Raw genomic sequence first — 288,358 nt, 5'->3', positions numbered from 1 at the left:
AGGGGGCTGCAGCATTACACAGCAGCCCACCTATGGACGTCCAAGGCAAGCAGACTCCAAGTTCACACAGTTGGCAAGTGAAAGGTCCCAGAAAGCTTCCATCTCAAAGCAACATCCGAAGCTGCAACTGTGAAAGAGTGAACTGTACATCGCGTAAGAGAACAACATGGCCGCCATGTACCTTCTGTAAGTTTTCAGCTTCATTTTATGGAGAACTTCATCTCTGGAACTGCAGCCCTTTTTATAACAACATCTATATGAAAAAGGAGTTTGCTTGGTTGTTAAATTACATGATTCTCAACCTTTCTATCAAGTATCTGCAGGTTAATACAGGACAACACTTCAGAAAGATATTAAGGCAGAATTTTAGAATGAGTCACAGCTAATATAACAAAAACTTCAATATTGCCAGGAGTAAGGCTTAGGGAGCATAAGGACCAGCTGGGCCCCAGTTATGCCGCTGTTTCTTGCATCTGTCTACGGCTCACAGTGAACTCAGCCCATTCATTCCCATAGTGCACTCTACCATTTACAAACAATAATAAAATAAATGATAATAAAAGCCATTTGTTTTTCTATCATATTTGTAGAAATGGAGGCCACTTTTCTCCTGAGGGGCAGCTAGTCTACACAGAGCTATCCATAGGTGGCCACAGACAGCTTTGCTGGTAGACAGGCAGAGCCATTTCCAGGGAGCTGGGACCCAGTCACCTCTTCTCCCTGAAGCCTGCAGAACTCCCTACCAGTGGGGCCCTTCTGGGGACCACAAACTTACAGAGCCTCTGGGAGAGTCATGCCTCTCTCCCCGGTGCACGCTCTACTCTGTGACTGCCAGTCTAAACTCTGTGGGCTCCTATCCAATCCTAGGCATGAATACAGTCAGAGAGGAAAGTCATGAGAACTGAGGCAGGATTAGAGTTTCAAAAGCCAAACCATCATCTGCAGCTGCCTTAGGTCAAGGCACACCTTTAGAGATGAGTGTTCCCTAACCAAAACACCCATATCAGAGACGTGGTTTAACCACGCACTGACAAATATACTTCTTCTCCTATTGGTTTGTTTGTTTGTTTGTTTGTGAGGCAGAGCGTGTTGAGACAGGGCTTCTTTGTGTAGCCCTGGCTGTCCTGGAACTAGCTCTGTGGACCACTATGGCCCCAAACTCAAAGAGATCCCACTGCCTCTGGCCCTGCTGGGATTAAAGGCACACACCACCATCACCTGGAACAAATATACTTCTGATACAAATAAATAAAAGGTCAAAACAGCCAGGTGTGGTGGTGCAAACCTTTAATCCCAGCACTCTGGGAGGCAGAGGCAGGCGGAACTCTGTGAGTTCGAGGCCAGCCTGGTGTACAAAGTGAGTCTAGGACAGCCAAGACCACACAGAGAAACCCTGTCTCGGAAAGCAAAACAAACAAAGTCACCACAATCCCCACTCCACCCTTTGGTGCTCAGCCTTGAACCTAGGGCCTCGGACATGCTAAGAGCATTATAAAATTTCTCTGGGTACAAACAGGGCCAAGTGAAGAGATCCAGACTCCAATTTTAATTAGATGCAAATGCAAGGCAGAAGAGCAGCTCAGACCTGCAGAGGAGAAAAATATAAGGAGTCAGGAAGGGGAGGTCGCAGGAAAGGTGAAGTGAAGGAGAGAGGGTGCCCTAGCTTGCTTTCTGATGGTGTGATAAACACCATGCCCAAAGGGAGGAAGGGGGGAAAGGGTTAATTTGGCTTACACTTTTAGTCACAGTCCATCACAGAAGGAAGCCAGGGTAGGAGAAGACACCCTGCCATGGAGGAACACTTTTTACTTCCAGGCTTCCTTGGGCTTGCTCAGCTTCCTCTCTTACACAGCCCAGCCTGCCTGCTTAGGGATGGCCCGGCCCACAGGAGGCTACACCCTCCTGCATTGATTAACAATTAAGAAACTGCCTGATAGACATGGCCACAGGCCAATCGGATCTGGGCAGTTCTTCAAACTGAGGCTCCGCCTTCTTCTCAGGTTTATTCAACTTGATAGCTGAAGCTATTTGGGGGAGGGTGGTTGCAGAGACTAGGAGGATGGAGGGAGGAGGGAAGAAGAGATGCCAGTGACAGGGCTCCCGGCACCCTCTGAATCCCTGGCTACAGCCTGTGTCTAGGTTTGAACACCTGACTCTCTCCTAAATCACATTTTCCTACCTACTCCAATTGCCTCCCTTAAAAAAAAGAAAAAAAAAAAAAAAAATCGGGATGAGAGGGAGTGAGCAAGGGAGTTGATGTGGTTTCAACTTCTTCAAGCCAAAAAGCTGGACTGACTAACCTAGTTTAATTTACTTGGAAGTAAGCTAGGGCTGGTGGCACAGGCCTATAAATCCCAACTGTTCCAGAAGCTTTGGAAGAAAAACTGTAAGTTCAAGACCTGCTGGGACTATAGCCTGAGTAACTTCCAAAGACCACGTTTCAAAATGAGTTGTTTGTTTGATTGATTTTTAAAGAGGTCTGGGACCGAGATGTTGACAGTGCATACCTCTAACCACAGCACTCAAAATGCAGAGGCTGGCTGACCCCGGTGAGTCTGAGGCCAGCCTGACCTACACAGAGAATTCCAGGCTCACCCTGCTACACAGAGACACCCTATCTCAATCAATCAATTAATGAAATCAATCCATGAAAATTCAAAGAGGGTGGGCCATCTACTTCGTGGTAGAGTGTGTGCCTAGCGTGCAGAGGCTCCAGATTCAAGCTCCACTTCCCACAAAGCCCTAGAAATAGACGTTTTCAAATTCATCCGTGATTCTTAGAGCCTCGCACACCATTTTAAAACTTGAAGACCACATTAGAAGCAAAATTAAGAAAAAGAGAATGTGGGTTTCTAAAGTCTCCTCTTTCAATACACATCACATTTACAATTTATCATCTCTTTGGGCAGTCAACAACAAAGGAAATTAAGAACAAACTGAAAAGCAATGAACTCACATTTCAGCTTGGATTATGTTCTTAATTCACAGTTAGTTGAGTGTTTTACTAACTGAACAGATGACTAAATAAAATCTGTTAATCAATGCAGTTAGTGTATCAAAAAATTAAACAATGCACATTAGAATAAATCTGTGTATCTGTTCATCATGAACATAATGCTCTACAGTATAGGTCTGACTTGTGTAGAACAGAGCAGATGGGAAACCAAGCAGGAAATATCCCTTACTTTAACAGACTTCATGAAGAGAGAGACTTAAGGCCCCGAGCTGCCTCCTCTGATCTAACTAAGTGGACAAAGGTCTCAAGACAAAATGGAGAGTTCCATATTGGCTGTGTAGTTCGGTGGTCGGAGCACAAACTTAGCATAAATGAGAACCTGTTGTGATTTCCCCAACTTGGCCAAAGGAAAAAGAAAGCTAGGAGGTTCTGCCCTCCTTCCGTGGACTTTTGAGTTGCTAAACCATAATAAATATGCAAATGTTTGTGTCCATGGAGGTATAAAAAGCAAATACAAATCCAGACACATCTCTCTACAGCTCTGCTCCACTGTTTGTAACTGACTGGTACCATATATGAAGCTGGGATTAAAAAAATATATTTATTTTCCCTTTCTTCCCTCAGTGTTCTAGAAACCTGGAGACAGGAAATAAGGGAGGGGGGGGGGAGAAGAAGAAGAAGAAGAAGGAGGAGGAGGAGGAGGAGAAGAAGAAGAGGAACAAGAAGAGGAGGAGGAGAGGGAGCTAGCGCAGATGAGAGAATAAAACTCACCTACTGTCATTAATGCTTCTGCATTGAGGGAGCTCATGAAGGCCACCAGGAGTGCCTGGCCACCATCCATTGTTGGTCTACCTACACTCAGGAAACAGGCGCTATAGTGTGTCATGTGTCTGAGCAGAAACAGGAGGGAAATCCTGCTACTTTGTCTCTGTATGTTCCTCCACCATCAGATCAGTGGACCATACATTTAAGTTTTCCTCAGAAAGGACGAACGCCAGCTAGAAAACAGTGTTTGCATTCTCAGCTGCTCTCTATGAAGTAAGTGCTGCCTTCGTCACAACACAAGACCCTCACCAAAGACTGCTCAGCATCCTCACAGAAATTTACCTTCACTGTGCATCACCACAAACAATGCAGAGCTGACTTTCCACTGATATTTCTCATATTTTTGACCTATTATCTGACTAAACATGTAGTTTTTTTGAAGTAAAAAGCATAGAACATTTTTAATTAAAATGAAGTTTTATCCCATACAAAACAAGGCAAATTGATCTAATGTTTAACATTTCTATATTCTCTGCAGCAAAAAAAGTACTCTTATGAGGCAAGGTAATTTCTTGATATACGTAATAAGTCTTTGCATTATTATACATAGTGTGAGCATTCATGTAATAAACATGTAGTTTTTAAAACCAGAACATCAGGATATGATTTGATTGTCACTGTGCTGGTACTGAATAGTGGCTGGATTGTAGGTGAAGAAAGCCACTCTTTCTGGAGCTCATTGGTTTTCTTTTCTTTCTTTCTTTTTTTTTTTTTTTTTTTTTTTTTGTTTTTGTTTTTTTTTTTTTTTGTTTATTTGTTTGTTTGTTTTTTCGAGACAGGGTTTCTGTTTAGCCTTGGCTGTCCTGGCCTCGCTGTGTAGACCAGGCTGACCTCACATAGTGATCCAACTTCCTCTGCCTCCCAAGTGCTGGGATTAAAGGCCTGCGCTACCACGCCTGGCTGGTTTCCTTACACAAGGAGAATTTAACATTTGTCACCCACATCATGACCCAGCAAGTAGGCTCTCATCATATGTGTGCCCTCAATCTTGTACTTCTCAACTCTCAAAGCTGTTAGAAATAAATTCTGTAGCTGAGTGCAGTGTCACCCGCACAGACTTACTACAACAGCAGCATTCTCCTAAAAAGCACAAACTCCTGATAGCCCAAGTATCTGAATGACAGTTGGCTGCCTGGCATATATTTATCACATATCCCTCCACAGAGCAAATGATTAATGTGTTTATAAATTGTAAAGGCCACGTAGCTTGTTTAGAACAAGTTGAAGCCTTTTGCAAATGTGTTAGCTGTCTGAAGGATATTCCACCAGAACTAAAGCATGCCTCGCTGTACTTCACTCCCCGGCTTCAAAAGGCAAATAAGTTCTTTACAGCCAGAAACGCATATATTCTTCCAGGAGATCAACAGACAAGTGATAGACTCTATATAAACACCTTCTGTATCTTTGTGTAACACACAATTTCACAGTGTATGTTAATACATTAATTCCCAGCTAAAGCACCTCTCAATTTTCTTATTTAAAGATCATTTTCAGTGGATTCTTCATCCAATAAACGATATAAAAGATTTCAAAGAAGATAAAAACTCTAAAACTTGAATATTTACTCCAACTCACACATACACCAGTCTCCTTTTCCAGAAATTATGAGGAATAAAGATTTTTTTTTTTTTTGATAGACCTTTGAAAAAAAGCATTTGCTTGAAAAGTTGTCATTCACTCAACAAATATTTTCGGTAGGTATTGTAGGTAACATGGTATAATAGTGGTGTGTGTTGGTGTTGTTGTTGTTGTTGGTGTTGGTGTTGTTGTTGTTGTTGTTGTTGTTGGTGGTGGTGGTGGTGGTGGTGGTTTATGACAGAACTTTTCCTGAGGAGATACAACACACATATCTACTCCAGGTAGGCTGCCTATGGCATAACAAAGTACGGAAGCCACTAAAGTCCAACTTGGTGAGCCAATGGGTTTTATTTACACAAATACTACAAAGGGGCTATTTACAGGAGGAGAAATGACTCACTGACAGCGGCATCACCAAAGCCCACACCAGCATGGGTGACAGCCCACAAAATCTGGGACCCTGGAGCACACTGCACAGCCCACAGGCTGCTCTACAGGTTGGTGAGTCGTTTCCAAATGGCTCTGGTCTAATCCTCTTCCAGTAGCTGGCTTGGCTTCAGCGAGTCTTCTGTGTGGCTTGTCCTGTCTGAGGGAGACTCTCAGTTTCATTGCTTACTCTAGGAGGAAGGGGTTCATTTCAATCTCAGAGGAAATGTTTTTGACTGCTTGCATACTCCGTGTGTGTGTGTGTGTGTGTGTGTGTGTGTGTGTGTGTGTGTGTGTGTTGGTTAAAAGTCTCACCCACCGATAACCATCACCATAGAGATTAGGTTTCAACATATTAACTTGTCTGTGTTATAAATATTTACCCAAATTCCTCCCCAGCACAGAGACAACAATGAATTTACTGTGGTGTCAGGATCCAACCAGAATTGAAGAACCTAAGGCAAGAGCCAACATGCTTTTAAAATAAAATTATTGTTATTACTGTATCCCATTTTGGAGCTTGCTGGAGGGCTGGAGAGAAGGTTTGGGCAGTGAAATAGCAGCACAGAGGCCTGAGTTCAAGCCCAAGCACTCTCGTGGTGGTGTGTGAGTTTGTAATGCCGGATCTGCAGAGATGGAGACAGGTGGCCTCCTGGATTTGCTGGACAGTCAGCCTAGGTGGATAGGTATGCTCAGCTCCCTTGGGGGGGGGGGGGGAATAAATAAACAAATTGGCTTGAGAGAGCTCAGCAGATCAGAGCACTCCTTGCTCTTGCAGAGGTTCCCAGCACTCCCATGGAGATTCACAACTGTCTGTAATTCCATCTCCAGGGATCCAGGCATCTCTTCTGACCTCCATGGACACTGCACTCATATGGTACACAAATACACATACAGGCTAACTGCCATAGCACAAACAAAATCTTAAAAAAAAAAAAGAACAAGAAGAAGGAGGAGGAGGGGGTGAAAGTGTGGTGGTGCTGGTAGTGGTGGTGGTGGTGACAGTGGTGATGGTGATAGTGGGTGGTGGTGGTGGTGGTGACAGTGGTGATGGTGATAGTGGGTGGTGGTGGTGGTGGTGGTGGTGACAGTGGTGATGGTGATAGTGGGTGGTGGTGGTGATGGTGGTGGTGACAGTGGTGATGGTGATAGTGGGTGGTGGTGGTGGTGGTGACAGTGGTGATGGTGATAGTGGGTGGTGGTGGTGGTGGTGGTGGTGACAGTGGTGATGGTGATAGTGGGTGGTGGTGGTGGTGGTGGTGGAACTGTGAATGAAATACCCCCTCCTTCCTCCCCAAAGCTGCTTTTGGGTCATGGCACTTCATCACAGCAAAAGTAACTCCAACTAAGACAACTGTAACCCCAGTGATGGGAGAGGTAGGACAGGAGGGCTACTAGCCAGCAGCCTTCATCCACAGTAAGACCCTGTGTAAAGAAAGGTAACTTTTAGTCTTCTGATGTAATTGTCATCTCCAAGGCTTTCTGCCTCTGTCTGCTAACCTAGGCCTAGGCCTGGAAGCTTTTAGCCTTCGTTCAATCTATTTATTTATTTATTTTTAAGATATATTTATTATTACCTATACCGTGCTCCTGCAAGCCAGAAGAGGGCGCCATTTCACATTACAGATGGTTATGAGCCACCATGTGGTTGCTGGGAATTGAACTCAGGACCTTTGGAAGAGCTCCGAGCCATCTCTCCAGCCCCTTCGTTCAATCTACTCTAGACCTAGAAATGTTTTCAGCCTCTGAGACTTACTACTGAATAAGCTCACCCTTTCTAGTTCTTTCCAAGCTCTGGCTGGCTGGTTCAACTCAGCTATTCTGGCTCAAACTGCTCTCCAAGGTGATTCAAACTCACTTCTCTCGAGCCTCTGGCTGAACTGCTCTGCTTGGCCTCATACTAACTTCAGCAGTATGTTCTAATCTTCTGGTTCTTTTCCATTCTCTGGCTCCATCTGTCTTTACCTGTCTGTGTCTAGCCTGTTCTTTCTTCACCCTGTCTATAAATTCTCCCGGTAAAACCTCCTGAATTCCATGAACTGAACTGCCACAAACTCAACTCTACTGCACTGCCTCTCAACTCACTGACTCAACCAAACTGCCTGCACAGCACTGACTAGAACTCAGAGATCTCGTAAAGGTGTGTACCACCATGCCTGGATCTAAGCTTTTCTTTACCTGAAACTTGCTCTATACCAGGCTGGCCTTGAACTCAGAGATCTGCTTGCCTCTGTCTCCTGGGTTTAAAGGCCTGTCTCTATTCCAGTCAGATCACACAGACTTAGAAGGTCTTTGGATGTGATCTCTTGCCAGAGAAGCCATCTTCTGAATTAAAATGTCTCTACAACCTTGTATACACAAGGTAATTAGGCAGAGTAGTGCTTTAGCAGGACGCTCTCGTGAGAACACACCTTGAGTACATGCAAATGCGCACACAGACCACACACAACCACATCTTCAGTGTTTGGGGTGTTTACTATGAAGATTCCCTGAACACATATTATAGAGGACCATTCCTAGTGTGCTTGTGTTATTTCTGTTCCCTTCCACAATGTGTAGCGTCTCCTATAGAACCATCACTAAACAATATACACAGTCTAAGAGGCCTCCTGAGGAATGAGAGGGCTACAGAATCTAGGCCACATGCTCCTCACTCCGCATGGATTCTCAACCCTATTATAGTCCTGAAAACAATGGTGGATCTCTGCTAGTGCCAGCCCCGTGCAGATCATTTCCTGTGTTTGCACTGGGGTTTTCTCACACAGGAAGCTGACCTTCCTGATAAGTCTTGGCAGCTTAGGAAGCTCCAGCATCTGGCTGAGGGCATGTTGCTCTGAGCTGCGCTGGCTCCTCACTTTTCCTGGCTTGGAGCAGATCGAGAGGAGGAGGCAGGCTCCAACACAATGCAACCCTTTCTAAGGGCAGGGATACCACACACAGAGATCTACCACCAATGCTTTGGAAGCGCTGGAACACTCACAAAGAACTCAGGGTAAATAAAATGGTAAGGAGCGAGCGCTCAGCGGAACCATAAATACAGACGTGCTAGCAAAGTTAAAACTTCAAGGTGAAAAACACAGAAGCCAGGAAAGCAGAGGGAAAACAGAATCACAGCTCTGTGGAGTAACTTATTCAGGTGTAAATGGCTCCAAATGTCATTAAGCCATCTGTATTAAAGCACTGCTGAAAAACGGATGTTCTAAACAACCCTGTTCACTACCTCCGGGAGTCAAGGAAGCACGTGCAACTGTCTAATAAAAATTGTTAAGGAAAGTGATTCTAGCCAGGCGTGGTGACGCACACCTTTAATCCCAGCACTTAGGGAGGCAAAGGAGGCAGATTGCTGTGAGTTCGAGGCCAGTCTGGTCTATAAAGCCAGCCTGGTCTACAAAGTAAATCCAGGGCAGCCAAGCCTACACAAAGAAAGCCTGTCTCAAACTGCCCTCTTCCCCCAAAAAAAGAAAGTGGTTGCACAAACATCTCTATAGCAAAACTACTTAACATTATGAAATTCTAGCAAGACTTAGTAAATAAGGTATTTTATGATATTGCTAAGTGCCATATGTACTGTTCAGGTTTTTCAATAACAGATCATGTAGCTACAGATGTTGGGAGTCAAAGCCAGGGCATCATTCATGCTGAGCCAAACACCTCAGCACAATACTTTGACTCTTACCAAGGACTGTTGCTCATGAGTCACACCTCACCTCACCACATGATATCTTTTGCAGATATTTGTATCTCTGTCCAGGCAACCCAGGCCATACTGGTCACTCAAATACTACTGACAACCGTATGCTTCCAGTGGCTTTGTCTTTTGTTGAGACAGAATTTCTACACAGGCTGGTCACTACTAGAGTGCTGGGATTACAGGTGTGGCCACCAGGTCCAGTTGCCATAAGCAGTGTTAGAAACCAATGGGGGGCCTGGTGCATGCCCAGTCCAGCCTTCTGTCAGCCAAGCTCTACCTCGGCCCTTCTGCAGTCTTCAGCAGTTGCTCTGTACCGGATTTTGCAGGCAGTTTCTAGTAGTAGTTTTTGAACAGATATTCAAAATACAGTTGGTATTTTACCTTATGGAATGAGTAAGAACTAAAGCCGGGTGTGGTGGTGAATGCCTGTAACCCCAGCACGTAGGGAAATGAGAGGCAGGTGGGTCAGAGTGAGACCAGGACAGCCAAGGCTACACAGAGAAACCATGTCTTGGAAAAAACAAACAAAACAAAACAAAACAAAACTAAACTAAACTAAAGACATTCCAGACTAAGCTTTTAAAATTCAAGAGATTTTTATACACATAAAATATTAATTATTTTGAGACTAGTGTTTCTGGTTCATTTGAAAATTAATCAGGAAATATGAGGGACTTATTGGGAAAGTATATAGTATCTGAAATCATGCATTATTCTCCTGGGCAAGGCAAAATAAAATCTACATTGGGCAATGAATCCTAGCCTTGTCAAGACTAGCAAGGAAGATATTTTCTAGGCAGGCTGTTGCTGTGGTCCAGCTTTGCCCAATTAGCTATTTATCAGAATGTACTGAATGTCTCCAGGAAACTTAACTGAACCCATTTTCATCCACTTCAACTTCACTGGAGATTAAAGAATACCTTACTGATCAATACTGTTTTAGAAGTTCAGATCCTAAAGGGTTCCTAGAGAAGAAGATGAGCAAGATTGCAGGATCAAATAGTGAGTGATGTGCCAGAGAAAAATCACACTTCTATAGAGCAAACCAAAACACCAAAACTTAAAATACCATTTACAATCACAGCAAAGAAAACAAATAAATCTAACAACATAAACAGGATTTATATCTTGAAAATTAAACAACAACAAAAATACCTGTGCAAGAAGTCATAGGGATGTAAGTAAGGAACAGCCATATTGCAGTAAGCAAAGACTTACAGAGGACATTAGTCCATTATCCCCAAACTCATCCATAGATTCAACTCAATTTCTAACAAAAGTCCAGCAAAGGCCGGACGTGCTAGTGCACACCTTTAATTCCAGAACTCGGGAAGCAGAGGCAGGTGGATTTCTGTGAGTCGGAGGCCAGCCTTGTCTACAAAGTGAATCTAGAAGGGCTACACAGAGAAACCCTATCTCAGAGAACAAAACAATGAAAAGATTTCTGTAAGCAAAGCTCATTCTAAAATGTATATGGAGATATACAGGACGAAAAATAACCAAAACAATATAGCTAGAGGAGTCACTCCACCCGACAGGAGCCTTACTCCATAGCAAGCCTCCCGAAGACGGTGAGATAGCAGTCACTGGAAAGTAACCCAGAGCAGACCCACACAACACTAGGCAAAGGTCGGAAGGCAACTCAATGATGCAAAGACAGGAGCATAAACCTCACACCATCTGCAAAAAACTGACCCAAGACATTGCTGGTGTGAAGATACAGAGCACAGCTACTGTGTTACTGACTATGGAAACTCTTACAAAATGTAAGCCAGCCCTTACCACAAGACCCAACAATCACTCGCGGGTATTTGCTTGAGAGAAATGCGCCTTAAATCCACAGAGAATGTATATGTGAGTGTTCAGAGCAGCTCTTCCTAAGATCAAACAGGAAGCGATCCAGATGTCCTGCAGTGCAGTGGTTACCAGACTGTGGCATGCCCACAGCATAGCAATAAGCAAATGCACCTCGGAAGTCTTCAGAGAAACCATGCTGCGTGAGGGAAGTTACATAGCACATGGCCAGGCACACCTGGAACCCCAAGAATCAGGAGGCTGTGGTGGAAGCAAGACAAGTTCAGGGCCAACCTGGGGAGCTTCGAGAGATCCTGTTTCAAAATACAGAGTTAAAAGGAGCTGAGGAGCCAGGCGGTGGTGGCGCACGCCTTTAATCCTAGCACTCAGGGAGGCAGAGGCTGGTGTATCTCTGTGAGCTCAGGCTAGCCTGGTCTACAAAGTGAGTTCCAGGACTGCACAGAGAAACCCTGTCTCAAAAAACGAAACACACACACACACACACACACACACGTGCGCGTTGAGGCCTAATCTGATGGTAGAGCAAGCATTTGCACAAATTTCATAAGAATTCACAAAGACGACAGATGTGACTCAGGCTTATAATCCAAGCATTCAGGAGGCAAGACAGGAAGATTATCATGACGAGCTCCACAACAGCCAAAACTACAGAGAAAGACCTTGTCTCAAAAACCACAACCACCACCACCACCAAGAATAACAAAAAGAACCCAGCAGCGGCGAGGCCTGAACTAAATGTTTGCACAGGGTTCACCTGAGACATCTGAAGATGCTGAAGGCACATCGCTCCACTTCTGTGGAGTAAGCCCTAAGAGTCACTGATCTGGCTGCACAGACTCACCCCAGATTTGGTTTCTACTGACCCCACTGCAAGAAGATAGATGACCACCCAGAGGCATAAATGATGTTGCAGCTGGGTCGGGACTGTCTTTCACCGTCCTGTGCCCTAGGTCCTTAGGTTGTCTCTCCTGGGAGATGTGGAACCCTGGGGAGGCGGGCCTAATGGAGCAGCATGCTCTGGTCACCAAGAACTTCCTCTCAAAAAGCATAGGGTTCAGGCTGGAGAGATGGCTCAGAGGTTAAGAGCACTGTCTGATCTTCCAGAGGTCCTGAGTTCAATTCCCAGCAACCATATGGTGCCTCATAACAATCTATAATGAGATCTGGTGCCAGATACACATGCAGGCAGAACATTGTATACATAATAAATAAATAAATCTTAAAAAAAAAAAGCATAGGGTTCCAGTCCCCTCCCTTCTGTTCCCTTTTAGTCCTTGGGTGTCAGTGTCCTTCCATGAAGGGGCCACTTCGCCACAGGCTCAAAAGTAATGACTGGAGCCCCCTGGTATTTGTTATTATTATGGTGGTATACAGCTAATACAGCTAAAGTGAGAAGACTTGATCAAGCCACTTTCCCCTCAGCCTCCTTGTTCCCAGCAACACAAAACAGCCCATGAACCAGCTAGAAATAAGCCACAAAAATCTAATTGCTATCTGAGCCAGACTGCTTTTCCTCCAGCTAGGTTTGCATCTATTACCGTTACAACCTGTGGCTTGAAGTGGCAGAAAGAAGCCTTGATTCGCTTACTCAGCCTCAGACATACAAACTTTGCAGCTGGACCCCGTAAGAGAGCTGCAGAGCCATGCTCTAGCCCACTCAACCCTCAGGCCACCAACATGAGCTGCAGTGAGCTCCTACAGAAAAGCATGGTTTAGACTCTGACAAGGCCCCAAAGAGGGTAACTTTTAAGATCTGAGGCTGAACATTAAAGGCTTCAGAATAGCCTCTTTTCTATTTTTGGAAAGAATTTTACATTTTCATAATCTGAGTAATCAGTTGCTAAGCTATATTTCTGTTAGAATACAGTTTTGCTGTTGCTCCCAATAAAATATGATTTTACTGCACTGTGTCCAGCCCCGGGATTCAATTTGTTTTATTACATTTCATGTCTGTTTTGCTAAGTATTTTACTGTGCTCATAGGCAATGGTGTCTCCTTTAGGATTTTATGCAAATTTAGTGTTGCTAACTTGTGCATTTATTTATATTTGCTGTTCCTCCAGTTCTGAATGGAAATGCATTCCTGATCAGTTTATATATTGGCTTGCACTACAATTCCAATAAGTGTGTCATATGCATGGTGTGGGACTAAAGTCATCAGAAGTGTAAGAGTCTGCTGTCTCCAACTTTCCTTAACTCTGTGTTTACTTATACGCATCTCATTTTAACTCCTTATAGCTGCTTTGGACACAAGCATTTAATGCCTCTCACAAGTAACATCCCCATGTAGCACTGAAATATACATTATATGATGTACAAACAGCACAGTGGGCCACTACTGAAGACACATGCCTCCTCCATACCCCACATCACTCCATCCTGCCTCGGCGCTCTTCCCATCTGTTCCTTCTTGCCCTGCGGACTCTACAGTATGTACCTGCTTTCTGTTGTTTTGCTGTGTGCCTCACCTAAAGCGTCAATTCATCTCATTCTATAGTTTACAACCTTCTCAGCCTTTAACATGGTTCTAAGCATCATTTACCTGCACAGCCTTCCTTGTGTCCCCTCTACAGTTAGCTTTCTCTTACCTGTTCCCAGGATAATTTCTGAGCTCATTACCACAGAATTCAAAAGGCTAGACTACAAATATCTGCATCCATTTTTGCCCCAACACCTTAGGCAGGGACCATGGGGAAGTGGTTGACAGGAGCAGGTCACCAACTGAGCTAGTGTGACTCCTCCTGCACAGAGCTATTTTGTTTTTGCAAAGCTCAGTCTATTCTTATGGTCTAGAGAAAAGTCATAGGCCAACAACGAAGGCTAGAACACCCCCTCCAACTTCACCCTGAAAACCGACCTCTTCCCTTTTGAGAGAAAGGACTAGGGACAGCTGTGCTCATTCACGACCTTGTGTGTCAGTAGCCCCATGGCAGTGGGACTTAATTTTCCAGAATGACTCAAAAGGACAATCTGATAGAGACAGCAACATTAAAAAAGGAAACCAGCGCCCATCACCGGCAGTATCCCCTGACAAAAAAATAGTCTAGATTCTCCAGTGTAGCGTTTAAATGTTCTGTTAAGTCCATCAAGGGTGCTCACATACAAGCAAGTTAAAAACAGAAGCAATCTCTTTAAATAATGTTCTTGCCATAGCCAGACAGGGTACACATGTCTTTCATCCCAGCACCTGAGAGACTGAAACAGAGTATGAGGTATTCAAGTCATTATTCACCTTACAGCAAATTTAGGGCCAGCATGGCTTCATGAAACCCCGTCTAACCCCAAAGTTGCTTGCTACATAAAATGGACCTGAGTGTCCTAATTTCTTATGTTATATAAATATCTGCACAGTTTCCATCAACACCAACTTCATGCTTGTTACTCTTAGGATGTTGGTCTTGGTAAAGAGGTCTACTTTCCTCCTGAAAACATCCAACTTTTTATGTGTTGTGGGCCAAGAAAATACGTAATACACGCTAGGGCTGTTTCTAACACTGGCGGTTCTAACGGGCTAAGAACTACGTTGTGGTTTGAATATGAAATGTTGTCTGTATTTGAATACGTGGCCCATAGATGGAGAGGTGGTGTTTGGGAAAGTTAGGGAATTCCTAGGAGGTGCAGCCTTGATGAAGGAGGGCAGCACAGGGTCGGGCAGACTATGAGGCCGACTGGGCCTGACTTGCTGTTCTCTCACTACTTCCTGATTAATTCCTGCTGGGTGGCATGCCTTCTCCTCCTCCTTCTTCAAGAACTGTAAACCAAAACAAGCCCTTTCTCCCTTACGTTGTTTGTCCTGTCATTGTACCACAGCAACAGAAGAGAAACTGATGTGAACTTCTGTAAGCTGAGAAATACTCACTTCTAGAATGGGACCACAGTATGCAGTGAGGTGCTTCTGCATAACTTGGCAACAAAAGCATCCTTATTTGAGTTGGGCATGGTGGCACACGCCTTTAATCTCCACACTCAGGAGGCAGAGGCAGGCAGATCTCTGTGAATTCAAGGCCAGTCTGGGCTACAGAGCAAGTCCAGGAAAACCAAGGCTACACAGAGAGACCCTGTCTAAAAAAAAAAAAAAAAAAAGAAAAGAAAAGAAAAAGAAAAAGAAAAGCATCCTTAATGGCATTAGGTAAATGCATGCACTGGATTCTGACATCTGTTTTGGTTGCTCAAGCACTAATGTTACCTTGTTTTCTTGGCTATAAGATGTGACATGGAATAGGGCTTGGCAAATTATTGATCTCCCTGTGACACCATTCTGGTAGCCCAGGATAAATCCAGCAAGACTCTGTGGAAGACGAGCAAAATCCCATATTATTATTATATTATTAGCTCCTTTATTCTTACCAGGGCCTTAAAGTGTTCTACAAACACAGCTTCTATAATGAGAAAAAGTTACATAAAACCCAAGATTATTTTAGTAGTGCTGTAGTCTTAAATAAGGAGGGAATTATGAGGGCAGGAGGGAGGGGGGCAATGAGGAAAATGCCAGAATCAAAAGTGAACGCTGAGGAAGACAAGCACTGTAGAAAAAACTAGGACTTGGTAACAGATGAAACAAAGGAGGGAGCCGGAGGAAAACCAGTGTGTGGGCCACGCTGCTCTTTCCACTGCTACTCTCCACACACTTGTGAGGACACCCTTCTGCTGGAGGTTTTGTGCACTGTGTGTTCAAATGCTGATTTCTATACCCAGAGATCTGAGTTGTTCACATTGACATTGGCGCGGTCATTATTAGGAAGCATCTCCTGTCTCAACGTTGTGTGAAATATGTTCTCCATCACTTGTGATTGATTTAATAAAGAGCTGAACAGACAACTGGGCAGTTAAGAATAACGCAGGACTTTCAGGGCCCAGAGTGGGGGGGGGTCTTAAGTAGGGAACAGAAGAGTCACCATGAAGACACGGATGGAGAAGGAGCATCCAAGGCGAGACTAAGATGGCAGGTATCGAGATCAGACCTGGGGAGGGTCTGTGGTGGGGTGGGGGGATGACAGAGCGCCTGAAGAGAGAAGAGAACCCGTGGGTGAGGGGAAGGGGGCATCTCTGTGACAAGGTGGAGACCTACGATAGGGTAGGCTACTGGGGGGATATGGGAGTGACCCTAGCTGAGACTGCTAGCAGCAGGGGTCATGGAGACTGAAGAAGACACCTTCTAACTAGACAGGACTCCTAGTGAAGTAGGGGGAACACCAATCCAAATTTTACCCTGTCTGCAAGACGTGCAGGGGAAAAGATAGAGCAGATATTGAGGGAATGCCCAACCAAAGAGTAGCCCAACCTGAGACCAGCCCCATGGGAAAGAACCAACCCCTGACACTATTAACAATACTCTGCTAAGCTTGCAGTGAACAGCCTAGCATAGCTATCCTCTGAGAGGCTCCACCCAGAAGCGGATCAAAACAGATGCTGAGACTCACAGGAAACATAGGAAGTCTTGTGGAAAAGTAGGGGTAAGGATAAAGGGCCCGGAGGGGACAGGAGCTCCACAAGAAGACCAACAGAGCCAACTAACCAAGGCCCAGAGGGGCTTGCAGAGACTGAAGCACCAACCAAGGACCATGCATGGACTGGACTTAGGTCCTCTAGACAGATGTAGCCAATGGGCAGCCAATGTGGGTCCCATTGTAAGGCAAACAGTGGCTATCTCTGAAATGGACTCTGATATGCTTGCGTTTTGATCACGTTCCCTTGGTGGGGTGACCTCACCAGGCCACCATGGAAGAGGATACGCTTAGTCCTGATGTGACTTGATGTGCTGGGGTAAGTTGGTAGGGGGGCTCCCCTTTTCTCAGGAGTAGGGGAGGGGGAAGAGGGAGGGAGGGTGGGGCCAGGAGGGGAGAGGAGGGAGGGGGTGAGGATCAAGATGTAAAGTGTATAAATAAGTCAATTTGTGGGAAGGACTGTAAGCTTGGTCACAGGTGTAAACAGTCTTGGTGGGCTTTACCCTTGGACACACCATGGACACCTTGAGATAGACTGGGTGAAGCCATCCTGGGCCTGGAATTCAGGAAACGGAAATATCAACCCTCAATGGGAGAAGGAGACCACCCTTTGCACGTGACACAGACAGGCGAAGAAGAGAGAACAACAACAGGTTCATACTGGGCTTAAGCCCACGTGGATCAACAAACAGGTCAAACCAATACACAGGCCAAAGACACCTAGGGACCCGTCCCGTGGAACAGATACCAAAAGGTTCAATCTTTTTTCCCTTTTGTGTAAACTAGTTGGGTTGTATAATAAAGTTTAATTGTTAAAAAAACAAAGCCTAATTTTTTAGATAGCAGGTAACAGGCCATGTGGCTGGGAAGTAGGCCAGGCCAGCATAATTGGGTTAGAATAGCTCAGTATCTGCCCAGCTATAGTGCTTGGAGCTTTTAATAAAGATAATAGGTCTCCATGTGGTTACTCAGGAGCTGAATTGGACACAGAACACCCTTGCTTTTATACCTCTCTATGAAACATCTGGTGGGCATGGACTAGTGTGAACAGCATGAAGAGAGAGAACAGAACGGCGATGGCCTGGGAGCACCATGACACGTGTACACAGGTGACTAAGGAAAAAGAAGAGTTATCCTGAGAGATTTCCACAGGAAAATCTGTAAGGCATGGCAGATGAGACCAAGAAAGGGGACACAGATTATAGAGGATCCATTTAAATGGCCATTTGTTGTCACCTTAAATAACTCACCTCAACACTGTAGTCATGTGCCTCGTGGCTGCAGGATTTGAAAACGGGATACTGCATTGAGGAGGGATGCTAACATGCAGAGCACGGGAAACACAAAAGCAACTGGTGTTTCCTTCAGAAATGCACAGGTCAAGCAAGCACAAATGTTCATTTCCCCTGGAGCAGTTCACTTGAAAGAGAAACTTCTCTCCCTGAGTTTGTCTCTGCTTCTGCTCTCTAGGACCATCATGTCAACATTACCAACTTCTTTTAAAACACTAAAAAAAAAACTCAGCACAGCAAAGTCCAGGAAACCCTGAGCTGAGCTGCCATCTGGCTGGAGTCTACTTTACAAGAGAATACCATTAGGGGTATCAGAAACTAACTTTCAAACAAGCCCTCTACAACAGCAGTGGTAAAGTGGAATTTACTAGTGGAGGGGAGAGTGAAAGGCCATCTCACAGTGGGGACAGGAGGGAGAGACAGAGGCAGAGAGGCAGACAGACAGAGGGAGGAAATGGGAAGAGGGAGGAAAGAAGGGAGGGAGGGAGGGAGGAAAGGAGGGAGGGAGGGAGGGAGGGAGGGAGGGAGGGAGGGAGGGAGGGAGATCGATCTGGGGTGGCCAAGGGCTTTTATGAACCACATCTGTATGAGCCTGGTGCACTGGTGATGGGCAGTGAGGTAAGCTGCTGCTAGGACCCTGAGGGCAGGCCAGTGGGAACACTTGATTGCTAACAGACAGGGTCTCTGACTGAACACAGTAAATCAGTGCATTTCATGTAAGTCTCCTTGAAGTACTCTTATCAATGTTTCAGAGGATTCACAGACATTTTTTGAAGTTTTCATTAATTTTATCAACACCTATTTAGTTTTCAATGCTACTGTTAAAAGCATTTTAAAGGACATTGTTACAGCCAGGTGTGGTGGCACATGCCTTTAATTCCAGCACTCAGGAGACAGAGGTAGGTGGATCTCTGAGTTTCAGGCCTCCTAGTCTACAAAGAGAGTCCAGAACAGCGAGGGCTGTTACACAGAGAAATCCTGTCTCAGAAAAAAATAAATAAATAGATAAAATAAAAGACTTTGTTTATTAAATTCACAAATTCACAAGCATATCTTTTCCAGATAATTTGTTAATTTTTGTGAATATCATACAACATATTTTTATCATGTTTGCCTTCAACTCCTCCCCTCATTCCACCCAATTTCATGTTTGTTTGTTTGTTTGTTTGTTTCCTTCCTTGATACAGATTAGGTCCAGTTTGTGCTGTGCAATTAATTAATCTTAGGAGGGGGGCACAGAGCGCTGAAATGTGGCTGACACTGCACGGAAGACATTGTCCTTTAGGGTCTGTGGTTTATTTAGTCACTGGTTCTTGGTCTCACTAACAGTGCCAGGGTTAGGTTCCATCTTGCGGTGCAGGCCTTAACTCCAATCAGAGAGTGGCTGGTTACCCCATAATGTTCATGCTTAGCACCCTTCCAACACTGGAAGCCAGGCAATAGGTTTGAAGCTTCCAGGCTGGTACCTGCTTGATTTCTCCATATACCTCATTCACGTAAATGGTGTCTTCACCAACAGTCACTTACTATCAAATTCTGGAAGCTAAGCAAGAACAGTGGAATACCCTGCAATGTTGGGGGGGCGGGGTGCAGCACTGAGCTATTGAAACCCAGTAGCCAATAATTCAATCCCCTGTTACAGTGTAACTTTACTTAGACCCTTTTTATATGTGTACATATTTTAAGAAGCTTCTACAGTAGTAGGTTTCCATTTATTATTATTATATACATAATAATGTTCTGCCTGCATGTACACCTTCACTCCAGAAGAGGGAGCCAGATCACATTATAGATGGTTGTGAGCTACCATGCAGTTGCTGGGAATTGAACTCAGAACCTTTGGAAGAGCAGCCAATGCTCTTAACCTCTGAGCCATCTCTCCAGCTCCCATCAATTGAGATTTTAAAACTCTCATTTTAGCAGCTTTTGCTACCTAGTATTTTCTGTGCATGTACCATAAGCAAAGTTTTCTTATTCAATCCTTTTGTTTGTTTTGTTTTGTTTGTTTTGTTTTGTTTTTTATTTTTCCAGACAGGGTTTCTCTGTGTAGCCCTGGCCATCCTGGGACTCTCTTTGTAGACCAGGTTGGCCTTGAACTCACAGTTATCCAATCCACCTCCCTCCTTCTCCCGAGTGCTGGGACTAAAGGCGTGCGCCATCAAGCCCACACCTGGCCCTTCGCCAATCTTGATGCTTTTTCTTTTCTTGTTTTCTTTTTTTTTTTTTTTTAATCACATTTGCTCAAATCCCCAGGACAATGTTAACTGAATGGGTCAGGTAAGACATCTCTAAGCTATTCCTGATACTCACTGAAAGGTGTTTTGTCGTACATACTATGGTAGATACAAGTTTCTAATACATAATATATCAGCTTAGAGAATTTCCATCATTTCTCGTTTTTTAAAATCATGAATGAATGATTATTTTCCCTTTCAATCTGCTAATATTGTAAATTACCTTGACTGACTTTGAAATATTTAACCAACCGTACGTTCCTAAAAAGGAAAAAGACACCAGTCATAAAATAGCATAATGTCTTACATGACTGGATTTTATTCACTACTGTCTTTAGTGGTTTTATCTGTGTGTGTAAAAGTCTAAAATATTCCTTATTGGTAATAACACTGTATAATTTTAGTGGAAGACTTATTATATTTTCAGGAAGGAAATCATCTTACTGTTTTTTGATAAAGATTTTTTTTAAGATTGGTATTATTTCTTCCATATATTCTTATGTGTGGTCAAATAGAGATAGACTCTGAAAAATGCATTTTACATTGGTTTTATAACTATACAAACATCCTAGAGTATGTGTGCACGAACAAAGACAGCCAGACACCATAATCTTACAGATCTAGGTCCATCGTTAGATATGTGGTCTGTATAACCTGAGACATCCTGATGTGGTATGTGGCTCTATTTAATAGATTTCACTGGTGAAACCATCAGGCTAATGTGATTTCAATTATAAACTCCATTTCTCTGAGTTATGGTTAATTACTTAAATACCTTGCTACTTCACATGGTATATAGTCTGTTATTTTATGTTTCTCAAAGAACTGGCCCACTGTACCCAGACTTTCAAATTTTAATCTTATCAGTGGATTGATCCATTGATCAGATCAGTGCTCTCATGATCCAACCATTTCCCTCTCAGCTGGCAACTAACTGTGTGATACATGGCCTTCCGGGGCATTTCCCACCCAAGCAAAAGCAGGTCAGTTTGCGAATAGTCAGTGTAGAGTTATTTTTTAAAACATTCAGTTTCTTTTTTTATGACAAAACATTCTATGACCATTAATCAGGTTAATTTTGTTAATAGTGCTTTTCAGATAGTCTCTATTTTCTTAAGTTTTTGGCTGCTGAGTCTATCAATAATTAAAATAATAATTAAATTATTCAACAATAACTTCATTTGCCTATTTCTCTTTTTTGGCTTTTGTTTTGTACATATTTAAACTCTGAGAGGTGGACAAATATTTATGATGTTTAAGTTTTCTTAGTAAAATTATTTGCTTTTTACATTTTGTGTGTGTGCCCAGGTGGAGGTCAGGGGTCAACTTGAGGGAGGCGTTCTCTCCTCCCACCATGCAGGTGACAGGAATGAAACGCTGGTCACACCAGGCACCACTACCCACTGAACCAGCCCTCTGGATGCCCTGGAAATCACTGTGTAGACCTGTCCGGTCTTGAACTCACAGAGCTCTGCCTGCCTGCCTCCAGGAGTGTACTCCTACCACAGCTGACTAAACTGACCCTCTTAGCATTGATTTCTCCCTTCCCTTTAAATTAAACCTCTGCTCACCGGCTTAAGGTTCTTGGGAAAGGAAGTGGTCTTTATGAGGAAGCTATTGGTAATTTTTATTTTTTTTATTTATTTATTTGTTTATTTATGGCAATTTTTCTTTTAAACAATGGATCATGTTACTGATATAAATCCCGGTGCTGAGCCACAGGCCTCTTGCAGGCACTAGCTACCACCCTGGGGTTTGTTTGTTTGTTTGTTTGTTTTTCTCTTTTATAGAAATAGCTTTGTTTCCTATGGTAGCATAAAAAGACAAATCAATGTTGAAAGCAAATTGATAAGACTCCAAACACTGCAGAGGGGAAACTGTCACAAGCCGATCAAGGGCTTTCCCTGTGTTGTCTCCACCTAAAATTCTCCTGGCAGCAGAAAGATGGGTGTCAGGGTTACAGATGCTGGCCTACTGCGTGGAGGCCTCACTCCTGTGCCATCCTGGCCCACTATGACCTAGACTCTATTTCCTACATCATACCAACAGCAGCAAGTATATACGTATGTTGTTGGTTGTATTTTTTCAGCACATTAATCTGAAATGAATCTTGTATGATGCTCTTGGCTATATACGAAACCTAAGAAATGAATCATCAGCTACCCCAGCTCTGTACAACAGAAACATTTTTACCACAGAGAATGACTTTGACTGTATCTCTTTTGGCTACAGGACTGAAAAATCAACTTGAAGAAGAAGTGACTAATAGGTTAAAAGTGGTGACAAGGAGCCACTGGGATGGCCCCGTGGCTAACAGCACTTGCAACTAATCATAACAACCTAAGTTTGATTCTCAGAACCCAAATTCACTTGCAAGCCTTGGTATTTGACTCCCCATTACCACCACCACCCCAAACAAAGTAATAATAAATAAATGTTTTTAAAGACTGCCATCTTTTAAAAACAGAGATGCCCAGGCTCTTTTTACACATACACACACATACAAAGGATTACTTACCAAAAGCTTTAACTGTGGGGACATTGGCTCACTTGCCCCTAACAGCCCTCTTCTAGTGGGTCACACCAACTCTGGCACACGCACATACATACCTGTTTTTGTAAAAATCCCAACGAACTGTGGATAAAGAGTTTAAAAATGAATTTTTTTTACTTCCATGCTGCTTGGGATTTCTTTTCTTTCTTTTTTTTTCTTTTTAAAAGCAAAACCTAATTCGAAGCTTCTGTGTGCCTTAAAGTGTAAATGAGAGCTTCCTTGGGGTGTCAAGGCCTTTGCAGGTGGCTAAGTAAAGAGGGTTTTATCACCAATGTGTTTGGTCAGTACACACATGCCTTGTTGACCATGTCCAAATGCTGAAATGGGACAAATACAACCAAATGCACTAGCTGTGTGTATCTGATCCTGTCCAGTCTTCCCCAAATCTTGCTTCTTGTACTACAGGATTTTTTTAAAATTTATCTGAGCCTTTTAACCAGCGCAATAACAACACGCATGTCTATATTTAACTTCTGAGGTGACTCTAACCCAAGGATCTTCTGAAAACCCTGAACAAAGTTAGAATTCTCTACCCTTGCTCCCAATTGATTGCCCTTTGGGGAAAGTCCGATTCTTCACTGTCTCCACGGCAAACATTTGTACTGCTAGGTCTACACGGACCACATCTGTGTATTATCCCAAATCCTTCAGGATGGGGAGTGAAGAGGAGTGATGGGAGAAGATCTTCCACACACAATCCTGAAAAGGGAAGAACAGTGTCCACCCGACCCCCAGCAAGAAACTCATGTCCCCCACGGCCACAGACTACCCACAAGCCATGCGTCATGGTCCATCTCAGCCATCCCAGCACTCTGGTGACTGAGGCAGAGCAACTAAGGGTTTGAGGCCAGCCTGAAGCTATACACTAAGTCTTTGTATCAAAAAGCAATGTAGGACATAGCTTGGATATAAGTCAACTCTATAGTTACTGCTCAACACCAAAACTTTAGCTGGAATTTACAAGGAGGAGTCGAGAAGGAAAATGAGGACCCATTTGTATCTCCCTGATTCCTCTCCCTTTGCTCCTGGGAGCCCAGTTCACTAACACCAGCCCCCCTGAGCCACAGCGAACAAACGCAAGGCTTGGGCTCGCTTACTGAATGTTTTATCTTGCTTTTCTGCCTTCTTTTCCCTCACAGTCCCTAAAGCTTTCTAACATATTAACCCTCTTCCTGGATCCACCTTTTCTTCCTGAACAACCACAATAAACAAAGATTTAGGGGCGCTGAAAACAAAAAGAAATCCCTAGTGTGGCAGCTCCAAGTACGCACCACACCGAGTGGTGACTCTAGAGGGGTGACAAATTTCAGCATAGACTGTAATGACAGCTGCAATTGTGAATGTAATTCAGAGGCCAGGCTTGTATCCTTACAAGACCTAGAGGCTGAGGAGACAGCTCGGGTATAGAGGTTTTGCTGTCTGAGTTTATGAGCCTGAGTTTTATCCCTAGCACCCACATAAACAGTGAGTCAAGGGGATCCTGGGAAGACAAGAAGTTGGTAGGGATTCACTGTCCAGGGAGCCTGACCTAGACAGCAGGTCGCAGGTTCCAGTGAGAGACAGGGCTGGAGAAATGACTCAGCAGGTCAGTGCTTACTCCTAGGCCAGGCATGGGGGCGCAGGCCTTTAATCCCAGCACACAGGAGGCAGATCTCTGTGAGTTCAAGGCCAGCCTGTGAGTTCCAGGACGGGTTGAGCTACACAGTGAGACCCTTGACTCAAAACAACAATGACAACAACGAAGTGCTACTGCTATTGTACCCATATTAGGCGCCTGTAGCTCCAGCTCCGGAGGAAACACCATTCCCTTCACAGTCACCAGCACAAAAGTGAACGTGTGCACACACATACATACACACACAATTAAAGATGGGATTCCCTAATGAACTAACAGGGACTACAAGCACGCATCACCATGCCCGCTTCACACCTGGGTCCTGCGGATGGAACTCAGGTCACCATGCATGCGTGGCAAGCACTCTACCAATAGAGTTATCTCTCCATCTTGACAATTTTTTACTGCAAGCAGCATATAAAACGAGACTATTTTTCTTTCAAATAGAGACATTTCACATTTGTTTTTTGTTTGTTCATTTGGTTGGTTTGGTTTGGTTTTGGTTTTGGTTTTTTGTTTTTTCAGACAGGGTTTCTCTATGTTACCTTGGCTGTCCTGGGCTTGCTTTGTAGACCACGCTGGCCTTGAACTCACAGAGATCCACCTGCCTCTGCCTCCCAAGTGCTGGAACTAAAGGTGTGTAGGTTTTTGAAACAGGGTTTCTCTGTGTAGCCTTGGCTGTGTAGACCAGGCTGGCCTGGACTTGCTTTGTAGACCAGGCTGGCCTCAAACTCAGAGATCTGCCTGCCTCTGCCTCCCTGAGTGCTGGGATTACAGGTGTGTGCCACTGTGCCTGGCTCACTTTTTTTTTTTTTTTTTAAGTTCTAAGATCATCATTCATATTTCTTAATAGTTTTCTAATATTTTGTTAGATTCACTTTGAATTGGAAGAACATGAATCTACTAATTGAAAACCCTGTCTAAAACATGCAGTTGAAGAATGCGTTCTTAATTAAACTTTGGATCTCAACCCAGATTAATAGAAAACATGCAACTCAGTGTTTAGTGAACGACTCGCAGCTGACTTGTGAGCACACGCTACATGAAGCTTGACAACTCATGAAAGCGGCAATTCACATTGTTTTAATTTGTAAGTTGATCCAAAAAAGTCTCCTCTCTCCTTAAATCTCCATTGTTGCTTAGGTACCGATTCCAATTATTTTTTAAATCTGTTGGTCCCAACTGTTTCCTGAAATGTTTGACAAATATCTGTGTCATTTGATATGAAATTACCTCATGTGGACTTCTTTCCATAGAAGCTGCCATTTCTCTCTGAGGCTTGTTTTCCACATCCACAAAACAACAACAACAAAAAAATGTTACCAATCTCTACATTTATCAAGAGGGTCAAATGAGGCTAGCCATGAGGAGCGTCTGTAAGCTATAAGAGTGAACCCGGCCGGGCAGTGGTGACACACGCCTTTAATCCCAGCATTCGGGAGGCAGAGGCAGGTGGATCGATGTGAGTTCGAGGCCAGCCTGGTCTACAAAGGGAGTCCAGGACAGCCAAGGCTACACAGAGAATCCCTGTTTCAGGAAAAAAAAAAAAAAAAAAAGCGTGTGTACCTGTGGCACTCAGCGTTTGGTGCTGACAGAATGGTGCCAACCCCATATCTTAGTGACCTAAAGAGTCCTTTCCTTTAGGCTGCCTTGGTACTTCAAACATTTTTCTTTGGGAACATAAACACAAACAGATCCCTTCCTGGGGGTAAATGCCGTATGGTATTTTTCTCTCTCTCTATTTTTAATTCTATTACAACCATACTTCTCAAACCTCCCTGTCTCACCTCCCAGCCCCAGCTTCCAGCCCAGCTGGCCAAGAAAGCTAACGTTCTTTACAGTTCACATGAGCAGGGGCTTACAGCTAGAAAAGTAAAGATGCAGCAGATGACATAAGTCCGTTAGAAACTCATTACTGCATCAGCTACGGTCAGGCCCACAAGAACACCTGCTTTCCTCTTTGCACCTCTAAAATCCATTTGACAGTGTCTATTTGAGTATGGAATCTTATGTATGTTAGCCGAGCCTGGTCCCCAACTCCCAGCTCAACTGATCCTCCTCCCCGAGCCTTCCTGAGGAGATAGGTCTGCAAGGGCGTGTGCCGCCACACCTAAGAACAATTTACTTTCTTCTTTTTCTCTTGAGTAACCTTGGCTGTCCTGGGGTCACTTTGTAGACCTGGCTGGTCTCGAACTCACGGAGATCCACCTACCTCTGCCTCCCAAGTGCTGGGATTACAGGAGTGTGCCACTGCACCCAGCTTTTTGTTCTTTTGTAATTAGGGTTAGAGAAAGAGTCCATTAGTTAGAATCCCTCACTGCTCCTGCAAGGACTTGAGTTTAGTTTGCAACAAGCATGTCAGGGTGCTTACAACTGCTTATCATTACAGTTTCAGGGGATCTGGCCTTTGTGGGTATCTATTCATGTAGCGGGTACACACACACACACACACACACACACACACAAAATTGCCAGGTGTGGTGGTACGTGTCTTTAATCCCAGCACTTGGAAGGGAGGTAGGCAGATCTTTGTGAGTTCAGGGCCAATGTGGTCTACGTAATGAGCTCCAGGACAGCCAGACTTATTTAGTGAGACCCTGTCTCAAAAACAAAAACGAACAAACAAAGTCTCTAAAATAAGTTTAAGCCAGGCGGTGGTGGTGCATACCTTTAATCTCAGCACTTGGGAGGCAGAGGCAGATAGATCTCCACGAGTTCAAGGCCAGCCTGGACTACAGAGCTAGTTCCAGGACAGCCAGAGCTGTTACACAGAGAAACCCTATCTCAAAAAACCAAGGGAAAAAAAAAGTTTAGTGTATATATGAATGTATACAGGGTGAATGCTGGGGGAGGGATGGGCATGTGCCATAGCAAACAGGTGGAAGTCAGAGGACAAGTTTTTGGAAGTCATTCATACTCCCTTCTATTTTGTTATGAGGTAGGGTCACTGCACAGTGTGTACTGCAGGCTAAGTGTTCCATAAGCTTCCAAGTGATTTCTCTGTGTCTACCTCCTACCTTGCCATAGAGATCTGGGATTACATGTGTGCAACAACAGTCAGCCTTTCTTTCTTTCTTGCTTGCTTTCTTTCTTTCTTTTTTAATGTGGGTTCTGAACTCAGATCATCAGACTTATACATACATTTTACCTGCTGAGCCATCTCCCTGGCCCAGATTTTTGTTTCTTTATCTCAAACCAAAACCACTATTTCCCAAAACCTATCCAAAGAAAAAGAGCTCTGGAAATAAAGAAGCAGGCAGTCTAAAAATATTTGCAAAATATACAATGTAGCATACACTCAGTTATTCCTTTATAGTCATTTCCATGTCAGCATTCTATTACTTTTTCAATTTGTTAGTATTATTATTATTATTATTATTATTATTATTATTATTATTATTATTATTATTATTATTATTGAAATGCTTTGTAACAGGGGAAAAAAAATCTATTATCTGTTTTTAACTAGATTTTCTAGAACTGACTCGCTTAGAGTCCTTTCTCCCCTGCTAGGCAGCTCCCACACAGGGAAAAAAGCAGATATGACAAGTAAACATTGGGCTAATGGTCTCTGTCTTCCCCGTGAACCAAGTTCAAGACACCAACCCAGAAACCTAGAAAGGTCAAGTCCACACCCCAGAGACTCTCTGCCATGAAAACTAGACAATTAGAAAAAGTCTGTTCCCGCAGCAGGCCACAACACCACCCAGTAGTGCAGAGGGTCCCCTCCCTGCGGGACTACGGGCTCCTGCAGTACGAGAGCCCTACACCCAGATGGACAGCTGTACAGAAGACAGTCTGGCAGCAATCCGGGCTGGGAGGAAAACTGAAGCTCATTACTGCCCCAGCAGCTCAGATGAGTGAGTCATTAAAACACCTAGTGAGCACCACACACAGAGGAGCACGACTTGGGATCCTAAAACTGACAAACTGATCCTTTCCAAAACCATAAAGGAATGCACGTCCACTTACACCCACACTCTAGGGAGGTCCCTGAGCCAGAGAGCAACTTTTAATGATGGGCTACAGTTGCCTCAGATGTTGAACCCTAACAACTGACACACAGAGTAGTAAAGTCGATGGGAGCACTTAGCAAAGCCAGAACTTGAAGCCAGAGCCTGCTCTGCATCATGTCCTGATTTACAGAGAACTGGCGGGGGCAGGGCGGGGGCAGGGGGGGCACTGCAGGGGCACCTGCTGGGACTCAAGCCTACTCCTGTGGCATCTTATTAAGAAGACTATGTGAAAGTCCCAGAGATGAACCATTCTCTTGACTGCAAGATTTAGCAAATAAAATTTTAGGATATACAGAAGAGAAGAGAGGAGAAGAGAAGAGAAGAGAACAGAACAGAAAAGAACAGAACACAAGACGGAGGAAGAGAAGGAAGGAGGAAGGGAGGGAGGGAGAAGGGGAGGAGAGGGGAGGAAGATTAAATTTAAAATGTCCTCTCACTTGATATTCCCTCATTTTGATTGGCCATTCAGTGTGCCCTAAAATGAAGATAATTCTGTCCTTGCGCATAGGGGAAGCAAGGCTGTCCCTGAGAATCTCCTGGTAAAGCGCATGGAACCACGCCCTCACAGGGTAAGCATGGGGGCACCTTCTTCACGGCCATGGACCTATGGTATACCACAACCCACAATGACTCCAACCCAAATGTGTGTTCTGTGAAGTCCTAGACTCTCCAAAACTCTACAGCAGAGGCTGCAGACGTGGCTCGGTCAGTAAAGAGCTTGCCACACAGCTGTCCAGATCCCCACTACTTGCAAAGAAAGCCAGGCACGGCAGTGCAGGCCTGTCGCCTCAGTGCTGAGCAGGCAGAGGCAGGTGGATCGCTAGGGCTCACTGGCCAGCCAGTCTAGCCCCATCAATGAGCTCCACGTTTAGTAAGACACCTTGTTTCAAGGAGAAAATGCTGAGACTGCAGCAATGGCTAGGCAGTTAGCCCTGGCTACTCGTGCAGAGAACCTACATGGCATCTCACAATGGTCTGCCATTCTAGTCCCTTGTATGTGGTATACAGACATATATGAAGCACCCGCCCCCAATATAGAATAAATACAAAACCCACAATACATAAATATGTTTTTAAAGTTAATTAACTTACTGGTGAGTGATACACCTAACCTGATCATTGGCCTCCACAAACAGATGTACATATGTACATGAATACACACACACACACACACACACACAAAATCCAGTCTTTCTCACAAATTCTGACACAGTATTTTCCAGAACAGTACCTTCAGTGAAGTGGAAGAATTTAATCACTCTCATTCTACTACCCCATATTTCAGAGTTATAGTCTGTCCCTTCTCATCCACTAAAGAGAAACAATTGTGGTTACTTGCCAAATTCAGTCCAGGAATTCCTCTGACCAGACCATATAATTTTCTTTACATAAACTGGTTGCCATTGTTTTAAGGTATATATCAAGATCGCATGCCAAGCTGGGACTCAGTAAGTTGGCTTGGAAGAACTAATCATGATCTTCTTATAAACAAAGAGAACAGAGGACTTCACACCTCCCTACAGATCATCTGGGTGGAGTGTTGCACGGCAGGCTCCCCATAAGCCCATGCTGTGCATTGCTACTTCCGAGTGCACGCCAAGTAAAGAATGAGACCAACCATGAACAGCACCTGCACAGCAATCGTCATCATTTAGAAACAGAGGTTTGCCTAAGCCACGGGCTTGGTTGTGAGAGTTTTCGAGTATCGGGAAATTCTTCAGAAAGCCAGACAGAAGCCATGCATTCACCTGAAGATGAGACTGTGGGAGGCAGCTGGCGAACTCCTGGCTGAGGACAAGACCTGAAGTTCTAATGTTGCAAGTGCAGCAGGGTGGGAAGGGCAGGCATTCCTTCTCCCTCAGATCCTCTGGAGCCCGGTGTACATGCTCATCTGACTGACTGCTGAGTGAATCCAGTCCGAGGTTCAAGCATGCGCAAGGGCTCTGGCTCCTCCTCATTAAGAGGTGAGGGGTTTTTGTAAGTGTGTGTCGTACGGGCCATTCTATGCAACCACAGTCAAGTGTTAAAAAAAGAGGAGAGACCCCAGTACGTGGCTCGTAGCTACTTTTGCTAGGCAAGTTTACCACACAAGGGGTCATGACTGTTGGCTCTCAGTGACTTTCGATACGTCAGCGTTCTCTTAGGTACATGTGTCCTTGAAAATCTCAGTGAAGTGGACAGGGGCAGGTGCAGGCAGGTTTTACGCACAGAGAGAAAGAGCTCCACCTTTCATACCACCGGCAACCCAGGCAGCCCCTGCCTGCAGTACAACTGCGAGAACGAACTTTTCAAAGTTAGATGCTGACAAGCACCACTGACAGAATACTTTGGAAAACTGGTGTTTCTAGCTACAACTCCAAGAGAGCGATCATTCCTGGGCACAAGGAACAATCCTAGAAGGAGGGTAGTGACTAGAGGTGGGCAGAGGGAGGCAGCGTATCAGACGCTAGAGTTGGGCCGTTATCTCTTCTTGCAAGCCTGTATCCTCCACAGACAAGGTATTCGATTACTAGATAATCCCCAGGTCCCCTCCACCTCCAGCAGGCAACAGGACTGTGAATGATGACTTTGTGAAGTATCTTTAGCACACACTTTTTGCGTGAGCCAACACAATTTGCAAAACATGAACTTGGTTAGCAAACTAGAAGGTAGTGTGGGGCACAGGGCCCCTGCCAAAGGCTCCGTGAGTCATCTGATGGTCAAGAGATAAGCCGCAGGATTATTAACCATCCCTGGAGAGCTAGCATACAGTCACGTACTATGTCCAGTTAACACTATGGGCGCTGAGAATGGCGATGCCAACATACATTACCTTATTTAAAAGCATTCTGTTCCCAGTTTTTCAAAACAGGAAATCTTGGTCGACTTCCAGCAATCTTTCATGTCCAGGTTCCTCTTAGGTTTATTATGTCAGTGAATTATCAATCTCTCTAGACTGCTGGGTTCTGCTTGGTTAAACTACTACAAAGCACTGAAAAGCACTGTCCTGGGCCTTGTTATCCAAGCTCCCAGCTGTTCTGTCCTTGCCAAATATAGAGATATTATTAAATCTTCCATTTGATACTGCCCTTCTACTGTTTGTTAGTAAAATGCTAATTGAAGTATTATTCACTGTGTCACTTAGTATTTTTACAGCCTCTCTTGGGGATGGTCAGGGTTACATGGGTATGCAAAGGCAATCTAACAATGGGGAAACTGAAAGCCCTGTAATACAAAGTTTCTCTTCTCGGTTCAATTAAGACTCAGGAACAGTCATAGGGGAGGGGAATAAGGGGAAAAGGGGAGGGAGGGAAGAATGGGAGGACACAAGGGATGGGATAACCATTGAGATATAACAAGAATAAATTAATAATAAAAAAAAGACTAAATTATAGTAACCAATTAGTACAATACAAATACTTAGTAGCACCAATTTCTCTGCTTTCTCAACTATCTGGCAAAAAACGGGCATGGAGTTCCCAGATGCACTTCAGGAGGTTTCAGAAGGGAACAGTTAAGAGAGTGGAAAGCTTAGGAACCTGGACTCCCCTGGGCTGGAACCATGTCCACACGCCTTTTCTAGCAGTGTACTCAGCAACCTGGGAGCCCTCCCTATGCTGAGCTGCATTTATACCCTGATTTCAGCTTTGAACAGTGGCACTACGTCTCCCCTCCTTCAGCAACTCCTTGTAATCCCCTTTTGTGCTTAGTTTCCATTAAAAAATGTCCTAGTATATGTATGAGAAGTCAAGGCAGAGGGCCAGTCCAGCCTGAGCCAGTCTGGAATATATGGACAGCAAGGCTAACTATTCCCCCTAAGTTAACTTTTAGAGGGGAAATATCCTATTTTTCCCACATTATGCCTGGGTGGGCATATGATTAAAAGCAGATGCATTATGGGAAAGAATATACACACTAAAGAAAGACTTACATACTTCAAGCCTGTCAATCAAAACAGAAAATCATTCACACTGTCCCTCTTAGCAACCAGCTCTTCCCCTGCCCCACACACCTCACAGTGGCCATCCCCAAACAATAACTGCTACTCTTGGCCACTCTAGCGGAAATGGCCCACTGTTCACCTGTAGTGGATCTGTACACATACTAGGGTGCTGAGAATGTTCAGTGGGTCACAGCTCTTGGGCAGAAGCCTGAAGACCTGAGTTTGATATTCAGGATGCAGGTTCTAAAAATACATTAAAAAGTGGATGGAACATGCTTACTACAAGACAAGAGGCAGAGACAAGAGAACCTTCTAGAAGCTAAGAGGCCAGCTAGCCCCAGAGTACACAGAATGACACAGACAAGAAAGTGGAGAGAACCAATTTCCCAGAGTTGTCCTCCAACCGCCACACGTGTGAGCAGCAGCATGCACTTCCCTCACCCCGCCACACACACACACACACACACACACACACACACACACACTAATAATTTGTAGATAAATTAAATAAGACTTCTTGCTACTTTACTATTTATGTACATGCTCCCAATTATTTGGATATGATGCTAAGATCCTAGAAACACCAGATCCAGGCAAACCATAGGGAGCAAGGTATGATTACAAGCCCGGGTTATGGGTGCAAACCCAAGCCTCTGGTTGCAATCATCTATCTTGAAGAAGGAGCACACCTAAGTTGTTATCCTCAGCTGGAGATTGGGGGACCCACTAATTCTCAAGTCTTACATCCTCAGACGGTCCTCCTTCAGATGAAATATGTAGGAGAATTCCCATCTCAAAAAGGATGCAGTGGACACTTAATGTTCTTTTTGGAATCTAATTGTCATGGCTTTATTGATTTAACCTGTTTCCTCCACAACTTTCTTACTCCTCCTCCTCCACCCTCTCTTGCCCTTATATTATTCTGGATCCCATGGCCCCTCCTGGTAGCCATAGTCCAGGCAGCACCAGCAAGAACCAGTCCTGCTCCTTTCCACTGCCCAGCCTCCTGCTGCTGAAAACTCACCCTGTTTCATCCAGCTCTGCCTTCCCCACAGCAGCCACTCAGCAGGGAGACTGGCTAGGGCTCCACCAAATGGCAGGACATCTTAGTTGTTTGTCCCTTTACATAAAGCTAACGTAACACCCGACATATAGCCTGGTGAAGTTTACAACAAATCTGCACTTTGAGATGGCACAGGCCATGAGAATCCCCCGCAGTATGTGAGCTAGGATTACTTTTATGGTTATCATACTTGGTAGGAGGCAAGAACATGAAGCTGGGGAAACCACACCCCCCAGGCAAGCTTCTTGCTCTAAACACGCAGAACCACAAACCCCAGGTGGGCTCTCTATACAGTCTGGTAACACCACTTCATCTCCCTAGCACACTGGCTTTCCTGCTTTCCCATATACCTCCCGCTCTTCAACTCACCCTCACCTCACCCTCACCTACCCCTGCTCTTCTGCTGCATAGGAGAACGGAGGCTGTTAGGCATGCACTATGTCACCTGAGCATCATATGTGTAAAACCATGTATTGCAGCTGGACTCCCCCACTCTCTACCTTTCCCAATTCACTGGCAGAGGAGTTCAAAGGGCCCCCCTCGTCCACCTGGGTTCTAGGCTCTTCAGCTTTCCGGTGATGCTCCCTATGCAGTCACCCCGCCCCTTCTGTCTGTTCCTTTCCTACTTCCCAGGGATGCTGCCCAACGATCCTCACAGCTCCAGGTACTTGGGCCTTCGTATAATCTCTGCCTTTCAGACTAGAACCTGGAAACTTGTTTCTAACAGAGAAAGCATGGCAAAGACAGTGCAGTTCACTTCTGCCCATGGAAGATATATCCTTACGTGACTGGTGGCCCCAAGATTTTTCTTGCTTGTTTGATAAAACAAGGGGCCATTGCTGAGAAGGCACACATGAAAAGCAACTGGTAGGAACTGGGGACCTGGAGCACTCCACCAGTGCAGTCAACAGGAAGCTAGGGCCCTCAATCTTTCAGATTCAGGGAAATGCATTCTGCCCATCCATTTTGAACCTAGACGTAAATTCTTTCTTGGCCAAACTGAAGATGAGAAATGAACTCATCTAACCCGTGGCTTTGGGAGATTTAACAACAGACAAAGTTCAGTCTAAAACTGGACTCATAACTCATAGAAGACTTGGCTGTAACTGGGGGGTGCGGGAGGAGGGTCAGTGTATGGTAATTTGTTATAATGCAATAGAAAATTGACAGGTGTGACCTCTTTCAGAAAAGACATCATACTGTCATTGTTATTCCAAAGCTCACTTCATCTCATCAGAAAAAAAAACAAAACAGATTCTTCTTCTTGCTCCTTGAAAAAAACTTGTCAAAAAGAGTTCTGTGAACAGACCCTCAACCTCCTCAGGCTCAGTCTACTTGAATAACAGCACAAAATTCCGGCAAGAATGATAGGGGTGGGGGTGGGGGTGGGGGGCTGGAAAGACGGCTCAGTGGTTGAAAGTGGTTGCTCTTTCAGAAGTCCTGGCTTCACTCCCCAGCGGCTACATGATGGCTCACAACCATCTGTAACTCCAGTTCCAGGGGATGACACCTTCTTGTGGTCTCCATGGCACTGCACACATGTGGTGCACATATATACATGCAGGCAAAGCACTCATGTGACGGCTAGATGACATCTGACATCAACATGCTGGGGATTTTTCCGATTTCCCCCTTTCCAGGCCAGATCTCCTCCTCAGATCCACATCCCAAGCCCAGCAGCCTGCCTGCAACATCCACTTAAAAGTTTCCCATCACCTCACTCTTAATTTGTTCAAACAAAGCACTCAGCCCTGCTGTTCCTCAATCTCAGCAAATGCCACATTCAACCATACTCTGCGCCAGGAGCTCATTCTGAATTTTTCTCCTTCCTTCACTTCCTTCATCCAGGCCATCAAACGTTCTGGCAGGTTGAGCTTCAACAACTGGCCCTGAGTTGGTCCACTCTGCCCTAACCCCTCCCTTGCTGGCTGCTCCTGCCAAACAGCCCTCACATCTCTCAGGACGGTATTGGATGCTCTCCGGGCTCCCATTGCTGGTCTCTGTTCTTCCCCTACAGTATAAGCTTTGAAAAATACCAACCACCTGGCAGGCTCTCCTGATGAAAACCTTCCAAAGACTTCACACTCTCTTTAAGGGCTGCCATTTCCTTTACTGGCCCAGGCTTGCCTCTGAGACATCTTTCTACCAAGTCCCAGGCGCAGCCATGTGCTGCTTCTCACCTGAACAGTTAGGGTGCTACTCCCCAGGCTTGACTCTTGGAAAGATCCTGTGCAAAGTGTTTCTGCTTCAAGGTCAAATGCCCCTCCCAAGAAAGGGTGCAGTGCTCCTCCCATTCACCCACCCACACGCACCCTCAGAAGCCTTCTCTTTTTTTTTTTTTTTTCTAGAATCTAAAATAGCATCATTTCCCTTCACTGTTACCCCAGGCCTGCCAGGCAATTACCTGTCTTTTCCTTTTCCCATCCCCCACAGTCCCTTGCTTCTATTTCCTGAGTCTCAGTGTGATCAACTCCTGCACTAAGTGCATTTGATTTACATCTGTAAGGAAGATGCAGTGGGCAAAAGAACCAGGCTGAGTCAAATGACTTGGCTGCCATCTCCACCACTAGCTGGCCTCACGATATCTCATTGCAATACACCAGAGCAACTGTCCCACCCACCAGCTCCATGACAACTTAGGTGACAGCTCCTAGGTCAGACGAACAGGACTAAGCAGGAAAGAGGAAACAGAATTCTCGGAGGTGTTTTCCTTCAGGTTATAATAGGACCAGCTGAGATATTCCAGAGGGTGGGGACACTTTCCAGTCAAGCATGACAACCTGAGATTGAACTCTGGAAAGCAAAAAGGTGGGTGGGAAAGAACTCCATACAAAATTGTCCTCTTGGTTTCTCTAAGTTGCATGCGCGCGCGCACAGACACACACACACACAATTTAATTATCTTTTTAAAAAAAAGGTCATAAATCTCCACTCACTGATAATCTGCTAGACTCTTCCCATCCTAAGAAAGAATAGCCTCACCTTTGTCAACTGCTAAGAGGGGAAAAGAAGGAAAAGCTGAGAACCAGGCTGCTGATTCCTGTCCTTTGCTTTAGTCAACACTGGTATGATCACTGGCTCCTCCCAGAAAGGTGAGCAGCAACAGCACAGGCCACAGTTCCCATGTCCTGCTTACACACTGGTTAGCTGCGACGCTGCAGTGCACCATGTGCAAGCATTACAAAGTCAGACCCTACTGTGTTCTAGACTAGATCCTGGCACAATGTAGGTGTGCAATAAGTACTTGTCAAACAAATGAATATATAGAAATGGAAATTTATTTGTTCGTGTTCCATGGGAAAAAAAAAATCTCTTCAGATACAGAGTCAGTCTATCGCTAAAGTGTTGAAAAAAGACGACAAATTATACACCACAGCATATTCAACATGTAACTTCTAAGAAGCTGTGAGCAATGCGCTATAAAAGTTGTGAGCAAAGCAATGTGTTAGAAACCTGAAAGAATTTGAATTTATTTGGAGATGTGAAAAATCTTTTTTGCTAATGCTAACAATCACAACCTAGATATTCAAGTTTCAAGAACAGATTTCTTTCCTCCACTGGGCCTGCTTGTGGATCACAGGGCAGAACTTACTATTAATTTTTCTATCTCAATTTATACAATCACTGTTCAAACCCCAGACACATTTTTAGTGAGTCTGAACAAAACTGCTCAGGAGTCACTCTGTCTTATTCATTGTCACTGATGCTATGAAACTTAATTCAAATCCAGCTAGATCCTGTTGCCAGACAAAGCCAGCTTTTCAGCAGGCAGCAGTAATGAGTGTGGGCACAGTCTGGATTCCAACAAGCAGATGTCAAAAACAATCACCCAAATGACCATTTGCTTAAATCTTCTCACAATGGGAGCCAGGCATGCTTCAGGGTGGTCTAGCAAAGAAACGTGTTCCCATATCTACTGTGCGGCTACTGCTGTTTTAACTTTTCTTTGTAAATGTAATTTCAAGCTTCCAGACACTTTTGAGAATGGGTAGGGAGAGATTTAAAAAACAACAATCTCTAGCAAGTTCGCCTGTTTATATGTATTTTCTTCTGAAAGCTCCAAGAACTCTTGGCTGTATCTTAAGAACCACTGGACAGAAAGCACTCTTCGTTGCTTGCCACTTGCTGCCCTCAAAACTTCTTAGCAACATACACGGTGCATGAACCTCAACGCAGTTCGCTTTGTCCAATAGCGTGCTTGGAAGCTCAGCCAGTCAATTGTGTAATAACAAACCCTTTATCTCCTGAAGATACAAAACGGAAAGATCGCTCATTGCTTTAGCACGGATGAGGACTTGGTGAGAATTCTTGGCCGAAACTCACATTCATTTTAAATGCCACCCCCACCCCCCACTCCCCACACACCTTTCTCGTTTTTTCCTCTTTCCTCATTTGTATCTTAAGGCGGGGCGGGGGGGGGGTGCTTAAACAAAGTGCTTGGGATGTCCAGTTTAAGGAGGGCGAGGAAAAGCGCGGGGAGAAGAGGGGGGAGGGAGGAACCAGCAAAAAGCATGCAAAAACCAACGTTTGGTTACTGCTGCACAGGCTCACGGTTCCCTCACAAAGTGCCCGTGGTGGAAATCGATCAAACAACTGTTCTCAGGTGAAGGGACGTGTTGCAGGTTGCTTGCTAGTTTCCAGAAGCTCGAACAAGGGAGCACTCCTGCTTCCCCAGGGCAGAATAAAATGTCAATGCCTTGCGGATCCGGAGCAATCCGCTCCTACCTCACCGGGCTCCCAAGTTCCCCACCCTGCCCGGAGAAACGTTCTTCCCCCCCCCCCACCCCCCAGGCACGCGAGACCACGAACCCACTCGGCCTCGGAGCAGCCACAGGCTGCCCGGGCGCCGCCGAGCCGCCGTTCCGCGCGCTGCCCACGGCCGCCCGACACACCCCTCCCGGCCCGCGCCGCTCCGCTCGGCCTCCCGGGCGCCCGGCCGCCCCGCCGAGCCCCGCTGCGCTTCCCCCCTCCCTCACAACCGTGCCCTCGACACCCCGCACGCACCTTCACCGCGCCCCGGGCCGGGCCCTTGGGAAGCGCACGGCCGGGTCCGAGAGGCACGAAGCGCTCCTCGGCGTCCTCGTCGTCCTCATCGCCGTCCACCACCTCGACGACCACCTCTTCGTCCTCTTCGTCGTCCTCCTCCTCCTCCTCCGCTCCCCCTCGGGGCTTCTCCGCCACCCGTCCGCGCGTCCTGCGCCTCCGGCCCGCGCCCTCGTCGTCCTCGTCCTCTTCACCCAGAAGCAGAAGGACCGGGGACGAGGCGGCGGCGGCAGCGGCAGCGGCGCGCGGGGGGCCGGTCCCGCGCGGCGGCAGCGGCGGCCTCCAGCTTCCCGGTGCGGCGGCCGGGTTGGGGCCAGGGGGCGGGGGAGCCCCAGCGCGGCGGCCTCGGGGGCGGGAGCGGGCGCAGCGCCCCCGCGGCGGCTGCCCAAGCTAGGGCGCTTGGCCAGGCGCCTCGCTTGCATGCCTGCGCCGGGCTTGAGGGCCGGGGCGCCGGGCTGCTCACAGCAGCGGCTGGGCCCGGGGACGCGCGGCTCTACCGGGCTGCGGGGGGCCGCCTCCGGGGCTGGCTTGGGCCGCTGGCTGGCAGACGCGCGGGCGCCGCCTTCGCTGGCCCGGCCCGCGGGGACGCCGGCGGCTACGGCGGGGCGGCGCGCCGGCCGCGGGGCGGGGGTGGGTGTGAGCGAGCGCGCTGCTGCTGCCTCTGCGTGCGCCGCCGCCCGGGAGTCGCGGGCCGCGCTGCGCTCCATGCGGCCGGCTGCCGGGCCGGCGCGCGCCTCTCCGGGCCCTGCGCCCGCGCGCTCGGGGCCTACCGCGGTGTCCTGGGAGCGAGCTGTTTGTGTCGCGTCTTCACCGCCACCGCCGCCGCCGCCCCCCCTTCTCCCCGAGTCCTCGCAGCCTTCCAGGTCCCGCCCCCCCCCCCCCCCGTTCAGACAAAACCCGGACTGGATTTATTTCCCAGACCCACGCTGTCTGAAAAATCTGCTGGCTTCCTAGCAGTTGGCCGGGACACTGAGGCCACCGTTGCCCCTGGGGCCCACGTCTCCCTCTGGTGGGAAGAACGTAGGCTTAGCCCGCGAGAAGTGATTGCTCCGGAGATTTGGCTGAGAGTAGTTCTGGGATCGCGACCACTCTCGGGTTTAAGTGGAGTCCTGCCAGGTGTGCCAATCCGAGTTTTGGGGTCAGTTCCCAACCTGGGTCCTCAGTCACTGAAATTCCTGCAACATTTCCATGACCCTCCCTACCAGGTCCCTTTGAGCACCAGGTTGTAGGCCTTGCCTTGTGTTCTCTGCTCTGTGAGGACCTTACCTGGTGACATCGGTCAAATTCCAAAAGCCTTCTGCTCTCTTGGTTTGGTCGACTGGCATTGTCCGAGTCTTGAAGGAGCAACAAACCAAGTGGTCAAGGTCGTTATTTCACATTTTTTTTGAATGAGCTAAGATCTAGCACAAGGCCACTTTGCCATCTTATGAATGCACTTTCTGAGGACGTCCCGGGGTGGTTTGGCCCTAGACTGTAGTAAAACCAGGCATTTTGCATCAGAATCATGCCCCTAAATTCTACCATTTTGCCTAGGGCTGGGAGGACCCTATTCATCAGCTGTTAAGTAAAGGTGTTCACAGGGTCCGACCATTGTTGTTGGAGATTAAACATCACGTGTCTTGCTAGACTCGTGATGGGGGCTCATTAAATGCTTGCATAGGGTGCCTTCCAGCCGCTGAATAAGGATTCTAAAATGAGCTTCGACCTCCCCGAAACTGATTACCTCCAGAAAATGCCCATTTTAAGTAATCATGCCCAAAATAGTGTGGTTTAAAAATCTCTTCTTTCTCACATCCTTTGAGGCACCGGCCCACAAGTCCCGTCGTCCATTGTCCTTTCTGAAATGCCTTCCCAACCAGCCCTTCCGTTCACTTCCCAAAGCTCTGATAATGTGTCACCGGTGAAAGTGGAAGTTCCTGTTAGGAAAACGGAGGTGTGCAGCCACACACTTTCTCTCTTGCCCCACTTCGGACACCATCGCAGGATTCATCTCTTGCAAACCGCATTCTGAACACAGGGCTTCTAGGAAATTTTTCATCTGTAAACATACTGTTCAGGAATTTAGAAAGAGCAAAAAAGTTGGGGTATTGTAATTTATGGGTGTGTCTTGGATTGAGCCTTGGAGTAGCTAGACCCTCCCAGAAGGGAGTGAATTGTTTCACAGAGTGCAGCAAAGAATAGCCAAAGGCGCAGAAGGTGCTCCCAAGGATTTGGGAGATGATTTGGAAAGAGGCAGCTAAGTGTTGGTGGGCAGTGGCCTGATGATTTGTTGTAGAATGTTACAACTAACACAACTGTCACGGCCTTCAGAATAGCTGTGATTCGTGCATGACATCAGTCTTGTTGCCTGTCCTTAGGAAGGGCAGCCCCCTCTCCTGAGATTCAGGCTGTTGCCTCAGTGCCTCCAGCCCTTTGTATGGAACTTTGCCCTACTTGCACTTGGCTCTATTGCTTCGGAGATGCTAGATTACAGAGCCTGGAGAGTTAACTCGCTTTGACTACGTCATCGTTCATGCTGGGATAAGACTTTCTGGTGGTGCAACTGCTTTGGGGCCGCCCATGCTTCTGGAAGTACCCCCTCTCTCATGTTTGTAACTAAGCCAGGAAAGTCACTGGTTCCCCAAGGCAGGCTTTGGTGGGATTCTGCTTCATCATTGGAGCTTTATGTCATGTGACAAAACTTTTCCTGGGGAGACAAAACACACTCATCACCTCACCCCAGAGAGGGAACCCAGAGCAGACTAAGGTATGGATGCCACCAAAGTCCAACTTGGTGAGCCCATGAGTTTTATTGGGGTCACTTACAGTAGCAGGAATGACTCAAAGACAAGAGCACCATGAGTTCCCAACCCTGAGAGCTGTGGACAGTTAATGGTTTCCAAGGGAGGGAGAGCCAGTTTTCTTTAACAGTATGGCTCCTGGGGGGTCAACTATACCCTAGTGGGCACCCCACACCCAGAAAGATAGGAAAGTAAGTTGGACTTGATGGGTTATTAAATTTAGAAAGAAAAAAGTTGAGGATTAGGAGGAGTTGGGGATGAATGGTATCCAAATACCTGGCATGAAATCTCAAGAACTCTAAATTATTTTGTAGGCTAATGAGTTAACATATACAATCCACTTAAAAGTGTAATATATGCAATCAGTTTAGAAGAAAATCACATCCTGCCTTTTTGTGGGTTCCATGGGTTCTTGGGGTAGAACTTGGAGGCTCAGGCTTGCTCTGCGAGCACCTTTGCCTAATGACCCATCTCCCTCATCCGCACCTACTTCTCCCCTCAGGGTTACAGGGATCCAACTCAGATCCTTCTGCTTGCAACACAGCCCCAGGCCTGGCTCTTAGCACGGGTATGCGCAGGGAGCTACTGAGCCCTTTTTTGCAGAGAACAATCCAGAAAAACAAGTAAACATGGCTTAAGAGATATAGTCAGTGCTAGGGAAAAAGGCAAAAGAGGGAGGAGAGTGCTGGTGGTTTAACAGAAAGATCTCAGAAAGGTCTCAGCCTGTGGTGTGTGTCTGGAATCCCAGGGTGTAAAGGCTAAACTAGACCAGAGGATCACAAGCACTAGGCCAGCCTGCTGGGCTACAGAGGGGGATCCTGTCAACACATTACAGCACGAACAAAGCAAAACTAAACAAGAAGTGCACATATGTCTATATTAAAACAGACTTAAGACAGGCATGTGGCACAACATGAGACTCAGCACGTGCTGTGGTTGAGGGCGCCTTCCCATAATAAGTGTTCCCTTCTGTGTCTACTCTGCTTGCACAGTGTGCTGGTGCTCCTGCACAGGGACACAGCGGGCTTTGCAGTGAGTGTCCTCACCCATTGCTCTGTAATCACCAGCAACTTGCCATCTCCTGTCTGGTTTCTTGTAATCCACAGTGATTCTTAAACATTTGGGTCCCAAAGATGCTCAAAGATGTGTTGAAAAGACGATCGAGGAAAACAAGGCTCAATTTAACATTTTGTTCAGTGTTTTTAAGATTCATAAAAATAGAGCCTCACCCACCACTGACAGCACTAAGATTCTTTGTCTTCCTTAAGTCATTAGATCTGTTGATCATGGTATCTTCTTCTAAAAACTATTTTTAAACGAAAAGTACCATTTTGCCCTTTACAAAGGTTATGAAAATGAGATTAGGTTCATCTTCCATACTTCTGGGAAACGCACCAGTGAGCTCAGGTGAGGCCTGTCAGTATGAAGAACGGATGAACACTAAGATGGTGGTTCATCTCTTACAATCTTTCCTGAAGCCTGGCTGACTCACACTCAATTTCCCCGATGAGCACTTAACTCAAACCCTTTAACAACGCCACAGTTTCCCTATAGTTCTAAATAATGCCTCCCAAAGACTTGACTTTTGGAGGAGTGTGTGTGTGTGTGTGTGTGTGTGTGTGTGTATTATTCTCCCTCTCTCCATCCATCCACATTTGCAGTGTGTGTGTGTGTGTGTGTATTATTCTCCCTCTCTCCATCCATCCACATTTGCAGTGTGTGTGTGTGTGTGTGTGTGTGTGTGTGTGTGTGTTACTTCATCATTCGGATGACAATGCAAAGGATGCCTGACTGGGATTCTAGAAGCCTCACTTGGATTCTGCATGTGACAGTAATTAAGGCCCTCTTCTCTGAGGAGTTCACAACTTAGGGTGACAGAGATGTGCTCCCCACTTTCCTAGTAGATGGTATCAAGCTGAAGCTTGTGTTCAGATGGAGCACTTGCCCACTATTAGCCCTCACAGTATGTGCCCACGAATGCGCATTGATACATTTGCCTGAGATTGTGTGTCCTCCAACACAAATCCAGCCACTTACCTGTTTCTAGAAACATGACTTTCCATTTCATGGCCCTCTCTGTTTGGTTGAGAACACAGAATTTAAGACATTATGATTTGCTTGCTGTAATCTTCTTTCACTAGTTGTTCAGTGGTGAGATGCCTGGTGGATTTGCACAGAGTGAGTGGCACATTGTATCATTTGGATTAGTTTCCTTTTCTGCTTGGTCCATGATGGGCACATCATCACTTCTAGTAACATTGCATAGTCTTGAGCTTCTCCTTAAGTCCTCCTCCGCCTATCTGTTTTCATACAGGGTTTCTCTGTTCCAGTGATTGGAATCCTACTCAAGGCAAATACAAGCCAGAGAGTGGAAGATAGACCATTTCAGGGGTTTAGCTGCTGTGTAGCCACCTGCATTTCTGACTGTTCACTTTGCTTTCAGTTGCTGTGATAAACACCATGACCACAAGCAGCTTGGAAAGGAATAGGTTTATTTCACCATCAGTTTTAGTCTATCATGAAGGAGAGTTAGGTCAGGAACTCAAGGCAGGAAGTTGGAGGCAAGACCTGAAGCAGGGGCCATAGAGAAACACTGCTTACTGGCTTGCTTCTCATGGCTTGCTCACCCCGCTTTCTTACACAACCTAGGACCACTTACCCAAGAATGGCACAACCTGCAGTGGCCTGGGTCCTCCCACATCAAACATTTATCAAGAAAACGCCCTACAGGTTTTCCGACAGGCCATCTGATGAAGACATTTCAATCACTTCTCCCTGATAACTCTTTTTTTTTTTTTTTTTTTTTTTTTTTTTGGTATCAAATCAACAAAATAACCAAGATACGGTCTTACATGTATCATGTGTTTCATGGTCTGCTCCTCTGGAACAGGGTCCACGTGCCACTGGGGCCACACCCTGGCCCTTGCGATGTGTCAGACATTTGTAGTACTTAAAGAAGTCCCTTGCAGGGCTCCAACTGGGTCCATCTTTGTCACGGACCCACACTTGTGGCCACATGTAGAATGCAGCGGTAGGTGACCTTCATCGAACCAAAGGAAAGAGGAACTTCCTGATTACTGGGCAAAAGAAAATCAGGTAAAGCTACTCTCTATTATGAACATTACAACTCTATCTAAAATATGAAATCTACAATTAGGACAAAAGTCACTGGTGATGTCCCTTCCCAAAGCCAGCAGTACAGCTGTTCTGCTAGATTGGTGTTTATTTCTATTTGCTGGGGGTTTTTTTTTTTTTGTTTGTTTGTTTGTTTTGTTTTTCTGAGACAGGGTTTCTCTGTGTAGCCTTGCCTGTCCTGAACTTGCTTTGTAGACTAGACTGGCCTCAAAATCAGAGATCGCCTGCCTCTGCATTTCTGGGTGTGGGGAAATTATCCATATAATTTTTTTCACATGACTTTATAAAGTAGGTTTCCTCTCACAGAGGACCATGTAACTTGTAGATGAATTCTAGAGATAGCATGACAAAGAGAGGCATGAAAATATTGTCAGAAACAGTGCATGTATGTTTTCAAAACTCTGAGAAATAACCAATTAAAATTTGATAGCAAGTCAAAGCAAGACTGATGAGCTTTAAAAAAAAAAAAAAAAAAAAAAACCCAAAAAACTTTAAGCCTTAAGCCTTATCACAGATGGCATCATTAGAGTGCCCTAACGGGCTGGAAAGATGAGTCAGTGGTTAAGAGCACTGTCTGCTTTCCAGAGGGCCCAGATTCAATTTCCAGCACCCATTTGGCAGCTCACAACCATTTGTAACTCCAGTTCCAGGGCATTGGGCACTCTCATACAGACATACATGCAGGCAAAACACCAATGCACATAAAATGAAGTGTTTTTTTTTTTTTTTTTGAAAGAAGAAAGGCCTGGAGAGATACTCTGCAGTTAAGAACACTGCCTGCTCTTCGAGAGGACCTAGGTTCTATTTCCAGCACCCACATGGCAGCTCACAAATTGTAACTCCAGTCCCTCCACAAACACTGTATACATGCAGGCTAAACATCCGTACATGCTACAGGGCACAATGTCAGGCTGTGTGTGATCTCACCCTGTCCTGCAGTTTAAGCACAGCCTGGTGTGTGTGTGTGTGCATGTGTGTGTGCCTGTGCATGCTACCCCACACACTCCCCTCTCTTTGAAGGCACCTTTACCTCCAGTCTACTGTGGTTGAGCGTTCCATCAAATCGCATTTTGTTTCAGTTGATTTGGATCACTGAAGAATTTCCCTTTGTGTTCAGCTTTTATTTCCGAATCTGCAAATTTCTCTGATCTTCTGCCTACATGCCCAGCGAAGTGAAGGTTTTTCTTCTCGCTGCATGACCAGTCTACACTTAAATCCCAGTGGCCACACATGTTACCACATGCTTTCTTAGCTTTGCTCTCTGTCTTTAAACGTTTTCATAGTCTCCTCACAATCCTTAGGTTTACCTATAGGCCTTCCTTTCCATTGTGTCTTCAACTTCTTGCAGCGCCCACCCCCCCTCCCATGTTTGTAGAAGTGAATTCACAAACTTACTCTTTGTCCTTTTGTGTTAACTATTTCCTTTCATTTTTTTCTTTCTTTCTGGCAATAACATTTGTGTTTCACTCATGCTGCTCTAATATTATAATTTCCTTATACAAGGATGTGCTTTTCCAGCCTGATGGGTGACTCTTGTCAGCTTGATAGATTTAGAGTCACCATGGAAACATCTGTGGGTGTGTCTGTGAGAACTTTTCCGGAAGGGTTACCCGAGGCGGGGGTCCTCCTTGAATGTGAGCGGCAGCACCTTCCTATGGACTGGAGTCTCCAACTGTATAAGAAGATTGTGACTTGAGCAGCAGACTTCATCCACCTCTGCTCCTGACTGGATACCATGTGACCAGCTGCCTATGCTCCACCATGGTAGACTACACCCTCAAAATGGGAGCCAGTCTCAGCTCACAACACTCTCTCCAGGAGCCAAAGGACAGCCAACAGGAACCAACGATACTAGGCACTAGGCACAAGAAGCCCTCTCTGAGCCATTGGTAGAAGTTGTACAGGAGACTCCCACAATATACCGGGTATGGCTATTGTCCTCGGCTGCCCCACCCCCACCCCTTAGAGGTGGAAGGTAGGTGACTTTTGCTGAAGACACCAGGCACTTCAGCAGACACAGGGCTCAGAGGCCTCTGACCTGGAACTGACCTGAAAGTAAGGGTTAGCTTTCTTGGCACAAGAAGATGCTATACGCCAGGTGTGGAGGAGCACACCTTAGATCCCTGCACTATGGAGGCAGAGGCAGGCAGATTTCTGTGACTTTGAGGCCAGCCTGGTCTACAGAGTGAGTCCAAGGCATTCAGGACTATGAGAGAAACCCTGCCTTGAAAAAACAAACAAACAAACAAAAGAAGGTGCTATTCAAGCTTCCAAAGGAGGAAGATAGACTAATCAGGTTAAGATCCGCATGTAAGAACTAATGACATAACACTTAATGAGACTTTGAAGGAGAGCAAGGAGGGGCACATGGGAGGGCTTCAAGGGGGGAAAGGAAGGGAGAAATGATGGAATTACATTTTCAAAATAAAATGAAAAAAAGTATAAATAATAATTCAACAAGAAAGAAAATAGGATCCCCAAAACAAAGTCTTCCTCCTTAAGTTGTGTTTGTTGGGCTGGAGAGATGGCTCAGAGGTTCAAGCACTGGCTGCTGTTCCAAATGTCCTAAGTTCAATTCCCAGCTCCCACATGGTGGCTTACAACCACCTATAATGTGATCTGATGCCCTCTTCTGGCCTACAGGTGTATGTGCAGACAGAACGCTGTATACATAATAATAAATAAATAAACCTTAAAAAAAAAAGTTGTGACCAAGCCTGGTAGCACACGCCTTTAAGCCCAGCACAGGGGAGACAGAGGCCAGCCTGGTCTGCAAAGCAAGTTCAGGACAGCCTGCACTACACAGGGAAACACCTGGAAAAACAAAAACAAAACAAAAAGAAGTTGTGTTAAGTATTTTGTCACAGTGATGAGAAAATAACTCGCCTGGGCGTGGTGGCGCATGCCTTTAATCCCAGCACTCAGGAGGCAGAGGCAGGCGGATTGCTGTGAGTTCAAGGCCAGCCTGGTCTACAAAGTGAGCCCAGGATGGCCAAGGCTACACAGAGAAACCCTGTCTCGAAAAACCAAAAAAAAAAAAAAAAAAAAAAAAAAAAAAGAAGGAAAAGAAAAGAAAAGAACTCACAGATCCTAGAAAGTAATTACTTGAGAGAGGCAGGGTCTTACCACGTGGTCCCGGCTGGCCTTGCAGCCACCAGCCTTCAGCCTCTGCCTCCTGATTGCTGTGGTCACAAGTGTGCCCCAGGACACTCTTCAATTGTATATTTCAGACTTATCCTCATGTACTTAACTGTTGGTTACATGCTTGCCTCCATCATAATATATCATAACATAAGTATTTCTATACTTGTCTATATGTATAAAAATAAGCATAGGGCTGGAGAGATGGCTCAGGGTTAAGAGCAGTGACTGCTCTTCCAGAGGACCCAGACATGATTTCCACAACCCACATGAATTGTCTGTAACTCCGGTTCAAAGGGATCCAATGTCCTCTTCTAGCGTGCACAAGGTACAGAGACATACATACAGGCAAAAGATCCCTGCACATAAAATAAAAATAAACCTCAAAAAAGAGCCCAATAATCATCATGATGATACCTCTCATAAGCAATGCTTCCCACATAGCTCCTTTGATACATTTATAACCATTAGCCGAGATGGCTCACCTGCTAGCTCATTTGCAGTGACGGCATTAGCCTGGATCAAGGCTATCTGCTATTACCGTGGCCAGCCATCAGCCACATGGTGTTACAGGGCACTTGAGATGTGGCCGGTATGAATAATCAACTGAATTTACATTTTATTTGATTTTCATTAAGACAGAGGAGCTACATGGGGCTGGGCTTCTGTGTAGGCAGAGACTTACCAAGGGACTTTTCTTCTACTTTCCAGATTCATTTGTAGATGAATCTGACTGGGCTAATTAAGAAGAAAGACCCCTGTGATATTTTCCTGCACCTCCAAATCTGAACAACCATGACTCTTTTTTCTCACCTACCTAAGTTTTAAGAGCCATTGGGTTTTTGAGGTAGGTGTGTGTGTGTGTGTGTGTGTGTTGTTTTTGGTTGGTTGGGGTTTTTTGTTTTTTGTTTGGGGGTTGTTTGTTTATTAGCTTGGTTTATGTTTGACCTACATTTAGCAAATTTTTTTTGTCTTTCTTTCTTTCTTTGTTTTTCAAGACAGGGTTTCTGTCCTGGACTTGCTTTATAGACCAGACTGGCCTCAAACTCACAGCGATCTGCTTGCCTCTGCCTCCCCAGTGCATGCCATCATGCCCAGCACATTTAGCAATTTTTTTTTTTTTTTTTGGTTTTTCGAGACAGGGTTTCTCTTGTAGTCCTGGCTGTCCTGGACTCCCTTTGTAGACCAGGCTGGCCTTGAACTCACAGCGATCCACCTGCCTCTGCCTCCGGAGTGCTGGGATTAAAGGCGTGTGCCACCACGCGCGGCTCACATTTAGCAATTTTTATCCATCACCTTCAGGAACCCAGCTAGGCTAGTTTATGGTCAAGAGTGACCAGGCTGTCCGAGCTCCCCCCCTACCCCCACCCTGGTCTAGCCTTTCTGCCCTGAATAGCACTTTTGTCTATAGCATTTCAGTTCTTCTGTTTGCTGTTTTACTCTCAAGCTATGCTTCGGTGGGGGTGGCGGTGGAGGTGATATCCTAAATTAATTCTAGTAGCCTGTTATGAGAGCCTCAGAAGCCAAGAAACAGACCGAGACTTCAGCACATGCAGATATGGATGCTCCCGGTGTTCTTAAATGCGGTTTACAAGTTTGTTTTTGTTGTTGTCCCTGGGGAGATGAAGAAGGAGAAAAGCAGGAGAGGGAATTTTGTAAAGGGTGTGAGAATTCCTCATTGCTTGCGTACTACGGTATGGAATTTTCCTTAAGTCAGGTTTGATGGGTATCTCTGTAGCTACGACATGTGAAGGCGGAAGACACAAGGCGAGTAGAGCAGCCTTGGGCATCTTCACACCTCATTGTGGGTGAGTCTTTTCTGCCTGGAAGAGGCATGATGAAGATGCTCGCCTCCCAGCTTCTGCATCTGCACCCCACTATTTTCACAGCTGTAGCTGCTTTGCTCCTTGCCACATGGCAGGCATGGGGATTCAGGACCCACTGCTCCTGGGATGCTTTGGGTTTTGTTGAAGGAATTCTAGAATCTGAACGGTAAGGTCCATGCTTCTTCCTGGGTGTCAGCTGGGTCCTTCAGGCAGCACTATGGAAGTTAAAGCAGGGAGAAACGGCCACATTTCTGTGAGTTAAGATTGCATATCTAAGCAAGAAACCTGTTCATCAACACCAGACAAAATGAACCAAGAACAATCGTCTGGCTTTAACTGAACAGTCATTAAAGTGGGAGCAGCAGGCTTGGTGAGGGACACGGCAAAAGTTAGTTCCAGGTGCTTTTGAATATGCACTTTGAGGCCTGTAGTAGTTACCAGAGTTTAAAAGAGAAATCTGGGCGCAGCTGAGTGGCAGAGCCCTCCCCCTGCCATGCAGGACCCTGGAATCAATGCCCTGGAGAGAGAGAAGTGGCAGAGGCCAGTGTGACCCTGACTCGGCGCCTTAGGACTCTGCTTCTTGTTGCAGGTTAAGGAGGCAAGGAGGCTCCTTCTCCCTGGCTCCTCCTTTGGGTTGCTACAAGGATGGGAGGATGCAGATAACAGGGAAGGTTTCCTCCTCTTTGAACTGCAGGGTACCCTCCCACATCCTTATCTCCTCCCACACCTCAGCCCCACCTAGACCCAGCCATTGGCCACAGCAGCCCCACCTCTCCTTTCATCCTTCCTAGGAGACAAGCCACTTCCTGTCCTGGCTCATTTCTGAGCTGCTCTTCCATTAGCTATGAGGTTCGATCCCTTATCTCTTTAAACATGTTCTTGTTCTCCTGCTTGGATATTGTGTGCCGTGGAAACCATGAGCAGGCAGTGAGGGTTGGGATCATTAGGCCTGTGAGGGCTGAGAGATGGTTCACCAGGCAAAGGCAACATGAATTCAATCCCTGATATCAGTGTGTTGGCAGGAGAGAACCAACTCCCGGAAGTTGTCCTCTGACCGCCACCCAAATGCAGTGGCATGTGGGCATATGTACACATACGAAATAAAATGTAAACACAGTGTACAGGAAATTATCATTCAGAGCTGAAGATTGCCAGTGAATTTGGTGAGATGATGACTATGGTAGCCGACCAAGCGCAACGAGCCAGGTGACAGTGGGTCACTGAAATGACAGAATTGAGGAAGCAGTGAACACACCTTTCAGGCTTTTGTTTTAATTTTCCAGAAGTGTGGTGATTAAAGGAAGGAAGAAAGGAGCAGGACAAAGAGGAAGGCATTGTAAAGATGGAAAGACGTGGGTATCATCAAAAGATGGGAGGGTAGGAATTAATAAGTGAGCAAAGGGCCTCAGAGAGGAGAGGGGGCCTATCGTGATCCAGAGCCCAGACAGAACATGCCATGTGCAGAGGGCCAGGCAAGGAATGACGACACTTAAAGCCACCGCATCCCTCCCTTTGCCACTGCCATCAAGGCAGTGTACGTCAGGGATCAGGATTTCCCCAGGACCCTCCTGCTGGGAGAAGGAAAGCGCTGGGAGCCTGGTGCCAGCCCAAGGGGGAGTTCATCTCCAAGGGAGTCCACGCACGTACAGACATGAGTCAGAGGCTGGAGGGCACCCACGGAGGTTTCCAGGGTCTTGTGTCCCAGAACAAAGAATTGGTCCAGGCACATATGGACAGTAGTAGGAATGGAGACAGTTTGATGGAGAAAAGGCAGACACTGTGAGCAATGACAGCAGGCTAGAGAGTGGCACAGGCGGAGAGCCTCGAACCTCAGACAGAGCGTCAGGACCCTTTCAAGTCATTCACATAGCACTCACCTTCTGACGCTTCTTCATTCCCAGCATTCCCAGCATAGTTCTGACAACTTCTTAGTCCACCCTAACTGTGGACAGATTGGTTAATAATGGGTGAGGCCATGAGTTCACTGAGACTGCTTAGTTGTGTATACTTCTTGCCCTCTATTTAAACCCAAATTTCACTTTAGGATCAAAAGACTGACTGCATGTAAATGTAAAAACATGCTTAAAAATACTGCCCAAAATACAGGCTTAAATGTGTATGTTCGTCAGCAAAGGTTGAGTGTCCGCTGTGTGTCCTGAGGCCTTTAGAGGACTCTGATGTGTACTGCACACCTTCCCTGCAAAGTTTACTGTAAACATACCACATGTATACTTTGCACTGGCTATGTACCTTTGACACACAAAGCCAGCTAATGTTGTCTGAAGCATACTCAGACTCTCACAGTCTAACAGCAGACACAGGTGGATAGACACATTGCGCAAGACTCCAACTGACGTGACCACGATCTGCAAGGTGGAGGTCGTGGAGAAAAAGGAGCCAGATAGCAACTATTACAGTTCAGATATAAAATGTCTACCCAAAGGCTCGAGTGGAGGGAACAGAGAGAGGAGCAGCAGGGTGAGACCAGGCTTGAGCGCATGTGGATCTGGAAGAGGATCAGCGAACAGGCGGGACCTGCGCACAGGCTAGAGACACCTAGGGACTCATCCCATGGAACGGACACCGGAAGGTTCATTCTTTTTTCCCTTTTGTGTAAGCTAGTTGGGTTGTATAATAAAGTTTAATTGTTAAAAAACATAGCCAACAGGTTTTTGTTTGTTTGGTTTGTTTATTTGTTTTTCCAGACAGGGTTTCTCTGTCCTGGCTGTCCTGGACTCACTCTGTAGGCCAGGCTGGTCTTGAACTCACAGAGATCCACCTGCCTCTGACTCACTGAGTGCTGGGATTACAGGCGTACACCACCACTCATATATTTGAATGTCTCCTTCCATGCTGGTGGACTGCTGAGGAAGGATTTGGAGGTGTGAACTTGTTGGGCAAGGTGTGTCACTAGAGGTAAGCTTTGGGCCGAGTCTCCACCCGCTGCCTGTGGGTGAGGATGTAAGCTCTCAGCCACTGCTCCAGGGCCAAGCCTGCCTGTTCACATTCTTCCTTCCATGGTGATCATAGGCTAACCCTCCAAAACTGTACCAAGCCGTCAATTGGATGTTTCCCTTTACACGTTGCCTTGGCCATGGTGCCTCTTCACAGCGACAGAACAGTAACTAAGACACTTGGTGTGGTGATGGTGACTGAACTTACCTGCTGTCATGGAAAAGTTGCCAGCCATGGCAGGAGTGATGACATCACAGGGAATTTCCAGTGCTGCAAGAGGAAATCAGGCTCAGATCAGTGCTTCTCAAGACGCTGTCCCATCGTCACTCTCTCCTCTCAATCCAGAGGGCAGGGTTGGGTGCTACTGGAAAGAAGGCTCTGTACATAACCCTTTAAAACAGCATGCGATGTTGGAGACACAGCTCAGTGGTTAAGAAAATACCCCGCCCTTCCAGAGGATCTAGGTTCAGATACCCACATCGAGCAATTAATTAACAGTCTGTAACTCCAGCTCCAGGGGACCTGACACCCTCTTCTGACACCCTCCAGTGGCACCATTTCTTGTGTGTGGAGATAGCTACTCTCTGACACACACACACACACATAATTCAGAAAATAAAAACCATTGCAAAATCCAAAATGGTAAGGAATTTAGGTACAGATGTCACAGGAATAAGTGGATTTCTGGTGGTTGAGATAAAATATCCAGAGGCAAAACACACAGATCCAACAAGTGCTACAGGCCAGAGTGATGTCCTGGAGGGAGAAGACTGGAGAAGGGATTCTAATGATGAAGAGACCTCATCTAAGAGGCCCATGTGCAGAGACGAGTACAACAGACTCCAACAGCCGGACCGAGGGGGAAAAAAGAGGCAAACGTAAACGATTCCATAAATGATTGTTCATAAATATTTGTCTACAGTTTCTTTCATGAATAGTCCATTACATAGTTAAATGTTCAGTCATGTTCTACCCTTCAGTTCAGTCTGCTGGTGGGCTCACGAGAAAGCCACTTCATGCCCGCATAGCTGACGGGCACCTCTAACTTAATATGATAAAGGAAGCAGTGTGTGATTTCCTCTTACCCGGTTTTAGTGATGTTTAACACACAACAGCACAGCTCAGTAGATGAGGATGAACACTTAAAGGTCACTCCTACCTCCTCTTTTTCTCCCACACCCTGGATTTACTTTCAAAATACTTGTTATTTGTTTTATTTTGAAATAGCATTTCTTGCATCCCAGGCCGGCCTGGAACTCATTGTGTAGCAAAATGGCCTTCAAGTTCTGATCCTCCTGCCTATGCTTCCTGAGTGCTAGGGTTACTGTGTGGGCCACCCTGCCCGGATGATGTGCTGCTGGGAATGGAACCCGGGCCTATGCTTTCGTGGCAAGCACTCTACCAAGTGAACTATGTCCCCAGCCTGATCAAAAGTCATCTAAATCTAATTAAGCACCCACTTCCTCTCCATTGACACCAGGATGCCACGCTAGCCTCCTCACTGGGCTCCTTGCTCTAGCCTTTGCCTTCCCCCAGCAAACTTCTACACAGCAGTTTACACTGTACGACACAGCTGGAATAAAATGAGCCTTCCAGTCCAGGGGCCTCCAGTAGTTTTCCATCACACTCATGGGAAATAGAAACATTTTCCTAGCCTTGAAGGCCAAGGAATTGCTCTCCATCCAATTTCTGGCTGCCCACCTCTCCCTCCTGTATGGACACACCACAGTCTCCCGGGATCACACTTACCTGTGTCCACGTCCAATGGATCTGTCACCCACTTTCCAGTCCCCACCTACCTGAACACCTGACCTCTGGATCTCATGTGTCTTTCTAGCTCCTGACTTTCACCTGAGCGTTTGAGGAAATATGGCATCCTATAAGAGGCCTTTCCTCACCACCTTTCTGAAACTGCACTCCAAACCTGATGCTCCTACCATGCCACCTCATCCTGCCCCGCTCCCCCAAGCTAGAGCCCATGTGGTAGCTCTGGCTGTTGAGATACAGTCTGTGCCCTTTGTCCCTCTGCTCTTAGACTAGTGCCTTGCATCTACTGGTGCTCAAGAATTTCTTTCTTGAGTTTAACTAGTACTTGATGACGCATCTCTGTTTCAACAAAAATGATTCATTTTCCCAGCACATCAGCTGTCTTGTTTCTGCATCTTTTGGTTGGGAGATGCAATGGTCCTCAGACTGCACCATGCATCAGAACCACTTGGGGAGTTTGTGGAAACACAAGTTAATGGTACAAATGTGAAGTTTTTGATTCTGAGATGTGGGGTGGATTGAAAAAACTGCACCCTAACAAGTTTCGGGATGCTGCTGGCATTCCTGTGGCAGAACCCCACTTTTCGAATTCAAGAACCTCTGAGTCAAGTGTGCCTTCTATTCTGTGTGTGCCTTTCTTTCCGCCATCACCCACCATTATCTGTTGACCAGTGGCATCAGAGGAAATCAGTCACCTGAGCTTCAGGTCTGCTCCTCACCCCGGAGAGAAAGTGATCCTGCTTTACAAAGCCACCCAGGGCCAAGGCATCTTCTGCGTTGCAGCTGTCAGCAGTCTGCAATGTGTCTGAGCCCCATGTTCTGCCAGGCTTGCAGCCTGCGCTTCCTGCAGCTTAGAGAGTCTGTCCAGGGCATCCTCACTGGAAAGCTGTGGTTCACCGCAGAAAATTCAGCAGGGCCACTGGGAGCCTGGCTATTAACTGCAGTTGAACTTCTGCCCTGGGCTATTTAAAGGGAGAGGAAATAAGATCCAGGGCTCCAGCAACAGAAAGGAGGCTTCTTATTTACTACATGGGATCCTGGCTGGGTGAAGGGAGGACAGTTCTGAAAGGGTCCTCGTTTTCAAGGCACATACATGTGTGTGCACCTCTGAGTGTGTGTGTTAAATGTCATTAGTGAATTCAGCTTACTTTGGGACTTCCATCTTTTCTACACCAACTTTTTTTTTTATATGCATTGGTGTGAGGGTGTCAGATCTTCGAGTTACAGACAGTTGTGAGCTGCCATGTGGGTGCTGGGAATTGAACCTGGGTCCTTTGGAAGAGCAGGCAGTGCTCTTAACCACTGAGCCATCTCTCCAGCCCCCACCTACCTTTTTTTGAGACAGGGTTTCTCTGTGTAGCCTTGGTCGACCTGGAACTCACTGTATAGAGCAGGCCGGTCTCCACAGAGATCTGCTTGCTTCTGCCTCTGAGTGTTGGGAATAAAGGTGTGTATCACCACTGCCCAGCTACACCAAGTTTTTATGTACATTTAAAATGGAATGGCAATCCTAGGCACAGTTTTTCTTTTATTCTTCCCCAAATAAAACTTATTAATGCTATCTCCAAGAATGCAATTATCTTAGGGGTTTGACCTATTCTACAGTTACTGCTCATTTGAATTTATTTATGGTGGACTAAGCAAATTCTTAGCAAGTTTTTAACCCAAGAGAAAAATGATTTACAGGAAATGGGCTGTAAGTCAGTAAAACCTATGGTCTCAAAGGTATGCCAGGCCAAAAAAAAAAAAAAGCCTTGGGCTGCCGCTGTCTTGTGTTTTGATCGTGGCGATGCTCACACAGATCAGCCTACGCAGGAGAACCACCCGGAGTTATTGCCCCTCCCACCCTGCAGGTTAAGCTGAAGAAGCCTTAATAAAGTGACCTGTATGAATGCCGAAGTCCTCTTTACAATACTGTCCGGAGTTGTGCCAGATGGTACGGTAGAAGTGAGAGAATATCAAGCATCTCTCTTCCATCTTATGAGTGTCTACAGTGAACTTAGAAGTTTGAAGAGGAAGTGCTGAGGAAAGGCCAGGTCCTGTTGCTGTCACATGTAGAGTCCTGCATGGCTGCGGGAGGACATCAGATGTTTAGGGGATCTACCGTTCTCTGAAGGCAACAGAAGAGAAGACAGGGAAGTGCTAAAGGAAAGCCATTCTCTGCCTGGCCTAACGTGGTGCTATGAGAAGAGCATCTTCTTTTTACCAAGTCGTAAATTCTTGAAGGATCAGTCACCAGATGCTCAACATAATAAGAACAGGTGTTGGCATTTATTAAGTGCTACCACGTGCCAGCATCTTTGCACGCGTTGTCGAGGCTCTTGGATATTGCCTGCTGAGTTTCTTGATAGTCCTTTGGGCAGGTGCTGTTACGACATTCATTTTCTGTGATGAGAGCAAGGCACAGAGAGATTTAAGAAGCCACCAGTAAAGCCAGGAGTGGTGGCACATGCCTTTAATCCCAGCACTCGGGAGACAGAGGCAGGTGGATCTCTGGGAATTCCAGGCCAGCTTGGTCTACAAAGCAAGTCCAGGACAGCCAGGGCTATACAGAGAAACCCTGTCTCTAAAGAGGGAGAGAGAGGGGGTGGAGAGTGGGGTGGGGAGGAGGGGGAGGGAAGCCACCAGTAAGTGGCAGAGACTGCATTCAATATGTTCAGCAACAAAACTGGTACCAAGACAGGTACAAGTGCAAGTCAGACTGCCCTGGAGACTCTCTGTGTGTGTTTGTGAAAGATCTAACTGTCTCTGCCTCCTGAGTGCTGGGATTACTGGCCTGCGCCACCACACCCAGCTACTGATGTCATTGTGTTGTGAACTAAATAGATGAGCTGTCTCCCCTGCCCGAGCTTCTCCTCACACCGTCCTATTATTTCTAGAAGATTCTCTATCACATCTGTTTACTGTGTGCTTACTAAATGTCAGGCAACTCGCATGGGTTTCTACACTAAATCTTCACAGTGAGCCTGGGTGTCTGTGGGCACTTTGGAGAGATGACTGACTTTATCACACACTGCATGTACACAAGCAGTGAAGATGCTCAGGTGGGCAGACTACGCAACTGCCCTGCAAGAGCTGAGCTCTTCTGTTTACTGCTCCAACCCCAGCAACCTCAAAGTCACTGAGTTTGATGCTCCTGCTGTCTGCCTGTCCTGCATCTGGTGTGTACAAGCTCCATCTCCATCACTTTACAGAGTGCATCCTGAGGTGTGTCCTTGCAATGTTGATAAGGATAATAGCTCTGTGTTTTAAAAGGCCCCCCACTATTGACATTTGGTTCTGATGATCTGCAGAAAGCAATCCACACCTCGGACACAGATGCCAGCAAAGCATCCTGCCAGCCCGTTTCTTTCACAGGTGTGTGGCTTCTGAGCACCTGGCAGAGAACTGTGGAGTTCAGAGGTCATCTCTGGTCCCTTGGAGATAAGGGGAAACAGTATCTGTAATCAAATCTGGTGACAGGAACTCAGGAGGCACTTTGCCAGGGCAACTTCTGGCAGGCTGATGGCTGGGGTGGCGTTGAGGATTCCTTCTGCTTTCTCTTTTCTGCTGGAGCCCTTGCCTGCTGCTCCCAGCCGCTCCGTGTCCGGGTTTTGGGGGTACCTCGTGCCTGTCCTTCTCCAGCAGCCCTGGGTAAACAAGACTTGGAGCAGTCAGCCAGCCTGGCCTCCAAGCCCAGAGCTGCCAAATACTGGGCAAGGCGAGCTAGAATTTGGCGCCACAGCAGGGAGTGCGGCTTTTGTTCACAGCAAAAACAAGGCTTGACTGGCTCTGCTCCTGCTCTGCCAGCCCAGGCAGGCAGAAAGGAGCCTCGGGAAGTGTCTGTCCGTCAGTGCTTGTCTTTAAGCGCCCCAGCCCTGTCCCAGCCACAGCATAGCAAAGCTGCCGCCAAGGATGTATATCCCAGCCACCCCTGACACCGGCAGGAAAGAGCGCGGAGTGCAGTGCAGCAGACGCTCGGGACTCCATTAGGGCAGGTGGAAAGCACGTTGCTGCTGGCAACTGTGGCGTTTTCAACACTTGTCACCTCTGTGGGAGAAATTGTTCCCCTGCCTGACTCAAAGGCCGCCTTCCACCTGGACGTAGTTAAAACATGGGTTTCTTTAGTCCAGGAAGGAAATTTTGGCATTACATAACATGACCAGTTCACAGCCTACTTATGAGCACATAGAGAGAGATTCTACTGCTGTAAGCTTAATTTTTTAATGGGGAAACGAACATTTATTTACGTAGTGTGTATGTGTGAAACTACTTACTAGAGCAGTTCTCTGCTTTCACATCCCTCTAGGTAGCAAGTGCCTTCACCTGCTGACCCACCTCACAGGCTCTGGTTTAATTTGTCCAGTGCCAGGATGCTTAAACACACTACATCCAGTCACAACCCACCTGGAGAAAAGTAATAGATGATTCCAAAGCTGGATAGGTTCACTGGGAGTGTTAACACTTCAGAAAGGACTTCTGAAAGCTCGAAGTGCCAGCAGTGGGGATGTTTTAAGTCCTAAAGCTAACATTTCATCTTAAATTTACTTGCTTTATGTGTGCTGATATTTTGTCTTGGTGTGGGGTGTGTGTGTGTGTGTGTGGTGTGTGTGTGTGTGTGTGTGTGTGTGTGTGTGTGTGTGTGTGTGTATGTGCCACAAGTGTACCCAGTGCCAGAAAGTGGTGTCAGATCTCCTGGAATTTGAGTTACAGATGGTTGTGAGCCACATGTGGGTGCTCAGAACCAAATTCAGATCCCCTGGGTAGGGCAGCCAGTGCTTTTAAACACCGAGTCAGCTCTCAAACCCTATTTTAATTTTAATTGTATGTGAGTCTGAAACTGTGTTTATGTGTGAACGTGCACTGAGCGCCTGAGGAGGCCAAAGGCATTGGACATGAGAGCTAAAGTTACAGGTGGTTTTGAACTAGCCAAGGTGGGTGCTGGGAACTGAAAACCAGCACTCTGCAAGCGTTGTAAGTGCTCTAGCAAGAGACTTAGCCTATGCAGGAAACCTAAGGAGCTTATAAATGTGGCAATGCCCGTTGTCTGTAAGAAACATGTTTGCTGGCCATGTGTTGTGGAACTCTAATCTCAAGGCATGACATAGGCATTTCCCCTTAAACTCCCAGCAGCTGCAATTATCTGCAGGAGATTGACACAAGATTAGCCTGTGGATGTTCTGTCATAGAGACAGCAGAGGCTTATGGGGCCATGCTCTTCCCAAAGATAAGCAAATAGTTAATGATAGCTGGAAGGAGGGTTCAGGAGCCCCTGCTTCTCCCCAAGAGAGAGAAGGTGGTAGTGGTGGTGGTGGTGGTAGTGATGGTAGTGGAGGTAGTGGTGATGGTGGTGGTGGTGGTGGTGGTGATGGTGGTGGTGATGGTGGTGGTGGTGGTGATGGTGGTGGTGATGATGGTGGTCGTGGTGGTGGTGGTAGTGATGGTGGTGGAGGTAGTGGTGATGGTGGTGGTGGTGGTGGTGGTGGTGGTGGTGGTGGTGGTGGTGGTGGTGGTGGTGATGGTGGTGGTGATGATGGTGGTCGTGGTGGTGGTGGTAGTGATGGTGGTGGAGGTAGTGGTGATGGTGGTGGTGGTGGTGGTGATGGTGGTGGTGATGGTGGTGGTGGTGGTGATGGTGGTGGTGATGATGGTGGTCGTGGTGGTGGTGGTAGTGATGGTGGTGGAGGTAATGGTGATGGTAGTGGTGGTGATAGTCATGGTGGTGGTGGTGATGGTGGTAATGGTATATTGTAATGTTTGCCTGGGAGGGGTGGTGGTGATGGTGGTGGTAGTGGTGGTGGTGGTGGTGGTGGTGATAGTCATGGTGGTGGTGGTGATGGTGGTGGTGGTGGTGATGATGGTGGTCGTGGTGGTGGTGGTAGTGATGGTGGTGGAGGTAATGGTGATGGTAGTGGTGGTGATAGTCATGGTGGTGGTGGTGATGGTGGTAATGGTATATTGTAATGTTTGCCTGGGAGGGGTGGTGGTGATGGTGGTGGTAGTGGTGGTGGTGGTGGTGGTGGTGATAGTCATGGTGGTGGTTGTGATGGTGGTGGTTGTGGTGGTGGTGGTGGTGGTGGTGTGGTGGTGATAGTCGTGGTGGTGGTGGTGGTGGTGGTGGTGGTGGTGGTGGTGGTGGTGGTGGTGGTGGTGATAGTCATGGTGGTGGTGGTGATGGTGGTGGTGGTGATAGTCATGGTGGTGGTGATAGTCATGGTGGTGGTTGTGATGGTGGTGGTTGTGGTGGTGGTGGTGGTGGTGGTGATGGTGGTGGTGGTGATAGTGGCGGTGGTGATAGTCATGGTGATGGTGGTGATGGTATATTATAATGTTTGCTTGGGAAGCTTAAAGGCTCTTTCGTAGCTGCCCATGAGAGCCCACACTCCTGTAAGTAACCCCCTACAAATACTCTACAACAGGAGCCCAGAGCCTGTCAGACTTGGGGGACCAGTTCAACTAGCAAGCATGACAAGTTTGGCATGCAGAACTATGCTCCTACTCCCCTCCTGGCTCCGGACTGGCACTATGGACCTTTAGGGGATGGGAAGGGAGGTGCATGGTGGCTTGATGGCAATGCCTCTCCCCATGCCACTGAGCCCAACATTGGATTGCAAGAATTAACATAGTAAAAATGGCCATCTTACCAAAAGCAATTTAGAGATTCAATGAAATCCTTATCAAAATACCTACAAAATATTTTGAAGACATTGAAAGATCAATTTTCAACTTCATATGGAGAAACAAGAAATCCAGAATAGCAAAAACAATCCTATACAATAAAAGATCCTCCAGAGGAATCGCCATACTTGGTCTCAAACTGTACTATAGAGCAAACAGTAATTAAAACTGCATGGTACTGGCACAGAAATAGGTTGGTTGATCAAGGGAACCAAACTGAAGACTCAGAAATGAATCCACACACATATGGTCACTTGATTTTTAACAAAGAAACCAAATCTATTCAATGGAAAAAGGATAGCATCTTCAACAAGTGCTGCTTGTCTAACTGGATGTCCACATGTAGAAAAATGCAATTGGACCCATATTTGTCACCATGCACAAAACTCAAGTCTAAATGGATCAAAGACCTCAACATAAAACCAGAGACACTAAGTCACTTAGAAGAAAAAGTGAGGAAGAGCCTGGAACACATTGGCACAGGAGACAACTTCCTGAACAGAACACCAACAGCCCAGGCCTTAAGGTCAACAATTAACAAATGGGACCTCATGAGGCTGAGAAGTTTCTGTAAGGCAGGAGACACGGTTAACAGAGCAAAGTGACAGCCTACAGACTGGGAAAAGATCTTCATCTGACAAAGGTCTAATATCCAAAATATATAAAGAACTCAAGAAATTAAACACCACCAAACCAAATAACCCAATTGAGAAATGAGGCTCAGAATTAAACAGAGAATTCTCAACAAAGGAATATTGAATGGCTGAGAAACACTTAAAGAAATGCTCAATGTCTTTAGTCATCAGAGAAATGCAAATCAAAATGACTCTGAGATTCCATCTTACACCCATCAGAATGGCTAATCAAAAACTCAATTGACACCACATGCTGCCAAGGATGTGGAGAGAGAGGAACATTCCTTTGTTGCTGGTGGGAATGCAAACTAGTACAGCCACTTTGGAAATCTATCTGGTGCTATCTCAGAAAACTGGGAATAGGGCTTCCTCAAGACCCAGCTATTCCACTCCTTGGAATATACCCAGAAGATGCTCCATCACACAACAAGGACATATGCTCAACCATGTTCATAGCAGCCTTATTCACAATAGCCAGAACATGGAAACAGCCTAAGTGTCCCTCAGTAGAAGAATGGATAAAGAAACTGTGGTACATATACACTATGGAATACTACTCAGCTATTAAAAACAAGGAAACCCAGAAATTTGTGGACAAATGGATTGAACTAGAAATAATTATAATGTGTGAGTCAACCCAGAAGCAGAAAGACTCACATGGTATATACTCACTTATAACTGGACACTAGCCCAAGGGGCATGTCCCATGAAAGTCTTCACCTACCAGGAAAGTGGGATAGATGTGAGGACATCCTATTGGGACTCTAAGTGAGAGAAGCATGAGAAAATGGGGAAATAGAAGCATCCAGAGGGTCCTAGAAATCTACAAGAAGAACATAATGACAGGCAGATCTGGGCCCAGGGATTCTGCTCAAACTATGGCACCAACCAAGGACAATAGGTGCAGTAAACATTGAACCTCTACCCAGATCTAGCTAAGGGACAGGACATTCTCCACAGTTGAATGGAGAGGGGGGGCTGACTTTCACATGAACTCTGGTGCCCCATATTTGACCATATTCCCTTGATGGGGAGGCCCGGTGGCACTCAGAGGAAGGCTAGCAGGCTACCAAGAAGAGATTTGATACCCTATGATCATATACAGGGGGAGGAGGTCCCCCTCAGTCACAGTCATATGGGAGGGGAATAGGGTGAAAGTGAGAGGGAGGGAGAAATGGGAGGATAGAAGGGATGGGATAACAATTGGGATGTAATATGAATGAATTAATAAAAAAAGAAAACTCTTATTTACTATAATTCTGTTTTGATAAAAATCTGTCTAGACTTAAAAGAGTTAAAAGTAATTGTAAGAATAGCTAATTTTACTACTACTGAATGGATTCTTCTCCCTATAGTCACTGTAATGTAGTTTGGGCACTTAACACTAAACTTGAAATTTACAATAAATTAATTTAATCACTATTGAAAAAAAAGAGTAGCAAGTACTCTTAACTGTTGGGCCATCTCTTTAGTCCCCCAACATTGGTTTTTGTTGATTTGGTTGGTTGGTTAGTTTTTCAATACAGGGTTTCTCTGTGTAGCCCTGGCTGTCCTAGACTTGCTTTGTAGACCAGGCTGGCCTCAAACTCACGAAGATCTGCCTGCCTCTGCCCCCTGAGTGCTGGGATTAAAACGTGTGCCACTGCGCCTGAATTTGGTTTGTTTGTTTGTTTGTTTAAGAAGGCAGTTGATACAAGGGATGAATTTTTCCCTGCCCTATCAGACTCTGTTAACACTTTTTCTTTAGTGTCCTTAACTGCTGACTACTGCAACCAGCTGGCACTTGCTTGGAATTAAGGGTAGTATCCTTCAGAGATCTTGTTCACTCTATGTGAAAGGTTTCGCCCACAGACACTGGATGCTAAACTCTGAGTGCTTTATGTGTGTAGAAAAGGATCTGAAAGATGTGAAAATACATCTAAAGGAATGAAGATGGACAATCATTTCACAAGAGGTGCAGGAAGCAGACAGCTGCAGAACTCTTGGGAATGCTACACTTTAGTAAAATGCAGATGCCACCCAAAAAGTGGAATTAAGAGTCCCACAACAAGCTGGGCATGGTGGTGCATGTCTTTAATCCCAGCACTCGGGAGGCAGAGGCAGGCGGATCGCTGTGAGTTCGAGGCCAGCCTGGTCTACAAAGCGAGTCCAGGACAGCCAAGGCTACATAGAGAAATCCTATCTCGAAAAACCAAAAAAAAAAAAAAAAGAGTCCCACAGCAGTCTGTGCCTGTAAATGTTAAAACGATAGCTAATGGTTTTGTTTTTCTTTTTGTTTTGTTTGGTTTGAGACAGGGTTTCTCTGTGTAACAGCCCTGGCCATCCTAGACCAGGCTGGCCTTGAACTCAGAGATCCACCTGCCTCTGCCTCCCTAGTACTGAGATTAAAGGTGTGTGCCACCACGCCCAGCTTTGTTAAAGCTTTTAGTAAAAGTACCCTAGGTGGAAAACGATGCTCACGGATGCACCTGAAACACAAAGAGCAGTGATGTCCCAGCTGCTGCTGCTGATGTACAAACAGGTTCAACCAGCTGTACGTTTGGAAACAATAAATCTCTATGAAATAATAAAAAAGAAACCAGAATCCTATTAAATGAGCCGATGGGAATCATTTTCGTTCAAGCCACCATACCCCGTGTGCCACACTACAAACATGACAGGCAATCTGCATGCTGGTGCAACAGTACTTCTTGAGGAGACCCATGGCCCATCCCTCAGAAGGAGATTCATATATGGAAGTCGGGCCAACTGCCTCTGGCTGAGGCGGTGATTGATCCTAGTGGGGAAGCTAGTACTGCTGTTCTGATGTAATGTAGCTATCAAATGGCTTTCTAACCATTTATGGATTTGCCCACAGATGATTGCTGCTGCCATCCTTGATCAGGGAGGCCACTTTGCAGTGGGACTTTAGAGACCTATAACTGGTAAAGGTGCTGAGACCAAGTGATTGTTGAATAATCGATATGGTGAGGGAAGCGGGGAGTGTCTATAGAGTGGATATGGATTTCCTTTTGGGGGTGGCAGAACAACCACCCTGTGCGTTAACGGAAGGGGTGACCACATGATGAAGAGGGATGATGACTGCCTTGGATTGGTCACGTTAGATGACTTTATCTTCTGTGACTTTCACCTCAAGATATATATATATATATATATATATATATATATATCTCAAGCCATCTCACAGGTCAACCTTGAAAACATCCTGCTTTGTGAAAACCAGACAAAAAAACTCCAGACACAAACAACCACACATTACATAATAAACTTTGCATGAATAAAACAAGATAAAACATTAAGTTAGAAAATAGATTAGTGGTGTCAGGGGCCAAGGCAAGGCAATTAATGGAGACTAATACATTTATATATTTATGTATTTATGTATTGTGTATATGTGCCTCCCAGCCCACTCGCAGAGGTAAGGACAAATTACATAAGTCTGTTTTCCTCCTCCTACCATGTGAAAGCCCAAAGATGGAATTGACGGGTCCGGCAGCAATCGCTGTTGCTTACTGAGCCATCTTGCTGGCAACTGGAAGCAGGTTTTCCTGTGTTCTGTGACTGATAGTGGTGGCAAGTGTACGGCACAGTGAATGTGTTAAAACCCACACGTTGAAATGGCAAACTTTTTATTCTATAACTTATTGATTTTTTAAAAAAAAAATGAAGATAATTCCAGAACTCGAGAGGCAGAGGCAGGTGGATCTCTATGAGTTCGAGGTCAGCCGGTCTACAAAGTGAGTCCAGGATAGCAGAGAAACCCTGTCTTGAAAAACCAAAAAAGAAGAAGATGAGGAAGAGGAAGAGGAAGAGGAGGAGGAGGAGGAAGAAGAAGAAGGAAGAAGAAGAAGAAGAAGAAGAAGAAGAAGAAGAAGGAAGAAGAAGAAGAAGAAGAAGAAGAAGAAGAAGAAGAAGAAGAAGAAGAAGAAGAAGAAGAAGAAGAAGAAACCAGGTGGTGGTGGTACACAATTTTAAACCTTGCACCTAGGGAGGCAGAGGCAGGCAGTTCTCTGTGAGTTCAAGCCCAGCCTGTTCTACAGAGCAAATTCCAGGGCAACCAAGACTACACAGAGAAACCCTGCCTCAAAAAATCACGAACAAATAAAAATAAGAGGAGGAGGAGCTAAAGAAAAGATATGGAGGAAAAAATGTATGGAAACAATGTGTGCAGTAGGTACTTAACAATTGCAGGAAAGTTATGTTGTCAGTTCTAGAGTTGCTGTTATCAGCTTTTCTGTTACATATAATTTGCTGTAATTTCTTTAATTCTAAAATATGCTTACCTTTTAACCTATTTTATACTTTTTCTCCTAAGAGGGCTCTTGAACTTGATGAGGTTTCTGGTCCCACAAAACCAGGATGCCCCCAGAAGCTTTGCAAGATTGAGAAATTCTGTCACCAAACAGGGTGTGCCCTATGCCAAGGGCGCCCTGCTGTCAGTATGTCCAGGTGCCCCTCAGTCCTCAAGCCTCTCCCGACGACGCCCTGCTGTTTCTTCTCATGTCTTACATTGCTCTAACCCTCCCTTAGCTTCCTATGGCTGATCTAGTCCTTGGCCATCACCAGATGGCTTCAGAGTTGTTTTTCAAGTTTTTTACTTATTAGTGGTTTGCTTCTTTAGACATGGTTTTCTGTAACCCAGGCAAGTCCTGATCTTGCCAGGTAGTAGAGGATGACCTTGAACTTCTGAACCTCCTACCTCAGCTAGGATTACAGGTAAATGCCACCGCAGACAGCCCTGGCTACTCCAGAGTTTACAGTGTACTCATCTCCAGTGCCCTCCAACTACCAAGTTGATGATGCTGAAACTTCTCTCCCTCCTTTCCTGTCTGCTGAGTAGCCCTCCAGCATCCATGCCAACATCTCTGTTTATCCCATGGTTCACCTTTCCCTCATAGAAAGGACATCAGCAAACTGTGATAGGACTCCACCCCCATTCCTCCAACACTTAAGGCGTGGCTATCTTTGTGTGGTTCTTTCTCCTCACCTTGAACTCTTCATCTGTTGGACCTTGATGGTAAGGTCGAAGTCTGGCATTACCAGAAAGACCTAGAGCTCAGTGAAACAATAATGGACTCCCTTCCACAGTTAGGTTCCCTTCTCTTCCCCTGATCTGAGGAAACCCCAGATCCACTAGGGAGAGTCACATAGTCCTCAGGGAAATTACAGGCCCCAACCTTTTCCTGATAAGAAACCCACTCAGGGTGCACCTTGGGATTCCTGGAAACACCACCCCATGATAGTAAGATGTCTTGGTGTCTTGGCTTTCAACCAATGACCTTTAACCATACCTGGAGTTTTCCCCCCACCCATAGGATAATTATTGCACTCCCTCTCTTATGATAGGACTGTGTAATTGCCTCTAAAGGAAGGAACGCTGGCACCTTAGCCCCAGCAAATCAAACCCATTCACCCTCAAAACTCCTCCCACTGCCCAATGTTTATAATATCCTTGATTTACAAAATAAGCACTTGCTCTCTCACTCCATTTCTCCACCATGACCACCTAGTTTGCTGTTGGATGCCGTGGATGCCAGGCAGCCATAGCTGCCTCAGGTTACCACTAAAGAGGACATGAGCCACAAAGCAACTGCCAGACCTGTGTTCTAGCTGGGATATGACAAAGCTCAGGGGTCCATCTGCATCCTCTGCAGCTTAACCAAAGGGTTGTAACACTGCAGTATGTGTCATCACCAACTCCTAACTCCCCAGTTTCCACTGCTGCCTGGTACTGCAATCTCATAAAAAAGAGCTAACTGGAAGCTGGGAGGCAGGGGCAGGCAGCTCTCTGAGAGTTCAAGGCCAGCCTGGTCTACAAAGCAAGTCTAGGATAGTCAAGGCTACACAGAGAAAGCCCGTTTTAAAAAAACAAAACAAAACAAAAAAAAGAACTAACCTGTGTGGAAAAGTCTTTTCCACACCCACGGTAAGATTGGGAGCCTTGGGCAAGGACTTCACCTTGAGCGCTCTAGCTGCTCCTGAGAAAAACAACCTGGGATGCTAAGGTTCCATCTGCCCCTACCCAGAAACTAATAGCGCCTGGACTATCCTACCAGCACATGGACATAATTGACCTGTCTGGTCTTTGGAAAGGCTTTCCACCTCCCTCTGCAATGTAGATGCCTTCTGCTGGCATTGTTGAAGATCTGTGAGCCTTGCTTGGCTTCTGAAACTTAAAATCCCACCCCTAGTGACACACAACAAGACCAACATCTACCGCAACAAGGCCACGCCTCCCAGTAGTGCCACTTCTTCTGGCCAAGCATTCAAGCACATGAATTGATAGGGCCATTCCTATGAAACCACGCACACTTCCTCTCTCTTTCTCTCTCTCATCTTGGCCCAAAGTCACTTGTGCAGTGTTTTGAGCACCTAAGCCTCACCCCTGCCTGCCAGAAAGATGAAACAAAACCCTGCTTGGGGCAGAATATGCTCATGAATCTGGAAAGGATCTCTAGGGAGATCTAATGTCAAGAGATGAGTCTAAGCAGGTGCTTGGGCTGGGAGGGGCAGAAGACAGAAGACACCTGAGCAGACTGGCAATTCACAGTGCTTGGGAAGGTATCGCTGTGTGACTAAAGAGTGCTTAGGGCTAGGTGGACACTGCTGAGGTGGTTCTGTGTGACTGGGACACTCGGCCAGGGCTCCAAGGCTAGACCGAGTGCTTGTGTGTTTTCCCTCCTCTCCTCTTTCTTACCTACACAACAGTTCAATCCTCTCCTCTTTCTTACCTACACAACAGTTCAATCCAGAGGCCCAGAACCTGGGTGCTCCACAAACCCCACTGATCTCTGAGGGTCCCCTGCTGAACGAGCAGAGGGTCCGGTGTTGGGAAGTGGGGGCTTCCCATGTAGTTTCAGTCTCTCACTATCAGAGTTCTTGGAGGTGTAGACAGGGTGGCCAGATTTCCCATATGATTTTTGTTAATATTGAATTGGTCTTCTTACATGGCAGCCAATCACACTTAAAAAAAAACAAAAAACTTTGAATTGATTCTTTGTGAATTTCACATCATGCACCCCAACCCTATTTATCTCCCTGTCCCTCCCTATCTGCTCTCCACCCTTGCAACCTCTCCCTCAAAAGACAAAAAAAAAAAAAAAAAAAAAAAAAAAAAAAAAAAAGCAAAAGCAAACAAACAATCTCTTCATAGAAACTGCAGTGTATCATGGTGTGTCAGTCATATAGTATACCCTTTTGTCCACACATCTTTATTTGCAAATGTTTATTGCAATGAGTCATTGGTCTGGTTCAAACCTCTCCCACTTCCCCCCTCCCCTGCCAGCTTCTGCTACGCTATCAGTACTGGATGCTCACCCAGACTCCTCCTCTCAGATGTCCTGTTACTGCCCTGTGTCATGGAGATCCTGTAGCTTTGGATTGTAGTGGATGTAAACATGTTTTTGTTTTGATCCCAAGTGTGGGATGAGAAACATTTGCGTGAGAGTGTGCAGCGTTTGTCTGCTGGAAACAGACTTGTGAAAGAGCATGTGCTATTTGCCCACCAGAAGAGGAACTGCTTCTTGCAGGGGTATGATCTTTGCCAACTGATAAACATTCTAGTATGGACTCGTCGCTTCCTATCAGTTGGCTGTTCTTTGCTCTGCTTTGAGATGCTCCTAGAGAGAACCACTCCAGAGACCACTTTGAGATACTGGGTTCCGGCTGCTGCAGTTGCAGTCACCTTTGCTGAATTGATGGTTTGCTGTTCAACGGGTCTGCTGAAATCCTGATGACAAAAAGTGAATTGCTCCAAGGAACTGACTCTAGAAAAGGTCTACTTCTGTTCCCATTAACCTCTTATCTCTCCTATTTAGAGTGTGTGTGGGTTAGAAGGGAGATATAAGCATTAAAGAACCCCAAATAAAGTAGGTTTGAAAAACTTAAAGCCTACATTAGATCTGTAGAAACAGCCCCTTCACAGCACTTCAGCAGTTCATAGATGAGGTAAAAGTTAGGGTAAGCCAACTCTAGTTCTGGATCTGGATCTGGGCTGAGTTGTTCAGCTAGTGGCAGCTTTGCCCAGGCAAGGGGTGGGGTCAGCACTCCTGCTTGCAGGAGCCAGGAAGAGGCAGAGATGGCTCTCCTCATGCTGTTGGGGCCAGACCCACACTTTTGTTTTCGTTTTTTGAGACAAGGTTTCTTTGTGTAGCCTTGACTGTCCTAGACTTGCTTTGTAGTTCAGGCTGGCCTTGAACTCACAGAGAGTCACCTGACTTTGCCTCCTGAGTGCTGGGATTAAAGGCATACGTCACCACGCCCGGCTCCACACTTTTTTTTTAATGGCCTCATGAAAGTCATCTGTCACTTTAAGATAGAACAGCTAGTGTTTATCCAGGAAGTAGCTCACTTCTATGTCCCCAGGTACTCTGATAGATACTGCAGAAACAAAACCAAGTCTCAACATTAGAATGGTCACAGAATTTCCAGAAACCATCTTCCACCATATGGAGAATGCTGAGGGAAATTTGTCCTCAGTTCAACTTAGCTTATTTCATTAACCATTGTATAAATGCCTTGCTAGCATATACAAAGATAAATGTCTGCACTTTATCCCCAAGGTGTTCAGAGTCCAGAAAGGGAAACAGACATGTCAACAAATATTAACAGAGTAAAAATAAGTCACCAATATGTGAAAGTCTGGCTGGTCGGCCGTGACTTATAAGGCACAAGAGGTACAGAATTAGGAACTGGGAGATGGCTCACCTGATAACTCAGGTTGGACCTGAGTTTGGGTCCCCATCACCCATGTAAAAGCTGGGTGCAACAGCATGTGATCTGTAGTCACAGTAGTTGGGAGGCCAGGATAGGAATGTCCCTGAAGCACACTGGCCAAGATGGTCCACTGAATCGGTGAGTACCAGGGTTAGTGAGGGACCTTATCTCACAATATAAGATGGAGAAGCAACCGAAGATGACATCCAATACTGACATCTGTCCTCCATATGCACAGAGCATCCATGTGTAAAAAATGTACACACACACACACACACACACACACACACACACACCCACGGCATCTGGAATTGATGCTAGCTTTCTGTCTCAGGTAGGAAACTGTGTAGATGATAACATCAACTCCCAAACTGGAAGGAGGAAGAGGACAGAGGAGAGAGGGAGGCAGTTAGGCCACAGGGTTAGACATGTAGGTGGCAGGTTTTCAGAAGAAAATTGTACATATGTCTTGAATAGAAAGAAGCAGAACTGAAATGTAAACAGGAAATCTAGGCTCTAGGTGTCTGAACCAAGGGAGAGGCTCAAATCCAGAGACTACAGAAGAAGCTGAGACACAACACAGTCCCTCCGGTTCCTTTGGGCAAAGTGATTTCTGGAACATCTTCACCAGACAGCGACCTGCTTGAAACAGAGAGGAAACTTGCATGGAGACTATGGGTGAAAGGCCCAGCTGTTACTAAGAGATGGACGAAGTTTATTATATGTATGTGAGAGAGCGTATCCAGAGGCAGAGACATCTGGGAGAGTTCGGAGTGGTCATGACCCTGATCCGTGTGAGAAGACGGGACAGAGGGCGGAGGGGAGCTAGATACAGAAGCCAGAAGGCCCAAAAGAGGAGGGGTAACCAAAATGGCTGGATTATACATTGAAGGGCAGCCAGCAGGAAAGGCACCCCAGCTGCTGGGCTGGAGAAGTGTGGGGTAGGGGGCGGTGTGTGCCAGCCAGGAAGGGACCTGTAACAGGTAGGGACTGAGAGATACTGGGAGGACCTAGAGGCCAGGTCGGCTTTGATGTGTTATGTAGGCACCTCAGCCTTTTGCCCCAAGGTTTGAGATATAACGAGATAAGGATTAAGAAATGAGGAAATGGAGGCTGGAGAGTTGGCTCAGCGTTAAGAGCACCGAATGCTCTTTCAGAGGTCCTGAGTTCAATTCCCAGCAACCACATGGTGGGTCACAACCATCTATAATGTGATCTGATGTGCACTGTATACATAATAAATAAAAAAAAAATCTTAAAAAAAAAAAAAGAAATGAGAAAATTAGCTGGGCGTGGTGGCACAGGTCTTCAATCCTAGGACTCGGGAGGGAGGCAAAGGCAGGCAGATTGCTGTGAGTTTGAGGGCAGCCTGGTCTACCAAGTGAGTCCAGGACAGCCAGGGCTACACAGAGGAAGCCCTGTGTGGAAAAACTGAAAGAAAAAAGAGAGAATTGCTAGAAGCTTTTATAAAGATAATGTCTTCTGTACTGTTGGAATGGGAGAGGACAGGACAGTTCTATCAGAAGGTCAGTTCTGAAGCCACGTAGGGAGAAGAGTGTTAGCTAAAAGCAGCACTGGGTTTGAGAGCTGATTTAGATGTTGAATGTGGGTCCATTTAAAGACTGGTGTGAGGTCCCCACAGAGACAGAAGTGCATGGGTTCCAGAGCAGGGCTGGAGACATTGATTTCAGGAGAAGGAGGGACAGGGCTCCATCTCAAGCTGTGAGAATGGCAAGGGATGAAAAGGAGAATTTCATGCATACAATTTAGGGATTTTAAGCCTATTGGCCTGTATTACTGAAATATAAAGGCCATTTTGCAGGTTGAAGACTCAAGAAAGGAGAAAACTAGGGGAGAGGAGACACTGGCTCCTATCTACAAGGAACTAAGGGCACTGAAACAATAGGTGAACTCTAGAGGCTAGCCTAGGAACTAGTCACCAGCATCTCAGGGAAACAAAAAACCCTCCTAAGGGTCCAGCTCCTGGGCCCAGGCCCACTACACCTTAGACCAAATGACATCATTTCTAGAAGTTCAAGGCTTTCCCACCATGAACTAAGTATTCTAGTTAGATACATCAAATACAACGCAAGAGGTCTGGTAAAATCGTATCTGTGAAAAATCCCATAAGGCACAGAACTGGTTCCCTGAGTACCATGGGAAGAGGGCTTAGGCTGGCGCAGTTTTAACGCAGAGTGGTGTCCCCTGGAAGCGGCTGACACACTGCTGGGCTTGGAAGGAATGGTAAGTTTCAGACCCGGGACAAATGACTGAAATGCCTATTTAACATCTCAAAGCAGCACTGGACTCCAGGTTCTCCCAGCATCCCTCAGTCCCTTCCTGTTACAGGGTATGGCAGGCAAACTACACCCACTGGCCTGAGCTCTGCAGGAGCCCCCAGGAGTGGGGCTGCCCTTCCCCCAGAGGCCCTTCTTCCCACAAACCAGACATGTTAGTTACCTCTTCTCTCTCTGCCCCTTCTCTGGGCCTCCTAGCTGCTGTGCTTGGCTCTTCCTCTCCCTCCCTCCTCCCTGCCCCTCTCCCTCCCCCTCTCCCTCCTCCTTCCCCACATGATTTAGGGTCATGACTCTCCCTGCCTCTGGCTATGCTCTCTCTCATATTTATAATAAACTTTCTCCTCAACCAGACCTAGAAGAAGTAGTAATGTTCCTTTCCTCCCTCCCTTCCTTCCTTCCTTTCTCTCTCTCTCTCTCTCTCTCTCTCTCTCTCTCTCTCTCTCTCTCTCTCGCTCTCTCTCTCTCTCTCTCTCTCTCTCTCGCTCTCTCTCTCTCTCTCTCTCTCTCTCTCTCTCTCGCTCCTCTCTCTCTCTCGCTCTCTCTCTCTCCTCTCTCTCTCTCTCTCTCTCTCGCTCTCTCCTCTCCTCTCTCTCTCTCTCTCTCTCTCTCTCTCTCTGTGTATGTGTGGGGGAATATGGCAAAGGAACAGGGGAGGCTGGTCACACAGTGGGTCCACAGCCAGAAGAAGTAGGTGAATGGCACCATTTAGCTGGTTTTATCCATAACAACAACAACAAAACAAAACAAAACAAAAAAACCCAACCCTTTTTATTCCAATCAGAACCTCAACCCATGGGATGGTGTTATCTACAGTCATTGTGGATCTTTCCTTTCTTTTTTTTTTTTTAAAACACTTTCACAGACAGGGTGTGTCTCCTAGGTAATTCCAAATCCAGCCAAGTTGACTGAGCCTATTAACTGGCGTGCTTTCACGTAAATTAATCTGGACATTAAAGTCTCACAAGTCATGTATTGTGTCTTAGGTTCTATCAAGGAGAAAAAGGTAGGGGGGCTATGATCCCTTCCCTAGCAGCCTTGCTGGCTATCTCTAGCTTGATTAAAGGGAACGATACTCATTTGTAAATGTATTTGGCAAACTTACCCTGCTATTGTTTCCATTATTTTGCAAATTACAGACATTGAGATGAAGGCTCTATAATTTCCTAGTGCTCCCTTTATTCCCGCCTGGGAAACTGGTGTTGCCCTGGCGCGCTTCCACTTCGCTGTTATTTCATTTGAATGCAGCAAATTCTTTATTATGATTAACAAAGACTTCTGCTCCCTTCCTCTTTGAATATCAGTCTGCTTGTGGAGATGAGTTGATTGGGTGCCTGCTGTCTACTTGAATCCCTCAAAGACTTTCAAGACAACAGACACCCAAGGATTCCTAAATGACATGTTTTTTTTTTTTTTTTTTGGTTTTTGCATGTTCTCCATTTTGAATCTGGGATATGTTTAGTAATTTTGCCATTGTCTGGAACTTTCTCTTTTCTTTCAGATGTCTGCTTCTAAGTGTCTCCTTTACCCACTACTTAAATGCCTGAAAAATATGCAAATGCTTGGGTTTGGGTGATTGTTGGGGCTCAGAAAAAAGTGACAGCCCTTAGGAGTCTTCAGCAGCAAGACTTCCAACGGAGGTCTCTAGTCCCCTGCCTCTAACCCTCTTCCTTCACAAGCCACAGCAGCTAGAAAACCTCTCCTGCAATATAATGGTAACAACCAGAACCCTTTCTCTGAATACCAGACAAAACTCCAAAACATGACCCATTCCTGCCTCGCTGCCTAACAGCTGACCCTTGAAAGATGACCTGATCTGCCACAGTGGCACCGTTGCAGAAAGGACCCCTCCCTGTGGAAGGGCAGGTATGGTCCCCAGTATTTAGGAAGAATCTGAATGAGGTTCTGCTGGCTCCCCTAGCTCAGGTTGGCTCACAGCCTTTCATTCCGTCACACTTCTACGTGAGTGTCCTGAGGTTTTAGGTCTTCAGTCTGAAGGCTCTTGAATCACACAAAACTATGATCAAATAGCTTTCTTCTTCCTCCCTCCTTCCCTCCCTCCTTCCCTCCCTCCATCCCTCACTCCCTCCTCTCCCCTCTCTCTGTCTCTCTCTTGGTTTTTTCAAGACAGAGTTTCTCTGTGAAGTCCTGTCTGTCCTGACACTCACTCTATAGACCAGGCTGGCCTCGAACTCACACAGATCTACCCACCTCTGCCTCCTGAGTCCTGGGGTTAGAGGTGTGTGCCACCACTGCCTGGCTCAAACAGCTTTGGCATGCTTTCCTCTCATTAATTGCTGTTACAGGACTATTGACCCTTTAAAATAAGCATGACTTTCTCCTACATGCTCTTGGCAGTTTTTAAACTTTCCTTCCTTTAAGTGATGTTCTTTTCCTCATCCATGTATCTGTCGAGATGTTTTTTACAATGTTTTCATAAACAGCCTTGATCCTAGCCACTTTGGGCTGGAGATACATAGATGGTTTTCCTCAAGTGGTAGCCACCCATTAATTTCTGAACCTGTATCACCTTTGCCCAAGCCAGGCTCTCCTTTCTTAAATTTCAGCTAGGTGTTTCCCAGTGTCTATCTCCTTCTAAAAGTCGGCGCATACAGGCACTATCTCATTAAGGACACTCTTCTGGATGGAATGTGCTGGAACTAACACAGGGGCACAGCTCCGACCTGAAAGCCTACCTTCCAGACTAAATATCCACACATAAAACACTGAATCCCCTTTTTTCTCCTCCCTACTCAGAGATGCCAGCATCTTCAGGCACTTCTTCCTTTAACTCCAGCTGTCCCCTGTACCAAGGTGAGGGCAGCTCGGACCCTTTTCCCAACCAGGTGGGTGGGTGGCACTGGTGTACAGTGCAGGCCATCAACAATTGTGTCTCATACTTACTGAACACTTTATGTGTGTTTTGTATTTCTCCCCCTGTGCAGCACTGACTCCACCTCACTCAATCTCAGCCATCTGAGAATGTGTGCCCTCAAGAGGAACATATTGTATGCATATTTAGTTATGAATATGTATTAGATTGGTTCCTATGACAGGAAGTGGTTAGCCCCACAATGTCAATCTGCAACACTGGAGAGGCTGAGAACTCAGAAGCTGCCAATCCTTGAAGCTAGCTGCCTTCGGCTGCCCAAATCCTGGGCAGCCAGCAGTCACTGTCGTTGAACACACACTGGAGGCTTTCATGGTTTGAATGTGAACCAGCCTCATAGACTCATGTGTATGAATGCTTGGCCCATAGAAAGTGGCACTATTATGTGTGGCCTTGTCGGAGGAAGTGTGTCATTGTGGAGGCGGGCTTTGAGGTCTTTTATGATCAAGTTATGCCCAGTATGGCACACAGTCTCCTCTTGCTGCCTGGGGATTAAGACGTGGAACTCTTGGCTCCTCCAGCACCAGGTCTGCCTGTATACTGCCATGCTTCATGCCACAGTGATAGTGAACTAAACCTCTCAAAGTGTAAGCCAGTCTCAATTAAATGTTTGTTTTTTTTGTTTTTTGTTTTTTTTTTAATACCACTTGCCATGGTCATGGTGTCTCTTCAAAGCAATAAAACCCTAACTACAACAGAGGTCTAAGAGCACTGGAGTCCAGTGTCAGTGGAGCAGCATAGATAAGCACCCCACATTGCCTTTTCCAGGGGCCTCTTTCTGTCTGTGCTGCCCAATGGGAGTGGTACAGTGTGGCCGACTGTTAAATTTCAAACCTGGATAAATGGCTGCGGTTCCAATTTAACATATTCAAAGTGCATCTGGCCTCTAGATTCCCTCAGGATCCGTTAGTCCCTACCTGTTACAAGGCATGGCTGGCACACTGGACCCTCTACCCAGCCTCTCTAGCCCAGGGGCTGAGCTGCCCTTCCCCCAGAGGCTTTTTCATATATAACCCAGTCATTTTGTACCTTTGGCCTCCCTCCTGCTGAACCTCCTTCCCCTCTCCCCTGCTTCTCCCCCTCCACCACCACCCCCCCAGGCCAGCTCAGCCTGGTCATGCCCACTCTGGACTCTCCTAGATGTGTCTGCCTCTGACTATGCTCCCCTACATATCTATAGTGAGCTTAGGAGCGGAGCAGTTGTGTCCTTTCCTTTCCTTTCCTTTTCCTTTTTCTTTTTTTCTTTTTCATTTACTACCCATATTGAGGCTAGGCCTTGTCTGATCAGCTACTCCACTAGAAATGCCTCACAGCCACACCCAGAGCAGTGCTTCCTAGGTGTCTCCAAGCCCTGGCAAGATGGCAGTCAAGCAAACTGCCTGCCACATGAGATAGAGGCCCACAGCTGGCTCCTCTGTGGAAGGTGCAGGGTTTGATCTAGGAGTCTATCCATAGGGCCAGGACTCCACTGTGTCCGGGCGCCCCCTGGGCTTTTTGGGGTGAATGCTGTCTGATACTGATCTTGTCTACACTGAGCACTCACCCTGAGAGCTCAGTTCGGTTGGATCTGCCATCTCTTTAACTTGTACAATAATCTTTGGAATCAGTGCTTCTTCTTCTTCTTCTTCTTCTTCTTCTTCTTCTTCTTCTTCTTCTTCTTCTTCTTCTTCTTCTTCTTCTTCTTCTTCTTCTTCTGGTTTTTTGAGACAGGGTTTCTCTGTGAAGCCTTGCCTGTCCTGGGACTCTCTTTGTAGACCAGGCTGGCCTGGAACTCTCTTTGTAGACCAGGCTGGCCTGGAACTCACAGAGATCCACCTGCCTCAATGTTTGTTTTTTAATAGTCAACATGGAATCTCAAAGACACTTGCTCAAGATAATTCAGCTAGAAGGAAGAACAAGCCTTGCCTTGTCTAGGGAACGCCTTTTTAGATCCCTCTGAACAGTCTACTTTGGAGAACACTGAATTTTTCTTTATCAGAGACTGAGGGTGCTAATGGGATCCCACTGATGACAAAAGTGTAGAAGCCAGAGGCTCATGTCTCTTCCAGTGCAAAGCCTTGGCTCCCGAGGGTCAGGTCACCTGGGCTCAAGGCTCCTCTTGTTGGGAACTGTCAGTGTCCTCTACAGCATGTAAGAGATGACTTGTACATCCAAGAGGAGCAGTAGCTGGTGTCAGCTTCATCCGCTTGCTGAATGAGCCTGGGTGTCCCGTTTCAGCATTTTTGGGGAAAGATTTATTTACTTGTTTTATATGTATGAGAGCTCTATCTGCATATACACCTGCATGCCAGAAGATGGCATCAGATCACATCACAGATGATTGTGAGCTGCCCTGCGGCTACCAGGAATTGAACTCAGGACCTCTGGAAGAGCAGACAGTGCCCTTAACCCCTGAGGCATCTCTCCAGCCTTGCCCCCTCACCAGTGGCAAGAAATCAAGCCTTGTGACAGGCCAACAGGAAAGATGTTTTGTAGGAGAGAGGGAGGAATAGGGAGAGGAATCCAGTGTCACTGTTCAGCTTCCTGGATGGTACAGCTCACCAGGATGCCATCTCCCACTAGCCCACCCACGTGAAGGGCTGCTCTACCACCCTGCATGGTTCAAGAGGCTCCTGGTGTGCTTTGATATATGGCCTAAGACACATATCTTCCTGGAAGTTCTGACTCATGGCTTAAGCTCCACTACGGCTTCACTGGGGGAGCTTTACTTCAGAACACAGCTTGACTCTGTGCATGCTTTCTCTCTGGGCAAACAAGAACCCCATGCTGCTCCTAGGCAGTGGGGGCACCCAAGTGGTTTCGTTTCTTTTCTTTGTATGTATGTATGTATAGTGTGTGTGTGTGTGTGTGTGTGTGTGTGTGTGTGTGTGTCACTAAGCAGGCTAGGCTGGCTGACCAGAGAGCCCGTGGGATTCAGCTGTCTCTTCCTCTCCAGTTCTGAGATTAAAAACTTACACCAACATTCCTCTCTTTCTCCCTTTCCTCTCCCTCTATCTCTCTCCCTCCCTCCTTCCTCCCCCCCCCCCCCCCCCCCCCGTTCTTACAATTGACATCTTGTCTTAATTTTTACAAGGCAAGCATTTTACCTGCTAAGCTCCTTGCATGGATAGGGCTGTGCTTGTGCAGTTCCAGTTCACACACATGCATGCAGGGATGATTTGCAGTCACAGCTCATACACATGCATGCAGGGATGCTTGTGTGGTCACAGCTCGCACACATGCATGCAGGGTTGATTGTGTGGTCACAGTTCACACATATACATGCAGGAATGATTGTGTGGTCACAGCTCTCACTCATGCATGTAGGGATGACTATGCTGGCTATGAGCATCTCCAATCTGGCCGAGGTAGCATTTAGAAATAGCTAAAATCTCATTTGAATTTATCAACTGGAAAGGATTCATTTTTTTCTCTTCATTGTGGACATGAAACCTGGACACTGAGGCACTCAGAGACTTTCCCAAAGTCACACACTGCAGAGAAAAGGGGCTGGCATTTATTTTGCCCAGAGCTGTGGCTGCAGAAAGATTTTCACAAGGAGGCAGATCATTGAGGGGCCAGGAGGACACATGTGACTGTGTCCACTGTGACTCAGGCCTGTCTAAAAGCAGGGTGCAGAAGGCAGGAGTGTTCCCCATTTTTGCAGTTCATAAGTTGGAAATGAATGAGCAGCCCTCTTTCACACAGGACACAATAATTGAGGCTGTAGTGATCCCTGCAATTTTGTTAGCAAAGAAAACAGGAAGCGAGCCCATTTTCCCTGGCTTCTGTCTGAGAAGGGCTGGCATCTGCAGACTTTTTGTCCATCTCATATTTACTCTCCTGGTCATATGAGCAGAGAGACGGGGATGAGTCAGTTAACTGACTGCTAAATTAAGAAAATGCAGCCCATGTGCTTCCTTCAGTAGATTCCCCAGTGCCTCTGAGAGCCTCTCCCCTCAGCAGACACGCCATACCCTCACCAGCAACTGCACTCCAGAACCCTGCTAAGCTGGCTACCTGTGATAAGCAACTCTAAGATTGGTTTGTGGTGTTTCTTCCAGAGCCGTAGGATTCTGAAGCTATTCCTCTCTGCCCACTAACCCAAACTTCTCCACTGGGGCTCCACTCACGTCCACCCCTCCCTGCTCCCCAAGTTGACTGAAATGGGGCATGTCACATTGGGCAGTGCCATTTCTGTCAAGCCACATGGTAAATGTTCTTGCTCACTAGCAATCTCAGAACAGATTCCTGGGAGGAATCTGTTGCGATCCTCAAGGTGACAATTGCTTTATAGATAAAAGAATAAGGGGCCTATCAAGGCTGACGCAGGTTCATGAACTCTGGCTTCCAGTTCAGACCTCTGCTAGAGAAAGCTTTTTCCTGAGCAGATCTGAAGGCCAGTGCCACACAGGAAGCCTGGGTTTGGAAGCATGGGATGAGTGAAGGTTAAATCAAACAAAGAAACATCACCACAAAACGGACAAGAGATGGCTTATCCTGGGGCCAGAGAGAAGGCTGGATAGGGGAAGTACTTGCCTTGTAAATCTGAGGGCCTGAGCTCAATCATGTTAAAACCCATGCTTTGTTGCGGTTGCTGTTTGCTTGTTTGAAAGTTCAGCATCCTGTTGTGTGCTTGTGTCCCAGCAACAGGGGAGGCAAAAACAGGTGGGCTCAAATTGGCAAGTTCCAACCCAGTGAGAAATCTTGCCTTATAAAACAAGGTAGGCCAGGCATGGGAGTGCATGGTTTTCATCCCAGCACTCGGGAGGCAGAGGCAGGAGGATCGCTGTGAGTTCGAGGCCAGCCTGGTCTACAAAGTGAGAACAGGACAGCCAAGGCTACACAGGGAGAACCTGTCTCGAAAAACAAAAAACAAAACAAAACAAAAAAGGTAGAAGACATCTAAGGAAGGGCTGTTAAAGTTGCTTTCTGATTTCCACTTATAGCCATACTGCAAACAACACATGCACACACATACATACACACACACACACACACACACAAGCGCGCGCACACGCGCGAGGGAAGAGGGGGAGAGAGAGAATTTCCCACTTCATAGTTTTCCTGCTTCCTTCTTGCTTTTGCTGAACTGACAAAGTCAAAATGCTTTCTTTCCTCAGAGCATTTCAGGCATTCGAGCAATATTTTTGCAAAGGGAAAGAGCCTTATTTGTTCTTCCCACATGGGTCTCTTGGACTTTGATTCCCTGAACATCTCTTGAGTTTGGAAAGTCTCCAGGTGGTGGGGAACAGGCAGTCTCTGGGAAGGAGAAGCATTCTTCTTGAGACTTGGCAGAGCTTGTTGTGCAGGGCCCCAGGCAGCTCTACTCAAAGTTCAAGGAACTTGACAGACAGAGGCTGTTTGTGGAAGACTTGAACCTGCTGGGTCGGCCCTCTCATGCTGAGCTCTTCTGTCTTGGGGTGGGAGTGTCTTTTTTCTGATGAAGCTCAAGAATGGCTTTTACCCTGAACCAGAGCAAAGCAGGTCTTGGACCTTTATGGTCTTGCAGTCTACTCAGCGTCAACGTGCCTGGAAGGATAAGTCTCTCTCTCTCTCTCTCTCTCTCTCTCTCTCTCTCTCTCTCTCTCTCTCTCTCCTTCTCTGTTTTAGACACAAAGACAGAAGGCTGGACAGATTTCCAGCAAACAGACTGTGACTGTCTAGACTAGTAAAACATAGTCAATTAGTTATTTTTTTTTTTACCCTGTGATGATTAGAGATTTATTTTGTATTTAATTGTCTCCAAATCCAAGAAAGTAAGAAAGTGAGGAAACTGTGCATATATGCCCAGCCCACCTATTAATATATTATATTAATATACAAATTACTATATACATATTATGATTATACTAGCAACAGTAAGGTTAAAAGTCTGAGGGTCAGCACGTATATGTTGTTTAAATGAAAAAGGTTATTGTGAACCTTGAAGGTTCTTACATTTTTTTTTTCTTAAAAAAATAAGCGGTATGTTCTGTTGTTGGGTACAGATAAATATTGGCAAGAAGCGCATTGAATCCACACATCACTCTTTGTATAGATGTAAGATTACATGGTTTCCTAGAGCAAAGAATAACTTTTCCTTAGGTAGAAAAGGTTACAATTATGGACCTAATTACTTGACTGGTTAATATTGCTCAGAATTGCTTTTCTCTCCATAAAGTGAACCCCTATTCATAGGAGAGTAGAGGATTGCAACAGAAATCTAGGCACAAAAATAATTGCTGTTTTGGGGGCTGGTAAGATGGCTCATTGAGTAAATTGTTCCCTGTCAAGCCTGACAACATGAGCTCTCCCATGGAACCGCACGGTGGGGGGAGAGAACCAATTCTGGTAAGTTGTCCTCTGACCTCCACATGCGTGAACATAATAAATGATTAGAAACATCTCCCTTTCCGTGAAATGTTACTTGGATCACCAATAAAGAACCCCATTGCCAGAGGTAAAAAGAAAATTTCCCCCTCCTTTTAAAAATTAGATTTATTTACTTATTTCCTGTGGAGAAATTGCAACAGTGTGCGAATCTGTCAGGTGGGTCCTAAGAATTCAACTGGAGTCCTTATCTGCTGAGACACTTTTCTGGCTTCTCTTCTTCCTCCTCCTTTTTCAGATAAATCTGGGCAGCATTGGGCGTCCCCAGTGTATACGCTGCCCATGTGACCCAACACAAGGTACTGTGGCTCATGAAAGCACTGTGGACCAAAGCTGTTCTTTTTATCCTTTGAGATACACTGACTTGGTCGGGCTCACTAGTTTGGTCAATATTTCACATTTCTTTCACAAACCTGTGGATCCTGGAAGCCATGCTAACTGAGCCTCAGGTGCAGCCCCTACCAGCCTTGCACAAAGTGGAGAAAGCACTGTGAATGACTTGCTTGCTTCAAGGCAGCCTTCATCTCCCATCTTATAGAAGTGACCTTCCTGTGCCTGGCCTTTTCTAGGAATCCCCCACTGCTTTCTGACTGTCTTGGCTCCGCCCTACTTTTTAGGTCTCTAAAGGTATTTTTGTTGTTGTTGTTGTTGTTACTTCACGACCAGGGGGGTCCCACCTGCTTGTGTGTCCTTTTTCTTTCTCTTTGGCCATATAGAATGTGGAAGCAACATTTTTCTTTTTCTTTTTTAAAGATTTATTTATTTATTATTACGTATACAGTGTTCTGCTTGCGTGTACACCTGCAGGCCAGAGGAGGGTATCAGATCACATTACAGATGGTTGTGAGCCACCATGTGGTTGCTGGGAATTGAACTCAGGACCTCCGGAAGAGCAAACAGTGCTCTTAACCTCTGAGCCATCTCTCCAGCCCCAAGAAGCAACATTTTTCTAAGCAAGAACATCGTTCTCTACTGCTCAGGCCACAGAATCCTGCTGGCTTCAAAAATTACAGTTGTTTTTTCTGTTTAATTTTCACCATGACCCTACTGCCTGTAACTTTAGTATAAGACCCAAAGTGCTGAGCATCAAAACCTGGCTCCTTCATCCCCAGGATACACTTGAAAGTCCCTCCTTCCTTTCTTCCCTCTCTTTCTGTCCTTCCTACCTTCCCTCCCTTTCTTCTTTACTTCTTCAACTGTTGCCTTCCCTCTGTGCCTGCACCTCCAGCCTGACCCTCTACTGTTTCCCCTTAGGAGGCTTCCTTTCTTCTTAAGAATGATAGTTCTATGCCCAACAGCTCAGGGGCCTTAGTGTTTTCAGTCAGGCCCACACCAGCTGACTCATGCCAAATGCTTCTATGAGAACTCCCCCACCCCCCCTTCCAGGCTTCTCTGTACCATGTTCAGGGTTGAATAGTTCAGTGTCAGGGTTAATTGTGGAGGCTCAATCCTGAGCCAACAATAATCATGAGAGAGAGGGAGAGAGAGAGAGAGAGAGAGAGAGAGAGAGAGAGAGAGAGGAGGGAGAGGGAGGGGAGAGAGGGAGGAGAGAGAGGAGAGGAGGAGAGAGAGAGAGAGAGAGAGAGAGAGAGAGAACAAAACAAAACAAAAAACTGACAGACTTTGGATTCTTCCAGTTCTAGAAAAGTAGGGCAAACTGGCCTTGTCAAACAGCTAGCTGGCCAGACTACTTCACTCGACATCTAGAGTCCACACAGAGCAGTTGGCAGAGCCTGAGAAAATGAACACATTTGCAAATTCAGAGAGAGGTTGTTGCTAGATTTTAAGACACTTTCACAAGCCTACAACATTATCTTCAAAGCAATATATTTTTAAAAAATTTTAAATTTTGTGCATATGTGCGTGTCTGTGTAGGTATGTGCATGTTAGTGCAAGTACCTATGGAGGCCAGAAGAGGGCAACACACCCTTTGAGCTGGAGTTACATGCGGTTGGTTGTGAGTTGCTTGGTGTGGGTGGTGGGAATCAAACTCAGGTTTTCTGCTCTAGTAGTTCATATTCTTATCAACGAAGGCATCTCCCGCCCTTCCAACCTTACGTTTGTTGGCCCACTTCCCACTCTCTGACAGTTACTCCGAGGACATTATTTAAGCCTCCTCGCTCCCTCTGTTTGCTTGAGGTCTATGTTTCAGAGTGTAATCAGATGTTCATTCTGAGTGCAATCAGGGGAGACTTGCAAGTGATGCTTTCAGACTTCAGCAAGTTAGACTTAAGGAATTATGCAGGTGAGAAAACGGAGCAGATATTCTCAATATGCATTTGCCTGGCAAAAGCACACTGAGGTGGCTCTGGTGTAGGGTGGGAGGGTATGAGGGAAGGCAGATGCTTCTCTAAGCAGTTTCATCCTAGAAGGTCTTGATGTGGGAGGACCTAGAAGGTCACTTCAAATGGCCGCACAACAATTTAGCTGAGAATACACTTACCATCTTAGAGTTATTATTCACCAAGTTATAGCTATTATACTTGAAAGTTCCAAATAGGATTCAGTTGGGCTAAAATCCAAGTGTCAGCAGGGCTGCACCCCTTCCTGTGGACTCTAGGGTACACTTCAAATGCCTTTCCATTTTCCAGAGCTCTCTTTGCTGCATCGTTTGGCTTCTGGTATCATCCTGGACCTTCAGAGCTGTCTGTATAAAGTCTTCTGAGTGTTTTGCCTTCTTCTTCCTTTGTCTAATTTTTTTTTTAATGGTTTTTTGAGACAGGGTTTCTCTGTGTAGCCTTGACTGTCCCGGACTCACTTTGTAGACCCAGCTGGCCTCGAACTCACAGCGATCCGCCTGCCTCTGCCTCCTGAGTGCTGGGATTAAAGGCATGTGCCACCACACCTGGCTTCCTTTGTCTAATTTTTAGAAACTCTTGTGATTAGCCCGGACAGTACAGGGTCAGGTCAGCTGATCTGCAGCCTTAACTTTATCTCCTTTGACAAGAACTAGCTTTTACAGTTTCTGGGGATTAGGAGATGGATGTTTTCAGAGATCAGCTTTTCCATTTGCCACCGTTGGGGAGCTAGTGAGGGTGTGAGTAGAGGGGCACAACTATGTTTTCAGTGAGGACAGCAGCGACTACAGTTGTGGGTAGAAAGCAGAAGTATCTTATGGGAGCTTAAGTCAAAAGATGAGGGAAAAGGTCATTCTGGGACTTCTGTGGAGACACTGCTGGTAGCTTCCCTCAAAGGTCATGGGGAAATTAAGTTTCAGCCCCACCTCCTAGCTCTGAGGAAGGGAAGGCTTTGTCCATCCTGGTTTGTTATGGATAACTTAGGAACAAGGCCAAGTCTTTCCCCAGGAAGATATGCTTTTAGCTTCTGAAGTGAGGAGGCTGCTGGCCACCATCATCTCTGAAGCTTCCTTAAGACTCACTTCCTTACTCTACGAGAAGAAGGGTGGACACTTTCCATCTTGCTTGTGGGTACTTCAACACTGAATGAAAAGACCTCTGCAAATATACCAGAACAGATGCTCACATTGTACCTGCAGCCTGGAAGCAGAGAGAGAGAGAGAGAGATGAATGTTGGTTCTTAGCTCTCTTTTTTCCTTTTAATTCAGTCCTAGACCTTGGCCCATGCAGTGGTGCAGTTCATATTTAAAGTGTTCTCTCCACCTCAGTTAACCCAGTTGATAAGCTTTCCCATAGACCGTGTAGAGATCTGTCTCCTAGGTAAGTGTAGATCCTGTCCGGTTGACAAGATCAACCATCACACAGTGGTAGACGTGACCTTCATTCACGTTGTATGAAGGTGTGTCTCCCTATAGTTGGTTGTTTTTTTTTTCAGAGTATAAATTTTATTTTATTTTTTTTTTAATATATCTTTTTTTTTTATTATTAATTTATCTATAGTTGGTTGTTAACTGCTGAACCCACAGTGAGCTAACAGAGTCCAGTATTGTCATCCTCCCCAGTTATCTCTGAAAGATAAAGGGCCTATGACCGGGCACAGGAGACAGTAGGTGGGACTTTTGTTCCCAGTCTGGGGGTCCCAGGGAGAGGGGGAGGGGAAGTCTCTGTGCTATGACATGAGGAGTGAGTGACTGGCCACGAGGAGTTGCTGTGAGGACAAAGATGGAACAGGAGTGGCTGGGACAGGACTAGATGGCAAGTAGCATGGGCAACATGGCTGGGAAGTAGGCCAGACTAGTTTCAATAGTGCCCAGTTATGGTGCTTGAAGCCTATTAATACACATAACAGGTCTCCTTGCTTATTATTTGGAAGCAGGAGTGGACATAGGAAAGGCCTTTAATTCCAGCACCCAGTCCTTAAGAGTAGAAGCTGGAGGCTGGGGACGTATTTGGGACAGCAAGTAAGGTTACAGCAGAGGCTACATTTTCTACGTTTAGTGGGGCAGAGCTGTGGGAATGGCCAAGGGCCAAGGCAGGGTGAGGCTGAGGGTAGCACTGGAAGTGGGATTTGAGTAGTCCCTAGTGGCACACTGTTAGCATCCCTTCCAGCTGTCCAAGGACTCATTGACTCTCCATCAAAGCCCAGCATGAGGATGCCTTCATGACAGACCGAGCAGTGACTTAAAAAGTACTTACTTCTCTTCTTTTTCCCTTCTTTCCCAGGCTTTTCCTTTCCAAAAGGGCACGGAAGTACCAATTATAGAAAAGAAGAAGCCAGGTGGATATGGGGAGAGCAGAGGGACAGGGTAGAGCAGCCACTTCTGTCATTGTGGACTCCCAACCCTGAGAGGACGGCTGTGCAGGGAGAGGCCAGGAACAATGGGGGGAGAGAATTTGAGATGGATCCGTTTGAGTTTTGTTAGAGTCACAGAAGAGGCAGGTATCATTGAGGCTGGGACCTGGGCAGTTAGAGTACTTGTCACCAGAGTCAAAATGGCAGCGTGTAGGTAGAAACAGTGGGGATGTGGGTGTGACCACCCGCTCACCTAAGAGTTTCCGAGTGCTTATTAGATGACCACTCCCTCTGCAGGCCTGGTCTTCCTGAGTGCGGCCTCTGTCTTCTTGCTGATCTTCCTGAGTTGAGAAGTCCTACTGATGAGGCTCAGAAAGGTGTTGCGGTTAATTTAGAAGCATGGCCTAATACATTATAATTATTACAGTGGTATTTTCTAACCCACTAGCCATCAATGGAAACACAGACCCTGTTGTTTTAAAATAGGCTTGGTTCACCTGGGGCCAGGGCAGATATCAATTCCCTAGACTACCTCCCATAATTGGGGCAGGTATCCCATACCCTGATCCAATCCCATGCCATCTGCTTCTAATAATTTCTGCTGAGCTGCCTCCCATCCATACTCCCAAATACTTACTGAAGTTCATCATTTGGGCCAAATCCTCCATCCACAACAGCCATGTGTTTCTTCTCCACCTCACCTATGGCTGCGGGCTTCCTTCTTCTCTCTCTCCTGTCTCCTCTCTTGGATCCTCTTCTGGTCTCTCTCTCTTTTCTGGTCCCTGACTGCTTCCTCTCCCACGAACCTCTCTGTCCCACAAGCCCGGGAACCTTAGCCATGCCTATCCTATTTGCCCTGTCCAGGTATGTTGGCTTTTTATTGGTCAAACAGGAATGAGTTTTTAGGCAAACTTTCAAACATTTTGGTTAGCAGCCAGACCAAGCCCCACCCGAGAGGTCCATTTTTACCAAGGTCAGCATGTGCCCTTTCTCGCCACCTGTATCGTTCTACAAATGCACACACCATCAAGTAGATGCAGTAGTTGTAGGTTGAGGGTTGTTGTATGCTGTTACGTTGTTGTATGCTGTTACGTTGTTGTATGCTGTTGCAGTGTTTTCCTAATGTATCTGAATGGATCAAGGACACAGAAGGGAGAGGCTCTCATCCCTTCAGATGCTGACTGACAGCCTCACAAGAATGAGGAGTGCCGGCTGTCCTGTTCCCGCCCAAAGTCCCTGGGAGGATGCACTCAATGTCTTACTTCTTTCAGGCTGCATTAGTCTTAGCACTTCCTACAGCTGAATGAGAGCCCCTGTACTACAGCCAAAACCCAGTGTGGATTCGACAACTAAAGACGTCTTTTCCAGCGAACAAAGAAATTTAATTAGAGCCAGGCAGGGAAGTGCTTCCAATGTGACATCTGGCTTTGTACCCTCTTTCTGGCCCTGCAGGCGTCACCGGGGAGCTGGCAATGTGGCAGGCAGTTGATGGGATCCTAACCAAGGCTAGAAGGTGACAGAATAGCCTCTGAGGGTTCTGTGGCTGCACCTATAGAGAGGAGGTCAATATGGTCTGTGTATTTGCACGTGCATGTGTGTGTACATGTGTGTCATAGTTAGCTTCAGCTGTGAACCTGACGCAAACCTATATATACCTGGCAAAGGGGAAATCTCCATTAGAGTTCCCTGTTGCTGTATCTGTGAGGCACTGTCTTTTTCTTTAAGCATTTTAGATGGAGCTAGACAGATGGCTCGGAGGCTAAGGAGACAAGCTTTCACACCTGTGACGGGTTAGTTGGTTAGTTAGCCTCCAGACATGCCTGGGAGGAATCATGCTAATTAGAAGGAAAGCCTGCACCAAAGAAGAGTGTAGTTCCTAGCCTGTCAAAACGGGGCATGCTACCCAAGCTGTTCTTCCAAAGGTCCGGAGTTCAATTTCCAGCAACCACATGGTGGCTCATAATGGTTCATCATGACATCTGGTGCCCTCTTCTGGCCTGCTGGCTCACATGCAGGCAGAACACTGTATAAGTAATACATAAATAAATCTTTAAGAAAAAATATTAGGGCTGGAGAGATGGCTCAGAGGTTAAGAGCACTGACTGCTCTTCCAGAGGTCCTGAGTTCAATTCCCAGCAACTACATGGTGGCTCACAACCATCCATAATGTGATCTGATGCCCTCTTATGGCCTGCAGGTATACATGCAGGCAGAGTACTGTCTACATAATAATAAATGAATAAGTCTTTAAAAAATTAGACTTATGCCGGGCGGTGGTGGCACAAGCCTTTAATCCCAGCACTTGGGAGGCAGAGGCAGGTGGATCGCTGTGAGTTTGAGGTCAGCCTGTTCTACAAAGTGAGTTCAGGATGGCCAAGGCTACTCAGAGAAACCCTGTCTTGAAGAACCAATAAATAAATAAATAATAAATAAATAAAATAAAATTTAGATTTCTTTATGTTTTTTTTTTTCTTTCCTTTTCTTTCGTTCTTTTTTTTTTTTTTTTTCTTCGAGACAGGGTTTCTCTGTGTAGCCTTGGCCATCCTGGACTCACTTTGTAGATCAGGCTGGCCTCGAACTCACAGCGATCCGCCTGCCTCTGCCTCCTGAGTGCTGGGATTAAAGGCGTGTGCCACCACGCTCGGCTCGATATCTTTATGTTTTTGAAAGTTTTGCTTGTATGTATGTGTGTATGTATGTATGTGCCTGGTACTTGTAAAGGTCAGAAGAAGGTGTCAGATTACCTAGAACTAGAGTTACAAGTTATGTACAGTTGTGAGTGCTGGGACTTGAACCCACGGCCTGTGCTAGACTGTGGAGTCGCCTCTCCACCCTGGGAGGCATTTTTAAATTGTTAATTGCTTTAAGAAAGTCCAGCCCCCCACCCCCACCCCTCTACAAAGAAGGTCCAGCCCAATGTGGGTGGCATTACTCTTTGCTAGGTGAGCCTATGAGCTCTGTAACAGAGGCAGCCTACCACGAACCTACCTGGGGAGAAACCAGTAGGTGGAGTTTCTCCATGTCTCTACTTGTCTCCATGTCTCTGTGAAGCCTGCTGAGTGGGGGCCACCTGGCAAACTCTATCTTAGCTTCTTTTTTTGTCTGGTTGTGAGAAAACACTGATAGGAACAACTGAGGGAAAGAAAGGCATATTTTGGAACACAGTTCAAGGTACATTGCATCATGGTGAGGAAGGCACCAGGTGTAGCTTAAGGCAGCTGGTAGCGTCATCCCTGTACTCAAGAGACAGAACAGGACTGCTAGCTAGCATGCCCCATTCTGACGGTCCAGGGCCCACACTCACTTTTAGTGCAGGCTTTCCTTCTCAGTTAACACAATCCCTGGGATTCCTCCCAGGCATGTCTGGAGGCTAGCTAACCCCTCATGGGTGTAAAGCTTGTCTCCTGGGTAATTCTAGATCCTGCTGAGCTGACTAACATAGTGTCATCTTGACAACATCGAGCTCTAGGATGGGTTGGCTACCATGGACATCTAACCTCATTGTCACGCCAGGACATGCCCACTGGCATTTCTGGAAGGTTAATGTGTAAGCCAGCATCCCTGTATCTTTCAGTGGCAGGCTGTCTGTTTTTGGTCCCCAGCACACTCTGAAATTCTAGCAATTGGAAGGCTACAGGCAGCTTTTGCTCAGCTGTCAGTGTCTGGTGGGGACTTGAGGAAGCCCAGTGCCGAGGAACAGCAGCAGCAGTCCACAAAGATGCTGGTGTGCTGGCTTACCCCTCTGAGCCAAACAACCACCATCTTGGGGAGTCTGGTCTGGTTGTGTCTGCTTGCAAAGGCTCACCAGTGCTGGGTTGTTGACTGCTTACATCTCCTCATAGAAGGCTGGGGAGGGCCAGGGGACCCTCACCACAGCTCCAGCTGTTCCCTACCACCTGTCCTGAGGAGGGTTAGGGGAAGGGGGTCTACCTATGTAGCTATGAGAAAATCATCTCTGTTGGGTAAAGAGTTTCACGTGGCCTGGTGTGTTATGTGTGTGGAGCACCCACACTCCTGTAAGTGACCTCTCACCTCTGCTTTTTAAGTACGCTCTGTAATTTGTTAGCTCCCTACAGTGAACTTTGGTGGGACCCCACCTTGGTTAGTGGTTGGAACCTCAGAAGGAGGGGCCGACAGTGCTTATGAATCTGCTATGCTCATCCTCCCACTCTCTCCCCGTCCCATCCCCGAGGAAATTTAGCAACTGATGCTCAGGCCCTTTTGGTGAATGATGCCCAGTTTTTGTTTTTAAGCAAAGAAAGACTAGTTTCTGTGCTGTCTGTTAAATGATTTACTTATGTGGCTACTGTGTTGGCATTTTGGGAGAAGCAAAGAGAAACTTGAAAGTTATTTCTTGTTTGTCTTCGTGGAGTCAAAGAGGCCGCCCCCCTCCCCCACTACCACCCAGGGCAGATGGATTTTGTATTGGAGGAGCCTGCCAGTCAGTTTGAGGATGCCCAGCCGCTAGCAAGACTGGAAGTGCCAGTTCAAACAAAGGAGTGAGGAGAGCAGTGTTGAGTGAGGATGCTGGGACGGGTCTGCAGCTCAACGGAGATGCTCAGGACTCAGTTCCATGGCTAGTCTCAGGGGCAAAACTTAGCGATCTTGGGTTTTTGGGTGAATGATTTTGAGGGTAAATTAAAAGCAGAGGTGTGGGACTGGAGACATAGCTGAATTGGCAGGGTGCCTGCTTAGCCTGCATGAAGACCTCAGTGTGATCCCCAGCCCCGCATCTAAACATGGTAGCACACACCTATAGTTTTATTACTTAGGCACAGGCAGGAGAGTCAGGAGTTGAAGGTGACCAGTGGGCTTGAGGGAAGCCTAGGACACATGAGACTCTGTCTCATGGTGAGGCATAGATCTGAAAACCTGAGAAGGGAGGTGGAAGAAAGGAAGAAATAACAGGTGGGCTGTGAACACTCTGGGGCAAGCCTGGTTACCACAGAGCCTCAGGGAGGGGCTAGCTAGCTCTGCAGGAGACAAGCAGGCATAGGTTGTAAAGTCTGGAGGAGGAAGCTGAGGCTCCTGGTTTTTGTACACACTGACCAGTGTTGGTAAACACTAGTATGTGGATGGGAAGCAGAAGGCTTTGTCAATTTCAAGCCTGACCTATATATGGGGAAAGGCTGCACCAATTTCCCATAAGCCTTACACATTTGTTGGTTGTGTGCATGTCAACCACATACCTCACTCAGGACGTCATTCTGGGCTTCCCTCCCTACAGTGTTGGTTTTGTAAACAAGAAGCAGAAAAGCTCTAGTTGGTAAGAGAGAAAAGAGATGAGTGGCTTAGCCAAGCCAGGGTGGACAGTCTCCTTGGAAGGTGGCTGGCACTCCCCAGGCTGCCAAGAATAGCTTTGGACGGTAAATATACTCACTGTGCAAAGTGCTGGTTTCACTTCAACGTCCACAGTTGTGTATGGCCTTTGCTGTAGGATGGTCCTGAATGTTAGTGGTGGGGTGTCACCAGGCAAGGTGTCCACTGACACCAAAGGAAGGGGCATTGCTTTGGCTCTAGGTAGCAAAACGGAGCCTGGACCCAGGTACACGTGCTGTTATTTCAAGACTCAGTGGGAAGCTTCTGTTGTCAAAGGCTATGAATATCTAATATTTCCCCAGAAAACAGTCAATCTGTTCATTCTATCCTTTTGTATATGAGGAGAGAGAAAGCAAGTGGAAGACACTCAAGACAGTTCAAGGTCACTGGCCTAGTTATTTTTTTATACATTTATTTTATTACACATGTATAAAATAAACTACATACAGCAGGGAGAACCGTGTGACAATCATGACAATAATAGTTCTATACATGTTACATTCATACTGAAACAAGACAAACATGGGGAAGGGAAAGCGCGCGCGCGCGCACACACACACACACACCACACACACACACACACACACACACACACAAACACACACACACACAAGCACTATTGGTCATTGACAATACAAGTCTCAGACCAAACCTCTTGCTTTTCAAATCTTCCCTGTAATTAATTAGTGAAGGGAGAGTGTACAGGATGGAGTTTTAAAATGGGGAAATCAGTTTTTAAACCCACTTGGTTTTTTTTTTTTTTTTTTTTTTTTTTTGTTGTTGTTGTTGTCGTCGTTTTTCTTTCTACGAGACAAGATTTCTCTGTGTAGCCCTGGCTAACCTGGACTCCAGTTGTAGAGCAGGCTGGCCTCGAACTCATGAAGACCTGCCTGTGTCTGCCTCCTGAGTGCTGGGATCAGAGGTGTGCACCACCACGCCAGCTTCTTTACAGCTGTTCACCAGTTCTCTGCTGGTCTTGTTCACACAGCTACAGGTTCCTTCATCTAGCAGCGGTGTGCTCAGACTCTTATGGGAGTTACTGGGGATGCAGGTAAGGTGAGATAAACTAACTTAGGGCATGGGGAACCCCACCAGCTAGTCCACACACGGAAAGAGCCTCTGATTTGCTTCAGGTCTGGCTAATCATAGTTCAGTGGAAATGATAGTTTTCCAATTTGTTCTAACTGATCAATTCATATGATTTCCTTCACTGAGAATTTAAAACTCTGTGATTGAATCATTTGGAAATCAAAGGGAAGCCCATAGTTGTTAGATTGTTAGCTGTGAAAAGCTGAAATCCTTGGCTACCCTACCCTCTTTCAACCTTCCTCCTGTCCAGCACTGCATTGTTATCATCACCGTCTACCCAGAAAGCCACCTTACTATGTCATCTCAGCCTTCAATTCTCCGCTTTCATTTTTTGAGATAGGGTTCATCCAGGCTGGTTTCAACTCTGATCCGAGTGCTGGAATTACAGGCATGTGCCCTGTGCTTGGCTCTTGATATGTTTAAAATACATATTTTTCGGGGGGGGGATTGAAACCAGGTTCTTCTGCATGACAGGCAAATACTCTACCAAAAGCTACAACCCCCCCACCACCCAGTAATCTTCTTTTGGGGTAAGTACTTGCCTACTTACTATAGGTAAGTACTGGGGATTGAACCTAGGGACTCTTATATACTGGGCAAGCACCTTAGTTCTTTGCATTGTAGCCAGACATGGTGGTTCATGCTTTTAATCCCAGCACTTGGGAGGCAGAGGCAGGCAGATCTCAGTGAGTTTGAGGCCAGCCTGGTCTAAAAAGTGAGTCCAGGACAGCTAGGGCTGCTACACAGAGAAACCCTGCCTTGAAACAAACAAACAAACAACAAAAATCCAACAACCAACCCCAAACCAAACCAAACCAACCAACCAACCAACCAACCAACCAACCAACCAACCAACCAACCAACCAATCTTAGTTGTGTCACTCATCAGATCTCTTTTGTTCTAACACCAATTTATATCTAGAATTTATGTAATTTTTTCTTTTCTATTCCTACCACTAGATCAAGCCAACTCCATCATCTTTATTAGTTTTCCTACCTCTAGTGTTAGCTTTTCAGTATACGTGCCAAGTACCTCAACTCCTTGGCTCCCTTCGCAAATGTCCACATTATATACTGGGCTTGAAGTTGAGGGAAGACTCTGTCTGATAAAGTATCCCTTGGTGTCAGCACAGTCCATTGAGCCTGGGAGGCTGTCAGCACATGTGTTCCACTCTTCTATTAATCCATTATATGTCTCAACCATATAACGAGCTCCTACTATGTGCATAGCAGAGAGGAGAGCATATTTCACTGTTCTCACTTCTGCCAATGTACATATTTACTTGATTGATAACTTTCTTGATACAGGGCCTTGTCAGGTAGCACAAGTTGATTTTGAATCTGCAGTTCTCCCATATCGGCAGGATTACAGGTACTAGCCACAACATGTAGTGCAATGCACATATTTGTGCCTTTACGAAAATTTCTTATAAGTATAAGGACACAGAGTTATCTCCAACTTCCTTTGTAACCTGAGGGGTTTGTGTGTGTGTGTGTGTGTGTGTGTGTGTGTGTGTGTGTGTGTGTTACTTAAGGAACTTTTCGTTCTAAGCCCAGATTCAGCTCAGCTCTTCCACTCAGCCATTTTGCTAGAGAACTCAGGCTAGAAATACATTTATGAGTTCAAATCCTAAAAGCTGGGTGACTTAGCTGGCTTTGATATGCTTCAGGTTGCTCATCTGCATAATGAAAATAGCAAGAAGCTCTGATTCCTAGACAGCTGGAAAGATTGAACGCGCTGGAACAATGAAACAAATATAGAGTGAAACCTCAGCAGTTAGTGGGTTTACAAGACTGCAGTTATTTTACATTCTCAGTTAGTTAGTTATTAAGACAAGGCCTCATTCTCTCAGCCAATGTGAGCTAGAATTCAGTCTGTAATCTAGATGGGCCCCAGATTTGTGGAAACCTTCTGCTGCCTTGGTTTCCTGCTGAGATTACAGGTACGAGCCACCATGCCTTGCTTGTTTGATCTCTGGGACTAGTTCCCCCATCCCCGCCCCTGCTCTGTCTTTCTCTGTCTCTGTCTTTCTCTCTGTCTCTCTCTCTCTGTTTCTCTCTCTCTCTCTCTCTCTCTCTCTGAATGCATGTGTAAGTGTGCATACACAAATGTGCATGTGAGGCCAGAAGATAAACAATGTTAAGGCTGTGAGAGACAATGGGAACGTCTGAACTGGACCAAGTGTATTTTACACTATGATATGGTTACAAGCCTGTCATTCAGTGTCCAGTGGGTGGCCTGGGTTCCTTGGTGGGCAGGTTGATCCAGGTGCTTCTTGCTTCCAGATGAGAACAGGCAGACCTCAAGATCAAAGGTCCCATTTCTCTCAGGAGTTAAGAGTGCTTTAGGACAAGGCCTGTGTGCTAGGTCAGGGTGTGGAAAGAGTTTTCCATGGAATGGTGCAGTTTAGCTCTTTTAGTGAAATTGCCAGTATCAGACAGCAGTGGAAACTTGGTGTTCCAAAGGCCTGTGATGATACCCAAGTTTTAGAGCTCTCTGACTAAGCTGCTGTGCTAAGCATGACAAGGGACATGGGCAAATGCCCAGGAAAGTAGGTTTAGTGAGATGCAGACCCAGTGGGTGTTTCACCAGCAGTCAGCACTGATCTCACCTCTATGGAGCAGGCTTCGGTGACTTACAGGGCAGCTCCACATGCTGGTGAGTGGCAGAAACTCACTGAGGTCAGCAGTCCTGGGTGGTCCAGAAGCTCAGCATTCAGCACAATCATTCAGGAGCCCTTCCTTCCCCAGAATAAATGACGAATCCCAGATGGTCATGGTGGAGTGAGAGAGCAAGCCAGCCTTTATTTTCATGAATCCAGAGATTTATAAACCTTGGGCAGTGGTGAGGGGTTTGAGGGTGAATGTGTCTGATTCATGGACTAGGGGTGCCAGGATACTTGATTTACATGCAGTGGGTACAGCACCTCATTTACATGCAGTAGCACGGGGTCCTGTAACAAGAAGGAGAACACAGTACTTAATTATCCTATGGGTGGGGGAAGAAGTTCCAGGTATGGTTAAAGGTCATTTGCTGAAGGTTAGGAGCTCCTTAGTGTAGGGTAGAGTATTGCCAGGAATTCCAAGGCACTTACTGAACAGGTTCTATCAAGAAAGGGTCAGGCCTGTAATCTTCCCTGCTGGCTATGTGACACTCCTTAGAGATTCTAGGGTTCAGAAAGGGAACACTGTTGAGAAAAGGAGTGCTGTTGCTGTATACCGAGCTCAGAAACTATCTGGAATCACCAGACTTTGACCTCTCTAGTGGTACTCCACATAAGCCTATGGAGTAGAATGTGCTGCTTTGAATGAGACAGATCCCTTATAGGTTCATTTGTCTAAATAGTTGGTTTGCAGTTGTCTCAGTTAGGGTTTTATTACTGTGAAGAGATACCATGACCACAGCAACTCTTATAAAGGACACCAAGTAATCGGGGCTGGCTTACAGTTCAGAGGCTTGGTCCATTATCATCATGGCAGGAAACATGGTGACATGTAGGCAGGAATAACATTGGAAAAGAAGCTGAGAGTTTTACATCTTGAACCACAGGAAGCAGAAGAGAATTGGCTTGCGCTTCTGAAACCTCAGCGCCTACCCCCTGTTCACACATGCACCTCACCCAACAAAGCTGTACCCATGCCAAGGCCACAGCTACTAATAGTGCCACTCCCAGTGGGCCTGTGGGACCATTTTTTAAAAAGATTTATTTATTTATTTATTTATTTAATGTACAATGCTCTGCCTGCATGTACACCTGCACACCAGAAGAGAGCATCAGATCACATTCTAGATGGTTGTGAGCCACCATGTGGTTGCTGGGAATTGAACTCAGGACCTCTGGAAGCATAGTCAGTGCTCTTAACCTCTGAGCCATCTCTCCAGCCGTGGGGGCCATTTTTAATCAAACTACCACGGCAATTGTTGGAACTGTTTGGGAAAGATTAGGAAGTGTATGGCCTTATTGGAGGAGGTATGTCAGAGAGGGCAGGCTTTGAAGCTTGGGCTATTGTGAGTTAGCTATTTCTGCCCCTGCTTGTGGATTAAGAAGTAAGTTCTTAGCTTGTGTGGTTACCGTGCCATTGCTCCACCAGTAAATGCTCTATTGCTGTGACAAGACACCATAATCACAGCAACTCGTATGAAAGAAAGCACTTAATAGGGGCTGGCCTACAGTTTCAGAGATTTGGTCCATTGTCATCATGGCGGGAGCAGGGTGGCATGCAGGCAGATGTGGTGCTGGAGGAGTAACCGTGAGATCCATAGACAGCAGGAAAAGTAAGAGTCGCTGGGCTTGGCTTGGGATTTTGAAACCTCAGAGCCACACCTCCAGTGACACACTTCCTCCCACAAGGCCACACCTCCTATTCTTTCTCAAGTAGTGCGGCTCTCTGATGGCCAAGCCTTCAAATCCATGAGCCTATGGCAGCCATTTTTACTCAAACCACCACAGTAACTAAGGCATTTTAATCTCAGGCATCATTCTTCAGGCACTGTCCTCCCTCTTTTGAGAGATGATCTCTCACTGGTTTAGACCTCTCCAAGTAAGGGTCACTGACACCCAGAGAGCCCATTTCCTCTTCCTCAGGGCTGAGGGGCAAGTGTGTGCTATGTTACCTAGATTTCCCCTCCACCCTCGGGAATCAAATTAAGGTCTTGGAGATTGGAAGGCAAGCACTTTGCTGACTGAATTATCTCCCCAGTCCGGGCAATTAGTTCTGGAATTTGTTTCCATTTATGGCGTAAGTTGTGAATATATATATATATATATATATATATATATATATATATATACTATTTTTTTTAACATCAAAAGAGAATCACTGTAGCCCCATTCTAATTCATCTCAGAGCTTCTCTCTGCTTACAGAGCCACAAGGTGATTTATTGCCTTTTCCTCTGCTCTTCCCTATGTCTCTGATCTCTGCCTGTCTCCTAGATTTAAAAAAAAAAAAAAAAAAAAAAAAAGCACTATCATCACAGTTCCTTTGAGATCCCAAACACACCAGTTTCTTTTCCTCCCAGGCTCCTCTGTGTTTCTATCTTCTCTTCATTCATTCATTCATTTATTTATTTTTGGCTGCTTTTGTTTTATAGATCTGCCTCATGTAATTTGAGGACAGCCCCTCCCCCCCCCTTAACCACGCACCAGGGAAGCATTATTCGTCCAGTCCCAGGCAAACCAGCACACTCGCTATCAGCATCTGCTCCTTCTTGTATGTGTGTCTCACTTAAGGATCTGAAATTTGACAAATCGTCCTTTATTTCCCCACAAGAAATGAACACCATTTAATAGAACTGCCTTCTATTTGTATAAAGATTTTATTTGTGGATGCAGAAAGGTACATTGATTTTTTTTTTCCTTTAAAAATATGACAGTTTGGGCGGACTGTGTTCTGTCACTTATTTAGGTGTCAGCAGTCTACTTCCTATTGCTAAACATGAAGTATATGTTGGGGTTGGCAGGCCACCTCTGGTGTAACTGTGTCCCCAGTGTCTGGAACGATGCCTGGAAAACAGTAAGGCTTTCATATTAACCTTACTGAGTAATCTATTCTCTTTCTCCTCATATACGTGGGCTTACTTTTTAGAGTATAATTCTGGTGACACAGAGGAAGGCTGTCTGAAGCACTGTAGAGAGCCATAGGATGGGGCTGGACCAGAGAGGGAGATATCAGGGGATGTGCCAGAAGGGCCCAGCATTGACTGCTGTTGAAGGCATGGGAAGACCTAGGTTTGCCTGGCTTGGAGATCAAGCATTGGCACAGCCCCACACCTGGATCGTTTTTCCGCTGGCTTACCCTTGTGGTCTCACATTAACTCTAGTCTGCTCACAGAGGTCTTTTGAGACTATTATCTACTGTGGGGATGAGACAGGGAATATCCTGGGAATTTAAACTTGCATGCAAAACATTTAAAGATAGGCTCCAAGGCCATGAGGGTATGAGTGCCAGCAAGACACTTGTCTTCACTTGATACTTGTAGCATTTGGATACAGTGTAGATGAGTCAGCTAAGTGGCTTTCTTGTGGTTTCTCCCCCCTTCCCCCCCCCCCCCCCGCCTTTGCTATTTACAAGGATTTATTATTTCTTTCTGCCTTTTGGGCCTGAGCATGGAAAAGCTGTCTGTTTGGACCACTTGTCTGTTTGCCTGCTCTGTCAGGTGGTGAGGCTGCTTATTCCCACGTCAGCTGCTTCGCTCCCCACCCCCCACTCCACCGCCACTTTTTGGGCTGGTCTAACTTGGAGCATATCTCTTCCTTGGTCCCCTGCCATTTCTTCAGAAATTCATAGCTACTGAGCAGCTTTTGGGAGGGAACATCCCAAGTACAAAATCCCAAGGCTTAATAGACACCAGGCCACGCCAGGCTCACTGAACCCCTAGAGGACCGAAAAGTGGGAGAATTTGAACCACATCAAACATTTATATTTATTTATTTATTAAAACAAAAGTTTGATAGGAGATACTTCGATTTAAAATGTCTCCCAAAGGGCAAATGGGACAGCTGGGAATAATGATTCTGCTCCAGAATGATATTTTGGGATGAGGCACATACAGATGGGGGGGGGGGATGTCTTAGGGACAGACGTGATGCCTGCTCTACAGTTGGCTCCACACAACCTGGAGCCTTGAGACTCAGATTCATTTATCTTCCAGGATGATGAACAAAGAAATCACAAGGAAGAGTCCATGTGCACTGAGGGCTGCAGTGGTGCATAGAATCAGAGCTGGTCACATGCCCATATTAAATACACCAGTGAATGATCTTTCTTTAAAAAAAGGACAATATGAGTAGACTGTGTTCCACTGGCTTTAATTATGTGTCAGGCTTCTTCTGTCCTTTGCAAAATGTCTACTCTGTGTGAGGTTTGGCAGGCCACTTCTGGTGGATCTGCGGGCTGCTCTGTTCCCTAGGTGACAGAACACAGGCCAAATTGCTGAGCTTGTGAGGAGACTCCAGTTCCCTGGTTGGTCCATGTGGGTTCTGGAATTTAAGGATTCAAATAAGCTTTCCCTAGCTCTGAGCTTACACAGGTAGAACAGCCATGGGCCTAAGGGCTAAGGAAGCCCTCACTGTTTCACCTGTTGGCTCTAGGGCCAGTCTTGATCAGGAGAGGGTAGCCAAGCACTCAAGCCCTAGGCTCTAAGACCAGCTGACTAGGTTCCACTGGTAGGGGGTTGGGGGGTGGCAAATCTTTAGAGGCGTGCCTGGCACAGGTGGGTAATGCTACCCTAGGTTGCTCAGGCTTCCTGTGAATTCTATCAGAAACCGCAAAGCACTAGTGCTATGCCCAATACTTCATTTAGTCCCTAAGATAAACTCAGTAGGCCCCATCCTCTAACCCTGGACAGCACAGACACTTCCCAAAGTCACCCGGACTTGGTTCCACACACTGACGTTTTCCCTGCAGAAATCTGGCTCTAGCCACAGCACGCTTTGGTCTGGCCATGGGGCATGTTCTCCCTCTTGCTATGGCAGCAGATGACGGCTAGTATCCTTAGGCCTGGTGTGTACTAAGAGCATATAAACTTGCCATTTCCGACCGTTCCAAATAGCAAATAAACTTTAACCAACTTTTATATAAAACTGACCTTTATTACAATTTAAAAAGAATGAAGACAAGTTGATAAGTGCCTTTAAGTACAACATACCTGCTATTTACAAGTAATTACGTTTTTAATATACAGCTTGGATAAGGTTCATTACATGTAAACTAGAAGACACCACAAGTTACACTCCAGCCTTTTATGACTATTCAGAATTGACATTTTCCCATCAGAGACAGAAAACACACACCCGTGTCAGTTCCCTAGGTACCATTACTGAATGCAAGACCGTCATCTGGACATAGAAGAGGAGTATTGAAACATGACAGAAAGTATTGCTATTCTCTAATCCTAAATACAATGAACTGGATCATTAAAAACAATGCAACCTCAATTTAATATAGCACCTTTCAAGGAGGTCAAAGCATTCATACTTATATTTTCCTACTTGTCCCCAAAACATCTCTATGAGGTAGGCAATGGTTGGTTATCTTTATCCCCATGTTGTAATATGGAGAAACTGAGGCACAGAGAAGTTCAATCAGTTGCTTGAGGTCACATAGTAAAGCTGATGATGGAATAGGGACCACAGCCCTGTGCTCTGTGTCCAAAACAAATAATTCTCTTTAGACAAAACTGGAGGATGTAATTCAACACACTAATTCACTTTTGCAAGAAAAAAATTTTAAAATGTGCTTTTTTCCCCCCCCTCTCTCCACCAATACAAACTGTTGAAACACTGTAGGCAAGAACAAACACTCTGAGACAGTGGCAGACACATCTATATTCCGCTAGAAAGGTTATGGGAGTCTTGTTCTTCTTTTATTCCAGGGGTTGATCTTCCTGCTGAAACAGCTAAAGTCTTTAGAAAAAAATATAGTTGAAAGGCTGCTTCTCCTGGCTTACAGATTACAGCTTTAATGACCACGCTACACTATCCACAGACTGGGCTTAGTCTCGAGTTACAAAGAAAATAGCTTAACTAACAAGTTTAGCCTCTGAGTTAAGTGTCTTCCTTTATATATATATTTACTGTTTACGCCTTAAGACAGTGGTTCTCAGCCTGTGGGTCACATATCAGATAGTTACATTACAATTCATAAGAGTTGCAACATGACAGTTATGAACTAGCAACAACAAACGATTATGGTTGGGGGTCACCACAGCTGTGTTAAAGGATCTCAGCATTAGGAATGTTGAGAACCCTCTACCTTAAGAGATTCCAAGCAGCCAGTGGGAAGTGGGGATAGTGTATTTCTGAGAGACAACAGAGGCAGGAAAGCTACTCACAACACTTAGTTCAAATTTTTTTTTTTTTTTTTTTTTTTTTTTTTTTTTTTGTCCACCATCAGAGTCAAATGTGTATTTGATACTTTTTTAAAAAAAGTACCAAAAATACACAGAATGAGTGGAGTTCTAGACTCAACTCTCCAGGCAGGCATTTTCCTTCCTTCCTTCCTTCCTTCCTTCCTTCCTTCCTTCCTTCCTTCTTCCTTTATTGCATTTTTCATATACCATCTTTACTAGACAAATACTGTGAATGCTTTCACAATCACCGTGGGAGTTGGCAGGCCTCTGTGAAGCAACATGAAGGAATTGACTGAGAGAGAGAGACAGAGAGAGAGAGAGAGAGAGAGAGAGAGAGAGAGAGAGAGAGAGAGAGAGAGAGAGAGAGAGAGAGAGAGAGAGAGAGAGAGAGACAGACAGACAGACAGACAGACAGAGACACAGAGACAGAGACAGAGACTGAGAGAGGACACACTACATGATAAGCATACGTAATGGGGAATCTCATGTGAGGGTTACGGATGGGCTTTACATGGAAAGCACACGGAAACACATTAGGAACATTCAAAGCCAGCAGCCGTGCTTGCAGGCTAGTGTGTGACCTCTGGAGTCTGGTAAGCAGGTTATGGGAGGCAGCCACTCCACAACTTCAGTCAGTGGTTCCATGTGGTCTGCTGATCTATGTTGGAAGAGACTTGGCATCCTGGAGATACGGCACACAGGGGACAGTTGGGGAGACACCTATAGGTAGGCAAAAGGTCCATGGGAGATGGACAAATGGACCGGAGGCCATCTGTGAAGGAGCAAGCAAACTGAGGTGAAAAGAAACTCTGACTCCACAGCCTAGTCCTTGCACCATCTTAGGAGCATCAGAGTCAGAAGACTCTCGGGGTTTTGAGGCTAATATGGATACTTTTGAGTATCTAAAACCAAGGTTTAAGCATTTTCACTTTTGAAAAACAACTCTTTACTCTTTCGTGAACTGCACGATCAGACAGTTACAAAGACCTGCAATGACAATTCGTGGCTGCCTTGTGACTTCAGTTACTTTGCACCATTCGTGAATGAGAGGAGTGCCTTCACACTGGCGCAGGACTTCAGAAACACAGTAAGCCAACCATCCACATGAGGGAAAGTGCTAGAATAAGAACCACAATCCTACTTGTTTATCCGGCTCTATGTCAAGCCCCCTTCCCCCCAGAAAACATAAAGCATGTAATTACAACATTATTATTAAGCAGTTGACAACATGACAGCATTTTCCTGTGGCAGTTTAACAGAGGTCTGAGGAGGGACACTCACTATCCTTTATAACACATATAACGTGACGAGATAATTGGAACATTTTATTTAGAAAAAGGGTCTTGCCTTGTAGCTGAAGTTGGCTTTGAATTCAAGACCTTCCTGGTTATTCTCCCTTGTCATAGGATTACAGGCTGGGCTACCATGCCCTGCTCCTATATCTTACAAAACAAAACAAAACGAAACAAAGCAAAGCAAAGCAAAGCAAAGCAAAACAGTCTTGTAGAATATCAGTGCCAAACCAAGAGAAAAGTATGAATTGGGATAAATGAATATTAAATGGAATGTTCTTAAATACTGCCTCTTAAACAAAATTACACTTCTAATTTCATTTGACATTATGACTCTGAACGAATATGTCTCAGTTAAATGAAAGAAGAACTTGAAGAACAATAAAATACAAATATTTAGAGGTAAGAGGTAAAAAAAAATATGGAAAGACTAAAAAATGAGCAAAGATAGGGTTTTAGAAACCACACAAGTGTTCCTTCTCCTCTGGATCATGACTTAATATTTTATTTTCTAATTCCAGGTAAAAATTCTATTTTTTCTGTTTTCTATACTTGAAGTGTAGCACTTGCAGTCTGAGTGTGTTCAATTGTTTGATGCCCTGTTAGGAACAACATATTGAAGAGCACACGGACCCCAGCAGACGCCATGTTAAATAAATCCACATTCGATGCTGTTGATGCACGTTCCTCTTTTCAAATCAGTCACTAACAACGAACACTGCACTCTCAGTGTCTCCCTGACACCGTATAATACACGTGTCAGGGTTTCCAGGAAACCGCCCTCAATAGAGACTGTTACTTCCCCAGCCAACTCTAAGCTGCCTGGGTACCAGAAAGCCATACTTTCAGGATGGCAGCCCACATCACAGGGACTCCCATATGCCATCCCAGGAGCAGTGGGATCAGTGTCATTTACCCACTTACAAAGTCCTGCTTCAGTCTGGAATGGGCCACTGTGTTGGCACAAGGCAGGCTTTGTACATCCATGTTCCATAGGCACCCACTGGTCCCCCCCATGAGATAACTGGCCTCAGCTACGTGGGAGGCCACCTTGCCAGCCAGGCAGGCTCTGGGTTTCCTCTTTTGTTGCTTTTGGCACGATCTCTTTCTTGAGGTGCACTGTGCAGTACACCTGTTTACAGTCCATCCCCCAGCCAAATATGGATTGAGCCACAAGTGTAACAAAGCCACCCTCAGACAGCATTGTTTTTCAGCTGGGAGAATTATGAACACAATTTAAAACCTGAACGCACTCATTAGGAAAAACCAAATGAAGGGCGCTCAGGAAGGCATCCCATAATTACCAGATGAAACTGTTGGAGAATGGTTTCTTTCAATTCTCCTGTTATGACATAAGTTCATCACACTAGGAGAATAAACTTTCCAAGTATATAATAGAACACAGCCTAATCAGTGCCAGGGCTAGTAACACATAACACGCATATATACGCACATACACACACACATGTGTATACATGTAGCTTACTTCTGGTGAAGGCAGGTACTGTTCTAGTTAAACAGGTGAAAATTAAGTAGGAGAAGCATGGTGGGGTGCCGGGTGAGATGCTAGTCCTCTGTGTTGAGTGCCTATGGCTGTCTTAGCATTCAGCTGGGATTTACGGTGGGAGAATCCAGTTCTGTTGAAATTACTGCAGAATGACCAGTAAACTTTTCGTCACAAGGGATAATGGTATTTTTTTTTTTTTAAGAAGGTTTACAGACTTAATGGTGTGATTTAGATAAGGACAGGTCAAAAAGGATGCAGCCAACATATGTATGAAAAGGGCTTCCTTTTAGAAGTTCTTAAACATTTCACATACGGCAGTCTATGCTTTCTCATGATTTACAGTTGGGAAGTATGTGAAGGCTCACGAAATGCTTTCAACTTTTAAAAGCTTTTAAACAAACAAACAAACAAAAGAAATAACTACTTATACTCTAGATGAAATTATAATTCTGATTTAAAGAAAAAAACGTACAGTTTATTTTTGTCATTGTGGGTAAGCCCACAGAAGCTGGGTATACTCGGATGCACACTGCACAGGCCAGCGGTGACTGTTTGTGTGCACAATGCAGTCCGCTTTTGATGACTACATTTCACACATTTAAACTCCGTGACATTTAGCTTAAGACTTTAAAACAAACTACAGGCTCTGTTCAGCTGAAAGGTAGAAACATATTTTGAGCCAAATAAAAGAGTAAAAACTTACAACAGAACAAAAGCCTGGCTAAGCAAGCAATGAGGACACAGCGATGACTACGCACCCGAAGCCCCACCCAGCAGCGTTGCTTCTCCTGTCCACCCCCCTCCAGCCCTCACAAGCTGCTGCTCACGCTTTGGGAACTTATGTTGGAGGGCCTTACAGCTCCTTGTAAAGAACACTCAGGATATCTCTGTCACAACTTATTCTTACCACTGGTTCTCAAAGTGGGACAGCAGTTTCAGGGCATATTTTATGACTATGTTGCACACTATATTTGAAAACTCTGAGGATACTCTGATGATGAGATTTCAAGATTGTTTATAATGAACTCGTCTCTAAGGAAAGATTTATACTTTAGAGAGCATGCCGGCTTTTTTTGCTAAGTTAAGACTCCTTATAAAATATAAACCACTTCTGAGCTTTAAGGTGTCTGTGAAGAATGGCACCGTGGCAAGCCTTAGGCCACGAGTGCCCTGTGGCCTGGGCAGTGCCGTGAGCTAAACAGACCCCTGTGACCCAAGAGATGGTTGGGTCAAACTCATTAACACACAGCAGTGAGAATCAGTGTTTGCAAAAGAGCCTTGCCATTTGCCATTCCTGGGGCTCCAGGGGTACCCCTCTGTTACCGTCTGGCCAACAGTAAGTATGGATACATGTGGCATCTTCACCAATGATTAGGCTGATGGTGACACCACCTAAGACAGTTTACAATCCCATAAGCATGAAACACACAGCAGCAACAAAACCAGTTCATGAATACAAGAATGGGACCCAGGCCACAGAGCTGGCCACTCCACCTCCCAGTCACACCCTTTGTCACAAGGAGAGAAAACAACATGATTATTTAGAGTTGGCTGTCATTGTCATGGCAGTAGAGGGGAAAGGCCTCTCTCTTCGTATCAGTGCACGGGGGCTTCCTGCACTTCATTCAGCTTAGGCTCCCTTTAAAATGAAAGTGAACACGGTTTCCAATGTTGGCCTTGGGAGATCGAGAGATGACTCAGTTCCAACCTGGCTGAACTTTTTAATCAGAGCTATTTCAGCCACTGATTTATGTTTAAAGGAAGGAAAAACAGGCGATTTGCATTGCCAAGTACTGTGCTGTGGATGTCAGCACGGTGCCCCTGACATGTCATTAGACTTTAGGGAAGTCTGATACTTTCAGGAAATTCAAAGTTCCTAAGTCAGATTTTGTTCTGATTTTAACACTGAGCATTTCAGCAGTGGCGCAGTTATTTATGCCTATTGTATTTTCGCCTTAGTGTCTTGGCGTTTTGGATCTAGAGCTCCCAGTACCATTTGACAAGCCAAGTCTATACAAATCTTCAATGTTATATTACTTGTTAGAGAAAAGAATAAAAACTGCTCATAATTATCTAGTTTATGTGCTTTATGGTGTCTTTTCAAAATGAGAGTATAAATCATTGTACATAAAATCAAGATAGTTAATATATATTTTTCTGGCACTTGCTAGAAATTAGGCATCAAACACAAAACATCTTATAAATTTATATAATAAAATAAATGTTTACATTTTCCCCAGATTACTGTTAGATAACAGGAAAGTCACATGTGTGGGCAGCAAAGATCACTGGAAACACAAATTGCATCTGCAGCCCTTTGGGGATAGACACCATGCTGCGGTGCACACATGTGGTCTGGGTCGCAACATCAAACATTAAGGCTCTGTTTGCAAGGAAGAGCGCTGGGTTTAAACAACTATATTAGTACCACAGTAGTTACTAAAAATTCAAACACTGTAGAGGAAGGTTTTGAACAGAAAACATTTAAAAAATATCTAAATTGACATCGTATACCTTGTGAAGACTACAGATGCAATGTCCAGATAAGGAGCAAAGATCCGGGAGACTTTAGGGACACTGGACCCCAAACCATGTAGCTCCCACAGTCCAGATTCCCAGGGAGCAACAGGGCAGATCTGGGAAGAGAGCAGGCTAAAAGGAAACCAGCGGCCAGTTTCTCCCCATGCTAACATTTAGCTGAAGGCCAGTGCCAGGCCTGTGGGAGAACATCCTTGGAATGAGCCATACATGGGGAGGTCTCAAAGGGTGAAATGCCAGCGTTTTAGCACTAGTAGCAGACAGAGAAAAGAAGAGCGAGGAAGAAAACCGGGGCTCTTCCACAGGTGGTATTCCACACAGTCGGTAGGCATTGGTGGGTGGAGCTTCTCCTCAGCCTGCCTTCTTCTGTGGGACTTGGAGGTCAGGTGTACTGGGAGTTTCTTGTGAGCACTGGAAGGGGTCGGCTCTGGCAAGCAGGCCTGTTGTACCTTACCATTTTGGAAACTGGGAAACAGCTGTGAACTTGCACTTGACCTCAGCAAACTAAACCTCCTAAGACTGAGTCACTTCTTGTCCTCCACAGCAGAGCTGTCCTGGGTGCTCACCACTGCCTCACTGGGACTACTTTCTGAGTGGCTTAAAGCCTGGTGATATCTCTGCATTGCTGCAAGTCGCCAATGCTTTCATAGTCATTCTCTTTGGGGACAAGGTGGCCGTTGGTCTCCAGAGGGACCTTTTCATCCTCTCTGTTTACAGTCTGGATTGCCTCATAGTCAGGCTCTGGGTCCTCACCGGGCCTCCTTGCTGGAGGGAGTATGCTGATGCTGTTGGGAGTTTTCTCGAAGTCTTTCACAGTGGCGTAGAGGTCATTATTGGAAGATGATGACCTCTGAGGGGCTCCCTGCATGGAGTGGCAGGGAGACTCTGGCCCTTTCAGGGATGGTCCGGCTTTGTGCACCGACTGTCCAGGTTTATTCACTGAGGAGTACATTGCTGAGATCTAGGGAACAGAGAGAAATGAAAATCACCTGCAAGCTGTGACTTCCTCCTCTTCTTGGCTACATACTTGGCCCTCATGAACCCCCCCCACCCCCTGACCCCCCAACCCCACACACCCACAGTTATCTTTATCATCAATATTATTATATTATCTCTGGATTATGTTACTGGGGAGTAGTTAACTGTCTTCCTTTGTGTAGATCAGTCGTATTTGATTAACTCTATGAACCAAGTTTTGTGGAGTTCTCATGGGACCAGGTGGAGCTATTGTGGCTGTGAAAACTGACTAGACGGAGGCCAAGGAATCACAAGGGGACTCATTAGGAGGGGAGTGCTTGAGCCAGTGAGGCCACTCCAGAGAAAAGGTGTGAGAGTAAAGGGTGTGAGGCCCCTGAAGGGCCCCCGGCAATGGGCTACATCTGGGACAGTAAGGTAACAGAGGCATCAAAGATGGCGCCCACGTTTTGCCTCATGTGGCCAGGGAGAGAGATTTAAGTTCCCTTCCTGAGGAAAAGGAACACAGGCAAGGGCTTAGGCAGTGTCATCTGAGGAAAGTATGACTTGCGCTCTGAGACATGTCATCTTTCAGCACTGCACTCAGGAGTTCTCTATAGAAGGCGATGCTCCTGCCTCTGTGTGGTGCCTGTCTCCACAGGCACAAAGGTCCACGCTGGGCGTTCCACTCAGCCACGTACAGCAGGAGCAGAGGCCGTGTCGGTGCTCTGTCTGAACCTGGCATGATGTAGGCTGTCCTCGTGGCTTCCACACTCTACACACATCAACTAAAACTCCCCTGAAGTTTTGTCCTGGCTCTTGGAAATTCAGTCTCTTTTAACTCTTACCAAGCGAGGGTAGGCTTACCTTTGATTCATCTTTCCTGAGGTGACCAGCTCCCAACATTCCTCACTTCTTTCAGACAGGGTCAAATTTCCTACCCGCACTCATCCTGACTTGGAATTTTCTAGTTCACTGCTGATTTCCTTTCAGGGTGGCCCCCAGCTATTTTCGTTCTCCTTATTTTTCTTACCCTAGTTCTCCCTCCTCTTCCTGTTTGCCCCGCCCCTCCTCCTGCCTCGTGTCTTCCACTGTGCTGACCTACAGGCCCCGCCCTTCTTGTGGCTCAGCACCTATTGTGTACCTTCCCAACATGGGAAACCAACATCTCAACTTTGACATCCATGCACGGGCTTGAGAGTCTATCAGTTATTTCAAACAAAGGAAACAACCACAGGCCATTTACTCTTGGAAAGAGCACTATTTTCTTATTTTTGTTTTTATTTTTGGTGGTGGGAAGGATCTTGTTATGCAGTCCAAGCTTGCATTGAACTAAACACACTCGGCCTTCCGAAAGCTGAGACTATGTTTGTGAATAACATGCCTGTGCAGGCTAGGGTTTGTTTATTTGTTTTGTTTTGTTTTGTTTTTACAACTTGATATAAGCTAGAGTCATCTGAATGTAGGGAACCTGAAGGGAAAAAGGGCCTCCGTATGATCGGCCTGTAGACCAGCCTGTAGTACATTTTAAAAAGACATGATTGATGTGAGAGAGCACAGCCCACAGTGGGTGGTGCTACCCCTAGGCAGGTGACAGTGGAATGTCTAAGAAAGCAGGCTATGAGGAGCAAGTCAGTAAGTGGTACTCCATGGCCTCTGTTTTAGGTTCTGCCAGTAAGTTCTTGCCTGATTTCCCTAAGTGATGGAGTGACCCAAGAGTTTTAAGTTGAAATAAACCCTTTCCTCTTCAAATTGCTTTTGGTTATGGTGTTTTATCACATCAGCAGAAATCCTAATTAAGACCCCATGATAATTTTCTCTTTCTTCTTTCCTTCCTTTCTTTCTTTTGTTTTGGTTTTTCCAGACAGGGTTTCTCTGTGTAGTCCTGGCTGTCCTTCGGATCCGCTTGCCTCTGCTTCCTGAGTACTGGGATTAAAGGCATGTGCTGCCATTGCCTGGTGAGATTTTTTTTTTTTTTTTTGAACAAGTCTCATGTAGCCCAGGCTAGCCTAACATAGCCAGGGCTGGCCTTGAATTCCGGATCCTCCCCTCTCTGCCTCCCATGTGATAGGACTCTAGCTGTTTGCCACCACATTGGATTTATGATAACCAGTCTAAAGACTTCATTTCTGATTTTTAACTTTTACTTTTAAATTTGCATGCGATTGGGAGTGCAGGTGCAGGTAGGAACCAGAGGCACTGGATTCCCCTGGAGCGGTGAGGCAGGCGGCTGTGAGCTGCCCAGCTGAGGTTCTGGGAACTGATCTCCTCTGGAAGAGTAGCACATGTTCTTAACTGCTGAAGCGTCTCTCCGACCCCCGGTGTCGTCATTTTCTAACAGATGTTTTTAGTTATTTGAAAAGAACTGAAATTTACCTCCTCTTCTGTAAGAGTTGGATCTTCTTCCCGAGACTTGTATGACAATGAACTAAATCTCTGTGGGGGGGAAAAAACAAAACAAAACAAAACACAAGCCAGAGTAAGGCAGCTTAAAGCAGATAGTGTAACCTAGCCTTTGCCCATACACCCATGCCTACACAAATGCTTTCAAGTGATTTCTGCAGAATACAGGCAACCATGAGCCTCTTGCCTCAGCCCTTACCCATGCTCCTGGCTGCCCAGCCATATCATAAGGGCGCAGAGGTCTTGGAACACTCGGGTGCTTGGTTCCTGGTCACCACTGAGGATGGGCTGATCCGCAGCAGAGGGCTGGCAGTAAAACCTGTCCTTCTCCATGACATGCCAGCATTTTACAGCCAACCACAGCCTGCGGGTGCCACGGCCTCCCCTTGCCTTATTCTTAATGCATTTGGTTCCTGGTTTTTCTGTGATTTGGACTCTGGTTTATTAACTAATTCTATCATATTTCTTATTTTAACTCTTGATTCCAACAAAACATATCCATCCAAACCATCTCTCCTACACCAACAGCGTGTTCTACCATCACCCTGTGTCTCTTCACCACACCAGCTCCTAAAAATTATTTGAGACCAGCGTTGGCCATTCATATTCTCCTCTTTAATACCCAAGTCCAATGATTTGTCAACACTTGGTTGTGATGCAACTATCTTTTCCGCTTCCTTCCCTTTCCAGCATCTCTCCTTCTTGCTTTGCCAGTGGGTGGGCCCTCTGTCACAAGAGGCTCTGTGTCTTAGGCCACTTCCCTGAGGCACACTGCATCTGCCCATATACTTGGTAGCTTCTCTTCTTTCTCCAAAGCCCCAGCATGTCCTCACCCACCCACCACAGCATTACCTCACTCACTGGCTGATGGCCTCGTTTTCTCTGAGAGACTTTACTCTGTTCCTTGGGAGCCCTGGTGTCTTTCCAGCCCCTCTTGGTTACCACACATGAACTTGCTTGCCATGCCCTGCTCTCAACCATCCTTCCTACACACTGGACTCAGTCATCTCCATGCCCACACACACATGCTAGAAATAAGACAAGACGAATTCAACTGAACTTCCAGCTCCATCTTTTCCTCCCTGTGGTACAGCAAGGTCTCTGATAGCTTTCCTCTTCATATTTTCTCGTTGCACCCATTTCAGCTGAGTTTCCACCTTCACTTGTCTGAGGGCCACATCAGTATGTTGACTTGTCCTAGGTGAACTGAGGTCACTCCTTCCCAGACACTTCTTGCCCCTAGTTTCCAGCAACTCTGACCTCTTCCTGGTTTTTATACTTATGTTAGTCTCTACTGCTATGCCCTCCCAGATCCATGTTTTAGGGGCTCTTATAGCCCTAATATACACTCATCTGACCCTATGTGTTTAAACAACACCTTTCGGCTGCTGGTTTCAGTCCCAGGCTTCCCGCCTAGCTCCTTCATCTCCCCAGCTGCCATGAGGTGTGCCAACATTGGGGCCACTCCTGATCCCTAATGGCACATAACTAGTGCAGACCCTCACAGCCTTGCCCCAGCTCATGCCAGCCTGTGATGCTCTGTCTTGATTTATGGTGTTTCCTTGAACCCACTGGCTGTGACAGTCCTCAGTGGATGGCCATTTTTGTTCTCTCAGGACATGACCATCGGCCAGCTCTTGGCTATAGCTAGCTCCTCTCACCACTTCTGCTGCCTCCGTCCTGACTGGGGCCTCTCTAGCTCTGGTTCACAGAGCAGGGGAAGCTTTCAAAGCATACTTCAGGTTGGAACACTCTGCTGGTTTCATCCAGACTAGACTGCCTGGCTACCTGAGTTCACACCCAGGTACCTGTGTGCAAATCACTCTCATCTTGGCCCATCATCTCTCTTCGCTATCCCAGCCCTCCCTCCACATACCGGCCACTGATCTAACTTAGGGGCTTTCCAGAGAGCGAGCTGCACAGCTGCACAGTGCCCCAGAGAGCACCTGTACAGCTTTCTCAGTCACCCCTTACCTCTGCTTAGCATTGCCTTCACACAGAATCACCCAGAAGCTAACAACTCTATCCCAAAGTGTGCTTCCACCCCACTTACTCCCAAGCTTCCTTAGTTTATATTTTCCCTTTAAACTATAACATGGCTGTCTCTTCCTCATTAAAGTATAAGTTCTACATGACCTGGAAGTTTCATTAATTTATGTTTGTCCACTGCTGTAGTAACATGAGAAGGACATGTGGCATGTAGTGGATGGTCAAAATAAAAATCTTTTATTTTGAAAAATATAAACACTTGAGATTCTTATTTTACTTAAAATTGTGATTTTTTTTACACAAAAGAGGATTGCTCACTGTTATAATGTGAAGGGATAATCCAATACTTAGGTGTGTATTGCTTAGTAACACTAGAAAAACCAACCCTTTCGTTTTCCAAATGTTTGCCAATGAAAAGCGTAAGCGAGTTCAGGCCGTGTGAACCTACCCCGGCTCCATTTGTCTTCAGCTGTATAAAGGGCAGAACCGTCTGCACCTTGCAAGCATGTTTACAGATACTTTCTTGATGTTTGCAACAGCTGACTTCACAGATGTAAAAAGCAGAAACAAACTGAGAACAGTGCAAAGAATGACTTGGTAACGTAGGCCATGTAGCCACAGGAGGTGCGGGCAGCAGCAGCGCAGTTGCTGACCCCTGTTTGTCTTCTCTGTCAAGGGTTGGAGGTGAAGTTATGACTGGAAGACAGTTTTGCATTTTTTTCTGAGTAGGTAACAGAAGTCTGATGTGAGCTGCCTGAAGCGGAGTGGGCGTGGTTAAGTTGTGAGGGCAATTTGGCATCCAGAGACCTGAGGCTCACTGTGGCTCAGACTCTGTGAGGCACATGCGGTGGACTGCTGAGGCGTTTGAGACCTCTGCTAACTCAACGTTTTAGATTAAAAACATTGCTCAGAAACTCATGAAAATGAGACTCGTTCGTTGATGGGTTACTGTTAGAGGAAGATGTGCGTCATGAATTGCAAGCAGGGACACCTGCATCTCTGGACTCTCCCTACAGGCCTCCACAGTCTGAGTCGAGTTGTGGGATTCTGAAAGGCTCAAGGTTGCCATGCCGCCCGAGGAAGCCACACAGAGAACAAGGAAGATGTGTGGCAAAGAACCTGGCCTATTTAGTTCTTGTTTTGTTCTTAGGTTTTTTTGAGACAAGGTTCCTCTGTGTGATAGCCCTGGCTGTCCTGGACTTGCTTTGTAGACCAGGCTGGCCTTGAATTCACAGAAATCCACCTGCCTCTGCCTCCCGAGTGCTGGGATTAAAGGCATGGGCCACCATGCCCAGCATTAAATTTCTGGCCCTCTTTATTTTTTAAAATTAATTTATGTATATGAGTGCTCTATTTGTGTGTACGCCTTCATGACAGAAGAGGGCATCAGAGGCCATTATAGATGGTTGTGAGCCACCATGTGGATGTTGGGAATTGAACTCAGGACCTCTAGAAGAACAGCCAGTGCTCTTATCTGCTGAGCCATCTCTCCAGCCTGCCTATTTAGTTCTTAGTCTTCAAAATGAAGACAATAATATTGATCTAATTACATATGATATAAAAGCTGGAAACTATCCAATGAGGGGCTAAGAGAGGCTCTATAGCACAAGTCTTCAGTATTTAAAGGCCTGGATAGTGAAAAAGCCAAGCACAGCTTACACTAGGCCACATCACTCCTCATCAGCTAATATGTGCATATATATAATTATATATTATTATATTATATCTATTCTACAATGAACTTGCATATATATGTACACACACACACACACACACACACACACACACACACACACACACACACACACACACCCCTCCCTGGAGCGGTAACCTTTTCATCAGATCAGAAGCCTACCTTGCTGTGCTCGCTGGTCCCCTCTGGGGCTTGTTCTTCCGTGTCTCGCTCTCCCTTCTCTGGAAGGTTTGCATTCTCGTCCAGAAGTTTAATGGGGACAGGAGGCGGGGCTTCCTCTTCCAGATCACTGGAAGTTCCCAGAATGCTCTCGGTGTTCATGCTCTGGCGGCACTTTTTGTTTCTGTCCACAGAGGCATATTCTGCAAAGTCGGCCTTGCCCTCCGTGTGGGGCCCCTGAAGCTCCTTCAAGGCAGAAGTGGACTTGGACTTGCCACCCTGGCCTTTGTCTGCCACCTCCTTGATTTCCTTCACTGTTTCATACAGGCAGTCCTCCACCATGTTCTCCTGGGAGGAGCTATCCTTGAGCACCTCATAGGGCCCCTCCACCCCCGGGCCTGAGCTCCCATCCTCAGCTCTGGCTGTGAGCACGGCGTCCACAGCGTTCTCAGGTGGGATGCTAGGCAGCTCGCGGCTCTGATGACACTTGGGCTTTCCTGTGCTGTCCTGGGAGTCCAGCAGATCTGAAGCCGAGGTCTGGACTTCCTCATAATGCTGCATGCAGGTCAGGGTGCTATCTTCTGAAAGAACTGAAGGGACAAGGATGTTAACAGTGGAGGAAGGCGCCCCTCATCGCCAGCGCCTCTGCGCACCATTTTGTCATAGCCACAAGCCTGCTTTTACCTGACGCTCAGCTGCAGACTTCCATGTCAATGCATAGTCTTATTCTCATTGCATTTAAAGGGAAGTTATCCATGTATCATTCTCAGTACAAGATTTAATAGATGGTGAGCCTCTAGTTTGACTCATGGTTCCTTCATTACTTTTGGTTACTCCTGCTGAGACACATGAGGCAGAGGGCCTGGCAGCACAAAGGGCGAAAGTAACAGTCGGGGTGGAGTAGGGACTTGCTTAAAGGAGCTGAGGTTGGAAGACTGGATTCAAGACAAGGCTGGCTAGCTGGTCTCAGAATGAAAAAGAAAGCGAGGGCTGTGGCTGTAACTCAGTGGCAGAGTGCTTGCCTAGCATGCACAAGGCCCTGGGTTCTATCCCTAGTGCAGCAAAGCAAGTTGACAACCCATGGGGCCATACTGCAAGATTCTAAAACATCTGGGGGGCAGGTGTGGTTGTCTCTTGTCCCTAGTCTAATTGCCCTCTGCCTACATGGGGGGAATGGGTGCTCTCCCACCCCTACCCCACTGCACAGTCATTTTCATTTGGCAGATGTAACAAGCTGAGAAGCAGTGATGGATCTTTAGGCCAGTGTCACAGAGAACCCAGAAACTCTGCTCCTTCTTTCCTTTGTGCCTTGGCCCCACACCCCTGCCTCACATAAGAAGCCCAACCTGGACGTTCTGGGGGATGCCTCTAAAATGGCAATCACGATGCCTGTTGTCAGTCCTTATCACATGGACTTTGAAGTGTCAGCTAGGTGCCAGGGACTGTTCAGCTATCTGTGAAGGAATGGAATTCGCGCTCAGGGTTCTGAGATCAGAACAACCTCGGGTCCAGTTGTGCCTCACTGTAGGGAAATCAGAGACACTGTGCCATCTGGGAGGGGCTCATGGCCACAGCAAACCATGAAAACCAGAAGAGGAAAGGGGAACCTCTAGAAAGATCAGGGGGTCAGCAGGAGTGTGCGTGGGGGGGGGGGTGCCACGAGAGGAGAGTTAGGGTGAATGTGATCAAAATACAGTAAAAAAGAAAGAAACGTGTGGGATAGTCATGTGTCCGGCATTTCCGGCCTTAGCAGCCCTAGTGTTCCAGCTCCCTCTAACCCTGCAGGAGGGCCTCCAGCTGTGGCTCTGGTTATTTGGTCTCAGGACACAGAGGGGCACTGGGCAGCTGCAGCCTTGGGTGCCCCCCTCCCCCTCCGCTGATGACCTCCGAGTTTCCTTCCTTGCTTCGGGTGAATGCATGTCATACGCTGAACAGCAAGCAGGAAGCAGTCATTGCAACTGTACCTGCCGGCTAATGTACATGGTGTGAAATAGGCAGATAGCATGCAGAGTATATGGAGCATCTGCCTGAGAATCGAGTTCCCTGCTTCAAGTTATAAATTCTTAAAATCTGTGATAACAAACCTCTCCGTCAGATTATTAATGGCTGTGTGATAGGGATTTGGTTTCCCAAAGATATTCACATCTCAGTCTCTGGAAACTATGTGTGTGCATGCGTGTACTCAGCTGACCTTGAGATGGGTAGCTAAACCTGGCTTACCTCGACAAGCCAAAGAGATTACATGGTCCTAAAGTGTGAAGATTCAGGGAGAAGCCGCAAATGAAAAGATGCAGATGGCTGCAGAAGGCAAGGAGATGATGCTCCACCAGCCCTTGGCAGGCAGTGTAGGCAGGCTTGCAGACACCCCACACTTGTGACCTTGAGCCGCTCAAGGCTTTAGACCTGTGGTAATTTGACCCAGCAACACTGTGCTAGAGACTTCTCACTTTTAAACTGGGGACTTAGTGCTCCTGTTCATGAGGAAGTAATGACAGCATGGCCAAAGAACAGTAAGTGACAGGTCACAGGCTTCCAAGAGTGCTCCTGCCCAGCAGCGGATTAGGTGTCATTATGCAAATGAGACCTCTGGCTAAAACTGGTAGCAATAATGCCTGGGCTAGAATGCATTGCTTAGTTTCTGAGCTACCTTTTTTCTTTAATTAAAAGAAAACAAAACAAAATGCCGGGCAGTGGTGGCGCATGCCTTTAATCCCAGCAGAGGCAGGCGTATCACTGTGGTTTGAGGCCAGCCTGGTCTACAAAGTGAGTCCAGGACAGCCAAGGCTACAAGAGAATCCCTGTCTCGAAAACAAAAAACAAACAAACAAAACCCAAACCAAACCAAAACAACCAAAACACCAAAACAAACAAACAAACAAACAAACCAAAAAACCAAATCTTTATTTTATGTGTGTGGGTGTTTTGCCTGTATGTATGTCTGCGTATCACTTGCATGCTTGGTGCCTGTGCAGGCCAGAAGACGGCGTTGGATCCCCTGGAACTGAAGTTTCTGGGTCCTCTGGAAGCAGCCATGCTATTAACCACTGAGCCATCCTTTCAGCCCTGTGAGCTGCCTTATTTGAAACTCGGTCCTTTCATGGTGGTGTCTACAGAACTTACTGTCGCCATTGGTGAGCGCCCCGTTCCGCTCGCTGCTAGCCAGTGCATCAGTTGTCAGGCTAGTTGCTGAGTGGCTGAACATCTCCTTGTCGGAAGGCTGAAAAATTCAGACACATCTTTTGGTAAGAATCTGTTGGGCACCAGAGGAGGATACCCCTAAAATCAAAGCAGCCAAAGCAAACCCCAGAACCCATTAATTAAACAAATAGAGTTAAATTGAGCACCTTTGATTACTAGTCACATTCAGGTGTCAAGAGTAGGGACCATTGTCACTGATGGAGAATGGCTAGGCTTATTCCCTAAGTGCGGTTGTGGACTCTCAGGGCATTGGGAGTCTCCAGGGGCTCCAGGCAGCACATCTCATCTGGTCATTACAACGGGGCTACAGGTTACTTTGTGTTTCATTGGCTCAAGGCAAAAGGAGACCTTGTGTGGGTCAGAACAGACCCCAGCAGGGACCAGTGCCATCCCTGTAACACAGGCATTGCCAAACAAACAGCACATTATCACTGCTGTCTCCTGTTAGGAAGAGACTTAGTCTGGTCAACACAGTATTTAACGCCCTATGTTTCTGAGTCTATTTCAAGAGCTAGTCTCTGCCTTCAGGCTTTACTAAAATGATCGTCTACTGGAAATTTGCTTTGCAAACTTTCCTACTCTCAAAAACACGGAGGCAGCTGGAAGGGAGAGTGGCACTGACAGTTTGTTCCTCCAGGGCGATGGTGGCCTGTAGATACTGCCTGGAACAACATGACAGGTAGGGCTGTCACAAGGAGCACGCAGAAACTATCTGGTCCTGGATGTATTTCTCACAACACTCAACTGCTCCCAGAAAGCAGCTCAATGGGCATATGATGACCCCATACTTTTCAAGGTCACGGCTTCTGCTGCCCAAGATACAAGCCAGGTTCCGGGATATCCCATGGGAGATTCTGACCTGTACAGAAGTCTTGGGTGGTTGGCTCCACAAACTTCCTGACTCTGGTGGGAAATCAAATAATAACAACAGACAAAGTGGCCCTTGACATGTGGTGATGCCCACTGTCTAGGAAGTCTGCTCTTTTGGCCAGTATGGCTAATATCTGCTGTATGAAATGGCTGTTGTGTGGGTTGCCAGGACCCTGAGATACAGATGCTAATGTTGCAGACAGTGTCCTTAACAGGTAGGAAAGGAGGTCAAGGGAAGGCTCCCTGCGTAACTCGTCACGGCCAAACTTCCAGACGCTATGTTTGAACCACTTTTTCCCACCTTAGACTTTTTGAGAGACAAGTCAGCCAACTGTCAATGATTTAGGAAACCCTGCAACTGTGTGTGTGCAGGTCTCACTGTCAGTGAAAACACACACATGAGTTTGTATTGTTGTAGACACGGTCAGGAAGGTGTACGGAGGAGAGCCTATGTGAGGAAGAAGATGAAGAGCCAGCTTTCTCCTCCGCTTGTCTGCCACACTCTTCCTGCCTGCCAAAGGCTGTTGCCCTCGGGCAGGACAGCAGGGACAGAAGATCCACAAGGATGGCATTCACGTTGGTGCCTGCATCAGAGTAACCTGGAAGGCTTGGTCCTTCCAGGCTGGGGCTCTTGGTCTTGCCAGACCCAAGAACCCTGCTCTAGGAGGAAGTGAGCGCGGAGGTGCAAGCCCTACTTCAGCGGCAAGTCACTATCCACCCGACTCTGTGGAAGGTGGTAGGAGAAGAAAGACAGGGCTCCATCCTTCTACCTCCCTTCCCCTATCACGCACACATACAATCACTGGGAGAGGATGGAGATGTTGGGGACCAGGGGAAGCGGAGACAATATAAGAGGTGAAAACAGTGAGAACATTGATCAAGGCAAGGAATGGAATCCTGGCTGCTTCCTGCCTGCTTGGGCTACAAGCACATTGGAAAGTGGGGATTCAGGCAGGCTGATTCCTCCTGTATGTGCTCTGAACACACCCACTGGGTCGCCCACAGTTTAAAGCATATGTGCTCCCTTTTGGCTCTGAGCAGGGAGCAACTTCTCTCCCAGCACTGCTCTGGGGCACAGAGGGGACTCAACAGAGTCCTGGGGACATAGCTGCTGAGACTGCTACCACTTAGGGATACAACGTGAGCCAAAGGACAGCCTCAGGCTGGTCCTCACCCCAGTGGCTGAATCCTTGAGACTGCTGGGTCCATCAGGATCCCATCAACTGCTGAGGCCTGGAGAATGCCGTGAGGTCAGGCTATGCTGTGGGCCCCAGGCTCTGCTGAATGGGTGTATTTCCACCAAATGTATGCCACAATCGTAGTTCTCAGTGCCACAGACCATAACTTTATCTGAAAACAGGGCCACTTCAAATGACACTAGTTAAGATTGAGGTCACGTGACAGCAGGGTATGATTGGTATTTTTATACAATGCAGAGGACTTGGACCTAAGGGCAAAATGACGTGAGGAATAGCACAGAAGGCCTTGGGAAGGAAAAGTCAAGGGCTGGGTGTGAACTAAGGATCTGAGCTTGGGAAGAGATCCAACTCTGGAGGGAGTTAATGTCGGACTCTGTTCTCCAGGGCAGAGAGGCAATTAGTCTTATCTGTGTCATCCAGTTGGTCCTTGTGACAGCTCTTTCAGACCAGAAGGGACACGAATACACTCATGCAGCAGGCTGAAGCCCAGTAGCAATCTTTCAGGCAGTCAGGCGATGGCTTCCACTCCAGAAGCTTCTCCACACACTGGCTAAGTGTGGCCCCAGCCATACAGACAGACTGGAAAGCCACAGCTAATTTACACCCTCATGCTAGCTTCACTCATGTCAAAAGCCAGCAGCTACATGCCCGGGTAGGTGTAAGTGGACAGGTGACAGACACACACAGTGAGGCTTCACTTGTGTCAAAAGCCAGCAGCGACATGCCCGGGTAGGTGTAAGTGGACAGGTGACAGACACACACAGCGAGGCTTCACTTGTGTCAAAAGCCAGCAGCGACATGCCTGGGTAGGTGTAAGTGGACAGGTGACAGACACACACAGCGAGGCTTCACTTGTGTCAAAAGCCAGCAGCAACATGCCCGGATAGGTGTAAGTGGACAGGTGACAGACATACACAGCAAGGCTTCACTCGTGTCAAAAGCCAGCAGCGACATGCCTGGATAGGTGTAAGTGGACAGGTGACAGACACACACAGCGAGGCTTACCACGTTCATCAGGTTTTCATGGTCCCCACTGTGCTGCCTTGGCTTCTTCTCTCTGAAATGGAAGAGAAAACACCATTCTGATGTCCCATGTGTCCCCTAGAGTGTAACAGACACCATGCTTGCCTAGCCTAGCATTTATCAGCTCCTCAACCCCGTGGACTTATAAATTAGGTTTATTTTGCTAAGAGAGGAGGAAAAAGTCAACTGACAGCAAAGGACAAGTCGCCTTCCTGCACACCCTCTCCCAGTGAACAGAGAGTCAAGATCACAGTGGGAGGAGGATGGAGGCAGGCTGCACGCAGGGTCTGTCCGTGCCTAGAATGCTCACATGACAGACACTGGCTTTTCTCTTCAGCACGTCCTAACAATGATCTCATCTTCTCCCTTAAGAGTCTGTGAAGTCACGTGCTGTGAGGGATGAGAGAAAATACAGGAGATACAACTTTGGCACATCAGGAAGGTGACATGCTTGCAGGATGAGTCATATGTACCTCCAGTCTACGGAAAAGTCCGTTGAGTAAAAATAGAATGCGGTTTACATGGAACAGTCTAAAGAAAGCCTTTAGTTGTAAAGATGACATTTCTATCAACGGTGAGAAGAGGGTGGCACCTAGCGGGGGAGTGAGTCACTGCAGGAGCAGAATCTTCCAGCTAGGACTAGAGTCTCCAGGCCTGTCCTTGGCCTTGAAGGCCTAGGTCCATGCTTGGCAGGGATTAGGGGAGAGTGCATGAGGTCAGAGAGCCTGGCACTTCGCTTCCCTTCTCGGCAGATTTTAGGGTGGGATCCACATCAGACTTTTAAATGTCATCAGGTTTTCTCCCAGGCTGAGAGTTGAACATGGAGCTGGTTAAGCTGGTTAAGCTGGGCCCCCCTGGCTCCTGGCAACACCAGAAAGCTGTACATTCTTTGCACTGTCTCTAACTGTTTTGAGCCACCAGTCTCAGAGAACCAGTTCTCAGTTTCAGAGAACTCCACTTCTCCCTGAGCAAAAGGAGACTACTAGTAAAACGCATTAAAAAAAAAAAAAAAAAAAAGCTTCCAAATTGAGTAAGTCTCTCTTGTAGGAACACAAATTTGTTTCTTCCTAAAGGGCAGCTTGCCACAGACACATTTTAAATAATACAGGAGCTCTCCCAAGCCACGCACCAGTGGTTATCCTTGGGAGCTGCCAGTTGTGGGAAAACCCAGAGTACCTCTCACTTCGACCTCAATATGCCCACGGCTAGAAAAAGATGACACACAAAGAATGTACTCAGAGAACAGCAAGAATGCATCCAGACATTTAAAACAGGAGGCATTCATTGCTGGCTCCCCAGGAAGGACAATAGAGATTTTAAACTGACTGACAAAGAATAAATTCTTGGAACCTTTATGACCAACCTGAGACCTCAGGCCAGGGAGGCCTTTTACTACAAAGGCTCCCCTGGGCACAGGGGGATAGGTTTAGGCTCTAGAACATGCAAGGCTGTTCTCACCTGTCACAGCTGGAGCACAGGAAGATGAGGAAGGTGATGAGGAAGAACATGGCCACAGCAGCCAGACTTCCCCAAAGGACCACCTGCATCTCCATGTGGCCAGTGCTCAGGGCGCTTCCTGCAGGGCCCATGGTAGGAGCTGGGATGGCCAGCTGGCAGAGTCAGGTCTTCACGGGTGCTCACATGGGTCTGGAGGGCTTCGTCCTCCTACAGACAGAAGAACACATTTCGAGTCACTTCCATGGAGAGGGTGAGCGTTCCTGATCTGAAAATCCAAAACTGGAAAGATCCCCAAGTCAGAAATTTTTGAGTGCTGACATGATGCCACTCCAAAGACATCAAAATGTCACTAAAAGTGTGTGGAATTACCTTCAGTTTGTGTGTGAAAAGAGTAAGAAATACACAGGAATGTCATGATCAGGCTGGGGCCTTTTCTCCAGGGTAGCTAGCCGTGTTTCAGAATCTGACACGGCTCTAACACTTCTGTCCCTAAGCACTTCAAGTAAGAAATAAACAGCCTCCCTGTCAGCAGCAAGTGTCGAAGCGGCCAGGGTGGTGTTACAGGGGGTAGGCATGCCTGGGACCCAGCTCTGCCCATGGCTGTGGTCTGATGCTTGCCGTCCTCATGTGAGATTTAACTGAGAATGCGCCAGTGCCTAGCAGAGCAGCCAAAGCAACGAGCATTTTATCATCTTGGTATATTTGAAGGGAGGTTCTTAATGTCTTCAATAAATATTTCAGGTACCTTAAAGCAAGAAAACTTGTTTGTTTGGATTTAATATGCCTTACCCAGGGCAATTTATTTATTTATTTATTTTTATTTAGTTAGTTTTTGGTTTTTTTGAGACAGGGTTTCTCTGTGTGGCCTTGGCTGTCTAGACTCACTTTGTGGCCTCGATCTCACAGTGATCCACCTGCCTCTGCCTCCCGAGTGCTTGGATTAAAGGCATGTGCCACCATGCCTGGCTAGCCAGGGCAGTTTAAATGTTTATTATACACGAATCTGTGCATATACATACACATCTTTAAAATTTTATTATTATCTAGGCGTGTATGTGTGTGTGTGTGTGTGTGTACAGCTGTATGTGCCCCATGGACAAATGTGGAGGTCACAAGACAATTTAGAAGAATCTGTACTCTCTTCTACCCTGTGGGTGTTGGGGACAGAACTCAGGCTTGGTGGTAAGTGCCTTTACATCTGAGTCATCTCGCCAGTCCCCTAAACACATATGTTGCTTGTGTCCCACTGCCACCATCTATCTCCCTAGCTCCTCAAACCCATTTTTTTCTTAGAGCATCCATCAGTATGACTAAATAGCACATCTGTGCACACACCCATAGACCACTGCCCACCGAGGGGGCACTTTTACTTTGAAAGGGGAATTTGCACTGAGCTGCTATTGAGTACCTAGTAAATTCATTTTCACTGGAAAGTCTGGGAGCTTGTGCTGAGGCCACTCCCACAGCAGGAGGCAATATCAACTCATGAAGAACTATAAAGTCAGTGCAAGGCCTGTACTTAGGAGGTCCCGGGTGCTATCACATGTTTTGGCAGTCATTGCCACCACAGCTTAACGGGAAGCACTGTTTGTCTCCACTTTAAAGATCAGGAAGTTGGACCAGGCAGGGAAAGAACTTGGTCAAGAATGCCAGAATGAACCAGAAAACTCTGGCTCACATGGCCATCCCCTGTCCCCACCACAGGGCTTCTTCCGTCAGTGCTCAGGCACAGTGGTCACACACGCCAGCATTAGAGGCGTGCTGAAAACAAAGGAGCACACCAGACTAAGACTATCTGTGGAAAGGGAGGCCTTATTTAAATGGAACCCGTTAAAAGGAACAGCCTGGAATTTACTCTCAGGTAAGCAGTAAAGAAAACATAACTTCTATGTTAGCCTAATGAGTCATAAACTATATTTTTTCTCGCCGAAGACCACTAACGCTTACATTTCCATTTGATTTGGTGACATCACTCTAGTAATATGTGGCCATCCCCGAGTCTGCACATGCTGCTGGCACAGGTACGGTGTCTTAGTGACAAACCAGAGTGTGTAACCAAAAGAGGGAGAAGTCCCAGCCATTTCAACAAAGGCAGATTGCTCTGTGGTCCATTTACCTGAATATTCAAGGATGAAGACTAGTATGTAGCCGAGGCACAGTGCAGCTGAAAAACCCCTTTCTTGCCTGTGAGTCCATATGAACACCCTTGTATCGCTTATAAATGCATGCATCTTGGGTGATGTGGGACTTTTCTATGGCTATATATTATTCCTGTAAACAGCACAGGCTCAGAGTAATATACAGACAGGTTGCTTCCGCATGAAGGAAATCATCGCCACACTTCAGCATACGGAAAGCAATCCCCTATTAAACTGTGCCTAACAAATTGCCACCATGACAGCTTTCTAAAATACACATGGGAAGCATTTAGATCATGGTGACTGTAAGCCTGTAAGCTGTTTTGTTTCTTCGCTCATATTTCTGATTAATCACTGTTATTTATAAAGAGCACAGTTCTTAGAAGATAGCTGGTGTGTGGCTTGCTTAAAGGCAGAGTGGGGCACCGGAAGCCTGCAGGGGTTTCCGGTGCCTGTCTCCATTTCTGAGCATGTCTCACCGTTCCTTTCTCTTGTTCCCTGAACAGGAGGGGGCTGATTGAATACAGTGAAGTGTGTGGGGTGGCAGCCTAGTAGGACAGCGCAGGGAGGGCGGATGAAAGGCAGTCATTACAAGCTACTGAATAAAAGATGGAGCTCACAGAAAATGTGTCAAAACTCCTGGCTTACCCCCTTCAATTAGAACTTCATGAAAAGCCGCGGAAAGGAACCCACTCCACTTCTCACCCCGCACAAAAATCTCACAACGAGAAGAGTGATTGTCTGGTGCCACTTTCCCAGCAAGCTGGAGTAAAGATCGTCAAGTCTCAGCCACTGGACAAATTCGACCTCAGGGTCCCTCCTGCTACTTTACCGGAGGAATGGGGCTAAGCAAGGGTCTAGGCGGAGGCATGAGTTAACAAGGGAGCAGAGCAGCAGTGGGCCTCTACTAGGTCCCTGGAGGGTCTTGGCATCAAAGATGTGGGCAGGTACATGTGGTGCCAGGGTAGGGAGGCACCTCCACACCTCCGACGTCTGGACTGGGGTTATTCCTATTTTAGAGACCTTGCAGTCTTTTGTCTCTTTCTGGATCTGCCCCCGTAATTCTATCACCCATTCCATTCCTGGTATTGCCTTGAATTGTCATTGGTTCCTCTACAACTGACCCGTGCCTCCTGCTGCCTCACTGCCCACATGTGCAGTTGCACTGTCTCTTCTTGTATGTGGGAATGAAATGCCCCCTGCCCTCGCTACATAGATGCAGTGTCCCTCCTGTGTGACTGCAACCCCATGCATGTGTATATGTACGCTGTGCCTCCTGTGTGCATGCAGTCTGTCCGTGTGTATATGTACGCTGTGACTCCTGTGTGCATGCAGTCTGTCCGTGTGTAAATGTACGCTGTGACTCCTGTGTGCATGCAGTCTGTCCGTGTGTATATGTCTGCCCTGACTCCTATGCTTTTTTGTCTTCTTGGCAGGGATGGGAGTGGGGTCACTGAGTTGGGTAAAGTGCATGTTACATCTCTGGAAAAGATTTAGCAAGAATAACTGATTTTGGAGCCTGGGTTTGGTGGTGCACATGTTTAATCTCAGCATCCGGAGGCGGAGGCAGAGGCAGAGGCAGAGGCAGGTGTGTCTCTGTGAGTTTGAGGCCAGCCTGGTGTACAGAGTGAACCCAGGACAGCCAGTACTATATAAAAGAGACCCTGTTTCCAAAACAAACAAACAAACAAACAAACAAACCCAGAAACAATCAAACAAAAAAAGCCTCAAAAAAAAAAAAAACCCACACAAAACAAAACAAAACAAAACAAAAAAGCAAACAATAGCTGATTTTGGACTGCAACATGGAAAAAATTTAAAAATGTATTCTTCTCTTACATATTACACCCCGAGTACAGGTTCTCCTTCTTCCTCTCCTGCCAGTCCCCGCCCCCTCACCTCTCCCCATGCAGTCCTTTTCCTTTTCCTTCAGACAAGGGCAGGCCTCCCAGGGACATCAACCAAGCATGGCATATCAAGATGCTGTAAGACCAGGCACAAAACTTCTATCAAAGCTGGATGAGGCAACCCAGGAGGGGGAAAGGTCCCCAAAAGCGGGCAAAAAAGTGAGAGACAGCCCCTACTCCACTGTTGGGAGTCCCACAAGAAGACCAAGCTACACAACCGTAAGGTATGTGCAGGGGGCCTAGGTCCGTCCCACGCAGGCTCCCTGATTGACAGTCTCTGTGATGCCTATGAGCTCAGGTTAGTTGATTCTGTAGGTTTTTTTGGTGTGTCCTTGACCTCTCTGGCTCCTATAATCCTTCCTCTCTGAATTACACAGGATTCTACCAGCCCCACCTACCTAAAGTTTGGCTGTGGATCTCTGTATCTCTTTCCATCAGTTGCTGGATGAAGCCTCTTTGATGATGATTATGCTAGGCTTCTGTCTATGAGTATAGCTGAATATCATTAGGAATCATTTCATTGGCTTTTTAAATCAATTTTTTTGCTGGTATAGTTTGGTTCTATCTTAGGTCTCTGGGTATCTAGCCTTTGGATCCAGGCAGTGTCGGGGTGGGCTCCCTCTCATGACATGGGTCTCAAGCTGAACCATTCATTAGTTGGCCACTCCTACCATTTCTGTGCCACCATCACTCCAGGTGATCTTGAAGGCAGGACAAATTGTAGGTTGAAGTTTTTTTTTTTTTTTTTGCTGGGCTGTAGTTCCAATCCCTCCACTTGAAATACTGCCTGGCTACAGGTGACAGTAAGTTCAGGCTCTGTATTCTCCATTGCTAGGGGTCTTAGCTAGGGTCACCCTCAGAGATTCCTGGGAGTTTTCATTGTCCCAGGGTTCTAGCTCACCCCGGAGATTATTTGACACAGGGCAAAGGACCTTTTCTGTATCTCAGCTGACACCATGACATCTGTGTACCCTACCAAGCTGAGCTGCAGAAGATGGTAACAACACAGTTGGAGAAGCTGTTAACAATTGTGCCCGGGATCTTTTTGCTTTATAGCATGCTTCATTACTGGATACACTGGCTGATATCAATCAAGTTGCAGACAGGTATATAGTAAAAATACAGACAAATATGTAATAAAAATACATTGCATTATTGGAAAAGGGCAGTGGGGTTTCCTGCACACCCAAACATATGTCAGTTCTGGAAGACTGTGGATGTGCGTCTCCTTGAGTAAGGAATGTGGGTATGTGGGTGCTTCAGGTTATAAATGTCTGCTGGGAATTCATTCAGAAGTGGGTTTACTCAGGACATTCTCTACCATTGAGTGGAGAGTGGGGACTGACTTTCACACGAACTCTGGTGCCCCATTTTTGACCACATCCCTTGATGGGGAGGCCTGGTGGTACTCAGAGGAAGGATAGCAGGCTACCATGAAGAGACTTGATACCCTATGAGCATATACAGGGGGAGGAGGTCCACCTCAGTCACAGACGTAGAGGAGGGGAGTAGCGGGAAAGTGGGAGGAGGAATGGGAGGATACAAGGGATGGGCTAACAATTAAGATGTAACATGAATAAATTAATAAAATATTAAAAAAGAAGTGGGTCTACTTACTTTTTAATGTACCGTACACTAGTGCTGAACAGGCAATGTAGCCTTGAACTCCTGTTTCTACTGCCCCTGTCTCCAGCGTGCTGGGGTTATACGTATGTACTACCACACCAAGATTGCGTATCTTGTGGTGAAAACTTCACAATCTATTATCATCCTGTCAAATATATAGATTCTATGATTTCAATCACTAATAAAAGATTTCATCTTTTATTTTGGGAACAGATGCTGTTTTTTTCCCTCCATTAATTTATTTATTCACTTTACATCCTGATTGCAGCCCCACCCCACCCCCCTTCCTCCCCATTCTCCCCTCTCCTCCTCAGAGAAGGGCTGGTCCTACATGGGTACCAACCTGCCTTGGCACATTAAGTGGTTGAGGACTAGGTGAACAGATGCTGTTTTATGCCACAAGGTGGCACAATAATTCTAGTTTTGGCCTCAGTGAACAGGCTTGAGCCTCAAGGAGAGGCCCTGAATAATTGTCCTGTTTGGCGGTTTAATTGTCTTCATTAGCTTGGATTATCAGCCACCCAAGTCAATTCCAACAAGGAGGAAAGCAAATACCAGGCAAAATTAATGAAAGGTACAGAGCATATGGCAGCTGTTTATTTCTCTAGCAGACACCCTAAGCAGGTAGGTTCTCTGGTCTCAGCCAGCCATATAACAACACGTTGCGAGGCTGGGGCGACCAGCCAGATTACATGCTCCAGGGAGGCCAACACTTAGCTCCTTTGAAGCAGGTTTGGGTCAGTAATGATAGTTATTACTGCCTCGCAGCTGTCCTGTGGACCTGTAATTAGGATGATAGAAACCATCTCTGCAGATGCCCCCTCTCCTAGGGACTAAGGAGGGCAGAGTCGCAAGCCCCATGGGAATGGCTCCTGTCTAGTCATTACCAGCTATGTGAACTATGTGGTGAGAGGACACGTTACAGGCTACAGCTGAACCAGACAAGCTAACAATCATGGAGGCCCCACATTCTCAGGTGGATCCCCCTGCCCTGCGTGTTGTCATAGATGTGTATGTAGGTCGAGGATGAAATGAACCCAGGACAGAATTCTTATGTCCTCTGTCCTAGTTTCACTTCTGTCACTGATAAAATATCTTGATGAGGATGACAACTAGGATGACGATGACAATGATGACAATGACAATGACCACCACCACTGCCACCACCACCGCCACCACCACAGGGGAGAAGGGGTTTGGCTCACAACCTAGGTTATAAGTCATCACTAAGAGGACACAGTGGAAGCCTAGTTGAAGCTGTTGGCCATACCACCTTCACTCAAGAGCAGAGAGAGAGAACTGCATGCAGTCCTGGTTGCCTGCTCTTTCCTCTTGCATAGTTCAGGGCCCCTTTACTAGAGAAAAGTGCTGCGCATGGTGGGCTGGGTCTACCCACATCTATTAGCAATCGGGATAAACCTGATCTAGGCAGTCCCTCAGTTAGACTGGTCTCCCAGGCCGCTCCGGGTTGTACTATGTGGGCAGTTCGAAATGAACCATTGCATCTGCTGAAAGAGTTTAGCTCAAGCGTTTGCATTTGGGTGGACATCTTTTCAGGCCGAAGGGACTCTGACAGACTCCAGCAGGCCTGCTAAGCAATGGCATGGAGCAGGTCTGCGCATACGCCTGAATCATGGACTCGAGTGTTCTGTTCCACTGTGGTGCGCTGGGAAGGTTTCAGTCTTTGTGTGTACAAAGATGGTTATCTAGTTGATACCAAGATTGACCCATGGAGGAAAGATATCCAAAGATGACGAAGTGGCAAAAGACTCTGGACCAAGACCCCCTCGGGCACCCTTTCCTGTGATGCCAGTGCAGAGCAGCACCTTGCTATTTCTTCTTGCAGTGGCCTGAGAAGCTTGTCACCCAGAAAGCCTCACTACTCCACTAGCACAAAGGGACAGTTCACAGGAGAGGAGCAGGTTAACAATCCTTATGCCATCAGTCAGCATGGCTTGGTTACCTCTCCTCCAGAGCAGGGATGCTGACCTAGCCTGGATGCAGGGCCCTGCTGGCAAGCACCTGAGCATGCCTGACACTTGTTTAGCGGAGCCCAGCTGCTTTGTTCATATTTCCATAAATGCTAAGAGGAAAGGGCAGTGGTTCTCCCCTTCTTTATGCTGCGACCCTCTAATACAATTCCTCACGTTGTGGTGACCCCAGCCATAAATTATTTAATTGCTGTGTCATAACTGTAATTTTGCTATGTTATGAATCAAAATGGGAATAGTCATAGGTAGCCCCTGTGTGTGGGGGGTCTCAACCCACATGTTGAGAACCACTGGGCAAGGGCGGGACTTCTCTGATTGCCTTTCTTCCTTATGATTTGATGTGGATTTGGGGGAGAAGGGAAGGAGACCAGGAAGACAAGAGGAAAGACACAGGCTTGTTATTTCTAGCAGTGTGTTGTGTGCACTCCAGCTGAGCTCACTGAGCATCTGGGTCAAGGTGACATAGCCTACGACTGGGTGGGGGGGGTGGGGGTTGGCAGGTGAGGGACATTCCAGCAAGCAGCTAGCCTTAGGAACTCTTTCTTTCTCCTGCATGCTTGCTTACCTGACCTAACTGAAAAGGTCTGTGAGGGCAGGCATACGTCTGCCTCTTTCTCCTTTAAAAACGATAGCATCTTCATGATCTGAAACATAGGTTCCTCACGGGAAGCTTGCCTGCTGGCTGCTTCTGTGGGGAGACTAGCGTGGAGTCTCTCAAGTGCAAGCAAGGGAAACAGAAAGAGGGTGAGCTCCAGAGACGACTTAAAGAGCCCAGTGTGTCCTGGGCCAGACCTTCGCCCTGGGGGACCCCCACTCACCACCATCTGAGCAGGCCTCTCAGTGCTGGCAATCTCTCCTCCCCCTCCCTGTCGTCAGCTTCCTGTCTTGCTATCCCTTTTCACAGATGGCCACTTCACGTCCCCCTCCCTCAGAGGGGGCCGGATGGTATATTTGTCCAGGGAAGGAGAGTTTTGCACATCTGATCCCCTCCTTTCCTGCCCAGCTTCAAGGCCATTCCTCCAAAACAGGTTCCCTCTTCTCATAGGCCTCTCTCCCTCCAAATGCAGCTGGGACCCCTTTCTTAGAAGGACTTTCCTGTCTACCACTAGTCAAAGTTGAAATGACAAGGTGGTTCAGTGTCTCTTCTGTGGGCCTCCCTGGTTGTCGGCTGTTGCCCCAGTGTTTGTCACACAGTGGGCATTTAGACGCAACTTCAGAAGGTCTCCTCTCGAGCTTCGGGTCTCCATGACTAGGTTGGCTACCGCCCATTCTCACGGTGCATTAATCATGGCTGTCTTTCCATGGAAGCGAGATCACCGTGCAGCCTCGTGCAGCAGCCAGGCTGTGACGGACATGGTGTTCACATGCAGACCATCTCCTAAGCCCAGGACTGTCCACGGCCAGAGTCAGCTAACCTTGGCTTTACACACTCTTCACTTGGCTTCTGAGGACCACTGACTCGGCCTTGGTTTTAACAGTGATACAGAACAACAAAAATAAACACTGGCCTCTTTGTTTGGAAAACTGAAAGTTTGGACATAAATATCTCCCAGTCGGGTTCTCCTCCCCCAGCTGCCAGTGGCTAAGCTCAGATCTGTGGCTGAGGAGATGGCTCAGTCAGCAAAGTACTCAATGCAGAAGCATGGGGATCCCTGAGTTTGGATCCCCGGCATCCATGGTAAATGTTGGGCTTGGTGGCACATGCCTATAATCTCAGGGCAAGGAGGTGAGAAACATGAAAACCCTTGGAGCTCAGCGGCCAGATGGTATCGCACAAATGTTAAGCTCCAACTTAAGTGAGAGACTGTGCCTTCAAAGTAAGGAGACAGCTGGCATTGATGGGGGCAGGCCTCCACATCCACAGGGGTGTGCGCACGCATGCATGCATGCATGCATGCATGCATGCATACATAGACATATAAGCACATATACATACATACACACACCACACCCACATGCATGCAAGCACACACACACACACACAACACATACAGATGCACACACGGACACACATGTACTCATGCACATGCATACACACAAATATGCACATGTATGCAAGCATATACACAACACATACAAACACACATGCACACGTGCGTGCATTCTCTCTCTCCTCGCCCCTCTCTCTCACTTGCTCACTTTCAAGCACGCACACAGACAGGCCTGACAGTGAGTGCAGTACTCGGCCACAACCCCTGATAGCACTGTACAACCAAACATGCTTCTGATGGGCCAATCAGCCCTCAGGACTGAGAAGCAAAACTTAAGAACAGATGAGGGTTGAAGTAACAGATCAGAGATGGCAGCAGAGGCACTCTGTCCATAGCATCCTCTGACTGTGCCTCTGCAATCAATTGCCACAGTGCTAGACAGAGCGGACAATGCAGGCACTGGGTGCAGTTGCTGGGGGATGGGGGTGGTGTAGCATGGCTTGTGGAGCAGTGTCTGAAACAGTGGTCCCACACTGTGGGGATGTGTGGGAAATGTACCCTTCTGGCCTGGCTTGCTTGTACAGGACTATAATCTTAACTACTCACTGATGACCTGGAGATTCCAGGTCAGCCATCCTGGAGTGGCCAAAGGCTCTGCATTTCTAGGTACTGTCTAGGTGGTAACCCGTGACCTTCACCTCAAGGCTTGCCAGTAAGATATTCTAATCCAGTCAGTAAAACCTTTTGTCATTCTTCCCATGAGAGCTGGAGGATATGTGGCTAGTTCCTTGGTGCTGAAACTTGGCTTTCACCTTCCTTGAAGAGCGAGTGGCCATTGGTCTGAAGAGCTTTCATTCTCACAGTGGCACGAGGCAGCTCTGTCCACCCGGCGATTGAGAAAAGTACAGTGAGTGCACTGTGCCGCACGCATCCTATGCTTCATGTGTTCCCACTAAGCTGCTGTGCGGCCTGAATCTAAACCTCCCCAGGCCTCCCTCAGTTTCCCATTTTGAGAAGTGTGCTCAGTTAAAGATTCCTTCCCGGCTTCTAGCTTCTGCCATTTTACGGAAGTGGCTGAGGCTCTCCAAGTCAGAACCAACGATTCGGAACTGTGCACATAGGCACACAAATGCTTAAGGGCTGTTTGAGTGCCCAGAAAATATGGGCCTAAGATTCATGGGAAGTGTTGGTGAGCCCATGAGGGAGAAAAGAATCACAGGCAGCCTTTGCAGGCATCATGTAGCACCCGGAAATCTGCCCCACAGGCCTTCCAAAACATCAGCCATGATCTATGGTGTACATTGAAACTGACTGACCTCAAGTCCTTATTACCTCGTGAACATTACATCTCATGATTCATTACAGGCACATGTTGTGGTTCTATCTTAGTAGGCTGATGTGGAAAGCTGAAAATTATGGTCCAGCTTGGTCTATGCAGTGAAAGCCTGCCCCTCCAAAATTCATGACGCAAAGACCCAGAAAGCATGTACTTAGCAGATGATCATATTGCTGACTGAGAAAGCCAAGAAGTCTTCAACCAAGATGCCTGCACAGGGCAAAGCCCCAGATAGTCAGTGGTTCATATACAACTTCTGCTACACAGGGCTTGAAGCTCTTTCAGGGCAAATGCTTGTGTTGTGGAAAACACTATAGAGAGCAGGCTTGAGAGGGACCCATCTTGTGGGTGGCAAGCTTGAGGAGATTCTGGAAGTTATGGCATCCCAGAGACTGTCTCTGTGGTCAGGAAGTACAGAGGCAGCTTCTCGGCTTGGTCCTGCTGGTCTCTTGACTCGTGCCTCTGGACATTTCTACTTCTTTGATACTCTCATTGCCTAACTACCCACTGTGTGCTAAGCAGGGCACATCCAATCACACCTTGAACTGACAAGTAGGTCAATTTTGTAAGAGGAAAGTTTCTCAATCAGAGATGTATTTTGGCTACATGTTAAAAAAAAACCCCAACAACTTAGCATTATATTTTGAGCCTGCAAAATGAGAACAAAAGGCCACAAGTCTCTTCACTTCTACTGTGTCACATTTGAGACAGCAGGCCGCCACACTCCCTGCAGCTTGGCTCTGTGGAGCATGGCTGCGGAGGCTCTACAGAATTCATGCAGCTGCACTGCGTTGGACTGATGGGGGTCTCAAGCTGAGAAACTGGCCTCAATGTGTCGGGTGAATTCCAAAGGCAGCCTTTGCATGTTCGCAGGGCGGAAAGGCCCGCCACCACCCATGTGTGTGCACCCTCCCAGCAGGGTCAGTCACCCTCTGAGGATGGGCCAGCTTCTAAGGATGGGAGATGCCAGCACAGATGTGAAGAAAACCGCTTCTCTTTTATAATTAAGACCAAAGATTAAAAATGCAGTGACTCCAAGGGAGGTGGCACAAGTACTGAAAATCTCAGGGAAGCAAGTATGGCTGGTCGCCAACCAGGGGAAGAGGAAAAAAGGCAGGCTGTCCCCAAGGCTGCAGCAAAGGGGCATTCTGTGGTTGAGGAAGGAGAGTAGACCTGTGAAAATGTGTGTGTGTGTGTGTGTGTGTGTGTGTGTGTGTGTAGGATTGTATGTATGCAGTGTGCCTACGCATGTGTGTAAGTGTGAATGTGGACATCAGATGCCCAACCTGACTGACTATGGAACTCCACAGTAGAGCCTAGATTACGCGAGTCTTATAGTGTCCATCCACACCAAGCAGCTCAAGTGCCCACTGTGTTTGCTTCTGCCTGCCTCACAGCTTCCTCTGACAGCATTGCTATGCCATGGATCTGACATGCAGCCTTACATCCTCTTGCTAAGCTGACATGATTGCTTCTACTCCAGGGATTTAAGCAGGAGGCGGTGCGGGAAGGACAGCGGGTGGAGGTGTGGGATACAGGATGTCACATATGCTCACCCTCAGACAGATCTGGAATGAATGCCGCTGGATATGTGTTTATCTCCCCAGTGGGCACCCCAGGGAGATGACAGTCACTCTTCAAATGTTTAGAAGTTCAGAAATCCTTAACATGGACATAGCATTAGGCAGGAAGCTTACTAGGGACAGCAGTTCTGAACCTGTGGTGTGACCACTTTAGGGTCGAACTCCCTTTCACAGAGTTGCCTAAGACTATTGGAAAATAGATATTTATATTATTATTCATAACAGTAGCAAAATTACAGTTATGGAGTGGCACTGAAAATAATTTTGTGGTTGGGGGTCTCCACAATAGGAGGAACTGTATTAAAGGGTTGTCACATCAGGAAGGTTGACAAACACTGTCATCAAAGGTGAGGAAGGGTTTGTGGGGGCAGGGTTTCTACATATAGTATTATTTTTCTTGGTTTATCCTGTAAAAGGAAAAGCATAATCCCGCTGTGTGTCCCATGGGCAGTGAGGGAAGCTCCTGGGAGTCCACAGGGAGATTCTGAAGGCCAGCCGTGCTCCTCATAAAGCAACGTGACTAATGCGGTTATAATACCTAATGAACTGAAGCAAATCCAATTTTGAACATCTTCATAGCTAATGAAAATCACATCTTTTCCCCCCAAGATCTTCCATTTTCTCTGTAAATGAAGAATAAAACGGAGGTGATGAGTTAAGACCATGCTTATGAAAAGCCTAAGAGTGTTCTTTGGAGATTTTTATGGCTTGAATGTCTCAGTCGTTTCCAAATGGAGGGATTGTGTTTGAAGTGGCCGTGCTGCAGTGTTAGGGCTGTTTGCAAAGGAACTTAGAATGGATGCATTGAACTGCTGAGGACAGCCCGTTCCTTTCATTGAGCTTAAAGCACTTTGTAGCAGGTAGTCAATACGGCCCCTCTACCCACAATGCTCATTTGCTTCAGAAAGGTAAGAGCAGAAGTATTCTCTAGTCTTGTCTAGCGAGAGCTACCCTTGAGCTTCGCTGTTCTGTGTTGGAAGGGGAAGGTGAATGATATTACATTAAGGGAAGGAAGTAACAGATGGTGAAACGGAAAGCTTGGATAGAAAAGGAATATTCTAAGATGTGCTAGCTAAGCCAAGAGAAATGGTGATGACCACGTCTTCCCAGAGTGTCTAAGTTAGGTCTATTAATTTAATAATAAGGAAAATGGATAATATTGGAATGTAAGTGATTAAAGAACTTTAAGTCATGGCTGACACGATGGCTCGGGGGTTAAGAAAGTCGTTCTTTGTAAGTATGGCTTCCAGTGCCTATATCCGGTGGCTCATACCCACCTGTTTGTTACTCCAGCTCCAGAGGCTCAGATACTTTTTACTTTTGAGAACACTCACACTCACGTGCATGTATCCATGGGTGTGAACACAAGCACACATCTACACATAATTTTTTAAAAAGCTAAAAAGGAACTTAAGTCAGGCGTGGTGGTTCATGCCTTTAATCTCAGCACTCAGGAAGCAGAAGCAGACAGATCTTTGTGACTTTGGGGCCATCTCATTTACTATAGCAAATTCCACAGCAAGCCAGGGTTCCATAGTGAGGTGCATGTCAAAGTAACAATAGCATAATCCAAGAATCTCCCAAGTCCCTGACTCCCAAAATTAAAAACAAACAAACACAAAACAAAGAAAAACCCCACATGAGAACTCAAAGACATTTTACTCACTTAATTAAGAATTCACTTTTTCCTGCTATTCAAAGTTTGCTCAGCTCTGGTTGTGTTAGGAAAATAGACTGCAAGGAGAGTGGTCTGTCTTCTAAAGGTGAGAAGTGTGTGTATACTGCACAGGCAGGCTGGTGGCTCTGGGACAGAGGGACAGAGGGATCTCACCTCTTGCTCATGGCTCTCTTTTAGGAAAACTTCCAGCAAAGTATACTTATGAAATGTCACAATTCGTGTTTTCAGGATACATGAAAACTCACCTAGGAGCTAAGGGCGGTGCTACAGTCTCCTGCTCTCACGAGTCTGAGGCCATGGGAGAACTGCTTGACTCCAAGGTTCCATGATCAATCTGAAGAACACAGTGAGACTGCCCCCCAAAACAAAACAGCTAACTGCACTCTAAAAACAAAATCCTTACCTATGAAAGCAAGGCATCATTGACACTTAGTGATGTCTCCTAGGAAAGAGTTTCTATTATCATTTTAACCTAATGGGTAAATGACCTAACCTAAGAGACTGTATCCTGTTCTTGTTTGAATAATAGTCTTACAAAATTTTTATGATTGCTGTACAGTATAGACACATTGTTATACCGTAGACAAGAATGATTCAGGCACATCCATATTCCATTTCCTAGGCCTTGCTCCATACTCTTTGACTTCTACTCCTTTTGACTTGTTTGAAAAACACTTCAAATCTCTGAAGAAAGAGGTTGACGATGACATCAGAAGATGTAAACATCTCCCTTGTTTGTGGATAGGGAGAATCAATGTAGTAAAAATGGCCATCTTAGACCAAAAGCAATTTACAGATTCAGTGCAATCCCTATCAAAATACCTACACAATTTTTTAAGGATATTGAAAGATCAATTCTCAACTTCATATGGAAAAACAAAAAACCCAGAATAGCTAAAACAATCCTGTACAATAAAAGATCCTTTGGAGGAATCTCCATACCTGATCTCAAGCTGTACTATAGAGCAACAGTAATTAAAACAGCACGATACTGGCACAACAATAGGCTGGTGGATCAATGGAATTGAATCGAAGACCCAGAAATGAATCCACATATGTATGGTCACTTGATTTTTGACAAAGAAGTCAAATCTACTCAATGGAAAAAGGAAAGCATCTTCAACAAATGGTGCTGGTCTAACTGGATGTCTACATGTGGAAAAACGCAATTGGACCCATATTTGTCACCATGCACAAAACTCAAGTCCAAGTGGATTAAAAACCTCAACATAAAACCAGAGACACTAAACTGGTTAGAAGAAAAAGTGGGGAAGAGCCTGGAACACATTGGCACAGGAGACAACTTCCTGAACAGAACACCAACAGCCCAGGCCTTAAGATCAACAATCAATAAATGGGACCTCATGAGGCTGAGAAGCTTCTGTAAGGCAGGAAATACTGTCAACAGAACAAAGCGACAACCTACAGACTGGGAAAAGATCTTCACCAACCCTACATCTGACAAAGGTCTAATATCCAAAATATATAAAGAACTCAAGAAATTAAACACCAACAAACCAAATAACCCAATTGAGAAATGGGGCTCAGAACTAAACAGAGAATTCTCAACAGAGGAATATCGAATGGCTGAGAAACACTTAAAGAAATGTTCAACCTCCTTAGTCATCAGGGAAATGCAAATCAAAACAACTCTGAGATTCCATCTTACACCTGTCAGAATGGCTAAGATAAAAAATACAAGTGACACCACATGCTGGTGAGGATGTGGAGAGAGAGGAACACTCCTTCATTGCTGGTGGGAATGCAAACTAGTACAGCCACTTTGGAAATCTATCTGATGCTATCTCAGAAAACTGGGAATAGGGCTTCCTCAAGACCCAGCTATTCCACTCCTTGGAATATACCCAGAAGATGCTTCATCACACAACAAAGATATATGCTCAACCATGTTCATAGCAACCTTATTCATAATAGCCAGAACCTGGAAACAGCCTAAGTGTCCCTCAGTCGAAGAATGGATAAAGAAACTGTGGTGCATTTACACTATGGAATACTACTCAGCTATTAAAAACAAGGAAATCTAGAAATTTGTGGACAAATGGATGGGAGTAGAAATGATCATACTGAGTTAGTTAACCCAGAAGCAGAAAGACTCACATGGTATATACTCATTTATAATTGGACACTAGCCCAAGAGGCATGTCCCATGAAAGTCTTCACTTACCAGGAGATTGGGATAGATGTGAGGACATCCTATTGGGACTCTAAGTGAGAGAAATATGGGAGAATGGGGAAATAGAAGGATCCAGAGGGTTCCAGAAACCTACAAGAAGAACATCATGATGGGCAGATATGGAACCAGGGGGTCTGCTCAAACCACTTCACCAACCAAAGACAATACATGCAGTAAATGTTGAACCCAGATCTAGCCAATGGACAGGACATTCTCCACAGCTGAGTGGAGAGCAGGGAATGACTCTGACATGAACTCTGGTGCCCCATATTTGACCACTTCCCCTTCGTGGGGAGGCCTGGTGGCACTCAGAGAAAGGATAAGCAGGCTACCAAGAGGAGACTTGAGAGGCTGTGACCATATAATAGGGGAGGAGGTCCCCCTCAGTCACAGACATAGGGGATGGGAATAGGATGAAAGTGGGAGGGAGGGAGGAACAGGAGGATAGAAGGGATGGGATAACAGTTGAGATGTAATCTGAATAAATTAATTAAATAAAAAAAATTCTACTCCTATTGCTTCTGGTAAGCACACGCTATGCTCTATCAGGAGCAAGTGGAGTCCAGGACAGGACAATTGCATAGGCATGGGTGCATTCTTCTTCCTCTTGCTGAGGGACAGCATGGGTAAGAAGAATGCAAGACGTGCTACCGTTCTGAGCTTCTGATCTCTTAGCTGCCATTCACCCAGGATGACAAGGCACATGATCACAGAAGATTTCCTAGTGACTAATCCTCTCTCAACGGCCATGACATAAGGCTCTGGCTATCAGAATGAAAATGGCTGGGGCAATTCTAATTCTTCACATTCCTAACGGTGCTCTTCACCTGGCACCCGTTTCACTGCTGTACTACCACTTGGGGTGGCTTTCAGAGGGGCTGAAGGGCACCGCCATGGCACCACTAAGCAGGACGGCGACAATCCGTCGGTATTGTATCTAGCACATTCCTGTTGTCATGGGCTGAAAGATCTATGAGGTAGCAGCTGAATATATGAATTTACAACATGAACATTTCATGTCACAAGAGGTGGCTTTGTGTAAAAGGTGTAAATAGGAGCTGACACGGTTTGTTTATCTGCACTTTTGGTAACACTATTAATGAATGACATTGCTCTACTTGTGTGGTCCAGAAAGCTCTCTGCCCTATGTAATTAATGCTTAGTGATCTTAGAGCGGGAAGATGGGCTTCCATCCCAGGGAATTGCTTGCTTCTCTTTATAAAAACTAAACAATACATACAAAACCATATTTCCTTTATTTCCCTTTTTCTTTTTTCCTCACATGGCTGGCTGCATGCTCGAATCATATAATTATCCTCAATTATAGCAATTATCTTAGTCTGGTTCTTTCTTCCAACTCTCCGCAGCGAGTCCAATTACAAGTTTTTTATTTCACACCATTTGGAAAAACTTTTATGTGTCTTTATTATAATTTCACTTTTCTGAGTCAAATCTTAATCTCCAGGTAATGCAAACAAAGCTTGATTTGTGTGTGTGTGTGTGTGCAGGGGGGGCTGAGGGCAGAACTAGGGCCTTCCATCTGCTGGGTAAGTGCTCTACCGCTGAGCTCTATGTCAGCCCCTCTTTACTCAGGTGCTCAGGTTGGCCTTGAAATTGCTCTGTGGCCTCCCCAAGCCTTGAGCTGTGATCCTCCTGCCTCAGTCTCCTATGTAGTCAGAACCACAGCTTGAATTCTTAGATTCGGTGGAAGCTTTATAAAAAATCCCCACTCAGTACTGGTCTTTGAGGGCAGGGCTAACAGGCATGCAGAGGAGACACTGTCACTGAGCTGTGCCCTGGCTTTCTTTATAGCCTTCGAGTTGGGAGCTCACTCCACTGTCACTGTGTGCGTTGGCTTGAACTCACTGTAGCTTTGAATTTTTGATCTTCCTGTTTTGGTTTCTGCAGTAGGTGGGGTTCCGAGCTTACACCATTAGGTCTGGCTAAAGCTTTAAACAAAAGCTTTAAAACAAGTGCTTTATGTATTTAAACTTTTCTCAGTGTACCAATTAAGTCTTAGGTGGAGCATATATTTTTAAAACAGCAAAGAACCAAAGAACAAAGGGAAGAAAGAGGGAAGAAGGAGGGAGGAGGAAAAAAAATCATCCATCAAATTAGCCTTCAGGAGCATAAGCTGTGCTGTCTAAGGAAGTAATGAAGCATCTTCCTGGCACACACATGCTAAGATGATTGAGATCTAAGTAGATTTAGCCAAGGGTGGTGGTACATACCTGTAGTCCCATCAATCTGAAGGCTGAGGCAGGGGGATCTCTGAGGCTTCTATCCTGAGCTACATAGTGAGTCTGGGCTATATCAGAATAAGCCCCCCCCCCCACAAAAAATCCAAAATCTAAAAATGAAACTTAACTAGCATTCTCCTAAAGGCCATAGGGAACTGTGCGGTTTCTTTGAATAGTTATTCCTTTGGTTAGGTTGCTGGTTTCCAACCTTTGTTACATATTAGAATCACTTAAAAAGCTTTACAGCACAAGAGTGCCCAAGCCAGTGTCACTAGGGATTGGGTTGGTCACTACAAATGTTCCTAGGTATATAATTAGCATAGATGATGATGGAACTAAACTATTTATATTTCTCAACTTTTTACCCTCCTCCCACCCACCAAGACAGGATTTCTCTGTGTAGCTCTGGCTGTCTGAGACCTCAGAGATCCACCTGCCTGCCAAGTGCTGGGATTAAAGGCATCTGTCATTCCCCATCCCTTGTCAGTTTAAACTTAAAAAAAAAAAAAAAAAAAAGATTTATTTTTAGTTTTCTCTCTGCATGTATATTGGCAAACCATGTGTGTGCCTAGTCTCCTAGGAGATCCAGAAGTGAGTGCTGGGTTCCCTGAAACTGGAGTGATGGTTGCGAGCCTCCGTATGGGTGCTGAGAACCAAACCTTGGTGTTTTTTTGCAACCACAGCATGTACTTTGAACTGCTGAGCCATCTCCCCAGTGCCAGTACTTTTAAATCACTGAACTACCAAATGCTATTTCATCTTAGTTGTTTTTCAACTTAGTTGTTTCTCAGGTTACAAGGACACTGGCAAAAAACAGGCAGGGACGAGGTAACATACAGACAACCATTCTTCCCATACAAGCCCTCACCGGAAATGCCATGAGCCAAATATTGCCCATACACAGAATTTTTTTGGCTCACAATGGGGTGCAATGCAGTAAAACCCACAAAACCAGACATATTTTAAGCAGAAAGAACATCTAATACTTCCAATCTGCCAAACAGTGCTCCAACGGTGGTGGCTGCTTCCCATGTCATCGCTTGGCTGACAGTTGCCGAGCCTCACTGATGCTCCCCATTGTTGGGAGAGCGCTGCACTCCAAATTCAGTATCTGAAGCTGGATTCATACAGCTTTCATGGCATCAAGTTGAACGATCCCTAACAGCCGTTGTAAGTGGGGAATCCTTATACACTTTACGTCTAGCCCCAAACACTGCATCAAGCCTGGCCCCAAAAGTGGTGTCTAAGCTCATGGCTCAAGACTTAGAAGCAGGACATAAGGGTTTTATTTGCACCAAATTGATCTTAATTTTATGTCCCTGGGTATCTTGCCTGCATGTATTCCTGTGAACCACATGTGTACCTGGTGCCGGTGGGGACCAGAAGTGGGTGATAGATCCCCTGGCACTAACATTACAGATGGTTGTGAGCTGACATGCAGGTGCTGGGGATTTGAACCAGCAACTTCTGGAAGAATATCCAGTGCTCTTAACCCTGGCTAGTTTCCCAATCCCCTTGAGCTATGATTTATTGCTGCCATTCCTACATATTTTTTTTTTTTTTTACTCCCATGTGCTTCTGCCTCTTCTGAAATCTTAATCTCACAGTTACATGGCTACTCAAAATTTTCACTATAAACTATAAAGAATTTTGTAAGATAAAAAATTTCAATGAGAAAACATATAAAATCTTAGGGCTTTTTAAGCTCTGAAGCTCAAATCTGCTGCTTTTAGGCTGTGTGTCAAGGGTGAACAAAACACAGTAGTTATTTATTCATTTGCAAAGTGACCCATAGTCCTTAGAGGTAAAGAGCGTAGTAGAAATCAATAGATTACCTTGATCATAAGTAACTTTTCTTTATGCCTATGGCTATTTTAACTTGTGTATTGGTCACCATTGCTGAAATGGAACCTCACTCTGCTCAGCTCAGTTTGACAGACCCTCACTGAGGACTGGCCATCAGCTTTGCTGGCCTGGCCTGCTGATCTCAGCTAGCTCCTTCTCCTTTCCATAATGTTTCATGTACTTTTCTTTCTAGATTCCGATCATAGTGGGCATGCTGTCACCTCTGGCTTTTCATACTGCTGTCTTGAAGTGTCACCTTCCAGGGTGTCATACAGCTGGCTCGTCTTCATTTTAATACCCTACTTGAGTATCATGTTTCTTCAGAGATGTCTTTCCTGACCATGCCGCTGTACACCTCAGCTGCACTCAGGGTTTTCTTTCTGCTTACCCCATCTGAAAGCGTCATACCTACTCACCCTTGTGTTTGCTGCTGTGCATGTGTTCTAGGAAATATAGTGCCCCCTGGCGTCTCCGCAGCTCCAAGTCTACCACCAGCATAGTAGATGCTGATGCACTGAGTGAATACCCATCTCCACACCAGTAGTAGTACCAAAAACAGTCCTGATTTTTAAAGCTAGAAACTACTGATGGCTGGTAATAGATGAGCGCGCTCAGTTGCAATATTAACTTAACAGCTCTCCGTGCGATATGCACATGTTGGGACTTTAATTAGCTTTGCTGTGCCAGGTCCCTTTGCAGAGAAGCCAATTTGCATCCTGTGCCTCCCAGACCTTTAGCTCTAGCTTTATGCCAGAATGAGCTCTCCCATTCCATTGCTATCTTGGCCATTGCTTTCAGTTCCCAGCAGAAAGCAGAGGTGAAACTGCATTTCCAGTGCTCTCTTGGCATTTTTCTAGAGTACTTGATTGAGAATGCACCATGTATATTTGGCTAAGAGCCTCAGTACGCTAAGGCAAAGTTCTCAGATGTCTTGTTTGTTTTCATACATGGCTGGTCTTCGATGGGAACTTCAGGACAAAACCCACCTAGTACATGTTAGCAGACTCAGTACAACTCAGGATTTTTTGTCTGTAATTGTACCCTTATTACCAAGGGGATACTGAGGGTACCAGCCAGGCCATCAGCTGCAGAAGGTTGAGGATAAATTCTGTGGACAGTGGCATAGACAGCTGGATGCTACCACAATTCTGAGGTGATTCTGTTTGGTCAAGACTCAGGCTACATTGATAACAAACCTTCCAGCTTCCCATATGTGTGGGTGTCCCATGTCATCGAATCCACTGGTTTTCAACCTGTGGGTCATGGCCCCTTGGGGAAATCTCTACCTCCAGACTCATAACAGTAGCAAAATTACTGTTATGAAGAAGCAATAAAAATAATTTCTGGTCACTATAACATGAGGAACTGTATTAAAGGGTCACAGGGTTAGGAAGGGTGAGGCGCACTGAGAGTCTAATCAGTGTTTCAGTGTTTCATTTCTCTATTGAGCATAGAAAAAATTAATAGTATTATCAAAACCAGCTGCATTTGTACCTTATAATGCATGCATAGCTTTAGTGCCCTTTCCCAGAAAAGATCCCCAGTAAGTCTTACTACCTCCCGCTGCCTCCCTTCCTGATTCAATACAATCTTCTTCTATTCAACGCACACTTAAAGGAAAACTGCATGTTATCACACTCAAAGCATTGATTCTAATATGACAATTCACAGTTTATCATTTGAAAGGAACAGAGAACCTGAGAAATAATTATGAGGAATCATCAGATTTCTGTGTCCATAGATTCTTTAAATATGCAGAGGTAAAAATTGCACATATTTATTTTTTAACCTCCATGGCATGTATGTGGAAGTCAGGTTGTAAGAGCTGGCTCTCTGTTCCCACCTTGTGGGCTCCAGGGGTCAATCTCGTCTTGTCAAGCATAGCATCAATCTTAACCACTGGGCAACCTTGCCTTTAATCCCTCTCTACATTGAGCTTTAAGGCAGTAGATCCTTCTGAACTCAGTGAGGGGTCCTATCGTGGGAAAAGTGGCACAGGTGAACACTTATTGTGAGACACAGGAAGGCATAGCAGGCCCTAGCTACAGTGTGCAGATGTAAAGGACTCTGAACTGACCAGAGCTCTAGCTCTGACCAACAGCCCTTTGTTGTCACTACTTTATTACTTCTCAGGCCACCAAATGAACTCACACGCTTCCACAGCCCCAGGGTAGTCTCTGGGGGCTTCCGACTCTGTTAAGATATTGGACCAGCGTCTAGACACTCACCTCGTATAACTATCTGGAATGGTCTGCGTGTGTTGGTGACAATGGCAGAGAGAAGACAGCAAAATATGGTCTTGTGATTTACATATAAAATGTCCCCACAGGCTGATGTGTTTGAACACTTGGTTTACCTAGCTGGCAGCACTGTTCTTGAAAGTTGAGGGACATTTAAGAAGTAGAGACTTGTAGGAAGTAGGTCACCTGGGACAGCTAGAGGCTTTAAAGTCCAGCCCTGCTTCCTGTCCCCTGTCTACTGAGATGCTTACCCCATGCTCCTGTCACCATCCTTTCTTGGTCATTGTATTAGTGTGATAAAATACTATGATAAAATACCACGGCCAAAAGCAACTTAAGAAGTTTATTTTGGCTTAGGTTTCAAGGAGGAGAGATGCCTACGATGGTGGGGAAGGCACGGTGGCAGGAGCAGGAAGTTGAGAAATGCCTACAGTGAACCAGAAGCGGTAAACCTTCCCAAGGGTAACCTCTAGCAATGTTACACAGCACCACCAACGGGGAACCAAGGATTCAGATATGTGAGCCCATGAGGGAAGCTTCTCATTCAAACCGCAGCCATGATGGTAACTTTTATCTTCTCAAACTGTGGGCCCAAATAAACTCTTCCTCCCTCAAGTTACTTTCTGAGGGACATTTGGTAGCATCAACAAGGAAGGCAGCTAAAACACATATGCATATGGCAACCATATGCGGAATGGACACTTCTGCAGTTTGAGTCTGCTCCCCAGTGATGGGCCACTGAAGTTCTTTCAGCCCCAATCACAGCCCTTTTCCTTACTTTGCCCTCTATTACCTTCTTGTGTGTATTACTTACAACCATGGCCTCAATTCCCATCATGCTGCCTTGATGCTGAGTGTGGATGCCCACTCAAGATACCCAGCTTGCATCTGAGCCTCTCCCGCTGGTGTCTCGCAGGCTGCGCCCTCCACCAGCCTTCAGCTGGTTGTGCTAGACTGCGGCCTAGCTTCCTCTAGTTTCTGCCCCTCTTGGCTTACCCGCCTATCCAATCCTTCTTCAAGCTCTTCAAAATCATAATCTTTTATAGGACAGCAGGTTACCAAGAAGAGACTTGATACCCTATGGGCATATACAGGGGGAGGTAATCCCCCTCAGGAACAGTCATAGGGGAGGGGGATAAGGGGAAAATGGGAGGGAGGGAAGAATGGGAGGATACAAGGGATGGGATAACCATTGAGATGTAACAAGAATAAATTAAAAAAAAAAAAAAAAAAGTCCATCGCTTCAATTGATCCTGGTTTCTGCATGTCCAGGCTGCACTCCCTCATTCAAGCAACCAGCATCTTGGCACCGAAAAAGCCTACAGGTCCCTACATTCATACAGCTGCCCTCCAACCTCAGCTAGACTGACATCTTTAAATGGAAAGTTTGACCACGCCACAGCTTAGTGCCTTTAATGCTTTCCCACTGCTCGAGAGACAAAGTAAAGGAAATCATAAATGTCCTCATACTTCCGGAACTTCCGCCTTTCGCACACCTCCCTTACCTCATCCTGCTCACTCACAGCTTCCAGCTCCTACCACTTCTGCTTCTCTGGGACTTCAACCCATACACAGGCTTTCCCCACTTCAGGTCCACATTGCACCACAGTAGGGAAGAATCTACGGTAAAGGTCACTGCCAGTAGCTTCCGCTTATCCCTCTTTCACCACATCATGTGTTTGATGCTCAGATGTATATGTGATGCAGCTAGGCTGTGTGACACCACTACCAGGAGATTAACCCTGAGTCAGGAGCCAGGAGACCCCGCAGCTTCTTGTCTGGTGGCAGGCAGCCATCTCATCTCCTGACACTGTGTGGTCAATCTTGTTGAATTTGCTTTAGGTTTGGTTTTAGTTTCTGTTTGCATAGTTACTTGGAAAGTATGGGATTAGGTTTAAACATAAGGCCCATTTGTACTACTTCCCCAAAAGATTGTTGAGAAAGAGACCACTAATCATTCTGCACTCAAAGTTCAAATGTCACCCAACTCTTAGAACACAGAGGATTTCCTCAAATCAACACCATGTAAGGCTGATTCCACACTTCTCTCTCTCTCTCTCTCTCTCTCTCTCTCTCTCTCTCTCTCTCTCTCTCTCTCTCTCTCTCTCTCTCTCTCTCTCTCTCTCTCTCTCTCTCTCTCTCTGTGTGTGTGTGTATGTGCAGTGTGTGGAGACCAGATGATGTGGGCAGCTCTGCCCCATCACTGTCTACCCTGTCTCCGTAACTCAGGGTCTGTCATTGATCTTGGAGTGAGGCTGGAGGTCAACAAGCATCAGCAATCCTCCTGTCTCTGCCTCTCTCCTTGCGGTGCTAGGTTTACACATCCATGGCCATGGCATGTCTTTTTATGTGGGTACTGGGATCCGAACTCAAGTCTTTATGCTTGTCCAGCAACTGCTCTGCCCACTAAGCCATCCTCTTGACCCCCTCTTTCCTCCTTTTTTTAAAAGTAGAAAGTGGCAATCACAGCATCACCTATAAAGTCAGTGTGCAATAGGGCTCAAGGGACAGGAATGGAAATGAATCCTTGACCTGAGTCAAGGTCCTGAGCCACTCACTCATGTATGCACTCCCACACACACTCACCCGCTCACTCCTCACTCACTTTCACTCATGCACTCACTCACACTCACTCACCCTCACTCACTCACACATGCACTCTCTCACAAATGTACTCACTCAATCACTCACATACTTGCTCACTCACTCCCAACTCACTCATGTACTCTCTCTTGCTCACTCACACATAAGCTCGCTCATTCACTTATAAACACCAGGAGCCAACTTTGCACCTCTTTCCCACCAACTCATGATAGTGAGATGACCTTAGCTTTGTGGGCTATGTCAGCATTATCACACTTTCCAAAGGGTTTCCTTTCTGAGTAATTCAAAATTTGAAAAAGGTGACTAGTTAATTTTTGTTTTATAAAGTGGATCCATATGACAGAGAATCCCACCTAGGGGACAGGAGTATCCCTCTGCTTGTGACAATCTCTAAAGTCTATATTTCTTTCCTCCTTATGTATCTGGATTAGAAAACATGGGATTCTGTACACTGACGCTCTTATAAGATCACATATTGGGCAACACAAAACCCAGTGTGAGCAGGTAATACCAGTAGTGATGTAGCCAGTAGTAATTAGCATCTTTCTCACTTTTGTTGAATGACAAAACTCACCGGCCTCATGGCACATGCCTGTAATCCCAGCACTCTGTGAGTTCGAGGTCTGCCTGGTTTACAAAGTGAGTCCAGGACAGCCAAAGCTACACATAAAATACCCTGCCCCCCTCCAAAGACAAAACTCACTATATATATATATATATTCTTTCTTTGTAACATTAAAAAGACATGATGTGGAGGAAGAGAAAAAAGAGAAAGAAAAGAATAAAAGGAAGATGGAGATTTGACTTTGATGGTTGAGGACTAAGACATGGAGAAGATGGGGGTAAGACATTATTCAACACCACCCACGTTGGGCTCTTCATGCTACACTGGGTGTCATGGTACACCTCTGGAGTTGCAGCATTCAGGAGTTGGACGTAGGAGAATCCTGAATTCATGGTCAGCCTTGGCTGCACAGTATGTTTGAGGCCAATCTGGACTATATGAGATCTGTCTCAAAGTGGGAAGGAAGGAGAAGGAAGAAGCAGAGAGAAAGGGAGGGATAAAGGGAGTGAGGAAGGGAAAAAGAGAGGCAGGGAGGGAGAGAGGGAGAGAGATCTCTAAAGATGACAAAATTCTATAATTTTCTAAGTGTGATTGTTTGAATACTGTAGCTTGTGTAAGAAAGAACTAGCATTTTTATTTTACCAGCTATCTAGCATGGGGGGAGGGAAACAGTAACCTCATGAATGGCTTTCATCTGTGTGGTTTCCAACAGTTTTGAACATGTACACTTAGTGGTGAGTATTAACACTGAAAACCTTATGCTATGTACAGGTCCTAGAGAGCTAGTCCCAGATACTTGCATTTAAAAATGCAATGACAATCACTGGGGCAATTTAAAAGGTTTGCAGGGCTTACCAGGGTAAAATTCTCTAATCCTGGGCTCATCAATCTATACGCCATTTAGTTTTGTAAACACATGTCAAAAATATGGAATTCCCCTTAAAGATATATAAATAGACTCACCAAGTTTAGACTATGAAGCCCAGATGGCCTACCAGTATCAACAAAAGTACGTGCCTTGCCAACATGAATTTTACAAACCAGAAAAATCACTGTCAGGCCTGCAGAGCAGACAAAGCAGGATAGTTAGGTGCTTCGTTCCACGGTCCATAAAACGTTATTTTAAAAACAAATACTGGATGTTCAGAATAAACGCCTTCATTACCAAGGTACCAAAGCCTTCCTTCCAGAAGACTGACCTGCATGCCCTGTGTTCCCCGAGAAAGGGGGGCAGAGACAGATGTGATCAGGGACTCTTAAAAGCAGATGCAAAACCGTCAGATCACCCCTGTGGGCTTTGAACATCTAAGCCCAATTTCTTTTCTTTCTGATACCCTCAGTCCCTCAGGCTCAGTATCTGTGTGGTGGCTCACAATCCACTAACATTAATGGAATGGGATGGTTATATAAGCACTGATGCCACGAGGTGACTCTTGAAGAAGGAGCTGAGGTGAGGCCTACGGTTTCAGATTCCCCTCTGTGGCCCAGAGAGCTGTGTGCTGCATCTCTGCAAAATCACCCATGGGGTTGTTGGACAGTGATGCCCAAAGAGAAGGATTCGGGCTCTCTAACCAGTCTCGGCACTGGTGGTGGTTTGGTGAAACAGGCTGTCAAGGGCAGAGATCCCATCACAAGACATCTGTTTTAGGGGCTTAAAGATCTGCTTGCTACAAAAGGCAGCCCTCTTAATGAATTTGCCGTAATTCTACTGTATGCATTCATGTGTGGTGTATACAGTGGCATGTATGCACATGTGGGCAGGAGCACCTATCCCCGCAAAGGACAGAACATAATTTCAGGTCCCCCCCACCCCCTTCTCTCTGACTCATTCTCTCGAGGCAAGGTCTCTCACTGAACTTGGAGCTTGCTACTCTGAGCCCCAGTGATCTGTCTCTGACCCACCCTTCGGCACTGTGGTCACAGGCACACATGCAGCTACACCAGACTTTTTATGTTCTGGGGGAATCCAAACTCACTTGTACAGCCAACACTCTACCCACAAAGACACATCCCTGGCCCTCTATGCATTTTTTAATAACCTTTGATGTTTTATTCATTTCAAAACAGGCAGACATTTTTCATCCACATCACTAATTAGATATTCCAGCTGCCAGACAAATACCTCCGCTCAATGAGATGCATGGGACTTGTGTGCACTTTGTGGATCAATCTGGAACTATGTGGAACTTAAGTGGTTTGATGAAAATACTTACACTAGTGAAATAAATCAATAAAGGGTTATTAAGAGCCTGGGTTTTGAAATGGATTCTTGCCTATTATGAAACACTATTGTTTGGGAGATGAAATATTGTATTTTATTGTTTATGGCTCTTTCCTTGTGTTGACCTTTCATAGGGTGTGCGCCACTGCCGCCAAGCTCTCGCTGCCCCTCTAAGTGACAGTCCCCGACCCTACACATGCACCCAGAGGTCCCTTCCTTACATCTGTTACCATGCTGGGCGGGGAAGGCTGCACGACAGCTCACTTGTGTATGTAGTGTTTCATGGAGGCTCATTTGATTCTTTTAAAAAGCAAGCAATGAAAAATTTGGATATGAATCTGATATTTAGTACATCTAAGAAAAGGTTAACAGTTTCCAGGGATGGAACAGGAACAATTTGCCAGGCACTTTTGAACTTGTGGCCTCATGTAGAAAAATGAGACTCCGTGTAACGTGTTCTTCATCAGTTTGTGAAATAGGTGGGAGAGATCAAAGATGGTCACAGGTGTCCCCCTCCCTGTATCCCCACTGCTTGTAAAGTGACTTTATAGTTCCTCCCATTGAAAAACAGCTGTTTCTGGGCTGGCTTTTTGATTCATTTCTACTTATGCAAAGCAGTGGCAGCAACAGTAGACACATTCTGAACCTTCCAGAAGCTGTGCATGCTTCACCCATTACTCCTGGATCCCTGTTTTCTCTCTACAAAGTCTAGACTGTTCATGGGCTTGGGCCCAGTTGTCCCGATAGTTTCTAAAGTCCAGTAAATCCCTGGACTCAGAGAGATGCAGCTGACCGCAGGCCGATGATGGACTCGTCATAAACCCCAGCGAGATCAGAGCTGCCCAGGTAAGTCAGCACACAGCACGAGCTAAGGACATGGCTGGTTGTAAGCTGTCCAGTTATGGGGTGGCCTGTTACACAGTAAAAGCTAACAGACACATTGTTGACCTTTCTGGGCTAAACACAGGCAACTGTCACTTGTCCATGTTCCACCAGCTGCTACATGACAAAGGCTATCTATCGGGCTATCACATCTGACATAGGGGCTTGGGCTATTAGGTCACAAAACTGTCCTGACCCGGAAGCCCAAATGCAGTGCCCTTGGTGTCAGGCGAGACATTATTTCCTGCATCTGGGGAATTTGAAATGTCTGTGCCTGATGAAACTGAAATTTGATAATTTTGCTCCTGCTATTCTTAGTACCTGAAATGAACTTTGTGCTTTTGAAATCTGCTCAAATGTAACCACTTCTCAGGAATTTCTCGTAATTTTCGAAGACAGAGTGGCTTTTTTTTCTGTGCTCTGGGAGATGGTGCAAGGAACACCATCACTCCCTCTTCCCTTATCCTTGCCCCTCACAATGTGATGCTTCAGTACCTTTTAGCAAGAGATGGAATCTGCTTTTCCACCATCTGACTGGGTGATTTTCTTTGGCCAAGAAATGCAGCAACAGTGGCAATTTCTCAGTGCTGGGAAGACATCTTGTATTCTCAAGGGAATCCTGCTGCCCCTCCCAACAAACCTACTATGCCCTTCTGAGAGAACCAGAGAGCCGAGCTGTCAGCCAGTGTCTCAGCTGAAGCTCAGACATGGGAGAAGAGCCCAGGTAAGATGAGCTAAGCCATGACCCATGTCACACAGAACCCAGCCAACCACTGCACAGGATGAAGAGCCAGATAAACGGTCACCTGAGATTGCCCTGGAGCAATGGGTAAGGGTTTCTATTTTACTTCAGGCACAAGAAATCATGTGTATTTTTGCGGCAGTTTTAAGCCGTATTTTTGATTGAGCTCTTTTATTAACAAAATGAACAAATGATGGAATGACAAAATATTCAAAAAGATTTGTTTTCTAACAAAACGTAACTCTGGATTTCTGGCTATAATGAGGGCTCAGGGGATTGAACCAGGCTCCTCGTACTGGCAAAGCCAAGAACTCTGGCTTTTTATTCATCTTTCCTGGGAGTAAGATCAATGCTAGCATGGGACCTGATACACAGCAAGTGCGTTTAACTGTCAGCTGCCATTGACCCTATGTGGGAAGTAAGGCACCAGGCAGAACGGAGCGAGGCCAGTGTCACCCTAGAAGCATGCATGCCATGTCTGTAAGGGTGTCACTGTCAGGACAGCCTCTCCCCATGTCTGCTGGATGGGGAGTCAGGGGAAGCCACAAGCTACTCTGTTGTTTGTGCATGCTGGCAAGTCTCTTCCTCTTTGAAACTATGCTCCTCCCTGTGGTGCCCCAGCTCCAGGCAGCCAATCACAAACAGCAGGGGCATCCTGTGCTGGAGGGCCACCCTGGAGGCCTCTTGCTTTGGGAGGCAGTAGTCTTTAACCTCGCACATTAGAAACCCCTGGGAGCTTTAAGGAAATGCCTGTAGAGATTAGGTTAATTAGTTTGGGGACACTAAAAACCTGTGGGTGATCTGATGTAATAGTCAAAATTGAGAACGGCTATTCAACCTCTTCAGATAGCTCCCCTTCCGTCATCATCATCATCATCATGGGATTTAGCATTCGTGGTAATTATAACAAACTCTTTTTAATGTGCCTGGAATCAAAACCCAGCACTGATGTATTTCTTTTATTTTTTTCTTTTTTTTAAATTTAATTAATTTATTCAGATTATGACTCAGTTATCCCATCACTTGTATCCTCCCGTTCCTCTCCCTTTCACCCTAACTCCCCTCCCCTAGGTCTAAGACTGAGGGGGGCCTCCTCCCCCACTATATGGTCATAGGCTATCAAGTCTCATCTTGGTAGCCTGCTTATTAATTTCTTATAGTAGACAATGCCTGGCTTTGAAGGAACTAAAAAATAACCAGTAGATGAGGAATGTCCCCATGATTAACCCTAAGCACAATGTGAACACTTGCTGGAACACAAACTGTCCCCAAAGCCTCTAACATAGATGGGCATTCAAAGCTTTGTTGACCTAAATTCAGTAACACACAATGACACTACAGGTTGCATTAAATAACACACCAAAGCTAAAGTGTATAGTCAACAAGCACATTAAACTTTCTCTGGAAATGTACATTATTGTGTGTATAAAAATCACTTCATCACAAATGAAGCTACGATGTGGTATTTTAGTGTGATTTTAATTTTAGGTTCAGATTCAACATGGGGCTGTCAAAGAATATGGCTTTATCTTCCTGGGGCTGTCAAAGAATATGGCTTTATCTTCCTGGTGTGCAAGTGACTCTCACATGGCAGTAGTGTTATTTTCAAAATTATAATTATATTCGGGCAAAAGTTCCAAAGTGTCAAAACTATACTAATCTTGTTACAGAATACATAATATATACAAATCATTTTAAAGCCAACATTTCATCCTTAGTAGATTCTGTGCCTATATTTACAAATGTGACAATATTTCATATCATAGGTTCCCCGGGGAAAAACCTGGCCAGACCTTGACAGGAAAACAAGACCTGAGGTGTACATCAGGCCCAGCTCTCCCATGCCCGCATGTCTGAGCCTCCATCTTCTCTTGGGGGCGTCTGGGGGCTGGAGACAAAGCAACCCACTGCAGAAAGTCGGGCTGCAGGACTGGAGCTGGTCCCCAGCCTTTGCCAGCCTCTGTGTGGTTATATTCAATGGAAGAATTTAGCAAGGGGGGAGAAATGGTCACTTTCTATGCCAGTTCTTCTTACAAAGTGGGCTCCAAGCCATTGGCTGTGTCGGTTTAAAATGTGTCTGCCCTAGCATCTTACATTATCATGCTACAATCATTAAGTCTACATAATATCAGTATACTGTTATCATTTCATTCGTATTTCCTCACCCTTTACCTGTAGCGCTGGCTGGCCGTGGACCGGAAGCAGTCTTCCAGCTTGTGCCTCTCAGATGCAGGCAGGCGTGAACCACCACCCGAAGATTCTGATGATTGGCTTCCTGTCCCAGGCCCCACCCAGGATGCTTGTTACATTCAGTTGGCTCCTTTTTTTTTTTTTTTGAGAGATGGGGACTCAGAGGGCACAATCCTACAAATTACTGTCCTCCTGTCATCTAATATGAGGGGAAAGGGCACATGTTAATGAAGTAATCTCAAGTTTTAATTATGAGAAATACACTGTGGGCAGAAGAAAGGTTAAGTTCAAAAGAATGTGACACTTGGAAGGACCTTGCATGTGGTCTCTGATTTTTATTACGGATTAACAAAACCTAAGCAGCAAGAGATAGGACAGAGTGGTGGAAATAGGAGCTATTTCGCACACCACCATGACAGTATTGTATAATTTGCCATCACCGGCTTGGGGAAAGTTTATCTTTTTAAAGCCCATGGCGGCTCACTGATCATCTTCCTGTCAATGCTTATGTAAAACAGTTCCCAAACAAGACCAAGTCATCTTACTCGAAAGTGAACTGTGAGATCACAACAGGGAATGTTGAAGCGTTGGCGACCCATAGAGAGATGCCAAGCCCTCTGTTCTGATTGACGCTGGACTATAAACGGGGAATCTAAAGGCTAAAAATGTCCCCAGGTCACCAACCACAGCACTTTAATATCTTTTTTTTTTTTTTCTAGTGAAAATGACCTGTTCTTTCAAAGTTTGAAAATACCAACTAGTTATGGTTCCAAGAAATACTGTAGTTTACTCCAGCTAACGCGGTGTAAAAGCTGCTTCATCGGGAGCTAGACGGGCCAAGGACACAACAAGGACACCTGCAGAATCAACTAACCGGGGGCCATGGAGCTCACAGGGACGAAACTGCCAACCAGAGAGCACGCATGGGACAGACCCAGGCCCTCTGCATGTGTCTAAGAGTTGTATATACAAGAGCCTGGTGTTTATGTGGGACCCTAAAATGGGAGCAGGGCTGTGTCTGACTACACTGCCACCTTTGGACCCCTTTTCCCTAACTGGGCTGCCTTGTGTAGCCTCCATAAGATGAACCTAGTCCTACTACAACTTGATATGCCAAGGCTGGTTGACATCCAGGGAAGGCCTCCCTTTCCTGAGGAGACTGGGAGGAGGGGTGGATGGGGGCGGTGAGAGGGAGGGGCTGGGAGGAGAGGTGGGAGGGGAATCTGAGATCAGGATATAAAGTAAACTTAAAGTAAATAAGCAATTTTAAAAATATCATTTTTTCCCCCCAAGTGGTGGTGATGCATACCTTTAATCCCAGCACTAGGGAGGCAAAGTCAGACAGATCTCTGTGTGTTTGAGGCCAGCCTGGTCTACAGCATGAGTTCCACACAGAGAAACCCTATCTTGGAAAACCAAAAAAAAAAAAAAAAAAGAAAAGAAAAGAAAAATTACCATATTTTAAGAAAATTTGAATTGTGAAACAAACTAAAGAAGGAAAGCACATTTCTTAGTGGACAGGACAGTGCTGTGATGACAGGCGGGTTTTTAAATTAACATCAAGAAGAGCTAACCAAAAAAAGAAAAACAGAACATTGATTAGAGCCAAGCAGCCTTCTTGGAAGACAGTGAGTCCACACTAAATAATTCTGACCATTGTTAGTAGTGTTTGAATGTAACAGTTGATGTAAATTTTATCTAGTGTGCTGGAAAAAACGGACAAAAACAGAACATCAAAACTGCTAAGCCTGTCAAATAAGAGGATCCTAACCATGTTCAAAGGCACAAAGGAAGGAAAAGGAAGATATTTTAATAAAAAGTAGAAATTCTTTGGAAATCTCCTTTTATGATAAAAAGAACAATAAATGAAGAAATGCCACTGTCTTCTGCTAGGCATTTCAAATACAGTATGTATAGAGAACAGCATAGGGACCTGCAGAGACACTTAAGGCTAGCACTCATCTCAAGAGGCAATCCCCTCGGACAGAAACTCTGAGACCTGGCATGGATGGGGTAGCGGTGCTGTGAGCTCTGCTTCGTGACATTTTCTTCTAATAAAATGACTGTCCTGATAGACTTCAGGATTTCCTCTGTGACTGCTCAGGCCTCATATGAATTACAATGTTTATGAGGTGACCTGCCTTTAGTAGGTCAACATGCATGTAGTAATAGGGTAGCAAGAACCACAAGATTCAAGCTGCGGCTACCACTCAGGGGAAGAGCGCTCGCCTCGCCTGTGTGAGATCCTGGGTTCAGTCTCTGATCACACACACACACACACACACACCTGTGATTTGGGAGGCTGGAGAGATGGCTCAGGGCCTCAGAACACTTGCAGCTCTTTTGGACCCAGGTTTAATCTCCAGCACCTAGTTGAGGGGTCAGAACCATCTGTAACTCCAATTCCAGGGCGAGCGGCACTGTCTGTTGGCCTCCCTGAATAACAAGCGCACATGCGGTACAGATACACATGCAGGCAAGGCACTCACATACAGAAAATAAAAATAAGTATTTAAAAAAAGAATGGCGAGGTTCCAATTACAACATATATAAACATTACTTCAACAGCTTCCCTGGGCTTCATTGAAAGTATGGCCTACTTTGACTTTCAGGGTTAAATCTTTGTAAGCCTTTATAGCAGATATTTAAATATTTTATAATACATAAGAAATGGCATGTAAAAATTTGTTTTTTTTCATGTATTATTGTCAAATTTGTTTAAAAATAAACTTTAGCTGCTATATTTTGTGATTTTTTTCTACCTAAAAAATAATGTATTTTTAATTCATTTTAAATCTATTTTGTAATGAAATGCCTGGATATGAAATGAAAAGGATATTTAAAATATCCCTTAAAAGGATTTACTTACATTGTGAGTGTTTTGCCTGTATGTATGTCATCTGCACACCACATGCATGCCTGGTGCCTGAGGAACTCAGAGGAAGGCTTTGGACCTCTTGGAACTAGAGTAAAGGATGACTTTGAGCTGCCATGTGGTACTGGAAACTGTACCTGGATTCTCTGTAAGAGCAACAAGTGTTCTTAAACGCCGAGCCATCTTTCTAGCCCCACCAACCATTTTTGAAATGGCAGTTATGGCCAGGCGTGCTGGTGCATGCGATGGGCCAGTGTGGTCACAAAGTGAGTCCAGGACAGCCAGGGCTATACAGGAAAACCCTGTTTCAAAAAACCAAAAAAACTCCAAACAAAGAAAAACAAAACAAAAGAAAAACCAAAAAACAAACAAACAAACAAAAAACAATCCCCCCAAAACCCCAAACAAACAAGAAAAGAAAAGAAAAGAAATGGCAGTTATGCTGTTATGCTATATGTTCTTGGTTTGGGAACTAAGTATATAATTTTAAAGCTATTTTTAACATATGATACTAAAACACACAAATAACTAATAAATAACTAACATTATGGTATCTTGAATTTGGTCAAAACTACTGAACATATAATTTTTTTTGGTGGTTAATAATACTATAAAGTACCTGACAAAAAGTTTTTGGCACTCGCATGTGCACAAACACACACACACACACACACACACACACACACACACACACACACACACACAGAGCACTGATTTTCTTTGACAACTTCCTACATGTATAAAACACAAGTCTCTTTTTCACATTCAAATTTGTGTGTGTGTGTTTTGTTTGTTTTTCATGACAAGGTTTCTCTGTGTATTCCTGGCTGTCCTGGAACTCACTCTGTAGACCAGACTGGCCTTGAATTCAAAGATGCGCCTGCCTCTGCCTCCCACGTACTGGGAGTAAAGCTACCACTGCCTAGCTATGTTTTTGTGTTTTATCTTGTGATCTGCTGAGTTTAATCAGGGCCATTTGTGTGATCACTGGCTTTGAACTACCCAGTGGAGCCTAGTGGGCTCACCTGTGGGTACCCTATGGAAGACATTGGTTGTCTCTCCCTGAGAATTCACCAGTCAGCAGGGCAGGATTGAGAGGGTCAGACATTTACAAGGACACCTGCCAGCCTTCACAGGCATCAGCCAATCCCAGTTAGAGTCATGGAACAGGATACTCTTACCCCCAGAAAAGATCACACTGAGTAAATCTGAGCCAATCAGCTGCTAATGTGACCATATATGGCTTAATGCCCCTGGGCTGTTACTTGGGTGACTGGCCATCCAGCCCCAGCCAATCAGCTTACTCCTCCTCATGTAACCACACTTTAGTTCCCCCAATCAAATTAGAGAATAGTCATTCCCTTGGAATTCCCCTCGTTTCCTATAAAAGGCCTGCGTGCCTTTGTCTGGGGTCACTGCCATTTTGTATGGCTGGTCCACCCCTGCATGCAGGCTGTTTCTGCAGAATAATAGCTCTTTGTTTTTCCATACTATTCCCGTCCGGGGTCTTCCTTCGGTGACTCTCAGACCTTCCCAGGATATGGCCTTGTGAATCCTTCCCTGATCTCTGAATGATTGGTAAAAGGCTCTGTCTTCAGCAAGGCCCAAGGCCAGCAATTATAAATGATGTGATGGCCAAGGGTTTAGTTAAGGACTTACCTGAAATTTGTACATATTGTGTTTCATTTCACACACACACACACACACACACACACACACACACACACTATTCCCAACTTCATGACAAGTATGTACAAATTCTGAGCACATGGCTATAGGTAGTAATGTGGCAACAGCAATGTTTCTTAATGTGTACTGCCAACAGTCTGCTATATATTATATGTATAAAGAAACCACATTTACTAATATTGAAAACTACACAAAACCGAGATTGGAATTTTGAATGTTTACACAAAAAATCCTTAAGCATTAACTGTGCTTGCTCCCCTGACTTTCTCTAGTAGTATATTCCAAAACACTTTTCAAACATCATTTTCTTAAATATTTAGCTTATCATTTCATTGATCAATACTATAAAACCAGAAATTGGGTTTGGACATCAGTGCGATGAAACGTGTACAACTCCTGGGACATGGTGAATCCCACTGATTTTTTTGTGGCACCGCTGCTGGGAAGCACTCACGACCCTGGGCCTGGGCACGTTACAAGAAGTTACATAAGGGTGAAGGGAAGGAAGCCGGGCAGGTGGAAAGCCAGGCTACCGTGCTTTGCCACTGACAGCAGTTAACTGGCATGCACCAGGGACCTGGCGCTTTCAGTCACATAGCCTGTCAGGTCCTGGAGGGTCCCTCAGAGCTCAAGCATCACGTTCAGGACCAGTGATGGTGAGTGCACAGCTCACGGGCCTCACATCTACTGAGGTTCCACATCGTCTTGCGGCAGAGCCCAGACCGCTACATAAAAGACCATGGAAAAACCTTGGCCTCAAAACTGGGAACAGTTGTTTCTCCTGGGAATGTTTGGTTGTTTGAGCTTAGAACATCATTAATCATGAAACAATGGACACAGTTGCCTTTTCAAACTGTTCATTAAAAGGTACACATGCAGCATGAAGAATTTGTAGGATTCCTCCTTATGTTAACAGCTCCCTCCTTTTGTGTGCTATACCTCAGTTCCCTCGTGTGTGTGTGTGTGTGTGTGTGTGTGTGTGTGTGTGAGAGAGAGAGAGAGAGAGAGAGAGAGAGAGAGAGAGAGGAGAGTGAGGAGAGAGGAGAGGAGGAGAGGAGAGAGAGAGAGAGAGAGAGAGAGAGAGAGAGAGAGCGAGAGCGCTCCTTGTGGACTACGGCAGGCTGTCCACAGCCCTCGTTTTATAAAGATCTCAGGGCTAATCCAGTTCTAGCTGGTGTATTTCACAGATGAGCAACCCCAAGTCTCAGTAGTTATCACTTCAAAGTCTGGCTGGAAGGCGGGGGTCCCAAAAGGAGTTTATGATTTTTTTGTTAGCATACGGTTGCTTCTATGCCATGAGAGTCTCTCTTCTGTTCTTGAGATGGTACCATCCAAGAGACGCTGCTAAACCCTTGTCCCCACCAGAGAAGATGCATGCTTTAGGAAACTACAGTCTGTCCCTCCCTTTAGAGAGTCACAAGAAAATTCTGACAAGTCTTATGACAGGTGAATCAACTTAATCCTTTCTAATGCATATCTGCAAAACGTGTCTGATTGTACATTAAAAATCACTTTCTCTTCTCTTTCATGTCCACGGTTGGGAAACTACACCCATTGAGACTCATTGGGACATACCTTGGGAGGGTCTGGGTTAAGATGAGACCCCAGCAATTAGGTCGGGGGGTGGGCCTATCATAAATGGACAGATGCTCACCTCCTGACACACCAGCCTCAGCTGAGGGTGCTCTTGAAGGTGGCAAGCCAGGCTGTTGCAAGGGGAGCGATCCCCCAGCAGTGAGAGGGACCCGGGCCTGCTGGTATCCCGGACAGGCACCTGCGCTACGGTACACCATGAGAGCCATGGAGGAAATGGCTGGAGTTCTGTCTTCTAATGATCATCATCACTTGCCCACTTTAGATAGTAGGAGCTTATAAATTTATTTTCTGCAGAAGTAAACACAATCAGACAAAGGTACTGTGTTTGCCAACATGATGCCGTTACATGCTGTGTGTGCCTCTGTGGAGGTGGCTGTATGTTTCTAGATCCTGCTCAGCAAGCTCTGGTATGGTCCAGGTGGCCCCTGTGGTGGTAGGGAACATGGCGTCCTAAGCACAGATCCCATAGCTGTTGCTGCATGCCCATGCTGTCTCGGCTCCGGCCACTCACGCGCTTACCCTCTCTGAACTTTTGTTTCATCTTAGTAACGTGTATCCTAATAATCATAATGTGGTAGCCATGCTACCCCCTCCCTTCCCGGGAGCCATGATGTGTCCATCAAACAAGAAAACGCCATCCAGACCTTGTCGTAGCTTCCTTTCACAGTCATTTGTCTTTCCAGTGGATAAGGATGACTTATACCAACGGTCACACAAGACCCTTACTCTCATCTCTTCAGGATACCCGTAGCTCACCAGTTAGTATGGTTTCCTCCAGGAACCTAGCGGCCTGTGAGTTCCTACCCCTGTCCCTTTCTGATGAGTTGTGCTCACAAGTCTGAGAAGCCAGGTGCCAATGACCTGGAGTCCAGTGTCTGCAGCTGCAGAGTCAAGAGAACCAAACTGGATTTCTCTTTGACGCCATGTATGCCAGAGTCATGATGGGCCTCTGTAGACATCTTTGCCACCCAAGCAGCACCTCCACAGACCTCCTGACAAAGGCAGGCACGGCTGGTCCAGCCCCTCTAAGATGTCCTCGTGCACGGCATATTCTACCACATGCCATCAGCAATCCTTTACTCAATTGTTAAAAACAACAACATTTACATTAAAAGCCGACAAACTAAAGCACATCAACTGGCAACAAAAAAGGGGGAGAAGAAGGCTGAAGACCTTAGTTATTTTTATTGGTTTCTTTGTTATTGGGTCCCAAGCACTGTTATGTTAATGACTCCTCTATTTTCTGTCTAAGCGCATTCATCATCATTAGATTTATTATTGTGGTTTGTAATTGTCAGAATTGAACAAAGGTCCCCCTGCACATGAGGCACATATGCTACTACCGAGCTTCAGCGCCTGCCTTCCTTCTATACAGTATAACCACAAAAAAGAAGAAAAAGAAAGAAAGAAAAATATATGATATAGAAAAAAAAACCACAAATATATCTCTAAAAAGATTATCAACAAAAAAAGTGAAAGCTTAAACACAGCAAAACAAATGATTTGCATGAATCCTATTACCAGTGGTCAAGTAAAAGATGGGCCGTAGCTATTTAAGATGAATCTTTTATACATAGGTGATCTCAAAAGCCCTGGAGTGTGCACAATAGCTCAGCGACATGACTCTTAGAACGGTACATTTAGAAATCTGGTAATTTACGAAATGCAGTAGTTGGGAAATATTCAAAGGGGTTATTCGTCCATATATAAGGCAAGGCTGGGGAGTGACGGAGAATCTACTTGCACACTTGAGGTCAAGCTTTAAACTTGGGTCTGGCCTCGGCTCAAGTTTATATTTTTGCCCCTGCAGTCAGTCTCCAGGCAAGATTGCAGAGACTCCTTCTGAAGTTGGTGTCTTTACGGCTTTGAGCACTGTGGGTGGTGCTCTCTCTGTGCCCCTTGCCGTGCACTAATTACTCTCTGCATAACACAAATATGCTTTTTCTCTTACTTAGGTAGCACATAATTGTTTCCACGAGCTCCGAGTTAGCATCACTGGCAATGATATGAGTGCAAATGTACAGGAAGCAGCATGAGAGGCTGCCTGGTACTCACAGGGAGTCTTTCTGAATTTCTAGCACTGAAATTCTTGATGCTCCAGTACTCAGATGGGCACCCCGCTCTCATAAGGACCTTTTATGTAATGCATGCATAATGCAGTGCGAAGAAAGCAACCAAGGAGAACGTTTTCCCCAAATTATAACTTGCATCTTGGTAATGAGAAGCTATTAAAATGTATTTTTAAAAAAATCCCTAAGCTGATGTGTTTCTCAGAATTCTGTGGGTTCCCACTGCTCTGCTATTTTTCCATTCTGTATGCACAGCAGTGATTCCTGCCAAGACTATTACAGTGAGCAAACAATGTCGCCTCTGTCAGGGAAGGGAATGAATGGTGTCACAGAATTCTCTTCTACTGTACAGCCCCCCCGCCCCCCCCAGCCCTTCAGCGGAGACCGGCCAGGGAGGGTGAGGACAGAACCCGGCTCTTCCCTTGCCAATCTGAAGCTGCTTTCCAGAACACCGAGGGCAGACTAATGCCAACCATATATTATCTGATCAGAGAAAGTTGACAAGTAGATTTTCGGTCTGGTTGTATATTGTTTCATCGCTGTAGATATGAGTACACAGACATTTTTTGTAAGATAAAAGGAAGTGCTTCGTAACATAAAAAAAAAAAAAAAAAAAAAATCCCAGGGCTTAGTGAAGATAGCTTCTTGCTACAAACTAAAGAGCACAGGAGGAACTTCACAGAAAGGACATGGCAGTTTGTGTTAAGATACCAGGGGCTGAGTCATGAGTGACGAAGTGAGAATGGCTCTAAAGCTTCCGCTAAGTCAGTGCCAGTGGAGCTCATTCATAAAGGAAGAGCCTGGAGCTAGCCCTTTGGATATGCAAGGAGAGGCTGGCCCACTCACCTTGGGTCTCAAGGCCATCACCTTCCAAAACAAGACATTTATAAAGAGTTTTGCATGAACCAGTGAAAGGCATACTTAGTGTGCATTTTTCAGAAAAGAACAGAGATTTCTTAGAATTTTTCCTTACTTGTTAAGTCTTAGTGCAAAGCATAATGGTCCAGGACCCCCTTATGACACATACAGGACATGTGCTTTATTTGACCTTCAATTAGAACCACTCATCCCTTTCATTATAAAGGAATGAATGCTATTTTCAGTCTGAACACAGGGCCCTCTTCCCTCCCTCTTTTCCCACGCACTTGCTGACCAGGCTCCTGATCTCCCAGGGTAAGATGGTGTTCGCTTGGTGAGGCTGCAGCAAGAAGACGACACAGCCCCCCTTTGTCCCCCCCCCCACCCCCTTCATTCATTCACACAGTCCTAGTCTGCACTAGATCAGACAATCAAACCTCTGTGCTGTCCCACTGCCATCTGAAGACGCTAACTATGTGCTCCCTTCTTCCTACAATAATACCTTGGAGAACAGGTTGTCCAAAAAAAGTATTTCTAAGTTCTGTAATGTGCTCCGTTCGAGCGTTGTTATGCTAAGATTCTCTTTTCTTTCTTGGCCTGTAACCAAAAAAAGAAAGAAAGGATGTTGGGGGCAGGGAACGCATGTGGACGGCTGGGAAGGACACTTGCCGGCTTACTGTAACAAACGCTGGCCGGGTTACCAGGCACTGAGGTTTACATTCCTTTCTAAAGAGGCCACAGTTTGAACTTCTAAACCAGCAAAGTACTGACAGCCCTGAATACATACAAATCTCTTTCCTCTGAAACGACAGCCACGTTAGTATTTGATCAAATATAAATCAATTTACAAGAAAGACTCATCAAAGTCTTTCTAGTTTGTGACAGATAGATCTGTTTGTTACTTTAGTAGAGTTAACCTATATTTGAGATTTTAAAAAGTCATTATTTATATGAAAAGAACATTCATGCTTTCTTGGCAAGGTAAGCTGTGACTCAACTCTGACATATTCTGATGGAAAGGAAGCTGTGGTGGTGGAGTGTGAGCATCAGGACCCAACATGCGGATTTTTATCATTCTATCATCACCCCACTATGGAAAGGAGAGTGATTCTCAGAAATGTAGGCAACTACAGGGAAGATGCCCTCAGCCTTCCCTGATTCATCAGAGCCCACGTGCTGCCACCGGCCAGCCCTTCCACCTTGCTTTCCTCTCTGTTGCATTTCTCATCCTTTAACAAATCTCTTCTGTACCTAATATTTAGCATTGTTTTAAAAATATTTGTGTGTGTGTGTGTTTGTGTGTGTGCCAGTGAGGCTGGAAGAAGTATTAGGACCTCCAGAGCTGGAGTTCCAGGAAGTTTGAGACACAAGAGAGACTTGGGTCCTCTAGTGTCCTCCCTCCTCCCTCCCTCCCTCCTTCCGTCCCTCGTATTTTGAGACAGGGCTTCTCTGTGTAACAGTCTAGCTATCCCGGAACTCACTCTATAGACCAGGTTGGCCTCGAACTCACAGAGATGCACCTGCGTCTGCCTCCCTGAGTGCCAGGATGAAAAGGGTGCACTGCCATGGCCGGCACGCAACAAGTAGTCTCACTAATGCATTGCCTCTGTAGCCCCTGAATTCTTTACACAAGACATCAGGATGGAGCATGTGACAGCGGGAGGAGAGGAGTGCAATGGGGTAAATAATGAAGAGTTTATTCATGTTCTAGTGAATATCTAGCTGTTGCCTAAGACCAGAACTTCTCGATTATTTTAGCAGACTGAGGTGCAAATTCTGTTTCATTTTAACATTCAATTGTGAGTAGGACAGGAGCCACGCCCAGATTTATATTTCCATTCTTTTGGATATATCATAATTTCCGAGCGTTGCTTTCCTCTGCTGCAGAATCAGCACATTATTTATATTACATTAAGATACAGCTATTCTTTCCCTGCCAGTCTTCAAGTGAGGAAAGGCTGTCTTTCGTTTGCCAATGCACTCAGCTACATTGTTATTTTCTTGTTCCTAAAATAAATCTAAAAGTATCAGAAGAGGACACACAACCATGGGTGGCCTTCCTCCATCCCAACTCCTGGTCTCTCTGTCAGTCACACAGAGTGGGAGGACCAGGCTTCCCTGGCCTGAGCTAATTGCAGAGACACCGTTCTGTGATTTATTAGCTTTCAGGTCAGGCCTCCTCCCCAGCTCCTGCATTCAGATGTATTCAGATGCAAGTTCTAACTGCAAAGCTGTTGGCTTCCCCATGCCACTGCCCAGGCTCAGAACACAAACAGGATTTAATCACCCAGGACCAACAGCTTATTAGAAACAGTATTTCAGGGCTGCGGATGCAGTGTACGGTAGAGTACTCTTTACAGCACATTCAAGGGTCTCGGCTTCACCCCTGGTATCACCTGCACATTCAAATAAAATCAATATTCATTTTCTATTACTGGATGTGAGTGAAGAGCGTGACCTAAAAACTGAGCAATCTGAAGTGGCGTTTCCTTTTGCACTGTCAAAACAGCTAGAACAGCTGGGTGCGGTGGCACAGGCCTGCTGCAATCCCAGCACCCTGGGAGGCAGAAGCAGGCAGATCTCTGTGAGTCCGAGGCTAGCCTGGTCTACAAGAAGTAAGTCCAGGACAGAGAAACCCTGTCCCGAAAAAAATAAAAAAAAACAAACAAGCAAACAAAACAGCTAGAGCATGAGTTAAAAAATATTCCGGGGAAACAGGGTGATTGAGATAGTGTGGTAATTCCCATGAAGGCAAACAGACAGACGGATTAAATGGGGTAAATTTTACCACCCATGCGAGTAAACTCATATGTTTACATTCATTCATTTACATGGTCAATTGCCTTTTAACTGAGGTGCCAAGACTTTGGAGAAAGAATGGTCACTTTGGCAAACAGTGCTGGGACAGGAAGTAGTAGCCACACACACAAGAAGAAAGGTAATTCTGAGCTCACACCATATTAAAGTTAGCTGAAATGATGACTATTAGTGGCAAAACCTCCAGAAACTACTAAAAAGAAAACACAGGTAAATTTCCAACTACTAAAAAGAAAACACAGGTAAATTTCCATGAGCTCAGATCTAGCCAGGGAAGCCACTGATATGATGACACGTATGCAATCAATAAAATATAAAATAATAAGATGTGGACTGGAGAGATGGCTCAGCTATTAAGAGCAGTGGTTGCTCTTCCAGAGGACCCAGGTTCAATTCCCAGCACACACATGGCAGCTCACAGCTGTCTGTAGCTCCTGCTCCAGGGGATCCAACACCCTCACACAGACACACATGCAGGAGAAACACCCGTGTATATAAAATACAAATAAATACATTATTTTTTTTAAAGAGATGCACATATTAAAAACACCATGGTAAGAAGAATGACATACCAAAGAAGAGGAGAAATGGGTGCAAACCACCCGGTAAAGGAATTGCAGCTAGAATATATAAAAATCCCCTGAAAACCAATCAGATGTCCAAATCCCAAATGAGTGAAGCGTATGAACGAACAGGCATTTCTCCAAAAGAACTGATTAAAGGGCCAGTAGGTTCACAGATGGCCAACGTCATCGTCAGAGAAATGCAAGTATAAACCAGAACGAGATACCACTTCACACCGTCCCACTAAGAGTAATGTGTGCTGGTGGGATGAGAAGAAATAGGAACCTCGGCCCAGAGTGCGAGGTGATCATCCACTTGCCAAATGGTCTAGAAACTCTCCGGACATGCTAACCATTGAACTACCCCCCCCCATCCAACAGTTCTACGCCTAAGTAGGCACAAAGAGAAGCAAACCCAGAAGTAACCCACATGTCCATCAACTGGTGGACAGAAACAAAAATAGTAAACAGATACAGAGTATTAGTCACATACAGAATGGGTTCTCACATTGACATAGGTTTAACATGGATGTACTTTGAACACATGGTAAGGGAAAGAAGCCAGTGACTCTATGTATGATGGGATCCCATTGACGAGAAATGCCCAAAAAATGGTCAACTAAAGAAAGCCGGATGCAAAGAGAAAGAGTGACTGCTTAGAGCTGGGGAAGAGGAGGTAGAGAAGCTGGTGAAGGGGCGATGAAAACGCTCTACAAAGGATGCTTGTGCTGCTGTGTACTAAAATCCATTACACTGCAGCCTTTAAGTGGATGGCTTGTATGACATGCAAAGTTATAGCTCGGTGAAGTTCTTACTACAAGAAAGAAAGGATATTCCAAAAGATGTAGCCACTGTAATATTTTCCAGGTCACTCTTACAGAACTGTGGCAAGCCCCAGTATAACTCCCACTGCACCAGCAGGCTTGTGCTAAACCAAGCAGAGCACCTAGTTCCGCTCCGTGTGAGCTGCCCTGAGTAGACTCCTCATCGACTTAGTGGCCCTCCGGGGCTCCTTTCATGTGAGTGACTATCTGTACATGTGCACACTGCAAACAAAGATTGACTCAAACCAAGCCTATACTTTCAACTCAATATTTCCATCTATCTTGTGGAATTTCAGGCCTCCTGAAGCCAGCTCTCTGCTCACGCCTCTGTTCCTCTGTGTCTGTATCTACAAAGCCAGGGGAATGAGAAGACCAGCATCACTTTTTGACACCTGTTCTACTGAAAGTTTTTTAGTGGATGGCAACAGGTTCTGAACACTGATAAGAAGATTCAAACAAGGAGGAGATGAAAGCTTGCCCTGCCTAAAGCTACCCAAAACAACGGAACAGTTTAATTTTGGGGACTGTGTTACCTATGTTATGAGACCTGCCCCAGCAGTGAAAGTCATCCCAGCCATCAGACCATGACAGTATCCCCTCAGCCTGGGCAATTATAATCAAATAAACAAACTCCGTCAGTACTGAGCCAGCCTCCATTGAGGATGAGGAACAGGTGACTGGTAAGGGGTGCACTCTGCCAGTGGGGCACACTGACACAGCCTAAATGCATTAGTCACAACCAATTCAGTTTTGGGGAAGGCAAGATGGTGGGTGTGAGAGAAAAAGTGACGAGGGAAGAGATAAGGCAAGAAGAGACTTCCCGAGGCGAACACTTCTGTTTTCTGCCCCCCTCCCTAGTGGTTTGGAGGCAGTTCTCCACTGGATGTGGCTGGTCAAGAGTGGTACGAAACCCTCATTTGTGTTACCATGCGTACTGTTTGTAATACAGAAAACCAAAGGTCACGACAGCTTTCTTATCAGCTACATTATCCTGCCATAGACAGCGAAGGCAAGCGTGCATTTCCTTCCAACCTGCCGTGGCTAAGCCCCATCTCTTTTTCCTGAGTCTTTCGCAACCGAAGCTGGGAGAGGCTGCTCACGCAGTTTCTGTAGCACTTCTGCTTCTCAGCTTTGGGGTACAGAATTACAGGTCAGGGTGTCCCTGATTCCTGCACTATCTGCCATTTGCTAGGTAGCCATCTTTCATGGCTTAAAGCAGCGCTATGGAGTTCCACCCAGGCGAGGCCTAATGTTGACCAAGGATTAGGAGAAATCCCGAGAGCTTTTCTCCAGGAAGATAGCAATTTATTAATCAGCTCCCCTGGGACACGCCTACTAAATCAGCTATTAATCCAGTTAATTATACACATCCCCATTTGTCAAAATGATAAATGTCAGCAATTTGATAGACTTTTGGTAAAAAAAAAAAAAAATCCATAAGCTAATGCATGCTACTTCCCACTAGGTTATTGGCATTCCGTGATGGGTTTAACAAAGTAATAATAAAATAGAGACCCCGCAAAGAGCAGACATTTCTGTCCATTACATTTCAATATTCATTCCTTTCCAGCGACCATGTGACACACAGCCTTAACTGTGTTTAGTGGCTCAGAACACAGTGGCAGCTACAGACAAAGTAGCAGGCTGCCAAGGACTGTGCAGTGCGGAGCAACTAATGCCCTACTCCTGTATTTCAGGATTCTTGTCGCAGCCTGCTGGCATGGAAGGAGCTGAGCTCTTCTGTTCCCACTCTCCTCCCCCAGCCCTGCTGGCCACTAGCTCAGCTTCCCTGGCAGTTACTCTCATGCCATCATCTCAGCTGAAATCTCTGATGTCTGCAGAGCGACAGTCCATTAAGAGGCAGGGTTTTCTGTGTTTTATTTTCCTGTTGCAAACAGATAAATGGAAGAGGCAAGAAAGAATAACTCTCAACTGAGAAAGGCACTGCGGAGACCACCGCGATGATAAGATGTCAGTTTTTTTTTTTAAAATATCATCAAAAAGATTATAAAGATGACACTGGAAAAATAGTCTTCTCTGAAAATCCTCTTAAAGATTCAGTGAATAAAATAATCTCTCCAAGAATAATCTGATTTCTTGAATTTCAGGGAGTTGGTGATAAGAACCCTTAAATACATATTCTCACACTATCTACAGTCTCCAGGAACTAGGGAAGACAGGTCTAATACCAATGTGGAGTCATAAACAATTGGAATTTCATAATCACAAGCTTTCTATTTATAATCGTGTTACTTGGAAAGAGGCTCAAGATGACACAATTAAAACCGCATCTGTAAGTAAGCATGTTTCATAAGAAAGGTCTGGTGATGAATCCCTTGCAATCTTGACACTGGAAGAGAAATAATGATCATGATAAAGCGCATAACAAGAAAACAGACTTCAGGGCTGGTAAAGCATAGACTAGACTATAATATGCAAATTATTACATGTTATATGCAAATGTGAGCAGATAGGGGAAGTTCTACAGCGTGCTCCTGAGGCATCTGAACAGAGAGCAAGTGGCACTGAGCCAGCATGAAAACACTGGTCTCAGAGGTTACGTGCTGCTTAAGAGAACAGAAGATACACAAAGTGATTCTGCTCATGACTAGTTTACACACAGAAAGCAGAAGAAATATTTAAGAACATTCTTAAGGTAAGCACACAGGAGGCTGAGGAAGGAGGATGGAGAGTTCAAAGCCAGTCTGGGCTACAAAATAAGGCCTGACTCCCAAGCCAAAATTAAAAGAATACTCTTTTAGACAATGCAAATTCACAAGGAATAGTAACACAAGCAACGGGAAAGTCGCTCCTTCATTCCCTCACTTGGCTCACCTCTCAGTTTTATTATCTTTCTTGTTTGTCAGTCTCTCCTACTCTGTATATTACAGAAACAGATTTTTGCTCTGGATTTTGCTGCTCTTACAAGCGTCTAGCTTTGGCTTGAATGTCTCACTGTGACAGGCATCATCCAGACAAGCCGCCTAGAATGCCGGCCCATCTATCACAGCCCAGGACAGCTCTAAGATGTGTCCTGATGAGACATAACTTCTTAGACAGGCGTGGTGCCGCACACCTTTCATCCTAGCACTTGGGAGGCTGAGGCAGGCGGATCTCTGTGAGTTCGAGCCCAACCTGGTGTACAGAGAGAGTTCCAGGACAGCCAAGACTACACTGAGAAACACTGTCTTGAAAAACCAAACAAAACCAACCAACCAAAAAACAACAACAACAAAATCTCAAAAAAGAAATAATGTCTCTATTTCTGTTGTCACACCCAAGGGTGTGTCTCTAGATCACCCAGGGGCTGGTGAAAGTACAGTGTTGTATGAAGTGGGGGGCGGTATGTGGGTAAGGCAGGCACTTCTGAGAAGTGGTCTAAGTGCATGGAGCTGGGAATCAGGACAGCATACCTGTGAGACTGTCAATGCCACGAGTATCTCCATGCAAAGTTCCAGTGCAAGGCATCCTGGGACAGCAGGTGCCAAGCTGCCTGCTCTTGTGGAGCCACAGAATGGGCCGTGCTGCACGGGCCTAGGCAGGGCTCTCTGTGTGTGTATATAGGGGGCGGGGGTTTACAAGAGATAATGCATGTGGCTTCTGCTGGTATGCTGGTAGGCCTCCACATCTTCAGACTGGTCTGGTAAAGTGTCTGAGTTCCAGAAGGTCATGTGAATAGGAGTGGGGTTGACTGACATTTTGTAAATGGACCATAAAGTAACTATATTTTTTGCCCCCATATTTGCACACATATCTATCCCCATCTTTATAAATGTGTAACACACACACACACACACACACACACACATATTGGTAAAAGGAAAATTCTTTAGACAAATCAAATTGAGTTTTTCAGGCAAAATAAGACAAAAGCACAATTTCCAGTAAACTCAGCTTCCTGACCCAGAGTAGGTTCTGAGAACCATGCCAATCTGAATAGACACGGACTATACAGAAGTGAGCATAGGGAAGGCACCAGCACCGCCATGAGCTAATCAAGATTTCCTAGGATCTCTCTCTCTCCCTCTCCCTCTCCCTCTCCCCCCCCCCCCCTCTCTCTCTCTCTCTCCCTCTCTCTCTCTATGCATGCTTTCAACCAGATGTTGAATGAAAACAAAATGCTAGAACATTCAACAACTGAAGTGTTACTGAGCAGACCTTTTCCTTGCTATCATCCTCTAAACAACGCAGTGTAACTTACTTACAGAGCCCTGGAGGTCCACTGGGCGTTATATCTAGAGAAGATGTAAAGGATCCTGGAGGATGTGCAAAGTTTCATTCAAATACCATGCTATTTTATCTGAGGGATAAGCACCTGTGAATTTGGGTACTTGTGAGTGTATGTGCTCTAAGCAACCCAGTCAGATACAAGGGAGAGCTGTATACACAATGACACACCTGAGCACATGTGCATGTGAGTGCATGCATGCACACACACACACACACATGTGCACACACACACACACACACACACACACACACACACACACACACGGCCATTGCAATCACATGCTTTCTGCATTTCTTGCAGACATCATACTAGGCTGTCATCGGCATCATAAACATAGAGGGCTTATTCTATAAGATGCTACCGCATGCAGGGCGTCCTAGCTGTTCTCTGATGGGAAACAATTACTTCATAACCTAAGTTGAACTCAGCAATTCTGAGACACCCAGTACAGTGTCATGCTTAGTATCTCAGAGGACGACAAGGAAATTCATCTGAAGGTAGACAATGCATGAACCAATGTGTACTCAAGGATTCCAACAGAACCGTGCAAAAAGTAGTGAGAGCTCAGTGCACCCTGGCTGTGTTATAACATGGTATGTGGAGAAGGACTGAAGAGAAAACTATACCTCTGGGGGCGGGGTGGCACACTCACACTGCTGAACTATGTACATCAACTGCACAAACTTACCTGATACTTTTCTGAGACCATTAGGGGGTTGTATTTTCTATGTAAAAGTGTACACATGCAAATACACACACGCACACGCACACACACATACATGGGGCAGGGGCGAGTAGAGAGGCATGCACACTGGGAGAAACTTGCTTGGAGCCACTGAAGCAGCATGCCTTGCTGACACCTGGATCTTAGCCTCAGCTTTGAGAGGCGACACAAGCTATTGTCTTCGCTCAAGCCACACTCTCTGTGCCACGTTGTTATGGCAGCCCTCGGAAACCAGGAACATTTCCTCCCATCGCATCCTGCCTTTGAGGAAGAGAGAGGAGGGTGAGGCAGGTGATGCTGAAGGCATTATAGATCTCACCCCAAGGCTCCCGCACCCACCTAGTTACTGCCATTTCTTAAGTATAGAAATTCAAAGGAACATGGAAAGAATAGACAAGTTCATATATTCATTATACCGTTTCAAAGGTGGAGCTTGCACTCTTTTTTGTTTTGTTTTTGTTTTTGTTTTTCAAGACAAGGTTTCTCTGTGTAACAGCTCTAGCTGTCCTGCAACTCTCTCTGTAGACCAGCCTGGCCTCAAACTCACAGAGCTCCTCCTGCCTCTGCCTAAGTGTTAGGATAAAAGGCGTGCACCACCACTGCCCGGCTGGAGCTGGCACTCTTAACCATCATTTTCAGGAGTAACTTGCAGGACTAATTATGAAACAACATGCAGTAGAATGAAAGAGAAAATTCTGTAATTATAATTGCGAGATAGTTGCAAAAGGACCCCACAAGCTTTTTGGCTGGCTCGAATTTGAGAATTGCTTTTACTTTATTAGAACATAATGTAGTAAGATTGCCATGTTAGATCAGCGTGTGTTTGTTCATTTTGATATTGGGGAATGAACCTAGGCCTTGTACGTGGTCAGTGAGTGGTTGCTATCTGTCTCTCTGTCTGTCTGTCTGTCTGTCTGTCTGTCGTCTGTCTGTCTGTCTATCTATCTATCTATCTATCTATCTATCTATCTATCTATCTATGAATGATTCCTCTCAGTCTGTTTTCTGTCTCGTTTCAGAAAAGTCCCCAGAGTGTTCATGCTTAGACTCTCCAGCACTCAGGAGGCAGAGGCAGACAGATCTCTGAGGTTGAGGTCAGCCTCGCCTACATAGTGAGCTCTAGGAAAGCTGAAGCTACACAGAGAAACCCTGTCTCAAAAAATAAAACAAAGACACCCCCCCCAACAACAACAACAACAACAAACCAAACACATGAAAAATCAGCCCAATAAGTAAGTGGACTAAAGAGCTGAACAGGTCATTTACAGAATGAAAAACCTAACAAAACTATGTAAAAAAAAAAAAAACAAAAACAAAAGAGCTTTGAACTTGCTTGGATAAAGAAATGAGTTGTGTTATAGTCAGCAGAACCAGCAGACCACAAACACTCCAGAGGGTGACACAGTTGCAGCTTAGCATGTACAATGTTAACAGTGAAGAACAGTTTCAGCCAACATGAAGAAAACATCTCTATAGTGAGAATTTTGGTGTCTTAAAAAAAACAAAAAACAACAACAAAAAAAAAAACAACCAGTTATGCCATCTAAGCATGGTTTTGTTTTAGTCTCAGGTGTGGGATATGGGACTGCTTCAGACTGTCCACAGCAGCAGACTAGTTGCCTCGTGCGTGCTCTGGCAGGGCCGTGATCCGGCCTGCCTAGCATGGTTTAACCCTGGGGACTCTAGAAAGGGTATAAAAAGGTTGGAGCCCTAAGAGAGGAAGTACAGCTGTTCCTCTGGGTGGTTCTAGCTGCTGCTGCTGCTGCTGCTGCTGCTGCTGCTGGCTTGTCAAGTGGTCGAGAAAAGAGGCAAGAAGAAAACTGAAAAGTGATGACTTTCATGGGACCTGCCCCTTGGGCTAGTGTCCAGTTATAAGTGAGTATATACCATTTGAGTCTCTCTGCTTCTGGGTTAGCTCACTCATTATGATTATTTCTAGTTCAATCTATTTGTCCACAAATTTTGGAAATTCCTTGTTTTTAATAGCTGAATAGTATTCCATAGTGTATATGTACCACAGTTTCTTTATCCATTCTTTGACTGAGGGACACTTGGGCTGTTTCCATGATCTGGCTATTATGAATAAGGCTGCTATGAACATGGTTGAGCAAATTTTCTTGTTGTGTGCTGGAGCATTTTCTGGGTATATTCCAAGGAGTGGAATAGCTGGATCTTGAGGAAGCCCTATTCCCAGTTTTCTGAGATAGCACCAGATAGATTTCCAAAGTGGCTGTACTAGTTTGCATTCCCACCAGCAATGAAGGAGTGTTCCTCTCTCCCCACATCCTCGCCAGCATGTGGTGTCACTTGAATTTTTGATCTTAGCCATTCTGTTGGGTGTAAGATGGAATCTCAGAATTGTTTTGAATTGCATTTCCCTGATGACTAAGGAGGTTGAGCATTTCTTTAAGTGTTTCTCAGCCATTTGATATTCCTCTGTTGAGAATTCTCTGTTTAGTTCCAAGCTCCATTACCAGGAAAGTGGGACAGAGGGGAGGACATCCTATTGAGACTCTAGGTGAGAAAAATATAGGGGATAGGGAAATAGATGGATCCAAAGGGCCCTAGAAACCTACAAGAGGAACATTATGATGGGTGGATCTGAGCCCAGGGGTTCTGCTTGATCTAAGGCACCAACCAAGGACAATACGTGCAGTCACCATCAAACCCCTACCCAGATCTAGCCAAGGGACAGAACATTCTCCACAGTTAAGTGGAGACTGGGGAATGACTTTCACATGATCTCTGGTGCCCCATATTTGGCCATGTCCCTTTGTTAGGGAGGGCCAATGGCACTCGGAGGAAGGATAGCGGACTACCAAGAAGAGACTTGATACCCTAGCACCATATTCACGGGGAGGAGGCCCCCCTTGGTCACAGTCATAGGGAAGGGGGATTGGGGTGAAAGTGGGAGGGAGGGAGGAATGGGAAGATGCATGGGATGGGATAGAAAATGAGATGTAATATGAATTATTTTATTTTTCAATAAAAATGTGTTTAAAAAAAAAAAAAAAGAAGAAAACTGGAGAGACCCTGACAAGATGAAGATGGAACTTGCCCCAAGGAATTCAATGCCCCCAGTCAGCAGGAATCGGTCTAAAAAGATCTCAACATCCCCTCTCCCCACTAACCTTCTGCTTCTCCTACCTGGTGTTGGGGTGTCAGAAAGGATTGGGGTGGACAAGGGTGGTAGATATAAGAACCCAATAAAATAGATGTTTTAAAAAGGCCAACACAGGTGTCACACACAAGATTAGAAAGAATGAAAGCATCCCTTGATCCCAGGGGGGGGGGGGAATAGCAGCAGCTTCCTTCTGCATTTCATTCACTTTTCTTCCTTCTGCAAATGCCATCAACAGGTGTTACTATGGCAACTCTCTTTTAGTTAAGAAGTAGCAAAGGTAAGAAAAAATTATATAAAGCCAGTAAAGAAAGAAATCAGTAAGGTGCACTGTGGCAAAATGAACCTCCTACCCAGAGCAGCCCGGGACTTGACAGGCCATTTCTTCAGGCCTTCCGTGCTGTCTGAGAGGGAAGCTGCAAGGAGAGCCCACTGGCGTAGGAGCAGGCCCTTGCAGGGAGCAGACTGAGGCTCTGTGACTCAGGGGAAGCCGTGCCCTCCATTTGTCCTACTCCAACTGGTGCGGTTCATCTCTGTGATGACGTTGGTAGGAGGCGAAGGTTACGGCTGTGTATGCTGCATCAAAACTTCTGGAAAATAAGCCTTCAGTATTATAGTTCTATGACTTATAGGCAGTGCATTTAGACTATGTTTCTCTGCTGTCTTCCTTCAGATCAAGAAGCTGGGACGGCATGGAGAGTCCTGCCCTAGAGTTACAGTAGAAATATGGTGCTGGGGTACATTAACTGCAGATTTGTGGGCTCCAGAATTATGGTAAGGTAAGAATTAGTAAAACAATTACCAGTTATTTATTTATTAGTGTGTCTCTATGTGTGTGTGCATGGTTTGTGGTTAAGTGAGTCCCTGTGTTCATGTGTCTCAGTGTGTACACACGTATATGAGTGTGAGAGGGACAGAGGTTGATGTGAAAGGTCTTCCTCTTTTCCTGTGCTTTCCATCCTAATTTCTGAGATGAGTTCTCTCTATTGAACCTGGAGCCCACAGAAAGGCTAGCCTGGCTAGCTGCCAGCAAGTTTTGGGATCTGCCTGTCTTCTCCTGTCGCCCTGTGCTTAGCGCTGGGGTTATAGTGCTGTCAGCCAGCTCTGGGGGCTCAAACTTAAGTCCTCGTGTTTTCCTCAGCCAGCCATCTCCAGCCTTCAACAACAATTCTTTTTTTTTTTTTTTTAAATAATAATTTATTTAATTTTATGTGCACTGATGTGAGGGTGTCAGATCCCCTGGAACTGGAATTACAGACAGTTGTGAGCTGCCATGTGGGTACTAGGAACTGAACCTGGGTCCTTTGGAAGAGCAGACAGTGCTCTTAACCACTGAGCCATCTCTCCAGCCCCCAACAACCACTTCTTATGAAGAAGTATGGACAATATTTCTAGACCAGGTACCAACATTCTACATTAAGCACCAGGAAATTTCATGAAGTCTGCCTAGGAACAAAACTTTACTTCTCTGGAACTTTCTCTCTCAGCATCATGAACGAAAAGATGATTACTATTATTTGAATCAAATGCTCGTTTACAAACTATTTATTGGTAGGCTACTCAAAGGACATAGCCTATGCCATTGTTTACCAAGCTTGGTGTTCAGATGACCAGTCCACATCATAAAAAGTAACACAGGTGATAATACTTGCTAATCTCTGTGATTCTCCAAAGTTAAGGCAACTGATGGAAGATTTTGGGGGGTTAATATAAAAGGGAAAAATCTGGGTAGTACCAAGGATGTACAGTTGAGGCCACACAGGCATCAGGATCATAGCGAAAGATGGCAACTGTGATGCTGACAAGGCTCTGAGCCCTGGGATTTGCTGTTCCTTTCCTAAAGAGATGGGGTTATCATTCCTCTAATGGGTTGGTGTGAGGCCCGCGTGGAAATAAAACATGCATTTATCAGGATTTGTCACTTGGGTGACAAACACCCAAGAGGAATTATTAAAAGGAGAAAAGACTTATTTTGTGTCTGGTTTCAGAAGTCCGTGGCTAGCAGGGCCCCATTATTGCAGGCCTGAGGTGAGGCAGAACAGAACATCCTGGCAGTGACAGCCTATAGGAGGGGAGGTTGCCTGCCTCACAGCAGCCAGGAAGCAGAGAGCTAGCCAGGATGGGGCCAAGGAAAAAGTGTCTTTCTAGGGTGCATTCCCCATAGTCGGCTTCCCCCAGGTTGGCCCCGCCTCCTAAATTTCACTACTTTTTAATAAGGCCATCAACTTATGAATCCATGAGTAGACTAACGATGAATCCAGAGAGCCTCGAGACCCAGTCACGTCTCAGAAGCCCAACCTCTGAACACTGCTGCTCTGAGGGCACCGCCTTCCCATGAGCCTCCAGGGAGCAGCTTGCTTCATATCCAATCACTTCCAAGCATGCGGAGTGCCCTGTTCACCAACTGTAAAGCACTAGCCATGTAAGAGCACATGCTGGAAGCACAGCTGTCACGTGTGCATTAGGCCTCCTGCTGACAGCAGTACCTGGGTCATCCTTTTGATAACTTAATAATAAGCAGAGCAGGAGCCATCTCACATGATTTTGGCAAAATGTCTGTTTCCTCCTTATTTGGAGCCGCTTATCTGATCTGGATGCCCTTTTTCTGTGAGTCTCTTTTAATTTTCTATTTTCAGGCTGGGAGATTTTTATCAAGCGCAGCTGGGAATGCGGATAGAAAAGGGTGTGACTGACAGAGAAGCAGGAGGAAAGAAGGTCGAGAGACCAGCCTGCCCAGAGGGAAGATGACGCAAGAGATGTGGGGAGACCGCTACATGATGATAGAAACAGATACGGAAATTCTGCTTCCACAAGTCAAGAAGCATCTGAGGCTATGAGCAGTGGGAAAGGAAAGAAAGACTCCTCCCCTAGTGGTTGCGAGGAGGGGACACATGGCTCTGCATCACCTTGGCTTGTGGACTCCGGAACTATGGGAAGGTATTATTCTGAACCACACAGGTTTTGCAGCTTTGCCACAGCAGTCACAAGAAAACACTGGGGAACATACTAAAGCATGGATTCTCGGTACCCTGCACAACACTTTCTAGATCCTGGTTTGTGTTCTAAAATATCCCCTTCAGTCCCCGTTTTTTTCCCCATCATCCCTTGGCTATGTGATATGCTCACATTCCAAGGCCTACAATATGTCCTATCTTCACATCTTCCCATGTTTGAGCTCTCTGGCCCTTCCCCTAAATTTCCTTCTTCCATCATCAAACCTTCCTAATGCTTCTGTAGTGCTCCCGTCTACAGGAGCTGTGGCTGATGGCACTGTCCACATGGCCCCAGGTTTAAGTACCTGTCTCTTCCATGTGCACTGTGCTGTAAGAGCATTCTGATCTTATTTTGTACTCAAATTGCTTATGCACACCCATTCCTACCCTGCTGTGCTGTAACCTCTCAGAAGGGGGGTCCACCCCTTCGAATTCTATACACAGAATGTCCCCGAGGATTTTTGCTAAAAAAAAATACAAAATCTGTAATCCATTTATTGCAGATTTTATCCTGTTAAAAGTACTTCATGCATTATGATGGGCAGATCTGGCCCCAGGGGTCCTGTTCAAACTATGGTACCAGCCAAGGACAATACGTGCAGTAAACTTCGAACCCCTACTCAGATCTAGCCAATGCACATTCTCCACAGTTGAGTGGAGAGTGGGGTATGACTTTCACACGTACTCTGGTGCCCCATATTTGACCATGTCCCGTGGATGGGAAGGCCTGGTGGCACTCAGAGGAAGGATAGCAGGCTACCAAGAAGAGATTTGATTCCCTATGATCGTATAAAGGGGGAGGAAGTCCCCTCAGGAACAGTTATAGGAGAGGGGAGTAAGGGGAAAATGGGAGGGAGGGAAGAATGGGAGGATACAAGGGATGGGATAACCATTGAGATGTAATATGAATAAATTAATAAAATATATTTTTAAAAAGTACTTCATGCAAAGAGGTTGAAAAAAATGCCTGAGATATACAACTGGCAGTGGCTGAAAAGTACTTTCCTAAATACTGAATTTGTAGCTTGTTATCATTCGATGATACACAATCTTTTAATAAGCCACATATAGAAACTTCAGACTTTTCCATTAGCTTCAGCAAACTCTCCCAGCTACAACCATCACAGATCATGTTTAGAAGGGGCTGCTTTGCCTGTTCCACTGAGACAGAAAGTAATCAAAGGGTGCTAATTGTAGGTGGGGGGAGAAGATGCTTACTGGTGGGTGAGGACAGCGGGGCGGGGAGGCAGTGAAAGCTACTTTTCTGTTCATGAGAATATTCTAGAACTGACTGCAGTGGTTGCATGATTCTGGCTACAATGACAGCTGCTGTGCTGGACTGAAATGGGCACACCATTTGCCGGGCACTGTATACGGTAGGGATGCTGTCTCCATAACTTGCTTAAAAAAAAAAAAAGAAAAAAAAAAAAGAATGGTGTCATGGAGGGGGTGGAGTACACCAGGAGAACATGGCCCCCTGAGTCAACTATGCAAGGCACATATGAGCTCACAGAGACTGAAGCAGCAAGCATAGGGCTGACATGGGTCTACACCAGGTCCTCTGCATATATATAGTATAGATATTAGCTTAGTATTTTTTATAGACCTCCTAACCATGACCCCTAACTCTTGACAGCTCTTGGGTCTCTTCTTCCTGTTGCATTGCTGTGTTCAACTTCAGTATGAAAGTTTTTGCTTTATCGTATTTTATTTATTTATTTATTTTTGGTCATGTTTGGTTGTTATCTCTTAGAAGCCTTAATGAGAGACAGAAAGAGAGTGGATCTGGAAGGGATGGGGGGTTGGGGAGAAACTGGGAAGGGAAACTATAATCAGGATAGAGTGTATGAGAAAAAAATCTATTTTCAGTTTTAAAAAGTATGATGTCTTAGTGTTTCTTTTGCTGTGATGAAACAGCACAGTGAAAAGCTAGTAGGGGAGGAAAGGGCTTAAACTGGCTTACACTGCTATATCGCTATTCACCATCAAAGTAAGTTAGGACAGGAACTCAAACAGGGCAGAAAGCTGGAGGCAGGATGATGACGCAGAGGGCACAGAGGGGGAAGCTTCTTATGGCTCGCTTAGTCTGCTTTCTTATAGAACCCAGGCCCACCAGCCCAGGGATGGTACCACTCACAATGGGCTGGACCCGCCTTCATCAATCGTTAATTAGAAAATGCACTACAGGCTTGCCTACAACCTGAACTTATGGAGGCATTTTCTTTTTCTTTTATTTATTTATTTATTTAATTTATTCAGATTACAACTCAGTTGTTATCCCACCACTTGTATCCTCCTGTTCCTCCCTCCCTCCCGCTTTCACCCTATTCCCCTCCCCTAGGTCTATGACTGAGGGGGACCTCCTTCCCTACTATATGGCCATAGGCTATCAAGTCTCATCTTGGTAGCCTGCTTATTCTTTCTTTGAGTGCCACCAGGCCTCCCCACCAAGGGGAGGTGGTCAGATATGGGGCACCAGAGTTTATGTTAGAGTCAGTCCCCGCTCTCCACATAACTGTGGAGAATGTCCTGTCCTGGGTAGATCAGAGTGGGGGTTCAATGTTTACTACTTGTATTGTCCTTGGTTAGTGTAATAGTTTGAGCAGACACCCCTGGGCCCTGATTCACCTGTCACGATGTTCTTCTTGTAGGTTTCTAGGACCCTCTGGATCCTTCTATTTCCCCATCTCCTGTATTTCTCTTACCTAGAGTCCCAGGGGGATGTTCTCACATCTGTCCCAATCTCCTAGTAAGTGAAGACTTTCATGGGACATGCCTCTTGGGCTAGTGCCCAATTATAAGTGAGTATATACCATGTGAGTCTTTCTGCTTCTGGGTTAACTCAGTATGATCATTTCTAGTCCCATCCATTTGTCCACAAATTTCAGGATTTCCTTGTTTTTTATAGCTGAGTAGTATTCCATAGTGCAAATGTACCACAGTTTCTTTATCCATTCTTCTACTGAGGGACACTTAGGCTGTTTCCAGGTTCTAGCTATTATGAATAGAGCTGCTGTGAAGATGGTTGAGCATATATCCTTGTTGTGTGATGGAGCATCTTCTGGGTATATTCCAAGGAGTGGAATAGCTGGGTCTTGAGGAAGCCCTATTCTAAGTTTTCTGAGAAAGCACCAGATAGATTTCCAAAGTGGTTGTACAAGTTTGCCTTCTCACCAGCAATGAAAGAATGCTCCTCTTTCTCCACATGCTCGCCAGCATGTGGTGTCACTTGAATCTTTTAGATCTTAGCCATTCTGATGGGTATAAGATGGAATCTCAGAGTCGTTTTGATTTGCATTTCTCTGATGACTAAAGACATTGAGCATTTCTTTAAGTGTTTCTCAGCCATTCAATATTCCTTTCTTGAGAATTCTGTTTAGTTCTGATCCCCATTTCTCAATTGGGTTATTTGGTTTGTTGGTGTTTACTTTCTTGAGTTCTTTATATACTTTGGATATTAGACCTTTGTCAGATGTAGGATTGGTGAAGATCTTTTCCCAGTCTGTAGGCCGTTGCTTTGTTCTGTTGACAATGTCTCCTGCCTTACAGAATTTTCTCAGCCTTATGAGGCCCCACTTATTAATTGTTGACCTTAAAGCCTCGGCTATTGGCATTCTGTTCAGGAAGTTGTCTCCTGTGCCAATGTGTTGGAGGCATTTTCTTAATTGAGGTTCTCTGCCCTCAGATGACTTTAGCTTGTGGCAAGCTGACACAAAACCATCCAGTACAAATGATTTATTAAAATCATCCCAGTTTACAAAACTGTTGTTAAAACAAGTCACTGGTTTTCATAAGCACATATGTGCATGGGCAAATAAAATAGACCTCGTATAGTAAGTGAAAACAAAATTACCACAGCCTATGATGTTTGTAGCCTCCTAAAGAAAAGCTGACACTCAGACCCTCTCGCCCTGCCTAGTGTCCAGGTGGAGCCGAGAAACTATGTTTTATTTGTTTACAGTATGTCTCATCCTCTCTTCCTTGTCACTATGGAGACCATGGATTCAGCCAGCAGAGGTATAGTAAAGAAGAACAAAACCGATTTTGTAAAAATGAGCAAAGAAGGGAACCCCCACAACCTACATAGTGGAGACCATGCCAAAGAAGGGAACCCCCACAACCTACATAGTGGAGACCATGCCAGGTCTATACACAGTTGAGTCTCCTGAGCTCTGCCTCAGCCAAAACAGTCACGTCTGTCAGGGACCCAAGATGCAGAACTCTGCAAGAAGCCTTCCAAACAAATAAGGCAAGCAGGTCTATCTAGGGCAGGCAAGCTGGTCCTTATCCATGAGGTATCTTGTGTTTACTGTAATACCGTGTGACTGCTGGTCACATCTTCCCAGTGAGATTTTCAGGGAAGGAGCTGGTGGCTGATATGCTTTGTTTACCCCATTGTCTGCAACTTTCTTATCACCCTTGCCTAAGCATCACTAACAGCCACAGTCATCCATACTGAAGCATTCAGCAAAGGGTTAACTGTGGATTTATGCCAAATAGGCCTATCTTAACAGCCTCTCAGTATCAAAGACTGCTTTTCCTTTGTTTCTTTTGGTGACGTCTTTGGGTATGATTCACTGGGAGGAATGACAAAGTCTGTAGCTCATCTCATGACTGACCATTATCTCTCTCTGAAGTTCCTTGTCAAAGGACTCGATCTTGAGCAACGCAATGTAGCTCCCACTTGAACAGAAACAGCATCGGTACTTGCCTGGGGAATGCCTCTAAACTCCATCAAGTCACCCAGTCATGCCACTCAGCGTCCCTGGGCCAAAGTACACCACGAACTGTAGTTCTGATGAGTACCTCACAGCTAACTCACTCTTCTAACATAACCACAGACATTTTTTATTATCAGGGAGAAGGAGTAAATAATCTCTCTCCGCAACATGTCCTTTCAATGATCTTACACTCCAAAAATTCTGGGCTCCGTGCTATGGAAGCCCAAGGATTCGTCACCAAGCTCAGTGTATAGTTGGGAAGCTTCTAGCTACTTCTCATTGGCAAGATAAATTACAGAGAGAGCTGTGCAGATATACAAAGATATTCTCAGGGGTCGCACGCTCACACATGCTCACACACACTAACACAACAGCATCAAGACTTTTCAAAGAAGTCCTCACTTGTGCGACTGCTGACAGCTCTGGCTAAGGAGGCAGCTCCCCAGCTCGCACGTGCTCCACCAGCCTTGGCTTCTTCTGACACAGTCACTGCCATGCAAACACCGCGCCGATACAACCTAGCCTGAAATGTTGGTCTTCAAACATGTCTCTATTGTTCTTGGTAAGGTTCCCTCTTTTCCTCCGTCTTGAAGTTCTTTGCAGTGTCACGTGACAAGAAATGTTCTATTACCTGTTCTGCAAAGGGAGTGAATTATTCACCCCTGCCCCCATATTACAAGCACATAGACCCATCTTTTCATTAATTCCATCGATGGGGAGGTGGAGTGAGTGCTCCAAGGACTTACTTGGGGGACGTGCATTTTTTTGCGGAGTGGGGCTGTCCTCTGGAAACAAGTTCTTTTCTACTCTCTGGTCCATGATTCGAGTTGCTCTCCTGGTACCAGCGGGAAGCCTGTGCAAGCCACTGTGGCCTGGGCTTCAAGCCGGAGTTCCATATTAGAACAAATGAAACCTGGCCTCTATCCTGGCCTTTGCCTGAGTCTCACCTCGCAGCAATTTTATTCTGTCCAAGGAGTGCTTTTATCATTGTTTTAATTAAGACTCCACAATTGCCCCTCCTATAGGAATGCACACTCTGACAAGACAGCTTGCCTGGATAGTGTGTTGGGTTGTAGGTCGACAGTCTCTGCAGTACAGCATTTCCCTGACAATATGAGAGTAAACTCACATGGGTTCAATCAGTTACATACCAGCTAAGGATATATAGAAAAGGCTGAAAATAAAACAAAGCAGAACTGTGACACCTGTGACTGGGCTAACGATTGGAACTTTATTGGTATATTTCTGGTGTCACTTTTCAGTGGGGTGAGTAGAAAATTAATATGAGCAGGGTGAGTTTAAAATTAATATATGCCACACTGTGATCCTGTGCAGTAAATGTAACCGCACACTGAGCCACAGGAGATAATAAAAGATAGGGCACCCACTGATTGATTTTCTTCATCAAAATCTGCAAGATTTCACTTCAAGAAAGCCCATCATTAAATAGACAGCATATCTAAGAGTGAATTTTATGTGACACATGTCCTGATCTAATGCCCTATGGAGTGATTGTAGTCTATTAAATTTTCATTTATCTATATCTTAGATCTTCTTAATAATTTTTATATTTATTCATATATGCATAAAAGCTTTTGATGTTGAGAGAGAGATGATTAAGTCATCTAAGTATATATGATTTTGAATAATCCTCATGAAAAAAACAAAAAGGGATTATAATTATGTCTAATGAGTGTAAGTCAAATAAACCATTTTACCTTGACTTTAGTATCATAATACTGGCTCCGAAAACTTAAATATGCATTTGCTGAATGGTAGCTTCATGTTAGCAGTCGCATTGCACAGACATGCAGCAACATTACACAGCAACACCACAGGGATGACTCCCAGAATCAGCAGCATCCAGGGCTCAGAAACAGGACAAGCATCTTCTTGATTCTCAGACTTCCAATGCCTCAAGATTACAAAGCAAATAATGTCATTCACTTGTGTACAACTAGGGAAACTGAGGCTCAGGAGTTCGACAGTACTCTGAGGCCTGGTGGAGAGGCAACTTTCAGCTAGGCTGGAGGTTGGTATGCTGCTGCTGAGCACCTATTCTGTCAGAGACCTCATGTTGGAAGGCGGGCCACAGAAGATCACCACTCTTCTCCTTTGATGTCAGTGATTCTATTTAACATAGGACAAATCATCAACATGCACATGGCACTCTGTATACACGTTTAATTACGTTTGTGTATAAGTGTAAATATCTGTAAATACCCTCACCCAAAACCAAAACAAAACCCCCAGGAAAACTGCCTTGAAGTAAACGAGGCCTAACCATTTACTTTAAGATTTATTTATTTATTTATAATAATTTATTCCGATTACATCTAAATTGTTATCCCTTCACTTGTATCTTCCTGTTCTCCCCTCCCTCCCTCTTTCTCACAAATTACCTCCCCTAGTCCTCTGACAGAAGGGGACCTCCTCCCCCACCATATGATCACAGCCTATCAGGTCTCATCTGAATAGTCTGCTTCCCCTTCCTCTGAGTGCCACCAGGCCTCCCCACCAAGGGGAAGTGGTCAAATTGGGGGCACCAGAGTTCATGTCAGAGGGAGTCCCTGCTCTCCACACAACTGTCCTTGGTTGGTACAGCAGTTTGTGCAGGACCCCCTGGGTCCAGATCCACCATCCTTGATGGTCTCCTTGTGGGGCTTCTAGACCCCTGGGTCCTTCTATCTCCCCACTCTTCCATACGACTCTCACCTAGAGTATAGTAGCAAGTCCCAGAATCTGTCCCAATCACCTGCTTAGTGGAGTTGCTCAGAGGACATCCATGTTGGGCTAATATCCACTTTTATGTGAGTATATCCCATGCGTGTCTTTCTTGGTCTGGGTTAACTCACTCAGGGTGATCATTTCTAGTTCTATTCAATGGCCTGCAAATTTCAAGATTTCCTTGCATTTACTTTAAAATTTAAGCATACGGTTCATTGTCCCTTCTCAGTGTTCAGACCAGAATGATAGTGTTTCAATTAAAATGAGGTTCCAAATTAAACATGTCCTTTGTCATTTTGCAATATAGCATTTAAATCATCTAGCAAATCAGTGAGAATTTCATCACAGAAATCAGTCTACTTCATGTCGCCAAATGTCATAATTTAAACATCTATAGGCAGAGCTATAAAATTTGCTGGCAAGATGCCCTTTGAAATTAACTTGTAAGCTTTATGTATCTAAGGCCATAGGAGTTAGGGTTAGGGACCTCTCTGTGCTTCAGGTCACAATCTTAATTTGAGGTCATTTGTTTACAAGTGCAGCCATTACTAGGTGCCACGGCACAGAGAGAGGATCAATGCTTAACTGCGAAGCCAAAGAGAAAAGCACCCATGGTCCAGGCTGGCTTCGAACTCATTCTTCAGCCTTAGCTTCCTGAACACCGGCACCACAGCATACACCAGTAGTCTGGGTCGCCCACACTACTTTTAATCTGTCTCTGTCCATAGGTTATTTACAATACAGTAAATATGGTGAATGTAAGGCAGACTTCACCTCCAGGTAGAAACCTAAACAACAGAAAAGGATGCATCATACGGAGAAACTCATAAAACAATGATAAGACAAGAGTAGGTGTCTGAGCCAGTCGGCCATGGCTGACTCCAAGATCATATTCTTTCCAACCCTGCTGATATTCTGGGGTGACCTTCTAGTTCCTGTGCACAGGAGAAATGAACATTTACCGCAGTGGAGTCCCTGTTAGATGCAATAAGAGGAAATAGAAAAATGAGGCCTCAGAGAGTGTAGTTTATTGAAATCACTGTCTGGTGTCCTTTGCAAAGCACTTAAGCTTTCTGAAGATGCCAAGTCCCAAACTGTCACTGCCAAAGTCACATAAATTACTACAGAAGATGCACCCACTACACGTTTTTGTGGTTGTTGTTTATGATTTTGGGGGGGGGGTTAATTACAACTATAAGTTTTCTGTTCAAGCCTCCTACAAACATTAGCTTATTTGCATATATAAGAATTTGACAACATACGGAAAAAAATATCAAGACGAGGGCACTAAAGGGAGCATTTTACTGCAGAAGTTTTCAAGTCCGCAGCCTAGAGAAGCACTATTCACCTATCAAGACAGAGATGGATCCTGTACCCCTCACTAACTGGAGCATCTGTAGGTAACAAGGAAAATTTGGGCTCACCAAACAGAGGTGTTGTATAATTTGGACATGCCTTGGGCATGATGGTGATGATGACACAATGGAACAGTCGCCATTGCTACAGTGTTCCCAGAACCTACTGTGCGCTGGGTGTCCTGCAGGACCCGTCCCATTCTTCATGCCACATCTCTTATGAAATAGACATTTCTTCCCACTTGAAGCACAGACAGCAGTTAAGTTACTAATCTAATCCCATGCTCTATGCACTGCAACAAACGGTCTACCTCTGACAAAAGACCATGGCGGACAGGGCCTGATGATACCCACCTATAATCCCGGCTACTCAGGAGACTGAGGCAGGAGGCTCACAAGTTCAAGGTCATCTAGAATTCAGAAAGAACTCAGCCCGGGATACTTAGTAAAGTCTTATCTCAAAATCAAAAGCAGCCAGATGTAGTAGTACATGCCTTGAATCCAGGTGCTCTAGAGGCAGGAGGGTCTCTGTGAGTCTGAGGCCAGTCTGGTCTACACAGCAAGTTCCAGGACAGGCAGGGCTACATAGATAGACCCTGTCTCAAACAAAACAACCCTCCCCTCCAATGGTTGGGGTATATATAGCTCAGAGGTAGAGTACTTGCCTAGCATGTTTGGGGGTCCTTAGGCTCAACCCACAGTACGGGAAAAAATAAACATTTTCTGGAAGATCACTGGATGGTACTGTAGACATTCAAGCTCCTGTCTCCTAAAAGACATGGAGCTGCTGTGTGGTCTAAGTAAGCAAGCCTTGGGGTGCCACCTGGCAGCTTAGATGGGAGGCCCTCCAGGGTTACCAGCTTACAAACAGTGACACAGTGACACAGTGACACAGTGACAGCAGCAGCTGCTACCACTCTGGGAAGCAGCTGAGAAAAGGGCATTGAATCTATGCGCTATCTTAACATTCACAAACACTTGTTATTTTCTTTAAGCGTTTCAGCAATTTTGAAGTCTGATGGTGGGTGGCATCCTTCTGTGCATCGGAATGTAAAACCATCCTTAATTTGACAGTAATTGAGATATACTTGTTCTTTACCTGTCTGATATCTTTGAAAGTCTACAGATAATTAAAACTTCAAGGAGGATTGGGGGAAGCTTATAGATGTATTATATGTTATATATCTCTAAGCAAAGGAAAATATTAATCTTTAGGATCATTGTTTGGCATGTGAACCTATTATTCTTGAGATTTTTTTTTCTGTTACTCAAAGACTAATGTCTTTGCTGGAAAAATTAGAATTAATTTACAGTTTTAGCTCTATATGTGAGTGCTGTCAACATCTCTCCTATTCTTGGATAACAAAGCCAACTCCTGCCTAAGTTTCAAATAGAGACTGAAATTAAGGACCTATGAAAATATTTGCCAGATAAAACAAACACCAGGATCAAAGCCACTAAGACACTGAGAGGCTATTAATCACCCACTAATCCCTTTGTGTTCCAGTCTTATTTGTATGATATTCCTCTGTGCTCTTTACTAGTTATCAGAGAATCATTTAAATTCATAAAAGAGTAAGCAGAGCTAATAATATCATGAGCTTTACAATAATATTCAAGCAATACTGATGAGGATCAAAATGCATTTATTATCTGACTGGGCTCTTTGGAGGAATGGGAAAAATAATAATGTCCTGTTAAGGGTTTTAACTCTTTACTCTCAGCCAAGGAGGCTGACTCCATTTCAAAAGCAGCAAATAAATGGTTTTAAAGTGTAACCTTGATCAATCAGATAGCCACATTTCCCTATATGTCCAAGCACAGAAACTATAGCATTATGAATATTCTAACCTTCTACTCTTTCCAAATATTTACTTAAGAAGTCATGTCTACAGTTCAGCAATGGACTTATCTCCCATGACAGAGACGTACCAGTGGCTATTATCTGGCGTGCCTTGTGGAGACTGATTTCTGGGCTGTGGCCTGAGCACACTGACATGGGGAGCGCTGGCTCACTAAAAGTCCAGGCCACTGTCCTTAAGCAGGTTATACATTTAGGATAAACAGCAGCCAGCCACTCATAACGGATTGGACACAAGCAGTGAGAAGAAAGGTGGCGTGACGCTGTATGGTATGGTCCCTAACAGGGAGAGCAAACACAGGAGGGAGTGGTTGCCAGTGGAGAATAAACACAGATCATTTGGTGGATGCTGATTTTAAGGAGGACATGGGGTATGGAGGTAGAGGAAATTGATGGGTATCTAAAATTTAAGGATCAAGATCTCAGGGGAAGGATTAAAATACTCAGTGAGATCAGGAAACTCATCGATTTTCTGTAAAATGCCAGCGGGTAAATATTTCAGGCACTAGAGGCCACCCATTCCCTCACAACTGCAACTCTGCCACTGCAGCCCAAAGGTAGCTATGAAACATCACTGGAGGATGAGGACATGGCTGCTTCAATAAAATGTTATTTACAGATAACGAGTTCCCAAATGTATTACTGTCAACCTTGACTCACATGACAAATACAAATCTGGGAATGGGTAGAGTCCCCTACAGAGAACATACAGGAAACAGGGCCGTCTGTGATGGAATCTGGAAAGGCAATTCTGAAATTCTGTTCAGTTACTATGGATGTCTCCTGTGTGCAGGGTTTACAGCAGGACTCATAGAAAGCCCCAGGCTCTGGGTCATACTGTGTGTGAAATGGGGCAAGCTAATTAACCTCAGAGCTCAATTGCTTTGACTTCAAATGACAATAATGATGATTACAGCTAGGAGTGGGCCAAGGAATATATTAAGCAGGCCTCAGAACTAGGCGCTATTATTATCTATTCCTCTTATGAACAAAGATGCAGAGGCACAGAGGGTGCTAAAAGGCATGGCCAAGTGTGAAGAAGTCTCACAGCCTGGCCAGGCGGTCCGAGAACCCCTCACTAGTGACCACGCTCACACCCCAAATGTCACATGAGTGCTGGATGAGAGTGAGGAACCTTTCACCGCTGTGTGCCGAAAGGACCTTGTGCGGCAAGGGCCTTGGCTGGGATGAGAATCGAGCCAAAGTCCGTCTTATCCAAGCCCACGCTCCCCACTGGATCTGCAGCAGAGGTTTGAAAGGCTGCTTTCCCCCTGACGGCGTAAGGGAAGGAGAAAGAGGTGTCTCTCCACATGATTGCCTGCTTCTTGCTCCTTTTCACTATGTGCTCTAGTTGAGCTTGGGAACTGTGGTAAGTTATGTTTTAACAAGCACCTAGCCATGGCAGAACTAGGAAAATAAAGAACAGAAGAGGGGTTATGCAAAGGCATTTATTTATTTATTTATTTATTTATTTATTTTGTAGTTAAGTGACTACTAGTTATCCACTCAGGCCCAGCCTGAGCCATCCCTCCTTTGCAGAGCTCTCTGAGGCCCTTCTGGCTCTTGCGGCCCCGTTTCTCATGTATGTTTTCCCTCTGTATTCACTACTGACAATATTCACTTCTCCTGCTCCTTCTGTGAGAGAAGGGGTCACTTGATTGCTGAGACTGGAGCCATTTTTACTCTTTTGATTTCCATGTAGAAAAACAAGGTCTCATAAAGGGTTTTACACACCAGACAACCATTAACTACAAGAGAAAAGATTTAAGTTGTAAGCAAAAGCAACGGTCTCACCAGTGGTACATGAAACAAACCTATTATGTTTAAACCCATCAATTACTGTTAAATGGAATTAAAGCCGGATTTTAATTTTTCTAAAAGAATCCGAATATTGGCATGAATTAACTGTACTCAGAAAATGGATTAAGCATTTATATCTTAAGACATCAAGAACATTATAGCTCAAGATAATATTATGTTTTTTGAGGGCAAACAAGATGTTTAGAAAACAGGTTCTATCCATGGGTATTTCCCAAAACTGTAGAGCTGTTTCCTTTGTAACTTCAGTATCATGGTCATGGTGGGAGGACGAGATAGATGTTTCTGTCTGACTGAAAGTATGGCAGTGTGGCATATACTCATGACCTCTGCTGAATGCTGTACTGACTAACATCAGAGGTAACAACATTGAGATTTTATAGCCACTGGTTGGAAGACCCTGTGTAGGGGTAGGTCCTGTACAAGTGGCCAGGCCCAGGAGGATCCAAAAGGCACCTGAAATTATATGCAAAACTGTTTGTTTGTTTGTTTGTTTTTTGTACACACCTTTCTTCAGAAGATAGTATAAAGCTGTCATCAATCCTACTGCCTCCCAGAGCCAAGTCAAGCTTGCCAATGAGGCCTTCCACAACACATCTGTGGGGCCTGAGGTGGCTCAGTCAGTAAAGTGTAAGTGTGAGGACCTAACGCCAAGTAAAAGCTGGGTGTGGAGCTCACAGCTGCAGTCCCAGCACTGGGGACTGTCAGCACTGGGAGAGCCAGATCCCGAGTGCGCTGGACAGCCAGTCTAGCAGAATGAGCAAGCCCAGGTTCAGGGAGAAACTCTTCCTCAGAAATAAGGCAGAGGGCATTTGAGGACGATCTCTAATAGCCTCTAGCCTCCAAATACATGTGTGTGCACGTACTGTTTTGAGCTCTTGCTTTTGGAAAGAATAAAGAGTAACAAGTTATTGGTTTCAGATGAACAAATATCTATGTTTCTGTGGCAGCTCATTGGCATCAGGACCAATAGGATTTGGTCCGTGACATATAAACTCACGGAGACTGTGGCAGCATGCACAAGGCCTGCACAGGTCTACACTGGAGGGGATCTCACTGCTGAGAGGGGACATAAAGTGAGCTCCCAAGCATAATCCTGAGTAATCTCCAATTGATAACTGCTTAGAGAGGAAGTCTCCCTGGGTAAACAAACTTAAGGACATAAGGACACTTAAGGACAGGTCCCAGGCCTAGCAGTTGAGGGCCAACAGAAAACAAAATTCTGTAGTACTTTTGGAGGGTTTTTGTTTGTTTGTTTGCTTTTTAAAATTCATGATTGTCTGTTTTTTTTTTTTTCTTCCTCTACAGATGTTTCCTTTTATGTTATCGTTTCTGTATTTTTTTTTTTTTTTTTTATGGATTTATTTCTCTGTGTGAATATGTGTTTCCAGAATCTGTATGTGTTCTTGGGCTTTTTTTTTTTTTGGCTCTTCCCCCCTGCCCCCCACCCCCCCACCACTTATTTTGTCCGATTCTGGTTTGTTTTTAATTAAATTGGTGTTTTGACACAGGGTTTCTCTGTGTAGTTCTGGCTGTTCTAGAACTCACTTTGCAGACCAGGCTGGCCTTGGATGCAGGGATCCACCTGCCTCTGCCTCTCAAGTGCTGTAGTTAGGGGTGTGCAGCACCACTGCTTGGCTATTTTATCTTATTACTTATTAGGTGCCTATTTGTATCCTTATGAAAGAGAGAAAGAAAGGATGTAGACTTGGAGGGTGGGGAAGGGTAGAGGATCTGGGGGAGGGGAAACTGTAGTCAAATATATGGTATGAAAAAAATCTATTTTCCAAAACAAACAAACAAAAGAGTTTTGCTCACAAGGGAAAAGTTTCATTTTAGCTGTTCTCTGAGGTAAGTTATTTTAACTGAGGCTTTTTAGATATGTGTCTTCAAGGATCTAGGCATTTGTTTTTCAAGTTCACATAAGAGACAGAGATCAATAAATGATTTACGAGCAAAGACCTTCTAAAATGCTTAACTGTGAATTCATACGCCTAACATTTAAATTAGTATATACAATTAACTCTATCTACCTAAAAGCCAAACTGCATGCTAGACAGGAATGGCTGCGAACAAAATTAAAGAAATGAGAATCCCTACTTCCTCATTTATGAGCAATAATTCTTTGTATTTAATAAAGCAAATTTATTTGTCATCTTTCAGGAGACCACTGTTTTCTTTCCAGGATAAAATCAGTTTCCCATGGGGATCACATATGAAGAGATGTGTCATGGCACCTTCAAAGGCCTTTGCTGCATCTCCCTGCTAATTCGATTTTCTTCCCTTTCTGTGTGAACAGCGGGTTTGATTTTGAATAGCTGTTCTATACTCTGGGAAATCAGTGAGCAAGTCTTCTTAATGCTCCCAGGCCACAGATGTACCAAGACTACAACTGTAGAGTGCGAAAGATGGGCGAAGACCATCTCCCTTCCCAAGACAGGCAGTCACAACTAGCACACAATTCGAAGGCTCTTCTCTGCTTTACCTGAAGCTTTCTAATCAACATTAGCTCTGGTGAACACAGACCCAACATTTTCTTTTGTTAACTTGACAAGAGCCCATAAATCGTGTTTTACAGGCTCTCTAACTGCTTCTCTGCTCCCCGAAAGAATAGCATGATTCACACACTTCCAAATTATATCTGTTTTGCATAAATGAAGTAGACTTGGTAGAAAAAGTTGGATTCATTGTCATGTAAAATACAGCCATTAGCAGAAAATGTGGTAATTATATTCTCAGACAGAACAGGATCAGACTGGGGCCACTGCATTGGAGTTGGGCATGAGAAGAGGGTGAAGTTGCTCACCGGGGTAAGTCAACAGTGCCGAGAAAGAAAGCCCTGCCAGGCCATCTGTCTCCCAGGGAGCAGATCATGCCTTCAGCTGGCTGGCAGCAAATTCGAGGATGAGTATGTGGTTCTTGTCCAAATACTTTCTCTATCTTGGGGCTGGAAGCTTTCTGGGACTCACTGACCTCCAGTGGCTCCCACGCTGACCAACGATGGGTAGCTGTCAGTGTATCAACTAAAATCCACCAGAAAGGAGCTGCTGATCAAGGACAGACTACACAGTGCCTAGAACCGTGGAGTCCACGGTCAGAGAGGCCAGGGTAAGCCGTTTCCTGCATTAGCGATCTGAGAGCCATTTCCTTGGATGGACCCAGAAACAACATTTCCTGAATCTGACTCAGGAAGGGCCAGAGGATGGAGAGAAGAAAGTGAGTGACTGGAAGAAATGCTTGAGGAATGCCTCCTCATGCCCGGCACTGCCCTGTGCACTGGGGACATCACTAAGTAAAACAGGTCAGACCCCTGCTTTCTTCCTTGTAGGTAAGACCGAAAGAAGACTATTTAACATCCAGTTGTCAGGTGGCTAAAGAAAATTAAAAAGGAGAAGAAAAGGAAGAGACTATAGTAATTATTGGGCATTGTTGGGGATATGGGGACTAGGAATGGCTCTCTAAGGTCATGATGAAGCTGCGATTTGAATGGCAAGAAGAAACCACCTGGAGCTAGAGAGGTGGCTCAGGAGTTAAGAGCATGCGCCACCCTCACAGAGGACCTGAGTTCAGTTTCCATCATCACTCATGCTGGGGGCTGGCAAGAGTTTGTACCTCTAGCACCAGGTGATCTGACACCCTTTTCTGGTCTCCACAGTGCGTGCATGCAAACTGTGCACAAACACAAATATACATATAAACACAAATACATATACTTGAAAGTAAAATTAAATATAAAAATGAAGGCCCCCCCCCCATCCAAGGTTTTCAACCTATGCAGCCATCTTGGATGCGAGGAAGAGTGACAGGTGGTAAACTGGAAAGGCATGATCCAGTTTTGTTATTCAGTTGATTTCATCATTTTGTGTTTTTGACATTTTTAAGTATTAAATGTATCAGAGTATATGAAGGGCTTATAAAACAAAGTAATTCAAAATGAGAAAATAGTAACTAAGATCCAGTCACTACCTTTTAGTTAACAATGGCACAGATATTACCAAAGCACCCATATGCCACCACATGACACCATGTTTATTAGTGGAGGCTCAGAAACACAAAACAGTCCTTGTATTTGCTTCTCCTTTGCAGATATAACCTGTTTGGTTCAATGCTATTCTGGCAATACCTTTAACTCCATAAACACACTTTGTATTCTTTCTAATCAGCTGAGACTAAATACATGGTAACCTCTGTACTTCTGGGCATCCGGAGAGAAATGGCGAAGGACTGAGCTAATGAAGTGCTGGATCCACTTTGTCTGCTAGCTTCTTGGATGTCTCATTATATTTTCTATTACTCACAGATTTCCCCCCATGGGAAGCTTTACATTTTTCACTGCTCGCTGATTTGTTGGTGCTGAGGCCAGGTCTAACCTTGTCTTTATCAGGAACATGTTGACATCGGTCAAGAGTCATCATGGCTGACCTCATGACTCTAGCAAAAATCTATTTGAGACGGCATAAAGGGAGTGTTAGAGCTGTGTGTTGGGCTGTGTGCTATGCCACAGAGCACTGCAGGCATTTCTCAGAAATAGAGTAAGTAGAGGGAAGAAGGCAAAGATGGTGAGAGAGAAAAGGATATGTAAGCAAAGATCCATACCTGTCCTGCATGGATTATCAACTGGACAGTATTTAGAATCACTGTGGGAACAAACCTCTGCGTGTGTGTGTGTGTGTGTGTGTGTGTGTGTGTGTGTGTGTGTGTGTGTTTAGAGGTAAGAAGATCTTCCCTAAATGTCAGTGGCACCATCCTTTGGGGTAGGGACCTGGACTGCCTACAAAGGAGAAATAAGTTGAGCAGCGGGATTCACTTCCTGTGCTCTCTGACTGGATGCAGGCTGAGCTGCTGCCTGGTGTCCCTGCTGCCATGCCTTGCTCACCAGAGGAGCTATGCCCAGAAACTGCGAGGCAGAACAAACGCTCATTCCTTAAGTTGCTTCTGCCAAGCATTTTGTTACAGCGAGAAGGAAACTCAGTAAGACACAGAAGAAGTGAAAGGTCAAAATCTAGAACACACATCCTATTGGGAGCTGGGCACAGTCATAGGGGAGGGGAGTAAGGGGAAAATGGGAGGGAGGGAAGAAGGGGAGGATACAAGGGATGGGATAACCATTGGGATGTAACAAGAATAAATTAATTAAAAAAAAAAAAAAAAAAAGAAGGTGGGAGGGATAAAACCTTGAAGAAAAATTCCCAGATCTGGACACATCTTCCTTGGGGCTGTCTGTCCATGGTCTGCTTAGAGGTCTAGCCACTGGCCATCCAAATACTGTGCCACTAACCTGAGATCTCACTCTTCAGGGTGGAAACTTCCTCAGATAGGTAGAGGAAGGAGGAAGGAGGCCAAGAAAGTTCAAAGGAGAGAGGGTATTACACATATAAACCAAGATTTATGAGGCTTCCATGCGTATGGCATGGAGTAGGCATTGCTCCCTCCAGCCTTGGTCACAAGAGAGCATCAGAATATCCGTTTGGCTGCCTGCGGAGGTGACTAAGACACACAGACAAGGAAAGGCTCTTCTACAATTAAGTGACACATTGACACTAGAAACCACACTTCATCCCAGCTGTCTAGAAATCAATATTGTATTGGGTTAGAAATTCAGGTGTGATGGCTGTTTTGATGTGCCACCTGTCCTGGGCTGATCTGTGGGGTAAAAGGGGCCCAAGGAGTGAAGAAGCCCTCTAGTCGAGCCAAATACAGGGTTGAGGACAATGACCTCCTCGTTTCCTGCCTAGAGAAGGTTAGAATTAATTTTAAAAGGGACAAATGACCAGAATTAAATAACATAAAACAGACCATGTTGAAGAATATTACAAAGATGGTATAGGAAATAGCAAGCAATCCTCAGCTTGATGCTGAGATTCCTAAGAGCTTTTCCATTTGTCTTACACTGGTCACCCCTGAAGTGCTTCCACCAGCAACTGGCCTTCTCACTAAAGTGGCCACATCAGCCACAGACCTCCAAACTCGGTTCTGAGAACCTTCTCTTAATGACCAAGTAAGATGTTCATTCCTCCCTCAACTGAAGAATGGATAAAGAAACTGTGGTACACTTACACAATGGAATACTACTCAGCTATTAAAAACAAGGAAATCTTGCAATTTGAAGGCAAATGAATGGAACTAGGAAAGATCATACTGAATGAGGTAACCCAGACCCAGAAAGACACACATGGTATATACTCACTTATAAGCGAATATTAGCCATATAATACAGGATAACCACACTATAGTACACAGGCCTAAAGAAACTAAGTAACAAGGAGGACCCTAGGGAGGATGCTTAATTCTCATGCCGAAGGACAAATAGATCAGACACCGGAAGCAGGTGAAGAGAAGGAACAGGAAGGGAGCCTACTATAGAAGTCCTCTGAAAGACTCCACCCAGCAGGAGGTCCAAGCAGATGCTGAGACACACAGCCAAACTCCAGGGTGAGCACAGGGAGTCCTATGGAAGAGGTGGGGGAGAGAAGGATCTGAAGAGGTCAGGAGCCCCATAAGGAGACCAATGGAGCCAACAAATCTGGGCTGCAGAATAGGGTACTTCAGAGACCGATGAACCAACCAAGGACCACGCATGGTGAGGACTTAGACCCTCTGCTCAGATATAGTCGATAGGCAGCACAGTCTCCTTGTGAGTCCCATAATATGGGGAGGAGGGACTATTTTTGGTATGGACTCTGCCCCCCCCCCCACATTGGTCACTTCCGCCTGGCAGGGCGGCCTTACCAGGCCACAGAGAAAGAGGATGCAGGCTGTCCAGATGAGACTTGATAGGCTGAGGACAGCTGTTACGGGAGAAGGGCTCCTTTTTCTAAGGACTAAGGGAGGAAGAGGGAAGGTATAAGGGAGGGAGGGGGGGATCAGGAGGTGACGAGGAAGGGTGCTCATTGGGATGTAAAGTAAACAAAATTTTCAAAAGTCCATTTCTACATTAGGTAGCAGGGCTCTTGGAGCTCAGTGCAGAAACTGCAGGATACTCCCAACTACCCAGTTATCTCAGGGTCCAAGCTTGAGGCACAAGGAAACAAATGTGACAGGCAGAGAACAGCTGTTGTCATGAACTGGCTTCAAAGGAAAAGTAACTCAGACTTCACTTAAACCTCAGGCAAAGGCCCAGAGCCCAAGGCCCAGCACCTGGCTGCTCTCAGGCCAGGGTGTGAGACTCCCAGGCTCCATTCCCAAGGTGTGTCTTCCTCGTGCTGTTTCTAAGGGAGTTGGGGCTGCCAGCAGCTGCGTTTCCATTTGAAAGTTTTTTCTTCTAATAGAAAGTCACAGATTATTAAAATTGGAATAAACCTTATTCAATATGAGGGAATAAGTCTCATCTATTTACCCTTTTATCTCATCCATTTCCTTTTGGAAACATCGATGAGCTATCTGAAGTAGAAAGAAGAAGAGATGCAGAGAAGACTGGAAATCGAGTTGTGAGTGCCAGTTTCACACGCTGTCACTCACTGTTCTTGGAGCAGCAACCCAAATCTACAGTATGAAGTAGAACCTTTGTCCCACAGAATGCAGGAGCTTGCTGCCTTAGTCACACAGGGCCAGAAGCAGATAAGGTCAGTATCTACGTCAGCTGACTCCCTACCCAGCTCTACTATGTGAAGATAAAAGAGTTCGTAGAAAACTACTGTCCAGAACTCCATGTTCTAGCCACTTAGTGCATTTTACAGCCAACAGAAAAACAACCAGTTCAGGACACAAGAAAAATGTGTAGTTTTAAAAGGGTAAATTTAAAACCCAAATAGCAAATTTTAATTTGATAAATGCTTCTTTTTGTTTTTTGGTTTTTCGAGACAGGGTTTCTCTGTGTAGCCTTGACTATCCTGGACTTGCTTTGTAGACCAGGCTGGCCTCGAACTTACAGTGATCCGCCTGCCTCTGCCTCCCAAGTGCTGGGATTAAAGGTGTGCGCCACCACTGCCCGGCTTGATAAATGCTTTTATCAATAAAAGGTAAGAAGTTTTAGCATTGTTGAACTAGTTACCTTTCCCTTGCTATGTCAAAGCTCCATAACCAAGGCAACCTACATGTAGAGGGGTTGTTTTGGGGCACATGGAAGGAAGGGCTCGGGAGGGGTAGGAGTCAATCACCATCACTGTGGGGAGTGTGGCAGCAAGCAATAGGCTTGTTGACTTCAGCAGGAGCTGAGGGCTCACATCTCAAACCAAAAGGAAGCAGAGACAGCAAACCCAAAATGGTGCAAGGCCACACCTGCTAAGTGTCCCCAAACAGGGTCACCAACTAGAGACCATGCATTCAAATGCCTGAGACTATGAGGAACATCTTCTTCAAACCATCATGTTTACATATGGTTTATACGGTTTAGACACACAGGGAAGCATGTATATATTTTTAACAAGCCAGCCAATCCCTGAAAGTATATCAAAATGAACATATTTTATTAAGGTCTATATGCAAAGCAGCTTGGAAAACAGACAACCAAAGTTAGCCCTGTGTTGTTCTTTTCCTCCCACACACGGAAGAGCAGTGGCATGCTCCTCTGGAGCCTTGTGGGTCCCTCCAGCATTAGGACATTGATTTTTTTCAATCTTATAAAAGCTCTTCCTATTGAGCCTGCATCATGGATTTATACTCCTGTAACTTCTGTCTGACATTATCTCAGCTTTATGAATAAGTAAATCTGTGCTCTTGGGAAACACCGATGTAAGAGAGAAAAATCAATAGCCATCCGGACCTGAGCGCTACGTGTATGTTCAAGTCCAGCACACTCTGAGTATAAGGCTGTACTCATCCCTGCTAACAGTGAGAGCACGTGGACCTGTGGCAACCACTAATTCCCACTGCCCTCCAGGCCTACATTTCCTCTTTAAAAGTAGCTGATGTCTCAAAAAGGGAAGAGGATGGGAAGGAGAGAAAAGGATGGATGAAGGCAGGGTAGCAAATCCTTGATTCCTGTGAATGCACCTTGTGAGTTTCAAGGACTCACTCTGTAATTCTCCTTTGTTTGTGAGTGTTCTCTCGCTGCAGGGGTATTTAAAGTATGCAGCTTGCTTAGGAGAAAGCACTTGCTTAGGAGACTGTTAACCTGCTTGGCAATAGTGGTGCTTGCTCTCTGAACCAAGAAAGTTAAAAAATGTTTTTCCCCAATTGTCTGTAGTGAAAAGGCATATTTTCTTATGATTTAGAACATAATAAGTACGGGGGAAGAGAGGCAAAAGTCAAAGATTAATAAGACTGACTGCAAAGTATTCTGTTGACTGGTAGGCCGCTGATAGCTAATTTACTGATTTAGATTCTGGGCCAAAGCTTTCTTGCTGCTTTTGGATGCTTTTCAAGAAACAAGCAGGTTGCTATTAAAATGAACTGCTCTCAGAAGTAAAGCTAACAGCAGATGCTGAAATTAACCTCATGCTTCTGAGCCAAAGGCCAAACTTCAGAGAAAAGCTGGCAAGAGTCACCATTTCCTCGGCTCTGCCATCGCCTCACAGCAAAGCAGTGGGCGCAGTTGTTGGAGCTCTGCGGTGCCCTGCAGTAACCCTTGACTACAAAGCCACTTCAGAAGGTCCAGGCTCTTGCCTGCAATTAGTGTGAATGGAAAATGAATCCCATTATTTCTCCCTGCTCCTCAAGTACGCAGCTCATCACTGTGTCAACTGTGGCTTCTCATGAACCGACATCAGCGTTGCTTTGCAGTAAGAGCCCACACCTCCCTGGGAAGTAATGATTTTACCTTCTCAGAGCTGGGGAGAGGAAACGCACCTGAACACGTGAGGCATGCTTCCAAAGCACGGGCAGCTAGAAGTCGAAATATGGGTCAGGGCAATTTAAATGTTTACTCCCGAATTCAACGTCATGGAAATGGCCACCATCATCAACAGAGGTGGTAAAGACACAGGTGGAACCCACTTCCCAGGTGGAAATAGTGCCCGATTTCAAGTTCAGAAAGGATTCAGCCAATACTTTAGCACTGATGTCATCAAAAGAGCCAAAGAGACCTTGAGTGGGTTTTGGTGGTACTTCCTTAAGCACAGGCATGATAAGGAAAAAGAGAAACCAAAGTGACGTTGTTAAGAAATAAGATGCTTATGTGAGGTCAGAAAAAAACAAAAACGAAAATGAAAAACAGCTTCAGGTCAATTTCTTTTCACAAATGGTATTTCTTTATTAGTGTCAGAGATGCTTTCATCAAAAGAGACTTGAGTATCATAGGTACCAAGAGAGGACTAAAATCTTGCCTTCAGGAAGGCATATACAGTGGATAGCTGCAAGGGTGTGGCTAGGGATGCTGCTAAGGCGCAAGGTACCAAAAGAGGACTAAAATCTTGCCTTCAGGAAGGCATATACAGTGGATAGCTGCAAGGGTGTGGCTAGGGATGCTGCTAAGGAGCAAGGTACCAAGAGAGGACTAAAATCTTGCCTTCAGGAAAGCATATACAGTGGATAGCGGCAAGGGTGTGGCTAGGGATGCTGCTAAGGAGCAAGGTACCAAGAGAGGACTAAAATCTTGCCTTCAGGAAGGCATATACAGTGGATAGTTGCAAGGGTGTGGCTAGGGATGCTGCTAAGGAGCAAGGTACCAAGAGAGGACTAAAATCTTGCCTTCAGGAAAGCATTATACAGTGGATAGCGGCAAGGGTGTGGCTAGGGATGCTGCTAAGGAGCAAGGTACCAAGAGAGGACTAAAATCTTGCCTTCAGGAAGGCATATACAGTGGATAGCTGCAAGGGTGTGGCTAGGGATGCTGCTAAGGAACTGTATGGATCCTGTGGTACCTAGAGGATCAGGGGAGCTTCTCGGGGGAGATAGAAATGGAGGTGCTCTAGAATTAGTGAAGAAATAAGGGGCCAGAGCATCCTCAGAAGTGAGAACAGACAGCCCAGACAACAGCATGCTTGTCTTAAAGGGCGTGGCATTCTAGAACATGCCAAGAAATCCAGCCTTGGAGCTGGCACATGCCTTTAATCCCAGCACTTTGGGAGGCAAAGGCAGGCAGATCTTTTAGTTCGAGGCCAGCCTGGGCTATAAAATGAGTTTCAGGACAACCAAGGGCTACACAGAGAAACCCTGTCTTGAAAAATCAAAAAGAAAGTAATCCAGCCCCACGGAGCAAGGAACATGTTGAAGGGGTGCCCAGGACTGGACCACTGGGCTCCATAGCCAGGCGTCTGGGCCAGTTCTTCAGGTTACAAAGGCGCAGAGGTCACCGTGTGGGAATCAGGAGCAGGGACCCCAGTGGGGGAGAGTCTCTTGGAAAGGAGCTACAGACATTGATTTCAGATCTGATCTGTACATACATGTATAAGCGCATATGTGAAGGTCAGGAGCAAAGCACCGGCTGGCAGCAGCAGAGGAGATAAGGTCAGAAAGACAATGAGTATTAGTGACAGCAGGTATGTGACCCACTAAGCACCAGTTCCTGAAAACTTCAGCATTATTATCTTAGATCCAGCATCTGGTGTGGACTGAATGGGGAGGAGCCCATGGCTGGGCAGAGACTCCTGGCTTGAGGAACTGGGTCAACAGGGATGCCATTAATTGGACTATTGATTCCAGAGAAGCAATCAGCCGCAAGCAAAAGAGGAGGGAGGCAGGTCGGGGAGGCACTTTCACTGTATACCTGGTCATTTGGAGAGCTGCCTGAGACACATAAATAGGGATTATCAGAGGACTGGGGACAGGAATTTGATACAACAGAGAGAAAACTGCAAATTCACATTAATTTAGAAAGAAAAACAAATGACAAGCAGAGAAGTATGTTCACAGTAAAAGCTTGAGAGTCAGACCATGGACACAAAAGGAGCAGACAGTGCTTGGCAGACACTGCGGTGCGGGCGGGGGGGGGGGTGAGTGCACCAAGGTTGCATCTGATGCCTATTCCAAAATGCACCCTTTCCTCCATTAAGCCTTACCGTTGCCGTGCCTGCAAAGCGCTCTGCACTTCAGGTCACCGCTAACCGGGTAAGGCTCTAGTGGAAACAGAGTGCTATAGAGAAAGTGTTTAATCCCCCGAATCAGGATTCTTGTCAAATGTTGGGAGATCAGAGGAAGGCGTTTGTGGAGTGCGGAAAATCAAAGCTCTTGACGCAGATTCTTTAGCCTTCATTAACGAACAGAGAGCAACTGTTTCTCAGATCTGCGGTTGTACCGGGAATGACTCAGGCCTCAAACTACAATGACCCAGCTTTCCAAACAGCAAAGACTTAACTCAGAATTTCTCAAAATGTATAAGAAAAGATTTAATTAAAAGACAGCGGCTTAATTTGACCAAGTTTTGCAAGAGATTGGGAAAACCCAGACCAGATGAACACTTGCCTCTGTGAGCACAGAGGAAGGAGATAATGGTATGTAATGGGATTGGGTCAGGGAGGCCAGGACACTCGAGAGTTCTGAATCTTCTAAATGGGGTGAAAATGACACTTCAATGTCCAGGATTCATTGTTAAAAGTGATAATCTTGTAGCAACCTAATTGCTAAAAATCACATTTAGAACGTCTTTGAGTTGACTTGTCATTTGCGTGACTCTGGATTTGATTCTGTGAACATGCTGGCCCCAGCTTGGGTCACTTGGGGATTTCTGTTGTAACAGTTATGAAGACTGATCATGGTCACAGTGAATGTGGCCTCAGGGTTCTGATGACAGCAGTGCAAGAGAGAGCTGCATACTCAGTTCATCTCAAGATGAAGAAAGAGACTGAGACAGGGTGGGGCTGGCATTCTGTAGAGGTCAGGAGTGAGCCTGGCACTCAGCCATGCCTCATGGCATAGGCACTGTGCTTGCTGGTGTCTTGGTCTCATGTCTTTGAAAAGGAAATGTCCCATATGCTGATGGCCTGGTGGACAGCTGGTGGAGCTTTTGAGAGGTGACTGAATTATTAGGGCTGGATGGATTAAGCAGTAATGAGGTCACTGTGAATGGGCCCTATAGGGTGTGGGAGGCAGAGAAAGGGGGCTCTTGGGGGTGCCTCTAAAGGGTCCTTACACACTTCCTCTCTGGCTCTCTGCTGTCTGACGACTAGGAGGGAGCAGCTTGGCCCACCATGCCCTCCAGTCTGTGTCACTGTAGGCCAAAAGTGATGAAGCTTCTGGCTCAACAGCGACCCCAAAACAGCCTCATCATCCTATTGCTTCCAGGAATATGCTAGAACAACACAAGCAGCAGCCTATGTGGTCGAGCATTCATTCTGTGACACGCGCACAACCCTGGGTCCTCAAGCGAGGAACTGGTGCCTGGGCACCGAGCTGTGCTAGTAGCAAGCTTGAGTGGATCAATATTAGAGACAATACTGTAGATAAGTAAATACCCTGAGCTCACCTCTTCCCAGCTCTGAAGTTGTGTTCCACTGTTGAAATCAGAGAAGGTTCAGTGTGTTCTAGGAAGGAACAAGAGGAAAAGTTCTCAGCATTTCTTATTGGACTGAAGCTGTAAAAATTAAGAATAAAAAATTATTACCTTATCTTTTACTTATTAAGTATTATGCAGTAAGGAAGGAAACTGCTCAATACACTTTGAGCTGCAGCATTTTAACACTACATAGAAAGGGGTCCTAAAAGGCAGAGGGTAAAATGTGCTCTTCAAAGACCCGCAGTCTGGGCAGAGAGGTGGAGCTGTGTTTATGAGCACTGTTGCTCTTGCAGAGGGCCTGAGCTCAGTTCTAAGCACTGACACTATGTGCCCTGGACTCACAACTGTCTGTAACTTCAGTTCCCAGCGATCAAGCAGATGCACTCTTATGGCCTTCATGAACACCAGGTCTGTACATGTTACATGTATGTATTATATATATGTGTATATATACACACTACACATATATGCAGGCAAAATACTCATACACAGAGAAAGTAACTCATATCTAAAAAGAAAAACTCAGTGCTGCATAGTATTATTTATATAAGATATATATACACATGAACATATAACTATTTACGTGAGCAAATAGAAATGATGCCTCAAACACATGTGGTATTTAGTTATGTCTATGCCTTTTGATTCGTTGCCTCCTTCCTTAGGTTCCCTACAGATTCCTATAGTAGCAATGAGTTATTGTCATAACCACCAGATCCGTGATGGGCAAAGTACCACACATCCAAACAAAAAGAACTGTGTGCTGAGGGGGCCGGGGAGACAGAGACAGAGACACAGATAGACAGAGAGACAGAGACACACACACAGAGAGACAGAGACACAGAGACAGAGGCAGGAAGACAGACAGACATGGAGAGAGGAGCAGAAAGAGACAGACAGATGGACACATATACACATGGAGGTGTGATGAACAGACAGATAGACAGACAGACAGACACACACACACATGGAAGGGTAGTGGATGGGACAGACAGACAGACACACACACACAGAGGGGGAGGACAGAGGCAGAGAGACAGAGAGAGGGGAGCAGAAAGAGACAGACAAACCTACACACACACATGGAGGGGTGATGGACAGACAGACAGACACACACACACACACATACACACACACACACACACACAGAGAGAGAGAGAGAGAGAGAGAGGAAGAGAGAGAGAGAGAGAGAGAGAGAGAGAGAGAGAGAGAGAGAGAGAGAGAGAGAGAGAGAGAGAGAGAGAGAGAGAGAGAGATATGAAAGGGTAGAGACCCATGTGTTAATTAATTGCTAGCATGGATCTTCCTATTCTATTTTATCCCTTCAGATTGAAATTCACTATATTTTAACACAGTGCCTTATGCTTAAAGTAAGATTTTTATCACTTATAAAGATCCCTTCCTGAAAAGAAGAGGTGTGACTAGAATTTGAGAAATTTAATCTCAAATCTAAAATTCTGCTTTTGTAGGATGGTTCTTAGGCAGACTCCTTAAGTCTGTGGCAGGGAGAGTAAGGAAGAAACTGGAGGCTATTGGAAATTGCTTGGAAGATGAACACTAAGGTAAAACAGCGCCTCTTCTAGCTTTTAATATGTTTCTGCTTTGGTAAAGCTTAAAAAGAGAAAGAAGGAATTACTCCTTAGAAAGAAATGATGAGGAAGCCAATGTTGGAGAGGGCAAGGAGAAGCAGTGGTGCTCTGTGAGGGACGGGTGCTCCTGCCGAGAGCTGCCCAGGTGAGACTCCCTGGGATCAGCAAGGTCAGAGCTTGCTACCACATCCTAATCTAAAGATCCCTGGCCTTGTGGTCTAAGAGCCCTTGGATGTGTGTACTAAGAGAAAAGAAGGTGCTAGAAACTGCTCAGCAGGAGAAGAGGCCAGAGAAGGCAGCAAGCCCTGTCTGCTGAAGTACAGGCAGCAGCCACCTGCTGGGGGAAACACCCAACCTAGAACTACTCAGGGTCACAACTGAGCAATACCGTGGGTTCTGGAAGGTTTCCACACCATAGGAAAAAAACCACTATTTCAAAAGGAGGGCAGATCTCAAGCTCTGAAGACAGCATCGGAAATGTGAACTTGGGAATGCTGCCTATGCAAAGTGGAGATGGCTCAGGGAGCCTCACCAGCTGACTGACACAGAGCAGACCCTCCCACCTCACCCTGCTTCCTCCCCACTGTCTCCCTTGAGCTGCCCTGTCCACTGTCCCCTCACAGGTTCTGGCCTAGGGGTGTGGAAACACATTACCAACTTAATCCCACATGTCCAGGTCTCCTTAAAGAAAAGTACCCAACAGGTACACTCAATTTTATAAAACATAATCCAAGCACTCAGGGAGGCAAAGGCAGGCAGATTTCTGGTCTACAAAGTGAGGACAGAGAAACACTGTCTAAAAAAAAAAACCCACAAAAACAAAAACAAAGCACATGCAACTTTCTTCAAAACAAGCCACATTTTAGGATACAAGGCAATCCTTAACTATTATAGGAATATTGAAATAACATTCTGTATGCCATCTCACCACATTAGAATAAAGCAAGATATCAACAGTAAGAAAAACTACAGAAAACACACAAAGTCACAGGCATCAAACCATACACTACTGGATAATGAATGGGTCACTGAAGAAATCAAGAAGGAAATAATGAATTCTCTAGAACTTGAATAAATACCAAAATCAATGGGACATAATGAAGGCAGTTCTTAGCAAGTGTACAGCACTAAGTGCCTACATCAAAATTTTTGAGAGGTCTCACACAACTGACTGAGGCTCCACAGGGGCTTGGTAAAACAGGGACAACCCAAACCCAAAGCAGTAGATGGGAAGAAATAATGAAGATCAGAGTAGAAATTAGTGAAATAGAAACAAACAAAAGACAATACAAAGAGTGGATGAAATGAACAGTTAGTTCTTTTAATAGACAAACATGATTGATAATCAAATTACCTAAGAGAGAATACCCAATAGCAACAAAAGTTACACGGGTAAAAACAGCCTCCCTAGCAAAAGAAACCTACTAACATCAACAAAACCTCAATCGAAATGGCAGGAATATTCTACACACACACACACACACACACACACACACACACACACACACACACACACACACACACACAATTAATATGGACGCACAGATGTCCAATGATAGCTAAAGAAATCCTGAACAAAAAGAATACAGCAGGAAATAGCATGCCCAATTTCAAGTAATACTACAGAACCATAGTAATAAAAATAGCATGGTGCTGGCACAAAAGCAGACATATAGGTCATGGAAAAGAATAGAGGACCCACATATAAGTCCACACAATTACAGTCACATAAATTAGACAGTGATGCCAAAAATAGGTAATATCTTCAACAAATCTAGACATCACCATGTTGTTAAAAGAATGAAACCAGATCACTATAGTTCATCTTACACAAAACTCAACTCCAAGTAGATCACAGACCTCAATGTAAGGCTGGAGGAAAGTGTAGGCAATATCCTTCAACACTGAGGCATAGGCTAGGATTTTCTCAACAGGACTCTAGTAGCACAGGAGATAAAACCAACTCCTGACAAGTGGAATCTCATGAAACTGAAAAGCCTCTGTATAGCAAAGGAAATGAATAATTGAATGAGGAGGCGGCCCACAGAATGGAAGAAATATTTTCCCAGTTATATATCTGATGGAGGGTTAGTAACTGGGAAACGTGAGGAACTCAAATAAACAAAGTCTAAAATGCAAATGATCCAAATTTAAAAACAGGTGATGGAGCTAGACAAGTTCTCCTATGAAGAAATACAAAAGACCTGGAAACACTTAGAAAGAGTTCCACATCCATAGCATGAGGGGGAATATAGATTAAAACTACTTTAAGATTTCATCTCATCCCAGCCAGAGCGGTCATCATAAAGGACCTAAACAAAAATGATGGATTTGAGGAAAGGGACCCTTTATACACTTCTGATGGCCATGGGAACCAGCATGGCCATGTTGGAAATCAGTCGGGGGGTGGGGGTTCCTCAAAAACTGAAAACAGAACTACTGCATGGTCCTCCCATAGCACCCCTAGAACAGAGACACTTGCTCATCTGTGCTCACTGATGCTCTATTCACAACAGCTAGAAAACAGAATCAGGCTTCACGTCCAACTGGTGAATAGACAATGAAAACGTAGCATATATTCAGAACAGAATTTAATTCAGCTATAAAAATAAAATTATGAAAATTTCAGGCAAATGGGCAAAACTGGAAAAATTATACTAAGTGGGGTAAGTGGGGCCCAGAAAGACAAATGCTACATGCATGTTCTTTCCCATATGTGGGTCCTATCCTTGACCTTTTAGTTTGGTGTACCTCCAGAAACCAGGAAACCAGAAAGGGACAGTAGGAAGAATTTTCACTCAAGGGAAGCAGGTGTGTGTGTGTGTGTGTGTGTGTGTGTGTGATGTGTGTGTGTGTGTGTGTGTGTGTTGTGGCAGCTATTTAGGAAAATCCTGGGGGTGGGGGTGGGAAGGTTTAATCAGGCAGTAGGTGGAGGATGAGGAGATAAGTAGATGAAAGGGGAGGACTAATCAAATGAACTGGGCATGAAAGCTACATGGAAACCTATTGGCTTTATTTATGTTAGCTGGCAGGCAACTCCCTGGGGTCTACCTGCCTCCACCATGCTGTGCTTACACGTGTGCACTGCTGAACACAGCTTTAACATGGGCCTGGGGATCTGACGTCAGGTTGTTATGCTTGCGTGGCAGGCACTCTACCCTCTGAGTCATCTTCCTAGCTCCCAGATCGTTCCTTAAAGAAGCCAAACAACTAGTGTAGAAACGAGGGATCTTATAAAACACTTGCCAGGAAGCTGGGAGCTAGAGCTTTATAAAGACTAGCAGATCTTTGTACCTAAAGGGCCGTACAGCGCACTATAATCTCACCCCATTTCCATCCACGGCCTGCCTCCGTGTTTTCAATACTCTCCTTCTCTGTTCAGAGCCCAGTGAAGGAATAACCTATACACACTAGTATACAATTTATGCTCAAATACGACTTTTCAATGTATATGCTTTTGGCAATAAGGCTGGATAGTTTTGTTTTGAGGGGGCTAGGGACTAGTAACTTAAAAAAATTATTTAATTTTATTTTATGTGCATTGGTGTGGGTGTGTCAGATCCCTTGGAACTGGAGTTTCAGACAGTTGTGAGCTGCCATGTGGGTGCTGGGAATTGAACTTGGGTCCTTTGGAAGAGAAGAGAGTGCTCTTAACTACTGAGCCATCACTCCAGCCTGGGATTAGTAACTTTTAACCCAATATATGACAGCCAAAAATGTTTCCAGTCTTTGACAAGTGTCGCACATAAGACAAAGTCGCCCCAAATTGAGAATGAGTAGTTAGTTACCCACTACTTTTCTCCTGATGTCATATGTGAGCGGGGCCCTCAGAGAGGGCTCAGATACACAGGAGCAAGAAGTAAGCAGTGTGCACTTAGCCTCACAGTCAGCTGGGAGGTCAGAGGTCTGAGTGCCTGCGGCATCTGGTGCTTCCTGTCGAAGTAAAGCTTGCTTGATACTCTGAAAGGTAATGACCTAGTGCATGGTAAGGATGCAACGGAACGCAAAACACTTTGGAGTGCGCTAAAGGTGAACGTGGCTCCACCTTCTCTGACACCAGTACCAGTCTCCTTCATCTTTAGTGGCCAAAATTCCTGGCTTATTGTCCTTAGGAGCAACTAGCAGGATGGATTGTTAGTGCGATGACTTAGGTCATTGTTATCCTAAAGCCACACAGCTGTTTTCATGGTGGGAGGACTAGAAGAGTAAGAGGCCAGGCTAGAACTGCTAAATGCTAACCGGCTGCATCTCTGTGTTGCGTCCTAAGAGAGCAGAGCGATGCTCCCAAGCCCAGAACATGAGGCTGGTCGGATCCTCCCTTTAACTAGCAACCTTCCTGACATCATTTATGGAGACGAGGTACAGAAAGTTTTGAATGGAGTTCAATGTTGGTCTTTTTTTTTCTCTCTCTCTCTCTCTCTTAATCTTCAAAGGGCCTGGTAGGCTCAACAGTTCTTACCGAACACAACATTTTTTTAGATTCAAACAAGTCCTAAAGCAAGGGGTGTTCCTTAGCCTTCTCTGTTCACAAAGGGTGAGAGGAGCTTTAAAATATACATGTTGACACACGCCTTTTCCTAAGGGGTTTCCTAATTGGTTTTCCTAATTGATCCTATTCTAATCTAATCCCATCTCAGCAACTATTCAAGTATTTTAAGTATCTCCATATACCTGTCACTGTGGAACCTGGAATTTTGATGTTGAGCAAAAGAGACTAATTTTCATGCCCTCACGAAGCTTGGTGGAAGAGAAGTTGAGCTATCCACCTGACAGAGTGGCTGTGATGCTCACTGAAGAAATCAAAAGGTTAGGGGCACATGGGGGGGTGGATATGACAGTGAGTGTGGGAGTTGGGAAAGACTTCACTGACGAAGTGCTGGCTGAGAGGTCATGACACATGCTGGAATGAGAGGCCAGCTGGTATGAGAAGGAGAAGGAAGGATTTGAGGTCTGAAGTGGCTGTGAGTTATCTAGCAGAAACAGTTCTTTGAGGGAGGGAAGGTTCATTTGGCCTATGGTTTCAGAGGGATTTCAGCTCATCATGGGGTGGGGAGGCAGGAGCTAGGGTAGTGGTTCCTCTTTTGGTAGAATGTGAAGTAGAGCAGCTGTTCACACTGGGGGATCAGGGGAAAGCAGAGAGCTGAACTGTGGCCAGAGCCTGGCTACACCTCAAAGGCCTGTGCCCATTACCCTATTTCTAGCCACCAGGCTCCACCCCCTTAAACACTCCACCACCTCCCAAAACAGGACTTGAGCTGTTGAACAAGCTCTCCAATATGAGACACTCAGATTCAACCTGACAATGGGACTAGCTTGTGGAGGACGAGGGCGGAGGAGTGAACCAGCAGCAAGCTGGCTACTGCAGTGAACTTGGGCCCTGTTAGCATGGCGGTGTAGCCTCTACCTCTCTGCCCTACTAGCAGAAGGGAGGTGACGGAATCAGAAGAGGGTGACTGGAGGATGGGAGCTTTGCCAGGTGAGTTTAAAGAAGAAAGTGAGCAGGTTTAAGCAAGGACTTGAGGCTGGCCACAAAAGAGTAATATTAATGAGACACCATGCAGTCTAATCCAGGAAGCAGGAAAGGGCTGCGGGAGCAACAGAGAGTGAAGGATCACCAAGCAGGGCAGGGCTAAGTCAGTCAGTGAGTAAGGTAAGTAACTGTAAGTAAGATGGGGGGGGGGGAGGGTAACAGAGAGAGGGACTCGGGAGAAAATGGCTTAGATACTTCCTATTCAAAATACAGTTTTTAAGCCAGCAGCTTCAGCAACACCTAGGAGCTTTTTAGAAATACAGGGCTCAGACCCATAGGATCTGCAATTTTAATACTGTTCCAGGTGATTCAAGTGCTCAGTACATCTGGGGAAGAACTAACTGTCTCAATCACTGTCATATCCAAGCCAAGGTGGATGAATCTGTATTTGCACAGAAACAGTAACACGCTGTCAGATGGCGTGTGAGCAGGTTTCAGAGGTGATGCCTTCCTGAAGCCTCTTTCTCAGAGTTAGCTCCAATGGCTCATTTGAGTTTTTTTGAACTTCAGTCTGTCTGTCTCACATCCTCAGTCTGCAGGCCTTATACCTTTATAGCAGTCGGCAGACATCAGCCTAGCCCTCCTACCATTGCCTTTCCTCCCTGGCTGGACATGGAGGGCATCCTTTACTTGCTGGGACCACAGTCTAAATAAGCTCCTCCCTTCTCCTTTATCCATTTGTAAGGGGTAGCTGGATGTGCAGTGCCCTCATTCCTGCCTGCACAGCTCTGCATGCTCAGAGATGGAGTAAGAGGCATCAGTGCAGAGTCTATGGAACTGTCATCTATGGCTTTTTAAGAAGTTTAGCTGTCCAATTCAATAATCATTTATGGTCTCACATCTTCTGTAATATTAGGAGGCTGTCTTCACACTTTATTGTTAATTTTATGTATATATAAAGAGGAAAACAACAGCTGCGTGTGGCATTACAGAATGAAAGATGAGGCTGAGCCTAATTAATGGAGGCTTTGTCTTCAGAGCAGCTTTATTCCTAACAAGAAGTGTGACATTTTATCAACCCAGACACAACATCCTGCGCAAAGGCAATAGAAAACAAGTGCAAAGCCTCTCATTCTTTGTTTTTTTTGTTTTGTTTTTTGTTTTTTGTTTTTGTTTTTTTCCTGAGGCAGGCATGCTTTCAGGAGCTGTCACACCATCAGGTTTCTTGTGGTTGGTGACTGCGATCAGTTCTGAGGCCCTGCAATTTCAGACATCACGCTGCATTGTCCCACCCATCTGCACCTCAGACAGTGCACACAAGGCCTGCGTGGGAGCCATGCTACCTTTACCCTGCAGTAGGAGACCTGAAGTCTGCAAGGTGAACTGATGTAGCCTATCAGTGGTAGGGCCAAGTTTCAAACCAGTGCATCCGATTTCACAGTGATCCTCCAACAGATGCATGTCTGGTCGCTGAAGGCATGGTGTATACAGCTTTCTCGGCATGGCTGTACTATTATGTACATGTGATCATCACTAAATGCCATATGTGCTCACGTGAGTCAGGGAGGCTTAAATGAACGGTCTCTAATTTCACTATTAGTCGATATTTGGCTGGGAAACTCTCAAGTGGATAGGAGCATGATTTAGGCCTATGATGGTTCAGTTGTTGCTAGTTAGGATAAATCAATCAACTGAGCCATCCTAGCATCACTGCTAACCAGTGATACAGCTATAGCAAACCGGCTTATCACCATGGGTACCAGAACCTTGTCTCCAGCTGCTTGCTTGCCTGGCCCTCAGAAGCAAATCCAACTCTGCTCCTTTGATCTCTTCCTCCACCAAGGAAGCTGAGTGCTCAGGCTAAGTCAGCAGACATATATGCACAGAGGAAAGAGAACCGGGCCGAGCCTTCCTCTGTGAAGCTTGGGGCTTTCCTCCGCTGTATCATTCACCACCCTGCAATTCATTGTCCAGTTCTCCCCACACTGCTTCACACGGGGAATGGGAGGCGACTGATGGGCCATGGGCCTGGGCAGGAAACACCGGGAGCATTTAATGAACCTGCAAGGATACACTACGGGTTGTGACACCAAGTCAAGCCAAGGCACCTGCACAATCACAGGGCTAAGATTTGGGGATGATGAAATAGTTCTTTTAAAGTCAGTGAGGCTAGAGTCAATCAGTCAACAACAAAAGCAGCTCAGGAACTGACCTTTCCACTCCCAGCTCTTACCAGGAAGAAATCTTGCTTTTACACCAAAAATATAGGGTCACCTTTTTAGCTTCCCAGACATTAAAAGCAAAAGAAGGTGTATGAATACAAATATTCTTAAGGCCCATATAAATATATGCTGCCTGTTTTGTTTTAATGCACCCAGTGTATGAATGGCATGTATCATACCTTAGTATTCATTTATTTGTTACTGTCTCTCTCTATATATATTTCTCTGTCTTCAGCTGTCAAGTCTGGTGAGCTGGGAACAAATCTCTGCAGTGCTTTCTGGCATGCATGTGGAACTGCTATGCATAATTAGACATTAAAGAGTGTCTGAGAGAGATAATTATGAAGAGTGAGGACTGCTGATTCCATGGGAGGCACACGTGGGGAAAGGCCCCTGTCTGTCTTCTCTGAAATGTCATAGAACCATCGGGTTAACAGACACTTGTGCACAGCGATCTGCAGAACTAAGTAAGTGTTGTGTGGTCTGTGGACCAGCAGTACCAACACTGCTCGGGACACCTTGACAGGGAAACAGCCCCCTCCCAGCAGCCACAGCCCACACCTACTATGTCAGGATCTGCAACTTTACAAGACACGCAGGTTATGTCTATGCACAGGGGGTCTCGGAAGCACATACTCAGGGCCCATCCAGTTCAACTGCTTCATTTTACAAGTGATGAGGTCTCAAGCCCAGACAGGGCTAACCTGCCCTTCCGTGGGACTCCAGCATCCAGAGCCCAGCACTGTGTAGTCTCCAGCTCACTCCACAGTCCTCTTCCTCACATGACCCTATTATGGGATGCTGGAATTTAAGATGTGAATAAGCAACACTCGATGGCATACAGGGAACCATGCCAGACTGCTCGCATTGGCTTATCAAGGGTTCTGTATTCTTTCTCTGAAGATGTGATTTTGCGTCTTCATGTGAGCTTGTGTACATGTGAGTGCAGGTGCCTATGGAATCAGACAAGGGCATTGCGTTTCTGGGAGCCAGGGTTACAGGCAGTCATAAGCTGTCTGACATGGATGCTGGGAGCTGAACTCTGGTCCTCTGCAAGAATGCTCTTAACAACTGAGCCATCTCTTTCCCTGACACTCATTTTCTTCCAATGCCCTAAATACATTTACAAGGTGGTGGGGATGGAGACTGAGCAGAACATTTCTCAGGAGGAAGGGTGAGTGAGCACACTGCTGACACATGGAACTGGACACCCTTCTTTGGGAGTGAGCTCAAAATCTCCATATTTCTACATATCTTTGGTCCAGTGATGTAGCCCTGAGCACTGTTCTCTGACCGTACTCTTTACTTTATTACCTACTTTACAGTCACAGCTTACACTTGGCTGTGCCTTGGCATTCTAGAGCGCAGCCAACTTGCCAAACACTCACGGATGTACATTGTAAACAAGATTAGAATTACTTACAATCCCAGAAGCCAACCTACCTCCCTTCTTCCTTTCCTTCTTTTTTCCGAGACAGGGTTTCTCTGTGTAGCCTCGGATGTCCTGGACTTACTTTGTAGACCTGGTTGGCCTTGAACTCATGAAGATCTGCCAGCCTCTGCCTCCCTGATGCTGAATTAAAGGCGTGCACCACCATGTGCAGCTGATGTGTCAGTTTTCTAAGGTATGTCCTAAAGCACTGTCCCCCATACCCTGCCAGTCTGGTTATTACATATTTCCTAAGGCCAACTTGGAAACATTAATTTCTAAGTAGGAGAACTTGATTATAGTTATTTCCCCTGAGATCTTAGCTGTGACAGTAGCCAGAACGTAAAGGGTAGTCAATAATATTCAGATTACATCAGTGTTGCACCACTGATATTTTAAAAGGCTGAAAAGGACAGAGGGCTCTGTAATCAGGCTGCTTCGCAGACATCTGTCTTCACTCACAAGTGAATAGGAACCCATCCCTCCAAACATATGGCAACTCTTCCGGAAAAACATTCATCTCTCCAGGTATGAAGAGATTGTGTTTTTGTCCGTGACCAACATTTTGTCTACCAATTTAGAAATCAGAAAAACACATGTTGCTGTGCTGTGCTGAAGGAAGCATGGCTTAAAAACCACAAGAGAGGAGTTAATCAATAACTCATGATGAGGGAAGAATATTAAGCTGTTGCTGAAAGTAAAACACTAAGAATCACCGGAGATGCGGGCAAATTGATCCGTGTTTTCCAGCTTCCTAAACAAACCACAATTTTTTTCCTGCGGGCCATGGGGCCCCTGCTCACCTGGTTCTCTCGTGAGTTGGAGCTCTTGTGTTCTACCTGGACCTGATCCCCACCTGCCCGGTTCAAACCAGCATTTCTGCTCTCCTCAGCCAGAATCTGAGGCCTAATTTTTGTGTGCGCAAAAAAAAAATAAAATAAATAAAATAAAATAAAAATAAAAATAAAAACTAAGTCTCTGGACTACAGAGCGTTTTAGACTATATAGACTATTTTGATCTTCCTCTTCATTGCTTCATGCCTTCTGGTGCTTACAACATCCACTGTCCACTTCTCAGTCTCCTCTCTACAACAGCCCAAATTACCACTGCTTACAAGAGTGCCCATGTGCACACACATCCGATACATGTCCACACAAGACACACATATGTACGTATATACAAGCATACATGCATAAACACATATACACAAACCTGCCCACATGCACACACATGCACACCTCCCCCTCCCCCCGCAACCTCAGAGGAAGCAGGGAAGGTAAAGAAAATAGAAGGAAGAGGCCTCTGCCTTCTCTGCATGGGTTTCCTACCCTCACAGGCCTATGAAGAAATAGAGAGAAGTGGAAAGGAGACCGGAAAGGTGAAGGAAATAAGTATTTCACATTCCTGCAGGACCTCTAAAATGTTCTTTCTCAGCTTCCACTCTGCAACCCTTGGGTAGACTCTGAAATTCTCCCACAGCCCCCCAAGGCTTTTGGACACTGGGCCCATGCATAATGCTGCTTTGAGAGGCCTGGGGCCTTTTGGAGATGTGGCCTAGCTAGCAGTACAGGCTGCTTGCGCAGGCCTTAGGCAGCCCTCCTTGCTCTCTGCTCCCTGGCTGCCTTGCTGTGAACAGCCTCTGCTGCGTGCTCCTGCCACCATGACCTAAGCTGCTCTGCCACGACCATCAGAAATGGGAGGGGAGATGTGAGGCCAGATGCATCCCTCTCCCTTAAGCTCTGTCTTAGCAGGCATCGTCACAGCAATGAAACGTACCTGAGACAGCGATCCATCCACCAGGAGCCCAGTGTGTGCAATAAGCTGGGGTGAGGAGTGAGGAGGAGGTGATGGGGATGGGGCGGGCAGGGGAAAACACCTCTATAATACTGCTCAAGACCTGAGACTCCCCACCTTCCCTGGGGTCAGCAGGAAAGGAGAAGAGGGAAGCTCCAGCTTCTCTGCTCTCATGAAAGCCCGAAAGCTTCCTTCACCCTCATCTTGTGCCCTCTGGTCACGTCTACACTTCCCCTCCACCACAGGAATCCTTTATGCAGGTCCGGCCCACATCCTGAAACCCAGTCACCAGCGCTCTGGAGGAGGAAGAGCAGCTCGCTGAGATGGGACTCCAGCCTCTCAGACTTGGATCACTGCCCTGCTGCCCCTCCTGCCCCTCAACAATCAAGTTCGTGTAAAAGAAAGTACATCAATGAAGACCCAGCACCTTTAGAGGTCCACCAGCAAAAATGGACTAACTAGCTCTTGTAGGCATAAGGTTATTGTGTAACTCAAATGCTACTTTCTTTCTTTTCTTTCTTTCTTTCTTTTCTTTCTTTCTTTCTTTTTTTTTAAGATTTATTTATTTGGTTTTTCGAGATAGAGTTTCTCTATGTAGCCTTGGCTATCCTGGACTCACTCTGTAGACCAAGCTGGCCTTGAACTCACTGTGATCTGCCTGCCTCTGCTATCTAATTGCTAGGATTACAGGCATGTGCCACCATATCCTGTTTGTTTGTTTATTTATTTGTTTGTTTGTTTGTTTTTAGACAGTGTTCTGCCTGCCTGTGTGCCTGCAAGGCAGAAGAGGGCACTAGATCTCATTATAGATGGTTGTGAGCCACCATGTGGTTGCTGGGAATTGAACTCAGGACCTTTGGAAGAATAGCCAGTGCTTTTAACCTCTGACCCATCTCTCTAGCCCTCAAATGCTAATTTCAATACCCTAAGAATCTCCTGTCTCCATGTTATGTAAACACTGCTCTCTAATTGTCCCCTGATATGTCAGTCAATAAGGCAGCTTACAGCCAATCATTGAGCAGGGGAAACAATAGGGCAGGGTAGGATTCCTGCCAGCTGGGGAGGGGGAGTTAGAGGAGGAAGTAGGGGATTCAGTCACAGGGGAGGTCCAGGAAAGATCAGGAGAGAGAGCTGAGCAGGGAAAGCTACAAAGCACACTTCTCAGTTATTGTGTTGTGAAGCTTATTATTAAACAAATATAAAAGAGTCTCAATTATTCGTGTGATAGTCAGATTAAGAGAATAGATGAGTTAAGATAGAAACTGAGAAACAAACAGTTTTATAAAAATAACCCTAACAAGCTCTCAACAGCCAAAATTAAGAGCATCTGCTGGCTTATGTCCTTCATGGTTTGTTTTTGTATACATCATTTAGTTGTATTTTTTCCCCTCACGTACCTGTTTATTCAGGCAAAGTGGCTTAAAGATTTAGCCTGCTTAAAATCAACTCCAAAACTTTAAGATCTATTAATAATCATACTTTAAAAACAAATATTAGGAAAGAACTGATGTTAAGCCAGGGATGGTGTGTATCTTGAAAATGGAGAATTATCTGGGTTTAGCCCACAGGCTAAGTCAGAACAAACATCTACCAGCAGGACTGAATCGTCATTTTTTTGTTTGTTTGTTTTTTTTTTTGAGAGAGGGTTTCTCTGTGTAGTCTTGGCTGTCCTAGACTCACTTTGTAGACCAGGCTGGCCTCGAACTCACAGCAACCCGCCTGACTCTGCCTCCCGAGTGCTGGGATTAAAGGCGTGCACTACCACCGTCCTGCTAGGACTGGATCTTCTAATGAAACATGAAGAAAGACTGATGTATGACAAGGTCCCAAGCCCAAGGATGGCTCTGACTGTCAATCTTTATAAGTCTTTACTTCATTCAGAGCAAGCCCCTTCCATTCTTGTGCCACGTGCCTTTTTCCTTCTATAGCAGTAAGCACTATGGGCCAACAATGCCCCATCTCTCTGACAATAACCCTGCTCCTACTGACACCACATGATTCCCATTTTGAGAAAACCGAAGCATGGAGAGGTAGATAGTTTACTCATGGTCAGAGCTAGGAGGAGTAACAGTGCGAGGCAGAAAACAATACCAATACTTCAGTTCTAGATTGCAAACTCAGACCCTCACCCTGTCCTCCGTTTACAACCTTCCACTGACTCCTTTATTTTCTTTCTTGCAGACACTGGGGCTAAGGCTAAGATGTCAGTCACTGGGGCCTTCCCTTCAGTAGCAATCACACAGATTAGCAACTACAGGGTCCAGCTTTGATCTCACTTCCATTTCTCCATTTCCTTTGTTTTTGTGTATTTTCTTATGTAAATTCCTCTGCATTGGTAAGCTTTGTCTCTTCTTAATAATGGGGAGAGTACAAACGCAGCCCCTACTTCCAAAATTTACGCAGTGGACTTCCCACAATCAGGGAGATTGCAGAGGTCAGCATATCCAGAGCACCAAGGATAAGCCTCACCTTGGAAAAGCATCTTTATGACTATGCTCTCTCCCTCCCTCCTCTCTCCGTCCTTCCTCCTGGACCTGACCTTTCATCTACATATTGGAGGTGTCCAGAGAGTCTAGAAGAGAGTTTTGCATCCTCTGAAGCTAGAACTACAGGTAGCTGTGAGTCTCTCTGTTTGGATGCTGAGAGCTAAACTCTGCTTCTTTGCAAGACCAGCAAGCACTCTTAACCTCTGAGTTATCTCTCTAGCTGCCACTTCACCCTTTTTGTAATAGTGCTAGGAATGGAAACCAAGCTCTTAACCATGAGAGACAAGTGCTATACCACTGTACTATATCCCTAGCTTTCCTTTCCTACATTTGATCCTGCGAATATTAATATAAAAGCCAAATAGAATATGGAAACCACTTCCCTAGTAAACATCAGGTAGCCTGGAAGGCTAGTATAGTCCTGGAATCTTCAGCCATCCTTCAATCCTGCACAACGTGTCCAGTTTCCTGACAGCCTCCTGTCAGACATTCCTTCCAATGCTACTCTAGTTGGCAACGCCACTGTGCTTAGATAATACTGAATTACTTGGGAGTTCAATAGCAAAATGATGAATGGCTTTACTTCCGGATGTCTACTTTGCAACAAAACGTGCTAAGTGTTGTCAAGTCTGTCAATACCAATAGCTTACTCATCCTGCTGTCATGGTAAATTTCATCTACAAAGTTCTCAACTTCCATTTCCTTTGGTGTTAACACCTTTAAACTGAATTAATGAAACTCAAGAACGTAGTTCAAATTTGGGTCAGTAAGAGTGCGGTGGGTGGTTTTGAGCTATAAAACTGAAAATGGGTCATTAGGAAACTAGACACTGAGGAAATGTTTCCTCTTACATGAACCAAATCATGTAAGACATGAACCAAAACCAACCCATACGCCTTCTGTTGAAATCCCAGAGAAACAATTAGAAAATCTTTAGCAAGAAATGTTACAGTAATTGTAACAATGAAGAAGACAGCCTCCCAAATGTAGGAGAAAACCTAGTCCCTGTGTCCTATTTCCTTTTAGCAAATAGCTTTAACAGACTAGTGATTTCAACCTTTCCAAGGTTAGGGAGTCCTAAGTTCAACAACTATACATTTATTAATAAGAACGGGCAAAAGTCTTTAAGTAGTCTAGGATCAGAAAGAGTATAACCATATAAATTGTGAGGATAAAAATGATAGGGAAGACTTAAAAGCTATGAGAAAGAAATGCGAATCACAGGCTAAAACAAAAATGGAAGCAATGGAGCTTTTACTAAAGAGATCAGAAAGGTTTGAAAACCTAGAAGAAATTATCTTATTTAAGCAGGTGGGCAGGGAAACAGAGCACAGTCCCAAAAGGAGTGACAACTTTCGCAACTAGGAAAGGCAAGGGGGACTGCTTCAGATCTTCAGATGCTGATGTGGCCAAGCACCACATGGGAGTGAAGTGAGCCAGGGCTGTCTTTGCAGGTCTAGGAGTTGCTGGTAAGGTGAGGAAAACCACTTGCCCCTGCTGTAAGAAAAGATGTGACAGCTGATTGGGACAGTGCCTGCAGCACAGAGGAGAGCAGTGACTAGGCAGAAAGCATTCCTCATGGAGGAACAACCTTTAGAGGTCTGTGATTGGGGGAAGGATTTGGGGAGTGTGAATTTTCTAATTCTTCCTTAGAGAAGTTAGAAATCTCGAGTTTCTATTATATTTTACAATGTTTAAATATATGCTACCAATACGAGGTGGTATACAGAACAGGACCCAGAGCATTAAGCCTGCAAGGCAAGTGGTGAGTGACACGCCCAGGCCACACGCATCCAACAGCATCGTTTTGCTGTTGCTGTAGTACTGTGTTCTCCTGGCCCTTTATTTGCAATCAGGGTTTACTGTTATTCTCTTCCATTTGGCAGCTTGCCTCTTCAAACTCCTAAAAAGGCTTTTGAAGCAGGTTTTGTTTTTGTTTTTTGTTTTTTGATCAACATTCCACTTATCAGTATTTCCTCTTATGTGTTCTTTCACACACGTGCTTTTATGTCTAAGCATCAAGGGAGGGGGTACCTTTCTGGGGAACATCTCTGTATTTTCTTTCCCGATCCACTGACGTTTATCCTTCTTTCAATGTCACTTGTTCTGTTTTTTTCAAAATCATTGAAGCTATTCTAGTCCTTGTCTTTCTATATAAATTTTAGAATAATTTTTCCTAGGTCGACAAAAAATCTTGCTGAGATTTTTGAGAGAAAGTGTGTTAAGCCAGCACACCAGCTTTGGAAGAATCAGCATCTTCATGTGGCGTCTTCTCACCCATGAAGGCACCCTGCTTCCTCAGCATCTGAGTTTCCAACACACAAGCTCTTCTTAGATTATACTCGATAATTTTTTTTTCATTTCTCCCTTATGAATTAACTTTCAAGCACAGTTGTCTGTTTGCAGAAAATTCAACAGAACATAAAGAATTCCTATATATTTATGGCTTCCTCCCAATACATAGTCTCCATCTTATAAAATTCCTATATCACAGGAATTCATTAGCACAATTAACAAATGCACACTGACATATAATTATTACCCTAGATCACAGCTTACATTAGGGTTCACTTTTTTTTTTTTTTTTTGTCTTTTTTTTTTTGTTTGTTTGTTTTCAAGACTGGGTTTGTGTAGCCCTGCCTAGTACTTGCTCTGTAGACCAGACTGACCTCGAACTCATGGAGATCTACCTGCCTCTGACTCTTGAGTGCTGGGATTAAAGGTGTGCGCCACCATGACCTGGCTCTATGTAGTCACTTCTAATACATAAAGAACACTGCTGATTTCTATGTATTTATCTTGGGTCCTGTGAGCTGCCTGAACTCACTCACTAGTTCCAGGAGTTAGACCATTGATTCACTGTGATTCTTCTGCCGAGGTCATCATCTGTAAAGACAACCAGTTTTATCTTTGTCTTTCTGTATGCTGTTTCTTTCTCTTGTCTTATTGCACTGGACGGGACTTCCAGTATCATACTGGGGAGAAGTGGTAAGCCTACACACCCTTGCCTTCTTGTCAGTCTTAGGAGGAAAGCATTCAATGTCTTACCATAGAGTGTCAGTATGCTTCTTTTGAAGATATTCTTTCAAGTTTTACTTTCTGTTGGTTCTGTTTCCTTAAATCTTCTGTGATGAGTAACTTGAATATTGCTTAGAATTCCATTTTGATTTAGCTGCAGTGATTTTAAGTATCTGTCCTTGTATACTTTTGGTGGGTGCTGTGGGCATTTCATCCTATGTACAGTATGAGTCACGGTCTACTGCTTTCATCACTAGACCTTTGAGTGGCAAGGCCTTTCTCCCTCTCTGTCTTGTTATCCATGTGAGCTCCGTGCATATGCATTTCTTCAATACATGTTCAGAACCACGTCAGACAGTTACAAATCTGTGTGTGTCAACTCTCATGTAAAGCTTAGGAAAGTCTTTAGGAGGCAGAGACAGATAGATCTCTGTGAGTTTGAGCTTGGTCTACACAAGGACTCCTAGGATAGTCAGGGCTACATAGAGAAACCCTGTCACCAAACCAAACCAAACCAACCAACCAACCAAAACCCCAAAACAACAGCAACAACACAACCTTTGGAAAGTCTATAGTCTTCAGCCATGTTTATGTTAACTGCATTTTTTTTTTTAATATTTCTTGATCTTACAAAATTGTTACCTTTCTTTTTAGGGTATTTCCTTCAGCAAATTCCTTAAGGAGGTCTACTGGTGATGTATTTGTTTTATTTCACCAGAGAATATCTTTCTTTTTCATGGGAAACAGGACTCTGAGGGACAGCTCTTACAGCACTTGAACTGTGATGTGTCAATTCCCTTTGGCCCACGTAGTTTTCAATAACATTCAAACTGCAGCTGTCACAGATGCTTCTCCTGCCAGGACTTGTCTCCTTGCTGTGAGTGTTTAAAAGCAGGATGCATCGTGGTATGGATTTATTTGCGTTTATTTTGTCTGAGGTTAACTCAGTAGATTAGTTTTATATTGCTGCTGTAACAAATTGTCACAAATGTTGTAGCTTAAAATATCTCAAAATTGTCCAGGCTCAGTGGCGCACACCTGAAATCCCTGCACTGTCATCCCAAGGAGGCAGAGGCAGGCTGATCTCTGTGAGTTTGAGGCCAGCCTGGTCTACAAGTCTAGGACAGCCTGGTCTACAAGTCTAAGACAGCCAACACCACACAGAGAAACCCTGTCTCGAAAAAACAAAACCACCCCCCGCCAGAAAAAATCAAACAAACAACAAACAAAAAGTTCTGACTTCCAGCTCACTGATTCTTTGCTGCGTCCTCTCCGTTCAGCTCTGGGGCTTATCCACTGTGAGATTTTTCTTTCTGGTTACTAGGTTCTTTATTGTATTTCTTGTTTATTTGCAATGTGGGATTTGGTAAATGGTTTAGAAATCACTGGATCACTATTTTAACTTGCATTCTTCTGATATCAACTCCAGCAAGGGAAGCTGGGTTAGAGAGGGAGAGGGAAGGTGTCACTTGGACTAAGGACAGCATCAGCTTTCCAAGTACAACTCCACTAATGTCTGAGGGGAGGACATCCTCTGAAGGCCTGCAGGGGTGGGACTTGGGGTCTCCATTAGGCCTCCACTGATGCTTTCCTGGCTTGAAGGCGTCACCCACTGCTTCTCATGTGATGTCTTCTGACACTATTCCAATGGGAGAAGAAAAGGCCCACTCTATTGGAAGTGGCTGATCCAGGGCCTCGCTATGGTCTTCACTTGTTTGGAACTGGGAATGTAGGTTTTTATTAGCACCCACCAGAACATGATGCTCTTTTCTGTGACACTATCCAATGAGGATGTGTGGAGACCTGCAGACCAGCAAGAGAGGACGTCTACTACTTCCTGTCACCGAGTGCTGTCAGAATGGAGCCATGTAGTTCTTCATTAGAATAGTTTGTTATAGAATTGTTGATTAAAAGTTTTCTTTCTATGCAATCCCATTTCTGGCACTTTGACTAGAGAAAACAGATTTTTTTTCCCCCCAACAGCGTTTTCTACTCCAAACCTGGGGCATGTGAAGTAGAAGGAAAACCCAGGGAACATATCACTGGATTCTTCCTGCAGGTCCACGGGTGGTTTGACCTGTTTCCTTGTCATCTTTAGAGTCTTATTATGGTTGATTTGTGTATAATACATTGAGTCTTAGTTGTTCTTGGAGGAATAGAGGAAAGCATGTCTGTGTCACCTTTCTGGAGGCATAGAAAGCACTTCCCTCCGTATTGAGGCTAAACTTAGACTTGCCATTAAGCAGGGAAACTGTACTTGCTATACTGGAAAGTTCTATCTAGCAGTAGCAGAAGGTCCCATGAAACCAATTTGGATTAGTTATCAAAGAACCCGAAAGGCTTTTAAATAATGCATTTTAAATATTTTCCCAAGGAAAATACTTAGTGCTGTTCACTTTTTGTTTAGAAATAAGAAAAGGCCTTTTCTGTGTGGGTGATATTGCATACTTATTACCAAGAACTCAGATGTTTTAGCTCTTTCCCTCTTTCAGTAATTATTTGAAGAATCTTTCTCTTCTGTTTAATAAGCAGCAACTACCTTGGACTGACATCTCATCATATTACCCGGCGGACTCCCCAGGACCCCACTTGTAGGATGCACACAGGAAGTGTCATTACTAAAGTGCCGCTGAGGTCTTAACGTCCATTCTATCTTACACTAGTCAACTCTGCAAGTGAAATGTACAGTGTGGCGAAAGCATGAGACAATAATGAATGGACGTCTCTCTAACGCACAGTGACACACAAGTTCAGTTTCTTGCCAATTAACATGAATACAGCTGAAAGGACCAGAGTCAAATAAGATATGCAAGTGGTGAGATGAGAAGAGCTTCCATTGAGAAAGGCGCCTTAAGAGACACAATAGGCTCTCCGAGGTAGCTGGATGGCTGTGGGGCCTTCACTTGGAGGAGTTCTGGGGAAAGCAGGGCTTGGATTTCATGCTCCACATGGCAGTTTAGAAGCAAATGGCGGTTCCTCAGGCTAAACACTAAATTCATTACATTATCACTTAATGCAGCTATTTTCTGTTTGTTGGGTGAACAGACGGAAACTGCACGGTACAGTACCCAGTGAAATATAAAGCAAGTATTAACAAGCCATTCTGAAGATTTAGCAGAATTAAGCTTCATCAACCAGCTTGACTCACAGCCAATCCAAAAGTCTCCAGGAAAGAGCACTTAACAAGTGGAGTGACAAGTATTGTAGAAGATTGAACGCCTCACTGTCACATCCTAACCCTGAGAGGTTGCACTGTGCTTTGGGAGGGAGAGCACATTCCTAGGGCGCCCACTGTGCAGTCAACATGAGAGTCCAAACAGCATACCTGGTCCAGGACACCACTGAGGGACGCAGTGGCCCATCTCTGTCCTGTCCCCACTGAGGGAGCTGTCCACCAGGCAGGAGAAAAGTGTTTCCTTCCTATCCAAAGGACACAAGGAACATGCTGCCAGAGCTGAGGGCTGCCCATGGCTCCTATATGCAGCTGCCTCAGAACTAAGTGAATACCACTAAATAAACTGAAGGCCTGTTTGGTCACAGTGAGTCTGCTATATACAAAACTGAATTGTTACACAGTCAAGCAAACTTTACTCCACAGTCAATATTAGGAGTTGTTGAATGCTAGTTTACATTGTAGCGTGCAGGGTTTTTGTTGTGGGACAAGGGGCCTATGAGCTCTTCCATATATAATGCTAACTGCCTTAAACAGTGTATCATATTTTAATACGATTAGCACACAGTGGCTATTTAATAACAGAATTTTGCTTTAGTTAACAATGAAAGTAAAACTTTAAATCAAAATGTAGAGAGTGTAAATATAAAAGGATGTAAATGTAAAAAAATATAAAAGAAAAGTTGTTTAGTTTGCTCTCTTGAAGTGGGACTATGATAAAGGAGTCCAGGCCCAATGTAAGTAGTTCTTGCTCTCATTGTAGAAAAAGGGAAAAGATGTTCATTTCCTCCACATGTTCATTTACTATTTAACTTCATCTTACCCTATAATCCATATGCATTTCTTTAAGCCTATTTTCAAGTGCTCAAACCTCCTAGCCTGAGAACAAGTCATCAATATTCCTAACACAGCTTGAGCATTATTAAAAATACTCAGGCAACTGGTTAATGGAATGTGGTTATTAACTTGTACTTCAAATCATATACAAACGCCAGTTTAAGATAAACCATAAACAGTTAAACATAAACATAGACCTTTGAATGAACAAAGTGAAAAGTCTCCTAGAAGCTCAAGGTCAAGTTTACAATTCTCAGTCCTGCGTGGGAGGGACAGTCACACACTACAGCAGTCCTCAGTCCTGCGTGGGAGGGACTATCACACACTACAGCAGCCCTCAGTCCTGCGTGGGAGGGACAGTCACACACTACAGCAGCCCTCAGTCTTGAGTGGGAGGGACTATCACACACTACAACAGCCCTCAGTCCTGAGTGGGAGGGACCATCACACACTACAGCAGCCCTCAGTCCTGCATGGGAGGGACCATCACACACTACAGCAGCCCTCAGTCCTGCATGGGAGGGACCATCACACACTACAGCAGCCCTCAGTCCTGAGTGGGAGGGACCGTCACACACTACAGCAGCCCTCAGTCCTGCGTGGGAGGGACCATCACACACTACAGCAGCCCTCAGTCCTGAGTGGGAGGGACCATCACACACTACAGCAGCCCTCAGTCCTGAGTGGGAGGGACCATCACACACTACAGCAGCCCTCAGTCCTGAGTGGGAGGGACCATCACACACTACAGCAGCCCTCAGTCCTGAGTGGGAGGGACCATCACACACTACAGCAGCCCTCAGTCCTGAGTGGGAGGAACCATCACACACTACAGCAGCCCTCAGTCCTGAGTGGGAGGGACCATCACACACTACAGCAGCCCTCAGTCCTGAGTGGGAGGGACCATCACACACTACAGCAGCCCTCAGTCCTGAGTGGGAGGGACCATCACACACTACAGCAGCCCTCAGTCCTGAGTGGGAGGGACCATTACACACTACAGCAGTCCTCAGTCCTGCGTGGAAAGGACCATCACACTACGACTATGCTCAATTCCACTAAAGCTAAGATATTCTGTGTGCTAACTTTTGATAGCATCAGACTATACTCAAAAGGCAAAGCTTCATAACAGATGCTTTGTACCCATTAAAGTTACTATAGGTGGGACAACTCCAATCCAAAAGTCCACAGTCCAAAAATGTCCCCACATCTGAAACTTGATGAGCACTAGTTTTATGCTTTAAAGTTTTTGCATTTTGGAGGATTTCAGATTTCAGGTTTCCAGATTAGAATGCTCAGCTGGTAAGGTCTATGCAGATAGCCCAACATCGATACAACTCTCAACTCTGAAACTATTCTAGTCCTAGGCATTCTGGTTAAGAAACTCTGTGTGTGTGTGTGTGTGTGTGTGTGTGTGTGTGTGTGTGTGTGTAGGGGAATCCCTGTCCCCACCAAAGGATGCAAAAATAAGCTCATAAAAGCAAGAGAAAATAACTTTTCTGAGACCCACAATAACAGTGCAAGAGTTTCTTTTACACACACACACACACACACACACACACACACACAAATTAGACAACTTTTGCTTATCTTAAGAGAAACAAATAAGCACATGGTAGGAACTTGTCTCACAACTGCGGAAACGCAAACTTAAGTGCATCAGACACAGCTTCTCATGCATGACAGCAGCAAATGAAAAACACGGCAATACCCACCTGTGGTATGGAGGGCGCATGATGGGGCCTTCCTCACACTGTTTGTGGAGGAAGGGTAGGTAGGCATCTCACTGAGACCAACTCCCACTTCCTGTCAGAATGTAAACTAATGTAAGCATTTCCCCTCTTGGGTGTATCCGAGACCAGTTCCAAGAAACTATGGCCTACAAGCTAAGAGTGCTTTTTCGCTTGCTTTGTTTTTTGAGATAGTCATTGTGTAACCCAGGCTATCCTTGACTTGCTTCTGTAGACCAGTCTAGACCCACAGAGGTCAGCCTGCCTCTGTCTCTGCTGGGATTAAAGGCATGCACCAACATGTCTGGCGCTAAGAGTGTTTTTACATTTTTTTTTTTTTTTTTTTAAGAACAGGTAAAAGAGACCAATGCAGCCGGGCATGGTGGCACACGCCTTTAATCCCAGCACTCGGGAGGCAGAGGCAGGCAGATCGCTGTGAGTTCGAGGCCAGCCTGGTCTACAAAGTGAGTCCAGGATGGCCAAGACTACACAGAGAAACCCTGTCTCAAAACCAAAAAAAAAAAAAAAAAAAAGAGACCAATGCACTCTGCAACGCCTATACTGTATACTAAATGTTCACTTGTAGGAAAAGTTTGCTGGCCTCCATTTTAAAGAGGGCATGTATACATGTGTGCATGCATGCATACCCCCCTCTGTGTGTGTGTGTTCTTAGTCCTGAACTCACAAGTAAAGAGGACAATAAAAGCTAAGCAAATATCAGCAACGACCAGATATATCATCTGTGGAACACTCATATAGTGCTAGTTTACTCAGCAATAAAAATAAACTACAGCTAGGTGCAAAATAACTGAGAAAGAGAAGCCAGTCACAGGATGTACAGAGCATGATGTCACTTGCATAAAGAATCAGAGCCAGCCCAGTGAGCACTGGGCTATACGCAAGGGCAGTGAAGCCAGTTAGCACTGTGAGGTGGACAGCGCCAGCCGGAGAGTACACCGCAGCCATTCCTGTGCTCGATACTCAGTCGTAGTTTTAAAGACTCAAGATGGCCATGAAGAGCCATAGGAGCAATTCTACCTGCTGTTCACCATGATTTTAAGGGGTTCACAATTATAAAGCAGGGGTGACATGGTAGTTATCACTAGTATCCCCTCAATTATGTGTAGATATATTTAAAATTAGCTCAAGATACCTGCAAAGAAAGTATACTCTTATTTTAAAAGCCCTTTACATTGCTCAGCCATATCACATTTGATCAAAACCCACTCAATATCTATTATCCCCGAAGAGCCTTGGTTTGGAGCATGCTGATCTGACTGCGTGTTATTTATATAGCAGTTCCTTCCCAAAAGGATTTGAAGCAGCCCGAATGGCTTAGAAGGTTGTGAACGATGGAACACTGTGCTGTGGTGGTAGTTTTGTAAAATCACAACTGGACATTAATACTATTTTATGATCTTTAATTTCCCCAATGTCCATTACCTCCCAAACAGTAGCTCCAGGCACTAGAACAGCATTCCATAATCATTATTAATGGCCCTCTATCTTTTCCTCTAATGCATTTAACCCTACAATGTGGTTATCCTTGCAATGAGTAAACAGCAAAATGACTATGATATATTTAGGTATAATAAGCGGGGGGGAGCAGGACATGGTCACCTGAAAAAGCTGGGAAGAACTCTCTCATGGAAAAGAGCCTGAATAAAATAGTCTTGCTTATTTAATGCAAATATTTAAACAACCACACTCTACCCATAAACACTCAGGAAAAAAAAATCAAGCTTAACATGTCAGTAGAAAAGCCCAGAGATGCTAGTTTCTAACAAAGGCAAAGTTGCAGAAAATGCCGGGTTGAGAGGCACTAGACAAATTGAAGAGGTGTATTTGTCATCTTGAGAGGCGAAGCAAAGTTTAGTCAGCAAAGACTGTTGTCTTTCTTGGTAGCAATAGCTGGCCTGTTTGTCTCTGGCTTTTTGAGTAAGCATTGTACTAAGTTCTTATTGCTCGCACTTATAATTCTATGTGTCAAATGACTTTGACAAGTGGGGTTTTCTTGGATTCTGTAAGAACTGAACTGAAAGAGAGTTCAGATTTCATCAAACTCGCAAGCTAACATATGTTTAAATTTTAAAAACTTTTTTTTATGCTATGAGTGTGGGTATTTTGCCTGCACGTCTGTCAATCCTATGCCTGCGTGGTGCTTTCAGAGGCTGGAAGAAGGCATCAGATCCCCTGTAAATGGAGTTAGTTCTTAGCTGTCATGAGGGCTCTGGGAATCAAACTAGGTCCTCTGGAAGAGCAGCCAGTCCTAACCGCCGAGGCATCTCTCCAAACCTACAAGTTAATGTATTGACCCACTCCTCCTTTTGGGAGCTGGTGACCACCACCGTGGGTCAACTAGCACAGGTTTTAGGCTTAGTTTCTTCTGTCCGAGTTTCAGCAGTGCTGGAGAAGGGCCTGGGTGGACAGTGTGATTGCTATAGGTTTGCATCTCACCAATAATGTGCAGGGATCGTGTGTTGTGTTAATGGAGTGTTCCTCTGCAAGGAGACAATGCCCATATCCTCATCTCACCATGCAATAAGCAAGCCTATTATTGGTTTGGAGTGAAACACTTATCGCTTTACTTCATAGATGTTCCTGTCACAAATATTCTAGAAAAGATAGCTCAGCACAAAAAGATTAGGACCGTCTGTCCCCAGATGACATGTTGAAATGTGAAGAAAACATAAAGAATACTCTTCATTTTGCAGTAAAACAAGTCTTTGAAGACTATGATATAAGGTGTGTTGTAGTTACTATGATATAAGGTGTGTTGTAGTTACTGTGATATAAGGTGTGTTGTAGTTACTATGATATAAGGTGTGTTGTAGTTACTATGATATAAGGTGTGTTGTAGTTACTATGATATAAGGTGTGTTGTAGTTACTGTGATATAAGGTGTGTTGTAGTTACTATGATATAAGGTGTGTTGTAGTTACTATGATATAAGGTGTGTTGTAGTTACTATGATATAAGGTGTGTTTGTAGTTACTATGATATAAGGTGTGTTGTATTACTATGATATAAGGTGTGTTGTAGTTACTATGATATAAGGTGTGTTGTAGTTACTATGATATAAGGTGTGTTGTAGTTACTGTGATATAAGGTGTGTTGTAGTTACTATGATATAAGGTGTGTTGTAGTTACTATGATATAAGGTGTGTTGTAGTTACTATGATATAAGGTGTGTTGTAGTTACTATGATATAAGGTGTGTTGTAGTTACTATGATATAAGGTGTGTTGTAGTTACTATGATATAAGGTGTGTTGTAGTTTACTATGATATAAGGTGTGTTGTAGTTACTGTGATATAAGGTGTGTTGTAGTTACTATGATATAAGGTGTGTTGTAGTTACTGTGATATAAGGTGTGTTGTAGTTACTGTGATATAAGGTGTGCTGTAGTTACTATGATATAAGGTGTGTTGTAGTTACTATGATATAAGGTGTGTTGTAGTTACTGTGATATAAGGTGTGTTGTAGTTACTGTGATATAAGGTGTGTTGTAGTTACTACATGATATAAGGTGTGTGTCAGTTACTGTGATATAAGGTGTGTATCAGTTACTATGATATAAGGTGTGTTGTAGTTACTATGATATAAGGTGTGTTGTAGTTACTGTGATATAAGGTGTGTTGTAGTTACTACATGATATAAGGTGTGTGTCAGTTACTGTGATATAAGGTGTGTGTCAGTTACTGTGATATAAGGTGTGTTGTAGTTACTATGATATAAAGTGTGTTGTAGTCACTGTGATATAAGGTGTGTTGTAGTTACTATGATATAAAGTGTGTTGTAGTTACTATGATATAAGGTGTGTTGTAGTTACTGTGATATAAGGTGTGTTGTAGTTACTGTGATATAAGGTGTGTATCAGTTACTATGATATAAGGTGTGTTGTAGTTACTATGATATAAGGTGTGTTGTAGTTACTGTGATATAAGGTGTGTTGTAGTTACTGTGATATAAGGTGTGTTGTAGTTACTATGATATAAGGTGTGTTGTAGTTACTATGATATAAGGTGTGTTGTAGTTACTGTGATATAAGGTGTGTTGTAGTTACTGTGATATAAGGTGTGTTGTAGTTACTATGATATAAGGTGTGTTGTAGTTACTATGATATAAGGTGTGTTGTAGTTACTGTGATATAAAGTGTGTTGTAGTTACTATGATATAAGGTGTGTTGTAGTTACTATGATATAAGGTGTGTTGTAGTTACTGTGATATAAAGTGTGTTGTAGTTACTATGATATAAGGTGTGTTGTAGTTACTATGATATAAGGTGTGTGTCAGTTACTGTGATATAAGGTGTGTTGTAGTTACTATGATATAAGGTGTGTTGTAGTTACTATGATATAAGGTGTGTTGTAGTTACTGTGATATAAGGTGTGTTGTAGTTACTGTGATATAAGGTGTGTTGTAGTTACTATGATATAAGGTGTGTTGTAGTTACTATGATATAAGGTGTGTTGTAGTTACTGTGATATAAGGTGTGTTGTAGTTACTGTGATATAAGGTGTGTTGTAGTTACTGTGATATAAGGTGTGTTGTAGTTACTATGATATAAGGTGTGTTGTAGTTACTATGATATAAGGTGTGTTGTAGTTACTATGATATAAGGTGTGTTGTAGTTACTGTGATATAAGGTGTGTTGTAGTTACTGTGATATAAGGTGTGTTTAGTTACTGTGATATAAGGTGGTGTAGTTACTATGATATAAGGTGTGTTGTAGTTACTATGATATAAGGTGTGTTGTAGTTACTGTGATATAGGTGTTGTGTAGTTACTACATGATATAAGGTGTGTTGTAGTTACTGTGATATAAGGTGTGTTGTAGTTACTATGATATAAGGTGTGTTGTAGTTACTATGATATAAGGTGTGTTGTAGTTACTGTGATATAAAGTGTGTTGTAGTTACTATGATATAAGGTGTGTTGTAGTTACTATGATATAAGGTGTGTTGTAGTTACTATGATATAAGGTGTGTTGTAGTTACTATGATATAAGGTGTGTTGTAGTTACTATGATATAAGGTGTGTGTCAGTTACTGTGATATAAGGTGTGTTGTAGTTACTATGATATAAGGTGTGTTGTAGTTACTATGATATAAGGTGTGTTGTAGTTACTATGATATAAGGTGTGTTGTAGTTACTATGATATAAGGTGTGTGTCAGTTACTGTGATATAAGGTGTGTTGTAGTTACTATGATATAAGGTGTGTTGTAGTCACTGTGATATAAGGTGTGTTGTAGTTACTATGATATAAGGTGTGTTGTAGTTACTATGATATAAGGTGTGTTGTAGTTACTGTGATATAAGGTGTGTTGTAGTCACTATGATATAAGGTGTGTTGTAGTCACTATGATATAAGGTGTGTTGTAGTTACTGTGATATAAGGTGTGTTGTAGTTACTGTGATATAAGGTGTGTTGTAGTTACTGTGATATAAGGTGTGTTGTAGTTACTATGATATAAGGTGTGTGTCAGTTACTGTGATATAAGGTGTGTTGTAGTTACTATGATATAAGGTGTGTTGTAGTTACTGTGATATAAGGTGTGTTGTAGTTACTATGATATAAGGTGTGTTGTAGTTATGATTAAGGTGTGTTGTAGTTACTGTGATATAAGGTGTGTTGTAGTTACCTATGATATAAGGTGTGTTGTAGTTACTATGATATAAGGTGTGTTTGTAGTTACTATGATATAAGGTGTGTTTGTAGCTACTATGATATAAGGTGTGTTGTAGTTACTATGATATAAGGTGTGTTGTAGTTACTATGATATAAGGTGTGTTGTAGTTACTATGATATAAGGTGTGTTGTAGTCACTGTGATATAAGGTGTGTTGTAGTTACTATGATATAAGGTGTGTTGTAGTTACTATGATATAAGGTGTGTGTCAGTTACTGTGATATAAGGTGTGTTGTAGTTACTATGATATAAGGTGTGTTGTAGTCACTGTGATATAAGGTGTGTTGTAGTTACTATGATATAAGGTGTGTTGTAGTCACTATGATTATAAGGTGTGTTGTAGTTACTGTGATATAAGGTGTGTTTGTAGTTACTATGATATAAGGTGTGTTGTAGTTACTATGATATAAGGTGTGTTGTAGTTACTGTGATATAAGGTGTGTTGTAGTTACTGTGATATAAGGTGTGTTGTAGTTACTGTGATATAAGGTGTGTTGTAGTTACTGTGATATAAGGTGTGTTGTAGTTACTGTGATATAAGGTGTGTTGTAGTTATGATATAAGGTGTGTTGTAGTTACTGTGATATAAGGTGTGTTGTAGTTACCATGATATAAGGTGTGTGTCAGTTACTGTGATATAAGGTGTGTTGTAGTTACTATGTATAAGGTGTGTGTAGTTATGATATAAGGTGTGTGTAGTTACTGTGATATAAGGTGTGTTGTAGTTACCATGATATAAGGTGTGTGTCAGTTACTGTGATATAAGGTGTGTTGTAGTTACTATGATATAAGGTGTGTTGTAGTTATGATATAAGGTGTGTTGTAGTTACTATGATATAAGGTGTGTTGTAGTTACTATGATATAGGTGTGTTGTAGCTACTATGATATAAGGTGTGTTGTAGTTACTATGATATAAGGTGTGTTGTAGTTACTATGATATAAGGTGTGTTGTAGTCACTGTGATATAAGGTGTGTTGTAGTTACTATGATATAAGGTGTGTTGTAGTTACTATGATATAAGGTGTGTTGTAGTTACTATGATATAAGGTGTGTTGTAGTTACTGTGATATAAGGTGTGTTGTAGTTACTATGATATAAGGTGTGTTGTAGTTACTATGATATAAGGTGTGTTGTAGTCACTGTGATATAAGGTGTGTTGTAGTTACTATGATATAAGGTGTGTTGTAGTTACTATGATATAAAGGTGGTGTTGTAGTACTGTGATATAAGGTGTGTTGTAGTCACTGTGATATAAGGTGTGTTTGTAGTTACTATGATATAAGGTGTGTTGTAGTTACTATGATAAAAGGTGTGTTGTAGTCACTGTGATATAAGTGTGTTTGTAGTTACTATGATTATAAGGTGTGTTGTAGTTACTATGATATAAGTGTGTTGTAGTTACTATGATATAAGGTTGTGTGTAGTTCTATGATATAAGGTGTGTTGTAGTTACTATGATATAAGGTGTGTTGTAGTTACTTATGATATAAGGTGTGTTTGTAGTTACTGTGATAGGAACTATGCTATTAAGGTGTGTGTAGTTACTATGATATAAGGTGTGTTGTAGTCACTGTGATATAAGGTGTGTTGTAGTTACTATGATATAAGGTGTGTTGTAGTTACTATGATATAAGGTGTGTTGTAGTTACTATGATATAAGGTGTGTTTGGTAGTTATATGATATAAGGTGTGTTGTAGTTACTATGATAAGGTGTGTTGTAGTCACTATGATATAAGGTGTGTTGTAGTTACTGTGATATAAGGTGTGTTGTAGTTACTATGATATAGGTGTGTTGTAGTTACTGTGATATAAGGTGTGTTGTAGTTACTACATGATATAAGGTGTGTGTCAGTTACTGTGATATAAGGTGTGTTGTAGTTACTATGATATAAGGTGTGTTGTAGTTACTATGATATAAGGTGTGTTGTAGTTACTATGATATAAGGTGTGTTGTAGTTACTATGATGTGTGTTGTAGTTAATATGATATAAGGTGTGTTGTAGTTACTATGATATAAGGTGTGTTGTAGTCACTGTGATATAAGGTGTGTTGTAGTCACTATGATATAAGGTGTGTTGTAGTTACTATGATATAAGGTGTGTTGTAGTTACTATGATATAAGGTGTGTTGTAGTTACTATGATATAAGGTGTGTTGTAGTTACTATGATAAGGTGTGTTTTAGTTACTATGATATAAGGGTGTTGTAGTTACTATGATATAAGGTGTGTTGTAGTTACTATGATATAAGGTGTGTTGTAGTCACTGTGATATAAGGTGTGTTGTAGTTTACTATGATATAAGGTGTGTTGTAGTTACTATGATATAAGGTGTGTTGTAGTTACTATGATATAAGGTGTGTTGTAGTTACTATGATATAAGGTGTGTTGTAGTTACTATGATATAAGGTGTGTTGTAGTTACTATGATATAAGGTGTGTTGTAGTTACTATGATATAAGGTGTGTTGTAGTCACTGTGATATAAGGTGTGTTGTAGTTACTATGATATAAGGTGTGTTGTAGTCACTATGATATAAGGTGTGTTGTAGTTACTGTGATATAAGGTGTGTTGTAGTTACTGTGATATAAGGTGTGTTGTAGTTACTGTGATATAAGGTGTGGTTGTAGTTACTACATGATATAAGGTGTGTGTAGTTACTATGATATAAGGTGTGTTGTAGTTACTATGATATAAGGTGTGTTGTAGTTACTATGATATAAGGTGTGGTTGTACGTTACTATGATATAAGGTGTGTTGTAGTTACTATGATATAAGGTGTGTGTCAGTTACTGTGATATAAGGTGTGTTTGTAGTTACTTGACTATTAAGGTGTGTTGTAGTACTATGATATAAGGTGGTGTTGTAGTCACTGTGATATAAGGTGTGTTGTAGTTACTATGATATAAGGTTGTGTTGTAGTACTATGATATAGGTGTGTTGTAGTCACTGTGATATAAGGTGTGTTGTAGTACTATGCTATAAGGTGTTGTTGTAGTACTATGATATAAGGTGTGTTGTAGTTACTGTGATATAAGGTGTGTTGTAGTACTGTGATATAAGGTGTGTTGTAGTTACTAATGATATAAGGTGTTGTTTGTAGTTACTATGATATCAGGTGTGTTTGTAGTTACTATGATATAAGGTGTGTTGTAGTTACTACATGATATAAGGTGTGTTGTAGTTACTATGATATAAGGTGTGTTGTAGTTACTATGATCTAAGGTGTGTTGTAGTTACTATGATATAAGGGTGTTGTAGTTACTATGATATAAGGTGTGTTGTAGTTACTATGATATAAGGTGTGTTGTAGTTACTATGATATAAGGTGTGTTGTAGTCACGTGATATAAGGTGTTTGTAGTTACTATGATATAAGGTGTGTTGTAGTCACTATGATATAAGGTGTGTTGTAGTTACTATGATATAAGGTGTGTTGTAGTTACTATGATATAAGGTGTGTTGTAGTTACTATGATATAGGTGTGTTGTAGTTACTATGATATAAGGTGTGTTGTAGTTACTATGATAAGGTGTGTGTCAGTTTACTGTGATATAAGGTGTGTTTTAGTTACTATGATATAAGGTGTTTGTAGTCACTGTGATCTAAGGTGTGTTTGTAGTTACTATGTATAAGGTGTGTTGTAGTCACTATGATATAAGGTGTGTTGTAGTACTATGATATAGGTGTGTTGTAGTTACTATGATATAGGTGTGTTGTAGTTACTATGATATAAGGTGTGTTGTAGTTACTATGATATAAGGTGTGTTGTAGTTACTATGATTATAAGGTGTGTTGTAGTTACTATGATATAAGGTGTGTTGTAGTCACTAGGTGTGTTGTAGTCACTGTGATAGGTGTGTTGTAGTTACTATGATATAAGGTGTGTTGTAGTTACTATGATATAAGGTGTGTTGTAGTTACTATGATATAAGGTGTGTGTAGTTACTATGATATAAGGTGTGTTGTAGTTACTATGATATAAGGTGTGTTGTAGTTACTATGATATAAGGTGTGTTGTAGTTACTATGATATAAGGTGTGTTGTAGTCACTGTGATATAAGGTGTGTTGTAGTTACTATGATATAAGGTGTGTTGTAGTCACTATGATATAAGGGTGTGTTGTAGTTACTGTGATATAAGGTGTGTTGTAGTTACTGTGATATAAGGTGTGTTGTAGTTACTGTGATATAAGGTGTGTTGTAGTTACTACATGATATAAGGTGTGTTGTAGTTACTATGATATAAGGTGTGTTGTAGTTACTATGATATAAGGTGTGTTGTAGTTACTATGATATAAGGTGTGTTGTAGTTACTATGATATAAGGTGTGTTGTAGTTACTATGATATAAGGTGTGTTGTAGTTACTATGATATAAGGTGTGTGTCAGTTACTGTGATATAAGGTGTGTTGTAGTTACTATGATATAAGGTGTGTTGTAGTCACTGTGATATAAGGTGTGTTGTAGTTACTATGATATAAGGTGTGTTGTAGTTACTATGATATAAGGTGTGTTGTAGTCACTGTGATATAAGGTGTGTTGTAGTTACTATGATATAAGGTGTGTTGTAGTCACTATGATATAAGGTGTGTTGTAGTTACTGTGATATAAGGTGTGTTGTAGTTACTGTGATATAAGGTGTGTTGTAGTTACTGTGATATAAGGTGTGTTGTAGTTACTACATGATATAAGGTGTGTTGTAGTTACTATGATATAAGGTGTGTTGTAGTTACTATGATATAAGGTGTGTTGTAGTCACTATGATATAAGGTGTGTTGTAGTTACTATGATATAAGGTGTGTTGTAGTTACTATGATATAAGGTGTGTTGTAGTTACTATGATATAAGGTGTGTTGTAGTTACTATGATATAAGGTGTGTTGTAGTTACTATGATATAAGGTGTGTTGTAGTTACTATGATATAAGGTGTGTTGTAGTCACTGTGATATAAGGTGTGTTGTAGGTACTATGATATAAGGTGTGTTGTAGTCACTGTGATATAAGGTGTGTTGTAGTTACTATGATATAAGGTGTGTTGTAGTTACTATGATATAAGGTGTGTGTCAGTTACTGTGATATAAGGTGTGTTGTAGTTACTATGATATAAGGTGTGTTGTAGTCACTGTGATATAAGGTGTGTTGTAGTTACTATGATATAAGGTGTGTTGTAGTCACTATGATATAAGGTGTGTTGTAGTTACTGTGATATAAGGTGTGTTGTAGTTACTATGATATAAGGTGTGTTGTAGTTACTATGATATAAGGTGTGTTGTAGTTACTGTGATATAAGGTGTGTTGTAGTTACTGTGATATAAGGTGTGTTGTAGTTACCATGATATAAGGTGTGTGTCAGTTACTGTGATATAAGGTGTGTTGTAGTTACTATGATATAAGGTGTGTTGTAGTTACTATGATATAAGGTGTGTTGTAGTTACTATGATATAAGGTGTGTTGTAGTTACTATGATATAAGTGTGTTGTAGTTACTATGATATAGGTGTGTTGTAGTTTACTATGATATAAGGTGTGTTGTAGTTACTATGATATAAGGTGTGTTGTAGTTACTATGATATAAGGTGTGTTGTAGTCACTATGATATAAGGTGTGTTGTAGTTACTGTGATATAAGGTGTGTGTCAGTTACTGTGATATAAGGTGTGTTGTAGTTACTATGATATAAGGTGTGTTGTAGTCACTGTGATATAAGGTGTGTTTGTAGTTACTATGATATAAGGTGTGTTGTAGTCACTATGATATAAGGTGTGTTGTAGTTACTATGATATAAGGTGTGTTGTAGTTACTATGATATAAGGTGTGTTGTAGTTACTATGATATAAGGTGTGTTGTAGTTACTATGATATAAGGTGTGTTGTAGTTACTATGATATAAGGTGTGTTGTAGTTACTATGATATAAGGTGTGTTGTAGTCACTGTGATATAAGGTGTGTTGTAGTTACTATGATATAAGGTGTGTTGTAGTTACTATGATATAAGGTGTGTTGTAGTTACTATGATATAAGGTGGTGTTGTAGTTACTATGATATAAGGTGTGTTGTAGTTACTATGATATAAGGTGTGTTGTAGTTACTATGATATAAGGTGTGTTGTAGTTACTATGATATAAGGTGTGTTGTAGTCACTGTGATATAAGGTGTGTTGTAGTTACTATGATATAAGGTGTGTTGTAGTCACTATGATATAAGGTGTGTTGTAGTTACTGTGATATAAGGTGGTTGTAGTTACTGTGATATAAGGTGTGTTGTAGTTACTGTGATATAAGGTGTGTTGTAGTTACTACATGATATAAGGTGTGTTGTAGTTACTATGATATAAGGTGTGTTGTAGTTACTATGATATAAGGTGTGTTGTAGTTACTATGATATAAGGTGTGTTGTAGTTACTATGATATAAGGTGTGTTGTAGTTACTATGATATAAGGTGTGTTGTAGTTACTATGATATAAGGTGTGTGTCAGTTACTGTGATATAAGGTGTGTTGTAGTTACTATGATATAAGGTGGTGTTGTAGTCACTGTGATATAAGGTGTTTTGTAGTTACTATGATATAAGGTTGTGTTTGTAGTTACTATGATATAAGGTGTGTTGTAGTCACTGTGATATAAGGTTGTGTTGTAGTTACTATGATATAAGGTGTGTTGTAGTCACTATGATATAAGGTGTGTTGTAGTACTGTGATATAGTGTGTTGTAGTAAGGTGTGTTGTTAGTTACTGTGATATAAGTGTGTTGGTAGTTACTACATGATATAAGGTGTGTTGTAGTTACTATGCATAATGTGGTGTTGTAGTTACTATGATATAGGTGGTGTAGTCACTATGATATTAAGGTGTGTTGTAGTTACTATGATATAAGGTGTGTTGTAGTTACTATGATATAAGGTGTGTTGTAGTTACTATGATATAAGGTGTGTTGTAGTTACTATGATATAAGGTGTGTTGTAGTTACTATGATATAAGTGTGTTGTATTTACTATGATATAAGGTGTGTTGTAGTCACTGTGATATAAGGTGTGTTGTAGGTACTATGAATAAGGTGTGTTGTAGTCACTGTGATATAAGGTGTGTTGTAGTTACTATGATATAAGGTGTGTTGTAGTTACTATGATATAAGGTTGTGTGTCAGTTACTGTGATATAAGGTGTGTTGTAGTTACTATGATATAAGGTGTGTTGTAGTCACTGGATATAAGGTGTGTGTAGTTACTATGATATAAGGTGTGTTGTAGTCACTATGATATAAGGTGTGTTGTAGTTACTGTGATATAAGGTGTGTTGTAGTTACTATGATATAAGGTGTGTTGTAGTTACTATGATATAAGGTGTGTTGTAGTTACTATGATATAAGGTGTGTTGTAGTTACTATGATATAAGGTGTGTTGTAGTTACTGTGATATAAGGTGTGTTGTAGTTACTGTGATATAAGGTGTGTTGTAGTTACCATGATATAAGGTGTGTGTCAGTTACTGTGATATAAGGTGTTTGTGGTGTGTTGTAGTTACTATGATATAAGGTGTGTTGTAGTTACTATGATATAAGGTGTGTTGTAGTTACTATGATATAAGGTGTGTTGTAGTTACTATGATATAAGGTGTGTTGTAGTTACTAGATATAAGGTGTGTTGTAGTTACTATGATATAAGGTGTGTTGTAGTCACTGTGATATAAGGTGTGTTTGTAGTTACTATGATATAAGGTGTGTTGTAGTTACTATGATATAAGGTGTGTTGTAGTACTATGATATAGGTGTGTTGTAGTTACTATGATATAAGGTGTGTTGTAGTCACTATGATATAAGGTGTGTTGTAGTTACTGTGATATAAGGTGTGTTGTAGTTACTATGATATAAGGTGTGTTGTAGTTACTATGATATAAGGTGTGTTGTAGTTACTGTGACATAAGGTGTGTTGTAGTTACTGTGATATAAGGTGTGTTGTAGTTACTGTGATATAAGGTGTGTTGTAGTTACTATGATATAAGGTGTGTTATAGTTACTATGATATAAGGTGTGTTGTAGTTACTATGATATAAGGTGTGTTGTAGTTACTATGATATAAGGTGTGTTGTAGTTACTATGATATAAGGTGTGTTGTAGTCACTATGATATAAGGTGTGTTGTAGTTACTGTGACATAAGGTGTGTTGTAGTTACTGTGATATAAAGTGTGTTGTAGTTACTATGATATAAGGTGTGTTGTAGTTACTATGATATAAGGTGTGTTGTAGTCACTATGATATAAGGTGTGTTGTAGTTACTATGATATAAGGTGTGTTGTAGTTACTGTGACATAAGGTGTGTTGTAGTTACTGTGATATAAAGTGTGTGTAGTTACTATGATATAAGGTGTGTTGTAGTTACTATGATATAAGGTGTGTTGTAGTCACTATGATATAAGGTGTGTTGTAGTTACTGTGATATAAGGTTGGTTGTAGTTACTATGATATAAGGTGTGTTGTAGTTACTATGATATAAGGTGTGTTTGTAGTTACTGTGACATAAGGTGTGTTTGTAGTTACTATGATATAAGGTGTGTTTGTAGTTACTATGATCTAAGGTGTGTTGTAGTTACTATGATATAAGGTGTGTTGTAGTTACTGTGATATAAGTGTGTGTAGTTACTGTTAACTGTGTATTATATTGTGTGTTGTAGTTACTGTGATATAAGGTGTGTGTAGTTACTGTGATATAAGGTGTGTTATAGTTACTATGATATAAGGTGTGTTGTAGTTACTGTGATATAAGGTGTGTTGTAGTTACTGTGATATAAGGTGTGTTGTAGTTACTGTGATATAAGGTGTGTTGTAGTTACCATGATATAAGGTGTGTTGTAGTTACTGTGATATAAGGTGTGTTGTAGTTACTGTGATATAAGGTGTGTTGTAGTTACTATGATATAAGGTGTGTTGTAGTTACTATGATATAAGGTGTGTTGTAGTTACTGTGATATAAGGTGTGTTGTAGTTACTATGATATAAGGTGTGTTGTAGTTACTATGATATAAGGTGTGTTGTAGTTACTATGATATAAGGTGTGTTGTAGTTACTGTGATATAAGGTGTGTTGTAGTTACTGTGATATAAGGTGTGTTGTAGTTACTGTGATATAAGGTGTGTTATAGTTACTATGATATAAGGTGTGTGTCAGTTACTGTGATATAAGGTGTGTTGTAGTTACTGTGATATAAGGTGTGTTGTAGTTACTGTGATATAAGGTGTGTTGTAGTTACCATGATATAAGGTGTGTTGTAGTTACTGTGATATAAGGTGTGTTGTAGTTACTGTGATATAAGGTGTGTTGTAGTTACTATGATATAAGGTGTGTTGTAGTTACTGTGATATAAGGTGTGTTGTAGTTACTGTGATATAAGGTGTGTTGTAGTTACTATGATATAAGGTGTGTTGTAGTTATGATATAAGGTGTGTGTCAGTTACTATTATATGAGGTGTGTTGCGGTTACTATAGATACTGGAGAGGGTCTGCTTCTATCAATCCATAAGCATAGTATATCTTTCCAGTTACCTAGCCTATATTTTAATAATTCTAAATTTTTCTTCACAAGCCCTTATTTTTGTGGCTTCTTTTGTTAATATAAATATCACTTTCCATACTTAAGATGTTAAAGGATTATCTAATTCTCCTGGGATACAGAAAACAGTAACTGTAATGATCATATATCCTAAAGTCTTTCTAAACTTTCCTTTTAACTCAGCAGCACTCCATCCACATTCAGCGAGTGTTCTGTTCATGGTCTTTGGGTGGACTATAAAACCAGAAGTCAGCAATAGAGTTCTACCTGTGTGCTGAGCATTAAGTTGATGCTTTGGGTGCAGTAGTTCTTTCATTATCCAAAACTCTAAGAGAAAAGTTTGCTTTTGGGATGAAGACAATTAAACAGCATATTGAATTTGCTCAAGTCACAAATATTTGGTTACTACAGAGTAGATTTAATGCTGGACAATGGGAAGAAGATATAAAGACAAGGTTTGTCATCAAGGAATTCATAATACAATAGAAATAAGGCGCGTAGACATCTACAGTAGGAAAGGCTGTTGAAATTGATATGGTCACATGAAAATGGAAGTGAAGGGCCTTTAAAACACACTGTGGGGGGATTGGGCAGTTAGGATCAGCATCTTAGAGAAAGGAGGCCCTGAAGAGTAAAGCGGGAATTAGTAGAGGGACTCAGGGGTCGCAAATCCAAAGCCTCAGACCACATCTGAGTATCTTGGCTGCTCAGCTAGAACACAGGAAAGTGTAGGAAGCCAGGCCAATCGACTACCAGCAGTAAAGCTGGCTATCTGTATATTTTAGGTTAGAAGATCATAGCGCAAAGATCCACTTTGTGTCAGGCATCAAAGAAGAACCCACAAAGAGGCACTAAAACCAGTTCATTATCTTCTGTGTCTACATCCACCTATCTACAAACCTGCATGAATGGGTAACTCATGGGAGGCCTTGGTATACGTCAAAATCCATAGAACCTTCATCCATGAATCAATGGTATACTTTAAATCATATTCCCAACAGGTATATCCCAGGCTACAGAATAATACCATCACAATAATGGTTTAGACACCTACTGAATTTAAAAAATAAATTTATGTATATTACAGTGACAATGTCACTTCTTTTTTTTTTAAGTTTCTTTTTTGTTGTTTGTTTGTTTGTTTATTTGTTCTTGGTTTTTCAAGACAGGGTTTCTCTGTGCAGCCTTGGCTGTCCTTGACTCGTTTTGTAGACCAGGCTGGCCTCAAACTCACAAAGATCCATCTGCCTCTGCCTCCTGAGTGCTGGGATTAAAGGCGTGCGCCACCACACATGGCACGACAATGTCACTTTTTATAATGGGATTTACAAGAAAGATACACATTCTAAATATGATTTCATATTAGATATATTAAGTATGATAGAGCTATAGAATCTTTGGAACTCAGAGAGAAGGTGTTTCTAAATACGCACCAACTAGCCATCAACTGCTGATCTCCTCCTGTACATCTGCTGTATTTCCCCATTTATTTATTTAATCACTTCACAGCCTGATTCCAGCCCCCTTCCCCCTCTCCTCCCAGTCCTACACTCATGCCCCCTCCCTCTTTCCCGACTTCTCTTTCTTCACAGAGAAAGGGAGGCCCTCAAGGGGTACCAACCCACCCTGGCATCTCAAGTCACAGCAGGACAAGTTTATTCTCTTCCATTGAGGTCAGACAAGGCAGCCCAGCTAGAGGGAAGGGATCCAGAGGTAGGCGTCAGAGTCAGAGACAGGCCCCACTCCAATTGTTAGGGGACCCACATGTTGACCAGGATACATATCTGTTTCATATGTTTAGGGGGGTGGGGTGTCTAGGTCCAGCCCACGCATGCATTCCTGTATTTTCTTTATCCAAAACTTAATTCCTTATCACAGATCTAATGTGACAAATTAAACAATATTATAATTTTGTAAATTAAGGTTTTTCCTACTGTATACAGGGGGGAAAACACTAAAAACTTTTTCCCAAGTAAAGTCATTGGGATATCCCACTTTACTGATCAGATAGAATAAGGTCTCGTTTAATAATTCATTCTTTAATCTCTTTATCTGATATAAAATCTGGCACTGATTTCTTGTAATGATGAACTTCAAGACAAAAAAAATAAAAATAAAAGCAAAACACAAGGAGTGATGGCCAGACTATGACTTCTGGTATACCTCTGAGGCTCAACCCAAACACTGCCTGGATGCACGCCTTAGACAGTCCACACTAGGTATGCATACCTTAGACGGGCTACACCATGTATGCATGCCTTAGACAGGCAACATCACCACTTCTGCACACTCCACCCTCTGACAAGGTGGCAACAATGAGGCCTTAACAATACACATTAGCCTGCTGCAAGAGCTCTTGTCTCAGAGCAGGAGACATGGGTCAGTGGTTAAGAACACTTACTGCTCTGTTCCCAGCATCCACAGATGGCTCAAGCCATCTGTAACTCCTGTTCCAAAGGGTCTAACCCCTTCTTTTGGACTTTTTGGGCATTGCTCGCATGTGGCACACAGACATACATGCAGAAAAAGCACCCATATACATAGACGTTTAAAATATTTTTTAAAATAACAATTGTATTTTATCAAATACTTAGTGACTAGGGTGTAACAATATATAACAGGATGCACCTCCAAGTCCCTGAGGGTCTCCATCTATAGATATAACCACCTTGTGTCAAATATAGTAATACGTAAAAGAGGCCAGTCATGCCCATACCCCAGCCTTTTCTTTTCATTACCCTCCCCTGCCCCCAAATTACAATGCACCAACTGTTTTCATGGTGCCTTAGTTACTTTTCCATCGTGGTGACAAGACACCTCGATCAAGGCAACTTATGGAAGTAAGAGTTCATTTGAGGCCTATGGTGCCAGGCCATGAGAGGTCATGGCTACCATGGCAGGCTGCATGGCAGCAGGCAGGCACGCATACACTGGAACAGTAGACAAGAGCTCACATCTTAATCCACAACCATGAGGCAGAAAGAGATAGCTAATAAGGGATTTCCTTGGCTTTTGAAATGTCAAAAAACCTGCCCCTAGTGACACAGTTCCTCCAACAAGGCCTCACTTCCTAATCTTTCCCTAACAGTTCCATGAATGGGGGCCCTAGTCGTCAAATATATGAGCCTATGGGAGCCATTTCATTCAAACTACTACACATGGCATTTCCATTATACTTTATATTATATGTAATTTAGAGATGATTTAAAATAGATAGGAATATATGTATAGGTTATATGCAAATTCTATGCCATGTTATCCATGGGTCTGAATACCCTCAGATTTTGACATCTGCAGAACATCCCGAAAAATATCTCCCATGAATATCAAGGGATGACTGCTCCGAAAATAGCATTCTGACTATATGCAGCACTCCAGTGCCATCAAATTGGCTGAATAAACCCAGAACTGCCTGCATCCCAAACGCATGTCTGCTCCAGATAAGGCTCCTTGCCTTTGGAGAGTAAGCCAGCTAACGTGGACACAGAGAGCCATTGAGGACACTATGTAGCACAATTAAGATTTTTAAAAAGGTAAAGACCTCATGGTAGTCACAAAGTTTAGAAATAGGTGAATATCCATGATAAATGGTGTACCAGTATTACTTTATAATGCATGTATAGATCTAGAAAATGTTTCTAGACTTTATAGACAACACACACACAATGAACTCAGAATGCTTTCACTGTAATCTCAAAGCTAGTTTCCCCTGTGCAACTCTAGTGTTCTTCAAACTGCAATTAATTGCTCACAGGTTTTTTTCCTTTCAAGGGTGTGACGGAAATTCCTCTTTCCCTTGCTTACAACTTGGGCACAGATGGGGGACCATGTTGCAGCCATGTCTGATTTGCCTTGTCTTTCTGCAAGTCTCCCAGACATGGCCCTGTGCCACCATGAGCAGTGAGAGTGAGACAGATCACACCCCCTGAGTAGTGCAAGCCCCTTTGGGAAAACCTGGGCACCAGACATCAGCTTCTGGACAAGGAGCCTCAAGGAGCAAATGGACTGACTGCTGTCGATGAAAATAACCCAGGAAATAATGCTTGCCTCCAGCCTTGAAGCAAACCCTGTAGTGATCTCTGGTGTGACAAACCTGGAGTGGGTTATGAAATCAATGGCCAGTATCTACTCAGTCAACTCTGTACCTCACAGAAGCTGGTTTCCAGCCAGAGACAGGCAGCTCCCAGCCTGGAGTCCAGGGTGAGCCATGGGTAGTCTGTCCCTGGTCAGCTGGAAATGGCCAGAGAGAGGATGGCTTGGAAGACCCTTCTCGTGCCCTTTCGTGTCCTTCTGCCCATACAGTTCTCAGAAGGTGGAACCCCACATCATGATGAGATGCAATCTTCTGGCCAGACATGCTCAATAACCTATCTAGAGGAGAAAATGAAGACGGAAGCAGCCTCACACATGCATATAGACACGGACAGGTAATTTACAGAAGCAAATGTATTCGTAAGCGAGCTCTTACACATGATTTGCGACTGGCAGTGTGCTTTCCAGTCAGCAGCCTTCTGCCCACCCCTTCCCATCATCTACACAACTCTCGGTCCAAGAGCCACTTAGGAAATAAATGACTCACGGCAGTGCAGCTGGAGGCAGGACATTTCTCTGTAACACATAATAGTAGCTTTTGAAGTCCATGGGTAATAAACCCTTGCTACCCTTTAGTCCTTTTCAGTTCTTCTAGGGGGAAAAGAGACACAGAAGGCCATGCAGATCAAATATCTCCCTTGCAATATAGACATTTTCCATTTGGATCTATAATTCTAGCTTGGAGGAATAAAACTAATTCTTAAAAGAAAAATCTTGCAAACATGTACATTTCTGGTTAGCCTCCAAGATGGGATGTACAGAGCACATGTTTGAGAGGTAGACTTCAGTCACCTGTGAGACATGCTCGCCCTCAGAGGTTTCCTGGGTTGTGTAGATACATTTACACATGTGAGGGTCTGTTTATGAAAAGGCCAAATTGCTTTACTGGATTTACTATGCAGCAGCTGCATGACCTTGGGCCAGATGTTTCATCGCACTGAGGCTGCTTCCTAATCTGTAACCTCAGAGAAATGAGCTGTTCTCACAGGGCTCTTGTGAGAATTCAATGAGATAGTAAAGAAAAGTACAGTCCTTAGACACAATTTTTCTTGAAGGCTGGCTCTGCTGAGATGAGCCACCTGGAGGCTGAAGGTAGCCCAGGTCCCACTCTGCTGTTAGATAAACACCAGACCAGGAAGTAGTTTCCTTCCTCTTTCCGGGAGCTCATGTACCACAGGCTAGCCTCAACTCGTCAAGGAGCTGACCTTGAACTCTACTCCTCCTCCCGCCATGATTATGACCATTTGCCACCACAGCCAGTTTATATGGTACTCATGAGTGGTGGACAAGCACTCTACCAACTGGGCCACTCCCCCTAGCCCTGGGAACAGTCATTTCCAACAAGCATTTTAACCAGTGAATTTAGCCTGCTGCTGCTCACCAGGCTGTACAGGTGTCCAACTGCGTTGTTGGCATGCTATGTGGTCTAGTTGGCTCTGGCTCTGAGCTCCTGTTTCTGGGTCTCATGAGCCTTGTATGAATTTGATATCCTCAAGTTGGCCAGAGCGTAGGCATTCTGCTCAGGACACAGGTACCCATCCTCAATTCTCTGCTCTCCTTCTGGGGTCTTCTTTGTCCAGTCAGGGTTCCAGTCCTTCCAGTCCTGCTTGTCTTTTCTATATTTCAGCTTAAAGGCCACATTGGAAAGCCCTCCCTGCAGCTGCCTAGTCATTGTCAATGACAGAAATACATTTTACTCTCCCACAAGGATCTCACATTTGTTGATATTTCCTTGAAAAATCAAGGTAGATGGCTGTTTGTGTCCATGGCACCTGCCACTTAGTAGGTCCTCTGTAAGAAAGGCAGAGTGGACAGGCATATTCATCTATTATTGGTCTGCAGTGGGGCCAGCTTAGGGTAGCATTCTCACACTGAGGAACGAGGGCTGATAGGTAGAAAAGCTGCCTTTTTGCCTCACAATACGACAACTGCAGAGTGTGGTTTGCTTTGTGCAGTATCTGTGCCCAGGGGAAAGCCATAAATTAAAAGAACTTTGTTCATCCAGCTTCACTGAAGAAGGCTGGCTTTTAGTCATTTGCTGTGAAAAGAAATTTGCAAAGTGAAGCATCTCTTTAGGACTGGACTCTCACAACAGTTGTTATTAGTATCAAAATCACCTCACTTATATTTTCCTAACTATGCATAAAATGGAAACTATTGTTTTTGAAACAAAATTGTGCCCTCATTATAAAGAGAAATCCAGAGAGTGCTGCAAACACTTGTGTTTGAACCATTCTTAGCTCATTTGGGGACGATGGGACAACTGGGCACACTCGAAGGTCTGACTTTGTGCCTTCTGGAAAACACACATTTTCTGGCCACAGAAAGTCTGGGGAGACACTTGGGACAGGCTTTAGAAAGCAGGCCATCCCAACCAATCTGCCCAGCTCCTAAAATTGCTGATGTGTAAGGAAGGATGTCTGAGAACACTGGTTTGTGTTTCCTAAGGAGAGAGAGAAAGAAAGGCTGTGGATGTGGGGAGGTGGAAAGGATGTGGGAGGAGTTGGAGAATGTAAAATCGTAACCCGAATATATTGCACGAGGAAAAAAAAAATCTATTTTCTATTTTTTAAAAAGAAAAAAAAAAAAAAGAAGAAGAAAATTATGAAGAGATGGAAGTGTAGGTGTGTGTTCCTTTCACTTGTTAATTTAGTTTCCCAGTAGAGACTCTGTCTTCATCTTTCCCTGTGGTCAGAGGTGAAGAGATCTCCACTTGAGAACAGGGAACGGGTCCTCTATGGATGCCATGTTGACAAGTGAGCTAACTGCAGGTGATGTGAGTGGAAGCAGGGGCCTGCCTGTTAGTTTACAGAGTGCCACGTAAGGAGAAGTGGAAACACTGGGCTGTATGCGAGCAAACCTAAGGACGCCTGTGGCCAGCCTAGGTTATAGATAAGCATGGGTCTCCCCCAGAATGCTCTCTTGCTTGCTGAGGTCACATGGTTGCCTGGGACCTACGATGAGAATCCAAGGACAGACAGTGGGGGAAAAATCATACCAGCCAGGTAGCCATGGATGCCACTTTGTGTTCATAATCCTGAGCTGAAACTGAAAGTGAGCAGACGAATGGGGGGTGGGGGGTGGGGGGGATGTGGAGCTTTCCTTTTAATTTCTTTCATCGTTTCTCAACAGTCTCACTCCTTCCACAACAATGTTTTTGCTTCTGCTGCTGCTGCTTCCTCCTCCTCTTCTTCCTTCTTCCTGTCTTCTTCTTCTTCTAGATTTATTTTTATTTATTTATTTATTTATTTATTTATTTATTTATTTATGACAGAGTCTCTCTGTGTAATAGCCCTGGCTGTCCTGGACTTGCTTTGTAGACCAGGTTGGCCTTGAACTCACAGAGACCCACCTGCCTCTCTCTGCCTTCCTGAGTGCTGGGATTACAGGCGTGTACCCCAAGCCTGGCTTTCTTTTATTTTTCAGTTATGCATCTGTGTGAACATGAGCGCAGGTATCCATGGAGGCCAGAAGAGGGAATTAAACCCCCTGGAGCTAGAGCTGCAGCTGTTGTGAGCTGCCAGACATGGGTTCTGGAAACCAAACACAGCACCCCCCCTCCAGGAGAGCAGCAAGCACTCTTAAACACAGTCATCTCTCCAACCTCACAATGGCTCTTGACATGGGCAGTATTCAGGTATTTTGAGTACTGCTAATTATGAACATCAGCTATATTCTAGACTTCTTGAAACCCATTAAGGTTGAGGATCCACAGCAGGGCCTTTAGCCGGGATGATTGGGTGGGGACTGGTCAGCAAGCTGTAGGCCTCCTCAGGGATGCTAATGTGTAGCTAGCCTGGAACACTATCACACAAAAGAGCATGGCTGATACAGACAGGGGTTGGGGAGAGTGTGCGTCAGTGCAGAGTGAAGGTGTAACAGAGGCAAGCTGAAGCTTCTGGGGACTGTCAGCTTAATGGGAAATGTGGGAAAAACAAGACATACACGTAGCAGGAGAAAACAGATATAATACCATTGTAGGATGAGAGCAGCTCCTTCTAGAGTTAAAAGGAAAGGGGAATTGCACTTGTGAAGAGGTTATCAAACGGTGGAAAGCACTGGCTGGTGCCTGAGGAGCCGGTGGCTGTATACTGAGATACCGAAGAGTGAGCTTGCAAATAGGAAGAGTGGGGTTTGTATTTCTGCAACCAAATGCTGATAGCCAACCTTCCTATGCTCATGGCTCATCTCCACTATGCTGGTGAAACAATTAAGAACATAACAAACAGAAGCAGTTAAGGAGTAAAAATAATAGAAATAACTAAATAAGTGATTGCAAGCCAGTCCCTAGCCCATATACCCAAGGGCTACAGAAACATCCAGAATACCACCTCACGTTACTCCCTCTGGTGACCTTCAGCATTGCGTTGCTGTTTTAAATTAAAGTTGTAATTAATTCTCTGAATATTTCGCGTAATGTATTTAGATTATATTCACTCCACTCCCAAGTCCATCCTCATCACCTTATGCCCCCAACCTCACATCTTGAAAAGCATTATCCATAGAGTTCAATTTGTGCTGTTTGCATACTTGTGGGTGTGGAGCCATCCACTGGGCTGTGCTTGCCCTAACACGGACACACCCTGTGCAGTCAGTGACGGGGCGCCGTAAGCCCTCTCCCTCTGCATGACAGAATGTTACCTGGCTTGATATTGTACAGGCAACTACAACTGCTATGAGTTGCCCTTTGAGAGTTTAGCACTGGCTGGATGATGGTCCTATATAGCAGAAGGCAGCAGTCTTGGATGTTTCTATAAATGCACATATTTTTGTCTCTATTGTTGATGTGTTCGTATACTTGGCTCCTTCATAAATGGGTCCCACAATCTGTAGTATGTTTTTATCAAGGATTTTTACTATGATAGAATACACATTTATTTAAAAAAAAAAAAAAAAAAAAGCAAACTTTACTTCCAGGTCAAACTCTGCATTTATATTCATAGTGGGTTTTAAGCAGGGTCGGAGTGAAAAAAAAAAAAAGCAAAACAAACAAACAAACAAAAACAAACCAAACCACTTCCCATCCAGCCAAGTGAAAGCATGGCTAACGAGGCTCATTTGGTATCAGTAGGCTGTTTTACACAACAGTGGAGGGCTGAAGAATTCAGACCGCCCCTTGGCGGTTGGCTCAGAGGCCTCCTGAGCCTCAAGTGCAGTAGAGAACCACAGTTCCCATCATGCCTCTGCCCTTCTTTAGCTCTGGGTACTTTTATTTACCTCAAGAAAACATTTCCTAGGAGATTGTCTTCCCGTTTGTCTTTCTATGCTATTTTGTGGTAGGTGTGAGGGTTGCCAGACTAGCTGAAATAATGACAACTGGGATTGTTTTCTTCACGAATTATTAAGCAGTCATGTAGTCACGTGTGTGTGTGTGTGTGTGTGTGTGTGTGGTCATTTGGGTACATGTGTACATGTGTGGCCTGCAGTCTACATAAGGCTCCTCCCTCTATTGCTCCCACCTTTGTTTTTAAGGAGAGTCTCCCTAGACCTGGAGCTCAGCAATCTGGCTATGTTGGCTGACAAATGAGCACCAAATCTAGCTTCTAACATTAGTGCTGGAGCTCAGAACCCGGGCCCTTACACTTGTGTGCCAGCACAACTGAGCCTTCTCCCAGCCATAAGCAGGAATATATAAACTACCTATCTAACTAACCAACCAACTAACCAACCAAACAACAATAAGAAACACAACAACAAGAAGCTTCCGCCTTCCCAGGCCGGAGGTCTAAAGTAGGAGAGCATGGCTACAATCCAGGCTTATCACAGAGAGGTGAAACCGCAAACCACAGCCTGGCTGACCATATCCATACCTGGCCTTCATTCACTAAACCAAACAGCTGGCTTGGCGCTGGATCAAGTCCGACGGGAAGCTAACACTGTGGCTTAGTCATATAAAACGTGCATGTGGCAGAGGGGATGAGGGGGCAGGGAGCTAATGAATGAAAGGTAATATCCTAGCGTACCCTTGGGTGTTCTCACAAAACCTCGTAAGGCTAAAACGCAAAATAAGGCTGAAATGTCAACATTTCTAAAAACTGGATTCATTACTTTCTCCAACATGAATTTGCTCCAAAACATCACTTGAACTGGTTTGGGGTTTTCCTCTGTGCAGCTAAATAAAAATATTTCATTCACTTTACTACAGAAATGACTGTTTTCTAGATATTAGCAATATGTGAATTGCATTTCCCTCCCTCCCTCCCTCCCCCCCCCCATCTCTCTCTCCTTCCCTCTCATCCCCTCTCCCTTCTTTTCTGGTTTGTATTATGTTTCTAAAAGCTGTTTTCTGTTTGTTTCACTGTGTTTGTCTCACTTTGTATGCCTGGCTGGCCTAAAATTTGCTATGTAGACCAGGGTGGTCTTGAACTCACAGAGATCCACCTGACTCTCTGCCTCTTGTGTTCTGAGATTAAAGCATGAGATATACTAAGTCCAACTTTTCTTTGTGTGGTTTTCATTTTGGTGTGTGTGTGTGTGTGTGTGTGTGTGTGTGTGTGCGCGCACACACACACACGTTTTCAAGGCAGGATTTCTCTGGGTAGCCTTGGCTGTCCTGGACTCCAACCAGGCTGGCCTCCAACTCACAGAGATCTGCCTGCTTCTGCTTCCCTGAGTAGTGGCATTACAGGTATGCACCACCATACCTTCCTTTGTGTTTTTAAGAGTGGGTTTTGCTATGGGGCCCAAACTTACCTCAAATTCAGTCTTTTCCTCAGCCTCTACCTCACAGGTCCTGAGATCGCAGACACACACTATCATGCCCAGTGTGAAAGCCGAATTCTAAAGACATTTGGCACAGGGGTTGGCCTTTGCACAGCTTACAGACAGGCAAGTGTTCTAGAGCTGATTCTTTTGTTGCTCCCCCAAATCATACAGGCATTTGCCTGACCTCATTTAGGGGTCTCTGTGGGAAAGAGTAAGCTTTGTCACAAGTGGGAGCAGTCTTGGTGGGCTTTACCCTTGGGCACCCCATGAATAGCTTGTGACAGACTGAGTGGAGCCATCTGGGTTTGGAATTCTGGAAGCAGGACCTGGGACCCCAACCTGGTCTCTTGTCTTTCTAAGGACCCTCACCGGAGAAGGAGCGAGGTCCTCCCCACGTGACTGAGGGAGTTGGGGGAAAGAGAGAAAAAACAAAGTCGGCTGCAGGGAGGGAGAGCGTGCAGGAGCAGCGGACAAGCTGGATCAGCACGCCGGCCAGAGAGACACCTAAGGATCCGTTCCCGTGGAACGGCTACCGGAAGGTTCACTCTTTCGTCCCTTTAACCTTCTTTCCTTCTTTTATAAGCTAGTTTGGGTTGCATAATAAAGTTTAAATTGCTAAGAAACAGAGTCACATCTGGCGCCCCAAACGTGGGGCCCGATGGGTTCCACAGTCCCCTAAGGGTACGGGGAAGAGTCAGTATTCGAAGGTATAGAAATTGCTGTTTTCAGGGTATCAGCAAAGTTGCAACTGCTGTTGCAAAACTTTTTCCTACAATGATACTTAGAGAGAATTCTCTGTTTTTTTCATTGTCCTTTTATTACAATATTCATGTTTAAAAGATTAAAAGAAAGGCTAATGACATAGAAAAGCCGGAAGGGGCAGTAAGTTCTATCCTTTTAAAAAAGATTGCAGATTTGACTGGACAGATGGAAAGGCTGAGGAAAGAAAATAAAGGGATGGGAAAGCAAAAAGAATTTTTGGTAATTGGTAGTGATGAAAGACAAAAAATAGAGAGACCAAAAAGCCAAAAAAAACCAAAAGAGTCAATAAGCTACTATCCTTTTGGAAAAAATTACTGACTTGACTAAACAAATGGGCAAAATGCAAAAAAAACTGAAAGGGCTAGAAAAACAAAAGGCACCAGTGGTTAAAAAGGATGGAAAAGGTCAGAAACCAGAGACAAAGGAAGCTAGACCGACCAAAAGGTCTTTAAAAGTAAATATCCCAGTAGAGGATACCTCCACAGTCGCCCAGACACCTTCAGCGTTTCCAGGTCACTGTAAGACATGTACCTGAGCAAATGGTGCTGAGGGTTATGAAATGGCCTGACGTCCTGTAGACATGAGTGGATTTAAAACATTTAAAGAATCCGTCGTCAAATATGGTAATGCACTCTACATTGTTTAAACAAATGTTAAATAGCTGGGCCACACAAAATAAACTTGTTCCCCAAGATTAAAAAAATTTAGTTTCAACGGTATTAGAAACAGCACAACAGTTACAGTGGTTATCATGGTGGCGAACAGAGGCTATAAAAATAGAACAAAAAAATACGACACAGGAAATAAATATTAATAGAGATCAATTGCTTGGTGAAGGACAATATACTAATATTAGAGAACAAATTCAAGCTAAAGATAGGGTGATTGAACAATGTCGTAAGGCAGCCTTGAGAGCTTGGAGCTGGTAGAGAAACCCTGGGGAAAACAACTATTCCCTTTACTAAAGTGTTCCAAGGACCCTTGGAGCCCTTTACAAAATTCTTGCAGAGGTTAAGATCTGCAATGGATAAGGTGATGCCAGATTCTGACAACAAACAGGCATTAAAACTTATCATGGCTTATGAGAATACAAATGCTGACTGTAAGAGGGTGCTTAGACCATTAAAGGAAAGAGGCGCTCCACTAGATGACTGGGTAAAAGAGACAGTTAATATCAACTCTCAGGAGTATCAAAATAATATTGTGGGACAAACTTTAGCCAGAGAGCCCAGATATCCTAATACTCGGTGCTTCAATTGTGGTAAAATTGGTCATGTACAAAAAAACTGTAGAGATAGAAGGCGCAATAACCCAGGAAAAAACGTAACTCGTAAGAGAAAACAAAGAGGTTCTGGTTATGATGGTAATGAGGTGCCAAGATTCCCAGGGTACTGTAGTCGCTGTGGGAAAGGAAAACATTGGTCTCGAGATTGTCAGTCTAAGAAAGATGTGCAAGGCAATATCTTGCCGACGGGAAACGACAGGAGGGGGCCATCGGCTCGGGCCCCCATAAACAATGCCAGCCAAATTCCTTTGGCCAGGTCAGGAAGTGGACAACCCACAGGAAAACGGGAACTGAGTGTAGTGATCTAATGCATGCTACTGAAGACAGTGCAGCCTTGGATCTGGCTTCAAATATGTCTCTTACCCTATCTCCCCAGGTTAAATGTTACAAATTAAATACTGGTGTTTTCGGACCTTTGCCTTCAGGCACAGTAAAAATAGTTCTGAGAAAAAGTGGGCTGACTTCTCATGGTTTTATTGTACATCCCGGTATTATAGACGGAGATTCTAAAGAAGAAATAAAAATCATGGCATGTGTGAAAAAGGAGATAAAAATCAATGCCGGGGATAAAATTGCTCAACTCCTACTGTTTCCTTACATTAAGGGCAAAGCCACTCCAGTAAAAAGGACTGGTGCATTCAGAAGCACAGGGACCCGGGTGTTCTGACAAACAATAATTAATGATCAGAGACCTAAGTTAATTGTACAATTAAATGGTGTTAAAATAGAAGGCTTGGTGGACAGCGGAGCCGATGTCTCCATCATTTGCCAAAAGTCTTAGAACCAAAATTGGCCACTTAAAAAGGTTTGTACAAAAATTGTAGAAATTGGTAAACTATCTCAAATAAAACAAAGTGTACAGTGGCTTGAGTGTGTGGGACCAGATGGACAGATAGGGAGGCTAAAACCCTATGTGGCTGACATTCCCATAAATCTATGGGGAAGAGACCTTTTACAACAATGGGGTACTCAGATTACTATTCCTGCAAATACCGTGATAAACAAGGTTGAAACTATGGGTGAACTGGCACACGCTTCTGGGAAAGAGATTCATGTAAGTGATCAGGGGCGACTACAAGCTATGCCCATTGTCCAACCTCAGAACTCTTCAGGTTTAGAGTGTCAAAATTTTTAAGAGGGGCCACTGCTGAGATACCAACCGCCTTGCCCCTAAAATGGATTTCAAACAGACCTATATGACAAGAGCAGTGGCCCTTATCAAAAGAAAAGTTACAGGCGCTTCACGGTTTAATAAAAGAGCAGCTAGAGGCTCAACACATCGAAGAATCATCCAGTCCCTGGAATTCCCCTGTGTTTGTGGTAAAAAAGAAATCAGGTGGATGGAAAATGATAACAGATTTGAGGGCCATAAACAAGGTGATTCAACCCATGGGCTCACTTCAACCTGAAATTCCTTTGCCTTCCTTGCTACCTAGGTCTTGACATATAATTACAATTGATTTAAAAGATTGTTTTTTCACCATACCTTTACATGAGAAGGACAGGAAAAGGTTTGCTTTCTCAGTACCTACTCTGAACAGTAATTCTCCAATAAAGAGATATCATTGGAAGGTACTTCCACAAGAAATGTTAAATAGCCCAACTTTATGCCAGTATTTTGTGCAACAACCTTTAAAAATAATTCGTAAGCAATTTCCTCAATCTATCATATACCATTACATAGATGATATTCTGCTAGCTGATTCTGATCCTAGTGTTGTAAAAAAAATGTTTCAAAAAACACAAAGAATTCTACCATGCTGAAGATTACAGATTGCTGTAAAAAAAATACAAAGAGGAGATTCTATTACCTATTTAGGCTATAAAATAAGTGAACAAAAAATTCGACCACAAAAGGTACAGATCCGTAGAGATCAATTACAAACTCTTAATGACTTTCAAAAATTATTGAAAAATATTAACTGGTTAAGGCCTACAATTGGGTTAGCTACCTATGAGCTAAGTAACTTGTTCCAAACTTTACAAAGAGATTCAGATTTAAACAGTCCTAGATGTCTGACCACTGAGGCAAAAAAGGAGTTAATTCTGGTAGAGCAAAAACTTCAAAAGACATATGTAGATAAAATCGATCCTGAACTTGGTTACATTCTGGTTATTTTGCCTTCAAAACATTCTCCAACTGGGCTTCTTATACAAAGAGAAGACAAGATCATAAAATAGATATTTCTGACAAATAAACAGAACAAAAAATTAAAAACATACATAAAAAAAATTTCTAAATTAATTACAAAGGAAAGAATAAGATTGCGCCAACTGTCAGAGATAGACCCGACGAAAATTGTAGTGCCTCTTACTGATTCTGAGATTATGTCTTTATGAGTAATTAATAAAGATTGACAAAAAGCTTGTAGTAACTATTTGAAAGACATTAACAATAGATACCCAAAAAACAAACATATACAGTTTATAAAAAAAACTAATTAGATCCTTCCAAATATTGTAAAAAGGTCACCAATCTCAGGGGCACCCACCTTTTTCACTGACGCAAATAAATCAGATATGGTTGGTTATAAGTCTAAAAAAATGACCAAGGTGATTAAAAGCCCATTTACCTCAGTTCAAAAATCAAAATTATATACAATCCTTATGATATTGTTAGATTTTCCTAAATCTCTTAATATAATTACTGACTCTCAATATGCTAAAAAAGTTGTTTTACATATAAAAACTGCTGAATTTACTCCTGATAACACAAAATTGACTACCTTATTTATAGAACTACAACAAGTCATCAGAAGCAAAAATTATCCCTTATATATTACTCATATTCGATCCCATACAGGTTTACCAGGCCCATTGGCACAAAGAAATAAAAAGATCGACAAATTATTAATAGGTAATGTATTCGAAGCCTCAAAATTTCATAAAAAACATCATGTCAATGGTAAGGGGTTAAAAAAAAGATTCTCTATCACTTGACAACAAGCCAGAGAAATAATTAATAAGTGTCCTTCATGTTCCTTATATAGTCAACTACCATTACCTGTGAAAATTAACCCTAGAGGTAACAAAAAAAACGAAATTTGGCAGATAGATGTGTTTCATTTTACAAAATTTAGAAAAATGAGGTATGTACATCATACCATTGATACATATTCAGGTTTTCAGTGGGCAACTGCCTTAAGTTCTAAAAGGGCTGACTGTGTGATTACTCATTTGCTAAAAATAATGACATTTATGAAAATACCTGCACAAATTAAGACTGACAATGCTCCTACATATGTGTCCCTTAAGATAAAAAACTTCTTTATGTATTATAATATAAAACATGTTACTGATATACCTCACAACCCCACAAGACAAACAGTTGTGAAAAGAGCTAATCGTACCTTAAAAAAAATACTTATTAAACAAAAGAAAAGGATAAAGACACCCCGGGACCGATTAAATAATGCTTTGTTGACTCTAAATTTTCTTAATGTAAATGATGAAAGGACGTCAGCTGCGGAGAGACATTGGGTGATAAAAAAAACTGAAAAATTGGGTCAACCAATATTCTACAAAGACTTGTCAAGTATGAAATGAAAACCTACGGTAGTTTTAAGATGGGGTCGTAGATATACATATGTTTCCACAAAAAATAAAAAAATATGGCTACCAACTAAACTTATAAAGATTAGATCTGACCATATAACAAGTGAGTCTTAAGAGCTACCTGGTCCTTAACAACTTAACATTGTTTCTTACAGCTTAAAAAACTAATGCCCTCTTCTGTCCTGTTGGTGTATATGCAGGTAGAGCCCTGTATTTACAAAAAACAAGACAAGGCTATAGACAAAACAGACAACATGGGTGATTTAACCTCAACAACATGCCTCTGACATCTTGAACAAGGTGCCTCAACTGATGTTTCCTTGAAAAATTATACATGTACTAACATCCATATTAATGATTTCAAAAGTCTGTTTACTTTCAGAACAAAAAACAAGACAATTATGAAGATCAAACTTCTGCCACTGACACTACTGCTTCTTCCCAAATTTACATACATATTAACAATAAATCGGCTAGCCAAAAGGATCGATCCCAAAAAGACTAGACAAAAACAGCTAGCTTTTCCAACACTTGGCCAATATATTATTTTTCTAGGGTACCCAAAAAAGATTTTTCTCCGAAACAACATAAAGTAATTTTAAAAACACGACGCCCCAATTCCCAGTAGGTAGAGTGGGTGTTTTTAGTGGGTTACCAATGCTCATCTTTGCCTAACGGGGTTAGTTACAATTAATAAACGTTCATTTGGGGGTTTCTTTCTTCTATCTTTCTTTCTCTCTTACTTTCTATCCCTTTTAATATTAAGGGAAAGGGGGGAAGGAAGGGAGGACACATGTTTGTAGACTAAAAGTAGATTATTGAATCTACTAACTTCAAAAATCTTACATTGGTATTGTAGATTGAAGAAAATTTAAGACTTTTGATTGATGGAAATTTAAGACTTCAACTTTTGCTTCATTGATAAAAATTTAAATTGTATATTGTCTTTCATTTTTGCCTTATGTATTGTATGTTATATGTTGACAAAATATTATATATTGTATGTTAGAAACTTAAGTTCATTTTATTCAATGTTTATTTAATGTATTATTCATGTACCACTAATGTCTTAGGAAAAACTGTTCAGGAAGATTGGAGATAAAAGTTGATATTTAGTTACGAAAAAATCCTACTAAATACTAACTTACTTTGTCATAGAACAGGTTTGTTTAATTTCTTGTATATGTCTCCAAAGGAATAGTAGCTAACTGTAGGAATAGATAGAGTTGGTTTTCAAACTCTTCAGAGATCCACAGAATATGGCATTTAAAGATGAGGGCTTTCCTGACAGAGAGAGACATCTACTCCTGGCCGCTTCTCCATTTGCATCACTGAAGATGGGGGCTTCAAGAGACGCAGGTGACAGAATGGTCACTGGACAGAGAAAATGCTCTTATCTCTACTGCTGATGACAGGCTGACTGGCTGCAATGATCAACAGTGATGCTGGAAAGTTGACTGTCCAGCTTTAAAGAGACTAGATGGACCGGACCGTCGGATTTCCTGCTTCAAAAAGCAGTTTGTTAGATGTTTTGGGCCGATAAGGCTGAAGACTGATTGCCCCAATGAAGGAGAGACTTCGGTGAATATCCAGGCAGTCTGCTCTCTCTGTCCTATGCAACTTGAAAGTTGCCTGCCAGCACATCCTTTATTAAATAGATTTTCCTTCTTGGATCTCTGATGAGATTAAAGACTAGATAGCCACAGTGTTACTAAAAGCTTTAGTTTAAGAATTAAAAACACCTTTATAGATAGATAATTAAAATTTCTCATGAAAAAAAAAAAAAAAAAAAGGGACTCTCTTTGTAAAATAGTAGAATATTTTTCTCAGGTTAACTAGTATAAAAGGACTTGGTTATGTACTTGATACCTGATGATTATGTATATATGTATTATGTGTGTTTATAGTTCTGATTTTTTTTAAAGAGAAGGGGGATGTGTGGGAAAGAGTAAGCTTTGTCACAAGTGGGAAGCAGTCTTGGTGGCTTTACCCTTGGGCACCCCATGAATAGCTTGTGACAGACTGAGTGGAGCCATCCTGGGTTTGGAATTCTGGAAGCAGACCTGGGAACCCCACCTGGTCTATTGTCTTTCTAATGGACCCTCACCGGGAGAAGGAGCCGGTCCTCCCCACGTGACTGAGGGAGTTGGGGAAGAGAGAAAAAAACAAAGTCGGCTGCAGGAGAGCGTGCAGGAGCAGCGGACAAGCTGGATCAGCACGCCGGCCAGAGAGACACCTAAGGATCCGTCCCGTGGAACGGCTACCGGAAGGTTCACTCTTTCGTCCCTTTAACCTTTTTCCTTCTTTTATAAGCTAGTTGGGTTGCATAATAAAGTTTAATTGCTAAGAAACAGAGTCAACAGGTCTCTACATGGCTTTATCAGATACACTCATGGGGCAAAGAGTGTAGGAGAGGGGTGACGTCAGAGACCCAGGAACAAGGCGAAGACAAGCTGAAGAGCAGGCACATACGACTCTAAAATACGCCTGCAGCAAACACAGGCGTCGCCTCTTGGCTGTACAGCCTTACTTTAATGATCTGCTCACAGTATGCAAATGTATGGGAAATACGAGCAATGAAAAAGTAATACTGACTTTGAAAACAGGATGAAAAATTGCATTTTCACTAGTAAAAATTAACATTTCAAATGAAATGTTCAGAGTGTGTGTGACTTTTGTTGCTGTTGTTGTTGTTAAGTTGAAGCGCAGAGAGAGACATGATACAAAACTGGCAGGTTCATGGCTGCCAGGGTCAGTAGGAGGAGCGGAGACTCAATGGGACAGGTTCAAGGGCTCCTGCTAGACCCGAGCAGCCGAACTGTGGCAACAGCTCCTGTAGGTTTCCTAAACACCAGGCATTTTTTTTTTTTTTTCAGTTAGGACAGACTTTTAGGGCATGTAGATTACACCGCCGGAAAGATGCTAAGCACAAGCATCCACAACTCCCAGAGCAACACTTCATTATGTCAACAACACCTTTCTTTCTTATCATCTCAGATTAATATCCCTAAAATGGGAAGAAAAGACAGCAAGAGAGAAAATGGAGACTGTTACCTGGAGACAGAGAACACAGGGACTTCCAGATTATTACCACGTTACAATAAGTCATAAAATTTATAATCCTACATTACATTTATTTCCTCAAATTACAGCATGTACCACAGAGAATTTACTTAAATTGACCCAAAGGCCATTTTTGCAAGGACAGTGCAAATCTGAGAGGATGAGACCTGTCCTCAGAATCCCACAGGTGTGCGTTACGCAATCACACTGAATGAAATAATCTCTTCACCAGCACCGTCTAGCACACTTCCATCTGCGTGAAAAATGTAAAGCACATTAAACAGGCATTTTCCATCTCTTAAGTCAGCTTTCCAATGTCACTACTGTAGACATTTTGGACAATAAAACTCTTTACCATGGAGTAGGTGAGCTGGCTCAGTGGATAATAAATGTTTGCTGTGCAAGCCTCATGACCTGAGCTCCATCCCAGAAATCACAGTGGAAGGAGAGAACTGACCCCTGAAAATTGTCTTCTAATCGCCTCAGGCATGCTGTGGTCATGATCCCACACACACACACACACACACACACACACACACACACACACACGCACACACACACATGCACACACACACGCTAACACATACACACCACTTATTAATAAGAAGAAAAAAATTAAAGAAGTCATTAAAAATTCTTCACTGCAGAGGGCCGCCTTGTGCATTGTAGACTGTGAAAAGTATACACCTAGTGAATAGTGATTCTCTGAACAGAGGAGAAAAATATGCAAAATTCTTTTTATTCTCCATGTAACTGTGGATATGTGAAACTGTGAAAATATATCCAAAAGGGTCTAACTACCAAATGCCCTATGGCTATGAACAGGGAGAAGCATGTTCACCACCAGCACTGGGCTGTTTATTATGAATTGTATCTAAGAGAACAACTGTGAAAATGCTGTTGAATATTTATTAAAAGGAAAGATCTATAATAATTCAGGTTTTGACATGCTACTATTAGGCAATAACTTATCTGGTTGGAAAGGTTATAAACTTTGGAGGGAGAAACCATTAAATTTAAAAGCAAGGTTAATATATCGCGTGCGTCCATGTCTTTTCACTGACTGCAATGTTTAGCCTGAAATGCTGTTATTCATACTGAATTGTTTTTAACAAGACTCTGTAAGCATTTTAGTTCAAATTCTACTTTGGAGATATTAAAGTATTGCCCTGTGTGTTTGTGTATTTTGTTTTGGTTTTTTTTTGTTGTTTGTTTGTTTGTTTGTTTGTTTTTGAGACAAGATCTCAAGGCTATCCTGGAGCTATGTAGGCCAGGATAGCTATAAACTTGCACTGACTGTCCAGCCTCTGCCTCCAGAGCACTGGGATTGTAGGTGTGTGTCAATACACCTAACTGACACTGAACATTATACAAAGCTAGTGTTTAAGCTCAAGATATGCATTTTGGCCAACATGGCCAGTATAGTAAAGTCAAAGAAAAATATTAACACCATACAAATATGTAGTTATTTATGAGAATTCATAATAATACTTTGCTTAAATACACCTTTATTCATTATTTAGTAAAACAAAGAAGTATGTTTTTAACCTTGATGCCAAGAATTTAGTCATTACATGTAACACCATTCTGGTTTTCAACGAATTCTGTATTTCCTGTCACTTCTTTCTTCATTATTTATTTAGTCACTTTCAAGTCTGATTGCATCCCCCTCCCTCTCTCCTCCCAGCCCAACCCTCACACATCCCTCTCCCCATCCTCCCCTCCCCTTCTCTGAGAAGAAGGGGAGGACTCCCATGAGTACCAACCCACCCCGGCACATCAGGTCACAGCAGCAAAACTCAGCTTATCTTCTCCCACTGAGGCCTGGCAAGGCAGCCGAGCCAGAGGAAAAAGATCCAGAGGCAGGCAGCGGAGGCAGGGACTGCCCCTACTCCAATTGTTAGGGGACCCACGGGATAACCTTGCTGCACATTTGCTAAACATGGATAGGGGACTTAGGTCCAGCCTATGCATGCGCTTTGGTTGGTGCTTCAGTCTCTGTGAGCCCCCGTGGGCCTAGGTTAGTTGACTCTGTAGGTCTTCTTGTGGTGTCCTTGACCCCTTTGGCTTCCTCAATCATTCTCCCAACTCTTCTATAGGACTTCCAGAGCTTGGCCTATTCTTTGGCTCTGCATCTCCACATCTGTTTCCAGTCAGCTGCTGGGTGGAGCCTCTCAAAGGACGGTTATGCTAGGCTCCTGTCTGCAAGCATAGCAGAGTATCATTAATCGTGTCAGGGGTTGTCTCCCTCCCATGGGGTAGGTCTCAAGTTGGGCCAGTCATTGGTTTGCCATTCCCTCGATCTCTGCTCCATCTTAATGCGAACACTTCTTGTAGGCGGGACAAGTTTCGGGTTGAAGTGTTTATGGGTGGGTTGGTGTCCCTTTCTCACCACTGGAAGTCCCACCTGGCTACAGGAGGTGGCCCCTTCAGGCCCCACGTCCTCCCCATACCACATACACTGCTAGGAGTTTCAGCTAGGGCCACTCCAAGGAGCTCCCCATCCCAGAGATGCATCCCCATCGCCAATGTCCATGCTCTTGTCAATTCCCCATCTAACCACATCCGATCCTCACTCCTGTTCCACTTTCTTATACATTAAAAAAAAAAAAAAAAGAGCTATTGTAGAGAGTGTACGTGTTAATTCCTAACACTCAAATGGGCTTAAAATATTTGCATTCCCTTCTGTGAGCCCCTTTGTAAGCGTATATAGATTAGCACTCTGAAATTGGAAGCATGGAATTCCTAAATCCACTAAGAGACAGACCATTCACATTATGCAAAAACGCTGTACTCAAACTTAACTGTGCACATAATTATAGTATTCAAATTAGACCACTAATTTAGACATGTTCTATCACGTCAAGTATAAAGAACATAAAAATGTATGACTGAAATCCAACAAGAATAAGGAAAGAGAAGAAAATGTAGCTACTCTTTTTTTTTTTTTTTTTTTTTTAAGGAAATGAAAACTCATAGTACATGATATAACACACTTATGGAAATACGAGCAGGAAACCCAGCTCAGCAGCTCATGTCGGCGAGTGAGTGAAAACCACAGTAGTGTCAAGCACTGGACAGAATCTAACTCTGTCTCTGGATTACGGTATTTGCACTTGGATGAAATTGGAACACACGAGGCATGAAATGGATAGATAAATCTTCATTTGAATTACCTAACATGTTATTATGAAATGCAATAAAATCATATATAAAATAACACAATACTTTATAGTTATTTAAATTTTCATATGCCTATATTGTAATTCCTCACTGCAACGGATTAAGCCTAGTATACTACTGTACAGAGCAGGAATTACCAGAACTAAGATGGTTGCCTAACATTTTTTATCAATATTTTAGAATTTATAAAGGTCTCAGTATTTAAAAAAAAATGACATTACCAATAAAAGAGTGATCCAATGACTGTCACAGAAACATCAGCCCCTTTTGATTCAACTTTTCCTACTGAAGCTAAAATGTAAAGTTGGTACCACGAAGCTGGACACTGATATTTAGGGATAAAGCGGCAGGAATAGCCTTTGCTACTTGCTACAAGTTGCTTTCATCTGTGAAAGCCAGTTTGCAGACTCCATGTCCATTTCATGACTCAAGCATCATTGTATACCCGTCACTATTTATGATTGATAACAAAATTAAGGAAATTAAAATTTTAGATTATTCAGAGCTAAAATAAAAGTTGTAAAACTGGCATCTTTAGAATCATACTGCATATTCTTTTTAGCACTTAGATAAATGACATTACCAGGGTAAGATTTCAGCCTTAAATAGGTAACATAATAGCTGTTTCAGCAAAGCAAAACAAGTTATATTGGCTCATATGACTGGAGCACTCAACAGCATTATTAAAGAAAGCCATTAGTTTACATCTAATTTGGCTGGGTTTTGAACCCACAGAACACACATACAGACTGTTTTTCACACACAGCACACACTGCAATTATTAAAAAACAAATTTCCACTGTAGCACAAAGACCAAATTTAACAATAATTTCAGTTTAAAATATTAGGTTTCAGGTAGGTGCATGCATGCCTGTAATCCCAGCACTCTGGCAGGCAGAGGCAGGTGGATCTCTGTGAGTTCAAGGCCAGCCTAGTCTACAAAGAGAGTCCAGGATAGCTAAGACTACACAGAGAAGCCATGTCTCAAAAAACAAAACAAACAAACAAACAAACAAACAAACAAATTAGGTCTCTGCTTCATAGGTAGATGCTTTTTAAAAATCAGCACCAATAATAAAAAAGTAAAAAATGTTTGTCTTATAGAAGTAAACCCTATTTTCCCCAGCTTAATTAAATATATTTGCATAGATAACCTTTGGTCCACCAAATAGAGGAATTTTAGCCAACAACAGTCTCTACTGTTGATGCTTTAAGCAGATTAACTTAAAAACAGATCTTAAACATTCCATCCCTCCCCCACCTGAATCTGAAGCCAGACCCCTCACACTGGGCCGGCCAAGCACTATCGTTTCTCAAGTTACTAGTTTCTGTCATGCCCTGTAGTAGCATGACTATAAAATGCTCCTTCTATCTCAGCAATTTGTATTAAAGAACTACAGCATTAGGAAGAGTGACAGGCATTGCTCTGTCAGCTCACGCACAGCTGGGGGGCTGTTTGGAAGGTGGTGGCCCCTTGCTGGAGGAAGTGTGCCATGGGAGAGGGCCTTGAGGTTCTACAGCTCAGCTCTATTTCCTGTCCTCTTTTGGCTCCTGACTGCAGAAGCAATGTGACTAGCGGCATCCTGCCACTATGGCGTCTTTACCGTGACGGACTGCATCATTTCTTAAACTGCAAGGAAGCAAACCCATCTTATGCTGTTTTTGTCAGCTATTTGGTCACAGCATTAAGAAAAGTAACTGTGACAAGGGAGGGTTTTTACTATTAGGTTAAAAAGTAAAGGACAGGGTATTTGAGGACAGATATATATGACAGGAATGAAAACACAACAACTAGTTTCATGGTTAATAAATACTCCATATTACCTATGACATAATGAGGTCTGTTTCCATAAAAAGAAATGAAAATCACGCAACAGTATACATAGAATACTGCAGATAACTCAATGGGCCAGACACATCCCTAAACTAGGAAAGTACTGGTACAGAGGTGCCAACTTTCTAATGACACCATGCCATGATAAGAGCTTAGCTTTCTGTGAACTGTCACCAGCACTGACTTTTATCTCATCCCCTTCCCATGCACGCATTCCAGGGTACAAAAGGAGATGGGCTCCTTGGAGAGCCAAGCACTTTAACACATTAAGAGAGCTTCTCCCTGAGCCCTGATCACCTGTCACGATGTTCTTCTTGTAGGTTTCTAGGGCCCTCTGGGTCCTTCTATTTCCCCATCTCCTATATTTCTCTTACCTAAACTAACCAAGGACAATACAAGTGGTAAACATCGAACCCCCACTCTGATCAATGGTCAATGGTCAGGACATTCTCCACAGTTGTGTGGAGAGCGGGGCCTGACTCTGACATGAACTCTGGTGCCCCATATTTGAACACCTCCCCTTGGTGGGGAGGCCTGGTGGCACTCAGAGAAAGAATAAGCAAGATACCAAGATGAGACTTGATAGCCTATGACCATATGGTGGGGAAGGAGGTCCCCCTCGGTCATAGACCTAGGGGAGGGGAATAGGGTGAAAGTGGGAGGGAGGGAGGAATGAGAGGATACAAGTGATGGGATAACAATTGAGTTGTAATCTGAATAAATTAATTAAATAATTTAAATAAGAGAGCTTCTCCCCCACTCTTCCCACTCTCCCAAGTGTCTGTGATCCTCTGTCCACAAAGGGGGAGCCAATGGAAAGGAAAACGGAAACATGACAACTGTACTCCGGAAGTAGACTGAGATCCAGGATGGAGCCTTTTCATGCCTCCCTCCCTCCCGAGTCCTAATACTGATGGGAGGAACCGAAAGCCACGAGAGAATACCCCATCTCCAGTGCAGACACAAGTAAAGGAAGGACACAGGGTCCTCAGTGGCATCTTCCTGTTTCATTTCTGTGTCCCTGGCTCCCATTCAAATAACGCCTCATCCTGCTCTGCCTCTGGCTTCTGTCTGTCCATTATTTTGGTCAGAAGTTTCTCTCACTTAAACTCTCTATCCCATCTCTTTTCCTTCAATGCGCCGCCTTGGCCTCATCTTTATTTTTTTTTATTTCACACATTTTTCTCAAGCAGACTGAAACGTCAACAACCATTTCAAGTACTCAGCTACCTAGAACATAATGTGGCCTGTTTTTATAAAAACAGGTGTAAGTCATGTTATATGCAGAATACCTCAGATAACACAAAGGTCTAGATACACTAATAAACCACAAATGGATAATAAACTTCCATTTGCAGCTCAGTGGCTGCTGCCTTGAATTTTAAGGCCACAGTCTGCACAGCATCTCTAGGCTCTGATGTCTCTCTGGTGTGTCACACTGCATAAATCCACAGCTTGTCACCTTCCCCCGTGGAAGGATCCATCCTCTGCACTCACTGTCATCACCAATGGAGCTTCCATCTCATCAATTATCTGAGCCAGGCAATCTGGGGCTGTTCTTTAAAGTCACTGTCCCCTCCTTGCTTGTCTGCCTTCCCCAGGATCATACCCTTACCAGTCCGAATTCAGATTTTAACAGCTTCCTTTTTTTGTCCCCTAGCTCATCTGTTTTGTTGACACATCATCTGAGTAGTCTAAACAAACAGCCTGGGTCAGGCCTGATGGCACTGCATGGCCCTCCCCAGGTAATTGTGAGATTGAGGCAGGAGGATTACTTGGACTGCATAGTGAATTCAAGGACAGCCAGAGTAACTTATTGAGCCCTGTCTCAAAATAAAAAGTGAACAGAACACTGGGATAGAGTTCACTGACAGAGGGCTTGCCGGGCACACGTGAGGCCCTGAAACTCAAGCCAGGTACTCAAAGAAGAGACCCTGACATGCTCGGTCCCACCTGCAGAACCAAGTCCGGCCACCAGGTCACTCACTCCACAAGTGGCTTCAGCCTCTGTTCTCCAATTCCATAGCCACATCTGCCACATCGTTTGTTCCCAACCACAGTGACTGAGCTGCTGTTTTACAAGCTCAGTGACATCATCAGTCTCACTCCAGCTCCCGAAAGATGTTGTAGCCTGCTACTCCTGTAGACTCAGACCCAGTACTGTTTCCTGAAGGAAAGCCACATGCTTATTTTAACTCCTATGGTTTTCATTTATTTTTTTATTAAGCCTGTACTTGGACAATTCTATGGAGTGAGCTATCCTTGACATCTCATCTCCTAAAATACTCATCTGACAAATGTCCAAATGAGTATGCATCACTCTCACAGAATTTGATGCAAACACAGCCAAGCTGCTGGTGACTGGGTAAGGATGGGTTAGGGGCTCACAGCTCTTTTCAGATGTCACATAGAAACTAAGAAGGCCACTCAGTATGATCCCTAGTGAGGACTGCAGAGCGGGCAGGGAACTGTGCACAGTCCTCTTTTTAAAAGTCACAACAAACATTGTGTGGCTTTGTTGCCTCTGGCTCACAGCACGCGTTGCTTTGGGATCGCGTTCCCACGATCCCCAGGTTCAACACAACCAGGGGATAATGCAAGGGCACATGTTAGAGGGAAAGGGCTGGAGTGGGTAAAGCAGCCAATAGTGATGGATGGAGCTAGAAGTGCACGAGGAGTCATCTGATCGCTCTTCATTGCTCAGATGGTAAGTTCAGAGAAGTGTATATACACAGCCCTGCAGCTGGCTCGGCAAGAGGACAGGTGACATAGTGCTGACACAGTCACACCTGTTGGCCCGTTGAGGAAGTTAGGTAAAGCTCATCACTTGCAGATAAAGGGCTGATAAGCTGTGTTGGCTGGGCCACCTGGAGGCCTACAAAACTGGAGAGGGCGGAATGAAGCTGCCAGCAATGTTAAAGTCCACTCCAGAAAGCTCACAGGGGACTAAGCGCTCTGGATTTTAATAAAGGCCACAGTCGGGTCAAATTTCCTGTTCCCTGGCAGTCTATATTTAGAAAAGAGAAAACCGAGTTTTATAATAAGTTTTTAATCAATTGCTGGTTTGAAACTCATCCAGTCTTACAGTCAAGCGTAGGAATAGAGGAGCCATCAATACCAAACCTGAATGTTAGGACAATGGGGCTAACTTTTCTTTCTTTTGTTTTTGTTTTTCTGAGACAGGGTTTCTCGGTGTAGCCTTGGCTGTCTTAGAATCACTTTGTAGACCAGGCTGGCCTTGAACTCACAGAGATCTGCCTGCTCTGCTTCCCAAGTGCTGGGATTAAAGGTGTGTGCCACCACACCTGGCTAACTTTTAAATTAAAATTGAAATGATTTAGGTTCCGATGTGAAATCAAAGGGTTGGGGGAGGGGGTGGGGCTGAGTACATTGCTCAGTGGCAGAGTGCTTGCTTCACATGTGCTGGGTTTGACTTCCAGTCAGTCAGTCAGTCAGTTTCTGTCATTGTCCTCCCCGTCCCCCTGCAGCGGAATTTTCTCAGGGAAGGGGTTCCAGTCTCTAACAGGATGGCTTCAGAGTCTCTGCTTTCTAGCTGAACTGGGTTCAGGGCTGCTACAACACACAGACGGGAGTTGGATGCCATGCTTTTATTTTGTGAGGGCACATCTGATCCCTGCTTGTTTAAAAACCACAGTCATGCCACGGATGACTATGCTGCTGTTGTAACTCAGACAGCTTAGGATTTAAATACACTTTAAAAAAAACCTGAGGCCTTTCTACTTCTCCTTTCTTCAAGGACAATGATGCAAACATCTGACCCCTAGCGCAGATGAAGTAAGGACGCCTCACCACCAGACACATTCGTGCTTCGTACTTACAAAGCAAATATGCGGCTTCCACTCTTTCTTTTTCACAAAGTGAAATGTGATATTGAGTTCTAGCATAAAGTAAGCTTCGGTTTACCTTGAAAAGATATGGAGATGGTACCTCTTATGGAGGTAATCCCAGGAGTGGATGGGAGGGTTGCAAAGCTTAAGGCTGTGTCTCTTCTATAAAACGTACTACCATAGTTCAAAAACCAGAGGTGGCAGGGTACTCTGTGATGAATACCAAAAAGTTCTGAGCTCTCCTTTTTCTTACAAAACTTCCTAATGAAATCTTGGACCCTGATCTTTCTAGGCCCATTTCTCCTTCTGCAAAAACACTACCATACAGGAACTACCCGGAAGGTTGCTGGGAGGGTGGAAGGAAATGCTGTAGGTAATGGTGCTTCAACTCTTAGCAGAGAGGATGACCAGTCAGGGCTAGAGAAGCGCTCACGCTCAAGGCTGTCTTCTCTCAAACCCACACATATCCCAAAACACCTGACCTTGTGGTGCAAACGCCACCTTGCATAGCAACTTCTTGCCTGTGTAACCATACACGCGCATAACTCCCAAGTCAACCCGTACATTGCATAAGGTAAGATCAGAATCAACTCCAAGCTCCTCAAATACAAAGTGAAAATTCAAAAGAGTAATGGGATTAGAGATGGGTAAATAGTCTTCATTTGCTTATATTCATATTAAAATTGTTTTGTGAATTTTTCTTAAAATTTTTAAATTAATTTATTCATATTGCATCTCAATGGATATCCTATTCCTTGTATCCTCCCATTCCTCCCTCCCTCCCATTTTCCCCTTATTCCCCTCCCCTATGACTGTGACTGAGGGGGATTTCCTCCCCCTGTATATGCTCATAGGGTATCAAGTCTCTTCTTGGTAGCCTGCTGTCCTTCCTCTGAGTGCCACCAGGTCTCCCCATCCAGAGGTCGTGGTCAAATATGAGACACCAGAGTATGTGTAAAAGTCATATCCCACTCTCCACTCAACTGTGAAGAACGTCCTGTTCATTGGCTAGATCCGGGTAGGGTTTTGAAGTTTACGGCCTTTTCTCATCTAACTAATAACCAGGCCCAAGCCTGCTTAGTTTTAGAAATCATATAATATTGGGTGAACGAAGGGTAGTATAGCTGCATGCTATACATGGGCCTTCTGAGAGCAAAAGAAAACTGATATCAGGAGGAAATTTCGGGTAAGTTTAAAAGTGACAACAGAAAATCCACTAAAAAAAAAAAAAAATCACAAGCAGGAAATAAATCAAGCATATGCAAATGATTTTCACAGACCTAGCTCAAGTTATAGACATGTTCTAGGGAGACATTTGACCAGAAAACCCAGAACAGGGAATAGTTGAAATATACTATTGGCTGAGTCAAAGGGTGGATACATTCTTTTAAAAGGAGGGCTGAAACAACAGCAGAAGGTATCAGAGTGATGACTCAGTTGGCAGTGGGAGTTCTTTTTGGCACCCTGCAGCTGTGGTATTGTGTCTACAGTCACACAGAAGCTACCTACTGGAAACCCATTCCTAAGAAGCTTTGGAGGGAGGGAGGGAGGGAGGGAGGGAGGGAGGGAGGGAGGGAGACTGAGAACACCAGCAAGCATTGAGCACCTAGCTTGCAATACCTTTTAGTGGTAGATACATTAGCTAGGAGGTTCCATTAAGCATTGAATCACCTGAGGTTGTCAGATGCCTGGGCGCTTTTTATAGCAATTAGACTTTAATATCTAGAAGACACCAAAGGCCAAACACGGTGGCATATAGATGAGCCTAAGGAAGCCACAAAAGTACCATGGCCACTCAATCATTCCAGACCCCGAACTCAGAGGACATAGATGCTCCACAGTACATGGAGATTTTGAACCAAGAGGGCTCCCATGACCCCTCAGGACTGCTTCCCATGGCTTTGAACTTAAGACTGAAGGAAACATGCCCAAAGCTGGGATGGATAAATGGTTTCCTTTACAGAACACTGAATCCAAGCCAAGCACGAGGCTCCCCTCTCTGCCTGAGTGGACTTCTCCCATGGACACCAGCCTACACTCAGAGACAATCTGGACTGATACTGCTGCTTGCAGTAGCTTGTCTCCCTGTGGACCACTGATGGAAACTACTCGGGGCAGGCAGGAGAGAGAGCAGAGAGAGCATCTGCCTCCAGTACAGACCCTCAAGTTACCTCAAGTTCTATCTTTGGTTCTGCTTCTCACAGTAGCAGTAAAAGGGGCTTGCAACCAGGGCGTGGTATTTGATGATGACAACAAGGATGATAATAATAGCTTCCAGTCACGGAGAACCGGGCTCTGAACATTGTTTATCAGTTTGCATACTTTAAACTTTAAACATAAACTTCCCCTGGAGAAAGCCACCCACTTTGCTTGCAAGTTGAGGCAGCAAAGTTGAGGTCGAAGAACACAGTTCCCAACAGGCAATATTTAAAATGCTAGCTCTAATTTCTCTTATTTGATCTCGCTCAGCCTCAGGATCTCTAACACCAAGACAAAGCCATCTCCCTCGCAGGCCTTCAGGGAGGTACTGCCGGAGACGGTAAGTCCAATATTAACATGTGCCAGTGTGTTCACATCCTCGCTCCTATTACACACAAAAACTGCTTCTATTGCTCTCCAGCAACAACGGCTTAATGTCTACAGCTTATCTCAGGACAAATTTCCTTTCACAGCAGTAAACTCTTCCCCCAGTCAGCCTAACCTACTTGATGCCGCCTTGACACCTTCTCATGCAGGAGTCCACTGTATCCTTACACTGCACAACAAGGGAGGCACTACTGTTAAACTCACCCATCTTACAGATGGAGACACTGGGGCACAGAACTGTGGTAACTTGCTCAGATTCAAAACCAGCAACAGAGCTAGCAGCTTGCCCTATATTTAAATCATGTGCTTCTAACTAGTTACTTCATCTTTTTTTTATTCACTGAAAAAAAAAAATGCCTTTTTTTAAAGGCCACCCAAATAAATCTTACATTGACTCACATCCCTGAGTTTTTATTTCACTTTTTGTATGTATTTTTCTCTGTGCATAGTACTTCCATCTATGGTTACATACATGGCACAGGGCAGCTGTAATGTGAGCTATTTGGTGGCTGTAAAGCACCCTTTGGCAGGCACTCTAAATATTACCTTTCTAATATTCACTGCCTATCAGCCACACAGCAGGGCTGTACGGCATTTCAAAGAATTCCTTTTTACAAATTTAATCAACTCAAGTATTAACCATCAATGGCATTAATCCGTTGCCCTGCTTAAAAGGAATCTCTAGGGGGCAGCTGAGAAAGAAAGGTTAAAGATTTCTATCCTTCAAAGGAGCCACTGCAGCTACCTATAAATCATGCTCTTTGTTTATTAAGATAATTAAGCCCATCAGTGCACTTAACTTTCAGACTCAACAATTGTCTGGTCTGAACAAACCTCCACTTTTCCTAAAACAAAGGGGGAAGTGTTCTAAAGGGGGTCCTGTGCACGCTTTTTGTACAATGTATGGCATTTTAAAGCATGATTTATGTATCTAATCCCTTGAACTGCCTTGACAAATACTCCGGATTCTTTCTCCCGTGCTCCTTATTAGGAGAAGACACTCCAATTTAAAGACTGCCTGGTTTCTGAGTACAAACTGCTATATCATGTCAACATTTTCATTAAATAAGGTTCAAGCTGGACTTGAAACGAATGGAGTGGAGGCACAGCTGCAGCCCCTGTAGATGCAAAGTTACCCAGGCAGCAGGCTTACATAAGGGATGCAGGACAACTCTGCCATCATCTGAATTCTGTTTCTTTGAGACTTGCCCACATTCTTAAAGCATATGAATTAAAACGCACAAAGTGCTTTTCTTATTTTCTCTGCCTTGGAGCATAAAACACTCAGTTGACATAGAAGTTGTTTTTCCCTCAAGGACTAGGCTCCAATTATGGGAGGTTGGCAACTTCTGCCTAGAGGAAGAGTGCAGTGGGATGCAAGAAAGCCTGCAGGCCTGAGCAGCAATGTCTGGCGTCTCATCTTTGTACCAGTCCTCCAAGGGGGATGTCAGTAGAGCCTCCTAGGATGGAGATGGCGGATGCCCCTGACCCCACACCGTGCAGAATCAAGGAGCTCAGAATGTGCAATTAGCGGCGGGCCAAATGCCCTCGGAGCACCTGTCTCTCTCCTAGCGCGTTTCCAACTGGCGCGTTAGGCAGAGGCAGGAGCCAGCCCTGGACTCCAGTCTTGAGTCCTCGAGTACCATGCCCCCTCCTTCGCAGTCCAGTACTCCCTCCTCCAGCCGCAGCCCGGCTAACAGGAGGTGCCACCTCGGCCTGGCACGACAGGAATAAAACAAACCTGTCCTACCCACGCTGCCTGCAACTTCAGAAACTACAGTCAACTTACTGGCTCGCAGAAGGCAGAGGTCTTCTGGGGCTTCAGCACACTAAGAAGCTCTACAACTCCGCCACACGCAGCCCGGCTGGCCCGCGGTGGCCGGTGGCAGCCGGCGCAGGAGCCGCCAGTCTTCGTCGCCTCGGCTCTCCCGTACCCGGGGGCGGCCGCGGCGACTAGGACTGCGCCGGGGACAGGAGCAAACGCAGTAGCGGCCGCCAGCCCTTGAGAGCAATGCTCCGAGCTCCAGGTGCGTGTCTCCCGCTCCGACGGAATGCAACGCTACGGAGTCCCCGGGGCGAGAAGCTCCGACACGCTGCAGAGCCGCCAGTCCGCCCCGTAGGAGCAGTCACAGAGCCCGCGCGCCGGGCGGGAACCGCAGTCCGCACTGGCCGCCTCGCCGCGGAGAATGACAGCGCCGAGGCGGAGCGGCGCGCGCGGCCCAGTGCGCATGTTCGCGACTGTTGCGGCACGTCACGGGGGCGGGGCCAAAGGGCGGGGTTGGGCGGGGCGAGCACGGGGGGGGGTCGGGGGGACGGGGGGCGGGGAGGTGGAGAGGCGCTAGGCTAAGGTGGCTACCAGCTGCAGTGCCAAGGGCTGGAGATCTCAGGCTCTGTGACTGAGTTTGTCTCCTGAGCCCATTGTCCCTTAAATAGCAGTGTATCGGAACCGCCTTAGGGTCCCGGGACAGTCCACAAAGGTCACGTTTAACTCGAATGATTGCTTAACCCCCAAGGACTGCAATTTGTGGGACACCCTCTTTCAGTAAGAACTTGAGGAGCTTGTAAGAGCCCTTTGCCCTGGCCGCACCCCAGAATAAGCAGAGGAGACTCAAGAGGTGGGGCCCAGGTATGCAGGTTGTAAATAACCTTGCCTAAAACTCCTCAAGCGAATCTACTGGTGGCTTGGTACTAACAGCGCTGCCCATGCATACTCAGAGGGTCTGGATGATGGGAAAATGTCCATTCCAAGAGAGGCCAAGACTATGCCATTGCTGCAAGCCTCCCTATTCTCCCGCCCACGCCCCCCACACCCCGCGCCCTGTCCGCATCCTTGCCACTTAGAGGGCTGAGAACTTGGAGAAGCTTCTGACAGTATTGGTCCCCCTGAGAATCAGCAGGAAGAGCTTTTAACTCAGGTGAACAAATTCCCACGGTGTTCTGGTTCAACCACCAGGCACTGGAGATGGGAGTGAGAGGAGCAGGGGTTAGGGGGCGTAGAATCTCGCCTGTAACAAGCTGTGGATAAGTCTGACAGGGGTTCTGTTGGCCTCGAATTTTAATTTATTACCATAGCAACCTGGAGTCGAGGATAGACGTTGTAGTAACAAATAGCCAGACCAGATGTGGAACTCCGTACTTCAGAATACAAGTCCATTGCATTCTAAACCAACCAGTTCTTTGTGTAGTCCAGTTTTCTTGCAAGCATTTCTTGAGTTCTTTAGCGGAGGCGGGGGGGGGGGGGGGGGAGGAGCGGGTGGTGGGCGGAAAACTGGCTTGAGTGGTAGTAAACATACACACGTTCACTTTATTGAATACACATGTTTCACTTTTAAAGGTAGTGTGAAGTTGGCTGGATAAAAAAAAAGGCTCATTATGAGCGGAGGAGTGGGAGTAGGAAGCCCAGTGACTGAGAAAGGAATGTTAATATGTTACAGAGGAGAGTGCGTAGGAGATGTTAGACTTCGCCTTGGAAAGGTGCTTTAGCGATAAGAATGCAGGATACAGCTTGGCTTCCCGTTTCAAAGGACAAGGAGAGGCTTGCTGGTTCAAGAGCTTATATGGTGTGGGTGTCTCTACCAGGCTGTCTTAGTGACTTTTCTCATTGCTGCAACAAAACGCATGGCAACGGCAACTCATGGAAGGAAGCCTTTATTCTGAATCATGGTTCCAGGGTACGGTCTCCCATGGTGCAGAAGGCAGGAGTGTGAGGCAGCTGGCCGCACTGCATCTGCAGTCAGGCTGAATGGGGTAGGACTTAGTCCTTTTTATTCCAATATCCCAGTCCATGAGAGGACACTGCCCTGCCCGCATTCAGCGTGGCTCTTCGCTCCTCAGTTTAAACCTCTCTGGAAACACCTTTACAGACACACCAAGTGGCTTGTTTCCTAAGAGACTGCAATTCCTGTACTGCTGACAAGAGTAGTCATCCCAGTTACCTCACTGAATCCCGCAGTGATCTTCTAAATTAGGTATGAAACAACATTATTGTATCCATTTTCCACCCTTAGAACATTCTGGAGGGCTTAGTCTGGGAGGTGCTTGCTGCACATACAAGAGGCTCTGGGCTTGATATCAGACTCAGTATCCCTAGAACTCACATTAAAAGCCAAAATGAAGGCTGTATGGTAGCGGCGTAGGACTTTAATCCCTGCAGGCAGGAGGCAGAAACAGGTGGACCTCTGTGAGTTCAAGGCCAGCCTGATCTACAGAGTGAGTTCCAGGACAGCCAAGGCATTGAGAAACCCTGTCTCAAAGGAGAGAGAAAAAAACATGTGCAATTTCAGACTTGTGGAGTGGCATTGTCCCTAGGGCTTGGTGGCCTGAGCAGGTGGTCTAGTCAAACCAGTGACCTCCGGACTCAGAGAAAGATCCTGACTCAAAAAAAAAAAAAAAAAAAAAATGGAGTGGCAAGCAATCGAAAAACATCTATCAATAGCAACCTATGGGCTCTACATATGTGTTCATGCACACACATGAACATGCCTATGCACACATGTGACACTCAGAACTAATGAATTAAAGCCAATGAATAAGCAACAAGAAGAGAAAGCTCACGGCAGATATCATTTGACCGTTCTGGTGGAAGAATGCTTCAGATGTCAGATGTGACTGTGAGTGCTCTAAGGGAATGGTTTGAGTCTTGTAAAGGAAAATGCTTTCTGCATTTACTCTTCGCATATTTTTAAGAACCTTGCCAAACTGTTGAGTTAGAGAGGCTTTCGTTTTTTTCTAAGGAGGAAGTATGCCTTTTGTCTCCGTCCAGTTTTGTAGCTTCATGTGTTGGGGTTGCACAGTACTCCTGCAGAGCGCTGTACTCCTGCAGTTACAGAGCACACATTTTGCCAGGGATTTACAAGGGTCGTACGCACGCTTTCCAGGGACAAGTGTAATGACCATCCTCATTTGACCCAGGAATAGTGATTGAGGAGGTGGCACTAATTGTGGCAGGGGCCAGGCTCCAGTCTCTGTCTCTCTCCCCTGCCCTTTTCCCCAAACAACACACCAAAGATTCGTTTTTTTCATTCCAAATTGTTCATATCAGGATCTTCAATCCTCCAATGAGAACTCAAATGTGTTTCAAGGACAAATCTTGTAGTTAATATATAGACTACACTCCCAGTCTGGGAGGTGAGAGAAGCCAGTGTCGGATATTAATATATTCTTCCACAGAGGCCAGCATGCCCAGCTATAACTATACTCTCTTGAGATTATAAAATTAAAAAAAAAATGAGTTCATAAAAAGGAGAATTCCTTTAAAATGACAGATCTGTTACATTACAGATGGTAAATTTGGTTAAGTATTTTTAATGACATTTATTTGTTTGTATATGAGTGTGTTGTGTGGGTTTATGTGCATCATGTGTGCATGTATATGCCTAAGAAGCCCAGAAGAGGGCACTAGATCCCCTGGAACTGAAGTCACAGACAGTTTTAAGCTGCTGGATGTGGGTGCTGGGAATTGAACCTCAGTTCTCCCTAAAAGCAGTATATTCTCTAAACCACAGAGCCGTCTCTCCTGTCCAGTTTTTCAATAAGATTATTTTAACTAAAAAGTTAGCAGAATAAATCATGTTGGGATTTTTAGATAAAGAATCCCATGTTTATTACTTTTCTTGTTGCTGGGACAAAATCACAGACCAAAGCAATTTTAAGGGACGAAGAGCTATTTAAGATCATAGTTTGAGGAGAACGGTCATTCATGGTGGGGAAGGCACGAGACAACGGAATGTGTTGCATTCACGGACAGACAACAGAAGAGAAGAGGTGCGTGCTGGTATTCAGCTCCCGTCCCACTTCTCTGTCCATTTTATTCACCCCAGGACTCTAGCCTATGGCATGGGGCCATTTGCACCCAGGGTCATTCTTCCTTCTTTGGTTCAAGCTCTGTAGGCACCTGTCATAGACACGCATAAAGATGTTTCTCTTAGGTGAGTCTAAATCCCATAAACCCACAAAGGAGTTAACCATCATCACAAACCCACAGTGAGTTGAGTTTTTCAAGGCCCCAGCAACTCCATCTAAAATATTTATCTGTGTAGCAGTTATTGACTTCGAGCAATCCATGGCTCAATTTTATAAAAAATTAATTAGACTGTCCCACTGCCGTTGTGTTTTGAGCCACTGTTACTGACATTTAAAACATGAAACATGCAATATTGTCTTAGTATTGATTGAATCTTAATATTGACCATGTCTGTATTTTGAATTTGTTTCTTGTTAGCTGCTATTGTTGTGCGTTAAGAAATGAAGATGCATTCTCGCATTCTCTCTCTCTCTCTCTCTCTCTCTCTCTCTCTCTCTCTCTCTCTCTCAGATTTGCATTCCTTATGGGCCAGCTGAGCCTGCTCTTTCAGAATTTCTACATCTAATGACCCTAAAAAGTGGCACTGAAAATTTCAACTTTCAATTACAGCACCAAATCTATTATTTCCCCTTCAAGAAGCTGTGCCTACAATAGCTTTCCTTTCTTTTAAATTAAACTATTTCTGCTAAGAATCACAGGATGGTTACCAAGCTAAGGAATCTTGGCTAGGAAATCCTCCACCTTTATTAATTACATTTCTTGATCCTTTTACCTCAAAGGGATTCTTGGACATGAAAATCTCCAGTTCTGCTTACTAGACAGAGATGATCCAGATGGGAGAGCTGGGGCAATCAAGGTGACTGGAGAAACCGAGATAGACTTGGAAACAAAGAAACTAGATGCTGCTTGGTGAAAAGCCTGGTAGAAAACTCTATGCAAAAAAATTAAAAATAAATAAGTAAAAATAAAATAAATAAATAATAAAAAAGAGAAAACTCTATACACATTGTGCTCGACTTTTGGATAAGGTTAATTGTCAAGTTTGCGTGGCTTGTACACACACAGTGGTGAATGGTGTCGTTGGAAACCATAGCCAAATCCCTGGCTGGGCTCAAGTTAGTAGTCTGTCTTGTTTCCTGAGAAACTTTTGTAAGCTTGTGAAAAGCTCAATGTCGTGGCTTAGCATAGGAGTCCCATGGAATTCCAGTATGGCAAGTGTTCATATCTAAAGTAGTTTATCTTGAATGTAGGCAGGTGGGAGTCGGTGAATATGGCGAAAAGATGTCCAGGGGAGATGAGGAAAAGGATTGCTAAGGAACTCAGTGGCCTCATTCTGTACTGCAAAGTAAAAGGGCAGGGCTTAAGAATTTCATGCTTTCTATTGGAGGGAAGGAACGGGAGATGGCAAGAGACAGTTTTTACAAAGGTGAAAACAGAGTCCCTTTCCAGAACTGTCTTCATGTTGTAGTATTCCCACTGTCCTGAGTTACCCTACAGCACACATGCCTTACGTTTCTCCCCTGGGGTCAAGCCTTCAAGCTCTGCAGCTGCAAAGCTAATGTGCAGATGAGGCCTAGAGTCACACTCTAGTCTGCACCTATCAGTTCAGCATAACATACTAAACCAAGGATCAGAATGTAGGTGTTCAGGCTGGCCTTAAACTCTCCATGTAGTCAAGGGTGGCCTTGAACTTGGGATCAGTCGGCCTCCGTCTCTCAAAGTGCTGCTCATCATGCCTGGTATGTGCGGTAAATGAGAACTTCGGTCTCAGGGGAAGTGGTCATGCAGTCTCCAGCACCAAAAACTGTAACTAGTGTTTAGTGGGTGATTCACCTCCTTCATCACTTACCTCTTCATTCATCTTCCTCAAGTACCACCCTTTTGATCTCTTCCAGGGAACAGTTTCTTCTACCCTGAGTCCTGCACCATCTCTGCAATGCAGGCAGCTCCTGTCACATGGGACAAAAGATGTCAAGGGAGAAAACAGCACATAGTCAGGATCACGCTTTAGAAGTAGAAAGCTATACACGGGTTGTGTGCCTCTCTTCTGCTTGAATGAGGTTCCTGAGTCCTATATACCTGGCAGCAGTCGGTCCTCCGGTTCTGGGGAATAGGGGTATAGCTCAATAGTCAGGTGCTGCCGTAACATGCACCAGCTCCCTGGGTTTGCGCCTCCTGGCGCAACTGAACAAAGAAAGCAGAGCAATGACAAAAACTATCCCACTGTTCTAAATAAGTAACAAAACTGGCATTTGCAATGTTACTTGATGGTTGGTGGTCAGACCTTCAGTGGAGTCTTACCCATGTCCCTCTAGGGGAAAATAAGATTACAAGACCAGCATTACAGAAGAATAAGGGGCCTTGGAGATTTCACAGCAATTCACATAGAAAGAATTCCCACGGGCAAAAAGCTGTAAAATAAACTATCACTCCAAGATGTCTTGTAAAAACAGCAGTTGCTTTTAGAAATATTTAATCCCGAATTCCACTGAAAAGCACATGGTATTTCCTGTTTCTGGAAACAGAAGAAAATGAAGCTCTGTTGAAAGCAAGCAAGCAAGCAGAGCCAGATGTTGGCGTTGCTAGCAGTCTGCAGAGCCCAGCGCGCATGTGGCAGAGGCAGAAAGATGCTGGCCAGCTGTCTACAGCCCTTGGAGCCCAATTTCTCTTGGAGAGAAAAGAAACAGAGCACAGGAGCTGTTTTGTTTGTGTGCACAAGGAGACAGCTGAGGCGAATAGACTTTATTTTCATTTGTAGAGACAGCACAACAGCAATTTAAAATGCTTTTTCTTTTCTTTTAACACATTCCCAGTAACTTATTCAAGAAATGTTCAGTCTCCAACAAAATTCAGTAACTTAAGAGAAAAAAAAAAAAAGAAAGAAAATATTGTACTATTCCATTTTGAAGTCAATTTTTAAAATCTCATAATAGTGTGCTTTGTCAATATTAATGATTAGCTGTTTTCCTCTGCAAATACACAATTGACCTTCTCAATTAAAATAGCTGTTGGCATATGGATGTGACAGTTTAAATATGAGATGCCCCCACAGGCTCCTCTGTTGAATACATGGTCCCCAGCTGTGGTGCTTTTTTTGGGAAATGATAGAAAGTTGGGGAGCTGGCCTTAGGTCAGGAAGCTGGGCATTGGAGAGAGGGAATGGAATAGCTTTGAAGGTTACACCTGGCCTCTGGTTCCGTCTCTGCCTTCTCTTCCTGTCTACCATAATGTGAGTGGCTTCTGCCAGAGGCTTCCACCACCATGGTGCTCTGTCTCACCACGAGTACCAGAATCAAGGAAGCCAAGAATCAAGGAGCAAAACTTGTGAAACCACAAAACAAAACGAGTCTCTCTTCCTTTTAAGTTATTCTGTCAGGTATCTTATCACAGTGGTAACAGATGCTAATAGCAGGAGCGGTAGAAGTCCTACTTCACCTTCCATTATATTCTATTCCCAAATTGCCTTCGGTTAAACTGGTTTTCTCATCCTTGCTTCCGTATCCAGTGTCCTTTTTTTGCTTGAGGCTTTACTGGCATTTTCATGCAAGCTCTCCTCCCTAATTTTGGTCTTCAAAAGCTAACCATACCCTAATGCCTAATTCATACCTCCTCATGTACACAAAGTTGACCTTGGTCATCCTAGCTAGGGGAGGCTCTTCTCTTATCTATGTTAATTGTCTCTCTCATCACATAGTACTTCCTTACACTGCTCTGTATTAGGTCTCTCTCTCTCTCTCTCTCTCTCTCTCTCTCTCTCTCTCTCTGTGTGTGTGTGTGTCTTAGCCACTGAACAAACACAGCATCTGAAGGTAGGTATTATATCTCACACTTCTTTGCATCTCTACTCCTTCACTAGCTAGTCTCTTCAACCATTACGATATTTATGATGGTGTTGATTGTGATCATGTTTGGTGTAGATCAAAATACAGGGTCATGGGAAAGGGAAGAGAGAGAATGTCAAAGCTGATTTATCATCAGAACCTATTTGGCGTGCAGAACCAGGCAGACCACGAGGTGCATACTGCATTTGAGTTACAGGGGAAGGCCTTGACTTCCAGAGAAAAACTGTGAAATCTAATTACTAGAAGTTGGATAGTCGGTATGCGATACGTTGACATTAAGATTTGTTTTTATACTGAACTCCAAGCAAAGGATAATCAGTATTTACCACTGAGTGACAATGAACCAGATTGAACCCAGAGCCTGGAGAAGGGTTAGGTCCCTGACCGTGGGAAATCAAGCAGCGCTCATTCTTCTTGCCACAGCATCTTTCTTAGACGAACAATGGGGAACTCTGTCTTTCCATCCTGCTTATAGTCAGCTTCCTGCTCAGGTAAGTGATTCTCAGCTATATTGTGACAGGATGTGAGCACTGATTGGACCAACCCTGTGACCTGATTGATGCCATAGCTTGACACAAAGGGCTTACACAGCAGGGGTAATTGGTTGAACTAATGTACAGGCTGGAGCACAAGAAATGGGTTGGACAGTGAATGGAGAAAAATGGAACAGACTATTAATGCCAAAGCCGAAGATAGACAGAGTATCCCATCCAGTGCAGTGATCTTCTGGGCCCTTGCATCTTGAAATAAAATTCTTTTTCTATTGCTCAATCCTCTCAGGAAAAAAAAAAAAAAAAACACACCTAATATGCTGCACAATTAATGTTTATAAAGTGAGTGACTGGAAAGAAATTTTAAGTATTATGAAGCATGCAGAAAACAGGACTTATAGACATATGACTTAATAAAGCATATCTCTAGACTATTTCTGGTTTCAGGCTCTGGTTCAGAAGAAGCAGAGGGCTCTAGTTCAAAGCTACTAGGATTTCCTGAGGGATAGGAATAGCTTGTGTTAGTCATAATTAATCCTTTGGGGTTACTAATGAGATGTGAAGTGTGATTAGAAGGCTGAACCTTTCAGCCTCACCTCTAACCTCTGGGGAGGAGGGGGTGGCTCTGGAGATGGCCTTCAGTCCCATTTTCATTGGCTTACAATGCAGGCACATAGTGACAGTACAATGAAAATCCCAGAACATGACGTCTTGCAGGAGCTTCTTAGCTTGTGAACAAATGGATGTATTCAAGAGTGATGTGCTAGACTCCGTGGAAGTGAGGTAGCTTAGGGGCCCCGCATGAGGCTGGTGTCTAACTTGAGGGGTCTGATGCTCCATCCAAATAACTCATTTGTGCGTTGAAAATGTGTAACACCCAGTGTGAAAGAGTTGGTAGCTGAACCCAGTATTGCATTCTTCAAGTACTGAAGAACAGACCTGTGAGGTCTGTTTACAGTTTGGATTAACAGAGCAGCTAAGGCTCTGCTGGAGACAAAGGAGAAAGCAATTGTGGCCGTGTTTAGTGTCTAACAACCTGTCTGCATGCCGACTGACACTCGGGGGAGTAAGCAAAAGATTCTGCTATGCACATCTCATTTCTCCGACTGGGTTCTTAGATTCTGGGAAGCAAACTTACTCATTCTACTATACCTGTGTGTTTTGAACCATGTCTAGTGAATTCTCTTAAAAATCCTAGGTACTGAGGCCGGAGGTGACTCAGTGTCAAGAGTGCTTCCTGTTCTTGCAGAGGACTTGAATTGTGTTCCCAGAACCAACATAGCACCTTGCAAACTGCCTGTAGCTCCGAATTTAGAGGACCGGGCACCCTTTTCTGACCTTCATAGGCTCCTGCATGCATATGAGTCCACTCAGGCATATAAATAAATAAATAAATAAATAAATAAATAAATAAATAAATAACAAATATCAGTAAAATGAATAAATAAGTAAACAAGTAAGTAAATAATTAAATAAATAAACCCTCCTTAAAAATCCAAAGTACTACTAAAACACTCTACAGTTGACATGCTGATACACAAATAAATGATTTTTGATTAGATATCTTCCATTTCATGTTTACTAAACAGTATTGTTTCTCTAGATATCTCTTATTGCCATTTCCTTCCCATATCTCACAGATAGGAAGCTCTAAGCCACGTGGAAGGGCCTTATCTGTGCCCCAGGAGCAAGGCGTGACTAGATCTGCAATGGAAAGCCAGTTCCTTTTGCCTTCCAATTCTATTGTTTACCTTATCAAACTGGCCAAGTGTTGAGAGTCCCTGGTTGGCCATTTAGTTCCATCCGTACTGAGAGCTGATGGTAGTGAAATAGCCAAGAAGTTCAAAACCAGGTTCTAGTAGCCGTAACACCCAGCAAGGCACACTGGTACTTAGGTTAGAGCTGGTTGTTTCACTCTCTGTTTCTCCCGGTAGCTAACCTGGTGTCTTTTTATGAAATGATGCACCTCAGTTATACAGGTAGGAGAGTTTTGGGATGTCAGTCTAGGTTACATCAAGGAAAAGAAGTAGAGTTCAAGCATTGGCAGAAACAGGAATAATTAAAACAATAAAACTCTCCACAATATGGAAATGATGCTCTTGTTTGTCTTCTAGAAGAAAGTGTTAATTAGCCTTATTAAGTTGCATCTGGTCTCACCCTTTGAGTTTTCATTTTAAAAACAGAATAGAAACCATAGTTTTGAAGCTTGAAGTTTTAGTCACTGTGGGGATACAGGCCAGCAATTGATCTGAGATGGGAAAGCAGTGTGAAATCTCATTTTTATCTCATCTGATTTATCTTACTTTTCAGAAGTAATTTTCCAACACGTAAAAAACCAAACAAACAAAACCTTAATTTCATGACTACACAATCTCTTAAAGCACAGTGACTAGGTTTAGGTGCCGGACATTACAGAAATGTTCTCCTTGATGGCGCACAATCACGGCCACTTTGAGCTTTAAATTCCCCTTACACATGTGGTGAAAACTCCCAATGTTAAACCCACTGTGGGGGATATAAGGACCTCAGTAAGAAGCATGTGTTGACAGACTGGTTCTCACCACATCTCTAGGGAGCTTTATCTAAAAGGCAAACGCTGCCCACAGGAATGATCGCTTCCTAGAGCCTTGGATTTAGACATTCCCATGACAGGGTCTCTGAGACATAGCAGGAGATGTTAGGGGGTCTCTCTTCTACTAAGGGAAAACTTCAGGGTCCTCTTGGTCTACCCGGGGGTGGGGCTTCTGCTAGGCCCCAGACCTGGGACAATGCAGGAACCAGATGTTGATGTTTGTGCAACAAACAGCTCTTGGTTTAGAGACAGCTATGTGAAATGTCCCCCACACGTGTTTGAATACTTGACCCCCAGCTGTTGATGCTGTTTGGGGAACATTGTTGAATCAATAAGAAGTAGGGCCTCCCTGGAGAAAAGGAGGTGGGCCTTCAAGGTAATAGCCTGGCCCACTTCCTGCCATAGTCTCTCATTCTCCTTCCCTAACTGCCCAGATGTGACCAAGTTGCCTTACTTTTCTGTGGCCACAGCCAAGCTGTTTCTGCCACCATCCCTCCCCCCATGTCTACAGTGGACTCCATCCTCAATCTGTGAAATAAAATACACTCTTGCTTCCTTGTGTTGTTTCCTGTTGAATATTTGTTAGCAGAGACGAGTTCTAAGTGCACTGACTTTATTTCAAGAGCACTCGATTTCAGGGGAGTCTGTATCAGTTCGCTTTTGTAACCACACATATCAACACCCAATCCCATAGCAGTTAGCTAGCTAGACTGGACTCTTCTGGGTCCAGGGTGATATGGTCACTGTAGAACCACTCTGCTGAGGCCACAGGAAAACTGAAAGGAGTTGGTTGGGGGGGGGGGGGAATGCCCTAGTTGTAGAATTCTGAACCTGTTTGATTCTAAAGCATTGTTTCTGGTTTTTAAGGAAGCAGGCAGCGATGGGACCCAGCCCCCTGCACACTGGTCAGCAGGGTAGGCTCTGGGGAAGGTTACTGAGGTCTGTGTACCTCTTCTGGTAGGCATTAGAATCTCACCCGAGCTGTTTGTCCTTGCTTAGTCTCAAGAGTCCTTTGTGAGATGAGACAATGGTGTATCTTGTTTACTATCTGACAATATGCCAACAAAGTCTGCTAATATTAAATCTGATGCTGTTTAAAAACAGCACCTTCTCTGGAGCCTGGAAAATATCCATATCACTCCTTCTATATAGCACTTACTTATGTAAGGCATTGTGGGGAGCCTGTGTCTGTAATTCTCATAACTTTCATAAAGACACTGAAACACCGCATTCCTGTTTTACAGGTAAAGAAATGGAAACATGCACCCAGGTGAAATAACCTGCCCAAGTCCACACAGCTAGCATGCAGCTGACCTCTGTGCATTTAAACTCAGGCCATATGACTGTAAAGTGCATGCATGGAGGAGCCGTTGCTCTCTGGTGCTTGTCTAATAAATCAGTGTGGTGTTTTATTTATTGCTCTTCCCCTTCCTGTAAATCGCTCCAGCTCGGTGACCCAGCCATGATCCCTGCTGCTCCTTCAGGTCTCAAGTCCCAGAAGGAGCAGCTGACTCCTCCCACAGCTACTCCAAAGTGATCCACACTAGGTCACTTCCTATTAGCAGGGTTTCCCTGGTGAAAAAGACAGGGTAGCAGGAGGGACTAACAGTGTGCGTGAGGCATTATGTTCCGGTTTGGATTCAGAAACTCGGCTATTATGTTTGAGAACTGTTGGGGCTTAATTTCTTTTCTTTCTTTCTTTCTTTTTTCCCTGTTTTTTCGAGACAGGGTTTCTCTGTGTAGCCTTTGCTGTCCTGGACCCACTTTGTAGATGAGGCTGGCCTCGAACTCACAGAGATCCACCTGCCTCTGCCTCCTGAGTGCTGGGATTATAGGCGTGCACCACCACGCCCGGCTAAATTTCTTATGCTATGGAACGATGGGTC

General features: G+C 44.5%; 2 protein-coding genes across 2 annotated transcripts in view; both read right to left on the bottom strand.

The window, feature by feature from the left end:
* Znf704 (zinc finger protein 704) overlaps window positions 1-38,895 on the bottom strand; it is a 165,242-nt gene extending 126,347 nt beyond the window's left edge. Inside the window, 2 exon segments of the mRNA XM_051158296.1 lie at window positions 38,435-38,797; window positions 38,800-38,895. Coding sequence (XP_051014253.1) covers window positions 38,435-38,797; window positions 38,800-38,895 — 459 coding nt within the window.
* Window positions 38,896-107,449: 68,554 nt separating this feature from the next.
* Pag1 (phosphoprotein membrane anchor with glycosphingolipid microdomains 1) lies at window positions 107,450-275,703 on the bottom strand. The gene is made up of 9 exons (XM_051158289.1): window positions 275,554-275,703; window positions 203,848-203,905; window positions 163,316-163,410; window positions 121,814-122,020; window positions 120,338-120,389; window positions 117,186-117,282; window positions 114,069-114,655; window positions 110,198-110,257; window positions 107,450-107,828 (listed from the first exon to the last, which is right to left on the bottom strand). Exons 4-9 carry the CDS (start codon window positions 121,942-121,944, stop codon window positions 107,466-107,468), a joined length of 1,290 nt encoding a protein of 429 aa, XP_051014246.1. The 5' UTR covers window positions 121,945-122,020; window positions 163,316-163,410; window positions 203,848-203,905; window positions 275,554-275,703; the 3' UTR covers window positions 107,450-107,465.
* Window positions 275,704-288,358: the final 12,655 nt, after the last annotated feature.

This window comes from Acomys russatus, chromosome 2, assembly GCF_903995435.1.
Source record: "Acomys russatus chromosome 2, mAcoRus1.1, whole genome shotgun sequence".
Taxonomy (NCBI): domain Eukaryota; kingdom Metazoa; phylum Chordata; class Mammalia; order Rodentia; family Muridae; genus Acomys; species Acomys russatus.
Note: the sequence above shows the minus strand (reverse complement) of the source record. Positions and strands in the feature narration are given on the sequence as shown.

Excerpts from the sequence above, each read along its gene's own strand:
- Pag1 (XM_051158289.1), bottom strand. The coding sequence starts at position 121,944 with ATGGGCCCTGCAGGAAGCGCCCTGAGCACTGGCCACATGGAGATGCAG. Across the intron at positions 120,390-121,813 it reads CTGTGCTCCAGCTGTGACAG|AGAGAAGAAGCCAAGGCAGC; the intron begins GTGAGAACAGCC and ends CTTCCATTTCAG. Across the intron at positions 107,829-110,197 it reads CAACTCTTACAGAAGAGGAG|ATCTCAGCAATGTACTCCTC; the intron begins GTAAATTTCAGT and ends TCTGTTCCCTAG.